This window comes from Topomyia yanbarensis, chromosome 1 (assembly GCF_030247195.1).
Source record: "Topomyia yanbarensis strain Yona2022 chromosome 1, ASM3024719v1, whole genome shotgun sequence".
Taxonomy (NCBI): Eukaryota; Metazoa; Arthropoda; class Insecta; order Diptera; family Culicidae; genus Topomyia; species Topomyia yanbarensis.
In genome coordinates this window covers 57,246,276-57,478,193 of record NC_080670.1, presented here as the reverse complement: position 1 = coordinate 57,478,193, position 231,918 = coordinate 57,246,276, and the positions used below count along the sequence as shown (strand labels likewise).

The 231,918-nt window shown below is 40.6% G+C and overlaps 4 protein-coding genes across 5 annotated transcripts; 3 read left to right on the top strand and 1 right to left on the bottom strand.

Annotated features, from left to right (window-relative positions):
- The first annotated feature begins 42,283 nt into the window (after nt 1–42,283).
- LOC131677699 (uncharacterized) lies at nt 42,284–43,031 on the top strand. The gene has a single exon (XM_058957667.1). The coding sequence runs from the start codon at nt 42,699–42,701 to the stop codon at nt 43,029–43,031; it is 333 nt and encodes a 110-aa protein (XP_058813650.1). The 5' UTR covers nt 42,284–42,698.
- Nucleotides 43,032–43,092: 61 nt separating this feature from the next.
- On the top strand, nt 43,093–163,938 carry LOC131677682 (uncharacterized). Of its 2 annotated transcripts, XM_058957642.1 has the most exons (7): nt 43,093–43,233; nt 90,426–90,874; nt 90,943–91,069; nt 146,597–146,836; nt 156,038–157,074; nt 157,135–163,435; nt 163,491–163,938. In XM_058957642.1, the coding sequence occupies exons 1-7, from the start codon at nt 43,223–43,225 to the stop codon at nt 163,618–163,620; spliced, it is 8,295 nt and encodes a 2,764-aa protein (XP_058813625.1). In that variant the 5' UTR covers nt 43,093–43,222; the 3' UTR covers nt 163,621–163,938. The 2 variants fall into 2 exon arrangements, with proteins under 2 accessions (XP_058813625.1, XP_058813626.1); XM_058957643.1 differs by lacking the exons at nt 43,093–43,233; nt 90,426–90,874; nt 90,943–91,069 and adding an exon at nt 146,269–146,529.
- A 34,694-nt stretch (nt 163,939–198,632) lies between these two features.
- LOC131677683 (cyclin-G-associated kinase) lies at nt 198,633–212,867 on the bottom strand. Its single transcript, XM_058957644.1, has 5 exons — nt 212,618–212,867; nt 211,513–211,883; nt 208,557–211,457; nt 208,329–208,490; nt 198,633–201,660 (listed from the first exon to the last, which is right to left on the bottom strand). Exons 1-5 carry the CDS (start codon nt 212,748–212,750, stop codon nt 201,550–201,552), a joined length of 3,678 nt encoding a protein of 1,225 aa, XP_058813627.1. The 5' UTR covers nt 212,751–212,867; the 3' UTR covers nt 198,633–201,549.
- Nucleotides 212,868–220,332: 7,465 nt separating this feature from the next.
- LOC131677689 (twinfilin) lies at nt 220,333–223,565 on the top strand. Its single transcript, XM_058957655.1, has 4 exons — nt 220,333–220,585; nt 220,793–220,870; nt 221,226–221,337; nt 221,916–223,565. Exons 1-4 carry the CDS (start codon nt 220,561–220,563, stop codon nt 222,730–222,732), a joined length of 1,032 nt encoding a protein of 343 aa, XP_058813638.1. The 5' UTR covers nt 220,333–220,560; the 3' UTR covers nt 222,733–223,565.
- The last annotated feature ends 8,353 nt before the right edge of the window (nt 223,566–231,918 follow it).

Below are 231,918 nucleotides of genomic sequence, written 5' to 3'. Positions count from 1 at the left end.
TCAGACAAATTGCAGACTATAGGAAGTAATTAATTGTAATTTATTATACAAGATGTTGAAAGCTCAGCAATTTGGATTTAACCCATTTGACAGATTTACGTCGTTGAAAATCAGCTTTTGAAGTTGTCAAATTCTCAGCTCAATTACTGAACTTTTGGTATTTCAGCATTGATTAGGTAATCGTGCTAATAATTTGAATTACTTCATTTTCAGCAAAGTAGGTCTGCCAAATTCTATATGCATGGTTAGTGGAGTAGTTGGGTAGGATGGTATAATAAACCCCACCAGTATAAAATGTCAGTTTTCTTTTCCAATGACCACATAATTATCAAATTATGCGCAAATAAATAATTGTTTTTGGCTTTTTAATGTGCTGCAGAACAGCAACTAATACAAACGATTCTAAAAAAGGCAAGCTTCCATTATTGTTCTGTAACCATTTGATTTAATTTGAAATAGTCAGATTTGGCTGAACTGTCTGACTACTAAATTTAATGTTAGAGAAGCTTTTTCAATCCTTGGAGTGGCTAGAGACTACCAATACAATTCTGTAACGTTCACGATAGTATACACCATTATTAGCAAAATAGCGAAATAACGTTGTATACCATGTTCACACTACAGAGTTAAAACATGTTTTAATAATTAGCAACAAGAAAAATGTCATCGAGATAGCGTTAAAACACGTTTTTACTTGTTGTATGAACGTAGTATTAGCCACTTGAATCTTAAATAATTCTAATGTTATTTTGTTTAAGCTAAATCGAGGATTCCAAAATTATTTTAAAAATATAAATACATCAGACTATTAAATTGCATAAACAGTGAATTTTCTATTAACCTTATTCTGCGGTTTTTAACATTGCCGTGTATTACCGACCAGAACGCAGTAATGCAAATGGCAGCATCATGTTACCGGAAAAAGACAAAAATATGACATGCTCCTCTTGCGCATACTTCGTTATTTTCAATCCTCTCTTCGGCTTTCTTCTGGATCAATATGGCTCTCTTTGCTCGCAATAAAGCCAGTTTTAACAGGTAGGAAAGACAAGCACCGTCGAACTATATTTACCTAGAGCACTCTATTCAGAGTGTGGCCAAGAGGCCATGACGTATCCAAACGAACATGAAATTTGACGTATTCACAATAGAAATACGTCAGATTTCTGCTCGTTTGGATACGTCAAACGCGTCTTGGGCGCACTCTAACTAGAGTGCTCTATATTTACCTGTATTTTTTATTTCTCTCTTCTTTCCTTCTCTCTACACGCTTGATTCCAATTGCTCATCGAAGAGTTACAGGAGAGCATTTGGATAAATCGAATCCATTATCGCATATTCAGATCAAAGTTGTTTTTGCGAATTAGAATCAAAACTGCAATAAGAATTGTTTTGATTATTTTCTTTTACATATCGCTGTGAGAATAAGTGGGATCATTTTATTCCGTAATATAAATCAATAACATGTTATCACGAATTATTGCACATATATCTGACGTTCACACATCAAAGAAAGTGAACAACGAAAAAAATTAGTTTTTCTTTATTGGATAGATCCAAATAAATGACAATCGGATGTAGATCGTAAAATGCACTATTTTATAAATTTTCTTATTTTCACTACCAGTTCTCAAATTGAATCAGAATGTCAACTGCTTACAAAGTAACTCCATAAATACCCTAAGCAAAGATTAAATAAAAGATTTTAATTATACGCATTTTTCCTATATGAATATACTCACATCAAACATCCAAATAAAAATATTTTAAAATTGATTGCGAACGCAACGGCGACCAATATATTTGTTCGTAAACATATATTGCTAGGATGCTCAAAACTTTCATTACTGTTTATTTATAAAATCGTAGACATTTTTTTAGCAAATAAAATCGTTCCAATCTGCATTGGTGCATTATAGAAATAGGCAATCAACAATGTGAAATATAACACTTGTGAATTTAAAATGATCATTCTGTCAATTTTTTGTTTGACCTTTGTTTACTTTTTATTTAAGCTTCGCTGAAAAAAAAACGTGTACAATTTTAATTCACAGAGTGTGATCTAACCTTTATTTATAATTGATATTTATTCCAAACTTGTGAAAATTAGCTCGAAGTGAATATAAATATTCCCCCCCCCCCGTGTCGACAGGTATCGTGTTCAATTAGAATGATATTCACAGTTCATTTTGAATTCAAATTGAAATATTTCACGATGGTTCAACCACTTCAAACTTATTTTCTTTTGTGCATTAAATATTATGTCACTACAAAATGCTGTACATCATCGGCCAACTATAAACTATCCACCAAGTTAAAGTTCTAAGTTCAGAAACATATCAGTTACATGTTGACAAAATTGTTCTCACACGCTATGGAACGAGACATATGACGAAGAAAAGCTATTTTACTGCCAGAAAATATCGGCATAAAAACAATTCTCCATGTAGTCTAATTTACTCATTTTCTTTAACATGAATTTGTTGTTTTTTAACATTGTCGTGTATCGCAGATCAGAACGCAGCCATATAAATGACAGCATCGTTGGGTTAAAGCTTACCAAATAGTTTAGGCCGGTTTAAAAGTTAGTCCGGTTTAAAAATAGTTAGTACGCGTTTGAGCTTACGGCTATTGGAGGTTTATCAGCCTTTGGTACAAAAAGTATGTCGTAATCCTCCAATGCGCCAAAACTTTTTTTTGGCATAATAGCTAGGTGCCAGATTGGGCGCTCGCTGCCATTTCACATGGTATCTCCTAGCGGGTCGAAATTAACACTGGATGTTTAAAATAAGTGTGCCTAGAGTATGAAGTTTAGTATGATGCCTTGCAACCGGTTGCATTTTTGTTATAATGCTGGAAGCGTTGTCCAAATTTCATTCCGCATACGTTACTAGGTCTCTTGAAAAGTACAAAATCACTGTACTACCCATGATCGCATAGTTGTCCCGTATTCTATGGGATCTCCTATCTTTATGGGACTGATATGCGATCATGGGCAGTGTAGCACCGTGTAACTCATAATGGTACAAGAGTCGACAATTTTTTTAAAGTTTCTGGACTGCCCATAAAAATATACAATTCCCATACGGATTTTTGTCGAAAAGGAGTTATCTGTTGGATTGTATTCTGTATCAACACTGAATCACAATACACAAATAATATTACCAGGTTAGTTAAGAAAATATCGGAATAAATCCCAAAAGATGGTTGTCCCATCCATAAGGCTCGATGCAAATGTAAATCTTGAACAGCGTTTTTCTCGGATTGCTGTTTTTCAATATGGAACTCTTATGCTTTAATGAGCAGTGTAATATTTGTATGCTAGTAACAAAAGTAACCCTACAGAAAAAGTCTTGTACCGTTAAATCCGGAGAACGAGAAGGTCATTCCAAATCACCATTTTTTGAGACAACGCCCTCTGGGAATTTGCTCCGTAAGAACTTGATTGTAGCGGCTGCGGTGTGGCAATGTGCCCCGTCTTGCCGAAAATAGAAGTAACGGTAGCGTGCGCCGTCGATTGATTTTCCCTCTTTGAAAAAAAAAATTACCGCTACAACAGCTTCATTGGAACGTTGCGGGCGCTGTCGAATAGGAATCTAGGGAGTTGCTACAGACCCGTACTCAACGAAATTCTTCACTAAATTTCGAATTGTCTTGTTTGTAAGTGCCGAATGCCTGCCATATTTTTTACGAAAAGCACGCACAGTTTTCACTATTGAACAATCGTTTTCTATATAAAGCGCTACGATTTCAGCGCGTTCATTTGGTGTAAATCGACTCATAGCTAAAATGATACTAAATGACATTACAGAATTGTGTTTATCTGTCAAAATTGGCTGTAAAATGGTGGAGTTATTCAATGTTGAAATAGGATACATCCAGACGGCGCACTCTGTATATATACTCCCAAACGACCCTAGGTGAAAGGGCGGTCAAGATGCATCTGCCATAATTTCAAATTTGCGTAAACTAACTAACAATCGTCATCATTATCTTAGTGACCTAGTGACCAAACAATCCGGATAATCCGAATCATAATGGACTTTCAGTTTCCAACCTTCATGGACGCGCATCTTTCTCAATTGTGCACAGCCAGCAAGTGCGTGCTTACCCCGAAGGTGGCATCTTCCTCCAGGTTCTCTGCTGATCATAGCTTTAGCTGGTTACTCTTTCGTCATTCCGCACTACAAGCCCAGCTCTCTGCAGTCTGCCCTGTTTTATCAGCCTTCCAATGTCAGTATGGTTGTATACTTGATACCGTTGGGGGTTCATGCGTCTGCACCATTCTCCATTTTCTACTGTGCTGCCGAGTATTCAACGCAGAATTCTTCCCCCAAACAAATGGAGCACTCGAGAGCCTATTTCCATCAACATCCATACCTCATGGCCGTACACAGCAACAAGGAGTATCGATTTGAATAGAGCAAGTTTTCGCGCATCCTCAGAGTGTGAGGCACGAATGCCACGTTTTGTACCAGTTACCATGTACTTTGTCTTGTCAGAGTTTATAGTCAGTCCGATTCTTTTTTTTATAATTATTAAATTTATTTAGGCCCAAATGCGGTAGCTCAACGAGGCCGATTGTTCGTTTTTTACAATAAATAAAAAAAACAACTATGTTAAGTTTTTTGTCTCGTTCATACGCAGCTTTCTGCTGCGTGTTGAGATCCTTTTTCTAGGGGGCGAAATATTGCCAGTGTTGTCCACTGCCATTTGAGGTTCGATCCGTTTGTCTTCTTTTGCGTTGTCGTTCATGTCCATGTCCTCATCCGTACTACTTTCCTGCTGCTCGCGGTCAGATGTTCCAGTTTGTGTCTTACTCTTATCGGTCGTCATTGTATGTTCGTATTTTTCGGCATTCGTTTCGTTGTTGTTGTTGCTGGTTGTTGGTGCTTGATCCGAAGATGTTGGTTTTGCAGCTGTTAGTGGTTTAGCGTAAGATGGTTCTGGGCTGATTTCAGTTGGATTGGTTAAGTTTTTCTTAACAGTTTCTACGCAAGGTTTTCCGAGGTGCAGCTTCTTCGTGCAGAACTGTCAAGTAGGAATTTGCCCTGGGTACGTGACTAGTGATGTTTGATGAATGAGAACATCGTCACTTCCTAACGCTGTGACGGTTATGTATGAGGGAATTGGCTTGGTCACACGCATTCTCACCACACGAACACCGTTAGGGATGCCCGGGAAAAAATTCCTCCAAGTCTCATGTGTAACGGAGTCTACTTCTCCGTATTTTTGCAAGCATTTTTTAATCGCGCCGTCAGGGGTACGCGTAGCCAAATCATGGACACGAACTTCTACAGCGCCGTTCTCGATGTATACGGGAATGCTATATTTAACATTGACGCATTCGGCGGTGTGCTGCATGTTGTTTCGCGAGGCGAATAACTCAGCTTGGTTAATGTTATTGAACGAAATCAGCACGCAATGTTTGATATGATGCATTTGTAGGGTTTTTACTTCAGCCAGATTGAGTTTTATCTGCACTTTTAATAACTGTTCCACTTCCCGAATGGCTGGTCTTACGGGGCATTTCGAAAAATCAACAGCAACACAGTTCGGCCGTATCTGGGTTGCTTTTTGCTGGGCACCGTCACTCATCACTAAATCGCACAGTAGGTATAGGCTATTGTTATATGGACTGCTTGTGTGATAGGCACCGATTGATTTTTAGGTAGAATTGACCGTTTCACTTGCGCGGGACGATTTTTTGCTTCTGCTCAGGGCGAGATGTGAAGACAAACTGACAGTCCGATTCTTGCAGCTTTCCTTTTAAAAGGCTACAATGTCTCTTCCAATGCGATCAACGCCAATGATGTCGATGTTGATCGCAAAACCAAGAAGCATGTGAGATCTCGTAATGATGGTTCCGTTCCTTTGCACATCAGATCTTCGTATCGCTTGGTTATATCCCATCCAGCCTCATACGAATCAGCTTAATCAGTTTTGTCGGGAAAACCTGCTTAACCGTTACCTGCAACAGTTCATTTCTTTCTACTGAATCGTATGCCGCCTTGAAATCCACAAACAGATGATGTGTCCGCAGGTTATATTCCGGAATATATCTAGAATTCAACAAAACATCGAACAAAGTGGATTAGCGTAGGACGATTGTTAAGTAATCTTTTCTGCGAGGGACTGCAAAGTTGATGCAAAAATGGAAATTAAATGATTTTTTTCTAAGTTGATGCAAATTTGTTATACATTCCTAGAGTGATATGCCCCTAGATGCGCTATCACCCCTTGAGAGATTCCTAGTCATGCACTCAACACCCTGTATATGATAGAGATCCCTGGTATAATCCCAGCAAATTAGTCTTCATACTCCCACTGCGTTTGGAAACTCATCTCAGTTGAATCTTTTGAGACTGAGCAATATGTATATTGTTCGATCGCATCCGTCGTCCCAATCCCCTACCATTTTAATCGTCAACAGACGCTAAAATAATTTAAACTCAAGCGTTTTGCCCGGAATAGAAATTTGATGAGTAGAAAATGCCACCCTCTGATTTTGCCGCTCGGGGCGGTTGCCCCCTTCGCCCCTCCTTAGCGCCGCCACTGATTCTTTGTACGTGAAGGGCACAATGAAAAACTAACATAAGAAAGTCTAGGATGCGTTTCAAATTCATCTCATCATAAAAGACACACCCACGACTTTATTAAGTTAGGATTTGTGCCCTTCACGTACAAAGAGTAATTTTACTAAAAAAATCGTCTTTGGAAGAAAGATTGGTTTTAAGAAAATATGTTTAAATAAGTGGAGTTCCAAGTTACTCAATGTTTATATACTGACGTAAATGATGGCGCACCCTATATATAAACCGTAACAGAATAACAGGTTCATGTGTAGAAAATTCTGTGATTTGTAGCTAATTTTCTTTTCCTGTTCTCATAATACCCATAGCTTTTGGTTTATAATAGTCAGATCATTGGGTTTTACACCAACCGACATAACCCCCCCAAAATGTACCGGATGAACTTCGTTTAACAATTCTCGGTGGTTTGTTTACGTGGGAGTTAAAAAATAAATATTTTCTGTTACGCAGAGCCACACATACGAGCGTTCCAAGAGTAGATGTCCAATCGTTTCCACGTCGAGGAGCTCCGCGGCGAACACGATAACTCTTGATAAAATTGTCTGATTCAGGAAATTCAGTAAGATGTAGTTATTCGATGAACCAAAAAAAAAATTGAAAAAAGTTCGAGTTTCGGAAAACGGTTTCATGAAAACCGAAAATTCTTATATTTTACTGTAAGGGACCATTCATAAATTACGTAACGCAAAAATTGCCCAAAATTGACTCCCCCATGTAACAAATTGTCACTAATTTCTACATCCCCCCTTCCCTATTACCCTATTTTTTTCTTCGGTGAAAACATGTTACGTAACGATCTAGCTAACTCCCCCTCCCCCCTATGTCACAACATGTCACAACTTGTCGTACCCCCTCTCCCCTAAAAGCATTACGTAATATATGAGTGGTCCCTAAAATTTGCTCACTTTTCATCAAAATAATAGGGAGAAAAAAATTGTTTTCTGTGGTTCATCGACAGGCTTCACATATTGTGCATTCTCATAAAAAATCAAGTTAATTTTTTGATTAGGTTTTGAGTTATAGTGTTCGGCAATTTGAAAAATGCGGTTACAACAAAAACGCTATTAAAGGGTGTCCCGCATCAAATTGCATCACAGGAAAAACGCTGTAGAAAGTAACCCATTGGGTATTTTCTCTTGAAAATATGGGTAGAAGTAGTTTAGAGTGTATTATTATTGAAGTCTGCGTGTGTTACAGCGAATACGCGCGAGGAGTGCATGGTAGTTTAAAACAAAAGAAGTTCAGCGTGGCCATCGTGATTACGGGAAACCATTCTACAGGATCAATACAAACAATTAAACGAATAAAGGAGAAGTCGTTTTTTTGCCCACTATACCAGACGCGAGGAAGCAACCTCAGCATTTGAAAGGAAATATTTCTGTTTGGGGTTTTGGGACATTTTTTCTTAAAGTCCTCTATTTTAATAACATTTCTTCTCTATACAAATCATACGTATTGTGCAGTTTTTTTAATGTAAAAAATTATTATTTATTATTATTTAACTTCTAGTGTGAAAAATGCTCAGGGATCACATGGTAGAAGTTTTATTTCAGCAAAAAAACTGGACGTTGCGGTATTAGCATATTTAATAAAAAAAAATACTGTTTCTAGACCAAATGTCAAAAAATCTCATGTTCCATTTTATCGATAACAATTTGCACGCTCAACGAAGGACATTTTATAAACAATTATTGAAGAATAATAAAGATCCATGCACGAGTAAATTATATATAATACTAGATCATACCCGTCGCGCTTTGCTACGACTTTCAACAAAAATTTGTTTCGAAGCGCCATAATATGATATGAATGACAAATGCCCTAGAACCCCAACTTTTTGTATACGGACAAAGGTCGCTAAGATTTTGTTTGGTTACTGAGATTTTTTACATAAGAAAGACTTACAGATTTTACATAAGATATCATACAGATGTGCAGCAATGAGCAGGTTTGTTAAAAATAGGACATTTTTGGAAACAAAATGACCCAAAACTTTAATATCCTGTATTTTTCGAGATTTTTTCTTTTCAAATAAGGTTATTTACCCAAAAAAGAGTATAAACTGTATTTTTTCGAGTACTACTTTACAGGTAATATCATTTAATATAGTTCTTCCCATATTGTTCCATGGTGTCAATGTCAAAAACTTCATGAGAAGTGAGCGGTATAAAATTGTGCGAATGGTGTGCAATTTGGATTTTAACCTTACTTTGACATTTGTCACAATATCAAAAGGGGGTGGGGGTAACTTTGTTAAATTTAAAATGAGCGTTTTTTGCAATGCCCTAATGTAAGGCAATGAGACTATTTTAGGCCTATTCCCATTGTCACCCTACATATAGGAAGCCGTTGGGTGGAGTAGAGTCAACCGCGAGGGGAACGACACTCCATGATTTGTTGCACTTACAATTTATAATTCTGAGCGGATTGATAAAGATTGACATTGGTTAGTTCGGAATGGATTCGCATTTCAAACATTGATTGAAAATGGTTTGGCAAAGTAGCCGAGGATGGTTTGGAATGTGAAAAAATGGATTGCTCGGAATCCACATCTTGAGTTCTTGATGAAATCTATACAAAACATTGTCAGCAGTATAATTGCAGAAACAAATCTAAACAAAACCATAAATATTGTTGGCGAAATTATTGAAAGATTCGAACATAGAGTATGCAGAGTTGCCAGTTGCATCAAATTGATCGGAATTCGAGCAAAATTGGATTGAGATTGGATAATTTGTCGCAATTTCTTCGATTTTTTTAGCACACTCGATATGTGAAGATTGTTTAAATTTTCTTTATATTACCGTAAATTGCGTGGTATTTTACAATTTTCAGGGCATTGTTGAAATTATGAAAATTGGAGAGGAACGAAACAAGGATATTGGTATCAATTTATAAGCATTGAAGGTGAACGAAGGGGTGCGACATCCCCCACCCCTAATACGGCAACAGTACGCTCATGATGCTACTTCACCTTATCCATATAAACTATAAACATAGCGACGATTTTGAGCATGAAAGGTACTTTCTTCGACGTCGTTACTTAATGTTTTTAATTTTGAATATAGAGGTTTAAACTTTAGGGTCATTCGCCCCTTTTAGGGTTAGAGAAATCTCTTGGAAAAATCTCTAACCCTATGTGCGAGGTTGGGAATCGAGCTAAGGTAAGCTGCGTACAAGGCAATCAATTTACCAACTACGCTATGCCCGTCCCCTTACCTAAATTTAGTTTTGAGTTTATAGATAAAAGTATTTGCCGTTAATTTAGAAAAATTTAAAGAATTTAATAATTGGCAAATAGATAGATATAATATGTTCATTATGTATTTTAATTTGTTTGAAGTTGAAGATGAATCATGAAACAATATCCCTTCAATTTTTAATTGCTAACTGTGGTTTCGTACTACTTTATATTCGAATGATATTGAGCGGTTGCTTCCTCCCCCTTCCTATCCAGCTTTTAATCCCACCGAAAGCATATACAACTTTCGATCCTTTCGGGCCGTCAATTGTAACTGGGCAACAAATGGAGTGGAAGGGCAGGACAGAGTACGGCTTCGGTGGTTGATTTAAAAAACCGGAACAAAACTCTGAACCACGAAACGTACTATGAATCCTAATTGTGAGGCTTTCGTCAATCTCGCTAGAGGGCATTCCACAACAAACAATTCGATGTGGCTTCGGGAGTGGCACTCGGTGCGGTGCCGGGGGTGACCTATTATGTGCATAAGGACGGACAGATTGATGGGGAAGGATTTTCCTGATAGCTTCCGTAATGTTGCTTGCGTAGAGAAGGACAGCTTTCGACACGTTTTCGGTAAAATTGAAATATTAAAATCCTTCCTGTTCCAGGTTGAAACTGAAAGGCGAGGATTCGTCTGCTGGATATTGCGGCGGAAGCGCATAATTGTTCCCGTGAGAGCTCAGCGACAGTCAGAGTTAATTTATAGCCGCTCGGAAAATCGAACGAGAAAGGAGATACAGGGTGATGAGCCCATTATCGCTATGTTTCTATTATCACGCTACCCATTTGAAGCCGTTGGTTAGAGCAGTGTCTGCCATCTTTGTTTAACGCATTGAGTCAAATGGTAGCGCAACAATAGGGGCACTCGATTCGTGTTTTCGTTTCGCTCAAACACGAGAATTTCACTGTTTTCAGCGCATGTATGTTATTATCTTGGTACTTAACAACGAAGCAAAGCTGTTGATGCCAATTTGTGCGTATTCCATTGTTTGTAGGCCGAGTAATTAATGAATCAGTGAGGCGCCCTCCTTAGTATGGTGAAAATAGCCACTTCACCCTACACAAAATTTAGATTATCGCTAGTATACATGTTGTTCTTTCTCTTTTGTTCTCATAGAGTGTCTTTTAGTTTGATAGAAATAGAAGGATGTTACGACCAGCGATGAGGGCGGCAATCTTCATCTAGTGTTCTGTATCTACTAATGAGAACTACTAAATTTAAACTTTCCATGTTATGAAGCTTATGAGCAATCATTGTAATAATCCTCCTTCCAATGAGTGATAGATTGCAGTTGTTAAGGAATGTGCAGGCAATTGTTTCTCGTACAATCTTTCAGAAGCCACCCGCAGGCGACGAGATATCCATCTAATCTCTCACCCTCTTTCAACTCTATCAAGCGATACAAATAATCTTCTTCGGAGCGGGAATAGATTCAATCCATCGTGTACTACACAACGCTGTTGCATGGTAACTGGTATCTAGCGAAAATTGCACCACATCTAAGATGAGCGGTAATAATTTTTGCTTCTTCACCCACCAAAGTAAAGGCGCCTAGCGAAGGGCAACAAATTTTCTAAGCGGGAAACGAAATTTGCTGCTGCTTCCGGAATCCGCGGCAATATCCCGTGTTGTATCCGGTTGTTTCTTATTTTGTTTTCCCATATTCATTAGCAAATTTCTAATAAGGGACACTGCATGATGACGCAATCGTGGAAAAAGGACAATTTAGCGAGCTTGTTTGCACGGTTTTAGAAATTAAAATCGAATCAATCCTGCTTTCTTGTACTGTGTGGAAATATCAATAATTTAGTCCATTTAAAAAAGCTCTTAATATTTAGAAAAAGTGAGACGAAACATTTTCATGCAATTTTCTGTATTATTTTCCAGGTAATGCTCGAAACCCAGTAAGTCCAGCTGGGAAATGAGCCGAAATTATGGCTGGCTCTACTATTCTTTCTGACATCAAATTTCCGACGCATGAATTCCGCCGTCGAATATCTATGGATTTTCCATCTCGGGTTTAAGACATCGAATTCCAACTTTGGATTTTTAAGATATTTTCACAAATGTGTGCACAAATTCAAATTGATTTTGAAAACACTTTCTGCTTATAATTCTCTCAACTAATATTTCCGACGTCGGAATTTTCAAAGCCAAATTTACGACATCGGATTCCCGACCTCCAATTTTCGGAAATTCGACGTCGAAAACTCGACGCCGGGAACATGACGTCGAAAATCCGACGTCGGAATATCATCGCCGGAAATTCGACGTCGGACGTCAAATTTCCGACGCCAGATTTTCGATGTAGGAATTCCGATGCCAGATTTCCTACGTCAAATTTTAAACGTTAGATTTCCGGCGTCGAATTTCTGACGTCGAAATTCCGACGTCGGATTTCTGCCTTAAAATTTCCGACGTCGAATTTCCGGCATCGAGTTTATGATGTCGAATTTCCGACGTCGGATTGCCGGCGTCGAATTCCCGACGTTGAAATTCCAACGTCGGGTTTCAGATGTCGAGTTTGCGACATCAAATTCCAACTTTGGACTTTTGAGACGTTTTCACAAATGTGTGCACAAATTCAAATTGATTTTTAAAACACTTACTCCTATAATTCCCTCAATTAATATTTCCGACGTCGGCATATCCAACGTCAAATTTCCGACGTCGGATTCCCGGTCTCAAATTTCCAACGTCGATTTTCCGAGGTCGAAATTCTGACGTCGAATTTCCGACGTCGGGTTTCTGGTGTCGAATTTCCGGTGTCAGTTTTTCGATGTCGAATCTTCGTCGGAAATTTGACGTCGGAATTCTGACGTCGGAAATTCGACGTCGAAAATCTGGCGTCGAATTTTCGACGTCAAATTTCCGATATCAAATTTCCTACCCTGCTGTAGGAATTACCGTGTGCGTGTAAATCCGAAGAAGTACTCGGTGATCGAATTCTCACGAAAGACATCCTGGGAGAGCATGATAGACTCTAAAAATTTATTACGACTGCCGAAAACCAGGAGGAAAATTTCGCCAATCACGTTCCAGCGAGGGGTGACTGGTGGGAGCTCCCCTTTAGACTGTCCTGGGTTTTACGTGCGTAATATGGTACCCTATTCAAAGCGTTGAATCCGCTCAATTTCCTTATTCGAATATTCAAATAAGAAGGCATCTGCAGTAGGGACCGTCCGTTATTTAAGTCGGCGCAGCTCTCGACGACTCTGGTGATGCATCCGTCTATTTCTTTATGGTTTTAGCGGTTTTAGTGTATAATTGCGTCTTTTACCCAAATGATAACAGAATCTTATCGAAAAGTAAAAGATACTGCTCGTCGGATTTCGGGTGTAAAGATAAACCACAGACTAACAGACATAACACTCAAAAACAAAGCTTCGCCCGCTTTAACGATCATTTTAAATATATTTGTAGTTGGGACTGTGGCCACATTTGAAATTATGGCGCCACTGACATATGAACAAGCATATGGGGGATAGACCACTAGTGAAAAATTGTTCCCATACCTGAGGAGTAACCCACCAGTAAATGAGTGATTGGGACTGTGAATAAAAGGTGGAGCTAGTGTTCTGGGAAAATTGTCGGATCGATGTTTTTTGAGGGAATTCCCTCATAGTGTTATGTCTGTTAGTCTGTGGATAAACTACAACTTAACCATTATGCTTGCGAAAATTCACCAAATCTTATAGCAACGCCATGATACCATCTGCAACTGCTGGAATATTCACGCTGGCTGCATGCTTCAATAATTTGAACAAACTTACTGACACGTATGTTGCTTTTACTGCCGACCTACGATAGTTTGTGGCTGAATTTGTGGACTGAGCTTCTAACATTGCTGGTATATTACTACATCCGGTGTACACAAAATCGTTTGGGTTGACGTCGCCGCGAAGAGAATTAGTCTTATCACCGTGTGGCAATAGTGGTCAACAAGTTACCTGTACCTATATAGTGATGAATTCAATTCCTGTTGACAGTTTATGCATCCTCCATATCATACAATTAAACTAATTCTATAAAACGATTCTCACGCGTCATCGATTTTGTACTGCTTGCTGTGTAATAAAGGGCGCTTTTGTGAAACAGAGTTTATTCAATATCCTTAAGTTTGTCTTGCCTGTTTTCAATAAGTTGCAAGTTACACAGATCGTGGGCAAAATTGTTCATGCTTATATGCATGGTTTCCTATGCCGTTTTGCTTGACCGCGAAAGTGAGTCTGCCAGCAGTTTGGGTTAGAATCTGTCTCACTTTCGCTAGAACTGACATTGGGAAACACAAATAATTATTAAATGTCAATATTTTATTTTAATGCGACTAATGTTTTTTGTGTTGTTTATGAAATTGTTGAACTTTTACTTAATATTTTTTCCATTTTTTAAAGAAAAAGGGAATTTGGTCATCTTGAGGGGGTTTGAGCAAGATAAAGCAACGTAAAATTTTATTTGATAAAACTTCAGGAAGCAATAAATTAGTTAAATCAGATGGAAATTGTGAAAGTTGTTTTATTTTTCGTAAACGAATTGTTTAGTTACTCTGAATCAACTTCATTAACCGTTTTAATCCCATATTATCTACGATTTGCTTTACTTTCCGGCGGTCGCGTATATGTATGAAGTACACACATTGTTGTTTTACATCTATCTATCTATCTATCTATCTATCTATCTATATATCTATCTATCTATCTATCTATCTATCTATCTATCTATCTATTTATCTATCTATCTATCTATCTATCTATCTATCTATCTATCTATCTATCTATCTATCTATCCATCTATCTATCTATCTATCTATCTATCTATCTATCTATCTATCTATCTATCTATCTATCTATCTATCTATCTATCTATCTATCTATCTATCTATCTATCTATCTATCTATCTATCTATCTATCTATCTATCTATCTATCTATCTATCTATTTATCTATCTATCTATCTATCTATCTATCTATCTATCTATCTATCTATCTATCTATCTATCTATCTATCTATCTATCTATCTATCTATCTATTTATCTATCTATCTATCTATCTATCTATCTATCTATCTATCTATCTATCTATCTATCTATCTATCTATCTATCTATCTATCTATCTATCTATCTATCTATCTATCTATCTATCTATCTATCTATCTATCTATCTATCTATCTATCTATCTATCTATCTATCTATCTATCTATCTATCTATCTATCTATCTATCTATCTATCTATCTATCTATCTATCTATCTATCTATCTATCTATCTATCTATCTATCTATCTATCTATCTATCTATCTATCTATCTATCTATCTATCTATCTATCTATCTATCTATCTATCTATCTATCTATCTATCTATCTATCTATCTATCTATCTATCTATCTATCTATCTATCTATCTATCTATCTATCTATCTATCTATCTATCTATCTATCTATCTATCTATCTATCTATCTATCTATCTATCTATCTATCTATCTATCTATCTATCTATCTATCTATCTATCTATCTATCTATCTATCTATCTATCTATCTATCTATCTATCTATCTATCTATCTATCTATCTATCTATCTATCTATCTATCTATCTATCTATCTATCTATCTATCTATCTATCTATCTATCTATCTATCTATCTATCTATCTATCTATCTATCTATCTATCTATCTATCTATCTATCTATCTATCTATCTATCTATCTATCTATCTATCTATCTATCTATCTATCTATCTATCTATCTATCTATCTATCTATCTATCTATCTATCTATCTATCTATCTATCTATCTATCTATCTATCTATCTATCTATCTATCTATCTATCTATCTATCTATCTATCTATCTATCTATCTATCTATCTATCTATCTATCTATCTATCTATCTATCTATCTATCTATCTATCTATCTATCTATCTATCTATCTATCTATCTATCTATCTATCTATCTATCTATCTATCTATCTATCTATCTATCTATCTATCTATCTATCTATCTATCTATCTATCTATCTATCTATCTATCTATCTATCTATCTATCTATCTATCTATCTATCTATCTATCTATCTATCTATCTATCTATCTATCTATCTATCTATCTATCTATCTATCTATCTATCTATCTATCTATCTATCTATCTATCTATCTATCTATCTATCTATCTATCTATCTATCTATCTATCTATCTATCTATCTATCTATCTATCTATCTATCTATCTATCTATCTATCTATCTATCTATCTATCTATCTATCTATCTATCTATCTATCTATCTATCTATCTATCTATCTATCTATCTATCTATCTATCTATCTATCTATCTATCTATCTATCTATCTATCTATCTATCTATCTATCTATCTATCTATCTATCTATCTATCTATCTATCTATCTATCTATCTATCTATCTATCTATCTATCTATCTATCTATCTATCTATCTATCTATCTATCTATCTATCTATCTATCTATCTATCTATCTATCTATCTATCTATCTATCTATCTATCTATCTATCTATCTATCTATCTATCTATCTATCTATCTATCTATCTATCTATCTATCTATCTATCTATCTATCTATCTATCTATCTATCTATCTATCTATCTATCTATCTATCTATCTATCTATCTATCTATCTATCTATCTATCTATCTATCTATCTATCTATCTATCTATCTATCTATCTATCTATCTATCTATCTATCTATCTATCTATCTATCTATCTATCTATCTATCTATCTATCTATCTATCTATCTATCTATCTATCTATCTATCTATCTATCTATCTATCTATCTATCTATCTATCTATCTATCTATCTATCTATCTATCTATCTATCTATCTATCTATCTATCTATCTATCTATCTATCTATCTATCTATCTATCTATCTATCTATCTATCTATCTATCTATCTATCTATCTATCTATCTATCTATCTATCTATCTATCTATCTATATAAAAGTCAATCTATGTATATGATTTATAGACTCCCAAACGGCTTCACCGATTGCCGTAAAAATTTGTACGTAGTAGGCATTTGTTATGGAGCGTGTTTGTGCGCTATTGGTTGGGGATTATCTGCCCGCCAGATGGCGCTTCGGGAAAAATTGTGTTTTCCTCCTATTTCGTTGAAAGTCGCAGCAACACGCGATGGGTATTAGCTAGTTTCTTTTAAAAGAAATGTATAGAATTCGCTCAAACTTTCAAGATGTTTTCCGAGGCCCGGAGGGCCGAGTCTTATATACCAATCGACTCAGCTCGACGATTTGGGACAATGTCTGTGTGTGTGTCTGTGTGTGTATGTAACGGACAAACTCTCATTCGTGTTTCTCAGCAATGGCTGAACCGATCTTATCCAAACCAATTTTGAATGAAAGACCTATCAAACAGTAGGAACTCTATTAATTTGTTTTTGATTCTGATGTTTAGTTTCCAAGATATGAATGTTTGAATGTGTAAAAATGGCATTTCTTGCAGTATTTTTAAATTCTCTGCCGAAGATGACAACATAGATTAACTCTTTATATATTTTTAGGCAGCTTATACGAATACCTTTCGAACAAGCTATAGATTGTTGAAATCGGACTATTATCAAAAGAGATATTTAACATTAAATGCAGACGAAAGATTTTTATCATTTCCCATTGCCAGAAATATGACCAAAAACATGTAATCTATTATTAACGCCAAAACGGCTTATTTTAGGTCAATAGTATCTTCGGAGAATTTAATGGAGGAAATATGCCTTTTTTTGGTATTGTGCTTTTGCTGATTAATCCCCATATGAGTAAATATTTTCACAAATTTTCTTGGGAGTGATTATATCGAAATGATGCCTTCAGCAAATTTGTAGCTCTTACTTTTGCGAATAACTTTACTGAAGACTTTAAATATCTATTTTGAATACTTTAAAAGTTATGGCTTGTTGTTTGTTGATTACTCTTTGTCGCCTATTTATTGTTCAATATAGTAATAATCCATTGAAATAAGCCAAACATTATTTCGATAAAACGAATTTTGTATTTCATTTTTCTATCTACAACCGCTAGAAATGATCACCGAACACTTCCAAGTTGTCTGGAAGGAATTTGATAAACTATCAGTGCAAAAATGTTCATTTGTGCGAACCTTCTGACTGCAATTTTTCTAACTTATGACCATCGGATCGATCAGAAACATATCGGAAAATGAAAAGCGAAATAAATAACTCCAAGCAACGTTGTAGCCAAGAGAAGGTTTTGGGGTTTAACACCATACAACACCCCCCCCCACCCGCCCCACCACACCCAAAAAAAATATTGGATTGAAGTTGAAAATTTATTGATGCAGACTGATTTAATTCAATATTACAATAACAATTATCTGATCCGTACATTGATAACCTGTTGTTGTAAACATCATGAGGACTTTTGATAAATTGTCGGAATGGGGTCCTGATATGTAAAACTAATCTATTGGTCTTGATTTCACAGTTGTCTAATTGCATCAATATCAAATTCCTGCCTGAAAACATTCCAATAGAAAATTCCAGAGTTCTGTAATCAATCATAATCCTCAGATTTATTTTCAAATTGAGCTCGTTTTTGTAGAGATGTACTGTAATAAGGGTCTTTATTTAATAAGAAGCGAAGTTAAAATTGATTTAATGTCAATGAAACATAGAACTGCTCACCAAAAAAATGCATAACTTTCAACATTTGCTAAAAATGTTTTGCCTTTCTCATTCACTCTAAAATTCGTCAATCTAATCCCGACCCGGAGGGCCGAGTGTCATATACCAATCGACTCAGTTCGTCGAGATCGGAAAATGTCAGTGTGTGTGTATGTGGAAAAAAAATGTGACCTCTGTTTCTCAGAGATGGCTGGACCGATTTGCACAAAGTTAGTCTCAAATGAAAGGTACAACCTTCCCATCGGCTGCTATTCAATTTTTTGGATTTGGAATGAACTTCCGGTTGCGGAGCTACGAGTTGAAAAGTGTAATCACACAACAAATTCCCATATAAACTGAAATGAAAAATTTCAAAATCAAATTTGTATTTTTGATGCCAAATGGCTTTAAAATGCATGAAACATTGAGATTTGATGTAAACTTGAAAAAAATAATGACTTTGGTACATTTTTGCCTTTCTCATGTAGAAAGGTTATGCAATCACTCTAAAAATCGTCAATCATACCGGCCCGGAGGGAGTATGCAGTGAGGGGTTGCTACTTCAAAATTAAAACTAGTTTAACATTTCTTAACAAGTTGAAAATTTTCGGCAGCACCCGGACTTCCCGGATCTTTCTCCATGATCCGCCGCTGGTTTCAAGCGATGTTTCAGCATCACATAGTATCTCAAGATCGTGGCTGTCGATCCATTGTATGTATGTGCAAATCGTACTGAACATGTAATATTCATTTCCACCATTGTATTGAACATAACCAGCCATGGAATCGTAGTCTGGACAAATGAAAAAAGCACAATTGCACCACTAGGTGGATTAAAACAGGTTTTTATTTTGGGAATGTGTCGAGTTGAGACGAAAACGTAATATGATTTATAACGAGGATAACACTTTCCGAATGTAGAGAGAAATTTATGAAAAATGGCATTTTCCATTCGACTCTCGCAGGTCCTGATCGATTTTGATGAGCATTTGATTTTTGTTGTATAATTGGTCATACATATGTATAGGTCAAATGTTCAAAAACAGTAATTTAAGGTCAAGATAGCATCATTTTGAAACCGCCAATTTCGGAGGTTTAGTATCTTCGATGAGTTTTACAAACGTTAAACAGCGCATCATTTGATAAAATTATTTTGACGGTATATCGTCCAAGAAGTATTTTTGGTGAATTTTCTCAGGTTAATATTCATGACTACAATAAAGTCTCAACAAATTCGCTAAAGACACGAGCTCTGTTACTATTTTCTGAAAAATTAATTCTGCATAATCTTAAAACTTCAAAAATTACGGTTTCGGAATTATGCCGTTTGGACAGTAAGATACTGATAAAAATGGGTCTTTATTGTATGTATTATCCACTGTGTTTCACATTACTAGGTACATTTCATTTTTGGGGATTTTTATTGCATCGAACTACAACAATTTTTAGGTAGTTTTCAGGGGGTTATTTTATCGACTTCTTCCAAAATTTGGCGAACCTATTCCAATTCGTATACCAATTAATTGGTATACTTAAGGGTTGATATGTTGCAGATAGAGAAAATACTGAAATTTTCAGCTTTTTTCCTACACAATATTACGAAATCTTATTAAATAATTTTTCCTAACAAGTTTGTGAAAATTATAAACTATTTGAATTTTTTTAATAGGTTTATTTTTTATTTAACCGTGATTTTTTAATAAATAGTGACCATCGCTTCACAACGTAGTCTATTTTTCATGGCTTGCGGTGAGCATGATCTCTCGAATTGCTGAACTGAAAATTATGGAATAGAAAATAATTTTTAGTATTCTTTACAGATTTAACTCGCCGCTCAGATAGCTCTAAATTAGACCCGCTGGTGCCCTAAGACGATTTCGCTAGATTTTCAGAGCAATGTGCACCCAGTGCATTAACGCAAGTGACGGAAGGTTATTGAAAAGTTTCGTGAAAATGAAAATTCCAGTAATGATGATGATTTTCCCAAACGGTTCGTTTTCGAGAGGTTTTTATTTGTTCTTAGGCATTAGGATTAGCGATAATAATTCAAATCAAGGATACTACTGGGAAGTCACCTTTAGAAAAAGTCGATGTCGAAGTAAAATTTGGAACTATGCACGCATGCACTTCAGAGATAGCGTGATATCAGGAGCTGCGATTTCATTTCAACGCTTTTTTGTGAAAAGGGCGATACTTACAAATGTAAACATAGGCTTTTTTCATACATGCGAATTAGGGGTTTTAAACCCAACAAATTAACCTAAAAATTTGGATTCCACGATATTGCTTTCTTAAACTACAGCAAAAAATACAACGGGCGAAACTGTATTTTTGTTTGTTTATTTAAAGTTTCGCCCTCCACGCACCATGCAAACAAACAGGGCGATACTTTTTTTGCTAGCAGTTTAGAGGCGAAACTGTTTTTTCGTATTTTTTAGGATTATCAAGCTGATACCAGCTATAAATAGTAACAATGATCGCTATTGAAAAAACCCGGACGAAATCGGTGGTGTAAAACGGTAGATATTGTAAAAAAACGTAAGGTCGATACTTCAATGCTGATGGGTGGGACCGAAAAAGCAAACAATCGCCAAATACTATCATTTTGTCAATTTCAATAGCAAAAACAAATTTTAATTTAATAATTTCAAATACTTTTGGGTTTTGGGTTTCGATCAGTGAATCATGCAATCTAGGATGTAAAAAACACAATAGTTCTTAAATAGGAAATAAAACCAAGTCTGGAAATATTCACTGTTGATTTTCTTTGAATGGTATCACTGCTAGTATCGCCCTTTTCAAGAAAAAGCGATGATTTCTTAGTTCTCATTCGCGTTGGAAATTTGAGTAAAGTATAAACTTCAAATCGATTCAAAAAAATTCGATTTTTTTGGCTCAGTACAATATATAAACCCTTTAGGAAAATTCAGTTTTCCCACCACAATTTAGATACTTTATTAACAGAACATTAGCAATAATTCGTTTGTATGTCTATTTTATGGGCCATTTTTTCGCTTTCCCATTGATTTGGTTTGAGATTTCTAGCACTGATGTTGTCCTATGCTGATTTGAGCGATTCTCTGAGTCCTGCCACTATCCCATGTAGTATGTGTTATCAAAAACATCGCGAAGCATCAAGTTCTAAATGTTCTCAAACGATATAATATCCGAAGAGAGTGATAAGAGTTATAAGAAATGTCTTATCACACTGTTAGGTGGATTAAAAGCGTTTTTTCTTTAGAAGTGTTTTTATGATAAATATTAGTAAATTATCAATTATATCTATCACGTGTTTTTCGCAAATTCATTGAAGTATTTGGAAAAGTAAATGTTTTTTTCATATATTGTAGCTTTATTCATTATTTAATATTCATTGGTATTTAAAAATTTATTTATAGTCATTGCTTCGAACTCCAATTTGTAAAATAAGAATACAGGTGTTTGAATTAATTAGTCCAGATGTTTGCGTTTCGACTCCCTCTCTTCAGAGCCGCGGCACTTTACCGATGCATTGGGCTGACGCTAAGTCTAAAATTGGAAACACTACTTGTGAACACACTAAACGACTTCTAACTTATGATGCCCCGTAAGTGAAGAGGTTATGTTTGCTGTTGAGACATACTGAAATCGAATCTTGTTTTCAGCTAAGCAGGCAAGCAAGCAAAAAGCAATATTACTCCCTCTTGCGATACTTCTAAGCGTTGGTGTTGTTGACAGTGATCCTGCGAGCTATACTGATTTTTTTATATATTATTTTCTATTTGATTATATTGTTTTGTTTACATTACATTTAAAATTTAGTATATTGGGTGTTCAGCCACAAGTGGTGACTTTTCATACCTATTGTTTACATGATTCAGTTAATTATTATTAAGATATAATATGCTTTCGCAGTTAAGTTTTTTTTTTCAGTAGGAAGTTTTAAACCTACTTGTCTTGTGAATAAGGAGCTAAACAAATCTTGTAAACTAACTTATAAACTATAAAGTGAGCTAATCGTTGCAATTGAAGATTGTAACGATTTTTGTCGGAAGTTGCTTATAATATTGTTCGTCATCATTTCTAATGTTTCTATGTTTACGAGTCTGTGCAACTCATTTGTGCTAAACCAGGGAGGACGCTTCAAAATCATTTTCAAAATTTTATTCTGAATCCTTTGAAGCGTTTTCTTCCTAGTAGCACAACAACTTACCCAGATTGGCACTGCATATAGCATTGCCGGTCTAAATATTTGTTTATAGATTAATAGTTTGTTCTTTAGGCAGAGCCTAGAATTCCTATTTATAAGAGGATATAAACATTTTATATATTTGTTGCATTTTGTTTGGATTCCTTCAATGTGATCCTTAAAAGTGAGTTTTTTTTTATCGTAAATCAAACCCAAGTATTTAATTTGGTCTGACCACGTTAAATTCAATAATATGGTTATTATTTGGTTTAATAGAAGAAGCTCTTGGTTTATGCGGAAACACAATCAATTGTGTTTTTGCCGCATTAGTGGAAATTTTCCATTTTTTCAGGTAATCATTGAAAATATTCAAGCTTCGTTGCAGTCGAGTGCAGATAATACGAAGACTCCTACCAGTGGCTGAGATGCTAGTATCATCACAGAAAAGTGACCTTTTACAGCCTGTAAGTAGATTTGGAAGATCAAAGGTAAAAAATTGTATAGGATTGGTGCGACGCTTGATCCTTGAGGGACGCCTGCTTTAACGGGTAGCTTATTAGATTTACAATTCTGATAAGAAACCTGTAGGGTACGGTTAGTAAGATAATTTTTAATTACCTTTATTATGTAAATTGGAAAATTGAAATCCCACATTTTAGCAATTAATCCTTTGTGCCAAACACTGTCGAAAGCTTTTTCGATGTCTAGAAGAGCAACTCCAGTGGAATAGTCCTCTGATATATTTGCCTTTATTATGTTAGTTACTCTCACAAGTTGATGAGTAGTTGAATGTCCAATACGAAATCCAAACTGCTCAGGAAGAAAAATAGAATTCTCATTGATTTGTGACATCATTCTAATTAGGATGATTTTTTCAAATAATTTACTAATAGAAGAGAGTAAACTAATTGGTCGATAGCTAGATGCTTCCGCTCGGTTTTTATCTGGCTTCAAAATAAGAATAACCTTGGCATTTTTCCATCTTTCAGGGAAGTATGCTAATTGATTGGATATTTTGACCAAGTATCTCATGGTGATTTCGTGAAGGTTTTTAAGAAGAATGTTGAAAATTCCATCATAACCTGGAGCTTTCATATTTTTTAACTTTTTCATGATGGATTTGATCTCATCATAGTTTGTTTTAACAATATCGTCTAGAGACAATACTTGATTTGAAACGTTTTCATATTTTTGTAAGACTTCGGTTCAATAGGACTCACAACGTTGAGATTAAAATTATGGACGCTTTCAAATTGCTGAGCAAGTTTTTGAGCTTTTTCTTCGTTTGTAAGAAGTATGTGGTCACTTTCCTTCAAAGCTGGAATTGGTTTCTGAGGTTTCTTAAGAACCTTAGAAAGTTTCCAGAAAGGTTTAGAATTTGGTTTGATTTGTTCAACCTCTTTCGCGAAATTTTCATTTCTTAAGAGTGTGAATCTATGCCTAATGTCAGCTTTATTTTGTAAATCAAGGTCATGATTAAAATTATTCTGAATATAAGTTTTGTACCTTTCCCAATTCGCTTTGTAATAATTGAATGGGATTGGAAACAGCTTCTTGAGAAAGTGAAAAAATTACTGGAAGATGATCAGAATCAAAGTCAGCATGTGTAATCAATTCGCTACAAAGGTGACTTTGATCTGTCAAAACCAAATCAATTGTTGATGGATTCGTTACAGACGAATAGCACGTAGGGCCATTCGGGAACAAAATTGAATAATAACCAGCAGAGCAATCATTAAAAAGTAGTTTACCGTTGGAATTGCTTTGAGCATTATTCCAGGCTCAGTGTTCGGCGTAAAAATCACCGATTATAAAGAATTTCGACCGATTTCTTGTAAGTTTTTGTAAGTCTCCTTTCAAGAAATTAATTTGCTCGCCAGTGCACTGAAAAGGCAAATAGGCTGCAGCAATAAAAATGATACCAAGATCAGTTTCAACTTCGATACCCAAACCAACCCAAACTCTCGATCACCTTGGTGTCAAGAGACGGCGCACAGAGGAGTAACTGTGGTCGAATCCTGGCCAAAACTATTTATTGCGGCTATTGCTGTTATTATGCCTTACTATGAACTAAAAATAGAAAATAACTAGTTTTTTGGACAATTTGGCATCTATCACCCTACCAGTGCAGAGGTTATTTTTTTAGTACCTTTAGTACCTTTGTGTTCAATTACGTTTGTTATAATATTGTCTTATTTAATACAGTTATCATCATCAGAAAGCGATTTTGTTGGATATATAATAAAAAATGATTAAAAACCTCTTAAAATATCATCGTTTTGCCTCCATGCAAAAAATCATTAGCAATTTTTGACAAACTCTTTATTTTGCCACAATATGCAGTATGCTTTTAGGTATCTAAAAAAATATAACTAAATAAAAAATCGATTTTTTTTTTGGTTATTGGCCAAGAATTTGTTCTAGTTACTCCTCTGTGCGGCGTAACGGAATGTTTGATCTTGCGATTAACCGCTATTGCGATTCCTCTGCCGGATCCAACAATTCGATCAAATTGATGAATAACAAAATAAGAGTTCTTCAAGTTAATATTTGGTTTTAAAAAAGTTTCGGTCACAACGGCTATATGCACATTATGTATCCTCAAGAAGTTGAAAAATTCGTCTTCGCACGTTTTTAATGAACGAGCATTCATTACAATTTTGTTAGCAAACTCCCACCCCGCTTGAAAAGCTTCAAACATGGAGGTAGAATTTAACATAGCAATCATCATAGGTAACATAGAGTCTTGCAGGTATTTTAATTTTTCTTCCGTTACGCTACCTAGATCCATTGGACTAAAGGAAACGTTGGGTGCAAACGATTTAGTAGGCGTGGTAACGGTAGCCGTTATTTTGGCCTTGTTACCTGCCATTGTAGGATGGTGTGACGGAGGTAGAAGAATTGTTAATCTATTTTGAATAGGATTAACAAGCTTGGATGTGTTTTCTTGAAGTGTACCTGAAGAAGTAGGTAAATTTTTTATTTGTTGTTTTTGTTGTCTAGAACGAGAATTTATATTTTTTCTCGAACCCCGGAAATTCGATTTATGATTTTCGCTACAATTAGCGCATTTGAAACTTTTTGTGATTTTTTTCACAGGACCAGTATCTTTCGTGTGCGATTTATCACCATAGATCTTCGGCCAATCAGAAAAGAGACTTTCACGTCCGGAAGGAACGTCGAAAGCTCAGTTCGAAAGGCCAAGAAGTCGGAGATCATCACTGTTATCGGCGGAGGAGATTGCTTTTTCTTCTCATTGGCATTGTGCACAATGCGAGGAAATTTACAAATTTCGTTATCTTCACATTCGGATAAAACATCGAATGAGTTGCTGCAATTAATTGAATTGGCAATTGGCAAGAATTAAATATTTCTTTAGGCTGAATTGTTCTTGAAAAATGCAGCCTAGTAGGTAGACTTGAGAAAGACTAATTATCGAAAAAAAATATAGGTAGTCTTGAGAAAGACTGATCGAGCGAAAATATAGGTAGCCTTGAGAAAGACTGTTGCTGTTGAAAAACTCTAGGTAAACCAGGAGCTATCAAGATTTGTGACCGGTTCGAACGAAGGTTCAAGCCGGTATGAGCTATACTGATTTGTTGACGCCAACGGTGAAAATTGGTTTAAAACGGTTTAAACCATTTTTCTCTTTTATTTTATAGTATTTTCTTTTGTTTTTAGCTTACCACGGGATTTTATAACATTTTCATCTTTGCTTGGTGCTACCTCGGTGTAGTGCAGAAAAATAGATAGACTGATTACATCAGTTTCAATGAGTGTGTACCGGTATATTGTCTGCCAAAAACGAAAATACCTACCACGAATTAAGCAATGATACACCACACAACAATATAAAAAAGCATCAACCAGTCAAAGCAGCTACGTACCTCCCATCGACCCCATTTTTAACGCCTACGGAGCAAGAGTGCTTTTTCGCCACAACCCCATTCGTGACGTCATTCAACTTTGACGTCGCGGAATCGCAATGAGCCTTCTTTACATGAAAGCATTTAACCGCACACAAACTGCAAGGATCGGGGACGATTTGTGGGATTGTAATAATCAATGAGAAAATTCTCAGCTTTCCTATCTCGTATCAACCGTTCACTCTGCGGTGGTGGCAATCTGTGGGCGCTGTTGATGATGTCATACAGTGTGGCTCGGTTGAACCCGCTCTTTTGTTGGACATTACGCTTGACTAGGGATTTGCTCAGGAACACAAATTGTGTCTCCGTCTTTTGGAGCTAGCGTCAATCTGGCGCTAGTTTTGTCCTGTCACTAGGTTATTGTCGGATTCTGATGAGAGGAAGTCGAAACGCAAATTCCATATCTATGTAATTTTTCACCCAAAATTGTTCTCCACTAAAACAAATATAGCATAGCGAAAAGTTTTCTGGCTACAAGTGACAGTTACATGTTCATTAGTTACTACGTAACAGACTTTCACGTAACAATCACATGTCCCTAAACATACATTGTATGTTTGACTGCACCTAATTGTTATGTGAAATCCCGTTCTTCAATATATGTAACTTTGACCTGGTGAGTTACACGCAAACAAAAAACTACCAAAAATTGAGTACGTTTGACTCAATCTCGGGGTATCGTGAAGGAAGGAAAAATTAGGTAAACCGTGTTCAAGATAGTTTCCATTTACCTAGGGCAAAAATCATAAGTCAACCTTGAGTTCAATTTACTTAATTTAAAGTTGAATTTACCTAATTTTGAGTATACCGCAAATAACTCAAAAATACCTTACTGCACGGAAGACCTCGACTGAGTCGAATCTCTCGGTTTTTGACATTAAAGATGTCTTACTCCACTATCTGGGGCTAGGTGTCATTCTAAAATCTAAACTATCACCCATGCAACGAAACTATGTTTGTTTGTTTGTTTGTTTATTGTCCAGTAGCGTAAGATAAATATCTTTTAAAAATTACTACCTCCGATTTCACAATGCGTACATATCTGATTAATTGAATTAATTTTAAACTTTAAACTAATCTAACTTAATTTACAAATTACGGTTCCAAAAGTTGGTGCAGCCACTCTTGAAAATTGCTTCCGACGAAGAACGTTTCACTACGGGCGGTAACGAATTCCAATTTACCACACCTCGAACGAACAGTGCATTGGTGTAACACGCCTTGTTGTTTGGAATCACCAGGTTCTCCAGACGGCGACCTCAAGTTTGGATGAGCCTTTCATGAAGTATAGCTGGGGACCGTGTTGCCAGGAGGTTTCGCAGGAATAAACACGATCGATGTGCGTATAAATTTTGCAAAGGACATCCAATGAGGTTCTGTTGCAGGTGACTTACATGTTCATAACGGTTTAACGAAACTATGTAAGGTTTGCACGCTTATAACTCCGATATTACTAGATGGATTTTAATCATTCATACACCAACCGATTCAGAAACACCTAACATAAATATTGGTAATATTTTAATATCTCCGCAATAAAAGTAGACTTTTGGAAATTGGTAAAATTAAAAAGCACACGAAAAACGGGAACATAACCATTCGTGAGGCTGATTTCTCAGACAGAGCCGTCATTAGGAAGCATCTTAGTGGCTCAATCAAACACGAAGTCATAAATAGAAGCGACGCGTGTCCGTTTAAATCAGTTGTTGCTCTTATCCCATACGAGCAACATCGCCTCCCTGCGATGCAATAAGCGCTGTCGATTTTTGGCAACGTTAGCATTTGCAGACACTAGCACCTAAGTGACTACCGAATCAGTTTTTGTTCTTATGTCAAACGGGTAAGATCATGGCTGCAGCGTCTGGACACTACAATAAGCGGTAGACACTATGCATTTTCGACAGCGGTGGCCGAGTACGGATTTTATTTTTATGCATGCGTGTACGTTGTAACTTCGTTACATGGGTGATAGTTTAGATTTTAGAAAGACACCTAGCCCCAGATAGCGGAGGAAGACATTTTTAATGTCAAAAAACTATCTTCTGCAAAGTTGTGTATTTTAACATCTTCGACGTATACTACGAAGATAATTGCGATTAAACTTCTATGTAGATGGCGTTTCATGACCTAAACACTCTCATACGAAGATTTTTGCTATTTGCTTTGCCCAAATCACTGGGAAAAATATTCATCAGTCAGGAGCCCTGGGGTAAATTAGTACACAGACAAAATCCGAATCAACTTACCCGCTTACCCCTACTTCCGTATACTAACTGGACCACACTTTAGCTACTGCTATTGAAATTTCGTGAAGAGGGAAGCTTGTCGAGGGAAACTCGGTAGGTTTATTATTTGGCAGTTCGATGGTAGCTTATCAATGTTTTTGGTGATAAAAATAAATCGTACGTTGGATTGTCATCGGTTATTACAATTCGGAGGGCTGGCTCAAAATTATGCAACTCACACTGTCTCTTATTTCACTTTCTGCTCGTCGTTGCAATTGACAAAACAATTTACTAAAGATGCTAATAACAATGATGAGAAAGCAACATAAATGGATGAGCATGTGTGTGTGAGTTCCGATTCTATTCTTATACCGTTTATTGAATGGGCTTCGTACGTTTTTATTTCCATTGTGCCGCCGACCGGGATTCAGTCGATGAAATATTTATGGTATGCAGTTTTATTTATCTTTTCCAATGATTTTCCCTTCCACTTATCGGTGCAATATAATGAAACAGAACGCGACTGAACCTGTAACAGAGGGCTGTTGCTTTTGCTCACATCGAATGTCCCATTTATCTATTTGATGTAAAGACTGTCATAAATATTGTCAGCTTCATGGCAAGAATATGATGAAGTCTGTCTGCGGCGTTGAACCATGCCAGGGGCATCCCATGGAAACTATGCCGAGGTGGGGTTTTCGTTTGCGTATCGATAGATAGCAATCTGGTGCGTGGGAAAATCGTGGATTTAAATCATACTGTCATGCATGTCAGTGTTATTTAAATCCAGTTTGCATTTCTTTTTCGGTGAACCCAACTAATTAGTAAAATTTAGACTCAACTCACCTACAGAGTGGATGCATGAACTACAGATCAAACATCTGCAAACACCACCCACCTCATATATGGTTCCAATCACCTAGAAAAGACATAAATCTTTGCTTTTTATTGTGACACCATTCGTTACCACTTGCAAGGAGCAACTTTCAGCTGGACCACATTATTAGAGTGGATTGTTGGCACTTTCGTTAGGGTGACATATTGCACATAGATACAGTTGATACAATTGACGGCCCCCTACATTAATTTACTACCATTCGAGGACTTGTGGTATTCTATTGTGGATCTGTCAGATTTGTCACCTTTTTTAGTGGGGAATGTTATTTTTAGGTCACGCATTTTCTACTGAACGACGAAGATAAGCAACGATTATACCCAGCGTCCTATCCTTGTTAGGTGACTGGCTGAGTGATATGCGTTGTTTCCCAGTATTCTTACCTATGCTTGAGCTGTGTAACATTTTCTGGGGTGTCGTAAATCTTTATCATCTGTTTGTAAGTTTTGCGATGCTTTCTGTTTACTTTATGAGCTGGCTCATACAAAAGCAGTTTGATCTACTATCGAGCATGAAAAAGGAAAAGTCGTTGCTCCGTTACCTTTTGTATTAGCACAATTGAGATAAATATTTTCTATATCTATATACAAAGAATTGCACCTTAAGCACCCAAAACCTGAATCCATTACTAACAGTGACTTTTTCTCACTGGATTGAAGGTAAGCGTTTTCCAGTTTCTTTTTGAAGTCTATTGTTAATAACCTGTAAATTGCGTGTTTTTTACTGGCATGGAAATGAAGCAATGGGACCGGAATAAGAATATTTGAGTACTCATATCCAGAACTTCCCACGTAGTCCTTTAAAAAAGTTTACAATTCAACCGCTTCAAAAGTGCTATAAAGGGCCAAGGATGTCGAAATCCGCTTCAAAATATCTTATTTGGCAGGTAATTTGTACCTGTGAAATGCGAAGTGAATTTTTCATCACAACAGACACCATCTATGGCAAAATTTACAAAACTGGATGCCTATGAAAATTCTTTTGCTATTTTTGAAGCAGTACAATGATAAAATATCATTTTGGTCAGATTGAGCTTCATACCAAAATTCTAAGGGTGTGCTGTTACATTTTTCACCACGGACAATAATCCGGCCTATTTGTCCACGATTTAGCGGAAACTCAGAAAGACCAAGTGAAGAATGTATGATACTTGCTTAGGAAGTGGATAGAAATCGGAAAAGGGTCCAGAAGGGGTAAAGTTCCTATTTTCATTTCAATAGGATGCCTCACTAATTCATTAATTACTCGGCCTACAATCCATGAAATGCGAACAAATTAGCATCAACAGCTCAGTTTTTTAAAAACCAAAATAACAACACAAATGCCCCCAAAACGGTGAAATGCTCGTGTTTGTGGTCAAAGAAAAGTCGAATCGAGTGCCACTATTGCTGCCCTAACATTTGGCTCAATGCCTTGAACAAAGAGTAGACGTCGCTCTAACCAAAACGGTTTCAAATGGTGATAAAAGAAACAAAGCGAAAATAGCTTCATTAGTCTATAACTATACAAATTCTAATAAATAGTACGAAGCGAAATAAACGAAAATTGTACCCGCCAATATCTAATAATTGAATCAATATATGCAATCTGTGGTACATATATGAATAAAACGTGTATTAATTTCTAACAATTGTGAAGATTGGTCGTTAAATTGTTAACGGGTTCTAGCTAAGTAGCCAATCAAAACAGTAGAACCGCCTTATTGCTTTAATGTTCGAATGTTTCGGTTTCCACCTTTCAAGGAGTCTACAATTTTAATGTGTATATAAGTGTTTTTGTCAAAAATATATCCGTTTTGTCTGTGAAGCTGTACTTATAACATCTATGAATGGTCGCTTATACCATGTTCACACAACAGAGTTAAAACATGTTATAATAATTAGCAACAAGAAAAATGTCATCAAGATAGCGTTAAAACACGTTTTAACTCGTAGTATGAACGTAGTATTACTGTGTATGATATTGGACATTTGCATCGCTTCGGAACTCGACCTTCTACTTCGACAAACTGTGCAACTAATTCGTAGTGTACAGGACAATTGTAGGGCTAGTGACGCGATCTAACCTGCACAATCAGAAGGGATATTAAACATCTGGAAACAAAAGCTATTTTCTACCAAATGTTGCATGAAAAAGATGTTTCAACTTACTTCCATAATGTGTCCCAGTATCTTACCTCCTCTGCAACCAGGCCAACCCCTGCCAGATAGGTAATTCGTTCAAATTTACAGCTAGTGGCCTAACACGCGACGATAGAAATCTCTATGTTGTTTGGTGAAGTTTTAATACATACCAAGCTTACCCTTTGTTTACCACGCGTGAAAGTTTGGCTACCATCACTTTATAGTTGAGCTTTCGCATCAAGAGAGCTTTGAATTGAATGCACGCCGAACACGAGTATGGTTGCATGTCTCTCATAATGCCTTGTCGCCTCTCGCGCTACATAGGGTGATGAGCTTATTTTCACCATACTAAGCAAGGTGCCTCACTAATTCGGTAATTTCTTGTCTTACAATCAATGGAATACGTAAAAATTGACATCAACCGCTTTGCTTCGTTGTTAAGAATCAATATAATAACACAAATGCTTTGAAAACAGTAAAATTTCCGTGTTTGAGCACAATGAAAACTCGAATCGAGTGCCCCTATTGTTGCGCTACCGTTTGACTCAATGCGTTGAACAAAGATGGCAGACACTGCTCTAACCAACGGCTTCAAATGGGTAGGGTGATAATAGAAACATGGCGCAAATAGGCTTATCACCCTATCAGGCTGGCGCAAAAAAAAACTGGAAAAAATATTTATCGGTTTTCAAACCGAGGAAATCCGTTTGTTGACACACAGATTGATCTGTATTTTACAGTTTTTTAAACGCAGATGCAGATCTGATACAGAATACAGATTCGATACCGATTTTTAATTAAAGATACAGTTTTATACGAGGTTTGTGGAAAATCAATTATAAATCGTTGTGGTGGAACACTCGTTGCCAGCCTTTTAGATTTCATTGTTTTTTACCTTTATCAAAAGAAAGGCAAACATGCAATCACTCTGAAAGTCGGCTTTTTAACCGAGGCCCGGACATCTTTAGAAATGGATTCTTTTTGTTTCAGTATATCAATAACACGATTTTCACCAATTCCACTTATATAAAGGTCGACTAGACAGGAATTTAACTTAGATAAACTTTGATGACACTATTTTAATATAAGCATCAACAACGCCTGCGTATTGAAAGAAAACATTACGAAGTTTCAAAAATGGCTATCAAAGTCAGTGCCGTGGAAATCTTAAGCAACTGGGAGTAGCGGAGAGTTTAGATTAATAATTTCCTTGCTCAGGTTATTGTGTGTGTATGTGTGTGTGTGTTACTATCACCTATTGTAGCAGGACCACCGCCCATAGCACTGGGTAGTCCTTACACAGCAACTTGATCAAGTATTACCCACTGACCATAGTCAACATGCCACTGTATAAAGGGCCAAAGAGGGGCTGGGAGGCCGGCAAACAACTTCGCTTACACGTACCATAGGGGTGATGAAGAATCTCCTTCCCATGACAAGATCATATAAGTCAATCGCAATGCAAGCCGTTGCAGTGAAAGGTAGCCCCAATGGGTGGGGAGAAGAGCCCGGGGGGTTTAATTTTTTTAACGTTTACTTCATAAGAAACCCTCAATCTTTGAAGATTTTTTCAGAGGCCTAGACCTAGTCTTGTGAACCAAACGACTCAGCTCAACAAATTTGGTAAATGTTTGTTTTCGAGAAGGAGTCATCAAAAGACACCGCTGCATAGTGGTCGGAAACCCCAAAAACGTGTACTTAATTGACTAGAGGCCAAACAATCGAATATATTCATTGGGTATCTTTGGATGAATTATTCGCAAGAATATTCCCCACAACCCGATAAAAATTAAAATTAGGCATGGCTTACTACCATCAAACTAAAAAAAATAACTTTTTATGCTGACGAGGTAAACAGCAGGTACGAGCATTTCTAAAACTTAGTCTTCGACAAATGAAGAATTTTGTTGAACAACTTGAACTTGTAGGACAGTTATCGAGTTATAAAGCGTTTTCTATGGCAACACCCTAAAATTTAGTTGTTGCCTTTCTCATATAGAAAGCTTATGCAATCGCTCTAAAAATCGGCAACCTAATCCTGGCCCGGAGGGCCGAATGTCATATGCCATTCGACTCAGTTCGTCGAGATCGGAAAATTTCTGTGTGTATATGTATGTGTGTATGTGTGTATGTGTGCATGTGTATATGTGGAAAAAAATATCACCTCTGTTTCTCAGAGATGGCTGGACCGATTTGCACAAAATTTGCAAAATTTGAGATAGTCTCAAAGGAAAGGTACAATCTTCCCATCAGCTGCTATTGATTTTTTTTTGTTGATTGGACTTCTGGTTCCGGAATTACGGGTTGAAGTGTGCGACCACACAGCAAATTCCCATATAAACTGAAATGTGAAATTCTCGAAGGGGGGAGTAAGAGAAAATTTCAAAATCGAATTTGTATTTTGGATGCTAAATGACTTTAAAATGTAAAATGACTTTAAACGTTGAGATTTGATGTATTCTCGAAAAAAATTTTTTTGACGACAATTGACTTTTTTGACTTTGGCACAAGCCTTTCTCATACAGAAAGGTTATGCAATCGCTCTAAAAATCGTCAACCTAATCCCGGCTTTTTTGGTTTATATAGGCTTAGGTAGGAGTATGCAGTAAGGGGTTGCTACCTTAAAATTGTAACTAGTTAAAGTTCTTAAAGTTCTTCTTCTTCCTTCTTGATTCACCGCTGGTTTCAAGCGATGTTTCAGTGTCGACACATAGTATCTCAAAATGGTGGCTGTCGATCCATTGTATGTACTATGTGCAAATCGTACTGAATATGTTATATACATTTCCACCATTGTATTGAACATAATGAGCCATGGAATCGTAGTTTGGACAAATGAGAAAGGCACAATTGTACCACTAGGTAGAATAAAACAGGTTTTTAATACAAGTTTTTCCACAGTGACTATTCGTGCAAACCATGTTGCAAACAAATGTGGAGGCATTAAAACCACACAATATTCTTGAAGCCTGTAAGTAAAAATATTCACTCATTTCAAAGTTATTGAAGACTTTAACATTTTTTATCGTTAATTACAAATTTAACGACATTCAATTAGCTAGAGATTACTGGGTAGGGAAAGTTATGAAACTTAGAGCCATAGTACTCAAGTGAGAGCAAGGATGTGAAGTAAACAGATCGGAAAACTAGAAGTGGCAGGGTCATTAGAACAGGCTTAATATCGTGCGGGCTTAATTTTTGCCTTCTGATAATGAGGGTCGAGCTTAGGCAGAATAACTACGAATCACCCGAGTTCACTATCATGTGTCCTTGATAAAGGTAGACGTATCTATCTTTACCGTGACAACCGGCTGTCACGGTAAAGATAGATACGTCTACCTTTATCAAGGACACATGATAGTGAACTCGGGTGATTCGTAGTTATTCTGCCTAAGCTCGACCCTCATTATCAGAAGGCAAAAATTAAGCCCGCACGATATTAAGCCTGTTCTAATGACCCTGCCACTTCTAGTTTTCCGATCTGTTTACTTCACATCCTTGCTCTCACTTGAGTACTATGGCTCTAAGTTTCATAACTTTCCCTACCCAGTAATCTCTAGCTAATTGAATGTCGTTAAAACGTAAAAAAGAAAAGGTGACTAACATAGTCGAAATAAAAAAGGAAAAAAGTTAATTACAAAATTTCACGATAAAACCCGAAAAACAAATTTTTCGTTGATTTTTATATGGAAAAAGTAAAAACATTACAAAGTGAGCGTATCTTATTCATAGGGTTCTAGAGTGCCACGCATCAAACCTTCTTACCTTTATTATGCGTAGTATGGACATTAAAAATAGTGCCTGCTCCTCCATTTAGGTTTGCACCTTTCTCTCTTATACGCAGTTGAACTTGGTGTAAAAAATTTAAAATTCTTCAATAACCCCGAATCAGTATTTTTACAAGAGGTGTGCGCCGCGCCGCCGATGACAGGTAAAAATTTTACATGCAATATTAACCCATTATTGCCCAACTTACACACTTAATTTTTTCTGCCGAATCTCAGCTTTTTTTGCATCTTTTGCCGAATTCTCAACATCTGAGATTCAGCAAACATTATTTTTTGCGGAGATCTCAGTAAAAGTGACGTTTGAGTACTGAGACTCGGAAAATATTTCACCGAAAATCAGCAAACTAATATCACTTTACTGAGATATCAGATTCTAAATTTGCTGACTACACAGCTGTTGGGAAATTACCGAGCCGAATTGAGTGTGTATTTTTCACGAGCATCACAAATTGAGTTTTCCGATCAGAAAAAATGATGTGGTCATTCCAGTATAAATATTTCTTTCTTTTTTTTCGAGAGTTGTCCTACTGGAGCTGTAGAGCTAGGTTCCCGGAAGGGCTCCCCGTCAGAATCACATACTACAATTTGCAGACGAGACAGGCAATGTCGCCCAATAAAACACTGCATTAGGCCGATTGTAGCGGGCCGTGATTCTGAATGTGATATTCATTGTACGGTTCAGGTATGTGCGGACGTAGGGACTCGCGATCGCATGTATCATCTTGAAGGGTTCGAGCATTTGTACGTTAACGTGTTCGATCGCGTGTGCGTTTGTATGTCGCGTGTGCTAACGTGTATGTAACCTCGCGTATATAAAATCTATTTTATAACCGTGTGCATTTCACATATTCGCGTGTGTTCTTTGGATAATCGTGCGCGGACCGTGAATCTAATACTTTATATTTGGTGTACGGCTCAGATGCTAAATGAAAGTGAGATCTTCCATATCACGAGTTCCCGGCGATGTCACCGTAGAGCGTGTGGTCTAGTGGATATGAGCTTTATTTTTTTGATTGGTCCAACTGAATGTATGGACCTAAATTACTAGAATGAAGGCTAAAGATTTCCGGACGTGACCGATTCATGATCGCGCGCGTTTGCGGATTCGCGTTCGTAACTTCGTAAGTACTAAAACGTTCACATAATTACCGGAGTGTTATCAAGTTTGCGTGATAGCGGGCATAGGTGTGCGTAGATGATCGCGAAGGGCTTAAGCGTTCGTATGTTGACGTGTTTGTCGCGTGTGCTCGCGTGTATGTGACTTCGCGTGTATAAATTCGATTTTGAAACCCTGCGGCCATTCATATATTCGCGGACCGTCATTCTGATATTTAGTTTGGTGTACGGATCACATTCTGACAGGGAGTGAGTTATCCCATATCACTAGAGTTCCCGGTCATGTCGCCATGGAACGTTTTGTCTAGTGGATATGGGAGCAATTTTTTTTTAATTCTTCAATTTTATTTATTTTTTTTAAATTAACATGGACCTAGACTGTTGGTACCGAGGATAGACTCTTCCGGACGATTCCGATTCATGATGGCGCGAACGCGGGAGTTTGTAGATTAACGCTTGAGATCGCGTTGGTAAGTTTATGAGCGCTGAGACGTTAACCTTATCACCGGGGTATAATCATGCTTGCGAGTTGGTGGGCGTAGGTTGTTTAGAAAATCGCGAGGGGTTCTAACGTTTGTACGCTAACGTCATTTTCTAACATATTTGCGTGTGTTGTGTGTTCTTGAATGGTCGCGCGAACCGTGAGTCTGATATTAAATTTTCGGTTTGCGGCCAGAATTCTGGCAGAGAGTGGGATCCCTTATATCGATAAGCTTCCCGGTTATGTCGCCATGAGACGTGCCGCCGAATAGGTATGAGCGTATTTGCCCAATTGGTCCAGCTGAAGGCATGGACCCAGGCTTCTGGGATCAAGGGTAGACCTCCGGACGTGACCGATTCGTAATCGCGCGCGCGAGGGCATTTTTGTAGGTTCCCGCTTGAGACCGCGTTTGAGAATGTGTGAGTGTTAAGATGTTGGCTATCACCATCTTTGCTGACCCAGCTGAAGGCGAGAGTAGAATGGCAGTATAGGATTCGAAAAGAAGAGATAAAAGACAATATATGAGAGACGCAATAGATAAAACAGGTACAAGATACAGCTAAAGTTATGATCATAACATGAAAGACATACATTAGTACTTCAAACACTACTAATACTTGAATACCCAACCACCACACATAGCACATCCTTTCTCAATTATCTATTTGTTACTAGTTGATTGTTGTTTATGAGCGGGTGAATAGAAGAAAGATAAAGAACAGAAAAAAGGCTCCTATCAGTCCTCCCGGCCTCCTCGATACACCACTATCGAGGCGTATTGTAATCAACATCTTGAAGCGGACTTCTTATATAAATAAAATATTGCGTCATAATGATTGGTGGATTATTAACATAAGAACTAATTAACCTCTAGTAGTAGCACTTGGTGCAAATAGAAACCAAAAAGAGCGAAGGGTCCTTATATTTAGATAATTCTATTTAGTCTATTGTGGCTTGATGATGTTTACAATACCGTCAATCCTCCTGCGAGAGGGATAAAGAAATAGATATTAATAGATCATAGAATAGATAAGATAATAGATAACACAGAAATAGATATTACATGCATCTAAACTACTTTTAGGTGTTTGGTGATGTGGTTCACGTGGATTGGATTTCTTCAAAAACTACGTGTTTCAGTTTATTAAGTTGATCTAGTTGAGCATTAACTAGTGGTTGAACAGTATGTTTAAGAGAAGGTTCCATCCATAAGAGATTGTCATCTCTGTTTCTGAAAACAGCGAATCCGATTCGTTATAAACGAGTGTTACTCGCCATCTTCACGAGCCAGAGCGACAGAGCGATTTAAGAGATAAAAACACCCATCTTCAGTCTGATCATCTCTTATAGATGACAGTCCATCGATCCGAATCGAATGACTCGATCACTATGCTCAAGATCAAATGAGTCCCCGAACAACCGAACCAGCATGTTCCCCCATTTGAAAGTAGAAACATCCATATCAGCCGCACGCCAAAACACTCGATCGAATGATTATTAGTCATGAGATTCAGAGGTCAATGAACCAGCACTCGCTCGGATCTCCCACTCTTATCGACCAAGCAAGAGTACGCGCCCATTAGGCTCATCACCCAAGCCCAGGGCATTACAGTATAAATATTTCTGTACTTAAAGTAGCTGATATAATAAGGAACAACCAGTGAAAATTTCAGATTGATCGATTAATTGGTTCTTGAGATATCGTGATCGCCGCGAATGAACTTTTCAACAAAATACAACTCCGAGATAATCGAGTTTTACCGTCGGTGCAGCGAGTCAACGGTCTAGCGTATCAAACACTACGCGCCGCCTACTAGTGGTCGATGGGTAGCGGTCTTTGAATAGCTGTAACTCAAGATGTAGTATTCCGATCTTAATGAAATTTTGAGGAAATTTTCCTCAGCGTATGTAGTTTCATAATATCTAATTTGCAACAATTCTATTTTTTTCATCCTGCCAAAAATGTGTAACCCCTTAAGGAAAAATTGATTGAACACAAAACATAAACACCAGTTTAACCACTCTAACTTCTCTAAACGTATTCTGCAAGAGTATATGAACAATATTAACACATTGATAATGCATGATCTGCGTTATTGTTTTAGTAATAGGAGTTCTTCTTAGCACCTACTATATATAGTAGGTTGGGCGATAATAGGTTAACAATATTTTTACATGCAGTCTTCAACAATAATTTAATTTTTACATGCAGTCTTCAATAATATTATGTGGTTTTAATACCTCAACAACATCGTTTGCACGAAAAGTCACGGTGAAAAACGTTATATTAAAAAACTAAATTTAATGGGGTTGCCTTAGAAAACGCTTTGTAAATCGATAACCTTAAGTCATACAAGCTCAAATCGTTCAACAAAATTCTTTATTATGAGCATTTCTAAAACTTTGTCGAAGACACCAACTTTCTACCTGGTCAGTATAAAAAGTTAATTTTTCTAGTTCAATCATAGTAAGCCATGCCTCAATTTAATTTTTATCAGATTGTGGGTGAATTCATATGAACAATTCCTCCGAAGACACCCTGTGAATATATTCGATGGTTTGGCCTCTAGCGAATTAAGTTCACGTTTTTGGCATTTCCGGCCACTGCGCGCTGCCTGCTGGCTCGTGGTGGATTCGGATTGGTTTGAAGTAGTTGTTAAGCCAACCGACTAAACCTAAACCTCTTGTTTCTCGCAATCCTCATCCATCCGGGGTAACCGTTAAGTACTGTTTCAGTAGGGATTGTGTTCTTGCTTATTTTGTTTTGTGTTAATCGTCATGTTTTTACCTGTAGCTACTTTCGCGATATATCTGACCTGCTCTGGTCTGCTGCAAATATCGTCACCTGTTAAAACATGAACCGATCCGGAGGTGTCGACCATAAGGATTTACATTTGTTTACAACCACCTTCGCGGGGCTTTATATCCTGCTTGGTGCTAGTCGCTCCTATTTATCTGCGAGTTGGTGCTGAGAACTTCTCGGCGGCGGTATCACACCCTATACCGATGCCCATTTTCGTGATCAATTTCGCTGCCACTCTAACGGAATAATCATCGGCGGGATTTTTCTAGACGATATCTCGATTTTCTCCAACTTCGTGTTTTTCCTCCTTAGCTGCCGTTACTAGCTCACTGGCCGACATCTGCTGTCTACGCACTACTGTTGGCAAGGATGCAAAATGCCTACCTTTACTGCGGCTGTAATTTTTCTGCCTACATTCTCATTTCTCTTTCGACGTTGCTGTCTTTCGCTATTGCAGGACGCCCAGCGCTGTGCGGCAGTCTGTAAGCAAAGCAGTAACATGACAAAAAATACTGCCCCCAGCACAGGCACCAGACGCGAGCGGTACAGCTTCTCTTTCCTTATTTTACACCTTTTAATATTCTTAATCTAATCAATATTTTCAATCAAAAACGACGTCAATGAATGCTGTTCGTTTACGCCACGACTGACATCAACGCTTTCGTGTGCGGGATCTCCCTTTGACTACGCAGAGAAAAGTGTATAAAGCGAGAGAACAAACATTACTACGCCACACTCTCACCGAGCAGTCGGAGTACAGCAGCAAAAACGTTCTGGCAAGAACTGTAGTGATGTGTCGCTGTAGCGGGCTGTACGGCTTGTGCAAATGTAAATATACCGAAAAAATGTAGTTTACTGGTACCTTTGGCATCCCTGACTGTTGCTAATATCGAAGCTTGTCGAAGCGTGAACCGATCCTTCAGAGAAGCCGTCCAACTTGACATACATCCCTTTGCAGCCACTCTCGCAAAGTTTCGTCCATGGTTTCTTCATTGACTTGATTCTAGAGTGACCGAACACAAATGACATTTTATGTGTCAAAACGGTTTGCAGTATTTTTTTTTTCCTGAACAGGAAGTTAATAAATTTTTAAGTTATTCAAAAACCTCATGGGCGGGGGGGGGGGGGTGTTTGAACCCCCAAAATCCCCCCTTGCGTACGGGCCTGTATATGTTATAATAATGTCAAACCCGAAGCTAGCCGTTGAAAAATTAATGAAAATGGATTTAATGGCACTCGGACCGACCCCACGGAATATCCGTATAAATCCAGCAATATATAGCCTTTAAAACCTGAATGAATTCCCGATCATTGGTAGTTTTGTTAAAATCTGTTGAAAATTATTAAAACTAGAGCCAATGAGCATCTAAATTGTAAAGTGAAAGGCATAACGGGGATACAAAGGTTAAGAAATTTTCAAAAGTTTCCGTTCATAACAAAATCGATGGATGCAACACAAACTTCAACCCTGCTGTGAAAGCTAAACGTGAAAAGTAAGCTTGAACAACGTCTTGTAGAAACCAACTTTGCATTCGGCCACTCGATCAAGGCACAGAAAGCGCAGAATAAAGAAAGAAAGAAAGAGAGACGCTGTGAGAAAGCTTTCGCCAAAGTAGTGCCAAAGTTCAACGACCCATGGTCGAGTAAACTTGGTCAAACCAATACCACCGTGCGGCAGTCGGCATTACCCACAACATCAGTGTACATCTACATCAGTGAGCTGAGCTTTCGAAGATCAAACAGGTGATCCCAAGAGCAACCGCAAAGACGACAAATAAAACAAGTAGAGAGAAATGACGCACACCTGTGCCGCGATCATCGGCAGAGTAACTGCGAGCTAAAGCACTCACGCGCACAGGAGATTGCTTCTCCAACCACAACAACTGCAGGCCATTGGTTCCAGGGTTGCCTAAATATATTTTTTGTCGTGAAAATGTCTACAAATTTGTTTCGCATAAAATATTTGTATATCATAATTAATTAGAACGAGCAATATTTCGACATAGGAATGCCATTTTTTAATTGTTACACATCAAGAGCAAAACCAAATTAGATGCAAAAATATGCCATTCTAAATTTTAAAAAATAATGCCAAATAATAAGTTTCCGAACTGAAAGCAATTGTTTGTCATTCAGTATATAATAGCACATAGGTCGAGAATAGATCGAAAATAACATGTAAAATATTGAGAAAAAAAACTGTATAAATGGCAACCCTGACGGTGGACCGTGAAGATTCTAAGGCGAAGCAGCGGATAGTGGCTGGCAGGGCTAGTGGTACTAGTTTTTCTTTTGTTTTTGTTTTTCTGATCTGCAAAGGTTTTCGGTGCTCGGTGCTTCTCGCTGCCAACGGAGATAACATTCCAGCGAGAGACCTCCGCCAGATGAAGAGGAAAGAGTCGGATCGCAAATGACGACCACCAAGGCGCGGATCTATCTGCGGTTTACATAGCGGCGCGTTCGTGTGGTAGTGGACCGTAGCAGCATTTTTGGGCTCACACGAACGACTTCAATGCGCACTTGCATCTGGAAGACGAAACTCGAAAAAACCGATCGCAATATTCTGCCATAGCATCCAAATACGCGGCGGTGGTGTGTTGCATAAGATTCAGCTCGGTGTCTGGTTGGTGTTTGTTTTATTGCTGCTCAAAAGTGTGTGACGAAAATGTCCTACCAGTGTAAGAATTGTGAACGCGAGAAGGATCAGAACAACAACTATGTGAATGCGACCTACGCGGCCAACGCGAACGGAACTCGTGGCAGTCGGGCCAGTTCCGCGCGATCCGGAGTCGACCAGAGACTGCCCAGAAATACCAGCGGTGGCCTGAACAACGAGGCCACTGCCGGTGGTGGCACACCGCAGGGGACCGGTTCCGGAAGTGGTGCCACCCAGGTGACGGCCAAAGTGATGTGGGGCAGCGTCGGAGCGATCAAAGAACTTCGCGAGAAAGAACAAGCCGAACGAAATCAGGTCACCAGGGCCGGGCGTCGGCAGTAGCGAGTGGTGTCTAGTGTGTGGTAGTTTTACAAGCAAACGGAAGATTTTTTTTTGTTGTTGAGCCGGAGCTTGCATATTTTCAATGTTATCAACTTTTATTCCAACTAGTTAGTAATTCATTATATATATACATCATTAATTGGCTGCAAGTTTTGTGACTATCGAAAACGGCGCCGGCTAGGAGCGCGTCAATGACAACAAGGTGAGCTTCCAGAAAGTGCGAGTTTGGCGGTGTTTGGCATTATTTGCCAGATCAGTTTTGCTAAGTAATTTAACAATGCTAGCGTGAAGACCTCCAGTTTCGATAGGCGTGACAAACCCAAATTTCAGCGCTACATATTGCGGACCCTCTCTTTACTCCACACGTTAACTTTCGGCCATGGGCTAATTTTGTTCGCATCAGCAGTATGCGAAAATTTTGACGTTCATTAATGTCTTACCTGAGGGGTAATGCCGCTTTAGGAATCGAAAAATAATGAATTTGTTCGTATTTGTTTCTAAGCAAAGCATATGCGTGAAGGATCACTCGTAGTTGCTATTGCGTTGTTGATCAGGATTGGGCACGTAGCCTAAGTATTAGTTAAATTAGGGTGGTCCGTATGGTTAGGGTGCTCAAAGTATAAACTTTTTAGATATGTGAATTTATGCTATGCCATGTTTTTCTATTTTAATTTTTTTATTTTTTTATTATAGAGGTTTTCACCTTAGGGTTATTTGCCTCTTTAGAGAATTTTTTTTAAATATCTATAACTCTATGTGCGGGGTTGGAACAATATCACAACGTTCAGCGTACCAACGCGCAATAAAATGATTTAAGACAGTAAACGTCCCTGAAGTGTTTTGCTATTCAGATGCCTTGTCCACAATATATGAAGTATGTGGTTTGAACGTTAGTGCCGAATCCAAGAAGACCGAGTGTCTTGGAATGCTCGAGTCAAACAGACGGCAATTCAGCTGCATCGGATGACGTTCCCGCGCCAACGTGACGATTGAGCATTTGCTCGGGTTTAGAACCATTCTGTTCAGATCACATAACATACTGAAGCTGTACAGTTCACTTTGAAGAAATTCATTATTGGTTGAATCCCGTATCTGTCGAAAAATCTTCATATCGTCGGTGTAGGAGAAATCCTTGTAGTTTTATGTTGACGTCCCTAGAATAGAAGAGAAATATTACTGGGCCGAGGTGACTTCCTCGCGGGATGCCGGATGCAGCGAGAAATGGTACAGATAGATAGTCGTCAATGCTGATTTCGAGTCGCCTTCCATCGAGATAGGAACGAAACCAGTGAAGGAGTTGACCATGAATACCGGGTATATCAAGATATCTCAATAGCTAGCTTAGCTATTGCGATATCTTGATTTTGACGAAGGCCGCGGATAGATCCATTTAATGATATACAAAATGGTAACCGGATTCTTTTCACTGCCACGTACTTCCAGGACGACTTAGGCCTAGATTTCAGCGGAAGTTCGACGTTTGTATTCGTGCTATTTGTATTCGTGGTTGAGTTGAAAGTAGAGGTTTCATAATGCTAGCGTCTTATGCTTCGAAAAAATTTTAAATGCAACTCGTTCGGCAGTTTTGAATCGTCTTAGGATAGTTGAGTGCCAGGAAAGGCGTTCATTGGCGCTAATTGTTCATTTAGGTACATGCCGGTCGATAAGGTAATTTAGAATATTAGAAAACGTCGTTGCTGATATTTACGTCCCAGTTTATATTGAACAGCGTGTTAATGATGTTGTCGTAGTTAGCATTTCAAAATCGTAGACGAGGGAACTAGTAATGTCTTCAAAGTTATGAGTCACCTCGTGCACAGGATGTGGGGGGGGGGGATGATGACACACATGTCGTACGAAAGGAAGCGGAGCCGTGGAACAATATGGAGCATAATCCCGAGCGCTTACAAAGCAGAGATCCAATATACGTCCATTCTAGCTAATGACATTAAATCTAGCTAATTACATTATTAATTTTCCGAAGAGTGACTAGAAATCCATTGCTTGCTGGACACCATGTCAAACCAGACAGGTTGAAGTCTCCTAGAATAACGATATTGTCATTCGGAGCGCAATCGAGGTCACAAAGAATACGGAGGAACGATGTACATCGATCAAGTTGGAATCGCGAATTATAACAGATAAGATATACATGACACACAGCATCAGTGAGCGATCGGCAAGTTTCACTGACAGCTACACTTGCTCGGAACTCATGCCATGACGAACAGCGATAAGCACACCACTAGCCGACGTCTTATGGCTGTTGTATGCATTGCGGTCACACTTGTAGACATCATATGCCGTACCAAACACTCGGCGAGATAAGAACACGGTTGGCAAGCCAAGTCTCGGTCAAAGACACCATAACAGCAGCCCTTAGTAGCTAGAAAATAGCTGTCCGTTGATAAATTAAGGCCACCAACGTTCTGGTAGTAAACCTCAATACTGTTTGAAGTCGGGTCAGGTTCGGCTGGAGTGGCGTCGACAGTACTAGTAGGAGAGAGAACGCGGCAATGTTGTCTTTTGAAACAGGTTGGGAGGTTCCTTAATAACTACCACGAACGGAATCGGAACGACTGACGATTACTGTCTCGATTGAGGCGGAGAATTCGAGGCATCTCATATCACAGGCAAATGACCAAGTTGGGTAAAGCCTGCAATTAATTAATTAAATAAATAAATCTCATATCAACAGCGTTGTGTGGCAACGGAGGTAGCTTGCGGCAAGAGTTAGATGATGAAACGTATAAACCATTTTATAGTTGCAATTTAAAACAAAATACTTGCCGGGAATGGCGGCTTGGAAGTCTCCTTCTCCACTCATGCACACAATACCGAGACGGCTGCTGAACGCTGGCGGCATAGGCCCGACTGCGGCGGGGGATCCAGGGCTTGTATGGTACCAACTGCGTTGCGTCCCATCGCTCGACATCGACATTCCTTCGCAATGGCGGTGTAGTTTGATACGGAAGAATTCATAATCAGTGCGGAGTCTTTGACAGGATTGCATGTTTCTTCTGAAGGCGAAAGGAAATCGGCCCATGGCCACCATATGTTCAGGAAACGGCTATCCTCAAATTCCCTGAACAGCATACCTTGCGGTCATGTATTTTGGATGCACTCCGACTTTGAAGGATATCAAGTTAAAAGTACTGACGTCAAATCCTTTTTGCACCAGTGGAATAAATTTAATGTCTTTCTTGCAGTTTAGTGTTTCTTTGGGTGCGATATTTGCTGATTGTCTTGAATGACTCGGCTTTTAGCTCAGTACAAATATCATCTGTTTTCTCAGCAATAGTCGTGATGGCACATCCAAGAGAAGAGACTATTTCGAGAAAACGACATTCCCTCAGCTTAACCCTCCGGAAGTCGCGCTTATGGCCCACTGAACGAGCAGCCGCTGATGCTCTAAGATGATTTCGCTAGATTTTCAAAGCAGCATGCACGTAGTGCACTAGCGCGACTGCCGGAAGGTTAACACTCCAGTTACACATACAAAATAAATTTGGGTTTTCCGAGAGAACTCTCGGCTTATATAGTTGTTTTCCGCATATACACCACATTTTTTGAAAAAAACCCATGCACTCGATAAAGTACTCGTCCCATTTGATAATGCCAACAATCAAATTTAGGTGGCGCTAGGGTTGCCACCTCTGAATAGGCTTTGACCAGGAGATTTTCACAGACCGGCGAAGGGGGGGGGGTGGAATTTGGGTGGAACTAGACAGAAATTTGGATCAAAGTGATTGCTCGGCATTTTAGAGCACTTTAATTGCTCTTTATTACTACGTTAGAGTAAAGCTGGAAATTGTTCACATTTGAGAGCGATTTTTTCGGTTTAATCAGGTGTAGTATTTCACTTCCCCGACTAAGTGTATAGAATATAAAAGCACCAGCTACTCTCGCTGTGGAGGATAAGTGGAACGAGCATTGCTCTTCTCCACAACTAACAGGAAAAGGCGAGCAAAGGAGGCAGGCAGCGGTATAGTATGGGAAGCACTTTGTGGTGTCGGTTATTCATCACCAGAGGTCGCAACAAAGGGGTAAAACTCACCTTTCAAGCCAACAGTTAAAGGTCGCTGCAGGAGTAGCAACAACACCGAAAGAACTCGATGTTGCTCTAGTCAGTTGGATTGGAACAAATCTGCCATACCTTGGTGCAGCACCACTAACGGTGAAGTGATTTGGTAAAATTGAAGCAAAATAACTTTTTTACACCATTTGGAGCGACTTAGTGGGATGCAACATTTCAATTGTAGCATATAGCGAAATATTACTTTCCTTAATTTGGAGCAAATTTGATTTATTTTTCATTCATTGATTTGTGAAAGAAATCAGCAATATTTGGTGAACTCATCCTCGCCACCTTGAAAGGAAGAGTTAGTCGGACAAAATAAATCTGAACCAGAGTAATAGTTAACTTAGACTTTTAAAATATTTTGCAAAGAATAAAATAATTCCACAAAAATTGAAATTGCGCTTCTTCCCACCAAACCCGGAGAATTTGATGTAAAACCCGGAGGCCCGGAGATCGCTTCCGAAAACCGGAGTCTCCAGGTCAAACCCGGAGGGGTGGCAACCCTAGGTGGCGCTACAGTTGAAGAGTTATTTGGTGGCTGAGTACCACAAGTTTGACCAACTGCTTTCCTTGCTGTTTTTTTTTCGCAATACATAAACAAACTGGAATCACTTTAAGACAAAATCGACATTAAAACAGTACTATAAGCAGCTGAACAAAAAACAACGACTACAACTTCACGAAATAGTTAAAAATAATAAAATACTTGAAGCGATCAAAACAACTGCCTACCGAACCGTAAGAGTACACTGAGCTAGCTTCGTTCTAAAAAAAAATTGGAACTGTTGTAAAGATATCTTTTTGTTGAAACTATCAGGTTTCTATTTCATTTGTATGCACAGTTACGGTCCATTTTCTGTGGGATTCCCATATACATGGGACAATCATGCGTAGAACGGCAGTACAAGCAATGAGCAAATTACAATGATTTTCTTTAAAGCTAACTTCAAGGAATGCAAATGGATTTTCAGTTTCCTTTTTTGCGAATGTGATTTACCGGGACTTTTGTTTTACTCCTTCCATCAAGTTTTACACAGGTTCTGTGGTCATCACTCCATGACGTTTTTTCCGTAATGAAAAGATCTGACCAAAACTGAATGCAGCAATTGTGTTTCATGATTAACTATCGCGAGGACGATTTAAAAATCTGTTGTGTGTAGCGACACGTTGCGAGCTGTCGCGGTAATATTTCACAGCGGACTTTCGTTTAGGCAGAAAAAAACTGTACACGATCGTTCGATACTTATAATTCAACTGAAGGTTTTATAAATTCATCGTAGTTGTGTGTGTGTATTATATATTCAGGAGCGTAAGGTTACATACCTGAAAGCTGGGATGCGGCTTAGAGTGTACAGGGTGTTACAATAGGGCAGTAATTTATTTTCAATTTAATTTAAGTTGCATGTTCAAACTCCAAACATGCCGGCGCCCGTTGAAACTGTCCGTTTCAAGAGCTATTCAGAGACTTGTCGACGTGCTATGGGATTGTTTGTATGATGGGATGGTATCCTATTTCTCTTCGTCTTCTTCTGAATCGATGGGGAGCACAGAGATTTCGGTGATCGCTCTCGTCTATCGTCCCGTTGCTGTTTTTACGACGACAACGCGAACATGCTCGTCTGGACCGAGAATCGTTTCGACAATCCGCTCCAAAGGCCACTGAAGCGGTGGTGTGTTGTCTTGCTTCAGTAGTACCAGTTGACCGACCCGAACATCCATAGTGGCTTGCTTCCACTTAGACCGTTGTTGTAGCTGGCTTAAGTAGTCTCTAGACCAACGCTTCCACAAACCTTGAACAGAGCGTTTTATGTCCTGTAAGCGGGATAAACGGTTAATTTTCAAGTCGGACAGATCGGGCTCAGGAATTGAGAAGAGAGGTTCTCCGATTAGGAAGTGCCCCGGAGTTAGAGCGGAAAAATCATCGGGAGAATCGGACAGTGGGGTTAATGGACGGGAATTGAGGATTGCTTCTATTCGGGTTACAACGGTCAGGAGCTGGTCCATGGTGAACGCATTGCAGCCCATGATGCGTCGAAAGTGGTATTTGAACGACTTGATTCCCGCCTCCCATAATCCACCGAAGTGGGGCGATCGGGCTGGGATGAAGCGGAACACAATTTCACTGTTGATGCAGTAGTTGTCCCAATCCTTGGTCTGGAACTGTTTACGGAAAGCTTGGCGCGCAGCCTTGAGCTCACGATCTGCCCCGACGAAAGCAGTCGCATTATCGCAGTGCAGTTCGAGCACTCGGCCACGACGTGCCACGAAACGTTTAACGGCGTTAATACAAGCGACCGACGTGAGATCGGCGACGACCTCGAGGTGCACTGCCTTCACCACTAGACACACGAATAATGCGACGTAAATGTTTACCGAAGCTCCTCTCCCAAACAACGGACGAACGAGAAACGGCCCACAGTAGTCCATTCCCGAGTAATTAACGCTCGAGCAGGTGTTATGCATACTGATGGAAGGGGTGCCATTTGCTGGAATGTTGGCCGCGGATTGCTCCGACAACATGTTATGCATCTACGAACAACCTGGCGAGCGAGACGTCGACCCCGCTAAGTTTGTGATCCGCTGGTAATATCATTGGTCAGAGTGTCGGACGGTGCAGTTTTGTATTTCATTCGTTCATCAAGCCGGAACAATCCAAATGAGTCCACTAGACAGGTTATAGATTTTAGCGGTGATTTCCAGCCAAGTTCCTTCGAATTAACTGTCTCGACGTTCTTGATATAGCCGTACTTCGGTTGGAAAAGCGGTTACCTGTGCTAAACGAACAAGAATTTTCAAAGCGAACTGACAATTGTTAGGCGTTAAAGGCCCTATGATCCGATCTTTCTTCGGCAACTTGCAGTTGTTGTAGAAGCGATAGCAAAACGAAACCGTCTTGATCAATTTAGCGAGATCAGAGTACCTGTCGAACAACGATGAGTTAACCTGGCTGACGAGAAGGGCAACGACGACGTGCGATTCGTCTTGGATTCTCTGTGTAGAGGGCTGAGAAATAAGACATGGTGGCCATTGCTCTACAGGAGTAGTAACGTAGCTCTGTCCATGCCACCATAATTTGTCTTCAAGAAGTTGGCTTGCTAAGGCACCACGAGAAATCCGATCGGCAGGATTTAATTCGGTGGGAACGTGCCTCCACTGCGATCCTTTGGTCAAACGATGAATTTCCGCCACACGATTTGAGACGAAAACCCTCCAGATGTTGGATGATGACTTGATCCAGTGAAGCACGATCATAGAATCAGTCCAGTATGTGACTGAATTCGAATACTCGGTTGTTTTGCGAAGATGGTCGATCAGTTGACTTCCTAAGAGCGCGGCGCAAAGTTCCAGTCTAGGAATGGTCTGTCCTGGAAGTGGAGCGACACGAGCTTTGAAAGTAAGTAATCAGGAGTGAAGCCTTCCAGTCTCATCTGGTGAAATAACGTAGATGCAGCATCCGTAACCTCGCTTGGACGCGTCGCAAAAACAGTGTAAACTATATTCACGACTGGCGTTGAATATTACCCTACGTGGAATTTCTATTGAACGAAGTAGGTGTATATCTGAGAGGTAGTTCGTCCACCAAACACTGTGTTGCTCTGGCAGCTCCTCATCCCACGTCAACGTTTCCGCCCAGAGTGTTTGTACGAACATTTTTGCTTTCACTACTACTGGTCCGAGAAGGCCAAGGGGATCGAAAAGACTGGCCATTTCGAAGGCGATAACTCTTTTGGTGACTACATCCAGTTCTTGCATTGCTGGTATTTTGAATTTGAACGTATCCGACTTAGGGAACCACAATAGGCCTAATGTTTTTACCGCAGCTGACCGATCGATTTCCAATTCGGGAGCCGATTCCCACAATTCCGATGGAAAACTTGAGAGTACAGCTGGGTCATTGGATGCCCACTTCCTGAGCACGAAACCGGCTGATTTCAGCATCTCCATTAGTTGTTGACACGCATTGCTAAGTACATGATGGTCATCATGCCCTGAGAGCACATCGTCGACATAAGTCCTTTTCCGAGTGATCGGGACTGCAAGTGAGAAGCGTTCTCCTTCATCGGTGGCCAACTGGTTCAGGATTCGCGTAGCATGATACGGTGAACAGGCGAGACCATAAGTAACGGTCTTCAACTGATAGGTATGGATTTCTTCTGACGGATCTTTTCTCCAAAGAATTTGTTGATAACGGCGGTCTTGCGGATTGACTCAGATCTGCCTAAACATTTTCTCCGCATCAGCAGTAATGGCGTAGCGTGGTAACCGAAAGTTAACGACAGTTGAGTATAGAGTTGGCTGCACGGTGGGACCAGAAAATAAAACGTCGTTGAGCGATAGCTGGGTCGAACCTCGACAGGATCCATCGAATACCACTCTAATCTTCGTAGTTGTACTGTCTGGACGGTGGATGGCATGGTGGGGTAGGAATAACTGTGGGCTACACGACGCGCGCGAAATCACCTCCATGTGACCTAACCTGTGACACTCGTCCATGAAGTTACAATATTCCTGACGAAGATCTTCATTTTCGGCAAACTTCTTTTCCATCGATAGGAGCCGGCGTAGCGCTGGAATGTACGAATCGCCAAACAAGGATAACATTTCTTGTCGCAATGGAAGGCGAACCGTATAACGTCCATCCGAACCACGAGAAACCGTTTCAGTGTAGTACTCTTCACAAACTTGCTCATCGGAGGTATATGCTCTACCGTCATCGAAATTTTCAACCTCCCAGAATCGTTCAAGCTGAGAATCCTGAAGATCGTCTGTGCAGACGTGGCTGCTTTGTACGCTTTTTGGCTCAGCAACTGGCTCCATAACCTTTCCGCAGACAATGTATCCAAAAACTGTCTTTTGAAGAAGCGGGTATCCATCCTCAAGTGAAATTTGTTGATTCTCGAGGTAAAGAACAGCTCAGCACCGATAATAATATCAATCCCCTGACAAATGTTGAATTGGGGATCGGCGATCGGGAGATTACATGGGATTTTTCAGCGCGTAACATCAATATGATGACTTGGTAGTGAAACGGTAAGCTTTGGCAGGATTAAACAATCGAGACTATATTCGAAATTAACGAAGCGAGAAGCGAGCGACAAGGTCACACCATGATGCACGGTGACGGTGGATTGGCCGATACCACTGACCGGCGAATTCAGCTTGGAACGCTTCAGACGAAGCCGTTGACATAGAGCTTCGGTGATGAAACTAGGTTGAGAGCCACTGTCCAGGAGTGCCCTGGCAAATTAATAAGTATTATCTGCATCTTTGACATTGATAATTGCCGTGGACAACATCAAAATATTATTACGCACTTTCGGATTCACGTTTGTACTTTGACAGGAGGTTTATGGATGGTGATTTGTTACGAAACCGAACGAATTATCAACCGACGACGGGGAGGGAGCTATACCGACCGAAAACGAGTGCGACGACGACGGGACGGCGAGTGGTGAGGCTACCGAATGCCCAACCGAATTGGCATTTGCGACCGGCGATTGCGCGACTGGCGAACTGAATGCTTCTGCGGGCTGACATGTTAGCGCAGATGTCAGATGGCCTCTACCTGCCGAAGACTGAGCAGCCACCGTTGGTACGGGCGGCAAATTCAGCAAAGAATGATGCTTTTTGGCGCAGGATTTACAGGAGCCACTGGAGCAATCCTTCGAAAGATGGTTGCCTTTGAGACAGTTAATGCAAAGCCTGTGCTTCTTGACGAATTAAAAACGTTGTTGTTGTGTGAGGTTGCGGAATTGGTCGCACTGGAAAAACAAATGGGCTTGCTTGCAACCTGGGCACGTGGGAATATTCTGAGAAGCAACGTGGACTGTAGCGAGGCGAGGCTTAAATGGTTTTGTTTCTGAATGGGTATTTCCAGTGTGGGAGAGCGTTAAGCTTAATTTTTGCCTTCTGATAATGAGGGTCGAGCTTAGGCAGAATAACTACGAATCACCCGAGTTCACTATCATGTGTCCTTGATAAAGGTAGACGTATCTATCTTTACCGTGACAACCGGCAAAAATTAAGCCACGCAAGATCACCACTGAAAACCTGTCGACGATTAGCATCAATCTGAATGATGATTGCTGCTGTTCATCTCTATGCCTTTTGCATGCCGGGATAGATTTTTATTAGACTATTGTCACTGTTCTTACAGTCGTGGCGGGTTTGCTACATTGTGTAAGGCAATGGCTGTGTCTACAGCGGCTACCCACCGCTGCCGATGGATTCCCATCAGTTTCTTTTTCTTTTTTCCTTTTTTATTTCGACTATGTTAGTCACAATTTCTTTTTTACGTTTTAACGACATTCAATTAGCTAGAGATTAACATAGTCGAAATAAAAAAGGAAAAAAGAAAAAGAAACTGATGGGAATCCATCGGCAGCGGTGGGTAGCCGCTGTAGACACAGCCATTGCCTTACACAATGTAGCAAACCCGCCACGACTGTAAGAACAGTGACAATAGTCTAATAAAAATCTATCCCGGCATGCAAAAGGCATAGAGATGAACAGCAGCAATCATCATTCAGATTGATGCTAATCGTCGACAGGTTTTCAGTGGTGATCTTGCGTGGCTTAATTTTTGCCGGTTGTCACGGTAAAGATAGATACGTCTACCTTTATCAAGGACACATGATAGTGAACTCGGGTGATTCGTAGTTATTCTGCCTAAGCTCGACCCTCATTATCAGAAGGCAAAAATTAAGCCCGCACGATATTAAGCCTGTTCTAATGACCCTGCCACTTCTAGTTTTCCGATCTGTTTACTTCACATCCTTGCTCTCACTTGAGTACTATGGCTCTAAGTTTCATAACTTTCCCTACCCAGTAATCTCTAGCTAATTGAATGTCGTTAAAACGTAAAAAAGAAAATGTGACTAACATAGTCGAAATAAAAAAGGAAAAAAGGAGAGCGTTAAGGTTTGTAAAATTCGCGATCTTTTGTGCACAAAATCAAGAATTTGCTTGTAGGTTGGTCTGTCCACTTCCGACGTCTGAGTTTCCCACTCTCGTAGCGAAACGGGATCCAAACAACTACTCAGTCGTTCGACGAGAAAAGAATTCCAGTGATCCTCAGTGTTCTCGAGTTTGTCCAGCAATTGAACATGACGATCGAATTCATTGGCCAATTCCGACATTCCTGCAACCTCTTCCACGTGGTGGCTCTTCGTGCACGAATTTTAGGTTATCAGCAACTCCAGCGGCGAAAAATTGCAACGGGAAGGTCCTGGGTTTCGGCGCCACAATGTTGTGTGTAGCGACACGTTGCGAGCAGTCGTGGTAATATTTCACAGCGGACTTTCGTTTAAGCAGCAGACACGGACTGACGACGCACTTCTCTTGGGAATGTCGGATGCACAACGGAGCAGAAAAAAACTGTACTTGATCGTTCGATACTTATAATTCAACTGAAGGTTTTACAAATTCATCGTAGTTGTGTGTGTATATTCAGGAGCGTAAGGTATGTATGAAAGCTGGGATAGGGCTTAGAGTGTACAGGGTGTTACAATAGGGCAGTAATTTATTTTCAATTTAATTTAAGTTGCATGTTCAAACTCCAAACAAAACCTATAATCGATTTTTTCGACTTTTTTTCGAGAGTTGTCCTACTGGAGCTGTAGCGCTCGGTTCTTGAAGGGCTCCCCATCAGAAACCACTAAAACACTGCTTTAGGCCAATTGTAGTGGGCCGTGATTCTGAATGTGATATTCATTGTACGGTTAAGGTATGTGCGGGCGTAGGGACTTCGCGATCACGTGTACCATCGTGAACGGCTCAAGCATTTGTACGTTCACGTGTTCGATCGCGTGTGCTAACGTATATGTAACTTCGTGTGTATAAATTCTATGTTATAACCGTGTGCCTTTCGCATATTCGCGTGTGTTCAAAAATGATGGCGTGCGGACCGTGAATCTGATACTTAAATTTGAACAGCACAGAACAGTGGTGGGAATTACGTTTTGTTGGAATTTTGCACTTTATGGTGAATGTAAGTTAGTTTGGTAATTTTCCACCTAGTGAAAAAAAAATTACCCTGAAGGGTTATAGACTTATCCCGCTGCGTTTGAAGTGTGTCATTGTGAAGTTTGAATTGGGAAGAAAAACAAATCGTTTACACGGCGAATTTGGAGGAAAACAACACGCTTGTGGGCTTTAGGGGAGGGTGGTAGTATAAAATGCGAGATCTCAGTGTGCGTATTTTAAACGTCAGATATCTTAATGAAAGGAACAGAAAAGAGCGTACTGGTCTTTTTTTAATTACTTTCTAATAAATCGATCCACCGCTTTAATTTAAAGTCCTGTTTGATTTTGGCGAATGCTCATGCTTGTGTTGCTCAACATTAAGAAACCTAAACTGCATTTTCCATAAGGCTACATCCATAAATGACGTAGCATTTTTTTTCTCCCATTGTATTATTTCGTCACAAACCTCAAAATACCTCCTGGTAATGACATAGCTTGACGGTAACCCTTCCGCCCACTAAAGCTATTATTGTTTCAAAATTGGCAAAGAAAAATATTTCGTTTTTTACTGCGCGCATGTTCAGGAATTATCCATTGAATCCATTAGAAAAACTTTTATGTTTTAATTATTAAAAAGCGAAGCATCTAGTACAGGAACCAAAAAATACTTACACTTTGATTTTATGTAAGAAAACGCTTACGAATTGAAAATTGGCTTCTCTTTTTACTTGCAAGTAAAACAGGTGGTTCTTAGAGTTAGATGAAACGGATAACGTGGTCGTGACATCAGGTCAACTCCTATTCCTACTTAACAATCTAAGTAGCATGACATGACCCTCTACCCCCATGCCATCACACTTCATCACAAAATACAAAACTCCCTTCCCTCCATATAATGCTACGTCATTTATGAATGAACCCTAAGACATCTGTTCGCATAATTAACGAAAATAATTTATGTCTTCCTTCGAATTGGTTTCGCATATAGGTGCATAAGAAAAATTGTCCACCACGTTGGCTATAACTGTGTTCAGTTAGAGCTTTAACAGTTGCATGGGAATCCAGTATATATTTTTTGAAAAAAGTGCTGCCAGTTAAATTGTCTACAGCTGACTATGAATATTGAAACAATAGCTTCTCCAGGTCTCTGTTAGACTATTGGTGAAACCTTACTACTTTAAAAATGTCGCTCTAAACTTAAGGTCGAATCACCACTAATAACCAAAAATACCCTTAGTTTGAGCTTCATCTTATTTATCAATTGATAACACTGTTCAACTCATTAAACACGAACACAAACTGTCTCGTTGCAAATAAGCATCCGCATACACAGCCACATGGAGGGCAATACAATGACATAGCAACGAGATGCTGTTGAGATTAAAGCTTGTAGTCTAAGATGCCATGACTCATGCATGAGCCGAAAAGCACAGAACGATAAATAAGTCAAAGCTTTCGTCGATCAGGCGCAGCTGTGAGCAAGTACATAGAGTACAAAGCCTATTTAATCCATGGTCTCATTGTCAGCCTACGGATTTTAATGTGAGCAGTACCAGCAATAGCGGTTCGTCACATTATCTGGAATGGTTGCACGAAAAAGGTACTCGAATAATGTTGTGCTTTGGTTGGGGACCACTAGAAATTACGTAATTCTTTTAAGAGGGACATGTTGTGACATATGTTTTACTGAAAAAAATGGTTCATTGGGGGAAGGTGGAGTCAGTTTTGGGCAATTTTTGCATTACGTAATTTAGGTATATTTAGGTATATGACATGCAAAATCTTCATGAGGGCGAAGACATAATATTGATTCTAGTTTAGGTATGCGTAACTCTTGGACTACGTTCCAAGTAAAAACAAATTATACGTCACTCCAATTGAACTAAAATAGACCAATCACCCCCACGTGAATAACTGAAAGAGAGCCAAATTATCCACAGCTTAGCACTAACTGTAGTCGGTACCTCAGGTTTGCCTCGTACTTGGTTGGCTTTAGTTAGCTGTTGCTGCCCGATCTTGCCATTGGGAAGAATTCTCTCTTTGACATTGACCTAGACTCGAAGCATTTATCTGTGTGCGGTCGCTCCGACTGATACACGGGCGGGAACAGGTGATTTTTGCCCGTTTCAGTTCGTTTTCCAGAGGAAGTGAAAGGGGCTCCGAAATACGTGATCTCCCTGAATCTTCCTGCTTCGCTCAGAGCATTCTGTGGCGTGCGATGAGGCGATGTACTTGGAACTGATTGCGCTGTAGAAAGGCTGAGCTGGCTCAGATGATTACCGGTAACCTTTTGAGTAACGGTATGATGCAACCATTGAATTGGCATCCATACCTGATAGGATAGGGATAGGATGGATGTTGGGAAATTCTTGCTAACGGATTAGAGAGCCTAAGATGGACACCAAGGGAAATACGGTCCGCTTTGTAATTTAAGAGAGTTAAATGTAGTCATCATATCATATTATAATATTAAAAAAATGACTTCAAACCTTAATGTGCCCGTCTTACCCGCCGTTCCCCAAGATAAATTTTAGCAGGCTCGATAGAAATACATTGCTGTAATCATTCGGGTATAGTTGAACCGGTATCTTTTGGAAGTGTCCATACTCAGTAAATCGATTCTAGAATTAGTACACTCGTAAATGTTGAACCATTATTCCGACCTCTGTGTGCATTTTGATGCGCTTTCAAAGTTACAACTATTCGAAGTTCATTTAATGAAAATCCATCATATTCATCTGCACCTCAATATTCAACGACGCTAACGAAACGTCAAATGAAGCAACAGCTTTTTTATTCGGCGTGCGGTTATTGGATCGAATGCTGTTTAACAAAACGACATATGGACGAATGCCATTTGGTCGTATCCCGTTTGGACGAATGCCGTTTGGCAAAAATCATGTAGCCGAATGAGTCATTAGGCTGACTGTTTGTGGTCCGAGAGTTATTTGGCAGAAAGTAATAGCTAAACGAATGCCCATTCTATTTGACTGAAAATGGAGAAAATGTAGATACATGTAGATAGCAACGGATGTGATTTGTTGTTATAGTTGCTATCGGTCGTAACTGTGATCTGGACCAAAGTGAATCAAGTGAAGACTCAATAACGAAAAACATTTTAGGCTTACAGGAGAAAAACCAGGACAAATCAAGCGTTTTCGCAGGACACTAGGACAGTCAGTGAAAAACCAGGACACGTCCAGAGAAACCTGGACGTATGGTCAACCTAATTATGGGATATGATTTTTCTGATTATTTCTTGTTTACTTCCTCTGACGTTTCTCCGAGGGGTGCGACGTCCGACAATATCTTTGATTCGACCCAAACATCAAACGAATCGGACTAACGAAAGATGTTTGTCGGACGAGTTTTTCTGTTCGCAGGAGTAGACTAGTTGACAGAACCCACCGCTGAATTGTCAAACAAACGTCTAATGGATTGCCTAATTCAAAGCGGGTAGAAATCTACGGAAATAGAGATAATACAAAACTATCCATTGATTCGCTCCTGATTAGTCGTTTTAACAGTCGCAAGAATGTGAAAAGTTCTCAAAAATATCACGAGTGCCTTGTACTTTTAGTTACAATTTGAATTAAAATTGGACATTAAATTTAACAATGTATCACACCGAGTCAGCCCACTGTACCTGTACGGAACAGTAACGTACGATCTCGCGTATTTTTGGTTTTATTGGCGATATTTCGCGGGTGAATCACAGTGAAAACATTTGAGCGGTATTAAAAAGTGATTTAGATGCGAGAGATAGTGAAGATTTGGTGAAAATAGTGTTACAAGTGGTTAAAAACGGTATAGAAAACTTAACCAGTGACGCTAACGAAAATAAACAATCGCGCGCCATTGCTCCTGGCGGGAGTGTCTCGTTCAGCAGTGCAGTTGTAGGCCAGTGTCTATGCGATAACACTGTGGGCCGAAGCAGACAATTTATAGTCGAAAAATAATAGTGCGTCGGAAGATCAAAAAAAAAAAATAAGAAAAGTTTTTTAAAGTGTCGGCAGCGACTAACCAAGAAGGACAAGTGTTTTTTTTAGTGGCAAATCCACCCTGCAGGGCTTAAAAACTTTCCTTTCAAGGCCCCTCTTCGGGAAAAAAATTGTTGAAACAGTGTTGTTTCGCCCCACTGTGCGACGTAGAGGAGACAACCATAAATAAGCCGGCACACCCTAGATATGCCACCACCATCCCCCCCTGACTGGGGCGGGGATCCTCCCATCAGTCATTCCCTCCCGAGTTACCTAAATTCCGGGGATGTGATCGATCGACGAACCCTGCTGATGAAGGCAGCTAACGAAGACGGACAAGAAGAACAACGCTTGCCATCGGATCCGTTCTTGATCATGCGTTCGGTACGAGATGTCCTTCAAGCCGACCCGACCAAACTGGTCAGCGCCACCAAAGAAGCACGAGGATCTAGATATGTACTCCGTACTACCTCTAGAAAGGTTTACAACGCCCTACTTTCCATAAAGGAGCTAGCAAATGGCCAAAAAGTTAAGGTTATACCTCATCCTACACTTGATATAGTGCAAGGGGTTATCTATGACCCTGATACAATCAATATGAGTGAAAGTGACTTACTAAAGGAACTGCAAGACCAAGGCGTAGTTCGGATCCGTAGGATCACCAAAATGGTCGACAAGAGCCCTACGAACACGCCACTCGTAGTTCTCTCTTTCGCTGGTTCCAATCTACCAGAAAGCATTTACCTCGGACTTCTTCGTACCAACATACGCCCTTACTACCAAGCACCCATGATGTGTTACAACTGCGGATGCTTCGGACACGGTAGTCGGTCTTGTCCGAATCAGGCGGTCTGCCTCAATTGTAGCCAAGCCCACGAATCTAGCAAAGAAAACCCTTGTGTCAACACCAGCAAATGCGTAAATTGCGGCCAAGAACACCCAACTCGCGACCGAAAATGCCCGAAGTATTTGGAAGAAGAAGAAGTCATCAAGATCAAAACCAACAGAAACCTGACATTCCCCGAAGCCAGGGCGTTGCTAGCTAAGAAAACCTCCGGCATGAATTTTTCCAATGCAGTCCGCGGAGAACCCAAACCCGACAACCGGGACAAAACCATCCAACTTCTCCGTGAGGAAATCCGACAACTGAAACAGATCAAACAACAACAGACAGAGGATGAGAAGGACAAGGAGATCAAGTATCTCAAACAACAAGGCGCGAAGTTACAAAAACAGTGTCAAACCACCCTTGCCGAATTGCAATCCCTCCGTCACGCGTTCAACGAACTCAGCATGAAGCTCGACAGTGGTTCCCGTGACCCAACCCCCCCGGGGGAAATCGGCCTAACCGGAACAAAACCAAAAAAAGGAAAGTTCGCTGAGCCTACACCCCCGACGCAGATTCCAACCGGATCATCTTATCAAACGGAACCCCGCCGGTCCAACAGAATGAAGGAGAGGGAGACTAACGTCGACCGCCTGAGAAAATCCCGCAGCCCCATCCAGAAATACGAACATCTGCTCTCTTTCGACCCGCATCAAAGCCAGCCTTTGCTGGCTAGGTCTAGCTCCACAAGCTCCATCAGTATGTCCAGCAAAGATATCAGTTCAAACACAACAACGCAGTGCATAAACATCGAATAAAACAATTACCCGATCCAGAACAACAGGCCAGCCAATCCCAAACAAGCCAGCACATTCAATAGTTCCAAGGAGAAACCAAACAGCCCCCCCGTACCGGCCCTGACCGGGGATGTTCCGGGTAACACCGATGCTTCCCCGGCGGCTGCCGGTGCGGGTCTGGGTATCCCCCAGGCAAGTAACACTCTCCTTTACGATATAGAAAATAGACGACTGCCCATCAGTCTTTACAGCCAAATTACCAACGAATCCGAAGAACCACTCGCTAGCAACTACCACGGTACAATCTCACCGATACAATCAACTAGAGAACTTAGCCCAATCGCAGGTTGCTTACAGCACACCAATGAAACCTCGACGAACCCAACAACATCCACAAACATGAACGCCGACACCTCCAGTAGCTCCAAAGAGAAACCAAACAGCCCCCCCGTACCGGCCCTGACCGGGGATGTTCCGAGTAACACCGATGCTCCCCCGGCGGCTGCCGGTGCGGGTCTGGGTATCCCCCAGGCAAGTAACACCCTCCTGTACAACATAGAAAACAGACCACTGCCCATCACTTTTTACAGCAAAATTGTAAACGCATCTGAAGAGCAAGTCGCCAAAAACTACGTCGATACAACCCCACCGATCCATAAGCAGAAATCTCCAGCACGAATTTCCCCACAAGTTTCAACAGGGAGCCCTGTCGAAAGGAGGGACAGCCACGACTCCAGGGCACGAGGCTCTTGCCGTGCCAACCGCAGGCAAACAATAGACAGTGACATTACTCCATCACTAGTGAAGGACCGAATCACTCTCGCTCTACAATGGAACATGAACGGTCTTAGAGGCGGTTTAGGGGACCTACAGCTGCTGATCTCCCAGTCCCAGCCAATCTGTCTGGCCCTGCAAGAAACGCACATACGAAACAGCATTGATCCGGGTCCGTGGTTGGGAAACCGCTACTCCTGGGATGCCAAAATTGGAAACAACATATTCCAGCCTATCGGGCTTGGAATCCGGACTGACGTTCCATCAGACCCGGTCCAGCTTGACACGGAACTGATAGCCGTCGCGCGAATCATTTCTTATCCGGTCAGGTGCTCAGTCGTTTCGTTGTACCTCCCAGCCGAAGTACGGGATGTTGGTACGAAACTAAAAAACATGCTGGAGCAACTCGAAACTCCTTTTCTCGTGATGGGAGATTTTAACGCTCACCACACCTTGTGGGGATCCAACAGATGCGATCAACGGGGTAACCAGATAGCCGAGGCTATCGAGGACTGCAATGCTATCATACTGAACGATGGAAATCCCACCTATATTCAAGGCCAATACATGTCGGCTCTGGATTTATCCATCTGCTCAGCCGATTTCGCGGGGACATGCAAGTGGACCGTCCTCGCCGACCCCGGTAACAGCGACCATTTTCCAATTCATCTGTTGCACGACCACTCTCCACCAACTACTACCCGACGTCGCCGCTGGATATACGACCGCGCAGACTGGTACGGATACGAAGACGCAATTTCCGACGCCCTAGAGCAAGACGCACCATACACCCCCGACCAGTTAATGGAAATCTTCGCCCTTGCAGCCGAAAATAATATACCTCGAACTAGTGGCAAGCCTTCTCCTCGAGCCATACATTGGTGGAATTCAGAGGTCAAAGCGGCTATCAGATATCGCCGTACGGCCCTAAGATCTCTGAAAAGGACACCTTTAAATCACCCACTGAGAGAACAGAGAGCAATAAACTTCCGTATCGCCAGAAACGCAGCTAGAAAGTCCATCAAAGAAGCAAAAGAGAAGAGCTGGAACGCCTTTCTCGAAGGCATCTCACCCGAATCGACTACATCCGAATTGTGGAGGAGAGTCAATGCTCTCAGTGGCAAGAGAAGGCAAGATGGCTTCTCACTCATCGTCAATGGGAGCACTATGACTGACCCGCAGGAAATTGCTGACGAACTCGGTAGACACTTCTGCACTATGTCTGCCGACACTGCTCTCCCGCCAACCTTCCTAGCACGACTACAGAAACGAGGTAGAACCCAGATATCATTTCCACCAGACACCGAGCAAAACTTCAACAGGGCATTCTCAGGTCAAGAATTGACAGCAGCCCTCGCCGCTGCCCACGGACAAACTGCTGGACTCGATGAGGTCGGGTACCCCTTACTGCGACACGCTCCACCCACCGGGAAAAGAGCTTTACTGGAGTGTCTGAACCGTATCTGGGATGGCCAACCTATTCCATCATCTTGGAAAATGGCCTTGATAATTCCTATCCCTAAGGGAGGGGGAGGACCCCGAACCCTGAACGACTTCCGCCCCATAAGCCTACTTCCTTGCCTCGGGAAGGTTATGGAACGGATGGTCAATAAACGCCTTATGACCTTCTTGGAGGAGAATAACCACCTGGACCAGCGCCAGTTTGCCTTCCGCAAAGGAGCGGGGACCGGATCCCATCTTGGTGCTTTTGGAGAGATACTTCGTCAAGCTCTAGCCAACGACCAACACGCAGACATCGCTATTTTAGACATCGCCAAAGCATACAACACAGTTAGCCGAGAGGAAGTTCTTAGACAGCTGGCCAACTGGGGAGTTACCGGAAACTTAGGCAGCTTTATAAAGGACTATCTCCACGATCGCACATTCCGTGTAGGAATCGGTGGTCAGCAATCTAGAATCTTCACTGAAGAAAACGGGGTCCCCCAAGGATCCGTGCTTGCTGTTTCACTGTTTTTGGTCAGCATGAACTCGCTCTTCGCCACCCTCCCAGAGGGTGTCCATATTTTTGTCTACGCCGATGTCATCATTATCGTAGTAGTAGGGAAGTCAACGACCCGAGTGAGAATAAAGCTGCAGGCTGCAGTGAACGCTGTTAGTCGGTGGACCGAAACAGTGGGGTTTAACCTGGCAGCTGCTAAGTGCTCCATCGCCCACTGCTGTAATTCGCATCACGTTGCCACTAGTCGACCAGTCAAACTAAATGGCACTCTGATTCCCTTCCGTCGAGAACCGAAGGTCCTCGGCATCACACTGGATCGGCGCCTCACCTTCATGCCGCATTTTCGATCTCTCAAACGAGATTGCGAAAGCAGGAAACGGCTAATCCGGACCATCAGTTACAGGCATCCGACCTGGAATAGGAAGACCGCCCTTAACGTTGGAGGGGCTCTGATTCATAGCAAGATCTACTATGGACTCGAGATTACGAGCCACAACTGGGACGGTTTCATGACTGTATTGGCTCCTCTGTACAACAGCACGATACGACTGGCTTCTAATTTACTCCCAAGCACCCCAGCGGAAGCCGCTTGTGTCGAGGCCGGTATGCTCCCCTTCCGGTGGGCCGCTGCCAACATTATGATCCGATGTGCCCTAAGATATCTGGAGAGGACATCGGGCAACGACTGCAGCTTACTACAGTCCGCTCAAAACATATTTCGCGAGTATACCGGTACGGAACTTCCCCAACTGGCTCGTCTTCATAGAATCCGGGACCGTTCCTGGTACGAAAGTCGGCCGTGCACGAACACCAGCTTATCTAGGTCACTTGGCGCTGGACCCTCCCCAGAGGTAGCCCGAGCTAAGTTCCACCAACTAATGAAAGATCGGTTCACAAACCACGCCCGGATCTTCACAGATGCGTCCAAGCTAGTCGACAGAGTTGGAGTGGGAGTCCGGGGGATAGGCACAGGCCTCGCCTTCCGCCTCCCTCCAATCTGCTCCGTATTCTCAGCAGAAGCCGCAGCGATTAGCCTTGCGCTGGCCAACAAAACAGATGGCATCCCGACCGTTATACTATCCGACTCCCTGTCGGTAATCACCGCCTTGGAAACTGGTACATCCCGCCACCCGTACATACAGGCTATCGAGAACTACTGCGATTCGTTGACTACAATTTGTTGGGTTCCTGGTCATTGTGGGATCAGCGGAAATGAAGAAGCCGATGCCCTGGCAGCGCGCGGGAGACGTACCGTGAAACTGCTCACCAAATTGGTACCCTCCTCAGATATAGTCACAGAATTCCGGAGGAAAACAAGAGAACATTTCACCACCCATTGGAGGAACCAATACGGTCACCCCCAGGAGGTTAAAGGGGAGCTAGCATGTTGGATTGACCGCCCCACAAGACTCGAGCAGAGAGCCCTCTCCCGATTGCGAACTGGCCACACCAAGATCACCCACGAACACACAATCACCAGGGTCGATCCACCTCTGTGCCCTATATGCCAAATAAGGCTTACTGTGGAACACCTCTTGGTGAACTGTCCGGAGTTCGCCAACCTCCGTATCTTCCACCGACTCCCACTCTCCATCAGGGACATCCTAGCAAACGATCCAGTGAGCGAAGACACTCTAATCTCCTTTTTAAGAGATGCGAGGCTACTCGAACGCATCTAGTACACGAACATCGAACGCACTAAACATCTCTTGCAATCTAATTTGTACAATCCCACGGGCCCTCCGCCTCACTCGGACCGAGTGTAGGGGAGGTTAACCGCGGCTCACAAACAACAAACAACCACGACCACCCGCAACATCCATGATAACTACAAACCATGCGGGCACACCGCATCACCTTTAGCGCGGGTGTAGGGGAGGTTTCCCACGGACCATCAACACTACCGAGCATCGACCCATCGAGCTGCAACCAATGCGAAAGAAGGATGAAACACTGCGGACCCACCGGTCTTAAGACCCACATCTGCACCGAACAAGATACGACACAAGCAATAACTAAATGACATACACTTGTTAATGCAATGTAACATACCTTTTCTTCCCTAATGGGCGAATGACCTTATGGTTAAAGCCCAAATAAAAAAATAACTAACTAACTAACTTAACAATGTATACCCATTTGATTTAATTTATTTATTTTTACATAGGTGTTCACTAAAAACAGGAGACCGGTTTTTAAGAATATTTGAAACACGCTTCTGACGTTTTTTCGGTTTGACAGCCACTCAAACGTTGCAGCCCGAGAACAAATCGATAATTCCCATTTAGTGAAGTCACAAATTTGGTAGCACTTTGATGGCATCATAGCGGCTCAAATTGAGCAATATTTGAAAAAGGCATATCGTCTAATTAATTTTTTTAAACGCAAATTATTCAATTTATTTTGTAGAGAACGATGGCATGGTGATGGTATACTAGCGCCACTATCAAATCAGTGGTACATATATAAAACAAGCACTTTTTGTCAGATTGCCCCCGGGCTTGGCCGTTGCATGATCCGGATTTCTTCTTGAAAATACGCGATATTCCACGATCTTAAAAATATTGTGTGTTCTGTTCAATCCATTAGCGGATTTGTAGAAGTTTGGAGTCGTTACGAGAACTCCATTGGAGATGTCGAAGCATCTCTACTGGCGCACATACCGTTCTATTTGAAGCATAAAAGGAATGATATACCCCATCATAGATTATCGTCCTAAAGCTAATTATGTGACATCAAGAACGCGCCAGATAATCTCGATTGACAACTTTCGACACAAGTTTTATCGTGCCAAAGTAACGCGGGTGACGTCGTGTAAACTGTCGAATACGAATTGCCAATTGCCACAGCGTAAATTAATACATGTAATAAATTATATAAAAATGCTTTTGCAGGAATGGTTTTTGATAATTAATAGAAAATTTGGTTGAGTACGACCAATAAGAATGTTTGAAAATGTCATCATTAAGCTTTTTACCCATGATTTATTCTATTCTTGGTTTCCAGAACATTACAAATTTGACATTCAATAATAGTAAATATAAATGCGACTGATTCGTTTGCCATAGGTAGTTGTAACTGGATGCGTATGGTGCCACTTCAGGTTCTAGTGATTCTATCATTTTTAGATAAGCCTAGGATGCAGTTCGGTACATAAAATTAGAAATCTTCGGGATCTTTGATTGCTTCACTGTATTAACAAGGCGGGTTCGGATCGCGTTTCTCAAATTTTAAATTTTCGGGTTCAGGTCTGTTTCGGATTTTCAATAGGGATCTTTAATTTGGAAAAATTGTGCCAGTTTTTCATATGTATTGGTAGCGGGTGTCCTTACGAGTGCACTCATATCATTCTTAAGCCTTAATTATTATTTTATGATTTTTAAATTAAAAAAAAAAACAAATTAAATTCAACCAGCAAACTGACAGTTGTCCTACTAAATGACGTATCTGCTAATATCTCGTTCGCCTCATTGTTAACCGGGACAGCACCCCACACAGCATGATCTGGTACTTTGTCAATCCGCTAGCAGCCTGCCATCCCAAGTTTAATCTGCAAACTATGGTAGATCTGATAAGGCAACCTATAGAGTCGCGCAAGTCTCATGGGTTTGGATGTGTTATTGTCCCAAAAGGAAACAAACTAAAAAATGTTTTTTTCAATAGTTTCGGGCCAAAAAATTGAAAAAGGACTGAGATATTAACTCACGGTACTAATCTGCATCAGAATATGCCTAGACCCGCACACCCCTAATCCCTATTGTTTGGGTCGGGTTCGGGTTGTACAAAATTGTCATTCTCGGGTTCGGCTCGGGATCGAATTTTATAATTTTAAAATGTTCGGGCTCGAGTCAGGTTCAGGTTTTTCAAATTTTATTATTTCGAGCTCGGGTCGGGTTCGGGTTTTTCAATTTTCAAGTTCTCGGGTTCGGGTCAAACTCGGGTTCGAGAAAATTGAAACCCGACCATCTCTAAGGAACAAATTATCTGAATGCAGGTGTAGTGTAGTTGATACATCGATCGCTTTGTACGCAGCTCACATGGGCTCGATTCAAAACCCCGCACAAAAGGCTAGAGATTTTGCTAAACCGAAAACAGAAGCGAATAACCCTAAAGCTAACCCATCTATAAACGAAATAAAACAAAACAGATGGTCTTGCACACGAGATATTTTTTGTGAATTTCGACAGCTTAATGCGCTTGAAAATTTCAGTCAGCTATCCTCTTCCAGTCGACATGCAACATTCTTCTCCAGGAAGCTGTTTAAACTCTGCCTTGACGAAGGCGTTGTCATCCTGTACCACGCAATCAAACTTCGTCAACATTTCATGTTACAGATTCCGCAATCATTCTCTGACTGACTGATTTTGCATATCGTCACGATTGGACTCGCCACGTTCGTTGTAAGTCGACAGTCCGACTTGGTTTTTTAGCTCGATGCACGGTTCTAGACGATACACCCACCTTGCTTGCGACATCTCGGACGGAGAGGTTGGGGTTCCGTTTGAAACAGTTAGCCACTCTTTTCGTTGTTTTTGTGGCCTCCGGTGTTCGATTTCCCCCGATCCAGTCTTCTGGACTGCTAACAAACGTTTTGCCGAACTCTTTTATTACGTTGGTGACAATTGATTTAGCCACATTCAACAATTTCGCCAACTTGGCGTGCAAGTAGCTTGGATTATTGCGAAGAGCATGGAAAACTTTGTTCCGTTACTTCTCTTGCTTCGAATCCATTTTCACAACCGAAGAACGAATGTCAAAATCAAACAGTAGGCATGTTGCTACACACATACATCTTTAAAATGAAAGGTGTGCAGGTTTTTAAATGCACGATGAAAAAACCTGTGTTAATCCATCTAGCAGTGCAATTGTGCCTTTCTCAATCATGAACACGAGAATTTTTTAGTTGCCTATATTTATTAAAAGCTTTCAAATGTATACATTACAATTTTATTATACAGAACTTGACAACTATATACAAGAAAAAAATCATTATTCGAGTTCTAAAATTTTGCAAAAGAAAAACCAGCCACGGTAATATTGAATTGAAAAAAGGAGCGAAGTCGGTTAAGTCCCAAAAAGTCGATTTTTATAAAAAAAATTCGAGATAACATAAAATCTCGACGTTTCATGCATTTTAAAGATGTTTGGCATCAAAAATACGAATTCGATTTCTGAAATTTCATGAAAAAAAATTTGAGTTCCGGCTTACATGGGAATTTCATATGTGACCGGACGGTTTAGTCTATATTTCCGGAACCATATAAGCGATCCGTACAAAACTTTATAGACATCTGTGGGATATTATAGCTATCATTTGGGACTAAGTTTGTGAAAATCAGCCCAACCATTTCCGGGAAACTGACGTGAGTTCGTTAATTTTGAAAGATGGCGGTTTTTCCCGGGCACTTCCGGAATCGTCTATGGCGGTCAATGTACTCAACGAAAGTTTGGTTGGCCGTCGGTGACCTAGAACTGCAAATTTTAGTTGTTTGAGAGAAATTTTAGCTAAATTTTTACCTTTTTTGCTTTCATCGGAGCATCGGTTTGAATCGCACCGTGACCTAATACTACAAATCGAAGCAGTTGTGGTCATATTTTGGAAAAAATTTCACCTTTATACATTCATTGCAGAATTTATTGAAATCGACATTTTCTGCGTGATCGTGCTCACCACCCTGTAATTCCAGAACCGGATGTCGGATCCATTAGAAATTCAATAGCATGAGAACGTTGCACCTTTCAGTTGAGACTAAATTTGTCAAAATCGGTTCAGCCATCTCTGAGAAAAATGAGTGACATTTTTGGTCACATACACACACAGACGCACATACATACATACAAACAACAAAAACAAGAAAAATTCGAACGGGGCAACTGTGGTGAACCCGTTCGCCAAAGGTGGGCTAGCGAGGTCGCCGACCCAGCATAACGAACAAGTGCAACAGCAAGTGCAACCACAACAGCAGCAGCAGCGAGAGCAGCCTAGCGAGTCCATACAGAGCAACAAACCAACTGGACGCCAAGGAAAGCTAGGATTTCAGGTGCGCACACCGAAACCAAACGTTACCCAAGAAGACCAGCAGTCTGGGTTACCTAAAGTGACGAAGTTGAGGCAAAAAAATGAAGAACTCTACGAATTCGTGAAAACTAAGGGCAACGTGCATCAAGGATCTAGTGATTACCATCAAATCCGCCGTAGCAGCAGCCGAATGCGAACATATGGCGTTACTAGAGCGAGCTGAAAACGCCGAAAATGCGCTGAAGTCCACAGCGATAGAAGAAGCAGAAGCCTATGAGACACCGAAGGGCGGTCGGGATTCTCGTTCTGTGAAAAGAATAAGGGAAACGCCAAGAGATGAGGAGGAACCGAAGAAGCCCAGGAAGGTCGGTGAAGGACAGCGAAAAAGCCGACAATCGCAGAGTGAATGGCGTACCGTAGAAACCGCAGAAGAGAGGAGGAAAAAACAGAAAGAAAAGGAGGAAAAGAAGAAAAAGAAGAAAGAAGACCTTCGGCCACGCCAGCAGGAGCAGAGGGGAGGCGCTCTAGTCGTCACAGTAAACGAAGGCGTGACGTACGCTGCGATCCTCAACAGAGAGGTGAGAGAGGATCCCAAGTTGAAGGAGCTGGGGGAGAATGTTATAAGAACCAGGCGTACTCTGAAAGACGAAATGCTGTTCGAGCTGAAGAAAGATCCATTGATCAAGAGCTCGGCCTACCGGGAACTCGTGGCAGAAGCGGTGGGAGGAGAAGCGAATGTGAGAGCTTTAGTTCAGGAAGCAGTGGTCGAGTGCAGGAATCTGGACGAGATCACAACGGAAGACGAAGTGAGAAGCGCGCTAATAGAGCAAGGAAACCTGGAGAGGGAGCAGATATCAATAAAATTGAGGAAGACGTACAGTGGCACACAGACAGCAGTGATACGCTTATCGCCAACCGCACCCAACAAGCTTATGTCGACCGGTAAGATCAAAATCGGGTGGTCGGTGTGCTCGTTGCGATTGATCCCTAGAGCCACTAAACAAATGGAGAGGTGTTTCAGATGCCTGGGTTTTGGCCATCAGGCAAGAAACTGTAGAGGCCCGGACAGATCTTATCTGTGCAGAAAATGCGAGGAGAAGGGACACATTGCTAGAGACTGCACAAAGCAACCGAAGTGGTTGCTCTGCACAAATGAGGTCGGAAAAGACCACATGACGGGAGGCTTTTTATGCCCAAAGTACAAAAAGGCGAAGGCAGCCCAATAGTGATGGAGGTTACCCAGCTCAATCTCAATCATTGTGACATTGCACAGCAACTGCTGTGGCAGTCAACAACAGAAATGAAGTGCGACGTTGCAATTATTGCAGAGCCGTATCGTGTCCCTCCCGATAACGGTAACTGGGTGGTGGATAGTGCAGGGATGGCGGCAATCCAAGTGATGGGCGGTTTCCCTGTTCAAGAAGTGGTGGATAGCACACACGAAGATTTCATGATAGCCAGGATAAACGGCGTATTCGTGTGTAGCTGTTATGCTCCTCCACGGTGGACACCAGAGCAATGCAACCGGATGCTGGACGCATTAACCGACTCGTTAGTCGGGCGAACGCCGGTTGTTATAGGAGGAGATTTCAACGCTTGGGCCGTGGAGTGTGGTAGCAGGCTGACCAATGCACGAGGTTACAGCCTATTGGAAGCACTGGCTAAGCTGGGCGTAAAGCTGTGGAATGAAGGTTCCGCTAGCACATTCCGTAAAGACGGTCGGGAATCCATCATCGACGTAACATTTTGCAGCGCGTCGCTGATGGATGACATGAATTGGCGAGTTAGTGAGCAGTACACACATAGTGATCACCAAGCCATCCACTACACCATTGGTCGGCGAAATCGTACGGTGACGCAGAGAGTGAGGACTGGCGAGCGGAAGTGGAAAATAAAGGAATTAGACAAGGACCTTTTTGTGGAAGCACTTCGTGCTGACAGCGTCACTCCAATTCCGAGTGCCGATGAGCTGTCGGAAACAATACCTAGGGCATGCGATATAACAATGCCGAGGAAAATGGAGCCGAGGAACTACCAGCGTCCGGCGTACTGGTGGAACGAAAGGCTAAGCATCCTCCGGGCTACTTGCCTAAAAGCCAGAAGACGCGTTCAGAGAGCAAGATCTGAGGCAGTCAGAGAAGAGTGTAAGGTAACATTCCGGGCGACCAGGGCCGCTTTTAAACGTGAGATAGTGCTAAGCAAGTCCACCTGCTACAAGGAGCTGTGCAGAGAAGTAGACGCTAATCCCTGGGGCAATGCTTATCGTGTCGTTATGACCAGGATCAAGGGTCCAGTGACGCCAGTCGAAATGTGCGGCGACAAGCTGAAAATTATCGTGGAGGCCCTTTTCCCGAAGCACGAGCCAACCGCATGGCCGCCTACACCGTACGCTGATGCAGATGGTGGAAATGCAGGTGACAATCGGGTTTCCAACGACGAGCTTCTTATAGCGGCAAAAGGGCTGAAAGCGAAGAAAGCTCCCGGACCGGATGGTATCCCCAACGTAGCACTGAAGACTGCGATCCTGGCGTTTCCAGACATGTTCAGGATAGTCCTACAGAAATGCCTGGACGATGGCTACTTCCCGGATAGAAGGAAGATCCAGAAGCTGATGTTACTGCCAAAACCAGGGAAACCACCAGGAGATCCAGCATCGTATCGGCCTATATGTCTGCTGGATACTTTCGGTAAACTCATGGAAAGAGTCATCCTCAACAGGCTGACGACCTACGCTGAAAGTGAGAACGGACTATCGCAGAGACAGTTCGGGTTCCGGAAAGGAATATCGACGGTGGACGCCATCCGCATCGTCATCGCGAACGCGGAGAAAGCATTGACGCAAAAGAGAAGGGGTAATCGCTACTGCGCCGTGGTAACGATAGACGTGGACATCGGCTTTGCAGATGATGTTGTCCTGACGATAACGGGCGAGACCCTTGAGGAGGTAGAGATGCTGACGGCTGAGACTATAGGCATCGTAGAAACCTGGATTTTTTTTACAATGGAGAAGACCTTTATGTCCTAGCCCAGTACACGTGCTATTGGTAGGGTCCAATCTACCGCACGGGGTGCACTGGGGGCGTGTCGGACTCGAATGGTGACCAGCCATTAATACCGACTAAACTCCATTGGGCTCCGCCATCATTCCTCCCAGGAACTACCTCTCGGTATTACTTCTGGGGGGATGGCTGTACTAAATGTACTCATTCACTCTCACTCACGCGTTCATACATCCTGTATGAGGCTTACTTGGGTGCTCTCTCAATCGCACTTTGATTCACTTTCAAACACTCCCACATGAGGCTGACTTTTGTGCTCACCTTTTACGTTCCATACGACGCTGACTTGTGTGCTCACCTTACTCATTCCTTGCTAGGCTTACTTTTGTGCTCGCCCTACCCATACCATGTGAGGCTGACTTGGGTGCTCACCCTATCACCTGATTCACTCTCAATCGTGCCACTCTATTGTACCTTTGTCACTCCCCTTGGCATCCCATGTGGGACATTTTTCTTAGGCCCCACTTCTGACATACCATGCGAGGCTGACTTGTGTGCTCACCTTTTTCATTCCTTGCTAGGCTGACTTTTGTGCTAGCCTCTACCAACCTGTGAGGCTGACTTTTATGCTCACCCTTAACATGCAGTGTGAGACTGACTTGGATGCTCACCCTTTCACTCCTCTGCCACGCCATGAGGCATCGATAGCTTAGTTCCAACATACTACGCTACGACCCTCCCGTCTTGGCATGAGGCTGTCTACTTATACGCCTATACACTCACTCTTCTGTCTTGCTTCGGGGTGGCTGGGTTTACCCCTTACGCGGTTGCCATTCGCTGCGCCAACCTGCCTCGGCATGAACAGACCATTCACTCTCTTATTTTGCGCTTGGCCTTTTTTGCTCCAGCTAACCAATCACTAGTTAGCCGTGCCCGTCGTCTGTTGCTCGGTTCGCCAGATTACCTGTAGCCTACTGGCAATCTGGATGGTAGCAGCCGAGACTGCGTTCCACTTCTCCACCGATTGACACATCCGCTGAATAAGGGTATCAGGGGTTGTGTCCCAGCCACAGACGTCAAGCATTGCTCTTCTTTCGACGTCGAACCGATGACATACGAACAGTGTTCGGCAGTTTCATCTACACCTGGGCAGTCCGGGCAGACTGGGACCTCCGCGTGCCCGAACCTGTGGAGGTACTGACGGAAACAGCCATGGCCTGACAGGAATTGTATCAGGTGGAAGTGAACTTCCCCATGGGGTCTTCCCACCCAGCTCGATATGCTAGGTATCAGCCGGTGAGTCCACCTACCTTTCGAGGAGTTGTCCCACTCACGCTGCCATCTGGCGACCGAGGTCGCCCTGGTGCGCTCGCGGGCTCCCCTATTTCCACGTAGCTCAAAGCACTCCTCATCTTCCCGAATGACCAACCCGACTGGCATCATGCTCGCTATCACGCAGGATGCATCGTGTGATACCGTGCGGTAGGCAGATATCACTCTGAGACACATCACGCGGTAGGTGCTCTCCAGTTTCTGTAGGTAACTGGTTACCCTCAGTGCTCTTGACCATGACGGGCCGCCGTACCTGAGGATAGATACGGCAACGCCTGCCAGTAACCTACGTCTACGTAGAAACCTGGATGGTTGACGTCAAGTTGCAGCTGGTTCACCACAAGACTGAGGTAGTGCTGGTTAACAACCGTAAGCAAATCCAGCGTCTCGAGATCAGCGTCGGGAGACAATCCATTCCATCGATGCGCGCGCTGAAGCACCTGGATGTGATGGTTGACGATCGGTTGAATTACAACTGCCATGTCGACTATGCAGGTGAGAAGGCTGCGAGGACAACTAGCGCATTGGCAAGGATCATGCCGAATCACGGAGGGACAAGAGGCAGCACGAGACGTCTCCTGGCAAGTGACTTGTCCTCAATCCTGAGATATGGCGTACCGGCCTGGGCTGCTGCGCTGAACTCAAAGCGGAACCGGACGAAGTTGACAAGCACTTTTCGCCTAATGGCTGTTCGTGTCGCGAGTGCGTACAGAACAATATCGTCGGAGGCGGTATGCGTAATTGCCGGGATGATTCCCATCTGCATTACTCTGGCTGAGGACGTAGAATGCTACCAGCGGAGAAATGAACGTAATGCAAGGAGACTGGTTCGAGCGGACTCGTTGGCTAAGTGGCAGCAAGAGTTAGATTACGCGGAGAAAGGATGGTGGACCCACCGACTCATCCCAAATGTGTCTACTTGGGTACATAGGAAGCATGGAGAGGTGAACTTCCATCTGACGCAGTTTTTGTCCGGGCATGGATGCTTCCGGATATACCTACATCGGTTTGGACACGCTTCGTCACCCCTTTGCCCGGAGTGTGTGAACATGCAAGAGACACCGGAACACGTGGTCTTCGAATGCCCCAGATTCGAAGAAGTCCGAAGGGGTATGCCTGATATAACACTGGACAATATCGTCGAAGAGATGTGCCACGACGAGCATATCTGGGACGCTGTCAACAGAGCTGTTACGAGTATACTCTCCGAGCTGCAAAGGAAGTGGCGAAGGGACCAACAAAGTAACGACATTGGATAGAACGCCGCAGTGGAACTACAAATAGGGTTTCGGGAGAAATTCCGCCGCCGGGAAACTCACCGACGGTGTAGACTGGGTCCACCGCCGGGGACCAGTTGAGTAGTACGCGATGTAGCACCGGGCTCGGGTCGTCGGGGCGCCAGCGAACCGGACGTCAGGCTTCACCGGAATCGCCGGACCGACCTCGACACTCTACCGGGTAGCTCGTGAGTAGGCTAGATCCACCGTCGGAGATTAGACCGAGTAGACTGCGTCGAATAGCCAGAAGTGGGTCGTTGGGGCGCCAGTGAACCGGAAGCTACGCTCTACCCGGAATCGCTGGATGGACCTCAGCATCTGCTGGCTGGCCGTTGAGTAGGCTAGGTCCACCGCCGGGGACTAGACCGAGTAGACGAGGCGTGGAGCTTAATGGCTCACAGAAACGTACATCGGTATCGGGAGCGGTCTGCCGCCGGGGAATTCACGATAGGGCTGATTCGGCGCCGTGGACTACCCGACAGAATCGTGACGAAAAGGGGAGCTAATTGGCTCACGAAAGAAACACTGGTAACGAAAGAAATTCCGTTGTCGGGGAACTCTCAATCTGAGTAGGATAAGCGGTAAAGCTGGAAGATTTTAGTAGAGCTAAATGGCTCAAGAAAGCGGGTATCAGTGTCGGGGGATATTCCTCCGTCGGGGAACTATCGGTCGGAGTAGGATGAGTTCACCGTTTAGCACTATCCAAGCGGATCGAGATAAGGCCGGGAGCTGAATGACTCACGGAAACATGAGCTGAATGGCTCAGGGAATCAGCACCTAAACGGCTCACCACTGGGACGAGAAATAAACGGCGACGTAATGGATGGAGACAAGAAGCAGGAGAGGAATCGAGAGTTAAATCAAAGCTCATAGGTCGTGCCACTCCATGAACCAAGCGAGGCTCCGAGATAGAGCAGCAGAAAGAGGTGCGACGAAAGCGCAACGAACCCCCCTACGAAGTAATGCGATGACGTAGTTCCGTGGGGAAGAAGGGCGTAAAAAGTAAGGAATGTTGTTAGTGGTTAGGCACGAACGTGAGTCCCACACAGTCAGCGTTGCCAATGTTCCAGATTTATCTGGAATCTTCCAGATTTTTCCCAACTGAACAGACATTCGTTCAAGCCAGACATTTTACCAGATTTTTTTAAATTTTGCCAGATTTTTCCAGATATTCTGAATTCTACGTTACAACCCAGCGGGGATACCATAATGCCAGATTTTTTTAAAGCTTCGAGCAAAAAGTCAAATCTCTTATTCTATCAAATCGATCGAATTGCCTACTACGCTATACCCGCCCCCAATCAAACGAATTATACCAATGATGATACAGATTTGTTTGACTTTCTCGCAGTCCTTTGTCTACGTGGAAAATGCCCCTTAGTAGGCCAAGGATATGCATTCCGAGTCCGTATTAGCAGTATCCAGCACACCGATAATAAAATAGTTATAAGAACTGTGTTCTTCATGAACACAATGGTTTTATTCGAATTTGCTCCCTATTGAGTAATATAGCACAGGTTTCGATTTCACTGTAATCTCACCAGTAATCAGAACTTCAGTATTTGCCGGACATCATCCACGACCAGCTCTGTCCGTTAGATACTGACCGAAGCCGAAGCCGAAGAGTATATCCTTGATTTTATAAAATCCTTTTAGTTAGTCTGGCTTCGGTTAATTTTTCACACATTTGGAGCATTGTGAATAGGCTAGGAAATTTTCATAAGATCCGAGTGCGATTGAAGTAGCTATTTTGATTAAAACAAGTTTTTGTGTTTTTTTTTACTTTAATATATTGAAACTAAAATAGTTGAAATATATGACCTGATAAAATAAAGAGCAACAGAATAAGTCTCACTTAATATATGAACGAAGACTATTCCAACTAGCCCACAAATAAAACCCGGATCAATTTGATTCCACTAACCAAGTCGGCGAATAGAAAACAACAGAAACAACCACACATACGAGACGCAGAGAAAGAAAGAAAAATGAACAAGCGCGATGATTGGTTTACCTTTCTTTTATCACTTCTTCCGCGAATCTCAGCACAGCAGCAGGCGGGTGCACGCTTCGCCTGATGCCACTTTTCTGCGAAGCCGGCCAAGAGCCGCGCATAATTTGTCCGGCCACGGAAGTGTTGTTAGTTTGCAGATTGGCGTCATTTCATATTCTTATTAAGCCGCTCTCACGGCACGGCCGGCCGGTGGACTTCAGCCCCAAGCAGCGACGGTCCCGCGTCACAAGACCGACGCCGATCGAGGTGTGGTGTGGCGGAAAATGCAGAGCAATGATCGTCTTGTAATGATGATGGTGATGACGGTGATAATGACGGGGATGACGCGTTGCCTGGCTGGGCTGGGCTGGTGCGGACCAAGCTTCGGATCGGCTGAAGGAGGTCCGAGATTGGCTGAAATACATTCTCATTAAAGCACAAGAGGGCACATTAAAAACAGGAACTGAGACTTGAGCGCCGAAGTAAAAGGGAAAAAAATACCGAGACGTCGGGGTATCAACTGATGGAAATTGGATGCTGTGGGTCAGTTACTCCGCGGCCAAAGTCAAGTTCAAACGCGCCATGTAACAACGGGCGATCGGTTGTGTTGTGCAGATATTGACTCTCCTTAGGAAGTTTTACTTCTAGTTGTGTGTGGAATTATTTAAGGACTGTAGTCGGGGAATTGATGAGTGGTTACCAGTATTATTTGGCAGTTGGAAGAAGTATCGATCGACCCGTTCAAAGATGGCGTACATCCGGTAATAATAGCATCCTGTGTGTAAAATGATCTATTTCGCATATTGGAAAGCTAGACGACTGCGGCGATCTGACCAAACTGTCAGATTAAGTGAAAAGAAATCCCGCGCGTGATTAATTAGCAAAAAGTGTACGCGAAATGATGCCTGATGGCAGTGATTCAGCTGTCTCTCATCGACCAACTTATCGTGACATTTGACCGACTTAATGTGTCGCGTATTCACTAAGCTTTGTGGGAACTCATTTTTCGTTTGGTAAAATGCAACTGCGAAGGAATTTCACTGCGTCGAAGTTATTTTTGGTGAAAGTTCGTTTATTATTAGTTCGCGAAAACCTGATGGTGGCTGGTTCGTGTATATTTGTACTTACCGCAATCTACAGTTACGAGCTGCAATAGTGATTAGCGCAAGAAGTCGTTTGCTTGATAAATGCGGGGATTGCGTGAGCGACAAATTGAAGAGGTTGCAACAGAGTGTGCCGAGAAAAGGGATGTGCCGTATTCAAATGGTGGTTGGTTCAATTCATGGACAGCGGAGAGCTACACAGAACTTCTTCTTCATATCATTTCTTTCGATGAAGACGTGTAGTGTTTGATATGTAGTTACATATTTCTGTTTATGGAATGTAACCGCAAATAATCTTTTCACCATTCAAGCAAAACATAATATTCGTGATAATAGTGCAATGGTTGTTTAAATTATAAACGGTTCCAGTCGAGACTCCACTAAGCGTTAATTTACCTCGGATCTTGCAACTTATACCACTACATCCCCGCGATACAATCTTCCTTTTAACGATATTCAATTAGCTAGAGATTTGGAGATTACTAATTAGTGTATGGGGCGGACATAGCGTAGTTGGTAAATCGATTACCTTGTACGCACCTCACCTGAGTTCGATTCCCAACTGCGCACATAGGATTAGAGATTTTTCTAACCTTTGGTGAAAGTAGGGTTTTGAAAATTTTGAAGTACTCAAGTGAGCTTTCTGTTTGCACACAAATACATTCGGAATTAGGTTTTGAGTTCCTCTTTACACATCTCTGTTGGTGGTGCTCGATATCCTCAGAATAATGCCGATAGGGATCATTCTGGCGATAGTGCCTTCACGATATGGTTCTCTACGTGCTCACATGGCCATGAGCTGGAACGCGCTGTTCAGTTTATCGCGGTTTGGCTTGGTCTTCAGCGCAGCGCCCCAGACTTAAACAGCGTACCTCAGCATCGAAGGTGCTACGCCACCCGAAGATGCATTTTACTACTTCTTAGTGTACCAGTGTTCGACAATTCCGAATCGGTATCGTTCGTACGTCCGCATTGGTCACGTTTGCCGCCTTCTCGTAGTCGACGTGATTATTAAAGCTTAGACAATCGTCTATCATTACTCCAAACTATTCAATACACGTTGCAATGTTATTACTATAAATTCGACGGTGATCTGAGCCTGCTGAAAAACTTTGCAGATGCTGACTTGTACCACCTCTACTTTAAAGCGGGCTTTACAGCCAGCTCCATTCATCCAATTTTCGACAATGTTGGTGATCTCCACCGTGTCTCCATGATGAGAGATCTCCAGATGATTTGCTTGGTTTGGGTGGCTTCTGGATCTTTCATCTCTCTGAGAAGCAGCCTTTTGCCAGTCATTTGATCATCGATGTTCCGAACATGTCCGGAAATGCCAAAATTACATTTTCCAATGTGATATTCCGGAATCCATCTGGCCAGGGAGCTTCCTGCACTTTAAAATTTTTCGTCGCGGTCAGAAGCTGGACATTGGATACCTGCGTATCTCCGGTGACTTTTACTTTTGTCTCACCATACGCAATCGGTGACTACGTCTTTGGATCATGATACGGGAAAAGACCCTTGACAATTATCTTTAGCTTATTCAGGCACATTTCAACCGAAGTCGATGGGACCTTTGATATTTGTCATCATATTTCGATAAGCGTTACTCCAAGGATTCTGACTACACTGGACATTACACGCTCTCTATCTGTTTTGGTTCTAGTTCACTGAACGCGTCTTCTGCCTCTAAGGAAAGCAGCCTGGAGAGTGCCTACTGTCTCGCTCCCCCAGTAGGCCAAGCACCAACTGTTCCAGATTTAGCTTTCATGTTCGAAGAACCCACCGTCTACGCAAAGAGCCTCCACGAAAAGTTTCTTGTCGAAGTCTTTCGTCTTCCATTTCTTCTCGCCATATCTCGTCCGTCGTAAAGTCCCGTTGGCCAGTACTATAATAAATCACCTGATGGTCACAGCCAATGTACTCTTTACTAACTATCTAGTTCGTGTTTCTAGTGACGAACGTTACAACGATGATGAATTCCAGTCCGTCCTTGCGAAATCTGCTTACGGTATCTTCGTTACACAGCTAGTGTTCCAACTTTATCAGAGTTTTCAGTAAGTTGGATCCTCGTGCGCCACCGCTTAGACATTGAAATCTCCTCCGGCGACAACAGCCTTTCAGGGTGTACTGCTCTACTGTCCATCTTGGCGGTGTGTGACAACTAACAACACAAACCGGCACAAGCTAGATATGTCAGGAACCTTACACCTGTCACCTGATAGACACAAACCAGACATCTAAAACGCTTCTCCGTTTATTTAAAGGTTCTAGGGATCCATCGTAACGAGCACACTGACGGCCACTATCAACTGGTTAGCTGTTAGCGTATTGTTGCTGCCTGTGTGCCACATCGACTCTTTCTCCAAACTACATTACTCTATTAGTGCGCTTTTCACTTTGTCTTCCGTTGTGATCTCGTCGAGAATCATGCACTCAACCACCGATTTCTGAACTAAAGCTCTCACGTTTACTTCTCCTACAACCGATAAATCGAGCTCTTTATCGATGGACAGTATTGCACATTTCTAAGTGCGCCTGATTTTTATTACGTTTTACCCCAGTTCCTTCAGTTTGGGATCATCTCTCACAAATTTTGAGGATGCAAACTAGAGCGTCTTCCCTATGCCTTGCCAGGCATGGCCAAGCCTTCTTTCTTAACCTTCTTCTTGTCTTTGTTCTCCTTCTGTGTTTCCTCCTCTCTGTTTGGGTTTCTACGGCTCACCATCCAATTTCTATTTTTCGGCCTGTCTATCACCAACCTTCTTGGGCTTCTTCGGTTCCTCCTCCTCCCCTGGCGGTACGTTTTTCCACGGAATCAGTATACCGGTCACTCTTCGGCGTCTTATGGGGTTCTGATTTCGCCTCCTCCGAGGTCTTTAGTGCCTTTTCGGTGTTTTCAGCTCTTTCCAGTAACACCATCTGTTCGCATTGATGTTGATCAGTAGATCCCTGATCTGTCAGTGCACGTTGCCTGTATTTTTTGCGCACTTGTAGAGCTCCTCCATTTTTTGCCTCAGCTTAAAAACTTTGAACAACCCAGTCTGCTGATCTTCCTGGGTAATACTTGATTTTAGTATGAGCCCATGAAACTTTAGCTTCCTTTTGATTCCTAGTGGTTTATTGCTCCTCGTGCTCGGTATGGCCTCCCTGGGCAGCTCTCGCTGTTGCGATCCGATGGTTTGCTTTACAAGCAGTGAGGTCGCATGCGAGGGTTGACGCGGTCCTTCATCGGGTAGCGCGTCCAGAACCGGATCAACACTAGTCAGCAATACTCAACTGAGCCGAGTTCTATCGGATAATGTGCCGGATGTCGAACGCACTTGGAGATCTACCAAAGTATTAATGGTATGAAGGGCAGCCAGGACCATTAGACCACTCATCGTTTTGGGGAGGTGTCACCAATTCCTACTAGGGTAATGCAGCTGTGGTCCGTGATACCATTCCGATGAAATTTGTATCCCCATCCGTGTTCTGTCACCAGAATGCCTTATGTACTAGCTTGCTGGTATCGATCTTAGTGTGCCGGTTGGCACACCAGTTCGGCTAGGAATCTTTATACTAAAATCTTAGCCGGCAACTATATTGGCCTGTCGACTGTCACGCCGGGCATACCTCACCCTCAAACCTCGTCTTCAACCTAGTGCACCCCTTATTCTGATGTCTCTTATACAGTCAATCCTGGACAAAAACTTCATAAAATCACCTCTCCATGCTTCCTGTGCACCCACTGCAGCACATTTGGTATGAGTTGGGGGTCACTTATCTAACGAGTCCGCTCAGAACAGTCTCCTTGCATTTCATGTATTTCTTCGCTGGTAGCATTCCACATCCTCAGCCAAAGTGATGTATCCCGGCAATGACGCATATCGCTTCCAGCAATGTCGTTCTGTACGCGCTCGCGACACGAACAAGCAAAACGTGCTCATCAGCTTCGACTCTCAGTATTGAGGTGAGACACCCACCAGGAAACCTCTCTTGCAGCATCTTGCTCCTTCGATGTTCAATCCTTGCCACAGCGGTAGTTGCGCTTACTGCCTTCTCGCATACGTTGTCGACATGGCTTTTGTAATTTAACCGACCGTCGACCATTCCAAGTGCTTCCGCCAACGCTTTCCCGAAGTTTCCCAAGTTTATCCAGCAGGCATATACGATGCTGGATCTTCTAGTGACTTCCCTGGTTTTGGAAGCAACACCAGCTTCTGCTTCTTTCATCTTTCCGGGAAGTAGCCTTCGTCCTGGCCTTTCTGTAGCACTGTTCGGAACATGTCCGGAAACGCCATGATCGCCATGTTGGGGATACTATCCGCACCGATAGCTTTTTTACTTTCAGTTCTTTTGCCGTTGCAAGTAACTCGTATTTGGAAATCCAATTGGGTCGTGGGTGCACATTTCAGCTGTACCCTTGGTCATGGCCATCACGACACCGTAAGCGTTACCCCAGGGGTTAGCATCTACATCTCTGTACAGCTCCTTGTAGCAGGTGGACTTACTAAGCTCTATCTCGCGTTTAAAAGAGGATTTAACCGCTCGGAATGTTACCTTACACTCTTCTCTGACTGCCACAGATCTTGCTCTCTGAACGCGTCTTCTAAATTTAAGGCAGGCAACATGGAGGATGCTGAGCCTTTATGGAATGATCTAGCGGAACCTGCATTGCACGGGCTTATATCCAGCTTCACCAGGGCTTCCAACAAATTGTAACCTCTTGCATTGGTCAGTCTACCGCTGTACTCCACGGCCCAAATGCTAAAATCTCCTCCTATAACAACCGGTGTTCGTCTGACTAATGAATCGGTCCAGCATCCGATTGTACTACTCTGGTGTTCACCGAGGGGGAGAATAACAGCTACATACGAATACGCTGTTGATCCTGGTGATGTGTGCTATCCACTATTTCTTGGACAGGGAAACCGCCCGTCACTTGGATTGCAGCCATCTCTGCACTATCCGTCCCATCCCTCAGCTACCGTTGTCGAGAGGAACACAATACGGCTCTGCAAGAATTGAAACGTCGTACTTCGTTTCTGTTGTTAATTACCACAACAGTTGCTAAGCAACGTCACAATCACTAACTATAAGCAAAGTTATCTCCATCATCATTGGCCTGCCTTCGCATTTTTGTACTCTGTGCATAAAAAGCCTCCCGTAATGTAGTCCTTTCCATCATCCTGTGTGTGTATAGCATGCATTCCCACATTTCTACACATATCAGTTTCTTGCCTGATGGCCGAACCCAGGCGCCTGAAAAACCTCTCCGTTTGTTGAGTAGCTTTAGGGACTAATCGTGACGAGCACACCGACTATCCGCTTCTTGGCTACAGTTGGCGATAAGCGTATCACTGCTTTCTGTGTGCCACTGTACGTCTTCCTTAATCTGATTGGCATCTGCTCTCCAGGTGTCATTGTTCTATTAGCGCGTCTTCCGATCTCGTCCAGAATCCTATACTCAACCACTGCTTACTGAGCTAACGTTCTCACGCTCGCTTCTCTTCCCTCATGACCATTGGATCCTTCTTCAACTCGAACTGCATCTCACCTTTCTGCTGCGCCAGGTTCTGACTACGTTCTCCCTCAGCTCCTTCAGCTTAGGATCCTACTCCACCATTTCGAGAGTCGCTGAGTACGTCACGCTTTCGCTTGCTTTGGCACTAGACCAGCTCTTTTATACCTCTCATGGCGCAGTCGAAGGTCTTCTTTCTTTTTTCATCCTTCTCTTTTCGTTTTATCCTCCTCTTTTCTACCGTATCGGCGGTTCACCATCCACTTTCCATTTGTCGACTTTTTCGCTGTCCTTCACCGACCTTCTTGGCTTTCTTCGATTCCTCCTCCTCTCTTGGTGTTTCCCTTACTCTTCACGGAACTGGAATACCGGTCACCCTTTAGCGTCACATAGACACCTGTTTTCGCACTTGTCGCTTTTTCTTCCTTGGTCTTCAGCGCCTTTTCGATGTTTTCAGCTCTTTCCAGTATCACCATCTGCTCGCCTTCGGCGGTTTCTAAAGCGGATTTGATGCTAATCGCTAGATCTCTGATCTGTCCGTGCACATTGCCCTTGCTTTTCACAAATTTTTAGAGCCTTTCGATTTTTTTTGCTTTAGATTTATCACTTTAGGCAACCCAGACTGCTGGACCTCTTGAGTAATGCTTGATTTCGGCGTGGTTGGATTGTTACTGTAGCTCTTTCTCCAGCAAGCCTACCGACTAAACCTTAATCTCTTGTATCTCCGTATCCTCTTCTTCCCGGAGACACCGTTGGGCTGTGACGGATCCAGGGAGAGGGTCCTGAGGGTCCGGACCCCTTCCGAAAATTTTCAACTTGTTAAGAAATTTTGAATTATTTTCAATTTCATTTCCACCAAAACTGATTTTCATTAAATGAGGTTTTGACGCATAACGTATTGTACATTCTTTCATTCATTTCAAAATCAAAATTTCGAACCAGCACCCCCCCCCCCCCCCCGAATTTTTTTTCTGGATCCGTTCCTGCCGTTGGGTATTACTTCGGAAGGAGATTGTGATGTTGCACCTTTTCTTTCCTAAAGCATCTTGGTTCCTCGACTACGCCTGTTCGTTGTGTGGTGTATTTGTTTTTTCTTCCTTTTTATTTTTACTCATAACAGTAACACTAATTCAGCTCCGACTGATTTAGTGTTACTGTTATGAGTTCCCAGGTGCACTTGAGCCCGTTGGCCCCTCTGTGTATGCGGAGTCCTTTGACTCCTCTGCATTTATTGACCTGCATTCGTTCACAACCATCCTCACACGATTTTTAACCGACGTGAAACTACATATTGGAATTACTAACTTGCTGCTCGTTTCTCCGCTGTGCTGGAGCTCCGATCGAATTAGTGAAACTGCCATTAGCTCCCAACCGCTCTTGAGCCGATTAGTCCCTCTGTGTACGTTGAGTCAGGTCGCTATCGAAGCCTCGCTGAGTAATAGCGCGACCTCGGAACCGTCGCCAACTTTGGAACCTGTTGAGACGTGAACTTGTCCGGAGATGCCGAAAAACTCGACCGCATCCCTTCACAGCAATCCTCGTAGGATTTTTGACCGACTTGAAACTACAGCTCGCGTTTGCTAACTTGCTGCTTGTTTCTCCACTTTCGATGAAACGTCGACTGGATTAGTGTGGCTGTCAGTAGCTTCCACCTTTCCGTGAGCCCATTGTCCTCCTGTATACGTTGAGCTAGCTTGCTGGCAGGCCCTTGCTGCGTATCCAGTCCATATACGACCGTCGCCTGGAACCCGTCGGGACGTGAACCGATCTGGAGGAGCCAAGACCTAGCTCGCGTCCCTTCACGAACACACTCGTAGGGTTTATAACCAATTTGAACCACTCATCCATATCTTACTAGTTGGTGTTTTCAGCTTGCTGTTCTATTCGCCACTTTCGCTGAAGTTTTGACAGTATTAGTCACTACTCTGCTGACGGCATTTCATGTATGCTGACGATGATACGCTAGCCAGAAGACGCCTCTTGCTACTGCATGACCAGGTATTGTTCGGCATAATTCTGACTAAAGCGTGGATAGCTTTGGCGCAAGCATAAGTGTTGATGTAGAATCGGTCATCGATCATTACGCCCAGCAGTTTCAGCGCCCGTTTCGAGACAATGACGTACTCCCAGATAGTGATTTCTACTCGCTGCAGCACTTTACAGTTGCTAACAAATAGCACCTCCGTTTTTCTGCAACATCACTCTTCCTTTCAATGCTGTCGATCGCCTCCATCACCAACAATTCCAACTGTTTCGGCGTCACTCCCAATACTGTTATGGTTATGGAAATAACTCCTTAGAATTCCACACTGGTGATTCTGCAATGGCTTCCCAGCTTACGCTATCGAACGCGTTTTTGACGCTATTGAACGCGTTTTTGATCGTCTATCGGCAGAGTATCGAGTTCCTCTTCTTTTCTGTTTGCGCGACACATCGGCTCTCTCGATTACTCTCCGAATGGCTATCAACTTTACCGCTTTCCATAAATGTCATCATGTTAAGGACAATCCTCTCCAAGAATTTCCCGAACGTATCCAGCAGGCATAGATGATGGATTATCGCGGGGTTTACATGGTTTATGCAGTAGCACTAGATTCTGTATCTTCCCTCATCTAGAAGCTTTTAAATCACTTTTCTGATCACATCCGGTAGTGTCTGGATTGGCACTCTCAATGCAATGTTGGGGATTACATCTGGTCCGGGTACTTTCTTCACCTTTAAACCCTTTACCAATGCGAGTTCTTCGTTGGAGACTTATATCACTTCGATATTTGTGTGTAGGTTACGTGTATGTAGTATGTATGTTTAAAACTCACACATTTTTTATGAGATGGATGAGCTGATTCACACAAACTTGATTTCAAACTAACAGTATAACGGTTCCATAGGTTGCTGTTCATTGTTCGCCGATCGGAGTTGCGGTTTCGGAGTAACCGGCTGAAGAGTGTGATCACACACAAAATTTCTATATAAACTGAGTCCACAATGATGATGCAAAACTTGTTAAAATGGGTGCAAAATTACTTGGCATAGCAATTTTAGATCATTAATGATTAAGGGAGAGTAAAGCCATTTTTCGATAGAATTCGTCTATCGTACATCGTATTCGATCGTTTCAACCTCCGTATGACTTGTTACCCATCTTGTTCAAAGAAAAAGTCTTTCAAATCTTACAACATTTGGAAGAAACCAGCTCTCGACCATGATTCGAGATTACTCGCCAGTTATGATGATTTATTTATGTATTTATCGCACACATCAACAGGCCGCACTCGGCCCCAATGATGGAAACCTTAACTAATTACATCTAAAAAAACTGCAGGAATCGCTTTCTTAAAGATATCCGAGACAAATGAAAGTCGAACAGGTGCGACACACGATTGAAGAGGCGTTGTAGTCCCGTGATAGCGGCATTAGCTGTTTGAATAGTTTGTCGAAACTGCACTCTCAGAAGAACGTTTCCGCATAACGTTCTGGACCTTGCTTGGATGTTGACTCGCTCTAGTAAACCTGGAGAATCGATGCGTCCTGACAGAAGATCAGAGATGAATAAGGCTCTTGCAGTTTCTCTACGATGCTGAAGGGCATCGAGCCGGATGAGTTGACACCGACTCTCGTAGCTTGGTAGACGAACAGGATCGCGCCAAGGCAGGCGTCGAAGAGCATACCGTATAAATTTTCGTTGAACGCCTTCAATTCGATCGCTGCTGTTCATGTAATTCGGGTTCCAGACTGCCGAACAATACTCCAGCGTGGAGCGCACTAAAGAGCAGTAGAGGCTTATGAGACAATAAATGTCTGTGAAGGATTTAGCCGTACGGAAAATGAAGCCCAGGCTTCGCGATGCTTTACCAACAACATACGAAATGTGATTCTTAAATGTAAGTTACGAATCTAACAGCACTCCAAGATCCTTAACGCAGCTCACCCGGGAAACAAGAGCTCCAGACAAGTTAAATTCAAACTCAATGGGATCTTTGTTTCTGGAGAACGATATCACAGAACATTTCGCCGGATTCAGAATCATTCGATTGTTTTCACAGCATCTTCTGAAAGTGTCAAATTGCTGCTGCAAATAAAGTGCGTCCGTTCGGCTCTTAATTCTGTTGAAAATTTTTAGGTCATCTGCATACGACAACCGTGGCCCTTTCAGCTGATAGTTTACATCGTTGAAATAGAGAGTGAATATGAATGGTCCGAGATAACTTCCTTGCGGAATACCAGACGTTGCGGAGAACAGTTTGGAGTATGCATCACCGATGTTCACACTGAGTTGACGGCCAACGAGATAGGATTGGAACCATCGCAAGTTTTTCCAATTTAGCGATTGCGATATCGTGATTGATTTTGTCGAAAGCTGCAGATAAGTCAGTATATATAACATCAGTTTGTTGATTCGCATCGAACCCTTCGGACACAAAAGGCTCCACCATCATTTATGCAAACATGGAGCCGCGGATTCCATTCATGTACAAAATGCATCATCCAGTCACTGTTTTAGTATGCAATGGGATCTCTGGACTCGACCGCTCATCACACCGAATAGGCAGCTACATAACCATTTAACCAAACGTGAGCCACTTCTGAAAAGATAAGTCTTTGGCAGCAACCTACTTGACCAAACGGTCATTTTTGATTGAAAATTTTAATGTTTTGAAACGTTTTTCTTGCGGATATTTTTCATGATAAAATTTTAAAGAAAACTGAACAAATTAAAAATAATTAGCATCATATGTCAACTCCCTTGTCAGATAATTCCACTTGTAAAAAAACGGTAAAAACACTCTCTAAAACTCCATAATTACGATACTGCCATAATCCAGCTCCACTTAATAAACTGGCTATACTAACTTGAAAAATATTACAAAATCATACTTTTGCTAATTTCTTGTTGTGTGGTTACCATAAAAACACATCTAAGGTCGTTTCGTGTAATGGAGGATTTGTGGGCACGATAGTAATATGTAAAACAAATGCATTATTGTTAAATCCTCAACGGTAGTGTACCGTTAGCAATGGATACAGTATCAACTCTCCTATATTTCAACTCACGTTGGTTTTTCCTGATAAAGCCACCTTTCTCGGTCCATTGAACTTTGATCAGAATTGCGTTTATGATGAAACTGTACACACGTGATTTCCATTTTCATCTTCAATAAATGTTCCAAGTCGCGAGGATGTAACGTTAAGGCTATCCTATGTGCGAGGTTGGGGATCGAACCAAGGTGAATTGCGTACAAGGCAATCGACATACTAATTACACTAAGCTCGGCCAATTAAAGTAATATTTCATATATTACTCTGTTTTTTCACCTACTGCTCTTTCTAATCACGTGCTTATAAATAATCTAACTCAGACTGCTTGTGAAACTGATCGTCCCCTTCTTTCGGTCATGTCTCATTCCACAATTACTTTTGAATTGCGTACCAATTTACGGCAAGAAAAGTATTGCTCTAATTTTACGCCTCAGAGGGAAACAAGAACCCTATATTAATAACCCATGTTAGACATGGGTGTTTGAAATGGATATAATCTCTGAAACCATTGCAGGATTTGACCAAACCTGTGACAAAAACATGTCAAAACTATATATTTTGCTTTGTATCTTGATTACTGCCACAAAACTAATAACCAAAGATTTATTGAATACAATCCAACTAGCTGCAGCGGTGATCAAATTGCAACCGTGACAAACAACCATTTGAAAGGAAGGCGGTTTTACTTTCGATTTTATTGATTAGAAAAACTTTACGATTGCACAGTAGAGTTTATGACAAAATGCGGTCATCCCTCAAACCATGCTACGAATATTCCACCATGACGCCACTAGTCAAGTGGTACAAAGGTAGTGCGCTGTCGGTCTTGTAAAGTAAAGATTCTTAGTGCCAAAAATATCGTTCCCCTTCAATAAGTAGTACGCTGCGAAAGAACTGTGAAGACTTCAAAAGCCATTTTCCACCACGGAATGTAGTGCCAAAGAGATTCCTCATACCAATGCGCCTCCATATAAAAAACAGAGAAAGGATTCATAGCGATTAGCTAAAACCACCCGAGGCCACTCAAAAAAGAAATTGAAAATGTAATAATCAATGCTTTACGAGCTAACGCCGTGCTTAAAACACTGTTTACAAACAAATAGTAGACAATAAAACCCGGCTTGCCCTGGGGCTGGAGCCAATTATCCAACATTTATTTGTTTTAATTAGCCCCTTGCGCCAACACCTCCCACCATAACAACCCAACTCCGAAAACAGCTGTCGAGTTGCGTTATTAACAAATCGAACGATGTTGGCGAGCGGGGTTCCCTTCCCCGTGCGTGTGTAATGGGCTAATAGAAAATCGTTGTTGCGATTGTTGCTTTGCTAATTACTTTTGCGCTTCAGCGTCATGGGAAATGAACCCGGCGTCGGTGGCGGTTGACGAACGAAGGCGCTAGCAATGACGCAGAGGCTGGCACGGGGAAACAAACGAAAAAACGCAAGATGCTATTGGATATCAGCAAAAGCTCACCTTTCCCGGATCCATGATTATGGTGAATTTCGGAAGGTTGTTATAAATCGATATCGTGCAATTTAGCTGTTTGTCATTTGCTTTCCTAATTATGTATTCCAACACATTCCAGTAGGAAAGCAAAAGTTAATGGTTTTGCTTGCATCATCAAACCAATGCAGTGATAGTAAACCAGCAAAAAAACAAACGCTGAAAACGGGCAACCAGTACTTCGCCATGCATAAATTAACGCAATGCTAATTTTTCTCTTCTCTCTCTCCCTTGTCAATTACAGTTACGTCATATTAACAACCTCAATCACCCTACTCATTCACACCCTTTTCCCTGGACCATGCTGCAGCACAGAAGCGCTGACCACTTCAAACGACAACGACAACGAAAACAATGATAACTACCTGACCCCGGTGCAACTGATCAGCCCCAAGGACGAGAACGACGCGGTCGAGCATAACGAAGCGAACCTTCCACGACCTATGCTGATCCCAATGGACACCAGTCAGGTTCAACCGAAGCGAATGAAGCTCAAAGTGTCAACTGGCAAACGCCGCAAGCAAAACAACAACGGTAACAAAAGCCACCGGAACGGAACCACCCCTAAGAACTCCCGACCCAAGCACAAGCGGAAGCCCACGATGCAGAGCGCGCTGCAGTCAGCTGCACGCAAGGGTCTCGAAGCCATGATTGAACTGTTCGATAAGCGGGAACCGGAAATGCTGCGAAAAGGTACGTAGTACGGAGCGCCCCGAACTATCGGGCTTTGATTTCGAGATTTTAATTTTGCTTACTTTTAGGTGCTGTCCTCGACCCGAACGATCCGGGAGCGTTACTGTCAAAGTTCAGCTCGTCGGATGACTCACCCGAAGATTTAACGAAAGCAGGTTATGCAGCGCTGGTGGCAGCCAAGCAGTTGAAGGAAAGGTAACCCGTATGGAAGTCGGTTTATAATTTAGGAACGTCGTTGGCCAAAGTTCAAGCGGATATTTGCGTTGATAAGAGGTACACCCAAGATATATGGTTATTTGGATAGAAAAGTGTGAACGATTGATTGTTGCACTGTTCGACAAACAAAACAGCAGTTTGCTGAGTACGCATTAGACTGGATCGACATATGACATTTTTCAGAACAGCACTTTTTTAGTTCATTTTGTGGTCCCAAATGCATGCGTAAAATTTGGGAGCGGTCGGTTGCTTCCCTAGTTTGCGCACTGCGTTCAAAGTTTGTATGGGATGTTATATGGGGAAATCAATTGTTTTACATTTACTTTAATAAAGATCGCTATTTCACTTAATATGAAAAACCAGCTCTATAAAACTATACTTCACTATACATACTGGTTAACAACTTTGTCAAAGACGGAAACTAGCTACGAGTTTTCAAAAAATAGGCATAACGATTTCAAAAAGTATTGTACAATCCAAATACAGAAATTTTTTATTTCTTCCAACACTGTCAGTACACCACCGACACCGATAGTTTAAACTTAAATAAATAATAATATAGTCATCGCAGAGACTTGGTACCTTTGGGTGAAATGTTCAGAATGAATTGCCGAATAACACAGACGTAGTCAGAAAATTAAAAGAAGAGGGGGAGGGGGGTTGTGTACTTCCCAATCCCCTTTGTAGATAGATTAGTATAACATAAGGAGTACATCTTCAACGCAGGTTTATACCACCGAATTAAAAATTAATCTTACGTGTTTGAGTGCTACTATTTAAGGACTTTGCTGTTATTTCATATAAAATGGTACAACGGTTTATAATTTTTACATATTTTAAAACCCTATTTCGTAGCCGTTCAGAGTCAGAATTTAAAAAAATGTATATCCATAGATTCCTTGAAGTCTCGGAATTGTTTCTATCGACATTTTCGTTTGAGACTCTAGGAACGAAACCAGAATAGTTACATCAAACATACGTTTTTGGTGAAATCCTAAATGTTGTAAATGTTACTTCCCACAGCAATAATTGTAGCATGATTCATATTTGGGTCTATAAGAAAGTTTTTTTTTCGATTATAGAGGTTTTAACCTTAAGGTCATTAGCCTCTTCGGGGTAGAAAAATCTCTTATGAGAAATTTCTAACCCTATGTGCGGGGTCGGGACTCGAACCCAAGTGCGCTGCGTACATGGCAATCGATTTACCAACTACGCTACGCCCACTCCCATTAAGAAAGTTCAGTCATTCACATTTGCAAGGACGTAATGATCCTTTGTCTTATGCAAAACAATCTAAGAAAGGGGACTGGAGAGCACAAAAGCCCCATCTCTTCTTTTCATTTTCTGACTACGTCTATGTTATTCAGCAATTCATTTTGAACATTTCATTCAAAGGTCTCTGTGATTAATATATTCTGATTTAATTAAGTTTTAAATGTCGATGTCGGTGGTGCACTGGCAGTGTTGGAAAAATTAATAAATTTCTGCATTTGGATTGGACCATAAGTTTTCAAATCGTTATAAATATTTTTTGAAAACTCGTAGCTAGTTTCCATCTTTGAAAAAGTTGTTAACTATAGTTCAAATCAAGGTTTGAACTATAGTTTTGTTAAGCTGGGATTTCATATTGAGTAAAATAGCGATCTTTGTTGACTTAAAAGCAAAATAATTGATTTCCCCATATAAAATCCCATACAAACGGGAAGCAACTAACCGCTACCAAATTCTGCAGAGCTTTTGGGTCTACAAAAGGAACCCAGAAAGTGCTGTGTCCGCTAATTTAAATCATTTTGAAGTTTTCCCATACAAACGCGAGCCACTCTAGTACGCATATTGTTTTGCGAAAAATAGAAAAAAAATTATGAAAATCGGCATTGTTCGATTGTCTCTAGTGCGTCAGGATCAGTTTTTATAATCACTTGAAAATTTGTTTTGTATTTGTAGATATTTAAAAAAATAGTCCGCGCGAAATTCCGTTCGAAATTACGTGCAAAATTCTGCGTCAAAATCCGCGTGTAATTCCGTGTGAAATTGCGCGCGAAATACCTTGCGAAGTTTCGTGCGGAATTCCTTGTGAAATGCCGTTCAAAAATTCCGCGCGAAATTCCGAGCGAAATTGCGCGAAATTCCGTGCGAAATTCCATGCGAAATTACGAATGAAATTACGCGTCAAAGTCGATGCAAAATTCCGCGCGAAATTTCGTGCGAAATTCTGTGTGAAATTCCGCGTGAAATTCTGTGTGAAATTACGCATCAAAGTCCATGCGAAATTCTGTGCGAAATTTCGTGTAAAATTCCGCGCAAAATGCCGCGTAAATTCGGAGCGAAATTCCGTCCGAAAGTCCGTGCTAAATTCTAAATTACGCGTCGAAGTCCGCGTGAAATTCCGCGCGAAATACCTTGCGAAGTTCCGTGCAAAATTCCCTGTGAAATGCCGTTCAAAAATTCCGCGCGAAATTCCGTGAAAAATTCCATGCGAAATTACGTATGAAATTACGCGTCCAAGTCCATGCAAAATTCCTTTCGAATTTCCGTGTGAAATTCCGCGCGAAATTTCGTACGAAATTCCGTGCAAAATCCGGTGCGAAATTCCGTGTGAAATTCCACACAAAATTCCGCGCGAAATGCCGCGGAAATTCCGTTTGAAATTCCGTGTAATTCTGTGTGAAATTCCGTGTGAAATTCCGCTCGAAATGCCGAGCGATATTCCATGCCAAATTCCGTGCGAAATTCCGTGTGCAATTCCGCTCGAAGTTGCATGCGAAATTCCGAGCGAAATTCCGCTCGAAATTGCATGCGAAATTCCGTGCGAAATTCCGCGTGAAATTCCGTGCGAAATTCCGCATGAAATGCCGGGCGAAATGCCATGCCAAAATTTCATGCGAAATGTGCAAAATTCCGTGTACAATTCCGTGCAAAATTCCGAGCGAGATTCCGTGCGAAATTCCGTGCCAAATTCCATGTGTAATTTCGCAATATTGATGGTTGCTCAAGGATAATAAAAACTGCCATAAAACCGTTTAGATCGTGTTCCGATTTAATCCCTCAAAATAGTCCCTTTTTGGATGATCATTTATTCCACTGCTCGAACTGCTCTGATCTCGTGCTGTTTGTCACTTGCCTCGACCATCGCGATGGTATTGAAAATTAAGTCAAATAAGTCCAGTAAGAAGCTTTTTGTGGTCTTCATTTGAGGGCTGAATGGAAAGGCATAATTAGATTTTGTATACAAGGTCTCGTTTTCAAATTGTGCTCTTTTAAACCTAGTGCTCAAATAAAAAAAAAGTTTTACCGTAAAACGGGGTATCTTTGATCACCGGGGTAAGTTTGATTAAATGTGTGTTTTTTCAGTAACGTACGATAAGATTATTCCCTCTAATAAAAGCATCCAAACAAAATACAAACCATATTCTAAACATGTTTAGCATCTATCGGCAACGATTATTTTGTCATTTAATGTACCTTTTATGAACAAAATTCAAATTGAAAATGATACAACTTTCATGCATCGTTCCAATCTGTTCAAACAATTGCTTGTATATTAATGAAATCAACCAATTTCAACTGAACTGATCACTTTTTTAGAAACCGTAAATATTTTTGTTTAATAATTCATTTTAAAAAATCAAGTCAACTATTTAATTTTCACTATTTTCCCGATAAATATTCATAAAAGTCGGCTGTATCCTTCTAGACAATCTAGTTTTCTTACCTGACGTCACAATATCGGGCTATAAAATTGCCTACGGATATGCAATTTACACAACGTTTGAAGCGTTATTTCTCATTTCGATACACGTATTTTGCTGATCAAAGTTACTCCGGAAACAACTAATGAAAATTTACAACAAAGTAATTTTATTTTTATAGTAAAATGAAATAAAATATTCAACAATTTGAACATTTTAAATCTCTGGGTACCCCTACTTATTTTAAAAATGCAAACAGTTGACTCTACTTGAATTGAAGATAGTTATTCGAAAAACTTATGAAAAAGTGATCAATGTTCCCCCATTTTACGGTATTAAACAATATTGCTGAAGACATGAAGGATATTTGCGAAAATAAATCTTTCCAAACAAGTTCATGATAACTCTTAAATTTCTTGCACTTCTGGAACATTGATTAGATAAATGAAATTCATATTTTTATTCTAGATTGTATGGACAAAAACGGGATTTAAGAAATATTAGCAAACGGCGTGTAGTATCTCGAAATTCATGCTTCCATGTCCTAAAACACAGTTTGTTTTGAATTAAATTCTCATTAACTTTGTTTAAAAAACAAGACGGCGCCGATGGTTGAGTGGTGCGCGTGACCGCCAGTTGGTCTGGGTACAATCCCAGCCGAGGTCGTTGAGATTTTTCTGAGGCGAAAAAAATCTGTGGTCTGAAGGAGAGTAATGCCGATGGTCCCCGGTCCATGACTTGATGGGTTGATATCTAGTCCAGATAGTGGAGTCACATCTCGGGTGTAGATGTTTGGCCTCCTAGCAGAAATAGACCGATGAAAAATAAAAAGAACACGAAGAAAAAGAAGAAAAAATCAAGTCTTCAACCTTTTTTGAAGAGTTGGTTCTCCATAGATGCTTCTAGCAAGATTAAATGGATTTATCACTTTATAGTTCATGAATGTTTTTGCCTTTCTCATATAGAAAGGTTATGCAATCACTCTGAAAAACGTCAACCTAATCCCTAATTTTTTTTCGACTCTCATAAGGTTTCTGGATTTTAGCAGGGGCGTAATTGATGGTTTACGGAGAGGGGTTCCACCCCCCCCCCTCTACTGTTCACTCCCCTCCTTTAAAAATCTCCTTAAATCACCCCTCAGACCACCAACCCATCCAGCCCTCATACCCCTCCCTTTCAACCCCATCATCTTTAAACCACCACTATATTACAAAGCATACCAATTTAAGCTGGGGAGTCGTTCGTTCATGGGACTTTCGCCCTCCTCACATACCCACCCCCGCATGACAAAATGAGTTAGCAAGCAGATAACATTGATCTAATGCTGATTAGGCTAATGGAGTATGATATTTTTTTGTTTCAAGTGTTTCACCGTCGACACGTAGCTCATCAAGTTCGTGGCTGGCATGCCATTGTGTATAAGTGCAAAGTGTACTAAGAATGTAATGGACATTTCCACAATTATGTTGAACATAAAAAGCCTCCGTGCCATAGTTTAGAGAAATGAGAAAGGCACAATTGCACCGCTAGGTGGATTAAAACAGGTTTTTCAATTTAATATAACCGTGGCTGTTTTTTTCTTTTACAAAATTTCAGAACTCGAATAATGATTTCTTTTCTTGTATATAGTTGTCATGTCTTGTATAATAAAAATTCAATATAGGGAAACCCGGGTCTAATCGAACCTACTTAAGCAAATCGCCCTTTAGGTGGATAGATGTGAAAAAAGTTACCGGTCAAAAGTCCTAATTGTTAGTTTGTAGCCTCAGCTACATTTTTGCACTAAGTTCATTTGCACCACTCAATGGCAGCGCTAGGCGACGATCTGCAAACCTCTACGGTTTTCCATCCTTTTACAATGTAGGGGTAATTCGGACCTCCCTACGGGGCAATTCGGACCGGCATTTTTCTTTAATTTGTTTAAAATGGAATTATATTTACCTATCCTTAAAAAGCAAAAAAAAAAAATAATTTGCTTTACAAAAACTTAATCTGGTATGTCACAGCTGTCGATTGGCGGCCCATGTATTTTCTTTGCTGTGGCGTGTGTAATGGTGTGCACAGCCGCTGAACGGTGGTTGACGGAATAGGGGGTCTGAATAGCCCCGTACGCTCGTATCGCACAAAAATGATGAGCGTCTCGAAAATATCTCTGTTTTCACCCAAACAAAAATCATTCCATAAAATAGGAGCCTCAAGCTTTCCAAAACACTCACCTTTTATTTTTTCACATTTATTTGTTGCTTTAATCACGATTTTTTCCATTATAATGATTTTTGTTTTGAGAATGGCAAAACAACGAAAAACGTTGTATCTCCTTTCTACAAAGAACAAAGAATCAACTTCAGCTCTCAAAATTAATGTTTCAGAATAGCGGTAGAAATAGAAAGTCTTGCTATTTTCTGAGAAATCGAGGGGGTCCGAATTATCCCCACTGACTTAATTGCCCCGGGTTCCCCTATACATTTGAAAGCATTTAATGAATATAAACAGCGCAAAAATTCTCGTGCTCATGAATGAGAAAGGCACAATTGCACCGCTAGGTGGATTAAAACAGGTTTTTATAGTAGTTAATGGAATAGATGACCGCAATCGATGTTTATTGTCACCAGTGTTGTCCTGGGGGTCCGACCCCCTCTGAACTTTTTTTTACTTTACTTTTAATTTTAAATTAGTTTCAAGTTTATATTAGTTTCAATCTCAAAATCATCTCAAATCAAATTTGACTAATAAAACTATACACACAAGATGATCTAAAAATTTATCCTGGGCAGGATTTCCAAAAAAAGCAAAATCTCGGACCTCCTAAGGTAGAGGTACTAACGATTAAAATGATAAACCTGACAGAATTGACATGACCTTCATAGTTGCATGCCGTTGTTTGAGGTTGAAGAGTGCTTTTACCAAGGAGGAATCCTGGAGCAGGGAGGATTTGCGATCCACCATTTGAGCGTTGTATTGATCAGAAAAATTCTTTTATTCCTTGATGAGTTTAAGGTGGCGTTCGTAAACAAAGTGCGAAATTTTCTATTGTGTTGGGTTTTAACTTTTTACGCCTATACGAACTAATACAATGAAGCATATGGCTCACGTTTTCAATAGATACTCCCTGAAAGATAAATCCTGGGTTTCGGGAATACTTGCGATCTCATCAGTTTGTGGATTTCAAGACAGTACATGATTCAGTGCCATGAAACGAACTGTGGCGTCAGATATTACTTGAACATGGCTTTCCGACGAACTGAACAGGCTGATTCATATGAGCTGGATAGGTGAAAATCAAGCGTCAGAATAGCCAAAGAGGCATCTGACTCATTTGTATTAAAGTAGAGCGATGTACTTCCTAATTTGTCGATCAAGAGTGCGATGCCAAAATCTGGTGTACTAAGGAACGGCACTATCATCATTAAATCTCACATGATACTTGGCTTTCGAGCCATTGGAGTCGAACGTAGTGCAGTGGATGAGACTTTTAAGTATTTTTGAAGAGAGGAAGCCATAATCGGACGGAATATGAACTCTAACAAAATAAAGTACACGGTCACTGATTGAGAAGCAGGCAACCCACACGGTGTTGGTTCCGAAGTAGAAATGGGTACGGTACGGAGATAGCCGTGAGATAAAAAGCGGTTAGCGGCTGTGAATGGGATTTTCTACAGCTTGCATATTCAACTGAAGTCTTGCAGCCTACGTACACGCACAAAACATTCTCCATACATACCGCTGATACTCCCTGATGAGATTCCGCACTCGAGGAATAGGTGCGGACCAGGAATATTCGACGCGATGAACTTTAGACTTTCAAAGAAAGACGTATGTCCATACACCGTTCATATGCAGAAAACTTTGCACGACGTGTCGCCGGGGAACTACGCATTCACTCACATAATTCCCAGGTGCACTAGTGTCATGTAAAAATAATGCTGTTGGGTAACCTAATTTTTTGAAGAATCTGCCGAATCCAACAAAGAGTTGATAAGTGAATTTATGCACGTCACGGAACTGGAGACAATTGACTGTTATTCACATACTGGGATAACCACCTTTCGACCAGCATTCGCATCGGCCGATTGCAATGCTATGCTATTACGCCTAGACAATTTAGTTAGGGTAATCGGCTTGTTATCAAACTTCTATTTGCCTTCCGCAAAGGGAAGGGTGTCTTGTGCTTCTTTCAACAAGAATACAACTAGCTATAAACAGTAAATGGTTTCGGTAGTCTTAGTCAATAGGAGAGCTTACGATTCTGTAGAAAGTGCTATCTCGGATAAACTTCACCGTTAATTCTAACCAACTATTCGTATAATTTGTTGTCAGAAACGCACATTACATCTCATTGCGATACGGCTTCATGAGTTTTCCACAAGGCTAAGCCCCTTCTTCACAATTTCTACCTGAATATCATTGATAAATATCTTGCCAATTCATGAACGCCAAATGGCGAATTATTACGTACTTTCTGTCATAGAGCTACAGATTCGCGAAAATCAATGCAAGGTATCTTTTAATATTTTTGAACCCTGGCTGTAAATCCAGATACCGAATTCTCCAAGAAGGAACTCGATTTGGTTTTGTATTTGTATTTAAAAATTTGTGATCATCTGACACTAAGTCTTAAAGAACTAAACTAAAAATAATCAACCTAATGTAACAGCAAACGGTGACAAAATTGAGATGCAGTATAATTGAGGTCGAAATGCTCGGCAAGCTCGTTGAAGCGACGAACCATCGCTAAAATCGGACTATTAGCAGCGTAGTTAGTGTTACGCATTTCGATGTGTAGCAATATCAGAGGGCGAAGAACACAGGTTGGGGTATAGAGGATGATTTGTCCAAGGAGATCGGGAATATCATTCTAAGCCAACAGAAGCTTTGATATGAAAATGGCCTGCGAAGTGTGTCTACGTTCTTGCAATGTATGTAGTCCTAATAGTCTGCAACGGTTCTCATATGGTTGCAGGTTCAACGGATCATTCCAAGGCAATTGACATAACGCATATCGTATAACTTTGCGCTGGACAGCTTCAATTCTTACACTCCACGTTGCATGATAAGGGAACCAGACTATGTTTGCAAATTCCAACTGCGAGCGCACCAGTGAGCAATACAAAACCTTGAAACACAGAGGATCCCGGAATTCTCTGGAAATTTTGAGCATAAAACCTAGCAGTCGATTTGCTTTGTCGATAGTCGCTGACAGGTGATTGGTATAAGTTAGCCTTTCATCGAGAATAACTCCTAGATCTTTTACGTGGTCAACGCGTTGCAGCTGAGTTCCAGCAATGTTGTAGTTGAAATTAAGCATGTCCCTTCCCGATCAGAAACACATAACATAAATATTTCAAAACTATATCTCGCATTGTTACTTGTTATAAATTTCTGTTATTTTAACTACTAACGAGACCTAATTTATAACACAATATGTTACAAAAAATGGGTTCTGTTATAATCTTGTTATTTCATTCTGATCGGGATTGTACGATGAAAACTGATGACAAAACATTTTGTAACACAACGCATCAACATTTTTCTTTGACACCAATCGTAAAATGTATCAATGAGACACTGTAACTCACAACAATCGACTTCATTCCTTATAACGAGCATCATTCACGAACAATGAAAATAGTAATGAACCTAGTGTACTACCTTGAGGAACTCCGGAATTATTACGCGGTGTGCAAGATAGGATCGAAGCCAGTAGCAGAATCTCGTGGTACATCCTAGTTTATCAAGCTTTGCTATCAGTATATCATGGTTAACTGTGTCGAAAGAGGCCTTAAGATCTGTGTAGACCGTGTCCATCTGGAGTTTCCTGGATATGTTTTCTATGCAAAACGATGTGAAGCTAAACAGCACCTCGTTGATAAGCGATTCGAAGATTTTTGACTCGACTCTCAGCGAAGTGATTCCCCGGTAGTTCTCGATGTTGCTTTTGTCACCTTTCTTGCTAACCGAATCATGACTGAACACTTTCAATCATCGGGAATTTTTGCTGCTGAAACGTCACATTGAAAAGGTGCGTTAGTGGAATCGCAAAAATATCGGAACATTTTTTCAGAACAGCAGACGGCGTAGCACTTTGCCCTGGAGCATAAGACGATTTAGTTTTCCGTATTGCAGAGAGAACCGATTGTACTGAAATAATGAATCAGGCACATCAGTCGTGAAGACACTTGAGAAGTAGATGGCAAATAGAAAGGATTTTTACGCCGTTGCAGTCGCTACTTCGCCATTGTAGACCATCCTAGAAGGAAGACCTGTTTCCTTTCGACTGGTTTGCTTGAGAGGATCATCCTCAACAGGCTAACCCCGTACGCGGAAGGTACGGACGGTCTGTCAAGCAACCAGTTTGGCTTTCGGAAGGGTAAGTCCACAGTGGACGCTCTCAACTGAGTGATACATACTGCCGAGATAGCGATCCAACGGAAAAGACGAGGTATTCGATACTGTGCGTTAGCGACACTTGACGTGAAGAACGCATTCAACAGCGCAAGCTGGGATGCCATCGCGCTCTTGTTACACCGGCTTAGCCTACCGGTGGGTCTGTACCGGATCCTGGAAAGTTACTTCCAGAACCGCGTACTGCTATACGAGACCGATGCCGGTCAGAAAAGGCTTCCGATTACCGCCGGAGTCCCGCAGGGCTCGATCCTAGGCCCGGTGCTATGGAACCTCATGTATGACGGGGTTTTGAGACTGCAGTTCCCTCCTGGGGTCAAGATCGTCGGCTTTGCTGACGACGTAACCTTGGAGGTCTACGGGGAGACAATTCCTGAGGTAGAACTAACCGCAGAACACGCGATCAGCACGGTGGAGGAATGGATGAGCGCGAGAGGCCTGGAGCTCGCTCATCATAAGACGGAGGCGTCAACAACCGCAAGTCGGCACAACATGCAGTTATCCATGTGGGAGAAGTCGCGATCACTTCACAGCGATGTCTGAAGTCTCTCGGAGTCATTATAGACGACAAGCTGACCTTCGGCAGCCATGTCGACTATACATGCAAGAGAGCGTCGACTGCTGTTGCGGCTCTATCGAGAATGATGTCCAACAGCTCAAAGGTGTGCGCCAGTAGACGTAGGTTACTGGCAGGCGTTGCCGTATCTATCCTCAGGTACGGCGGCCCGTCATGGTCAAGAGCACTGAGGGTAACCAGTTACCTAGAGAAACTGGAGAGCACCTACCGCGTGATGTGTCTCAGATTGATATCTGCCTACCGCACGGTATCACACGATGCATTCTGCGTGATAGCGAGCATGATGCCAGTCAGGCTGGTCATTCGGGAAGATGAGGAGTGCTTCGAGCTACGTGGAAAAAGGGGAGCCCGCGAGCGCACCAGGGTGACCTCGGTCGCCAGATGGCAGCGTGAGTGGGACAACTCCTCGAAAGGTAGGTGGACCCATCGGCTGATACCTAGCATATCGAGCTGGGTGGGAAGACCCCATGGGGAAGTTCACTTCCACCTGACACAATTCCTGTCAGGCCATGACTGTTTCCGACAGTACCTCCACAGGTTCGGGCACGCGGAGGTCCCAGTCTGCCCGGACTGCCCAGGTGTAGACGAAACTGCCGAACACATACTGTTCGTATGCCATCGGTTCGACGTCGAAAGAAGAGCAATGCTTGACGTCTGTGGCTGGGACACAACCCCTGATACCCTTATTCAGCGGATGTCAATCGGTGGAGAAGTGGAACGCAGTCTCGGCTGTTACCATCCAGATTGCCTGTATGCTGTCTGTTCATGCCGAGGCAGGTTTGGCGCAGCGACTGGCAACCGCGTAAGGGGTAAACCCAGCCACCCCGAAGCAAGACAGAAGAGTGAGTGTATAGGCGTATAAGTGGACTGCCTCATGCCAAGACGGGAGGGTCGTAGCGTAGTATGTTGGGACTTAGCTATCGATGCCTCATGGCGTGGCAGAGGAGTGAAAGGGTGAGCATCCAAGTCAGTCTCACACGGCATGTTAAGGGTGAGCACAAAAGTCAGCCTCACATGGTATGGTAGAGGTGAGCACAAAAGTAAGCCTAGCAAGAAATGAAAAAGGTGAGCACACAAGTCAGCCTCGCATGGTATGTCAGAAGTGGGGCCTAAGAAAAATGTCCCACATGGGATGCCAGAGGGAGTGACAGAGGTACAATAGAGTGGCACGATCGAGAGTGAATCAGGTGATAGGGTGAGCACCCAAGTCAGCCTCACAAGGAACGAAAAAGGTGAGCACAAAAGTCAGCCTCATGTGGGAGTGTTTGAGAGTGAATCAAGGTGCGATAGAGAGAGCACCCAAGTAAGCCTCATACAGGACGTATGAACGCGTGAGTGAGAGTGAATGAGTACAGTAAGTACAACCCCCAGAAGTAATACCAAGAGGTAGTTCCTGGGAGGAACGATGGCGGCCCAATGGAGTTTAGTCGGTATTAATGGCAGCGTCACCATTCGAGCCCGACACGCCCCCAGTGCACCCCGTGCGGTAGATTGGACCCTACCAATAGCATGTGTGCTGTGCTAGGACGTAAAGGTCTTCTCCATTGTAAAAAAAGACGGAGCTGCGTAATAGTACAGTCAAGTCTCTTTTCTGGAGAAATGTAAACATCTCCAATAAAGTATTTCTTTGTCTGCGTAGTAATCTTCGTTGAAACAGCTTTAATGCTTGATGAACTATCCACACCAAATTCACAGGAGGATAGTGCGGAAGAAACAGCGCTCAAAACTCCCCCGCCGCGACCATGGAGACTGATATGTGCGCTTCGATCCGCACGATAAACCGCCTAAGAATGCCGGAAGAGCTGTATCGATGTAATATGACAATCAAGCCTAGTTTCCGTCAGAACGTAAATATCGTAGGCGTCCCGGTGATGGCAGCGAAGCGTGAATTTGTTTGTGCACTTGTGCAGTCTCGACGATGGCGCGAAATTATGCTGCGTTCAAACAACGGCAAATTGTTCGAACGAGTTGTACCCGATGACACGCTAGAAACCAAGCCCAAGTAGCACGCTTTGTTACTGTATTGTATTTGTAACTCTCTTGGTAACAACTATGTTATGGAAAAAGCGCACTTTGTTTGTATGTTGTGCAACATGTTCCTAATTGTAGCAAAATAATGAAAACAATAGCTGTGCCATTTGTCGAGTACTGGGTAGTTGGACAGTTCTGTTTTAGGGTGAAATGGCAAACAAAGAGGCATTTGCAACTTGTTAGACTGTTTGTGCAAGTTAGCAAAGTTTCTGATTAGTTTTTTAACTGTTATTGATGTTTGCATACTTAACACTATTGGCCAGCTCTATACACGGTGTATTTATTAGAACAATTTTATGCAAAAAAAATCAGCATCTCTGAAACTTCGGAATATGAAAGAATGGGCTTTCCCCTTTCATTTGAAACTAAGATCAAAATAATCCGTCGGGGGGTCCAGAGCAACTTTTTTTTTTGAAGTTTTTTTCGTAACAATACAAGTTTTACTACTGGAGATAATTCATATTTCTGTCCCTAGATGATGCTTTATACATTCGAACAACACTAAAAGTGAGAATTTGATAGAAAATTTAATTATCTACAAGTTTGTTGACCACTAAAAATTGATCTGAAATCATCCGGAAAAGTTGTTTAAGATTTTAACAAAGTTATATCTAAGATAGTTTCACACGAGGCCTAGTGGTTTGGAAATATGTTTTCTCGCACTTATTATATTACCAAAAAAAATAATTGGGTTTAGATGCATGAAAATATTAGAAGGGATTCACTACGTTGACAATTCTAATTGAACTTCTGAAAATTAGGATGTTTGACAGAGTCAGAAAACTATTTGTGCTTTTGGTTTGTAATCTTTCCCGATAAGTTCGAAGGGACTACCATTAATCGGAAGGTGTTGCTTGGTTACAAGGGTTTGCTTACATTTATGTTTTGTTACACGGGTGTTTTAGAAAGGACCAAACGTCGTATAATTTAGGTTATGATCGCTTAAGTCAGCTATTAAAATTCCATTCAAGACGAAATGTTGGGACACACCGTTTCTAATTTAACGCAAACCACAGTAGTAACTGTCCAAATTAGTGGTTAGTGTGAAATGATTTATTCAAATTTTCTCCGCAAAGCATATTGTAGCAGTTAGATTTTACGGTCATTTCCTATCAATTATGCGAGATATCGTTACTAAATTAATCCTAGATTATGCGATATGTATTACTTTTGAAAACAAAATATGATTTGAGTACAACAATAACCTTATATACATAGAAGTCCTCGAATATATCCCAAAAAAAAATTAGCTTGATCCAAAAACTCAAAGTTTTTTGTTCACATTGAGTTAATTTTGAAAACGGATAATCAGCGTTTTTAACCAAGCGTTGCAATGAAATCCGCGAAATATTGCAATGGTGCGTTAAAAGTTTCATTGAGTTTGTTCAAATATAAAGGTTGAAGCTCAGGACAAGTCAATTTTATACGAAGATGCTAACAGAGTAGGAGATTCATGTAAGAATAGTTATCAGTCATCCCTGAGAACAATCGAAAAAATGAAAAAGAAGGCATACATAATTGAAAAGGCTGTTTCTGCGGGAGGAATCACTTACCATCATAAAAAAGAATATTAATATCATTCTAGTTTGGCCAACACTTATCTAAAACTTCTCATCCAATAAATATGAATGGTGCCCTGTATCAGGGAATTATAATTTTCAGCTAAAAGATGAGACTTTCCAAGCTCTCAAATTCCGCTGAATTCACTATTGAACTAAACACAACTATTTGGCAAATAAAAAAGTGCTTGTGAATTAACAAACCACTAGGTCTTCTGTGAAACTAACTTAGACTTAGAATTCGTTAAAATGTTAAACTTCTTTTCGGGATAATTTCAAATCGGTTTTTAGTTGGTAACAAAGTTGTAGACAATTAAATAATCTATCAGATTCTCACTTTTAGTGTTGTTCGAATGTCTAAAGCACCATCTAGGGGCAGAAATATGAACTAGTTCCATTGTAAAATCTATGTTTTCACGAAAAAATACTTCAAAAAAAAAAGTTGCTCTAGACCCCCCGACGGATTATTTTGATTTTGGTTTCAAATGAAAGGGGAAAGCCCATTCTTTCATATCCTGAAGTTTCAGAGATGCTGAATTTTTTTGCATAAAGTTGTTAAAAAAAGACACCGTGTATAGTTACATAGTTGCACAATCAGTTTAAAAGCCCGTGGAAATTCTTTTCAAATATATCCAACAATAAAAAATCTTGTGTAGCTGTTGTGCAACATTTAAAACTTTCAACAAGTTGCAATTGCTACTTGGGAGTGGTCTTCAGAAAGCAAACTGTCATGTAAAGCAAAATACTCGCCTGAGAATGGAGATCGGAAGAACACCTCACGACCTCCGAACGCAGGGCCGGGACGACTGAAGCGTGGTCCAGCTTAATTTCAGCTGCTGGTAGTGGATAGCACGATCGGTGAAGCTTCACATTTAAGTACTGGAAGAGTGAGTCGACTCTAAATGCAGGAAGCACAGGAACATTCACATTGTCAGTTTGAACCGTATAAAGTGTCGTTGTTTGCGTATTGCCCGAAATCCAATCCTATTCCGGGGTATATCTCGTTTGGTCAGGGGCCGTACACAAATGACGTAGCTTTTTTCTGGCGATTTTCGACCCCTCCCTCCCCCCTCGTAGCATTTGGTCACAAAATTCTAACCTCCCCCTTGTAAATGACGTAGCATCTTACTAATCCCCCCCCATACAACGCGACAGGGAGATGAAAAAATTACATATGTTTTTCAATTCTTTTAAATATATGTCCTTTCAAAATGTTTGACGACTTTTATCAACATTTTCATTATAACAGCAAATTGCCTACTAAACAAGCCCATTTTATGACAAATATAATGTGGATAGTTTTGTTTAGCATTTTACATGTCATATAGCATGAAAAGAAGTTCACAATCCTGCAGCGGTCAACGATTTTAGGAAGTATACGCACAGACTAACAGACATAACACTCAAAAACAAAGCTTCGCCCGCTTTAACGGTCATTTTAAATATATTTACAGTTGGGACTGTGGCCACATTTGAAATTATGGCGCCACTGACATATGAACAAGCATATGGGGGATAGACCATTAGTGAAAATTATTCCCAAACCTGAGGGGAAACCCACCAGTAATTGAGTGTTTGGGACCGTGAATAAAAGGTGGAGCTAGTGTTCTGCGAAAATTGTCGGATCGATGTTTTTTAGGGAATTCCCTCATAGTGTTATGTCTGTTAGTCTGTGGTATAACCTCAACTAAATAACTAAATTTTCTTTGATTGAATCCGAAAGAAAATTTAATTCAGCTACCAAAATAAGTCTACTAGTTAGCAATATTAGCTAACTAATGTGGAAATTTAAATCCGCATGAAAAATCTTTCAATTTCTTTGCGAGCCTGCCATTCCTCGAACAGTAAAATTTACAAAATGAAAAACCGCATGAAAAGCAACTTGGGAATGGAGGAACATTAAATTGTTTTCTCTAATTAATCTAATTAATACTAGGGGCAGATCACTCTAGAAATATATAACAAATTTGCATCAAATTAGAAAAAATGCATTTAATTTCCATTTTTGCATCAACTTTGCACTCCCTCGCCGAAAATTTTGTTTAACAAATGTCCTACGCTGATTCACTTTGTTCGACGTTTTATTGAATGTAGGACTGATTTTTTGTAGGGTTTTGACGTCTTACACGCAACGCAAAATACACTGTACGCAACGCAAAATACATTTTGAATTTTTATTTTGATGGAAAGAAATGCATTTAATTTAGCTGATTTTTAAACATGCATCACAAGTGATCTGCCCCCAGAATTAACGGGTGCCCGTCAAAAAAATTTAAACTTAATGCTACGTCGCACAACTTCTGACCCTACCCTCCCCCTCGTCACACTTCGTCACAAATTTGGTATACCCTCCCTACCCCCCAAAATGCTACGTCATTTATGCATGGCCCCTCATTGAAAATTTTATTGGTTTATCGAGGTTCAATAGCAAACCAAATTTATGACGTACGTAGGAATAATTCATCTACTAATGTTTCTCCAAGATTGAATCTTACACGTTCTGCATAGAATACATGACCATGAAAGAGGATATTCGAGGAATTCTGGGTTATCTACGCTCGCAGGGGAGCCCAAATATGTTTACAAATAAATACAAACACACTGACTGCGATAAAATGTTCTTCGCGAAATTTGTATCGTAGGGTCCACTGACTTCAGACTCTAACAATAATTTATCAGTCTTCTACAGGTTCAGATCCTTATTTCGTTTATGTCGTAGAATCAGCCGATCAATCAATCGCGCAATATCCAGGCTCATCTCCAATCACTATATGTTCGACGCTTATCTCTATCGGGCTCACTGATAGTAAATTATGCATTTGTGGCAAAGGTTACCAAGCAAGAAGTGTTCAGATTGTCGTGGTGTCAGGTCCGGATCAGTGCGTTTCTTATGAGCCCGAGGTAGACCACCCAATGGCCCTATTTGTGATATCTTTGCAAGCCGGGTTCTGCCGTATGTCGTTGATCTATTATTGTTAAAGATTGTTAATATGCTAATATGGAATTTAGGATCCGGAATTTTTCTAGACTCAATTACTTCTTAGAAGTTGGACCTTCATATTTTCGGTTTTTGGCATGTACCAACTACAGCACAACTAAGAATTTTTCACACTCAGAGTGAGTTAGCAGTGACTTTAGGCATGGTAATTTTCGCGCACCGACAAAGATTTCTTTCCGCTTGCTAGCGAAGTATAAAAATGAGTCGGTGTTCGTTCTTTTGTATGTAATGATTTTATTATTTTGTGTGCAATCAAATTATTCACGATAATACAAAGAATAGTAACTGAACAAGAGATTATCTTGTCATTACATAATTATATTGTTTTATGACTTTATAATTTAAGTGAAAACAGAAAAACCGATTCCTGGTCCAAAGACATAATATTGACTATTTCTTGATGTAATATGGCAAAGCATGCTTAAGTGAAGTTTTTGAAAAACATTCCAAAGCTCCAATTCAGCTCTTCATTAAAACGATAAAGTAAAATTAATTTCAAGGTAATCGCTTGTGCAATTTGGACCAAATATAAAAATTCTAAATCCATATATCACAATACCTAAAAAAAATTAGGATATTGATGGGTTTAACTCAAAACCTACGAATCTGACCTCATAAAAAGTGGCTACACTGGCCAGACCACTTGTGATGCATTTTTGAAGATAAAGTAGGTAAAAGGTAGATATTAGTATCACGTTGTCCCCTTGCATTTTGCATTTAATATTGTTCCAAATAATATTCTCACAAAGGGAACAAGGCCTGTATATTATTTACTGCAGCTTCAAATGAATATCGAATAGGTATCATGTTAACCACACACCCTTTGATTCACCGACAAAGAAATGTCAAATGAAGCTCGGAACGGAGGGGCGTCTTTCTACATAAATTCAAAACAAAGACCCTATTAAACGTAAATCGAATTTATACTCTCATCACGCTTCTCATTGTGCGCAATTTTTCAAATTTCGAAACATAAAACATGAATACAACGTGAAGCTGACTGCCGATGGTAGCAAATTGTTCGGCACGCGTCAATTCCTAACTATAACCATAATCACTATGCAAATGCTGCACTCGGGCGGGTGGTTTTATTGCACACCAGCGACACTCGGTGTGGTTTGGATAGACTTGCTTCAGCTTACGCTTTGCACACCCATCATCACAAACTACACGTTATCAAATGTGGCTACCCAACCCTCCGTGGGACAAATGGAATCAAGGTTCGTGGTAGGAGATATTTCTAATATGCGTCTCCCGCCGGCCAGCGAATTGACCATTCTTCAATATTGTATGCAAATTTTGTCCCTATTACAGCTGCTATTTTCATTATTACGCTGTTGGGTTGTCGCGCTGATTATGACAAGCTTGCAACATAATACAAACATTAAATTGTCTCGACACGGCAATAGCGAAGCTCGAAACTAGGTCGGCAAGGTCAAAAGATATCGAGGTCGATCAATAGGATCAGTGTGTGAGTGTGGCCGCTGTCCTGAAAATACTGAGATGAGCTACTAGCGCGCTGGTCTTATCTAGGGAGGATTCTCATTTGAATTGTAGCTAACCCTGTGATTGTCCTGTATGATAAGAATCATCTTAGTACCAAAGTACCAAAGAAATACTTTGCATTTGTGTGCAGTAAATTAATGGTTACGAATCGATCAAAAGTAATTAGTTAACGTGCTTGATCAAGTGACAGCGAAGAATTTCTCGCAAACCAGTTCAAATCTGGTACATAACTATTAGGGTGAAGCTCTGTATTAACTGATGTCATTTAACTGGGATCTTTGATGAAGAAAAAAGTTTTCTTGCATTTTGAATACCCTCACCGGATCACTTGGCAGACAAGACCTCCGTTGCAGTACAGTTAAAAGCAAACCAGACCACAACGTGCCGATACTTCCTCCAGTTACCTAGTTTGGACAGGTACGGCTGGTTGAGCGCAGAAAGTGGTTAATCTAGCTCAGCCATTTTGCCATCGAATTCAAATTTTGCTTACATCACACTCGCCTAAAGATGCGCCCGCTTTATCTCTTTCTCCGACCTGACTCGGTCTGGGCTATTACTTTCGATTGCACAACCGATTGTTTCGTTTTTAATTTGGCGGTGCATCTCCCAACCAACCGACTGAGCTACGCGGTTGGTTGGTTGCCTCGTTTCACATAACTCGTCCATTCAGCATCACACTTCGTGTTACAGCATATCTTTCTTCTCTTTTTCCGGCGTGTACTCTTCCTTGTAGGTAGGTTTTAGTCACAGCACAGTTTACTTACTTACCGGCTAGAGCGGATGTTTGTTGTTGTTGGATCATTGTTACATAAATGACCAAAGACCCATAAAGGGTCACTTTACCGTCACGTGCGCCTTGTCTTTAATATTTACAAAGACTAGATACCTATGCTCTGGAAAATTGAGGTTATATATGTGTTCGAACAATAGGACAAATGTAATGCGGTTTATGGTGGATTATTTTGATGGTTTTAAAGCAGTATAATTCACGTTCAACAAACAAAATCATTTGATTGGCATGTCAATTATGTGCTGAATTGAAATAGAGTTGCTCAACAGCTCAGATGACATATTTTGTCACGTAACTTAATAACAAAATTCAGTCAGTGTAATAAACTAATTGCGGTTAGAGGTTTTGGACCACAATCCCCAATTATCGGCTACATAACGCATAAAAAATCAGGGTTCGAAAGCTACGATGTGTGTCCCGGTTAAGCGTAGTACGGGCACACTTGATGTGTCCACGGAGGTAAATTCAAAGCAATTTAAAAATAAAGATGTTTATGTCAAACTGATGAACTGGAACTTCGGTTTGTGAAGTCTTTTTGCCTTTCTCATATACAGCAATAGATGCTGTGCCGTATTGTGTTGTTTAGAAAACATTCAAGTTATTCAAGTGAAATTATTGACAAATTTCCAACTTATTCATTATTTACATGCCGATAAAAATGATGGCGCACCCTGTACATAAACCATTACTAAACAGCATGTATAAAATTCTCAGGGTGAGAGTTTTGATTTTTTGGCGTTTTTTTTATAAACGAAAGGTACAGAAACCCTCAAACTTTAAAAACGAGGGCAAAGTCTTGTGTACCAACCGACTCAACTCAACAAATTAGGGCAATGTCAATTATCGAGAAGGAATTTTCAACAGACACCACTCGTCGTTGTGCCGTATTCTTAAAGGGTGTACGTAGTCAAATTACATTGCAAGAAAAAAAAATCATCAAAATTCACCCTTTCAACCGATCGATCAAACTTTCAGGGAATATAAAATATTTTCCACGTTCGTTCTATTCAATTTCATAATCATGTCCAAATTCTCTTCATTTTAGCCCTGCTCTTTAGGTGTTGTACAACGTTTGAGCTTGATTTTGCATGGCAATTTCATTTTCCTGCTTCTGATTTCACTTCCTTAGAATGCATTCTGATTGCCTGCTTTGTGATAACCCAATATATTTCAATTGACCGTAATTTCGGTGCGTTCGAGAGCATAAGATATTTTGGCATAAAATTAGCATCCTTACCCTTGTACTACACCAGAACATCTTTCGAGTAATGGCAGGAGGCTGAACCCAGCCAGAAAAATAAATGCTTTTGGAGACATTATTTTAAGTATTGACCGTTCCGGTTATAACGAACGGAGTGCCCCGCTTTCCACACGAGCAAATTGCCTGCCAAATCATGTATTTTTTGGTTAGCTTGGACATCTTTTGCTTTTTAACTTCCTCGGTGACATCAAATAAATAAATTCGTAAATAGAACGACAATGTTCATGCAATGCACGAATACATTCGTTGTTTTCTGCAACGAAGCACTTTCGTACATTGTACATAGTTGGTTTCGTTCATTTCTCGTACTGAAAAAATGGCAAATTGGTGAACGAGTTTTCGTATCTTTCATCCAGACTTTGGGCTAACTAGTGTCAACTTTAGTGCTAGTTCAGATTTATCGTTTAACCAGCCCAAAGTCTAGTGCTGGTTTCTGATGAAGAGAATCCGAAACGCAAAAATTCCAATCATCTGATAGTAATATTTTTTGTTCGCAGTATTTACGGAAAATGTTTACGATAATTAGGGTAACTATTTTTTGTGAACAATTATTTTTTCTCATGTTCTTAGCCCCTGCATTCTCATGTTGGTTATAAACAAAAACGTTTTTAAACACTGCAACTTTTAATGTGGGTAAGATTTGGTCACAATTACACGTAGAGCATGACAAATACCTTTCATCATTTGACAGATTCAGAAAACGTTGAAAAATAATGTTTTCATTCACTTCGAATAAATAATATTAAAAATTGATAAACCCGCCCGGGACAACTTGACAGCTCTCATATATTGAAAGTAAATTTAGTCATGGCGGCTCGATTGGAGCCAACTTTAAAAAAAGGCACATCTTATTTCTTATTTTCCATGGTTGAATAAAAATACATAATTTAAACACAAAATTAATTTCGCTGTTCAAATGAGTACTGTGCTTGCTCCACCAGATCTAAACAGAAACATAGTTTCCATTTTGAATCTAAAAAATCCAAAACAAAACGCAATAAGAATTCTAATGGGACCCGTACCATCGCAATTTCTCCCGGACAGAAAGTCACAATAGTCGAATAAAGCTCTGACAGAAGTCGAACAAAATGTACATTACTGGCAAAATTCTTGCTATAATCGTGCACTACTATTTTTTTTAGAAAAATTCTAGTAAAATGCAAATTCTATCCCAAACCAATTTAATTAAATGTGAAGAAAATCCTACATATCTTGTTTATATTCCCGACCAAAAAACTAAAATGTTTGACGTTTAAAACGTAGTTCATTTAAAATAAGTTGTCACGAATTGTCGAACTTGACATTTACTTTCATTGGCCAATATGTTTTTCATTTATATTACTCACGAAAAAAGCACCAAAAATTTACCTGTTACACACTTCACACAACTTTGCTAACGTTGGAGCCCGAAAATGGGTCGACGTCTTAAACAATTCGATTTATTCTGATGATACTCACACCCCTCATGTAAGATGGATGTTACGAATACCAAATAGCCCCACCTGTATATACTACGTTGGATAAAACCTATCTATTTTAGACGTTTCCGATTACATTTTCGATAGAGTACTTGACAATCTGTAACTGTATTAGTGTGTTCAATGATTTGTTTTCCTCCATCTGTCATAATGTTATGATAGCTGGAGGAAAACAAATCAAAAATATTTCGGTCGGATTATTTGGATGATGAATTCCGATCAACCGGTATTGAACGTCTCCATTACAGTGTATTTAAATACCGTCATAAATACTTTAGGCAAATTATCGCAAACGTTTAAATTTACTGACAGTTTTACATATGACAGCTGAAGGAAAAGAAACCCCCAAGTAGTGTGAGTGAAATCATTTGCATACACTGATAAAAATTCAAACGTTAATTCTATTTGCTTCAAACCCCTTAAAATTCATATGAGAAAGAAATGCTAATGTTATCACGCGCACACATACCTTCCATGTGTAAACTGTATAAACTATATATGCACACACATCTATCTATCTATATATATATATATATATATATATATATATATATATATATATATATATATATATATATATATATATATATATATATATATATATATATATATATATATATATATATATATATATATATATATATATATATATATATATATATATATATATATATATATATATATATATATATAATTTTCGCAGGTGTAATCAACGTGGTTGTTAAAAGTCAACCGGTCATCAATTATCACTCCCAATCACGTGCCCTTCGGCGGTGATCTGTATCCGCAGAACCGCTTTGCAGTTGCTGAACAATAACACATCCGTCTTGTGGTGTGCTATTTGCAGATTCATCCAGCTCTCAATCGCGTCTATTGTCTCCGTCACCGACACCTCCACTTTTCCAAGTGTCTTACTCATAACTGTTAGTGACATGTCGCCCGCGAAATATATATAAAAGTCAAAGTTTGTATGTATATGATTTATAGACTCCCAAACGGCTTAACCGATTTCCGTAAAAAATTATACACAGTTTTTATTTGTTATGGGGCGTGTTTGTGTGCTATTAGTAAGAGATTATCTGCCCGCCAGATAACACTTTAGAACGAATTGTGTTTTTCTCCTATTTCATTGAAAGTCGCAGCAACGCGCGACGGATATTAGCTAGTAAGTTATATGTGCGTATTGTTATAGAATCGGGTTTTATGTGCCTTATAGTTATGAAATGTGAATGCAAGATTAATATTTCTTATAAATTCACACATTAGGTTTATGTGCCAGCAAATAATGTCACCTGCCTCCGCTAATTGCAAAAATATATGTGTGAAATCAATAGGCATAACGTTTACATTTTTTTGAGTGTAGAACTCTATACAATTGGACATTGCAAGAGTCAAATGAGTAAAAATCCTCGAAAAAATGACAGTTCAACGAGCTTGTTTACATGGTGTTAGAATACGATCCAAGTCCCTTGAACTGGGTGGAATCAAAAAATTTTGAAGTCCATGTAAACAAGCTCTATGAACTGTCAGAAAAGTGAAGTTATACATTATCACACATACTCGTTCTACTGTAAACATTCTAGGAGAATTGTATTAATCATTGGAAGGTAAATATTAACCCTTTTATGTTCAACATTTTTCTCGTACATATAGGATTCCGAAACTATTTCTCCTTGAAAATGGTGGTGTAAAAAACACGAAAAACCATTTTTCATAAACATAGGTGCTTCCCTCGCAGCGTCAGAAACTATTTAATTTTTATATTCTAATGCTCAATACAATTTTTCTAGAATTTTCAGAATATCGTATGGAAAACGTAGTCAAATACAGTCTAAATTGATAGGTTTTATCAGTTTTCAATAATATTGCAAAAAAACAGAAATATCCCAAAATTTCATTTTTCGTCTTCAAAGTAAGCTGTCCCTGGCAACACTGCTACATCGGAATCCAATGATACTAATTGCAATATCTTCGGTTTTAGAGCTAATGCTTGTAACTATTAGTGCTCAAATAAAAGGTAATAGTCACATTTATTAGCCTCACTTGATTTTGTGAGCAAATCATGCCTAACTCCCCCCACAACAAAAATATGGCTAATGTTCTAAATGGAATGCTCAAAGTTTCATTTGCAAAAGTTATCTTGTGAGAATATTTTCTTGTAGTGAAAACTGGTGATATACCTCGACACCTGCCGGTCGGCTCGTTGTGGAGGCTAAGTCTACCGCCGAGAGCTAAATGGCTCCTGGTATCGTGACTGGGAGCACACTGGTTCACGAAACGGACCATCGGTACCGAGCGAAATTCAGCAACATTCAGTAGCCCTTGACTGACGACAAACATGGACTGGAGAGTGTGCGAGAAGAATCCCCATAGCGACCACCAGACGATTCGCTACCCCATCGACCAATGGAACCCTGCTGCAGTACAGGATAGGACGACCGGCAAGCTAAAGTGGAAGACGAAAGTCTTTAACAAAAACCTCTTTATTGAGTCACTTCGACAAACAGCGGATTCAAGTACGTTGATGCGGTTGATCTAACAATAAGGAATGTGACGGCTTGTGACGTTACAATGCCCCGAAAACTGGAGCCATGCAGTACACGGCGTGCAGCTTACTGGCTAAATGAGTAGCTCAGTCAGCTACACGCTGCTTGTCTTAGAGCCAGACGGCGGACTCAGAGAGCAAGATCGGAGAGTGAGAGAGGAGCGCAAGCGACATTTCGAGCAGCTGGGACGCTTTAAAAAGCTGAGCAAGCCAGTTTCCCATAAGGAGTTGTGCTGAGAAGTAGACGCCAATCTCTGGGGAACGCGCATTGAGTCGTCATGACGAAAATGAAGGCTCATCGACACCAGATGAAATATGCCCAGGTAAGCTAAAGATAATCGTTGATAGTCTCTTCTCAAAGCACGATACAACTACATGGTCACCGACACCGTACGGCGAAGAAGGAGCAAACACAGCAGAACGCAAGCGACCAACGACGAGCTCAAATAAGCGTCGATACGATGCGATGCGACTAAAATCAAAGAAAGGTCCGGATGGAATACCAAACGTGGCGCTGAAAGCTGCGATCCTGGCTTGTCCGGACATGTTCAAGATGCTAGTGCAGAAGTGTTTAGATAATGGCAATATCCCCGAAATGTGGAAGGTACAAGCTGGTGTTTCTGCCAATGTCAGGGAAGTCACCCGGCTATCTAGCCTCGTATAGACCAATGCCGTAGCGCTGCACAGAAGAATAAGCCAGATCCTGAAGAGCAACTTCTAGAGTAGAATACTGCTGTACGAGACAAACGGAGGGCATAAGTCAATGCGAGTGGCAGCGGGCGTTCCTCAGGGGTCCATTCTCGGTCCAACTCTTTGGAACAGGATGTACGATGGGGTCTTAACGCTACGGCTACCCGGGAAAATGAAAATCGTGCGTTTCGCGGGCGACATGTCACTAACAGTTATGAGTAAGACACTTGGAAAAGTGGAGGTGTCGGTGACGGAGACAATAGACGCGATCGAGAGCTGGATGAATCTGCAAATAGCACACCACAAGACGGATGTGTTATTGTTCAGCAACTGCAAAGCGGTTCTGCGGATACAGATCACCGCCGAAGGGCACGTGATTGGGAGTGATAATTGACGACCGGTTGATTTTTAACAACCACGTTGATTACACCTGCGAAAAGTCGGTCTGTTATCTAGTGTTTTGTCATCAATACTACGATATGGGGTTCCGACCTGGGGTGTGACGTTGAAAACAAAGCGGATTCTCGAAAAGCTGAATAGGACGTTCCGGCTGGTGATCATACGATTGCGTACAGAATAATATGTAAGCTAAATTCACCGCTGGGGACCAGACTGAGTAGACCGCGACGAGACTCCAGGAGTCATGCCGGGACTTCATCAAACCGGGAGCCCTACTTAACCGGAATCACCGAATTAACCTCGGCACCTGGTTGGCTCGCTTTCGAACTTCTCCATCTCTATAATCCAGTCCCAATGCTGTTCAGTATACCCTTGAGATCATTACCACTTTATGTTTGAGTCCCTTCATATTTCGTTCCTAACTGTGTAATGAAAAAACGGACTCATTTGCCGAAGCGGGAGCTATAGGTAACATTTACGAAAGATTCACTGTTTTAATGATTTTCACAGCAATTCCTTGAAAGTTGGCACAACTCGACGAAATTTTTCATTCATGTAATCTTTTGGCGCAGCCATCTCTCTCTCTCTCTCTCTCTCTCTCTCTCTATCTCTCTCTCTCTTTCTTTCTCTCGGATAAAAAGGCACGGTCACTTCCAGATAGCAGATTACGGAAATAGTGAATCATGTGCGTGGGGTGAAGTAGTGCAATTACCTTTTAAAACGAACGCACGATAGCGGACGCGCACTTTGGGAGCTGCTTGCCTGTTTGTTATGTGAATTTATGTTTGTTTTATTAAGAAGAAATATTTAAAAAAATGATCATGTTTTAAAAACAGTATTATTGTGCTCGTAAGAACACGATCCATATGAAAAAAATAGTGTTGCCAAATTAAAGAGAAAGCACGTCAGGAATGGTGGAGGATAGGCACGTCAAAATAATGACAATGACTTCAAGCCTTCAACAATGATCTTCAATTTTTTTCAACCTATGCCATCTCGCAGAATCGAGTCCGATCGCGCGTAGAAAAATTTCTCCTCACTGCACTCCTGCATCGTGACTTTTAGCCTTTTAGCATGAAAAAAATACATACAATCAATCGAATGCAGTACCGCCATATCGGGAGAAGCTTACAATGCGGATGCAGCTAGGGCCAACTTTCTCTTCCTCAGGCGGGTAAAGCAACCAGTTAGTTGGTACCAGAGTGTCGTTATGTTCCTGGTCCATTCCAATAATCATCATCATTATTATTCGATGAAACACACTGTCGCGCGGATAGGTGGTATGGTGGTGCAGCCTGCATAAGTGAAAAACACTAGTCACACGCAATCGATATTATTATGCATGATGATAGAGATTTTCATGAAACTGACGGAGGAGGGAGAAGATGCAGCAGCATTCGTTTGAAGAGTTCAAGTTTATTGCATAACCTGATGATGGTTTATCAGCACAGTCCAGTTCCAGGTCTCAGAAGCAGGAAGAAAACGCACTCGTTAAACAGCTCCCATAGTTTATGGTACATTACAATCTGGGAAAGGTCGAAGGCTGCAAATAAATTCGTCGAACTTGCCATGTGCGACCAGCATAAACAGCGGCTCAGCAATTCATCGAACAGTTCGATCTAAGTGAATTTTTTACATTGCAATAACTTTACTGATGTTATTCACCTTCTTGGAAGACCCTTCCCACGCTTCTCTTGGTGTAACCACGCTACCGCAACGACCCAGCAGCCGTGTTCATCTCTTTAGCAAACGCACGTATCGTTAAAAAACTTGTTTTATTTCTCAAAATTTTCCCACTTTGCATCATCACACACAGCTAGCAAATCTCACACCCTGTGGCTTTCCAACGGTTCATTTACTCCCTGTGACCCCACAACCCGTCTGTGATCTTTCGTAAGAAAAATTGAAAGAAATTACCTACATGAAAGATGAAAAACGAAACGGATTCTCAGACAATTTTCGCTGCACCGAACAATGTTACTGCAATTGGCCATATCTCTCACACGGTACATACCGCGGCGGTAACCTCTGTCTTAATTGTAGAATTTACCAAACAATATCCAAGCAGGTACGTAATCAGAGTCTTGCTCACTCATCATAATCAGAGAAGCTACCGGGCGGCAACATTAAAAGGGCTGTGAAAATAGAAAACAAAGCCGTTTGTAGTGAAGAAGTTATTGTGCAAATGAACAAGGTTCACTCGTTGTCGGTATGAAAAGCATCTGGAAAATGGTTGGAGCTCTTAAGAAATGTGCAAAATAGATTAAGAAGCACTGATTTATCAGTTATGTTTAGTTTCACTATAGCTATGGCAAAATCGCTAAGCCACTCTGGCAAAAACAACTCGAGTGGATTCCCAAAATGGTCAATAAAGTACCATGTATTCTGGAACAATCACGTTTTTACGTTACGAAAACAGGACAATGAACAAAAATTATGTGTTATGTGACCATAATTACAATTTCCCTTCAGTAACGCCTACATAACGCCACCACCGGGTGCGCGACGTTAGGCATAAGTACGAAAGGCATAATGGACGTTATGCATAATGTAAGCTTAGCATAATATACGTTAGGCGTAATGGACGATAGGCATAATTCACAAAAATATAAGAGTAATCGCAAGGCTTTCTTTATTGTAGAGATTTCAACCTTAAACTCATTTTTTCGGGAAAAAACTACGCTTGCTATACCGTACCTTCGTATAACATTAACGAGAGACAGCAAAATGAAAAATACAATTCGTTATATTGATTCCTGACAAGTGTTGCTTTCGTTGTTGCTATACGTCAGATAATTGTTAACCATCACGACGGTCAAATAGTTAATAACCGTATCCGTATCCGTCGGTTTCAGGAAGATTTCCTGAACTTTGTTCACTTCCAGTAGATCCAGAGTTTGGGGCAGCACGGATTCAATCGGATCCAGATGAGTCATCGCGAACTGTTTGTTGGTTTTATATGAATAAGTTGGAGTTTTTCTCTCTTCCGGGATAATTCACAAAGAAAACGAGCTCGTTCTGTATTCTGCGGGCAATGCCAAAATGATATGTTAACTAAAACGAAAACTTTTCTAATATGAACGAAAATGAATGTGCGATCAAGGAAATCGTTTCTAATATACAAAAATACTGTGTGCAGAACATTGCTACACGTGACCGAAGACAAGTGAAAACGGTTGCTATCCATAAACCAGGAAATCCAGCCTCCGATCACAATTCGTATCGGTCGATTACAATGATTTCCTGTATCCGTAAATTAATGAAGAAAACAATCTTACGACGCTTCGATAATGTGGTTGAGACGAACAAATAGCTATCAGATACTAACGCTACAAATGCTTCCATAAAGGCAAGGGGACAAAAGGTTGCACTTCATCAGATGTTCAACTAGCACGTGCGAGTGATATATGTATTCATGAACATTCAGTGGGTTTTCGATTCTGTATTGAGGTTTTCATGCATAAACTCATTAATATCTTAGTTCAAACCTCCCTTTGTACATTTTCTAGGTGAATAATATTGACCAATGCCTCACCAACTAATAGATGATAGGACAACTTGCAGATGCTGGCTGATCTTTGTCACAGGACGCACAATTATAAATTTTCACAAACACCATTGTTAGATTCCTTGAACGACTTGTCCATTTAGACTGGGAAAACTGGGTCTTGACTTCTCCACGGAGAAAACCAGTCATTTTGTTTCTAGAAAAAAACGATCCAGCTCAACTTTAGCTTCTGCTAATGGCTAGAATAATCATCCAAGTTTTGACATTTAAGTTCCTCGGGGTCTGGTTCGACACTAAAGGTACTTGATGAGGACTCATTATAACTAAATGGCAACAAAGGAATAGTTTTGCTCACCCATCAAGGTTGAATTAAACAACGATACTAGGTACTATCAGTGGTGGAATATAGGCGTTTCTGTTTCCGGCCCGCGTCAAAACTCATATGATCAAATTGGAACGAACACAGTAACGTTCTTTGTGTAATGTCTTAGGTTACATGCATTCGACGGTCCGTTAAAAGGCCGTTTCTGGAATCTCTCTTCTCGCCTGCTCATCCAAGTTCTAGGTTATGAGTCCTTTGGTTATTGAAAATTTTGAAAGGCATGTCAAGTTTCGATAGTAAACCAAATTTATGACAGTGTACATCAATCACATCCAAGACATCGAGAACGTTGTTTGGTCGTGCAGTGCCAGATCTTTAAAGTTGAAGATTTCCTGCGAGTCCAAGAAAGACTACTCAATGTGCCAGTGAGCAACATTTTGACGAACCGAAACCATACATGATACATGTTGTCGATCTACCATTTTTTGAAAACCATAAATATACCAGTTTGACTACGTTCCTTGTCAGCGTTTTTTTATTTCGATTATAGAGGTTTTAACCTTAAGGTTATTCGCCTCTTCGGGTTAGAAAAATCTCTTATGAAAAATTTCTAACCCTATGTGCGAGGTTGGGACTCGAACTCAGGTGCGCTATGTACAAGGCAATCGATTTACCAACTACGCAACGCCCACCCCTCAGCCTTGTCAGCATTGTCTACCGTCTTTTCTTTTTTTTACAATGGAGAATACATTTACGTACTAGCCCAGTACATGTGCTATTAGTAGATGCAAGCTACCACACGGGGTGTACTGGGGGTGTGTCGGGCTCGAATGGTGACGCTGCCATTAATACCGACTGAACTCCATTGGGCTCCGCCATCGTTCCCCCAGGGACTACCTCTCGATATTACTTCTGGGGGGATGGCTGTACTTGATGTACTCATTCACTCTCGCTCACGCGTTCATACGTCCTGTATGAGGCTTACTTGGGTGCTCTCTCTGTCGCACCTTGATTCACTCTCTAACACTCCACATGACGCTGACTTTTGTGCTCACCTTTTTCATTCCTTGCTAGGCTTACTTTTGTGCTAGACTCTAACATACCATGTGAGGCTGACTTGGATGCTCACCATATCACCTGGTTCACTCTCGATCGTACCACTCTATTATAACCCTGTCGCTCCCCCTGGCATCCCATGTGGGATATTTTTCTTAAGCCCCACTTCTGACATACCATGCGAGGCTTACTTGGATGCTCACCGTTTTCATACCTTGTGAGGCTGACTTTTGTGCTCACCTCTACCATACCATGTGAGGCTGACTTTTGTGCTCACCATTAACATACCGTGTGAGACTGACTTGGATGCTCACCCTTTCACTCCTCTGCCACGCCACGAGGCATCGATAGCTAAGTCCCAACATACTACGCTACGACCCTCCCATCTTGGCATGAGGCAGTCCACATATACGCCTATACACTCGCTCTTCTGCTTTGCTTCGGGGTGGCTGGGTTTACCCCTTACGCGGTTGCCAGTCGGTGCGCCAAACGTGCCTCAGCATGAACAGACCATTCTCTCACTTTTCTGCGCTCGGCCTTTTTCGCTCCAACTAACCAATCACTAGTTAGTCGTGCCCGTCGGCAATCTGGGTGGTTGCAGTCGAGACTGCGTTCCACTTCTCCGCCGATTGACACATCCGCTGAATAAGGGTATCAGGGGTTGTGTCCCAGCCACAGACGTCAAGCATTGCTCTTCTTTCGACGTCGAAACGAGGACATACGAACAGTATGTGTTCGGCAGTTTCGTCTACACCTGGGCAGTCCGGGCAGACTGGGACCTCCGCGTGCCCGAACCTGTGGAGGTACTGTCGGAAGCAGCCATGGCCTGACAGGAATTGTGTCAGATGGAAGTGAACTTCCCCATGGGGTCTGCCCACCCAGCCCGATATGTTAGGTATCAGCCGGTGAGTCCACCTGCCTTTCGAGGAGTTATCCCACTCACGCTGCCCTCTGGCGACCGAGGTCACCCTGGTGTGCTCGCGGGCTCCTCTATTTCCACGTAGCTCGAAGCACTCCTCATCTTCCCGAATGACCAGCCCGACTGGCATCATGCTCGCTATCACGCAGAATGCAACGTGTGATACCGTGCGGTAGGCAGATATCACTCTGAGGCACATCACGCGGTAGGTGCTCTCCAGTTTCTGTAGGTAACTGGTTACCCTCAGTGCTCTTGACCGTGGTTGGTCTGGCGATTCCGGATGGAGCGTGGCGTCCGGTTCACTGACGTTTTGACGACCCATGCTCGGTGCTCTGTTGCTGTCTACTCGACTAGTCGTCGGCGATGAATCTAGTTTATTCCTGCGGAGAGTTCCCTGGCAGTGATAGGTCTCCCGAAACCATTGTTCGACGTTCATCACGCCATTTCCGCTGTAAGGCCGTTATGATCTACATCATAACTCTATTGACTGCGTTCCACGTCTTTACATCGCTTGTCATTCTGTAGGCTACATTATCCGGGTTGATACCAGATCCTCTCGTTTTAAGTAGCGTCCTGCACGTCGCCTCAAACCTCGGACATTCGAAGACCACATGCTCCGGTGTCTCCTCGACGTTTTCACACTCCGAAAACAATGGTGACGTTGCGTACCCGAACCGATGAAGAAACTTCCTGAAGCAGCCGTGGCCCGACAGAAGTTGTTTCAGGTGGAAAGTCATCTCTCCATACTTTCTATTGACCCACGTCGACAGATATGGGATGAGCCGGTAGGTCCACTTTCCTTTCTCCGTATTGTCCCATTCCTGCTGCAACGTCACCATCGAATCGATTCTCATCATCTTCCTCACGTTTCTTGGGTTTCATTGATTGTAGCACTTGCTATCCTCCACCAGGGTGATGCAGATGGGGATCATCTCGGAGATAGCGCATACTGCCTCCGAAGAGATTTTTTGTACGCAATCATACGACCACCAGGCGGAACGTCCTGTTCAAATTTTCGAGGTTCGGCTTGGTTTTCAACGCCGCACCCCGGGTTGGAACCCCATATCGTATCGATAACGAAACACTAGATAACAGGCCGGCTTTTCGAGTGTGTAATCATGTGGTTGTTTCAGCTCAACCGGTCGTCGATTATCGCTCCCAATTGCTTTAGTGCACGCTTCGATGCAATTACTTGCCCTTCGACGGTGATATGTATCCGCTGAACCGCTTTGCAGTTGCTTACTAATAACACATCCGGCTCTCGATCGCATCTATTGTCTCCGTCACCGACACCTCCACTTCTCCAAGTGTCTCACTCATTACTGTTATTGACACGTCGTCCACGAGACGCACGATTTTCACTTTCCCGGGCAACCGCAGTGTTAAAACACCATCGCACATCCCGTTCCAAAGAGTTGGACCGAGAATGGAGCCCTGAGGAACACCCGCTGCGACTCGCATTGACTTCTGCCCTTCGTTCGTCTCGTACAGCAGTACTCTACTCTGGAAGTAGCTCTTTAGGATCTGGCTCATACTTCTGTGCAGCGCTGCGGCATTGGCCTATACGAGACCGGTGACTTCTCTGACTTTAGCAGCAACACTGGTGTCGACGGACCCTCATCTTCGTCATAACGAAACAGTACGCGTACCCCAGGGATTGGCGTCTACAGTAACTTATGGCTTGCTAAGCTTTTTAAAGCGTCCCTAGTTTCTCGAAACGTTGCTTGCGCTCCTCTCTTACTCTCCGATCTTGCTCTCTGAGCCCGCCTTCAGGCTCTGAGACGAGCAGTGTGTACTCATTTAATCAGTAAGCTGCACAGCTCCAGTTTTCGTGGCATTGTAACATCACAAGCCGTCACAATTCTTCTTGTTAGATCAGCTGCATAAACGTACATGATTCCGCTGTTCGCCGAAATGACTCAACAAAAAGGTTTTTGTTAAAGACTTTCATCTTCCACTTTAGCTTGCCAGTTGTCCTTTTCCGTGTTGCAGAAGGGTTATGGGAATACTTCTCGCACACCCTCCAGTCCATGTTCGGCGTCAGTCAAGGACTACAGAATGTGGCGGAATTTCTATCGGTACCGATGTCCGTTTCGTGAACCTATAAGCTCCCAGTTTTGTCACGATACTAGGAGCCATTTAGCTCCCAGCTTCGACGCGATCTACTCGTTGTTGTCCTCGGCGGTAGACCTAGCCTCCACAACGAGCCGACGAAATATTCTCACTTTTGCAAACGAAACTTTGAGAATTCCATTTAAAATATTAAGCATATTTTTGTTGAAGATATTAAATTTTTCCAAATTTTCTTCAAAATATTTCGGAAGGAGGTGGGCGGTTATCCCCAAACACCCCCGCTACTACGCCACTGGTTACCTCACACTGATATTTAATATCGTTAATACGTTATCTTACGTATTTGAGATGGTAAACAAACATGCATCAAACAGTAGCACAGTCTTTTGGTATGTTGCATCTGCACGTACGTTGATCGTTTATTGAATCAAAAGTCAACTCAATATATTCCTTTTGAAAAATCAAAGGAACAAGTTAAAATATAATAAAACATTTTTTCTAGTGTATTCTACTTCATTATGTCACTACGGTTATGTATGTATCTGACATAACGCACCCATCTTTTTTATCTATTTTTGGTTTATTTTTCTTACTTTCCTTACAAGGAAGATTTAGCATTTTGTGCAACGATACTTCTTACATTGCGTGCAAGGCGACTTCCTGTATTTTTTGCACATTGCCAGAGTTTGAGTGCAATTTTTGTAATGAAATATTGATCGAACGATCCCTTTATTCTCCTCATATGATATATTATATCATATTCCTAGTTTGAGTTTGAGTCTGAATATTTCGACTGAATTTATCGAGCACTAATCGACCCACTAGTACCTAGGTAAATTTTCTAGAATTTGTTTTGTTCGGATCAAGGGTTTTTAGATTGCTAAATATACATATGTGCACAACGCAACTAACAACACAAAACAGCAAAGGTTCGTCTGAACAATTTACCCCTGCATAGTAGGCCACATCCCAACTCGTTTACTTCACACTTCGGCACTCATATTGGTCTGCCGTGCCTGGCGCCTGCTTACCGGCTCGCTTTGTTCCATCGAGCACCAAATACATGCCACCATAGACAGGCAACTGGCTTATTATGATGACTCCTATAGCTACCCGAGTACGTAATCAACTCAAATGAAGTGCTTCGATGGTCAACACGTGAAAACAATTGCGCCAAATCAATTTGTAGCTTTCGATGCCCGAAAGAAATTAATGTAAACAGAAAAAGAAGCAAAACAGATGCTGCAATTTCATCAAATTCAATCTACACATCATGTAACAGTCATGGACGGCACAAATCAAGTTCAGTGTACCACAAATTTATTGTGATGACATCACGTGGTGCCGTTTCGAGTCGAGTTGTTTGGTTATGTTTTGTACTCGATATTACGAAACTGCGGCTGTTGAATTAAAATAACCACGACTGAAAGAAAAATTCCTTATCTGATTCTGTCAGCCGGCCATGATGTACTTTCACTTTCACAAAATCGAAAGTTGAACCTCTATAGCAGTTCCCACTTTCACCTGGCAGTGAATCAAGAACCGACATCGGCAAAAGGTCACGCCGAAGGGTGCATTTGCACGATGACGCTTCGGTATTACTTCGCTTGCTTTCCTATGGTGGTGACAGGTCAAATTGTTAATGGCACAAGTGCCCGGTGACATTGATCGATGAAACTAAAAATACGATCGGATACGACGATTTAGTAATCCGTTGTACCACTCAGTTGCAGTCAAATGGCACTACGTTTCCCATTCTGATAGATGGATACACATCCATATGTATGGCTTACAAACGTGCCATCACTAGCCAATGAGATGATGTTTGGTTACCAACGCTTTCAATTGACTGTTTGCTGCTATCGGAGACTCGACGATGCGAGGTTCAAAAATAAATGCGCCGATCGCGTTTCAAGTTTATCCGGAACGATCCGTGAATACACAAGTGACTAAAATCTTCAACACTTCAAAGCCATATGTGTATGGAAGCTTCAGAGACCATTTACAAATTTTCCCGCCAATCGAAAGGGATGTTGGTTGAAAGTCATGAACGAAATTTAAAATCATTTGAACAGTGTATTGACATTCAAATACCAAAACCAATTTCGAAAGCCAACACAACCGGTTAAAATTACTTCAGCAAAGATATGCACGCGTAAACATAAAATGTTAGATCATTCCTTAATGGAATATACAATTGCGCTTGCTGGTTTTACGCAACCAAGCCGAACTTCCGAACGTAAAATTGAAACTAATGAAACAATACAGCATTAGCATTAGCGGTAATAAACACAGCTTTTAAAACCACATCATTACTGGACACGAAGCTCCTTCGACTCAATTAGTCACTTCAGCTCAGTCAGGGAAATGGCTCTCGCTACAAAAAAGTGGTAAAAAGCGGTTCGTAAGTAATAAATATCAAGTATAAACCCGTTTCTTTTGCGCAGCGCTAAAATAAAGTGAAACCAACCGACAAAACAACCCACCATCTGTCTATCTGTCCATACAACCGATCGGGTTTCCACCCAGAAATCCGCCAGGCCGTTCGAGTCACTCCTTCATAAAATTTTAATCGCAGCTTCACTATAACTTAATTTGACTTCCAAGGGTAGCATAGAATTTTTTTTTTCAAAAAATCTGTGCAATGGGTTAATTTTTTTTTCTTTCGAAATCTGTGCATCTTATTTTAATCTTTCTTATATACGTGTATTTTTCAGTTTTTTGTAATTAGCATCAAAGATTTATGAAAAGAATTTAAAATTTCATATAACACAGCTTTCGAACAAGCTATTGATTGTTGTAATCGGAGTATCACCAGCACAGATATTTAACCCTCAAAAAGGCAAGCTAAAATTTTGACTTCAAGAAGCGTCGCTCCTAAGACCCAATGAAACCAAAATCCTATTTTTGTCGCTGAATCAGTGAGAGAATCGACTGTAATAACTAGCCGGGCCTCTAAGACCCCTTGTCTTTTTGAGGGTTAACACACGGACAATAGTTTCATATCTAGAAATAAGACCAACTTACTGTGCTTTTCTGCCGAAGTCATGCAATTTTTTTAATAACAATAAAACGAGTGTGTTTAGGTCATTAATATCTTCGGAGAATTTTATGAACGTAACAAAACTTTTTTCTTGATTCTGTGTATTCATTCATGAATTATTTTGTATATTGTTCAACATTTCCCATTTTTTCGAGAGTTGTCCTGGAGCTGGAGCTGTAGAGCTAAATTCTAGGAAGGGCTCTCCATCAGAATAACTCACTACAGTTGCAGACGAGCCGGGAACTGTCACCCACTAAAACACTGCCGAAGACCAATTGCAGCGGGCCATGATTCTCAATGTAATATTCTTTGTACGGTTCAGATATGTGCGGGCGTAGTGACTTCGCGATCGCGTGTGTCATCACGAAGGGCTCGAGCGTTTCTACGTTAACGTGTTCGATCGCGTGTGCGTTTATATGTCGCGTGTGCTAACGTGTATGTAACATCGCGTGTATAAATTCCATTTTATAACCGTGTGTCCTTTCGCATATTCGCGTGGGTTTAGGATGATCGCGCGCGACCGTGAATCTGATACTTAATTTTAAGGTGTACGGTTCAGATGCTAAAAGAGAGAGAGAGAGAGAAAGAGAGAGAGAGAGAGAGAGAGAGAGAGAGAGATCTTCCATATCACTAGAGTTCCCAGTCAGGTCGCCATGGAAAGTGTTGTCTAGTGGATATGTGCGTTATTTATGTATTGGTCCAGCTGAATGTATGGACCTAAGCTGCTAGGACGGAGGTTGAAGTTTGTCGGACGTGACCGATTCATAATCGCGCGAACACGGGCGGCTGTGGGTTTGCGTTTGAGACCGCGTTTGTAACCTCGTAAGTACTAAAACGTTCACCTTATTGTCGGGGTATGCATACCAATAATGTACGTTGATGATCACCAGGAGTTTAAGTTTTCGTATGTTAACGTTTTTGTCTTACCGTCGCTGTTGTGCTATCTTATGACAAGCGCCATTTAGCACATTCCGATAAAAACGATTTTTAACGTTTGAGATTGAATAGTTTCAAACTTGTAAATGGCAAAAATAATTCAATGAAGACAATTGATGCTTCTAACTATTCTGCATTAATCTCTCAAATATTACGAAGATCGGTTGACTATGTTGCGAGTTTCTACTATAAGTGTAAAGAAAAGTCGCACTCACACGTGTCATAGGTGTGTATTGATGACAAAATTTATATGACGTGTCATAATCGTGCATGAATTTTTTTCCATAGAAAAAATTCACCAATTATGAACTTTTGTATCTTTGGCTTCATTTGGTCTATAAACAATATGTTAGATGCATTTTGAAGGAAATGAGTCAGGGAATGCCATTGTGTTTATCCGAGAAACACATACACATTACACATAAACACATCTTATACATCAAGAAAACTGAAGCCAATCCCCATACACAGTCATTTGAAGCAAAAAATTGAAAATTTCTCAGCACTTTTCTCACTATATCTTAGTAACCAAGCCGAATGCCAAAATTCTGAAAACGCCACATTGTAGAGATTTTTTAGACAAGTAATGTGGCATATCTAACTCAGTTTACCCCAAAATGGCGTTTGTCATAAGATAGCACAACAGCGACGTTATGTTCTCGCGTATATGTGACATCACGCGTATAAATTCGATTTTAGAATCGTATGGCCATTCACATATTCGCGTGCGTTCTTGGATGGTCTCCAGGACCGTCATTCTGATATTTAGTTTTCGGTTCAGATTCTGACAAGGAGTGGGTCTAGGGGATATGAGAGCGTTTTTAATTGTTCCAACTGAAGGCATGGACCTAGACTTCTCCTACCGAGAATAGAGACATCCGGGAGTGACCGACTCATGATCACGCGAGAGCGGGAGTTTGTAGGTTTACGTTTGAGACCGTGCTTGAAAATTTTTAAAAATGTATTATACTGAGACGTTCACCGTATCATCATTATCATGTTTGCGAGAATGTGGGTGTGATTTACGTGGATGATCGCGAAGGGCTTAAGCATTTGTATGTCAATGTGTTTTTTCAAGTGTATGTGACTTCGCGTGCATAAATTCGATTTTTTGTCGCCATAGAAAGTGTTGTTTAGTGGATATGAGTGTCATTATTGTTCGGTCCACCTGAAGGCATTGGACCTATGCTATTAGGGCCGAGGATAGGAACTACCGAACGTAACACATTCATGGTCGCGCGAACGCGAGTGTTTGTATGTTCACTCCTGGGACAGCGTTTGTGAATTTATTAGTGCTAAAACGTTAACTTAATTACCGGAGTGTTTTAATGTTGGCGAGATCGCGGGTGTAAGTACGTGAGGATGATTGCAGTTGCATGTTCGCTCTTGTGATCAGGCTTGTGTTATCGCGTAGGTCACATTTGAAATGAACACATGCAACATGCAATCAAGCTGCTTGATCTCGTCTAAATGCCAACAAATGACACTTATTTACCATTAATAACAATTACATTCTGTTAGATTTTTTATGCTATGCTAACCGGGAATGCTGGGATGATTCACGTGTGTCCGTAAATTAATTGTACCTTAATTTAACCAATCCGATCTTACCGAATGAATCGAATCGAATGCACGAATTTAACACCAGTAAAAAGTGACCAACGAATACTAGAAAGGTTTACACACTATTCTATCACATACACCAGTTCTGCGTCCATCCCTGACCCAGCTGTTACAAATACTCAGACCAGCACATACACAGATAGACATACTACTACCACATAACAATTGTACACTAGTACTAAAAACTACAATTATTACAACACAACAACTAATAGGCTTCTACCCTAAAGCGGCCCTTACACGTTCAATATTTTTGTCAATATTAGAGAGTTTTGACAAAAGTATTGTACGTGTAATGGAAAAAAGTTGTATTGACGATGTGAATTTCAAACGGGACTGAAATATTGTACCAATATCGTCAACACTTGTATTGACAAAAATATTGAACGTGTAAGGGCCGCTTAACACTTCTTTTGATTGGCCTCTGCACGATGATAAAGTCGACTGATAAATCGACACACAATGACCCCCGTTACAAGCCGTGTCCACAAACACTTTATTAAAAAGTTTTGTGGTTCATTTGACAATACTTTAATGAAGAAATGGCCATGTTCACAAAAACGGCTGCAGCAAGCATACGCCAAAAACGTTGTCAATTGAATGGCTGATGGCGTCCGAAAGAGGCTAACTCACATTTTTTCCAAACCTGAATTTTTGCAATTTTTAATAGTTTTAAGTCTATATGTACTGTTCTTTTTGCTACAGTGAAAACTCGTTTTTATCAGCCCCGTATTCTGTCAGTTTAGACAACCAAAGATATACCAAAGGGGCTGATAAAAACGGGTCTTCGGTGTATTAGCAATCAAAGTTGAGTCTGGAGGTAACCCCAGTACTAGCTGGCGTTACCTCCATAATCCACACTGTGTCTTATGGAAACTCGAGAGTTCTCGTTCGTTTGCCGAGGTTTTAAGAAAAAGTGGTCTATCAATTCGCCATTTACAAGAGTTTGGTTACAGCTTATATATTGGAGAACCCGATATAAAACCGATTTTCCAACAGTTTTTACGGCATTTAATTAGCAAGGGACTGGAAGGTGAAGTATATTTTTCAATATTTAGAGCCATAGTACTCAAGGGAGAGCAAGGTGTTGAAGGGAGAAAGGCAGTCGGTTCCGACAGCATGAAGTAACAAGTTACTTTACGCTTGTCCGGACATGCCGTAGACTCAGGTGATTCGCATTTCTAAGGCCAAAAGACCCTGACTCCTACGGTAGCAGACAAAAAGTTAAGTCGCCGGTGAGCTCTAAGCTTGCATATATGATCCTTCCACGCTTTTCTAAACTTTCTCCCTTCAACACCTTGCTCTCCCTTGAGTACTATGGCTCTAAATATTGAAAAATATACTTCACCTTCCAGTCCCTTGCTAATTAAATGCCGTAAAAACTGTTGACAAATTGACTCAATAGGTCGTTAACAAAAATGGTTAACAAAAAAATGGTAAAAATAAAACCGATTTTAGTTGATTTGCGCTGTACGTTGACGTTTCGGCCCAAACAGTCGTTACTGAGGTACTGGAGAAAATCTCGGTAAACATTCGTTTGCCGAACTCCCGGTATACCAAAACTGTATGCAATTGTTAACCTTTATCGGTGTCCAAAATACAAGACACTATTCGTTTCATACTTCTAAGTAAAGCTTCACAAAGGAACTTTTTCCTACTCGTAACAATTTGGATCACTACTACCGATTCCTCTTCGCAATCGTGGAATTATGAATTATTATCGATGACAATATAACAATTGTGAATTTTAATTAATTTAAGCAATTAGAGATGAACTAGCTATGTTGAGACTTGAGTTGAGACAACCTAAATAATGTAATTACCTAGATTAAACCAAACGAATTTATAGGGCCTAGTGTGAAGAAGGCAAATGTATCAAAAGGGTTCAAAATATGTAGGAGTCGAAATCAGCTTGGCTACCCTATGTTCGATCTTTTTGCGATCTTCTTAGCTGCACGGAATCGCGAAAGGAAACGAACTGCATTGACTGTGGAAAGACGAACTGAGAAAAATGCGCTAATTCCGGTTTAGTAACTTATCGCCGTTATAACAGATACGGGCACGGCAATTCAGTGAAAGTCATTTCTGATCGTTTTGCTTTCCTTTGTATATAGTAATCAATTTATTTTTTATCGAAAAGTACGTGCCAAAAGTCATATATGTCATGGGTTGCTTTATCAACGAAATGCAACACATTCACGAATAGCGAGCCGAAATTGCAAATTATAACCTGAAAATTTAACCGCCTCGCCTACTGAACTCGATCGTAAACAAAAAAAATAGATGACATAAAGCAGTTCATTAGCCTTTCGGCACAGCCATCGGGTGTTATTATATGATTTTATGCAAATCGACCCAACCCAGCAACATAATTCTTCTGCCTTCTGCCTTGCGAAATACGCTATGATTTTCACTTCCTAACATTATGTTTGGTAACATTCGTCTGTTTCATTAGGAAATTGAGATTGGTGGTTATTTAACCTCTTAAAAGTTTTCAACTTCTTTGTCTGAACAAACAACGTGGTGTCCTAAGATCACCCCGGCGAAACGGTTAGTCACCCGTTAATAACTTAGCAATAGGCACTGCCTCACAGCGGAAGACAAAGGTAGAAAGTTTTATGAACATCTGCACAAAGCACGTTGCGACCGCGATACCTTTCCTCTATGTTTACCAATATCAACGAGCTAGCGTAAAGTTCGCATTGTTTCTTCAACCTGCAATGGTCACTGAACCGTACACACTAATGGGACCCGAAAGGTTATTACGTATACCCGCAGAAAAAAATAAACTATAGCTTGTAAGTAAACAATGCCAAATAAATTGTTACTAAACATAAAAATGAGAAAGTTGGTTATTTGCCCTCGGTAGGAAACGAGCTACGAGTTGAAGAAGGGCTACAACTCTCATTACCATTTCACAAAACGCGACGTTTTTCACAGTAATGGGAACCTATGGCGGAAAAAAGAGAAAAGTGCGAAAATGGAAGTACCGGTCTCCAAAAGATCACGACGATGACGGCGACAACTAGATACGATGCGATTGATTGAAAGCGTGTAACTTAGCAGCAGAAAGCAGTTGATCAAATGACGGGAATTACGTGCGGGGGGCATCCTGCCGAACGGATACGTACCTACGTAACCACAAAACGTGGAGTCGTTGATCACTATATAATGGCAGCAGCAACTGCAAAAATAAGAATAACAACAACAACAGCCACGACCCAAGAAGGCGATGACAACGTGATCTGCCACTTTCTTTTTTCGCGGCTTATCTTCTGTTAGCAACCTGTGAGTTGTATCGTGGTTCAATAGCACAATTCAAGCTAGACAGATGTTGCTGAACTTAACTAACATAGATTAAAAGCGAGGACAGGATTCGTTCTTTTTCCAATAAAAAAAACCTCTTAATTTCGTTTATCTCTACGAAAAGGGTGTCTCAAAATCGCCCAATGAAGGATGTTCGTTAGACCAACGTTAGACGACATCCAAAAAACCATTTAACAAACGGCTACCGTTGGGCCCGTGTGGGACGATTTTGAAACAATTTTTTGGAATGTGCAGTGGGAATCCTGAATTCTGAGAAAATTTTGCGACGAACTTTATGAAATGAATATCTGTTAGAATTGGCGAATACTTGGCAAGGTTAAGATAAATATGTTGTTTATGATCAGAAGAGTAATCTAATTGTTTAATTTTGAATATGTGGTTTCTATGTCACTATTAGGTGGATACAATCAGTAATATCCTCGTGAATATTTCGTGTGATGAATAAAAAAATAATTCTATTCGAAAACAAATATTTCTTTTGTGTTTCGATTTTACAAAAAAAATCGATTAACGTACATGATTGAATCGGAAAATGTATGTTAAATCGAGGTATACCTGTAATGCCAACTGTCAGGATCCACTTAGAGGAGATATTCTAAATAACGATTATGTTTCGAGCACAAGTCACAGCAGTAAACGAAAGAGAAAAGTTTACTCTTTTGTATACTGATAACAGATGTGTTTGCCGATCGATAGATTGTGCGGATTTTCTCCTAAAATGAATTTTAACAATCGGTTTCTTTGTGAGAATATCAAACAAACTGTATTTTTGAATATGATCATTTGATAGTTTGATACCAGAAATTGTCCTTTTAAAGTTGACATTACCTTCGATCTAGCTAAAATGAATATGGACCACTTTACGCCTAAGCCAGCGGTATCAACATCCGAGTGAAAAGCGCCCCTTTAGGCATTTCGCCGACCCGAGGGAGAAAACTTGCTAATTCGATCGAACCGAGCTGTTCCGGTTGATGCCTAAATTATCGACTCGCTGTTGCTGTTCCGAATTCGTGAGTTGTGAACGATCGAGTTCACCTAACAAAAGAGGGAAGGGGGACACGTTAGATGATTAGCAACTGCAGCAAACGATTGAGAGCGTATCGCGAATAACCCCCTACCCGGATTAAACCGAATGCACACAACTTTGTACCTGCTTTCGAGTCGTCCAAGCCTTCCTCGACTTGAATGCGTCGATTCGCTGCACAATGGGTCAATAGTATCGAATCTTCGACCGTTAGTAAACATTTATTCATAACTTTTAATTTCTGCTCCATTTTTGTAAAACATTTAGAGAATTTCTGTTAAAATATGAATGCTAATGTGTAGAATTTTTGAAGAAGTTTTTTTTTATGTTATGATTGGATGTTTGTCGACTGGCTACGGAATATTCACAGGTATTTACGGCTTTCTCAGTCTGAATAATCTGGACAAACGATTTAATTATAGATTTGTTAAATCGTTTGCCCAGATTATTCAGACTGAGAAAGCCGTAAATACCTTTGAGTTTTTTTTATGATTTGCAACCAATTTCGTTCAAACTATTCTGCAGTTCTCCTTTTTGATACGGTGATATGGTACAGTTAGGAATTCAATAATAGTATCTTACTGAATGCACAGAGAACAATTAGGATAGTCACCCTAAGTCTTCGTACAATCTTTTTAAAATATATTGCATTGTTAGAAAAAAACCAACTTGTTGAGACTGCAGACTGTTTTTCGGAAAGTAGGAAGAAAATTATGAAAAATACTTTGATGACTGATTTAGTTATGGAATTTGCGTTTCGACTTCGTCTCATCAGAATTCGACGCTAACTTAGTGACAAGACTAACTTAGCGCCGGCTTAACGCTAGCTCAAAAAAAAAATTACAGTACAAATATCGCGAGTTATGAGCTCGGATTTAAAATATACGTAAATAGCACTATACGCTGGTATTGATGCAAGACGTAATTCACGTAGATTGGTTATGCCATTTTAGTTGATAGCAGCGAAGACGAGGTTTAGTAACATTTCAACCTAGACGTTTCAGTATTGGAAATACGGTTCTTCAACAAAAACTACTGAAGCTGTTCCCTTCCTTCAAAATATATGCATAATTACTGGTGCAAATTATGTGTGCAACTCTAACCATTTCGGGCCTTCGACAAAGTTGTTTCTAATAGCATAGTCAACAACTTCGCTGAAGACACGTAGCCTTTAAATAATATTTTATGAAGAGTCGATTCTACATAATTACTTTTAGGGTATTAATCACCGCAATTAGACAGAGTGCTGATGCAGAGCATGACCGACTTACAGCGCAAAAGGCGTGATGGACAGTGAGCAACGGTATCGGGAGAGTAATCACCTATGGAGTACGCTAGATCCACCGCTGGGGACTAGTCAACTAGATTGCGACAGGCCGTCGGGCGCCACGCTCAGGCCCGTAGCCAGGATTTTGTTTCGGGAGGGGCTTAAAAATTATTGCATAAATGTATTAATTCTGATGACTTGAAACAATCACTGGAAACTGAACGTAATTATGAAAAGTTCTTAGTGAAAACAATTCCAAAAATAAGACAATAGACACTAAAAACTCTAATAATATGTTGCCTGTTACAAGAAAGGCTATAGTGCATCGACGAATTAAATTTGATTATTTTTGATTTACAAGTTAGAAATTTCTCTAGTTACAAAAATGAATAGTCAAGAGCTCAAAGTATTAAGGACTGCTTGAAAATGCTACGCTGCATGCTACGCTGCTTGAAAATGCTACACATTCGATACACCTTTACAATTTGTAGAAGACGCTAAATTGGAATGAGTAGAAAAATATCCAAAAACCCGTCTCATGAAACTTTACACGCATTTGCTAATCAGAAGAACGAAACCAACGTCAAGGTTGTCCCCATGAATAGGAATATATCAGTGTGAAATCAAAGTTTACCGTTGCAAAGAATGTCCGAACAAAGTGAATGTCGAAATTTGCTTCAAATCTTCTGATAAGGCAGGCGATTTGTAGATGCAGAAAATAGGTTCAACTCCTATTTTCATGATCAGGTTTCTTTCTACTATTACTAGCTCTTTGACTTCATCCGAAGTTTGCGTTAACTCGACTTTATGAAATTTTCAATTTAAATGATACTGATCATGTCGTAATCAAAACAATCCTGAAAAAACACATGTTTTTTTCATTTGACTCTCATAGGTAATGGGTTAAAGACTATCTTCGACAACATTATCAGGCAACTCAGAATAACTATCTTTTTATCTATTTAAGTTGATTCTTTTTAGGTACTTTTTATATCATTGTACTTATGAATTAAAAATATCGTAGACTGATTTTCCTAGATCCCTAAAACTATAGTAAAAGTCAAAATGTAAAGTGAGTGCAAAAACTACTGATTTCACTACAAAGCAAGAATGCCTTAGCTCTATTGACTTTTGACAATCTTGCAAAACCGTTGTAACTTGAGAAGATTACCTAGATTAAGTAAATATTATATTTGAACATTTTGGTTTTATTTATTTATTTGAAGATTTTATTTCAGAATTCGTGGGGTTTTGGACAATGTCAAATATATATTTCAATGATTTAATCTACTAATGGAAACTACCCAGAATTTAATCTACTGAGCGAAACTGCTCAGAATCTATTCACAAATCGAAAGAAAATTACTTAGCACTGATTACTCAATGCTTCTAATTTACATAAAATTTGGTAAATATAACATTGATGACACCACCAAAATAACTAGAGACTATAAACATAGATAATAATTTCAGCATCACTTGCTTCCGACACATGGAAGAGAACACTTGCACTTAATTTGCCGAGGCTTTCTTCTAGAGTTGTCTGTTTTAAATTACAGCAAATTATCCGTTTCCTGTAAAACTTTTGCAAAACTCTTTGCCAATTCATTAAACAAATATGAACACTAATCTGTTTAGTAATAGGTTTGTTTGTGAATAAAAATAATTAGCTCTTGATTTTTTTCAATCATCATCAAGATTGGAAGAGATGTATGATTTCTTGAAGAAAGTTGTAATGTTTGTCTGATTACATGTTTGTTTTATCACTATTTGGGAAAAAGTTTCAATTAAAGTTGTTGCACCTAACGCAACGAAGACGAAATGAGAAGATCAGAGCGCAATTCGGAAAGAACTCGTGTTGAGTGTATAGTAAAGATAGAAGAGTGATCTTGAGTCGATTTAGATTGGTTGATTTTTTCCTCTCTTTGCTCTCTTATTTAAGATTATCTCTCTCATTTTATTCCATGACGAGCAAAAACGGAACGAAAGACTGTCACATACTTAAGACATGAAATCGAAACTGTTATCTCAACTTATTGACTTATAGATTCAATCAGTCCCAACATTTTAGTCCCTCTTCGTGATTGCCTATTATTTTACCACTTTTTGCCCGGTCCACTTTTAAAAGAATTTTTTTTGCACGTTTGTCGAAGATATCACGGATTTACGGATTAACAGTGTATTAGTACGGAACGAATTACTCGTAACAATGAAATGAAGCGTTAATAAAAATGGTATTGCGTTAAAATGACGCGAAATGAAAATTCTATTCTCGGCTCAATCGTTCTCAGATAAATTGAAATACTTTTTGTGTAGCGCAGAGTAGTGTACAGAGAACAGAGTGTACAGTGTGCACTGACCTAATACAGAAATTCAAAATTGTGTGCAATTCAAAAACTTATCATTTAAAAATAACAAACTGGGTCGTGGGTCTTTTATATATTTCCTTATGTAAACAATAAAAATAATATAACGAGTTTATGTGGTTGTCCTACAGATCTCGCGCAAGCGCTTAGCCATTGCACGTGGAAACCTGTTTACGAGGCGAGGAAATATTTTTTTCCTCGCCAACTATGTCTTGGGGGGGAGTAGTTCATTTCTATCTCGCTATTGTACATTTCCGTGTCATCATCGTAGTTGCTGCCTTTATGTTCGCGAATATCTTCCTTGCTTTTCGCCCTCAATAATTGCCCTTCCAAATAGATTCCATTTCTCCCAAATGTGACATTAATCTGCGAGTAAGCGGTATCCGATCTTGTAGCGGAACATTCATTTTCTCATAGTCCATATACAGAAGGATCTTAATTATAGCATTGTCACACACAACCTTGTGCTTTAAGTTGTGCGAAATGAATGGTTTCGTCTGCACTAATTTGTTGAGCGCTAAATGCCTGCCATGGTAGAACTGGATAGAGCCGGTTTCCGAAAGTCTAATCTTTATTTACACCTTCAGGATGCGAATGATCAATAATTTTATAATCACTGCATTTGGCTGAAGCACCAATTCTTGCTTCTGCTAATCATTAATCCCGACAGATTATTACAGCTACAATTAAAGTAACGGTCTCTTGTATTCTTCAGACAAGGCACACAATATAAAAGTTACTTTTTTGTTGTTCGCTTCGCACTGGCTCGAGCAAAAGCATAAAGCACACTGAATTTCGTGACCATTGCCTTCGGTGGTTAGAAATAGCCTTCTTTAACTTTTTCTCAATAATTTGTTCAAACCAAATAAGCAACAAGTTTTGTTAAAAGTCACCGGTTTTTTAAATTTATTTTTGAAAAATTTCGGGGGGGGCTTTAGCCCCCTAGCCCCCCCTCTGGCTACGTGCCTGGGCCCACGCTCCACCCGGACTTGCCGGACCGACCACGGTACCCTCCCGGTTGGCCCGATAGACACTTCTCTCGCCGGCGAATTCTTCCTCTTTGTAGGCTAGGCCATCGTCGGGGACTAGACTCGCGAACAAATCGGTAGCTCAACGAGGAAGTGGTACTGGTACTGTGCCATCAAAGGAGCCGAAGAGCTCAGTAAATTAGACAGTATGAAGTTTCTTGCCCAGATTGTCCTCGTAGGGGAAGAGCACTAATTCTTGACCTACAGCTAGCTTTCCTACTGCCATACAGTAGGGTTACAGCACACATTCTCGACACATTGCAAGTTTTCGACTATTCACACAAGGTGGAAAAACGTTGTGTGAATAGTCGAAAACTTGCAATGTGTCGAGAATGTGTGCTATAACCCTACTGATAGAACTAACTACTAGGTAGTTGGATTAGAGTACGTGCCTCCAACGTCTCCCCGAAGTAATGCCGTGGAGGAATCAGGTTCCGTGGAAGAGTAGTTGTTTTAGCGGGTCGGGTGGCTGCCCAAACCCGTTGAGTCATTATTTATACTAAAAAATACAGACTTTTTTCCGATCTGGATGAGCTGAGTCGAATGGTATATGACACTTGGCCCTCCAAGCCGGGATTAGCTTGGAGATTTTCAGAGTGATTGCATAACCTTTCTATAAGAGAAAGACAAAAATATGTCAAAATCCAAAAAAAAGCCACATCTCGTCAAAAAAAATTTGAGATAACATAAAATCTCGACGTTTCATGCATTTTAATGACATTGGGCATCAAAAATATAACTTCGATTTTTAAATGTTCCTTTACTCCCACCTTTCAACATTATTCCGTTCCTGCTGCTATGGACTCGGGAACCGTCGTAGATGGCCATAGCGACATTGGTTTGTAATTAGGGATCTAGACTGGCAAATCCAAGTAATTTTGTGCCCATTTCAATAAGTTGCATCATTTTGATATCATAGTGGTACCAGTTTAAAGGGAAAATTTCTGTGTGACCGCACTCTTCAACCCGTAACTCCGAAACCGGTATTCCGATCGATGCAAATTTTAATAGTAACCGATGGAAAGGTTGTACCTTTCATTGGAGACTAGGTTTGTGCAAATTGGTCCAGCCATCTCCGAGCAAAATGAGTGACATTCTTGGCACTAAAACACACATACAAACTTTCTCCGATCTTGACAAACTGAGTCGAATGGTATATGAATGACACTCGGCCTCCGGACCAGGATTAAGTTGACGATTTTCAGAGTGGTTGCATAACTTTTCTAAATGATTAAGACGAAAACGGAAAATTTGCACTAATGGGCCTAAGCCGAGAGCTTCATTTAATGGATCGCATTGAAGGAATCCAAGCAAAATGCAACAAATATATAAAATGTTTAAACACTCTCTTAACCAGGAACTCTATAAACTGCCTAAAGAAGAAACTATTAATTAATTTACAAATATTTAGACCGGCGATACAATTCCCGATTTGGGCGAGTTGTACCAGGAAGAAAGCGCTTCAAAGGATTCAGCACGGTTTAGCACGAACGAATTGCACAGATTAACAAACATAGAAAAAATAGAAAATATAACGAACAATATTGATATAATTGTGGCAGTAATATTGTCATAGCATATTATATCTTAATGATTAACCGAATCATGTAAGCAATAGGGATTAAAAACCACTACTTGTGGCTGAACACCCCAAAAAACAAAAATAAGTTAATAAAAATCAAACACAGTGTAATTATGAAATCATGAAGGGTGGTACCACAATAGATACTACTAAATAGTGGTCGCAGTGGTTCGTCTCCTTAACCGATTCTAAAACATCCGACCGAAGCTCGTTTCTGATTGGTTCCCGCTAATTTCATGTACCGAACCGCAAATCTTCAGGAAGTATTGATTGAAATGGTCGATTTCTATTAGTTAACCTTGTTGGATGAACTACATTTCAACAACGGGACAGTAGGTGATTATTAAAATTCAACCGGCTCCGTGAACTGACTGTAACAATTAGTTTGTGCTAGTAACGAGGGACAATTTCAACAAAAATCTCCCACCCCGTGAACGTTTTCTTTAGAAAACTAATTAGCCCTTATCAGCGCTATCAAACAGTCAACCAAGAATTAAATTAGAACATCATTTCCTCTACGAACTATTATTTTTATAACCGATGGGTAGAAATTAGCATAGGCACACGGAAAAACCCGATTTTCGATCATCGGACTGAAGCCATCCCTTATTGATTCCTGCTAATTACATGGACCGAGCTGTTAATCTTAAACCGTTTTTGTTCAAGCTCTTTGTCGATGGAAGTGAGCTGATTTCATGCGATGGTCAGCCCCTTTGGTTTCAAATGTAAACTGAACCGAGTACAAAACTACGGGTCGTATGGGAGTGTGTTACACCCGTACCGACAACATGCGCTCGTCTGGTCACGGTGTAGTAGGAAAGAGTAACGGAAAGCAAAAATCGCACTTGGTTCGTGCCGGTCTCTAGTTTGCTGCCCGTCGTTTGCTGAAGGGTCACTACGCCGAGCGTGTCGGTGCCGGGGCACTCGTCCTGGCAGCAGTGCATATCCTACACACTTAAAAATATTTACATCTCGCAAGATGGACATAAAAGGAGCGTAACAATTCACTTGAATTTACATTCAAGAACATGTAAGAATGCCAAAACATGTAAAATTCCATTATTTGACAGCAAAATACGTCGCAATCAAACTTCCCGAAACAACGAAAAAACCGCCCTTTTCAGGACGACTATTATCTTCGCATAAAGAATTAATTTGTTTTCACTATGGGTCACGGCACGAATAATTCTTCGTTACTGCTGCTGATGCTGGCTGCTAATACGACAGTCAAATGAAAGGTGAGAAAAACCGATTCGCGGGAATACGCGTTTTCCCCCACCATCCATTTAGTGGCCAGTGTTACCACAAGCATTTTCAGTTTTTGATGAACATTCCAACAATATTTTAAAAGATTGTTGCTGATTGAAACAGAAGGAAAAAGATCTTCAAATTTTTATTTTTCAACCCTATTTGTTCTAACGAATCATTTAAAAAGTTCCCCATTCAAACGGGATAACGCTCTGAAGTGCAGTTACGACACTCCGATTATATTCCTGACAGTATCCACCCATATTTCAAATCAAGGAATCTGAAATTTTCGAAAATCTGACAAAATTTGTGCCATTTCATTCCTTTCTCCTACTAATGCTAGCAAAACCAAAATGAATATGCGTCTTTCCCCCACCATCCATTTAGTGGCAAGTGTTGCCAAACGCATTTTCATCTATTCATCAATAACATTCCTATAATATATGCAAAGAATGTTGCAGATTTGAAAAGAAGGAAAATTGTTGGCGAAGGAATTTTAGTTTTGTAACCATAATTATCATAATGAATCATTTGAAAATTTCCCATTCAAATGTGATTCCGTTGCATATCATTAGATTTGAATTAACGTCTCGAAGTGTAGTCACGACACTTCGGTTATGTCGCGCAGACAGTACTCACCCATATTTTTTAAAAATAAATAATTTGAAATATTTTTCGCCCAATTCACTTTTTATCCGAAGTACACACTTATTTTTTTCTGTCGCATCTCAGCTTTTTTCGCATCTTTTGTCGAAATCTCAAGAACTGAGATCTCAGTAAACATTTTTCTTTTGCTGAGATCTCAGTAAAAGTGGCGTTTGATAGTTGAGACTCGGAAGATATTTCAGCGGAAAACTGCAAACCAACCTCACTCTACTGAGATATCAGATTCTAAATTTTCTGACTACACGGCTGTTGGGAAATTGACGAGCCGAATTAAGTGTGTATCAACACATTTGGAGTGTATTCTACATCTCTCCGGTTATGTCGCAGACATTACCCACCCATCTTTTTTGTCGTGTGTTAGCATTATCCAGCCCCGTGAATACCGTCTGTTACCTGAAGCTGCCACCAACTTACCTGCAAATAAGCCTGAAGCTCTTTACCACATTGGATAAGAAACTTTAGTATGTCTCTGAGTCTCAGTCGTCCAAACATGGTTTCGTCTATATAAGGACGGCCGAAGACTCGAAATCGCAATTGCGCTACCGCTGGACAGTTGCATATCAGATGATATGAGGTTCCGTAGTCGGATTCACAAAGATCACATGAAAAAGACTCAGCGCGCTGAATAGTTGCCATGTAATAATTGAGTTTGCAGTGGCCGGTTAAAGCCCTGGTCAGCATGCCGCAGTGGAGCTTCGAAAAATGTAGGAGATTTTTCGAAATCACTGGGCACGGTTGTTCTAGAAACGCCTTTGTTTGGCGACACGTTTGTAGATTTCCCCAATAATTGCGGTGCTCGGACAAAGCCCAGGACCGATTTTTTTGCCTTATCCAACTTGTCGAAATTGGCAGCGCGGGCTCAGGACCAACGAAGTCAATCGCTGAACCTGCCCTGGCCAATTCGTCAGCCCATTCATTTCCAGTAATACCGCAATGTCCGGGCACCCAGACAAGGTAGATAGTGTTGACAATGCTTAGTTCTTCGATTTGGGTTCGCCACGCGATCACTAGCTTGGACCGGGATTTGTCTGAGCTAAGGACCTTGATTGCAGCCTGACTAGCGGAGCAGAAGTTTATAACTCTGCCGGACAAACTCAGCTGAAGGACCGTTTGTATCCCGCTCATCATCGCAAATATTTCTGCCTGGAATACAAAAGGATAGACCGCAACAACGCACAGCCCCAAAAAGCTGGCCAAAAGCGAAAACTCCAAACTCGTGCAATAGCTTCTAATCCAACATGACTGGTTTCCTGGATAGTCACTAAACAATTTGGAAGCCTTGTTTGATTTATTTATTTCATTTACAACCTGCATGAGCCGTCAGAGTGAGAATAAAATAAAAGCGATGAATTCTCGTCAAAAACTTCAAGATACTTTCATTTATCTAAGAACCAGTATTATCTATCGGCTAATCCTAAAGTATCTACTAAATCCATTGCTATGTATATTCGAAAATTGAAATTTACCACATATTTCAATGAATATGACAGTTATATTGGAGCTGAATATCTTATACAATATGTCCCAAATATGTTGGTATTATAAAGTGATATTCATTTATGTTCGCACCAGAAACCTCAAATTTCAATATCATTTGATAAATCAGTGTCCCAGTAACTGAATCCAAAATAAAATTGCTGCTACTTTCTGCCATTTTGTGTTTAATAGGCAGTTTACAAAACGATGTATTATTTAGTTTCATACCATTTTTATGCGATTGTAGAATCGACTGCTTTTTCAATTTTTTAAACAATTGGCCTACTTTCAGAGAATATCTGTGCAAAATTTGAGCGGTTTATTTCAAATATTGTAAAAGATACAACGCTTTGAACGAAATAGACGGAACAAGAATCACGCGCAGCAAAACGGTCTTCTTTGCACGGAATGACGCTTTCGAATCATTCGGGCACTGTTACAGAAAGTAGAAACCTAACTTAAAGATTTGTTTTATGAAGGGATTTCACAAAAGTTTGCCATTAAATAGCCTTAGGTTATGCAATTAGTAGGTATTCAGAACGATTTTACTATTTTCGATTAAAAAATCAGCAAAATCAAAGAAGAGGGCATTTTGCCCCCGATGGAAGAGAGATATAAATTAGACAAAAGTTAACTATTTAGTAGATTTTTCATAAATAGTTCGACAAAATAATGAACAAAGGTATAAAAAGAACTGGAATGCACTGATATAATAGTAAAACAGCATTTATAAGAGCTGAAAATTCTTGTTGCACAAGCCACGTTAATTACACGAGAAGAAGAAGAGAGAACACATTATTTTTTGTTTATTTCTCTAGCTGCTATTGATGTACGGTTATCAAACTTTGACAGTGTATGTTTACTATGGCAGACTTCCGACTAGTGTTACCCTTTTCTAGAAATTTTGAGCAGTTTTCGATATAAGCAAGGGATTATTTTGCCCCAAGGGTGCGTTTTACCCCATCTTTCAAATTTTCTTAGCCATACTGGTTATTAAACACTCAATTTAGCTCGGCAATTTCCTAACAGCTATTCAGTCAGCAAATTTAGAAGCCGATAGCTCAGTAAAGTGAGATATGTTTGCTGATTTTCGGTAAAATATTGTCAGAGTCTCATCTATCAAACGTCACTTTTACTGAGATCTCAGTAAAAAAAATGTTTGCTTAGATCTCAGCGGTTGAGATTTCGGCAAAAGGTGCAAAAAAGCTGAATTGCGGCAGAAAAATTTAAGTGTGTATACTGATTCTCACCAAAAGATTCACGCTAATGTATACGCACTCTATCGATTGTAGACCGAGTAATTAACCAAATAGTATGACTAATAGGATCCTAATAGGATCAAAACAGGCTTATTACCCCCAAATAACAAAATATCGGCATACAAATCATTATCTTAGTCTTTTAAATGCTTGAATCGATCAAAAAGCGGTTAGCAACGAATAAAACCCATTATATGTAACTGCTTCTTTTGACAAAATTTAACCATCCGCGGAAAACTTCCCACTATCCACAATCGGCGAGACACGCATGCTAAAGCTGGCAGCGTCACCGAATCTTTATAGTCGAAACAGCAGCATCGTGGTTGCTTCTCAAACACTGACGGTCCTGGTGTTGGAGATGCGCCAAAGTGCGGGGTGAACTTCTGCATTGGCCGACTCGACGATAACTGACGACGAGCGACGGCCCTCTCCGACCAAATTAGTGCTAAGTGTGCGGCGGTGGCGGTGGCGAAAACAGCAGCGCGAAGCTTTATAAATACAATGCGCCAGACGATCAGGTCTGTCAGTCTCGCTTGTGCTTTCGTGGTCGCCAACACCCTTGAGCTCAAAGTGCAATAAAAAAGAATCTAGCGACCGTCTCAGTGAAAACAAAAAAATACGGTGAACTTTCACTCGTCAGACGATTGAGGCAACAGAAAAGCTTAGCAGAAAGTAAAATTAGTTCCGTTTGAACTTTGCCAACCGAATTAAAAAAAATGAAAGTGAACAACAGTTATCGAATCAAGTGGTTCGAAAGTGACTTCGCGGTGGACATTACCTAACAATTCCTAGCACGTGTGTAAACTGCAATCAATAACGAACGCACAAAACGGTGTTTTCTATTTCTTCACCATGCAGCACCAACGTCGAGTATGTGGCCCTCGGGCGTCAAGTACCGCCGAAGATTTCACTCAAGCGGACCCCGCTCGAAGGGATGTGCCCTTCGCGGGAACCACCACCATGCGTTCCGGCCAGCAGACGCTACCGTACCCACGACGGAACGTGCAACAATCGGAAGAAGCCCCGCTGGGGTGCGGCCCAGCTGCCCTTCCATCGGTTTCTGGCCCCCGACTACACGGACGGTGTCGAAGGGATCAGGTGAGTTTGATTGTTGTTTTATGTTTGGAAATAGTACTATAAATCGTTGAACAATATGAATTCGCATAAATGGATTGAGCTGAAACGAATGAAGGAACGGAGCATTGAAATGACATAATTATATTGTTCATCAAAATGTTTTCAATTTTTAAGAACAAATATTGGAATAAAAACGTGTTTAATCCACCTAACAGTGTGATGAGACATTTCTTATAACTCTTATCACTCTTCGGATATTATATCGTTTGCGAAGCAGCAGCTTCGCAATGTTTTTGATAACACATACTACATGGGATAGTGGCAGGACTCAGAGAATCGCTCAAATCAGCATAGGACAACATCAGTGCTAGAAATCTCAAACCAAATCAATGGGAAAGCGAAAAAATGGCCCATAAAATAGACATACCAACGAATTATTGTTAATGCTCTGTTAATAAAATATCTATATTGTGGTGGGAAAACTGAATTTTCCTAAAGGGGTTATATATTGTACTGAAACAAAAAAACCGAATTTTTTTTTGAATCGATTTGAAGTTTATATTTTACTCAAATTTCCAACGCGACTGAGAACTAAGAAATCGACGCTTTTTCTTGAAAAGGGCGATACTAGCAGTGATACCATTCAAAGAAAATCAACAGTGAATATTTCCAGACTTAGTTTTATTTCCTATTTAAGAACTATTTTGTTTTTTTACATCCTAGATTGCATGATTCAGTGATAGAAACCCAAAACTTCATAAAGTATTTGAAATTATTAAATTAAAATTTGTTTTTGCTATTGAAATTGACAAAATGGTAGTATTGGCCCTTTGGCGATTGTTTACTTTTTCGGTCCCATCTATCAGCATTGAAGTATCGATCGCCCTTACGTTTTTTTACAATAACTACCGTTTTACACCACCGATTTCGTCCGGGTTTTTTCAATAGAGATCATTGTTACTATTTACAGCTGGTATCAGTTTGATAATCCTAAAAAAATACGAAAATAACAGTTTCGCCTCTAAACTGCTGTGTAGCAAAAAAAGTATCGCCCTGTTTGTTTGCATGGAGCGTGGAGGGTGAAACTTTAAATAAACAAACAAAAATACAGTTTCGCCCGTTGTATTTTTTGCTGTAGTTTAAGAAAGAAATATCGTAGAATCAAAATTTTTAGGTTAATTTGTTACGTTTCAAAGCCCTCATTCGCATGTAAGAAAAAAGCCCTATGTTTACATTTGTAAGTATCGCCCTTTTCACAAAAAAAGCGTTGAAATGAAATCGCAGCTCCTGATATCACGCTATCTCTGAAGTACATGCGTGCATAGTTTCAAATTTTACTTCGACATCGACTTTTTCTAAAGGTGACTTCCCAGTAGTATTCTTGATTTGAATTATTATCGCTAATCCTAATGCTAAAGAACAAATAAAAACCTCACGAAAACGAACCGTTTGGGAAAATCATCATCATTACTGGAACTTTCATTTTCACGAAACTTTTCGATAACCTTCCGTCACTTGCGTTAATGCACTGGGTGCACACTGCACAGTGCTCTAAAAATCTAGCGAAATCGTCTTAGGGCACCAACGGGTCTGTAAAGAATACTAAAAATTAATTTCTATTCCATAATTTTCAGTTCAGCAATTCGAGAGATCGTGCTCACCGCAAGCCATGAAAAATAGACTACGTTGTGAAGCGATGGTCACTATTTATTAAAAAAATCACGGTTAAATAAAAAATAAAACTATTAAAAAATTTCAAATAGTTTATAATTTTCACAAACTTATTACGAAAAATTGTTTAATAAGCTTTCGTAATATTGTGTAGGAAAAAAGCTGAAAATTTGAAAATAAATCTGAGGATTATGATTGATTACAGAACTCTGGAATTTTCTATTGGAATGTTTTCAGGCAGGAATTTGATATTGATGCTATTAGACAACTGTGAAATCAAGACCAATAGATCAGTTACATATCAGGACCCCATTCCGACAATTTATCAAAAGTCCTCATGATGTTTACAACAACAGGTTATCAATCTACGGATCAGATAATGTTATTGTAATATTGAATTAAATCAGTTTGCATCAATAAATTTTCAACTCCAATCCAATATTTTTTTTTTGGTGTGGTGGGGGGGGGGGGTGCTGTATGGTGTTAAACCCCAAAACCTTCTCTTGGCTACGCCGTTGCTTGGAGTTATTTATTTCGCTTTTCATTTTCCGAAAGGTTTCAGATCGATCCGATGGTCATAAGTTAGAAAAATTGCAGTCAGAAGGTTCGCACAAATGAACATTTTTGCACTGATAAGTTATCAAGTTCCTTCCAGACAACTTGGAAGTGTTCGGTGCGGTGATTATTTCTAGCGGTTGTAGATAGAAAAATGAAATACAAAATTCGATTTGTCGAAATAATGTTTGGCTCATTTCAATGGATTATTTCTATATTGAACAATAAATAGGCGACAAAGAGTAATCCACAAACAACAAGCCATAACTTTTAAAGTATTCAAAATAGATATTTGAAGTCTTCGGTAAAGTTATTCGCAAAAGTAAGAGCTACAAATTTGTAGAAGGCATCATTTCGATATAATCACTTCCAAGAAAATTTGTGAAAATATCTCACTCATAGGGTGATTAATCAGCAAAAGCACAATACCAAAAGAAAAGGCATATTTCCTCCATTAAATTCTCCGAAGATACTATTGACCTAAAATAAGCCGTTTTGGCGTTAATAATAGATTACATGTTTTTGGTCATATTTCTGGCAATGGGAAATGATAAAAATCTTTCGTCCGTATTTAATGTTAAATATCTCTTTTGATAATAGTCCGATTTCAACAATCTATAGCTTGTTCGAAAGGTATTCGTTAAAGCTATCTAAAAAAATATAAATTGTTAATCTATATTGTCAATTTCGGCAGATAATTCAAAAAAACTGCAAAAAACGCCATTTTTACGCATTCAAACATTCATATCTTGGAAACTAAACATCAGAATCAAAAACAAATTAATAGCGTTCATACTGTTTTTTATTTCTTTCATTTAAAATTGGTTTGGATAAGATCGGTTCAGCCATTGCTGAGAAACACGAATGAGAATTTGTCCGTTACATACACACACACACAGACACACACACACACACACAGACATTGTCCCAAATCGTCGAGCTGAGTCGATTGGTATATAAGACTCGGCCCTCCGGGCCTCGGAAAAAATCTTGAAAGTTTGAGCGATTTCTATACATTTCTTTTATAAGAAATGTAAAACATAGCACATTTCATGAGTTGAGTGCTCAATCATTGTAAACTTCGCAAATAAGCCGAAACTAAATTTCGATTTGCGCGATGTTTGATAATTTTTTAAATTATGTAAGCTCAATAGATACATTACATGAAAATTTCAAAAAATTGTTTTGACTGAATCAATTCTCCAACGCACCAAAAAAATATGAAGTCATCGGTGACGTAATTTCAAACTTGAATAATTTTACCAAAACGTGCTTCAATAAATAAACTGCATTAAAAGATGTTAAAATCTGGTATACATATTTCTTTCGGAGTACAGTGATATGAATTAAACTTATCAACACTTAGAACAGTCGCAATAATGAATGTTAAACCACAATTCAAAAACAAATTTTAACGTTTCTACAGTAAATTTTTATGTAAAATTGACTTCTACAGTAAACAGTCGAGCTCGGGCTCGGAAAATTGTAGGTGGTTATATATCTTAGCATTTAAAACAATCTTTAATTGTCATTTTTGGTTGAAGAATGAAATTAATTGATACAGGAAGTTTTATTGTAAATCTGCCGGGGAAGCTCTGCACCGAATAACGTCGAAACATAATATCTATTGTCCTGTGATTATTTATAGGGTAAATACAATTCTTAATTAATCATGCAAGCAAATTTCTTTTTTCCCCGGGCGTTTCCATTTGTACCTACCACAAGTCCTGACCTGTTCCAACTTTTGGTTGGTAAATTTTGACAACTTTCACCATAAAAAATGACGAAGAAAATGATAAAAACAGTTACTGCAGGGATAGTGTGATGATATCCAGCAGCGTTGATATCAGAGGAAAATAAAGTAATCCAAATAAAAGTATAGCTGACTCCAGGACCATCGAGAAGGAGAGGGGGACATGGTGGCTCCCCCAGGCCCGGAGTTGTAGAGAGATTGAACAGAACGAATGATTCTGACAAATATTTCATTTTTTTTAATTTGGGTGAATTATTTGAAAATGCAATTATCATGTTGGATAAAAAATATATGATTTTCTAAATTAGAAGATCAAACATTTTATTGTTGAAATGTTTTTTATCAGCCTAAAATTCACCAAGGGGCTAATAAAAACGGATCTTTACTGTATTCCTGTTTCTTCTAGCGTTTTCATTTTTACACATTTAATCCATTTTGATTTTACATGTGTTCTATAATTTCAATTTTCTCCGTTTTTGGGCTATTTTCATTTGTTCCTGTTTTCAGTTTTTTCTTCAATGTTTTCATTTATTTGTATTTTTATTAATCAATTGCACTTATTCAATTCCAAATTAGTTAACTTAACAAAAATGTCCATTGCTTGAACTTCCATAGTTATTTTACTTGTATCCATTTATTCCATTCTTGTTCTTCTAATCATATATTCTATTTTGAAACATTTTTCTCATTTTCCAGTTTTCATTCTTTCCATTTTTGTATTTTGTTACTATTTTTTAAATGTCAAACATTGTTGTTATTTCTACGTCCAACTCAGTGGATCCATTTTAATTATTTTTATATTTGTTAACTTTTTAGTAGCATTGCTTTTATATATTTTGTTGTATTCATTTTTCTTCCTTTTGCCGTTTTTTTGTTTTCAAAACTTATGATATTTTATTTTTGAATTTGCCGTTTATCTGTTTTAAACATTTTGCACTCAATTTCTTGAAGTTTTGTTTAGTTTCCTTCTATATTGTCTCCCTTTAACTTGATTGTTTCAATTATTCAATCTGTTCCACTTGGCTATTTCTTCAAATTTTCTACATACTTCCAAATTTTAAGTTTTCCATTGTCTTAAATTTTTCTATTGGTAGGTTTTTGGCTATTTGAATATTATTAATTTTTTCCATTATTTTAAATGTCATTTTTTTTGGTTTTCTCATTTTGTTTTATTTTATCTGTTTACTATTTTTTCCTCGTTTGTCCCTTATTTATTTTTTGTTTTTCTCTCTTTAAAGTCTACCTCTTTATTTTTTAAATTTGTTACAATTCCATTTTGCTACTATTTTTGCATTTTGTACACCTGCATCAGTGTTCCCTGAAACCGAAGAAAATCAGCTACGCTATCGAACAAATGAGATATTGTACTTTCGCACCGATTTGGCTGTATATGTATTTTCTTTAACGAATTTTAGATGAACCCAGACGAAGATCCGAACAAATTCGTGCGTTACAGACACCTGGATAAAAATGAACTATTGATAAATCGGCTTCTTTCAAAACCACTAAAAAATTCATAGATATTTAAAAGGTTTTAAGATCAACATTTGGTCAACTTAAGTAGACGCATTTCTTTGCACGATAGGCAGAAAATCATTTTCCTACGTGCAAAAAGATGCCTCTTTTTACATTTAACATTTACTCTTCAACTATAAAAGTGTCGTCCAAGCAAGAGAAAGAACAAATGTTGTTCCCGATTCGCCTGACTCCGAATTATTTGCACACCGAGTTAGCGAAATCGTTAAAAGTGACCAAATCAACTGACATCAGCGTGATGGCAACAAGAAGGGTGGTTTATATTTTCAAGCATATAAAGCTGTCGAAGTTCACTCAGAAATGTCTGGTTTGGCAGGCTTTCTGTTCCTGCGGTTTGAAAAGTGACATTTTCATTGCAACCGAAACCGTCAAGCAAGAAATTTACGTTTAAAAATGTAAGAAAAAACCATTGCGGAAAAAGGAAATATGTTTAGGAGTATGACATCAACAATATTCGGGTGGCGCCCAAAGACAAAGTTCAATCCCATTCGAGGTCGTTAAGATTTTCTAAGGTGAAAACTCTGTGTCACATCTTCCTTCGCAAGGGAAGTAGACCCGTTGGTCCTGGTTCATGTATTGATAAACCGATATATGGTTGTGCAGCCACCTCTCTGGCGTCGGTGATAGTCACTCAGTGCGGACAGTGATCAACGGAAAATAAACAAAAAAAAGAAATGGCCGTAACAGCCTTTGAGATAGAAAAATCATTTGAATGAACAGCTCTAAGTTCTCCACAAAAGTATCTGCGCACTATACATAATAGCAGAGAACTATTTCATTTTTAAGTTCTCGTGCTTAACCGTTTTTGTGTTCTGTGTAGTGGAATTGAGATACACAATACAGATCCGAACAAAATCTTCATGATACAAATTTTGTTAATAAACATGTTTCCACTGGTCGCAAACCTAACACAGAAAGTGGTCTTGGTTGCATCATTAACCTCTACAAAAAAGAACGTCGCAGGAAAAATAAGAAACCGATTGTCACGTTTTTTCTAAGATTTATACCACCGTGTCTACACTTCCACCCTTACCTTTAAACCCAAAAGTCGTTTGTCTCCAAATTACGTGATTTGTTTTCTTTCTAATTAAACGGATCGATATTGATCCAGCCAGATAAGACGTTTTCTAAATTTTAAAAATCAAACATCTTAATGGAGTAATGTTTGCGATGTCTTGTCCTAGGTAAACCGGGCAATTGACCAAAGCACAGTATTGCTTCCCGAGCCCCAGTTCGACCTTCTGGATACTTACTGTGCTCTTTGTTTACTACTGCCGACAGCTGATTTTCTGAAGAACAGCTGATCACCAGCGTGTTTTTTGAAAAGGGTCAATAAGCATACTGTCAAAATTCACTTTGAGAGAAAATTCTGGACAAACTATTAATCGCCGATTATAAATCACAACAGCAGACGAAAGAGAAAACTTTTATCTTTCATAAAATGTTAACATCCATTCTCGGCGAGCTACGGTTTGTCCGGAATTTTCTCTCAAAGTGAATTTTGACAGCCCGCTTATTGGCCGTTTACAAAAAAAACGCGAGATCTGATCATCAACAGTAACGTCGCTGAATCCATCTGGATAAAGACTCGTCATTTCTATTATTTGTTTACCAATTAACGGTCAGGGTTACTCCAATTGAGCACGAGACCTGTCAAAAGCACTCAATCCGAAGAAAATCGCTTCAAATCCTTCTGGAACGAGGGTCATTGACAGGTCTCGTGCTCGATTGGAATGACACTGACAGATAAATGGTAAACAAACGATAGACATGTGGAGTCTTTATCCAGAGGAATTCAGCGTATTTAATCAACAGTAAACAAAAGGTACAGTAAGTGCCAAATCAGTCGAACTGGGCATAGAAAAAGTAACGCTATATAACTCTTTGTTCTGGTCAATTCTTGGTTTCTCTTCCTCATGTCGCTCGCTAACCAATATGCCAGAAACACGTGCAAAGATAAACAGTAAGCAAACAACTGAGATAAGCTCACTACATAGTTTCAAACCACCAACAGGAAGAAAACTTGTCACATGATGCCTTGTAAATAATAGCGCCTTGTAGCGGACAAAAAACATTGAACGTGCTGTGTTGAGAAATTTTTGTTGCCTACACTGAAACTACAACTGAGATCATAATATTTTGATTGTCAGTGTATTTCCTGTTTGGTTTACCTAAAGAGACTAGAATAACAAAGAGACGCCATGTTCCGTTTGGAATTTCAATTCAGCTGTAGAAACTTATAGCTGAATTCAAATTCCAAAAAGAACATGTCGTCTCTTTGTTATTCTAGTTTCTTTAGGTCCTGTCGATACTGTCGAAAAAAACCCGAACAGGGGCTGTACAGTTATGGAATCTGCGACGCTTCAACGGCTTCCAATGAAGCGTCTCCCCAGGGCTTGATCGCAGCTGTAGTATTCTGCAGCCACTTGGCTGCATCCTTGTCAACACAGGTGATTTCGAAATACCCTTGTTTGTATGTGCACTTTCTAAACTTCGGTCTCGTATTTCTGGAGCTCTGCTCCAAAAACGCTATTGATCAACGCGCATCAAGTAGCATTCAGGTGTTCATGGCGTAAAGTATTCTTAAAGTACCCAACTAGGATGATGATCATCGAATTCGACTTGGCCATTTTGTTGCAGGTTGGGCACTGCAGTTTTTTTGTGGTAGCCTACGATCATGCGACGGTTGGGGCTCCACCCTGCACCCACTATTGTTCAACGATTCGATTTCCGTCGAACGCTTTCGCTGGCTGCTAACTTCCCTATTCGGATTTTGGCCAACTCTAAGTTCTCTAGCGGGTTTATGGCAGTTTCTCAGCAGCCACCCATAGCGTTTTTTCGCTGCTTCGCTTAAGTGACGAGCTCCCCATGTTCCTTTCGTTTTATTCACGATGTCCTCCTACCCACCCATCGGTCGATCCGCCAGGCTAGTCTGTGTCCTACTAGAGCACTGTTCAAGCCTCATCTTTAGCTGAAGAGTTGAGAATGAGCGAAGTGCAGTACAAAACACCCTCCAACAAACCACTATTTCGCAGGTTCCCAAGTTTGCTTTCCGCGTAATGCTTCTCCTTTTCCACCTCCATTGCTGCAATCTCCTCCAAACTCAAGTTTATAGTGTTATTTGTGTTTTCCATTTTGTTCCCACGAATAGCTAGGGAAAGAAAGTCAACCCTGCCCGAGCCCCGCCGGACAGGGGAAGGGCAAAAATATTGTGGGGTGCGCCCTAATGCCCCACAATATTTGTCATCACTTTGAATCCCAGTCATAGTTTTACGTAGGGCTGCGGTTCGAAGTGTTGAGAAGTGGAACTTTTTTCAAATTTTCAAGTTGCTACGAGTTTACAAATGGAGGCTCTATGCACTTCTGTACTACTAAGTTGCAAAATAGATCCTGTATAATTAACTATAAACTTATTGTGAACTTGGAAATATTTTTTCTATATAATGTCTTTCAAGAGAGCATAGACTAAGTCTTGAATCAACTTCCGAATAGTTTTAATAATTATGGATACCCCGATTCGCTAGAAATGCATTGAATTGTCCTGAAATTGATCGAAACAAGAGAATTAATGTCCTACCATTTCTGCATTCATGAAATCCAAGAATTTCTGCACTCAGGAACTTTTTCGAAATTTTTAATTTTTAAACGAAAACGGCATCAGAGAATATTACCTCAAAGCAACTACTAACCCACCCACCCTTTTACAGACGCTCAATCAACAATTCCCCGCTACCTTCGGCCCGTTTCGTCAGCCTAGTAGTTCACGGTAGCCGCCAGGAGGAAGCCCCCGTAACGATGATGCTCGCCCTCTGGGGTCAACTGTTAGATCACGACCTAACAGCAACAGCGCAACCACGCAGTCTGAACGGTTCCACACCGCGCTGCTGCGGAGGTCAGAACGACGAGGGCTTGCATCCATCCTGTCTACCGATCAAAGTGCCACTCGATGACCCGTGGTTGTCGCCACTCGGGGTGCGCTGTCTGGAGTTTCTTCGGTCGGCCCCAGCTCAACGGAGGGATTGTCTGCTTTCCTGGCGAGAACAAACCAACCAGGTCACGTCGTATATCGACGCTTCTCCGATCTACTCCAGTAATCCAAGAACGTCCGATAATGCTCGCATTTTCCGTTCTGGGTTGCTGCTTTTCGGACGAGGACCTCCGAGCGAAGACGTGTGCTTCCGTGCTGCTCTCGCGAACCAATGTATTCGTCCTGGGGATGCGCGAAGTGGAGAACAGCCCGGTTTGCTAATGCTGCACATGGTTTGGGTTAACGAACACAACCAGATCGCTACAGAGCTCTCCGATATCAATCCACACTGGAGCGATGAGAAACTGTATCAAGAAACGCGACGAATTGTCGGAGCAATGTTCCAACATATCACCTACCGCGAATTTCTCCCCATAATACTGGGAAAGCAAGTATGTCAATTGTTCAACTTGGAACTGGAGAGCAACGGATACTACAAGGGATATGATTCCAGCGCTAATCCCACAGTGACCAATGAGTTTTCGGCCGCAGCATTCCGCTTTGGGCATTCACTGATCCAAGGATCCTATATGAGAGCTGACAGATTTCATCGATTCATACCGAACAATGTCACGCTGCACGACGAGTCCGCAGATGGCGATCTTGGAGGTCCAGGATCACTGCACAGGCTTGTGCGCGGAATGGTCAATCAGCGGGCCTTGAAGCGAGATGAATTTATCACAGCGGAACTGACCAACCATCTATTTCAAACCAGTCGTAAGTGTGTGATGCTTCAGTTAAGGGCTCACTTTAATTCTGTTTTTTTTTGTATTTCAGGTTTTCCGTTCGGACTGGATCTAGCGGCAATCAACATACAGCGTGGTAGGGATCATGGTATACAACCGTACATCAACTGGCGAATACCGTGCGGACTGACACCCATCAGGGAATGGGAAGATCTGGATCGGGTTATGGGACCAGCCTCAGCTCATCGATTACGCAAAGCGTACCGTTTCCTAGATGATATTGATCTGTTCGTTGGGGGTCTAGCAGAACGACCAGTTGTGGGAGGTGTAGTAGGACCAACATTTTCCTGTATCATTGCTCAGCAATTTAGCAATCTGCGCAAGGGAGATCGCTTTTGGTACGAAAATCCTGGGTTCGAATCTTCATTCACTCCAGCACAGCTTGACTCCATACGGCAAGTAGCTTTCTCGCAGGTTCTCTGCAGAGCACTTGGAGGGGGAACCTTACAACCGCACGTATTCCTACCGGCTGATATTGTACAGAACGAGCGACTAGCATGTGACTCAAAACTGATGGCACCCATTGACCTAGAACCTTGGACGGAACGTGACCCGTTTACAAGACCTAATGACGTACCGAACACTGCACAAAGCGAAAACCTGATCGACCTTAACACAGTGCAGACTCTCCTAACGACCTCCTCGACCACTAGACGGCCAACAAAGGATGCGAACGTGGTCAACAAAGTAGACTTCATACCGAACGGAAACGTTGGACTACAGATACCTTCGAATGGACAAATTGCTCTAAACTCATTAGCAACGTCCGTTCACAACAAGCTAGATCTGAGCACTACCAGACCACCTACTAGACCTACGATACCCACCAAGGAACCTATGTTGACAGTAGCCACCATAATAAACAACAAAATCGACCTCACAGCCACGACGATACCTCCGCCAAGAAAACCAACTAGAAAAACAACGCCCAAACGACGACCAACGAAACCAACGGTATCCACCAATTTAATAACCAACAATCTAGACTTTAACTTCAAACGGGACACTACAGCAAACATAACCGATCTGACTGCTACCAACGACAACCACACGATAACGAAACGTGACATTTCATACAGTAATCTATCCAAGTTATTCACAAAAGAAGATAACGCGACTTTACTTCCGAAAAAGAACACCGCTCTTCGACGTGGCTATTATTCGGGCCCTGTGCCTGCACCACCCACGGACTATGACGACGTTAACAACTACGACTACAACACCGACACTGACCCGCCCGTGTTTGTAAAACCCGGATACGGCAACGAAGGACCTGGTACAGAACAACCACCAAATACTTACTACGAACAACCACCACTACCACCACTGCAACCTTCCTACTGCGTTTACAACTGTTACGATCCACCAATGACGACTTACAATCCGTACGGTCTAGACACACGAAGACCTGCACGAACGACTACCCGGAAACGTGGACTATCGAACAAAATCGTGAACACCAATATTGAGTACGGTTCTAACAATAAACAAAAGACTCAACGACCGCCTCTACAACGAACAACTACTCCTAGAACTGTTTTTCACAGACCTGGACTAATTATAATAAACGATAATAGACCGAACGACCAACCTATTTTTCTGTCACAATCTTCTTCTTCGCCTGTCCAAAACTCTAATGTCTTTCTTCAGAATTCCAAGAATCCTTCCTCTTCCACTGCCTCGCAGTCTGTATTCTCTGTAGACCCTAGACCACAGTACTCTTCACGACCTATCGCTCACCACCAATCTGTACCTTCGCCTAACTTTTTCCAAAAAAAGACCCACCATAGAAAACCACTGAAAGAACTCCGAACTGACCAAGACCGACTACCTTCGAAACTTATTTCCACACTAAAACAAGACCATGACTACGACAGTCTAGTACCGGACGCCGAGAGGGTCGAGACCTTGAACATTCACGAACACGACGGATACCTAAGGCCGGAACAGAACAAGTACCAACCGTTGAAAAAGACCAGCGACCTGGAGACATACCGAAACTACAGTCTGTTCAACGTACGCGACGGAATGACAATGCGGAACTACGAGATACCGAACAATGCGACACTTTGGACGCGAACTGACTCACTAAGGTACGCTGCACGTTACCCACAGCCACTACTCGATCTAGACGATGACCTGGACCAATTTGTGAGACCGTACATTTACCAGGACAAAATAATTTCTGGTCCCGACCAATCAAGAGACGCGGATGAAACTATAAATCCTTTTATTCAACTGGCTGACTCTTTGAAAATCGAAGAACAATGCAACACCACTGTGACCGACAAGGTTGACCGAAAAGAACTGGAACAGGACAAATTGGGAAAGAACTTAACTGACACTGAAGAACCGAACGTTGACCGAATAGCAATAGTCAGAGGACAGCAAACAGATAGAAACCGAATTGACAACAGTACATATTTATATTTCAATAAAAGACCACAAAATACTACCATCAAGCAAGATGCCAACCGTAATGATGGTAAACTTATTTTACCAAAAGACGACAATACAGACAACTCGAAAAAAGAACGTGAAAACGACCCAAAAATTAAAAGTACAGATGACAGAAAATCCTTAAAGACATCCCAAGACCCGACTATTCAAATCATGGACATCATCTTGAACGATGAACGAGACCTCGAACAGTTCAACACCACTGTGACCGACAAGGTTGACCGAAAAGAACTGGAACAGGACAAATTGGGAAAGAACTTAACTGACACTGAAGAACCGAACGTTGACCGAATAGCAATAGTCAGAGGACAGCAAACAGATCGAAACCGAATTGACAACAGTACATATTTACATTTAAATAAAAGACCACAAAATACTGCCACCGAGCAAGATGCCAACCGTAATGACGGTAAACTTATTTTACCAAAAGACGACAATACAGACAACTCGAAAAAAGAACGTGAAAACGACCCAAAAATTAAAAGTACAGATGACAGAAAATCCTTAAAGACATCCCAAGACCAGACTATTCAAAACATGGACATCATCTTGAACGATGAACGAGACCTCGAACAATTCAACACCACTTTGGCCGACAAGGTTGACCGAAAAGAACTGGAACAGGACAAATTGGGAAAGAACTTAACTGACACTGAAGAACCGAACGTTAACCGAATAGTCAGAGGACAGCAAACAGATCGAAACCGAATTGACAACAGGGCATATTTACATTTCAATAAAAGACCACAAAATACTACCACCGAGCAAGATGCCAACCGTAATGACGGTAAACTTATTTTACCAAAAGACGACAATACAGACAACTCGAAAAAAGAACGCGAAAACGACCCAAAACTTAAAAGTACAGATGACAGAAAATCCTTAAAGACATCCCAAGACCAGACTATTCAAAACATGGACATCATCTTGAACGATGAACGAGACCTCGAACAATTCAACGCCACTTTGGCCGACAAGGTTGACCGAAAAGAACTGGAACAGGACAAATTGGGAAAGAACTTAACTGACACTGAAGAACCGAACGTTGACCGAATAGCAATAGTCAGAGGACAGCAAACAGATAGAAACCGAATTGACAACAGTACATATTTACATTTCAATAAAAGACCACAAAATACTACCATCAAGCAAGATGCCAACCGTAATGATGGTAAACTTATTTTACCAAAAGACGACAATACAGACAACTCGAAAAAAGAACGTGAAAACGACCCAAAACTTAAAAGTACAGATGACAGAAAATCCTTAAAGACATCCCAAGACCCGACTATTCAAAACATGGACATCATCTTGAACGATGAACGAGACCTCGAACAGTTCAACACCACTGTGACCGACAAGGTTGACCGAAAAGAACTGGAACAGGACAAATTGGGAAAGAACTTAACTGACACTGAAGAACCGAACGTTGACCGAATAGCAATAGTCAGAGGACAGCAAACAGATCGAAACCGAATTGACAGCAGTACATATTTACATTTCAATAAAAGACCACAAAATACTGCCACCGAGCAAGATGCCAACCGTAATGACGGTAAACTTATTTTACCAAAAGACAACAATACAGACAACTCGAAAAAAGAACGTGAAAACGACCCAAAACTTAAAAGTACAGATGACAGAAAATCCTTAAAGACATCCCAAGACCAGACTATTCAAAACATGGACATCATCTTGAACGATGAACGAGACCTCGAACAATTCAACACCACTTTGGCCGACAAGGTTGACCGAAAAGAACTGGAACAGGACAAATTGGGAAAGAACTTAACTGACACTGAAGAACCGAACGTTAACCGAATAGTCAGAGGACAGCAAACAGATCGAAACCGAATTGACAACAGGGCATATTTACATTTCTATAAAAGACCACAAAATACTACCACCGAGCAAGATGCCAACCGTAATGACGGTAAACTTATTGTACCAAAAGACGACAATACAGGCAACTCGAAAAAAGAACGTGAAAACGACCCAAAACCTAAAAGTACAGATGACAGAAAACCCTTTAAGACATCCCACGACCCGACTATTCAAAACATGGACATCATCTTGAACGATGAACGAGACCTCGAACAGTTCAACACCACTGTGACCGACAAGGTTGACCGAAAAGAACTGGAACAGGACAAATTGGGAAAGAACTTAACTGACACTGAAGAACCGAACGTTGACCGAATAGCAATAGTCAGAGGACAGCAAACAGATCGCAACCGAATTGACAACAGTACATATTTACATTTCAATAAAAGACCACAAAATACTACCACCGAGCAAGATGCCAACCGTAATGACAGTAAACTTATTTTACCAAAAGACGACAATACAGACAACTCGAAAAAAGAACGTGAAAACGACCCAAAACTTAAAAGTACAGATGACAGAAAATCCTTAAAGACATCCCAAGACCAGACTATTAAAAACATGGACATCATCTTGAACGATGAACGAGACCTCGAACAATTCAACACCACTTTGACCGACAAGGTTGACCGAAAAGAACTGGAACAGGACAAATTTGGAAAGAACTTAACTGACACTGAAGAACCGAACGTTGACCGAATAGTCAGAGGACAGCCAACAGATCGAAACCGAATCGACAACAGTACATATTTACATTTCAATAAAAGACCACAAAATACTACCACCGAGCAAGATGCCAACCGTAATGACGGTAAACTTATTTTACCAAAAGACTACAATACAGGCAACTCGAAAAAAGAACGTGAAAACGACCCAAAACCCAAAAGTACAGATGACAGAAAATCCTTTAAGACATCCCAAGACCCGACTATTCAAAACATGGACATCATCTTGAACGATGAACGAGACCTCGACCGACAATACATCATTACAAAACTAGACCTATACGACTCGAGAGGTTCCAATGAAAACGGACATGACGAAACATCGACAACTGACCAGAAGACATTAAACACGAAACAGAAAGACATTAACGAAACAGACCGTACAGATAGCAATCTTTCCACTGACGAAGCACCACCTGTTCAGACGACCAAAAACTCATTACTTTATCGGGAATTCCCTTACAAAGCAACTGGACTAAGACCGACGGAGACCTATTTGTCGGATGATTCGACTGAAATAAACGAACGGAAGAGATTTAACATTGACAGACAGAAAGAATATGACGAAAAACTAATAAACAAAACGGAACATAATCTGACCAAAGCAGCGATCAACGAAGAGATTTACAAACATTTTGACGACAAACCCGTTACTGACGGGAATAACAATACCACATTCGACACAACTCAACGACAACGAGGCACTGACAACTACAGAATAGAGACGAAATACAACATTCCATTATACCAACTGATGGAATCCGTACACGAGCAGACTCCTAACGAGCCACATTATTTCGACCCAACCACAACAAACGACAAAACAGTTCTTCTAAATAACTTCAATATGATAGCTGACTCAGTAAACTTTGACATTGAAGACAATGCCAAGACAGATCTGAACGCAGGACCTCTCGATCCAACCGGACCACTTCCGTACGCAGACACTTACGCCCGAACTCCACTCCGAGACAGTATTCAATCTGAACTATCACTAGAAGACTCCGCCGCAGACACAGACCTGGAAAACCTATCGAAACTCCCACGGCTTGAGCAACTTGAAGACAACCGACCGAACGGACCGACCAGCACTGAACGCTCGAAACCGGAACGACGGACCACCAACACTCCACGCAGACGTGTCAGACCGACGCACTCGAAGCGACCTGGACATCACCAGACTGCAAACCACGGAACGAACAGTGACCGTAGACAGCCAGGGATCGCGCTGGTTCCCTTTGTCCTACTTACTAGTATTGAAAGGTAAGTCATTTCTGCCAGTGAATGTTTACATGATACTAATTCGTCATTTTCGCAGACCGGACAACTGGGTGATGTTCAATGTGGCCAAGTCGAAGAAGCGGAATCCGCTGCCGGAAGTTCCGCAGCTGAAAAGTGAGCTGTTCTCGTTCAGCGAGCTGCCGAAGCCAATCAGTGCTGAGGATTAAAGATTTTCGTGTGAATTTACCCTTCTTTCTGCGACTGAAGACTCGATTACTAAATGACCCGACTCGTGATCAATGGACATGATTTGACCTAAGACTGACTGCAGACCTTTGACCTATTTGAAACGTGGAGTCTCATTCGAATGATGTAAACAAATACGTACGTACGTGAACCTGGACGCTACTGTTATCGAAATGACATAATTCCTTACAGCATTTTTTTCAATGACATGTTGCATTGCTTTTGACAACTATTTACTTGTTATGGTTTATTTATTTATTTATTTATTTATTGATATTTATTAAACGGATTTTGTATAATTGGCGGTTTATTTAATACAAAACTTATCACAAAACATCCATCAATTGTATATCATTCAATCCTTGCACAATTTGTATGCATTAAGGTGTTATACAACTGTAAAGATATATGAGATAAATCGAGGTTCATTGAAATATAATTTATAATACTAGACAGTAAAGTTCAACTAGAAATGGGCCGGAATCCTGGCTGGTTCTAAATCGCATTCCGGCTCCAGTGACACAACCGATTCTAATTCGAATCGGTTGTGTCACTGGGGCCAGAATACGTTTGAAATAGAGTTACTATATTAAGAGTTAGACGGACACAAAAGCCAGAAAACTGGCAACTATTATTTCAGGAAAAAAAACACTGGAATCCCATGTAAATGTTGAAACTTTCATACTATGTTGCGTTTCGGCTTCGCCTCATCAGAAACCGACACTAACACATTGTCGGAATAGATTAGCGCCGGCTTGACGCAAATCCCTTAAAACTAAAACACACTATGTGTTTCAATCAAACGACTGATCAAACGTGATGTCCCGTTCGAGCAGAAGTTCTGTTTATGCCGATGAGACACAAATGAAGCCGAAACTTGTCTTGGCTTAGCAGGCCTATGCGAAAGCACTATGCTATATTTCACCCTAAGGAGGAAAAATTGGTAAAAACCAAAATTTCTCACTAGGGTGAAAATTTGTTGGTAAAAACCAGTCTTTGTACAGGAGGGCACAAATCCTTATTTCATACTATGTTGCGTTTCGGCTTCGCCTCATCAGAAACCGACACTAACACATTGTCGGAATAGATTAGCGCCGGCTTGACGCAAATCCCTTAAAACTAAAACACACTATGTGTTTCAATCAAACGACTGATCAAACGTGATGAATATAGCATAGTGTTGAAACTTTAGCTTAATAACTTCATTGTCGTCGTAAGTAAGAACTTTACATGCACGAATAGAACAACCAATTCGAAGATCTAATGATATGATTTCATACTTGTGCGAATATCTTTTCTTGTTACAGAGAAAATTTGGTTCTTTTCGTTTCTCTTCACTCGATAACACAAGATAAGAGTAAAATAGTTATGACCATAATCACAATACCTTTTCCATATACATCCAAAAAGAACATGTTATGTGACGTCATGCTCGATTGGCTCCAGTATTTGACATGTTCAATTGGCTCCGCTCAGTGTCTCCGCCTAACTATGAATATAGTAACTATAGTTTGAAAACCTACCAACATTGGTGATAACACAACCATGCACTACTAAGCCCCATGCAAAACTGACTCAGACATCACTTCGTTAAAAGTTTAATAACTTTCGTTAACAAAGCCGGATTGACTAGCAGTCTTCGACAAAATTGTAGACAATGAAATTATTTTTTTTTTTATTTTCACTTAGTGATAATGCGATACATACATTGCCACCTAGCGGCGAAAATGTGCGCTAGTGAGTTTTCTCCATGTAAATTGACGAAAAATCCCCACTAAGCTTGTCCGATTTGCTTCAAATTTGGAGCAAGTACTCCTGGTGGGAATAGTAATCAACTCAGGGGTGGGCCGATAGGGGTCATTTCTTTCTTGTCACTCTAATGAGCATACTGTAAACTTTAAACATGCTTTTAAATTTCATGCAAATTGACAGACAAAACCATAATATTATTAAGAAATATTAATCTCAAATTCATTTCAAATCACAATCCATTTAACTAAAATCTTCCAAAACGCGAATGTTTTCGAGATATTTGGAATTTTGTTTCAACAAAAACAACAAAACAAACAATGAAATTATGCCCCCTTTCTAAGTTATTAGCGTTTCTCCACCATGAAATATAACCAATGAAATGTTTATCGCTCTTTTTGTGTATTTGGATTATGGAGAATCTCACAATAAGCAAGTTTTCACACAGATAACAAACGTTTAGGCTCGATTCGAAATGTGTGTAAATACCCGCTATTGAAATTCCGAATAAATTGAACGCTGGACACAAGTTTGTCAAACGTTTGTAGGTGGCGCAGTGATCGATGCAATGCAGTTGGAATGCAGCTGTCAATCACATAAGTATTTTTACATAGAATGTGCATGCAAAGTTTGAAATAAAACGGTTAAGTTGTTTTTGAATAGCAATTAACACCGCAAATCGTGTTTTTTCCAGAGATGTTCCACAAAAAGCACAAAAGTCACCGAATCGCTTGTCGATATTTTTGCATGGAAAAATTACAGAATGTTATTGAAATGATGCACCATAATGTACAAAAGTTTCGATCAATTCGTTTCACCCAAATTTCTAAAAACTTCACAAAAATAGTATTTTTTTACACTGAAACCTTTACCCGCCACCTCCCCCCTTACATAGGTATCAGCATGCTTGCTTCGTTCTTAGGAAACAGTTAGGGTAATTTGGGGAGAGATGCCGCACATTTTTAAAAATCGATTCTGCATCAAAGTAAACCATTCAATAATTGATTAAATCATTTTTACCAGTTGCGACAAGTTTCTAAAATACTGAGAAATGATTTTTGTAATGAAAAAAAAATTCACCAAATTTCCATGAACATTTTACAAAAAAGGTCATTGCGGGAGAGATGCCCCATGTGCGGGTGAGACGCCGCACCGTGGTTACAAACTGAAAAATGGTGAACAAAAATATTTTTGGCTCTCATTGATGTTTTTGTGATTCAGTCTTCAGCTGAGTTTCATGAAGTTTGATTGCACCTATAAATCGGCTAGCACCTTCATTTTTCTTAAGGGGTTACTACCATTTCCAGAATCATTTTTTGATTCAATATTTTAAAAATATTTTTCTTTCTCAACCTTGTGTAACGGTTAAGTTGGAGTAACTTAATTCAGGGCACTATTTATCTATATGCTTGTACGATATACATATCTATGTGTTAGTAGCAGTTCCTTAAAAGCACTGTTTGGCTGTTTCTCCCAATGAATTTATACAACTTAGGTTTGTTCTTGAAAGATTCATTTTGAAAAAGCATCAATTCATTCAAATTTTCGCTTTTATCTCAATATTGACATCACTACAAATCAATGCGTTCACGAAAATTAGTGCCTGAAACTTTAAAGAATAAACCGAAGTAACTAATAATTAGATACATATCGCCCGTTTAAATATATAGATAAAAAGACTCATAGTCCTATATGTCACTGTGTTAGGTCCGGTAGTTTGTGGATATACCTTATTAAGAACCTATACCTGACGCAAATGATCATTTAATGACATTCCGGGGTGAAAAAATACATTTTAGCTATGCATCCTCTTCCATTGAGTGCGGCATCTCACCCGCAATTTTGATGCGGCATCTCTCCCAGTTGTAGGGGAGAGATGCCGCACGACGCCATTTTCCTCTAAAAATGCTCATGATCAGAATGCCTTCTAAAAGGTCCCAGCTATTCAACCGATACATGATTTACCAAAAAAAAAATGAACAATTTAAAAACACGAAATTTTAATGCGGTGCTGAAAAATTTTCGCCACTCCGTAATGCAACTGAACGCACAAAATCATTAATAAAATTTTCGTAATTAAAAAGGATTATTTTACCTCTCTAGAGTTATAATTATTCGAAAGACAAACTCACAATATCATATTACCGTTTAAAAGTGACCCCATATACGAGATATAGAGAATGCGGCATCTCTCCTGACGCGGCATCTCTCCCGAAATTACCCTACATAAAAATCTTGTTTGGAAAATGTAAAATACTCGCGTTGAATAAAGAAAGCAGACACTAATGTATTCAAATGGGTGGAATGAATACAGAAGCTAAGACGAATTAGGGCACAATAACCCTAGTTTGACCTAGAAAAACTCTAGAAAGAGAACTGTGGAACTGCATTTTTGGCAACGTATGCCCGGTATTGTATGGCAACACGTCCAATGTTATATAAGGATAGGCAATGTTCGATTGGATTCGTTTTTTAACAGCTAAACCCGAATCCAATCGATACAAAATGGAGTCTCCGCCAGGGTTGCCACTATTTTTCAAAGAAAATCTGGCAGTTCAATTAAAAATATCTGGCAAAATCTGGCACTTGACAGCGACCTCATAGTCATCGAAATTTGGCATATATTATAGTTTTCGTAGAATGTGCATCAATCGATTTTTGTAAAATTTGGGACATTTTCACCCAAATTTCCAAAATGTGTATCTAGCCGCTTCCAAAACTCAAAAATCTGGCAGAATGAGAGATTTGTCTTTTTGTCTGGAAGCTGCCAAAACCTCTGGTTGTGCCAGATAAATCCGGCATAATGGCATCCCTGGTCTCCGCAGTTCTCTTTCTACACGCAAAAATAAAACAACCCACAGAATAAGTTCTTTTAACTTAAATTTAGGTACTTTTGAGATGTGCGTCGCTTTCACACTTATTAATGTTGTCAAAAACAAAACGAGAGATTCGACTCAGACGAGCTCTTCCGTGCAGTAAGGTACTTTTGAGTTGTTTAAGGTATACAACTTAAATTTAAGTAAATTAAACTCAAGGTTTTACACAAATCATAAACGATAACATAATTCATGTCATGTTTGAGCTCTATCATTTTCGACACGAATCTGTACCTCATCGGTAGAAATATATACCGCATCGGCACAGGCGCAGCACTTGCATCGATATTTGCTTCAAATTGTTTTGCTAGCATATTTTTTCCTGCTAAATAACATCAATATCAGGAGGGAAACAGAAGACCGTCTTCGCGTGTCCCATCCCAGGTTTGACCATCAGACCCTATAGTTGAGTCATAACCTATAGTATGTGTGTGCGTGTTATTTTATTTTTATAGTATGGTTTAAAAGCCTGACCAGTAGTGTGTGGGTCTCCTTTTCGTGTCTACCAACTTAAAACACTTCATACTCTTCTTCTGCCCTTTTTGCCTACGGAGCTACATCAAGGTATTACTTCTTGCGGTGCTCTTTGTGCTTTCATCGCCCCTCTTTTACTCACGAGTTTTCCTCAGTTAACTCTGAGCTTCACTTGTTCCATGAAATGGTTCAACCTTTGAGCCATTTAGCTCCCAACTTTTCTAGCTTTCCATCATTTTTTTTATATTTCGATTAAAGAGGTTTTAACCTTAAGGTCATTCGCCTCTTCGGACTAGAAAAATCTCTTATGAAAAATTTCTAACCCTATGTGCGGGGTCGGGACTCGAACCCAGGTGCGCTGCGTACAAGGCAATCGATTTACCAACTACGCTACGCCCACCCCCTCTTTCCATCATTATCTCTATCTATTACGCCCATCTATTCAACCCCGAACTTCACCCGGATGTTCCCCAGTGGTAAATTACCGCAAACCGTTTAGCTCCGGTTTCCGTGAGCCATTTAGATTGTTATATAGATCTACTGGGATATTTCCCGGCAGTGTAACTATCCTACTCCGACTAAAAGTTCCCAGATGCTGGAATTTCTCTCGGTACTGATGTTTATTGCATGAACCAATTACACTAGTTTACAATTTTTGGGTTAATTGCATGAAGTTAAGAAAAAAGGTGTTTTCTAAGTCAATTTTGGGTCGCTGAGCACAAAAATCATATCCATTTTCTTTTTTTTGTGTTTTTTTGAAAAAGGTGTTTTTGAGCACTTTTTGCAGTGTTTGGTCAATATCTCAGGAACAAATCTTCCGATGAACACAAACGACTCACCATTCGAAAGGTATTGATATGCCCATTCCAAAATTGTATAACATGTTAGGAGAAAATATCAACAATTCAGGGTTAAGAGCAACCAAAGTCAAAAAAGGTAGTGCTTGGTAAAATTACTAATTTTTAGTTGATTTTTCATAAAAAAAATCATCAAAAAAATCTTTTAAAATCTTATGTGACAGACAAACTTCTCACGTGAATTTTAAGCCTAAGATCACGAAAATCCGACAAAAACTGGTGATGTTATTAAGCATCGAGTGAAAATTGCTCTGTTTTTCACATATCTCTTTTGGTCTTAAATAATGAAAAAGAAAAGAAGAAAGAACTTAAACACTTAACTTAACTTAACACTTAAAGAAAAATGAAGTTACGAGAAAAAGTGTTTTCTAGATTATTTTGGGTCGCTGAATACGAAAATAATACTCTATTTCTCTTTCAAAGAAGTTCGAGTTTAAAAAACCTATTTTAATCCACCTAGCGGTGCAATTGTGCCTTTCTCAATCATGAATCACGAGAATGTGTGCGTTGTTTATATTCATTAAAAGCTTTTAAATGCATACATTACATTTTATTATTGTACATCACATGACAACTATATACAGGAAAATAAATCAAAAATTTTGAAGAAGAAAAAACAGCCACGGTAATATTAAACTGAAAAAAGGTGCGAAATCGGCAAAGTCCCAAAAAGTCGATTTTTACAAAAAAAAATTTTTCGAGATAACATAAAATCTCGACGTTTCATGCATTTTAAAGATGTTTTGCATCAAAAATACGAATTCGATTTCTGAAATTTCATGGGGTCCCCCCTTTGAAAAAAAAATTTGAGTTCCGGTTTATATGGGAATTTCATATATGACCGGACGATTTAGTCTATATTTCCGGCCCCATATAAGCGATCCGTACGAAATTTTATAAACATCTGTGGGGATATTATAGCTGTCATTTGGGACTAAGTTTGTGAAAATCGGCCCATCCATTTCCGGGAAACTGATGTGAGTTCGTAAATTTTGAAAGATGACCGCTTTTCCCGGGCACTTCCGGAACCGTCTATGGTGGTCAATGTAGTCAACGAAAGTTTGGTTGGCCGTCGGTGACCTAGAACAGCAAATTTAAGTTGTTTGAGAGACATTTTAGCGAAATTTTTACCTTTTTTGCTTTCATCGGAGTATCGGTTTGAATCACAATTTGCTATGTGATCGCACGCCACAACCTATAACTCCGGAACCGGAAGTCGGATCGGGATGAAATTAAATAGCCATTTACGGGGACGCAATACTTTTCATTTTAGGCCAAGTTTAGTCGAATCGGTCTAGCCATCTCCGAGAAACCAGTCACATCGGTTATTCTGAATTTAGATACTTCCGCCGGGGCTTCCTGAACCGATGATGGGGGCCAATGTGGCCAAATAGACTTTGAATGGATGTTAGTGACCTAATACTACAAATCGAAGCAGCTGTGGTCATATTTTCGAAAAAATTTCACCTTTATGCATTCATTGCAGAATTTATTAAAATCGACATTTTCTGCGTGTTCGTACTCATCACCCTGTAATTCCGGAACCGGAAGTCGGAACCATTAGAAATTCAATAGCAGCCTTCGGGAACGTTGCACCTTTCATTTGAGACTAAGTTTGTCAAAATCGGTTCAGCCATCTCTGAGAAAAATGAGTGACATTTTTGGTAACATACACACACACATACGCACATACACACACATACATACATACACACACAGACATTTGCCGAACTCGACGAACTGAATCGAATGGTATATGTCACTCGGCCCTCCGGGCCTCCGTTAAAAAGTCGGTTTTCAGAGCAATTGCAATACCTTTCTATTGAGAAAGGCAAAAATTTCACCTTTTTACATTCATCGCAGAATTCGTTAGAATCGAGATTTAATGCGTGATCGTACGTATCCTCCTGTAATTCAGGAACCAGAACTCGGATCCGCACAAAATTCAACAGCAGCTGATGGACCTTCCATTTAAAATCAAGTTTGTCAACATCGGTTCAGAAAATTCCGAGAAACCGATGTGGACAAATCAACAAATTTTGTTTTGTAACCATACTCTTCAACTCGTAATCCGAGACAAGATGTCGGTTGAAAATCAAATTCAATAGCAACCTATGGGAATAGTGTACCTTTCATTTGAATCTTAGTTTGTAAAAATCGGTTCAGCCATCTCCAAAAAACCGATGTGGACATTTTGTTAACAAATCCGCACATACACACATACATACATACATACATACATACATACATACATACATACATACATACATACATACATACATACATACATACATACATACATACACACATACACACATACATACACACAGATATTTTGCGATCTCGGCGAACTGAGTCGAATGTTATATGAGACTCGGCCCTCCGGGGCTCGGTTAGAAAGTCGGTTTTTGGAGCAATTGCATAACCTTTCTATATGAGAAAGGCAAAAGAATAGTATTTAATTAGCTTAATCAGCATGAGTTCAATGTTATCTTCATGTGATTATATTTTGAAATGTTGGTGGAATGGGTTTAAAAGTGGAGGGAATGGGGGGTTAGTAGAGTGGGAGTGGAGGATGCGTCAGAAATCCTTCATTTTATTTTGGTATACGGGGTGGATGAAGGAAATGCGGGCGTGAGGGTGGTCCAAGGGGACGGTAGTGATGAAGGAGGGAGATGTAAGGGCAAGGCGGGGGGGGGGGGGGGGCGGAGGGGCTCTGATGCAATACTCAGCTGCATATTTTGCCTTCCATTTGAGACTTGGTTTGAGAAAATCGGTTCAGTCATCACCGAAGAACCGATGTGACTTTATTTGTGGAATATGTCCGGAATTCCGGAATCGTCGATAGTGGACAATATATTCAAAGAATGTTTGATTGGCAATCAGTGATCTAGACCTGCGATTAGAAGTTATTTGGTGACCATTTCAATAGTTTTTAGCCTCTGAGGTATTACGATTGTACCGATTTATATGGGAAATTCCAGTGTATCCTTACTAACACCCCTGTAACTCCGGAAGCAAGAGTCAGAACAGAATGAAATTCAGCAGCAGTCAATGGTATTACTGTATCTTTCATTTGAAATCAAGTTTGTAAAAATCGGTAGAGAATTCTTTGGGGAGTGGGTGTGATATTAGCTTAGGAACTTGGCGGGTTCCCCGGGGGCGTCATGAACTGTCATAGGTGGCCAATGTGGTCAAAGCTGCTTTGACTGATCATTAGTGATCCAGACCCGCAAACTAGAGTAATGTTACATAAATTTTAATATGTTTTACATCATTTGAACATCATGGTGGTACCAGTTTATATGGGAATTTGCTGTGTGACCGCACTCTTCAACCCGTAACTCCGGAACCGGAAGTCGGATCAACTAAAAATTCAATAGCAGCTTATGGGAGCGTTATACCTTTCATATGAAACTAAGTTTGCGAAAATCGGTTCAGCCATCTCTGAGAAAATTGTGTGAGTTTAAATGACACACACACACATACACACACACATACATACACACACACAGACATTTGCCGATCTCGACGAACTGAATCGAATGGTGTATGACACTCGGCCCTCCGGGCCTCCGTTAAAAAGTCGATTTTTACAGTGATTGCATAGCCTTTCTTTATATGAGAAAGGCAAAAACGTTTTTCTTTTGCTTCCGCTTTTTTGTTTTTGCTCTATTTTCTATTAGAGAAAAATAATTTTTCATATTTTCAGAATCTAATTGACAGATTTTAACAATTTTAAGGTAATCGCGATAAGCTAAGGAGAAAAGGTTTTTCCTCAGTTAATTTTGGATCGCTGAATACGAAAACCAAGTCCATTTTTTTCAAAGAAGCATTTTCAAGATTTCTTTGAAAAAGGTGTTTTGGGCACTATTTTAGTTATTTGTCAATTATCTTGTTCAAATAGGATCCGATCGAAACAGTTCGAAAGGTATTGATGTGCCCTTTCCGAAAATGTATAATATGCGTAGATCAAATCTCGATAAACATATGATTACGGCATAAAAGCCAACTGTCAAAATTCTCTTTGAAAGGAAATTTCAGACAAACTGTTACCCAGGGATGCCACATGTTTTTGTGAAATGTCTGTAGAAGAATAATAAAAATGTCTGTAAAAATCTGTAGATGGTTTGTAAACTCCATTTACACTAGAATATTACTTCAAAATTAGATTGAAATTCGAATACTATTGTGAAGGAATCACTTGTATTCGAATACAGTTGTTATAGTGCAATTTTGCTAAACACTTTTACTCTTTTAAAAGTCTGTAGATTGCTGGCTACGTCTGTAGGAGACTATCAAAAGTCTGTAAAATACAGACATGTCTGTAAATCTGGCATCGCTGCTGTTACCAGCCAATCACAGATGATTATAGTAAACAAAAGAAAAAAGTTTTCTCTTGCATTAACTGATATGAACTGCGTTTAGCCAGTAACAGTTTGTCCGGAATTTCCTTTCAAAGAGAATTTTGACAATTGGCTTTTAAGCCGTAATCGTATGTTTGTCGAGAAATGTACATTTATTATGATTACAATCGACCAAAGTAAAAAACAGTCTAATGTTCGACCTTTTACATTTCTTATAAAAGAAATGTATAGAATTCGCTCAAACTTTCAAGATTTTTTCCGAGGCCCGGAGGGCCGAGTCTTATATACCAATCGACTCAGCTCGACGATTTGGGACAATGTCTGTGTGTGTGTCTGTGTGTGTGTGTATGTAACGGACAAATTCTCATTCGTGTTTCTCAGCAATGGCTGAACCGATCTTAACCAAACCAATTTTAAATGAAAGAACTAAAAAACAGTATGAACGCTATTAAATTGTTTTTTATTCTGATGTTTAGTTTCCAAGATATGAATGTTTGAATGCGTAAAAATGGCGTTTTTTGCAGTTTTCTAAAATTATCTGCCGAAATTGACAATATAGATTACCAATTTATATGTTTTTAGACAGCTTTAACGAATACCTTCCGAACAAGCTATAGATTGTTGAAATCGGACTATAATAAAAAGAGATATTTAACATTAAATGCGGACGAAAGATTTTTATCATTTCATATTGCCAGAAATATGACCAAAAACATGTAATCTATTATTAACGCCAAAACGGCTTATTTTAGGTCAATAGTATCTTCGGAGAACTTAATGGAGGCAATATGCCCTTTCTTATGGTATAGTGCTTTTGCTGATTAATCTCCCTACGAGTGAGATATTTTCATAAATTTTCTTGGAAGTGATTATATCGAAATGATGCCTTCAGCAAATTTGTAGCTCTTACTTTTGCGAATAACTTTACTGAAGACTTCAAATATCTATTTTGAATACTTTAAAAGTTATGGCTTGTTGTTTGTGGATTACCTTTTGTCGCCTATTTATTGTTCAATATAGTAATAATCCATTGAAATAAGCCAAACATTATTACGATAAAACGAATTTTGTATTTCATTTTTCTATCTACAACCGCTAGAAATAATCACCGAACACCTTCAAGTTGTCTGGAAGGAACTTGATAACTTATCAGTGCAAAAATGTTAATTTGTACGAACCTTCTGACTGCAATTTTTCTAACTTATAACCATCGGATCGATCTGAAACATATCGGAACATGAAAAGCGAAATAAATAATTCCAAGCAACGGCGTAGCCAAGAGAAGGTTTTGGGGTTAAACACCATACAACCCCCCTCCCCCCCACCACAACCAAAAAAAATAATGGAATGAAGTTGAAAATTTATTGATGCAGACTGATTTAATTCAATATTACAATAACAATTATCTGATCCGTAGATTGATAACCTGTTGTTGTAAACATCATGAGGACTTTTGATAAATTGTCGGAATGGGGTCCTGATATGTAACTGATCTATTGGTCTTGATTTCAAAGTTGTCTAATAGCATCAATATCAAATTCCTGCCTGAAAACATTCCAATAGAAAATTCCAGAGTTCTGTAATCAATCATAATCCTCCAGATTTCTTTTCAAATTGAGCTCGCTTTTGTAGAGATGTACTGTAATAAAGGTCTTTATTTAATAGGAAGCGAAGTTAAAATTGATTTAATGTCTATGAAACATAGAACTGCTCACCAAAAAAATGCATAAATTTCAACATTTGCTAAAAATGTTTTTGCCTTTCTCATTCACTCTAAAATTCGTCAATCTAATCCCGACCCGGAGGGCCAAGTGTTATATGCCAATCGACTCAGTTCGTCGAGATCGGAAAATGTCTGTGTGTATGTATGTGTGTGTATATGTGTATGTGGAAAAAAATGTGACCTCGGTTTCTCAGAGATGGCTGGACCGATTTGCACAAAGTTAGTCTCAAATGAAAGGTACAACCTTCCCATCGGCTGCAATTGAATTTTTTATTGATTGAACTTCCGTTTCCAGAGTTACGAGTTGAAGAGTGCAATCACACATCAAATTCCCATATAAACTGAAATGAAACATTTGCAAAATCAAATTTGTATTTTTGATGCCAAATGACTTTAAAATGTTCATGCATTGAGATTTGATGTAAACTCGAAAAAAATAATGTTTGACAAAAATTGACTTTTTTGGACTTTTGCACATTTTTGCATTTCTCATATAGAAAGGTTATGCAATCACTCTAAAAATCGACAATCATACCGGCCCGGAGGGAGTATGCAGTGAGGGGTTGCTACTTTAAAATTAAAACTAGTTTAAAATTTCTTAACAAGTTGAAAATTTTCGGCAGGACCCGGACCTCCCGGATCTTTCTCCATGATCCGCCGCTGGTTTCAAGCGATGTTTCAGTATCACATAGTATCTCAAGATCGTGGCTGTTGATCCATTGTATGTATGTGCAAATCGTACTGAACATGTACTATTCATTTCCACCATTGTATTGAACATAACCAGCCATGGAATCGTAGTCTGGACAAATGAGAAAAGCACAATTGCACCACTAGGTGGATTAAAACAGGTTTTAATTTTGGGAATGCGTCGAGTTGAGACGAAAACGTAATATGATTAATAACGAGGATAACACTTTCCGAATGTAGAGAGAAATTTATGAAAAATGACGATTTCCATGCGACTCTAGCAGGTCCTGATCGATTTTGATGAGCATTTCATTTTTGTTGTATGGCCAATTATATGTATAGGTCAAATGCTCAAAAACGGTAATTTAAGGATAGCATCATTCTGAAACCGCCAATTTCGGAGGTTTAGTATTTTCGATGAGTTTTACAAACGTTAAACAGCGCATCATTTGATAAAATAATTCTGACGGTATATCGTCCAAGAAGTATTTATGGTGAATTTTCTCAGGTTAACATTCATGACTACAATAAAGACTCAACAAATTCGCTAAAGACACGAACTCTGTTACTATTTTCTGAAAAATAATTCTGCTTAATTTTAAAACTTCAAAAATTATGGTTTCGGAATTATGCCGTTTGGACAGTAAGATCGATTTTCACCAAACCCTCATCAAACCGAATTTCTGGCTACGCCGCTGACTTCAAGTAAGTAGAAACAAAGTCGTTCTACGCTCGTTCACAAGTAACTTCTTCGAATGCTGAATATCTATTATAATAAATTGAAACCCCGATTTTATCAGCCAAATATGAACACATGTTTGATGGGCTCTAGCAGACGAACAAGACTGAATTCGAGTAAACCCTTTCTTGAGCATGTTTCCTTATCATGAATATGGAAATATGCAAAAATAAAAAGTTCATCATAATCAGAAATAGTTATCAGACCACATCAAGGGACGGGAAGAATATTTTAACAGTTTCAGTTTATTATAAAGAAAATTATTTAGTCAATGTCCCCATTTTGTCAGCCTAAAAGGCACCACGAGACTGATGAAAATGGGTCTTTATTGTATGTATTATTCACTGTGTTTCACATTAATAGGTACATTTCATTTTTGGGGATTTTTTATTGCTTCGAACTACAACAATTTTTAGGTAGTTTTCAAGGGACTATAGACTTCTTCCAAAATTTGGCGAATCTATTCCAATTCGTATACCAATTAATTGGTATACTTAAGGGTTTATATGTTGCAGATAGAGAAAAAACTAAAATTTTCAGCTTTTTTCCTACACAATATTACGAAAGCAATTTTACCTAATAAGTTTGTGAAAATTATAAACTATTTGAAATTTTTTAATAGTTTTATTTTTTATTTAACCGCGATTTTTTAATAAATAGTGACCAAATCAAGGAAGTCACCTTTAGAAAAAATCGATGTCGAAGTAAAATTTGGAACTATGCACGCATGCACTTCAGAGATAGCGTGATATCAGAAGCTGCGATTTCATTTCAACGCTTTTTTGTGAAAAGGGCGATACTTACAATTGTAAATATAAGGCTTTTTTCATACATGCGAATGGGGGCTTTGAAACGCAACAAATTAACCTAAAAATTTGGATTCTACGATATTGCTTTCTTGAACTACAGCAAAAAATACAACGGGCGAAACTGTATTTTGTTTGTTTATTTAAAGTTTCGCCCTCCACGCTCCATGCAAACAAACAGGGCGATACTTTTTTTGCTAGCAGTTTTGAGGCGAAACTGTTTTTTTCGTATTTTTTAGGAATATTAAGCTGATACCAGCTGTAAATAGTAACAATGATCGCTATTGAAAAAACCCGGACGAAATCGGTGGTGTAAAACATTAGTTATTGTAAAAAAACGTAAGGGCGATACTTCAATGCTGATAGGTGGGACCGAAAAGTAAACAATCGTTAAAGGGGCGATACTATCATTTTGTCAATTTCAATAGCAAAAACAAATTTTAATTTAATAATTTCAAATACTTTATAAAGTTTTGGGTTTCGATCACTGAATCATGCAATCAAGAATGTAAAAAAAAAACACAATAGCTCCTAAATAGGAAATAAAACCAAGTCTGGAAATATTCACTGTTGATTTTCTTTGAATGGTATCACTGCTAGTATCGCCCTTTTCAAGAAAAAGCGTAGATTTCTTATGTCGTTTTCGATTGAGAACCTAGGAACTAACCCAGGTTAGTTGCTTCAAACGAACGTTTTTAATGAAACTGAGTTGGGTTCTCGCCAAACAGCGGTGGTGTGAGCGAACCCGAAATATATTTCAGGTTGGAACCCAACCCGGTTTTCAGTTCAGTGGCGCATAACCTAGGTTGGAAACTGGCTTCAATCAAACGGTTTGACAGCAGTTAGGTCCAAAACTGAGTTAGTTTCTGCTTCAAGCGAAAACGACATTAGTTCTCAGTCGCGTTGGAAATTTGAGTAAAGTATAAACTTCAAAACAATAAAAAAAATCGATTTTTTTGGCTCAGTACAATATATAACCCCTTTAGGAAAATTCAGTTTTCCCACCACAATGCATTGATTGAGGAATTTAGATATTTTATTAACAGAGCATTAGCAATAATTTGTTTGTATGTCTATTTTATGGGCCATTTTTTCGCTTTCCCATTGCTTTGGTTTGAGATATCTAGCACTGATGTTGTCCTATGCTGATTTGAGCGATTCTCTGAGTCCTGCCACTATCCCATGTAGTATGTGTTATCAAAAACATCGCGAAGCATCAAGTTCTAAATGTTCTCAAACGATATAATATCCGAAGAGAGTGATAAGAGTTATAAGAAATGTCTCATCACACTGTTAGGTGGATTAAAAGCGTTTTTTTTTTTTTTTAAATGCATATTTCTAGTAATTTTTTTATAATAAATGAAGGACAGAAGAAAATTCTTTTAGAATCTAATGAAATAAATATTCTTTTTGCATAAATTTTAAGCCAATGGTCACAAAAATTGGATGAAAATGTAGATAGTATGAAGCACTGAAAGAAAATTGTAACTTTTTATTTTTCGCGCAATCATACTTTCGGCTGAAATAATCTTCTATACATGATAGTTATTGTTTGTGTTGGGTACTGTCTTCTCGAGCTTGCATACATCCATTCTGCGGTATTTGAATGGTTTTGGGTTTTTCATTGTACAACTAAGTGCTCTTTTTAAAATGTGAAAATATCGTTGGAAAAGTTTTGTTTTGTCTGTGGTGAGTAAATATTTTACGAATTAAAGGAATTTTTGCCTTCTGCTTCAACAGGCTTCACAGCAGATTCTCAGTTCACAGAATATTTCGTGGCTAGTGCTACGATCCCACTGAGATTCCTTCCCAATACGGACTCGAATAGTTGACGACTGGCTTATGAGACCAGTACTACACCCTCTAAACCGCCGCGCCAGGGCAGGGTCCGCTAAAATCATAAAATTTCCATTTCGCTCAATGTGCCGTAGCATCAACATTTTCCATCCAATGTTAGTGATATTAGGCTTAAAATTAACATAAACATATTATCTGTCATCCTAGATTCTAAAAGGTCCGAAAGAAAAATTTGTTTTTCGGTTAAAAAATCATTTAAAAATGAGTAACTTTTAAAAATGGTAAAAAATGCACTTTTTTTAAACTTTGGTCGCTTGCAGCACTAAAAATTTTACATATGATCGACACATATTATATGTTTTTGGAAAGGGCATATCGGCACCTTTCAACCTGCATATTGACTAAATTAATTGAATGATTATGACACGAAATATTGACTAAAAACTACAAAAAGTGCTCAAAAACGAGTTTTTTGGGAAAATCACGAAATTGCTTCTTTGAACAAAAAAAAGCATATAGTTTTTGTGTTCAGCGATCCAAAATTAGTCTAAAAAATACTTTTTCTTGAAGCTTCATTTTTCTTGTAAACTAGTGTTATCTCCCAGCTTTACCACACTAGACTCGGGTAGTCCGCGGCGGTCAATCTACTCCGACTGTGAGTTCCCTGGTGATGGATTTCTCCCGATATCGATGCTTGTTTTTTGAGCTATTTAGCGATCTGCACCACCAGCGGTGAACCTAGCCTACTCAACGGGCCAGCACATCGTTTATGCAAGTATCTAGCGGATGCTGCTGGTTCGTTATACTCGCTTCGACGGAAACAGTATCATGACTGTAATCCGGCGGCATATCCCTGTGTCGCTTGGGGCCGAGGTTCTGCTACTAATCTTGCGCATTTATCCTTGCAGTACGATATCAGTTATCTTGGCTATCCCCTCTTCTGTGGGAAAACCAGTACAATGCCGAGGTTGATCTGGCGATCTCGGGAGGGCGTGACTTCCGGAACACTGAATTAGATCACACCGACGGAGACTGCTTTTCAATCCCCTCCAAGGACCAACCAGTAGGGTGCCTAAGTTGGTCCGGCAATTCCGGTGGAACCTGGCGTCCAACTCGCTGGCGCCCCGATGACCTGAACCCGATGCTACGTCGCGTGTCATGGAGAGTTCCACGGTGACTAAACGTGCTCATCAACTTCGTCCAGTTCTGATTTGAATTCAGCGCAGCAGCCCAGGCCGGAATTCCATACCTCAGTATTGAGGATAGACACGAGCGATGCTGTCTGTACTAAGTGCTTCCCCAAAAATGCCCTTGTCAAAGTCCTTTACTTTCTACTTTCGCTCGTCCGGCCACACTCTCCAAGTTACAGCACAGTTCTACCGAGTAAAGGCGTAGTGCATGACTTGGTGGTCGCTATGTGTGTACTGCTCACTAACTCGCCGTGTTATCCACCAGCGACGAACAGCAGAATGTTACATCGATGCTGGATTCCAGACCATCTTTACATAATGTGCCAGCGGTACATTCGTTGCACAACCTTACATTGTTACTTCGCGGTCACCAGATGGGTGCCGCTTTTACGGCGACTTGCTCGGCCGTGAGCAGCTCGCTCGCTCTCAGGGTCGGCTTTAACAGAAACATATTATCTATTACTTGTCGACTCACAAAGGAATGGTGTGTGATGTGTGCGATCGGCCAGCCGGTGGGTGACGCAGATACTGTTGATGCTTAGGCTGACGATGCTGGGTACTGCTGGCGATGGTCTGGCTCTTCGGATGGTCTGGCTCTTCGGATGGCGATGCTGATGCAACTAATGTTTCTACCAGCGATTTTGGTTATTCGGCTGGCTGCTGAGAGGAATCCTTCTTTTTTCGAGGAGGTTTATCTATCAGCACGGTACCAGGTTCTGACGCTGACGTAAACGGCACCGATTATGGTCTAGTAGCGGATTATTCACATGGGCGGACCTTCACCGGATGGACTCGATAGCCTCTCTAATATCGCCGATACATACGTCTCTCCAGTGTAAAACGTGATCAAGGTCACCACCAAATCTGCCTTGCTGATAAGAACTTCGATGAAGCCTGATAGAACAGTAGCGACGATGTCTGTGGTAACTCCGGTTAATTCTCGTACACGCTGTTGCAGATAGACTGCGGATCCTGATGACAAAAAGAAGTGAATATCGAGAAGAATATAATTAGATGGCTACTGAGTTTACAGTGTGGTCTTAGCACAACTTTTACAATTTTGCTGATTCTTCTCGCTATAATTAAATATTAGCTTTTTTCAAAAATTTTGAGGGATTATGCTAACGTAAGAACTAAACTCACGAAATCGCTACGCGAGACAGGATACAATGCTTATTGTTCCTACAAACGAAAAAAGAATTTAATATTTATATTTCCTTTGAACTGAAAGCATTCGATTTTGCGTGAAACTTCAGTCAGCCTTGCAGCGGTGTTGCAATTGAATACTGATTACAGTAATTCTGCAATAGGCATTGGAATGTGACATTTCACACCACTGGTCCCTAACTTGAAGGATTATGATATGTTCAGTAGCTGTTGGGCAATTCTCGGAGAATTTGGCCCTAAACCCACTACTCTATCGTCTGTGTGATCTTCATTAAGTTGTACAGACGAGAAGAGAAAGTAGACGTAGCTAAAGTTTCTATGTGATAATCCAACTGCGATACTACTTTAATGGAAAAGCCATGGGATCACGGCAAGGTACAGTATCATGCCGAGGAGTGAATTACCAATTATTCGTTGTTGCACTCGTTTGCTTTCTCTTTCATCTCTCGATAAATTCTAACTTGGATTTGCCTTTTAACTGGAGTTGTTCAGCTGTCTCCTCACCAAGCAAAGCAAGTGACGAACCAGGAAAGCATATGTTGAACTTTTACGATCGCCGTTTCACATGGTATCCAGGATTATTTAATAAAGTTAATTAATTTTTGGGCCAGATAAATGTTAGATAACCCTTCGTTTGAGGTGCTTTCTGATCCTTGTCCTTCTCCTTTGTTATTCTTCTGGCGTTTTTGTAGGGTTATTTTTGTGCAGTAATTTATGATGATTACTTTTGCACCCATTTACACTACCAATGTTTCCGCGCAAAGGTAACGGAAACGAGACGATTAATGGCTAGCACTTAGATTATAGGCTCTTTAACTGGAATAAAACATTATCATATTTTAATCTATTTCCATCAAATATATATGGGATGATCATATCAGAAAAAATGAGCTTGTTTAAAGGCAATCCAAATGGATTCTGCAAGGTGGTTCACTCATTTTCTCGTCACGGCTAGTGGCTTTTTGTACGGGCAACAACAAAGTCTAATTGTACGGTGGTTGTACAATAAAGCGGTAGAGAGAATTCTGCATCGTGGAAAATAATTTTCCCAAGTGTTACTATTAATAAGGCTGAAAATACTCACAATCAGCCCTATTCTGCGCGGCGTGTGACGTGAGACGACTAATCCCACCTCACTCTAAGTGACTTTTCTCACCCAATTCTGAAGAGTCACTTTGGGTGACGTGAGACGCCCATTTAACCGCAATGGAGAATCTCACCTCACTCGAGTCGACTCTCAGAATCGGACGAAAAAAGTCACGTAAAGTGAGGTGAGTTTAGTCACCTCACGTCACACGCCGCGCAGAATAAGGCCGAATATAGAAAACTACAGAAGAATCTCGCTATTAAACTATCTGGCTAAAAATCTTAAATAGTTTGTTTACAATGCGATGTACACTGTATCTTCCAACATCATTGATGAACGTCAGCACCGATTAGAACAAAAATGCTCGACTACTTCGAACTTGATGAAGTACACAGGTTTTCTAGTTCCACCTATCGAAAAGCGTCAACAAGAGTGCAATATATTTTAATTCCCCACAACATTGCTCCTACGAAACTTAAGCAAATAAGATTTCCTCCATGGCTGCATTCTTACCTTTCCACACGATCCGTTTTTGTTAAATTGACACCGCACGCTCAACCGTATTTAAGTCGCCAACCAGAGCCACTTACCTTTCACTTATTCATCAACGATCTTTACCATGCATCAAGTCTAGAAAACTACTCTATACTGATGATCTGAAATTCTTTAATTGCCTCAGGACTCGACTCTGCTGTTCTCCAAGACCTATTTCAAGGGGTGGTGCTTGCTGAATGGCATGCAACGATCAACGTCGATAAATGTAAACTGATAAGATTTGGGCACTTGACAATTCTAAGGCGTTGCGAATATACCGTTGAAGTTGTGTCATCGAGAGGGTGGATTCTATCAATGGCTTGGGACCGTCGAAAACTTCGCTTCGTCGATCACATCACAGCAACAATAGTGAAGACTTTTGCAACATTGGGCCTCAAATGGAACACTGCTGATTTTGCGGATTTCTACGCACTGAAATCTATATACTGCGCACTGGTCCGGAGTATCTTCGAGTATAGGTACCATAAAACGCCATTCAAAGCAACCATTTGGAGCGCGTTCAAAAAAGTTTTAGGCAATTTGCCTCGCCGTATGGTAAGAAGTAGTTGAAGAATCGGTCGTGAAACGGTCAAACGATGAGATATGTGAACCGCATCCAACAAAACTTACGACGAAATCCGAAGGGCTTCTGGACTTTTGTTAATACGAAGAGAAAGAAAACGGGTCTTCCGACTAGGATGGTCTACAATGACGAAGTAGCGACTACGACGGCGACAAAGTGCTTCCTATTTGCCAGTTACTTCTCGAGTGTCTTCACGACTGATGGGCCAACTGCCATTGAGCTCGACAACGCGTCCCGTGATGTTCCAGTTGGTGCGGTGGATATCGTATTCACCATTTCAGAACAATCGGTTCTCTCTGCAATACAAAAAACGAAATCGTCTTATGCTCCAGGACAAAAAGCTATGCCTTCAGCTGTTCTGAAAAAAAATTCCAATATTTCAGCGATTTCACTGACGCACCTTATCAATGTGTCACTTCAACAGCAAAAATTTTCCGATGATTGGAAGTGTTCAGTCATGTTTCCGGTACACAAGTAAGGTGACAAAAGCAACATCGAGAACTACCGGGGAATCACCTTGCTGAGAGTCAAGTAAAAAAATTTCGAATTGCTTATCAACGAGGTGCTGTCTTCTGCTAGTAAACATGACATAAGCAGTTGTCAGCACGGATTCTTTCCTGGTCGATCGGTAGAGACGAGCCTGGTCTTCTTCACATCCTTCTGTACGGAACAAATGTCCAAACAACTGCAGGTGGACACGATCTACACAGATCTTAACCCATTCATGCCCATGTTGTTTGTGGACAACAACGTTTTTAAACAGCTACAACTTTTGATTGATGTGAGATTTGCTCACAAAAACAAGTAAGGCTCAATAATGCGACTATTGCCATTAATTTGAGTATTTTTTTTATTCATTTCGTTTATTTGATAGGCACAAATGCGTTAGCTTGGCGGTGCCAAATGCTTTTGTTTTTACATTTTGGATATCTTAAAATTAGGAGGTTACAATGTTGAAATATTTTTTTTTTACAAAGGAAAAGAAAGTTTACAGCTATCTTAAGACTAGAAATAAGATTCAATATACAAGAGAGGGCCAAAAGATTTTTTTATGAAAAAAATTAAAACAAGGGATTCACTTTGATATACAAGAGGGGGAGTAATAGTATTTTACGAAATATTTTACGGTTATCTTAAAACTAACAATATAGTTTAGTACACAAAAGGGGGAACAAATATTTATGAGAAATTTCACAGAAATCTTAAAACTAGGGATTCAATTCTATTTACAAGATGGAGGACAAGGGTTTCAATAAAGAGTTAAAATTATAGCTATCTTAAAACTAGGAATACAGAATACTAATTTGAATTTTTTAACTAAAACTTATGCTTGGTCAAGATATTCAGAGGGTGGCTTATTTCCGTATCAGTGTAGCAGCAGTTGTATCAAGGACAGGGGAGAGACAGGGAAAGAAGAGCAAAACTTGCAACTTTCGCTCGAACGGGGGGGGGGAGGGGGATCAGCGAAACAAATTTGCGCCTCAGTCTAGAAATTCGTCGAGTACCGGATTGGCGGATGGTATTCTTCGGACCCGCGGGGAATCCTTCAAAAGTCATCGGACCTCGAGTCGCTCTCGCTTCAATTTCCTTCTATGCAGGCGTAGTGGTAAGGGCGACGGCGGTTACATAGTGGTACTCTGGAGCTGATCGGTTCCACAAGGCAGGAGGAAACTCTAAAAACGAGAAATAAAAGAGAGGGGCTAAATTGGGATATTTATCGTTTTTATGAAGGTATAAATAAGGGACATATAGGGGAAATCACGAGTTGCCAGCTTATCTCGGACTGGGACATTGGGTGGTCTACCTCGGGCCCGAAGGGAATCCTTTAACTGAGACCTGGCGTCCAAATACTCGGCGCACACCCAGACAACGTGCTCTATGTCGTGATAGCCCTCGTCACAAGCGCACAGACTACTCTCCGCAAGCCCAATACGCCGCAAATGCGCATCCATGGTGTAGTGATTGGACATAAGTCGGGACATTACACGAATAAAATCCCGACCCACATCCATCCCCCCGAATTAAGGCTTAGTTGATACCTTTGGGATAATCGAATGTAGCCATCGTCCAAGTTCCCCGTTGCTCCACGAGGTTTGGCAACTGTTGAGCGTCCTCTGACGACAAATACTAAAAAATTCGTTGAAGCAGATTGGTCTTTCGTATATGTCACCATTTAATGCGCCCACCTTTGCTAATGAGTCGGCCTTTTCATTGCCCGGGATAGAACAATAAGAGGGGACCCAAACAAAGGTAATCTGATAAGATTTTTCAGATAACGTACACAAGGACTCCTGTATCTTCCCCAGAAAATACGGGAATTGCTTTTTAGGCTTCACCGCACAAAGAGCCTCGATAGAACTGAGGCTGTCCGAAACGATAAAGTAGTGATCTGTGGGCAGAGTGTCGATGATCCCAAGGGTGTACTGAATTGCAGCTAACTCTGCGACGTAAACTGAAGCAGGATCATTGAGCTTGAATGAAGCGGTGATAGTATTACTGAAGATACCGAAGCCAGTGGACCCATCGAGATTTGATCCGTCAGTGTAAAACATTTTGTCGCAGTCGACTTCTCGGAATTTATTATAAAATATATTGGGGATCACCTGCGGGCGTATATGGTCCGGGATTCCACGAATCTCTTCCTTCATGGATGTGTCGAAGAATACAGTAGACTCAGAAGTATCTAGGAAACGGACACGGTTGGGATTGTACGAAGAAGGATTGATGCTATGTGCCATGTAGTCGAAGTACAAGGACATAAAACGGATTTGAGAATTAAGCTCGACGAGCCTCTCGAAATTTTGAATCACCAACGGGTTCGGAATGTCGCATCGGATGAGCAATCGATATGAGAGTTCCCAAAATCGATTTTTTAGCGGAAGAACGCCCGCCAGCACTTCGAGACTCATCGTATGGGTCGAGTGCATGCAACCCAAGGCAATGCGCAAGCAACGATACTGGATTCTCTCCAGTTTGATGAAGTGTATGTTCGCAGCGGAGCGGAAACAGAAACACCTGTACTCCATCACCGACAATATCGTTGTTTGGTACAACCTGATCAGGTCTCCTGGGTGAGCACCCCACCATGTTCCAGTTATTGTTCGGAGAAAATTGATCCTTTGTTGGCATTTCTGTTTCAGATACCTAATGTGACATCCCCAGGTACCTTTAGAGTCGAACCAGACCCCGAGATATTTAAATGTGAAAACCTGGTTGATCGTTGCACCCATTAATAAAAGCTGGAGTAACGCCGGCTCACGCTTCCTAGAAAAACAACCAACTCAGTTTTCTCCGTGGAGAACTCAATACCCAGCTGAAGAGCCCAAGCAGACAAATTGTCCAATTTTTTTTTGTAATGGTCCTTGCAAGTCGGCAGCTTTGGGCCCTGTAACAGAGACCACCCCGTCGTCTGCAAGTTGCCTTAGCGTGCATGAATTGGCAAGACAATCGTAAATGTCATTCACGTAAAAATTGCAGAGTAGGGGACTTAGACATGAGCCCTGGGGAAGACCCATGTAGCTAAATCGCGATGTTGTTAAATCGCCATGCGAAAAGTGCATGTGCTTTTCAGACAACAGGTTTAGCAAAAAGTTATTTAAAATTGGTGAAAGACCATACTGGTGCAGCTTCTCTGACAGAATATTGATAGAAACTGAATCAAAAGCCCCCTTAATATCCAAGAAGACTGATGCCATCTGCTCCTTGTTAACATGGGCCATTTGGATTTCTGTAGAAAGCAACGCAAGGCAATCGTTCGTCCCTTTGCCTTTGCGAAAGCCAAATTGTGTATCTAACAGTAAGCCATTTGCTTCAACCCAATTGTCGAGGCGAAATAAGATCATTTTCTCGAACAACTTCCTAATACAGGACAGCATTGCAATCGGTCGATACGAGTTGTGGTAGGAGGCTGGTTTTCCTGGTTTTTGAATGGCGATGACCTTCACTTGCCTCCAGTCATGAGGGACAATGTTACCCTCAAGAAACTTGTTAAATAAGTTCAGCAAGCGCCTTTTTGCAGTGTCAGGCAGATTCTTCAGCAAGTTGAATTTGATTCTGTCTAACCCTGGGGCGTTATTGTTGCATGATAAGAGAGCAAGTGAGAACTCCACCATCGAAAACGGTGTTTCGTTCGCGGTATCGTGAGGAGACGCGGCGCGGTACGTTTTCTGTACCGGGACAGAGTCCCGAGTTTTCACAAGTGTTTATGTTTCCTTTACATTGTGTGCGGTCTCATCGCTGGTTGTGTTTATACGAGACACGAAAACCAAACCGAGTTTCGTTTACACAGCACCGCGGTTTGGTTTTGATTTTCGTTTACCGGTGCACGAGTATGGGAAGAAAACACGAGAATAACAAAACCAAACTTCGGTTGTGTTGCGGTTGTGTATTCGGGTTGATGTTTATCGGCTATGCTAGTGCTGCTAGTATTTTTATTAAGAATTCTAAACAAATTTCTTTATAATATAAGGTATCTTTTCGGTAATTGAAAAAATGTCTTCAGACATATTTCTGTTCAAATAAATTATGTTCGTGGTCATGAATGGCGTTCCTTAACTCAATATTGCGACATTTTCATAATGATTTATCATCAGGAAGTTTTCAATATGGGTATGTTTGGTATGGGAAACTGCCCAAAAATCGAAAGTAAAAGGAAGTTTAATAACCTCCGCTATTTTTATACCTATGATAGCAGATCAAAATTTAAGATAACGGTATATTCAAGATATTCTGAAGAGATCTGAAATGGCGAGCTATATTCAATACTACTGGTGTTCAATAACGTTTTAATGGTAAAAAATATCATGAAACAAGGGTATTTTTGATATCGAAAAGTTGTGTAGAGATTAAAAATTGTTATTCGTCGTCATTTTGCATCCCAATATGGTGTTATTTTCACGAAAATTTAGCATTTAAAAGCATGCATATTTAAATAGGCATATATTTCCAAGGAAACGAAACTTGAATTGCGTCGTAAATTAGAAATTCAAAATGGCGGCCTATTCATGTTGATTTAACAACTAGCATGGTTATATTGTGGACCAATATCCACATTAATGATTGAAGGTCGTTTTACATGTTTTGTTGTAATGAGACAGACAACTTCGGGATTGGACACAATGTGATCAAATTTTTTTATTCAAATTATTGCGCAACATTTTTTAAAAATTTAATTGTTCTGCAGTAGATTTACATACACACATCGACTGGTATCGCCGGAAATATTTATTCCTTAAAGAAACTTAGTTTTTAATGGCGGTCTATAAAATGAAAGTGTTTTTGCTATTCGTTAGTTGGTTGCTGTTCTCAATGAATTAAGTTTTTTTGTAATTGAATACTTTAGTGGTAGTTTTCTCTAAACTCGAATGTACGCGACGAAACCTTCTAGATGTTTCAAAACGATGTACAGTAACAGCAAAAATAACTGAAATTCGTACTACCAGCACTCAGTAAATAAGAACCTAATCGTGAGTTTCCCCCCACTTGCGTCTGAGTTGCTTACCATATGTAAATAACACACACATACACGCAATTGCCTCTGTGCAAGGATAGATGTATCAATACGATGCGAAATAATAAGGATATATGTATACAAAATGCGAGTGTGTGCTCGAGATTATTCGAGAATCGCTTAACCAGCGCAACCAGACGTGGATTAGATCTCATTGATACGATTATTGGCGATATAAATACAGGCTACTTTGAATGCATTGAGTGTTAATGTCATGTCATGTTTAATTGATTTAATTAATTTTATTGATTTCATTAATTTAATTGATTTTATTGTTTTTGTTATTTTATTGACATCGCTGATTTCATTGTTTTCTTTAATTTCAATTTAAACAATTGTTGAACTTTTAACAACTGCTCAGAACCAGCCATTTCTATATTACCCCATTGACTCTCAACAACTAATTGAACTCAATTCAGTTGTCTATTCGGCAGCACTGCAGACGAGTTTACTGCTTCTTCTTTCAACCGAAGCACCGTGTACAGAAAAAACCAGGCCCGGTTTTCTAAAGCCAAACCGAAACCGCTGCTGAGAATACATCAACACAAGTTGAAATTCGTACACACATGTAAACGGTGCTGAGTGGCTCGGTTTGGTTTTGTAAACTGAGAGTCGGTGAAGGTTTTTCTTTCGTTTACCGTGTGAACGAAATCCAAACCGAATACGATGTGCACAACTCGTTTACACGTGTTGAGATTTTGAGAACAATACCAGTGTATGTACGTACCGGTTGGTTTTCTTACCCACCTCTGCTTCTTGGCGAAAGCGAATATCCAACGGTTTGAATATTCCACGTTCTCGTTGGTACTATTACGGTTACGCATGCGTCGAGCCGTACCCCAAAGAGTGCTCATCGCTGTTTCTCTCGTTAACCCGTCGACGAACCGGCGCCAATAACTGTGTTTTTTGGCTTTCATTACTCTTCATTCGCCTTTCTAACGACGCGTACTGTTGATAGCTAGCGGGTAACCCGTCTTCCCGGAAGGCCTTATATGCAGTGGACTTTTCCGCGTACAGCTCTGAGCACTCTTTATCCCACCACAGGGTGGGAGACCGTCCATGGGTATTCACGCTGGGTATTGGTTTAGTCTGAGCTTGATTCGCACTGTCGAGAATCAAGCCAGCCAAAAACCTGTACTCTTCCTCCGGACGAAGTTCTTGAGTGGATTCGATTTTAGCGGATATCGCGGTCGCGTAACTCTTCCAATCAATGTTCCGTGTGAGGTCATACGATGCATTGATTGTTTCCGATGGTCTTGAACCGTTAGCAATTGAAATCACGATAGCCAAATGATCGCTACCGTGGGGATCAGGGATCACCTTCCACATGCAATCTAACTGTAGCGATGTCGAACAAAGCGACAAATCCAACGCGCTTGCGCGTGCTGGTGGTGTAGGAATCCGTGTCATTTCTCCCGTGTTTAAGATGGTCATGTTGAAATTATCGCAAAGATCTTGGATTAATGTTGATCTATTATCATCATGAAGACAGCCCCATACCGTACCGTGCGAGTTAAAGTCTCCCAGAACTAGCCGCGGTGCCGGTAAGGATTCCGTGATATTACAAAGCGTTCGGTGCCTTACCGAGGCTCTAGGAGGAATGTAGATGGAAGCAATGCAAAGGTCTTTACCTTTGATTAAAATTTGACAAGCGACAATTTCAATGCCTGGTGTCGAAGGGAGGTTAATTCGGTTAAAAGAATAGCACTTTTTGATCCCCAAAAGTACTCCTCCATAGGGGTTTTCTCGATCCAGACGAATTATATTAAAGTCGTGGAAGTTGAGATTTATATCGGAAGTTAACCAAGTTTCACATAATGCGAAAGCATCACATTTTAAACTATTTAGTAAAAATTTAAAGGAATCGATTTTCGGGAGGATACTTCTGCTGTTCCACTGTAGAACAGTGATCGAATCGGTGACCTCGTTCGATGACTTAGCCATCGAAGGATACGATCGCTGCAAGGAGGGGCCATTTAGTAGTCAACTGCTTCAAAAATGTTTGCACTATAGGGAGAAAACGTATCAGAAGGCTTTTAAGAGGATCAGTAACATTGAAAGCTGTGAAAATTAAGTCCACTATGTCAGAAAATTTCATTAGTCCGCTACTGGACTGAGTATCTGTTTGAAAAAAGGGGACACTTGGGGTTTTTGGTGTCCCTGGAAGTGGTGGGTACTCCTTGTTAGAATTAATATTTCCAAGTCCTGGAGCACATTGCTTCGGCTTTTGTGCATCACTTCCGTTGGATTTATTGGTTGTAGTTGGCGCACTCTGAGTGGACGACACCTTGGCACCCTTACGAGGCAATGTAGGGGAGGCTGGATTTCTCTTCTTCCTGGATTCCCCTGGGTTAACCAAAGATGTTCCCTCTCGTGGGTCGTCAGATTCTTGCTCAACGTTAGCCAAACCAGCATAGGGATTTTCGGACAGGACAGATGGCGAAGCATTCTTTAGCATTTCTGCATAAGAACGCCTTGAGCGTTCCTTAAGGGAGCGCTTAATTTTATCCCCGCGCTGCTTGTACGCAGGACATGATTTAAGAGCATGTGAAGGGCCCCCGCAGCAAATACACTTTTCAGTTTCTTTGTCGCAAGAGTCATCCTCATGCTCTCCTTCGCATTTGCCGCATCGTTTCTTATTTCCACAATATGTGGCTGTGTGGCCCAACTGCTTGCAATTGCTGCAGCTCATGTACCGCGGTACAAACAGGCGAACTGGTAGGCGAACCCTGTCAAGGAGGATGTAGTTGGGAAGAGAGGACACGGCGAATGTCACCCGAAGCGAGCCTGATAGAGAGTAGGTAGTCTTACCTCCCTCGGTGTTTGCGGTATACAATTGTTTGCATTCCAAGATCTTAATCTGTTCAAGTGAGGGGTCCTTAAAGCAGCCAACCCCGTGCTCCAACAGTTCTTCGCATTTCAGGCCCGGTTCGGACACTACCCCATCGATTTCACAGGCCACACAAGGCACGTACGCTTTAAATTCCCGCGAAAAGCGCTCACAGCAAGCAATCGCGTTTGCCTGGCCGAGATCATTCACTAGAACACGTATCTTGTTTGCCCGAACACGTGTTATCTGAGTTACGGCCGGGTAATTAGCAGTCAGATCTCGAGAAAGTTTTAATATATTAACCGGTTTCTCTCCGGTCCGAAAATATACCACCCATGGCCCAGAGGAACCTTCTGGGTACTGCTTTATACGGGGAGCAATGCGAGTATTAGGGGGATCAGGGACTTCCATGATTACATCAGATGGTATTTCGCCCTCGGCCATTTAAGCACGAGGGCAGAGCGTTATATAAACGGGAATGTGTCTTATTATTTGATTACAAGGTAGAGTAAAAGTAGGGAAAAGGAAAGAAAGCAAACGAGGAAAAAAATAAAGCAAAACTTATCTTGAAACAACGTCGATTGTTCCGCACCAGCGAAAACAATGTACTGGATTTACTGCCGGTACCAGCAGAACGGCAGCTAACGAACGAACAAAGGATGACCTTCACTCACTGAAATTTACACACCGAACACCACTGTGAAATATAACGATCCGTTCCGTTCAAAGGTTGGGAGACGTATGATTAATTTGAGTATTAACAGTTACAAGGATCAGCTCTAGAACTGAAGTTATTGCAATTAGTCTGATTGGATTCCGATGGAGCAGTGCTGCCAGGGACAGTTTACGTTGATGACAGAAAATGATTTTTTCATATATCTTCGTTATGGTGCAATATTATTGAAAACTGATAAAAGTTATCAATTTAGACTGTCGTTGGCTACGTTCTCCACGTAATTGGACAATTGTAATTATTCTAGGAGAATTGTATTGAGCATTAGAAGGGTAAAAATTGACCAGCTTCTAGCACTGCCATGGAAGCATCTATCTTTATGAAAATAGGCTTTTCGTGTTTTTTTACCCAACCGTTTTCAAGGAAAAATAGTTTTGAAACCCTACATGCACTAGAAAAAAGTTGGGCATGAAAGGGTTAAGGCTGCATTCGACACTATTAACCATGAGATACTGCAAACGAAGCTTGATAATCTTGGATGCATTGCCCGATTCTGCCGTTGGCTTCGATCATACCTTGTTCACCGTGAAGTCGTTGTTCGAATTGATGACAATGAATCTGAGTCCTTTACCAACCATTTTTGAGTTCCTCAAGGTAGTACGCTTGGTCCGATGCTGTTTTCACTGTTCGTAAATGATGTGGTTTTCGTTTTAATGCGTGGAGGGAAACTGTTCTTCGCCGACTTGAAAATATTTCTAGTTATAAAGAAAGAAGCCGAATGCCGTGAGCTACAGTATCAGTAATCTTCTTCTTGCTGAATATAATATTCGCGATCTCCTACCACAAATTAACCTCTACGCACCAACCCGTGTGCTTCCTCCTCGAACACTACTGCAGACTGAAATGCGCAACACTAACTACGCTGCCAACAGCCCGATACTAGCAACTGTGCGTCGCTTCAACGATTTTACCGACATCTTAGACTTCGTTATTAGTTCTGCACAGTTTCGAAACCGTTTGTTACCACTTTAGGACTCAGTGTCAGTTGAACTTAAATTGTTAAATACATAAACAACATAGTTTTCACTAAAGAGATTAAAATGGCAGGAGCGCCATGTTCCGTTTGGAGTTTCAATTCAGCTGTAGAAACTTATAGCTTAGTTCGGATGCCGGATGGAGCATGTCGTTTCTTTGTTTTCTAATCTCTTTAGTTCCCACAAGTCTCCTAACTCGTGCCTCCACGCGAGTCTAAGTCTATTAATGATATTTGGCCCTTATACCGACGACGACTGGGTGCTATCAGCCTTCTGCCGATAGTAGCAGAATGAGAGGATATGAACAGATCTAATCAAGAAAACACTACCGTAAAAATGAATAGCTGATCGGAAATCAGCCACAACATGACTTTAATCTGACTAGTATCGATGATCGCGGGTCAACACGTACTGAAAATTCGCCGCGTCTGTTTTTATGAATTTAATTTCAAGTCCCGTTATTGCGAACCAGCCCGTGTATCAGGTTAATAATCCTTTGTATTTCTCTTCAATGGTCGTTATTCGCGCTCGTATACGTGTAGTTAACAAATCATCCGATACGTAAAATAGGAAATACTTTCCATGATTTATAACATCTCGCGCTATCATAACTCTTTGTCTGTATAACGTTTTATCACTCGGTAGTTTTCAACCTAATAAATATATCGTAAAGAAAGAATAGCAGAATTTGTCTAAATACTGTTGCAATCAATACCATATCAACATTTGAATAGGGCTAATAAGATTTGTAAACAAACATTTGTTTTGCTGATTTCTCTTAATTTGCTATAATTTCAACGCAAAAGACATTTGAAATCGATTCTACAAAGGGTAAAGATGTTGATTCATGTGTACCTTTCATGAAATTCAACTCGACAGCGGAATAATGAGCGAAATAAGTTTGTTTACAAAAATCTCATTAGCCCTTTTGAAGAATTGATATTGAATAGTGATCCCATTACACAAACAAGATTAGCTTTTTAAGCAATACTCCCACTGTCGGCTATATGGAGCTCAAATTGCTTTTGATTAAAAAAACATAGAATACTGTCGGTAGCCGGCTACTTAGAGTTTAAAAGGAACCAAAAACTAAACAAGATCTTTTCTTTTATGAGTGACCATGTACTCGAAGACTAACTAAACAACTACCTAATAAACCATGCTTAACACGTCGCATCGTTAGCTTGGAGCGACTCCTAGACTTTATACCCTTCCAAACTACCAACTCCACGACACCTATGGCAGAGCCGGATGAATGGTCTACCTTCCGTTAAGTAAGTAGAGCATCAACACTTCCCATCTACCTTATCCTTTATCCTTCCCCGTGAACGATGGAGATGGGGGCTGACGGCGATGATGGCTATCATGATGTTGAGGATTTAATATGGGTCGGATTGGTATGAATTCCTACTTACTACTTCCTAAGCAACTCTTATTAGATAATCTGGTCCCGAATGACAATAGGTTAAAGGGACCAGGGAGCTGTTAAACATGATGAAGTCAGTGTGCAATTCGTCAAAATCATCGTCACAACGCAACGCAATTTGCCTCGCCGATGCGTGTTGCTAGATTTGCCAACGCTGGAGTCTCGTAGGACTATCGCTGCACTGTCCTACAAAGAATGTTCATTTTCAATGTGTTATCTGTACATTGACTGTCCCGAAATTTTTTCAAAGATTAAGATTTAAATGTTAAGATTCAAAAATTATACCTCGCCGTATAAGGTATTGTCAGCTTCTCTGGATTCCTAGGTAATGGTCAAAACAATCCATAAGACAGATATTTTAGGAAATACTTCCAAACTGCTCGATTGCAAACTTCATACTTCTAAATATAGTTATAAGTACTGAGAACAGACATACAAGTCAAGTTTTCATTGTTTGTAAGAAATAAAACAGCACTTTGAAATGCTATCGGTAAGGAGCAACTTGCCACTAGCCGGTGCTAAGTTGAAGACCCTATCGGTTCCTTTTGTGTTGTGTATATTGTCTTCGATTAAAAATATTACATCGCACAGACTAAATAACCATAATCTAACTGCAAACTAACTATTTTTAATTTGTTGCTATGATTTAATTTCTACTGTATCGATTTTGTTGGCTATCTTCGGCTAATTTGAGACTAAGAGAAACGAAAGCAATGAAATTGAAAGACGGATAAGTATTCTAGTGCGAATCAGTTAAAAACTTAGAACGGAAAACTAGGACTAGGCAGGCTCATATGGACATGATCGAAAGGAAATGTCGATACAGTATTTTTAATTTGAATGATTCTTTGTTTATACTAAAATCAAAGAGATGATAAATGTTGCTGAAGAACTGGCAGCAAACATCCAGTGGATTATTCTGGGCGTATAGCGTGCGATGTGTTGAACGCCGGAAAAAGATTATCCGGGAAGACCTTCCCGGAACGTTGAAATCAAGCTTTGCTAGAAGCGCAGGGAAATCAATGTTGTCTGTAAGCAAGTCGAAGATGAAGAGTCGTTGCAGAAATATTCGCCTGTTTCGCAGCGGAGATTAATGAGAGCGTAGCGATCTTCGTATTCCAGGGCAGCCGACGAAGGGCATACCTGATGAAATTCCTCTGTACCCGTTCGAGACGATTCATGTGGACAGCCCAAATCGTAACTCCATATTCCAGAATACTGCGTACCAGTGCGATGTATAGAGATTTTGGGCAGTTTACATCAAGGAGTTTTTATTTTCAGGTGATACGATCCTTTAAAACGCCGATCAGCCATGTTGGTTTTAGAAACGACAGCTAATAACATTGTTTACTAGTTCTCTCCATATGCTTGCTTGGATTACAGTGGGTAAACAAAGTTGTTCGCTGTTATTTTTCTTCCCCGCAGTCTGCTGCACGCTTACCTCACTCCTGACCTAGTTACTGGCAAAGACAAAGGAGCAGAACACATCAGGTATTCGAAAACAATGGGCGGTCGTACTCGTGCGAAAGTGATTATGTTGCATTTCTGAAAGTTCACACTCATGCCGTTTCTGTCACACTAATCCATAACCCTTTCGAGGTCCATATGCAATGCGCAACAATCCACCATAGTTGTTATAACATGATACATTTTTAAATCATTTGCACACATGACTTTAGACGACGACAATTCACTGCAGAGATCGTTCACGAAGAGTACAAAAAGAAGAGATCCAAGATGGCGTCCTTGAGGAACGCCCGATGTAATATGGAATGGATCTGAGAATGTAGTTCCAAGTCACACAAAAGCGATGAGATCCAACTTGTCAGCCAGTCCGGAAGTCCAGTGCGCCTTAGTTTTTCCACAGAAAGTTGAGGAGGAATACGATCGAAAGCCGCATCGATCTGTTGCCGTTTTTCCACCTTATCAATCAGCGTCGACATATAGCTCATAAGGTTAGTAGTTGTCGAGCGTTTTCTCACAAAACCATGCTGGTCCGAACTGATTTTACTGTGCTTTACTGCGGGATAGATAACAGCTAACAACATGCTCTCGAAGATTTTTGGGAGGCAACTTAGAATTGAAATTACTCTGTAATTTGTGACAACATGTGCATTGCCGGTTTTGTGGATAGGGCCAATCAAAACTTCTTTCCACTTACTGGGAAAACTATGTTCAGCAAGGGAACGATTGAAAAGTAGAGATGCCGATAGAGCCAGCGATGAAGATAAGCGATGGTTGAAGCCAGTCCGACCGCGGTCCTTTCGAACTATTAACACCGCGTAGCTTGATATATACCTCTTGTTCGGAGAATGATGTTGCAGGGAAATTCAACGTGAACAGCAGTCGTAGATGTCCTGTCTCGATGGTCGACGCTTGCAGGGATTCCTCCGGAGGACGTTTAGTTCCGCAGGCAAGACCAAAATTACTTAGGGTCATCCTTCAAGCTGCAGCCAATTACATACGAGCGAAAGTGAGCTGCGTTCATGAGTTCGAATTCGTGTTCCAAACCCCGCACGAACGCTTTGTCGACTTCGCTTCTTCTTCTGAAGAAACTTTTTTCAGAACCCGAGACAAAGGAGCAACAACAAGAAAGAAAGAAAAAAAAGAAAATTAACAAGATTAGCTTAGCAACTAATTTGCTACTAATTGTAAAATATTTTTGTATTTTGGATATGTTGACACTGAAAACGCGTTCATATTTATTTTTGTAATTTTAATGATCATCAATAGTAGTAATATATTAACTATTATCCTTCATAAATAGGGTATCTATATAGATAAACATATTCACATCCGACTTTAATTCATCGATTAGAAATAACTCATTGAACATATTTAACACTAAGTTGCTTTACAGACCCTATCTCATCACGTCATCACGTCATTCCCAACGAAATGCGATTTTTAAGTTAAACAGTCAAACGCAAAAAAATACAAAGCTTTTTCGTCAGCCTCTTAAACCGTTATAGAACTGGAAACGTAGGAATGCTCGCTTCAACTTTAAAACTAATTCAAATATAATATTGCAAATATTTCTTTTTCGTAAGTCATACAGCTTAACTAAAGGTAAAGGGTTCGAAAGCAGATATGAAATAAAATATGCACAAGCTATTTGTCCCTGCAAAATTTGAATGGAAAGAAATAATTTGTGCAGTGGAAACGAACAAATCGTTGTAAATAAACCGTAAGAATCAGTTCATCAGTGTTCTCTATTGCCTATTATACGCAATAGACCAAACAATCGTTTTAAATTAAACAACTAAATAGAAAATCAATTCTTTTCGCTTCAACACGACACTATCTCGCACGGGCATTCGAATTAAATTTTCCATCACAGTTTTCGTCGCTTTGCTAGAAACCCCCATCCCTATATTCGAACAGAATCCTGATTCATGTAATAATTTGTTTTTGCTTTTGTGTTTTGTTATTACGTTTCTGCTAAACTACTCGATAATTTCATACATTCACAATCAACAACGGTTTAGTAGTAATAGTATTAATATGCATTTTATACACTGGCTAATTTACGATACGGGATCAGCTTAAGAAAGGGTACTACATGGCTTACTAGGATTGGTTGCTTTCACCTGACGGCGCTATAAGGTTTCAACATCAAAGGTATAGATAGATACATAGATCGTATTGTGTTGTGGGTCTGATTGTTGCTGGATGCTGCTTGTTTCCTATTTAGTACAACTCCAAATTTCTGGTTTAGCATTGTTAAGTAGCGATTTAAATGTGAAGCCAAGCGTGTGCAAATGTTGTTTGAGAAGCTGGCTCAATGTTGCCGACGACGGTTCAGCAAATGAGATGTAGGATTTCTCTTTTCTAATCTGGGATGTCGAGTTTTCTCAAATGCATGATTCGAAGATGTTCAAAAAGGTTCAATCATTACAAAAAATAACAGTAGCCCTCTGATAGAAGATACGTTAGGACACCAATTTGAACCGATCGAGTACAAAAAAAAAATAAATTGTTTTAAAAGACCAATTCAATTCTCTTGTCTAGTTGAAAAAAGTTCAAAGGAATAAGGTGAATCTAAGGGTTGCAAAGCGTAAGCATTCTCATCCAAGTTTGCGGGAAGGTCAGAGCAAGATCGGCCTAATTTACAAGAACTCAAGCATCAGTTTATTAATCAGGGTCATTTATAAATTGTGTCAGACGAAGATTTCCCAACCTTTCTTCTCCATATGTGAACCATTTCTTTAATCTCCCTCTTCTAGTGCATCACGAATTTTGGACACGCAGTTAAAATGTTTTATAAAGTTGAACTAACTTACTGATATCGACATTGTGATGACCCGGAAGAAAATAAAATTAATTAGTCGAGACAAAGAATGATTCGAATCAATATTAGGTATGTCGAAAAAGTTGAAATCGCGTCCACACGTCTATTGAGCCCTCGTTTCCCGAGATTTTCGCTTATGCCGTTTTTGATTGATCCCGAACCCCAACCCCGGGATGGGTAAAAATCATATATTATTGGGTGGCATCGAAGTGAGTGCGTCCAAAAAACTTGCTGGAGGAGAAATGGATTTCTCAAACATGGACGTCATCCGGTTGGATAACCAAAACTATCTGTCATTGGCTTTCAAGGTGCAGATTCCGATGACGTGGCAAGGTACGTAAAAATACGTAGAGCCAGAAGTCAAGTCAGCAGCGGTCACATCGAAACGAACGCAAGGTGATACAAAAGCACGAGCTTATGTCACTTTGATAATAGAAGACAACCAACATAACCTAAGCATGTAAAAAGACAAGGAAAGCAATAAATTTCATCATCATGAAATCTCATCTGAAAGCTGTTGTAGCTCAAAGAAATTTGCTACTATCACGAAGCGGAAAATTTTAGTGGATGTTTTGTACGGTATGGAGAAGAATTCGGGTGAGAAGCTGTCAGCGGCTCACTAAACGAGCAGCCGCTAGATTTTCAGACCGGTGTGTAAACTAGTGGAATTGCGCACTGTAAACACCCAGTATGCATTCGCAAAAATAGAATGTTAAAAGTCCGTTGAAATTAGATATAAAATTCTATATTAATGGCTTCGATTTATCCCGAAACAAGTTAGTTGGATCGTTCTTGCACTAATATTTCGTCGGTGCTAATATCCTCTACTTTCACACCGTATCATAGAAGTTAGCACTATGAAAATTTTATAATACGATTACCCTTTATTTCAGAACCTAAAGAGCTAGACAGCTCATACGACAAAAAAGGACAATAAAAACCGGAAATGTATTAAAAAAATAGCATCATGGTTCGTGCTAACAACTTTCGATCGGCTTCAAGTCGTCTGTTGTTGTCATCAGAGCACATATTATAACATGTAATTGACGAGTAAAAATATCTAATATCTTCCGATTAAGTGTACCAAATGTCGCCGTAAATTGAGGGCGCTTTAAATGCAACACAACTATGTGATCAGCTCCTCAGTTTCTCGATCATTTTATCTGCAATCCTACCCAGCCCGGTTGTGTATCCCTTTATGTGATAGGTAATCACATTCAATTCTGATGTTACACGTCACTCGAAATCGCTTTGTTACCTTAAGCAAGCGTAAGAACGAATTAACATTAGCAGCTACATCGGCAGCTGCAGAGCGATAACAGGTTAAACAATTTATGAAATCTGATGCCACAGCTTTGTATCGTCCAGTAATGAATGTCGGTACTCACTGGTGTATATAATCCACGGAACGTCACATCATTAAAACTGTAGCAGCAGATTTGTGGTTGTGACTTGAATGTGCACGAAATTGATGGAATTAGTACGAACCCACTAGCAGTCAATATCACTTAGTTGGCGAATAAATTCTGCTGTGTGGCGTCATTCTCGAACTCGCTCCAGGCATTGTTTAACTCCATGAATATAAGCTTGGCCATGCTTTCGTTTTCGGTGCCGGTGTGCTGCGAAAAGGAAAAATGTGATAAGAACAAAAATTATAGGAAATGTTACAAAACGTCATAAAAGAACTTTCATAAATTTCGTCCATTTTATTTTTTTCTTTTTCATGCTGCAAAAAAATATTCAAAAATACACCTGAAAAGCCAAATATGCTTACCGCCAAACCTGATTCCTCCTCGTCACTATCTTACGATATTAATTCAGGGAGGAGTTTTTTAAGCGCACCGCACCCACGCTAGTCCAACTGCTTTGTAATTAGTGCCTTCAATAGGATCCGAGCACTGCTCCTCGACGCACTACCAGTTGTCAAACATCCACACAAAGTAGACCATTCCTGTATGGCAGTACGAAAACTAAATGTAGGTCGCGAATTAGTGCTCTTCGCAAACGAAGACAATCCGGGCGGCAAACTACAAGCTGCTCAATTTAATGAGCCCTTTAGCTCCATTACAACATTCAGCACCGCAACTCCTTCAAGCTCTTTGGTTTACTTCTCGTGTCTTTAGCACCACTTCCTCGATTAGCCAGTCACCTCCCGACTTGTTCGCGAACTACTCGGTCTAGTCCCCGACGATAGGACTAACCCACTCCGACGGAGAATTCCCCGGCGAGAGAACTTCTCCCTAAATGGAGCCAACCAAGCAGGTGCCAAGGTCGGTCCGATTTCGGTGGAGTGAGGCGCCCAAATCGCTGGTGTTGAGACGACCCGCAACCGATGGAGTCTCGTCGCAATATGCTCAGTGTAGTCCTCGGCGGTGAATCTTGCATCTAGGCCAATGGAGAGTTCCCCGACGGAAAAGGTTCTTCCGATACCGATTCTTCTTCCACTTTCGCTATCTTTCTCTCAGGGCAACCGGGAGGGTGCCAAAGTCAGTCCAGCGATTTCGGGTGCAGCATGGCGTCCGATTCGCTGGCGATTGGTGCTCTGTCGCGGTATACTCAACTAGTCCCCGGCGGTGGATCTAGCTTACTCCGGTGAAAAGTTTCACGACGATGCTTACTTTCCCAATAACCGTTGCTCGCTGTTCATCACGCCATTTCCACTGATCTACGTCATCACTCTCTTGACCGCGTTCCACATATTTACATCGCTTGTCATTCTGTAGACGACATTATCCGGGTTGATGTTCGGTCCTCCCGTTTCAAGCATCTTCCTGCATGTCGCTTTGAACCTCGGCCATTCGAAGACCACATGGTGTCTCTTTGGTGCCGTGGCCCGACAAGAGCTGTGTCAGGTGGAAGTTCAGCTCTCCGTGCTTTCTACTGATCTACGTCGACAGGTTTGGGATGAGCCGGTAGGTCCACCTTCTTTTCTCCGTATTGTCCCATTCCTGCTACCACGTCACCGTCGAATCGATTCTCACCATCTTCCTCATGTTTCTGGCGTTTCTTCGATTGTAACACTCGATCTCCTCTGCCAGTGTGATGCAGATGGGGATCATCCCGTCGATAACGAATATTGCCTCCGACGATATTGTTATGTACGCGCTCATGATTCGTACGGCAATCAGCCGGAACGTCCTGGTCAGGTTTTCACGGTTCCGCGGGGTTTTAAGCGCAACACTCCAGGCAGGAACCCCATATTGTAGTAAACACTAGATATTAGACGTCTCGTGCTGCTTTTCGGACCGCCGACGCTTGGTATGATCCTCGCTATTGCGTTCGTTGCCATTGCCGACTATTCTACTATTGTTGAACCTTAACCGGTAGTCGATTACTACACCCAATTGCATCAGTGTACGCTTCGATGCAATCACGTGCCCTCTGACGTCGATCTGCATCCGCTGAACCGCTTCGCATTTGCTGACCAACAACATCTCCGTCTCGTGGTGAACTCATCCAGCTCTCGATCACGTCTATTGTCTCCATCACCGACACATCTACTTCCACAAGTATCTCATCCATCACTGTTAGTAACACGTCGTTCGCGAAACCTACGATTTTCACTTTCCTCGACAGTTGCAGTGCCAAGACCCCATCGGACATCCCGTTCTAAAGAGCTGGACCGAGAATAGATCCCCGAGGAACACTCGCCGTAACTCGCATTGACTTCTGCCCTTCATTTAGCACTCTACTCAGAAAATAGCTCTTCAAGATCTGGCATAGATAGTCAGGGACCCTCATCCTGCGCAGCACTGAGGCGATGTTTTGAACGTCCCGGAGACCCCCCAGGGTTCTGTTGGGACGGAGGCAACCGTGCTGCTGGCTTCCCAGCCGGCGCTATTAAACGCATTCTTCAAATCTATCGTGACTACAGCGCGTATTTATCTTCTCGGCACTTCTGTTCGGACACCTTCTCGGCACTCTCGATCACTAGCAGAACTGCATCCACTATCGATACTAATTTGTGAAATCTGAACTGCATCTTGGACAGTCCGTGCTCAGCCTCCGTGCATTTCGTCAACCTGTTAAGGATGATTGTTTCCAGGAATTTTCCGAATGTATCCAGCAGACATACAGGCGTATACGAAGCCGGATCGCCTCGTGGCTTCCCTGGCTTTGGCAGCAACACCAGCTTCTGTACCTTCCATATTTCTGGAAAGTTACCTTCATCTAAACACTTCTTCAGCACCATCCTGAGCCTGTCCGGATATGCCAGGATCGCATTTTACTGTGCCTCGTTTGGTGTTCCATCCCATCCAGGGATTTACTTTTATTTGAGCTGCATTGACACTTCACGATCCCATACCCTGGCCCCGAACACTTACAGGCCTATGCTACTGGTACCTGTACAGCAGGTTCAACAACAAAAATAGATTGCGAATGCACTATTTTTAATTTTTAAGACAAGCTTCTAGTAAACTTAAGATTCCCTTTAATCGGCTAGACAGAATAACAAAGCCGACGATCTCGACTCCCCTGGTTTTGGCAACAATACTAAATTCTGGATCTTCCATTTGTCCGGAAGGTAACATTCGGTCAGGCATTACTGTAGAACTATTCTGAACATGTCGGGAAACGCCAGGATCGCGGTCTTCAGTACTACGTTGGGGATACCGTCCGGACCGGGAGCTTTTTTCGCTTTCAGCCCTTTAAGTACTATAAGGAGCTCGTCGTTGGAGACTGTAGGTGTAGGCGGCCATGTGGTCGTGTTTCGGGAAAAGACCCTCCACGATAGTTTTCAATTTTTCAGCTGGCGTCGTTGAACCCTTGATCTTGCCCATCACGACACGGTAAGTGTTACTCTGACCGCCCGGAATATTACCGTACACTCTTCTCTGACTACCTCAGATCTTGATCTCTGCGAATGCGTCTTCTGGCTTTTAGGCAGGCAGCCCGGAGGATGCTTGGCATTTCGTTCCACCAGTACGTCGAACGCCGGTAGTTGCTCGGCTCCATTTTCCTCAGCATTGTTACATCACATGCCCTCGCTACTGTTTCCGACAGCTCATCGGCGCTCGGAATGGGAGAAACGCTGTCAGCAAGAAGAGCTTTCACAAAAAGGTCCCTGTCGAAGTTCATTATTTTCAACTTTAGCTCGCCAGTCCTCAATCTCCGCGTTATAGTACAATTCCGCCGACCATGGTGGTCGCTATGGGTGTACTGCTCACTAACACGCCAGTTCGTGTTATCCGACAGTGAAGGACTGCAGGTTATGTCGATGATGGACTCCCGACCGTCTTTACGGAATGTGCTAGCAAAACCTTCGTTGCACAGTCTTACATCCAGTTTCGCCGCTACCAACAAGCTGTAACCTCTTGCGTTGGTCAGCATGCTATCCAAATCCACGGCCCAAGTGTTAAAGTCTCCTCCTATAACTAACGAGTCGGTTAGTGCGTCCAGCATTCGATTGTACTGCTCTGGTATCCATCTTGGGGGAGCATAGCAGCTACAGACGAATACGCCGTTGATCCTGACCATCACGATACGGCTCTGCAATAATTGCAACGTCGCACTTCGTTTCTGTTATTGACTGCCACAACAGTAGCTATGCAATGTCGCACATGTTGTACGCAGAGCATTTGAAGCCGCCCGTCGTATGGTCATTTCCGTTCTCCGGTTTGCGGCTCATGCATCTTGGTTGATTCGTGCAGTCTCTAGCAACATACCCCTTTCCTCCGCCTTTTCTACATAGTGCTGACCTGTCCGGGCCCTGATGTCCGAGGTTCAAGCACCTGAAGCATCGCTCCATTAGTTCGGTAACTCGCGGAGCTACTTTCAACGAGCACCCCGACCATCCGACTTTTGTCTTACCGGTCTCCGCAAGATTGTTGGCAACGACCACTGGTAGTCGAATCTCCGCCGTTTGAGTGCCAGAGACATAGACAGCACTCTCACGTTCGCTTCGCTGCCCAAGGAATTAGCAACGAGCTCGCGGTAGGTCGAGATCTTGGCGGAAGGCCCCTTCTTCAGCTCAAAGATCATCTCGACTTTCTGAGTGCGTCTCGTTTAAACGACGTTCTCTCCCAGCTCCTTCAAATCTGGGTCCTGTCTCACTTTCTTGAGAAGATCGGCGTAGGACGTCGTATCGTTCCCTTCGATGATGAGTGTATTGCCCTTGTACCTCTCCCGAGAAGGCTTCCGTTTATCTTTCTTCTCTTGTTTCTTTTGTTTCCGTTCAAACCACAGTCGTTCCTCTGGTCACTGGAGCCCTCCAGCACGCTCTTCTGCTTTTTCGAGCCCTCTTGCTCACCCGGTGTGTCCCTCACTCTTTTCAACGAGCGAGTATTGTGGTAATTCTTCGGTGTCACCTCAGTTTCCGATGTCGCGAGTTCTGCGGCTTCCATCACAGCTTTTTCGGCTGATTCAGCTCTCATCAAGAGCGCCTTCTGCTCGCGTTCAGCAACTGATACGGCCGATTTGACACTCGTCGATAGCTGCTTTACCTTGTTGTACACATTCTGCTTGTCATTCACGAACTCATAGAGCTCGCCGACCTTTTTACTCACCTCCGTCAAGTACGACTTCCCAAGATGTGAGTCATTCTGGGTGGTGTCGCTACCTGATCGTGAGGTGAGCACTCGATTCGGTAACCCCATCTCACGTTGGTTTCCTCGTGGCTCCTTCTGTACCAAGCCGCTCCTTGCCAACGCAATCGCGTCGTCCTCATTTATTTTATTGGATGTCTCCATTTTGTTGGGTCCCAACTCCGGGCCGCTATCTCTACTCGTACATAGTCGCCTCTCGGGATCCCATGATTATCTATGCAAGCAGTAATATGCAAATAAAATCGGGAATGTTCCAACGTTCGGTTCGGCTAGTACCGCCAAGTGAATGGTAACATGTTTTGAACGTCCCGGAGACCCCCCAGGATTCTGTTGGGACGGAGGCAACCGTGCTGTTAGCCCACTCGCAATTTCAAGTCTGTGTCATCGTTCCTCACTCAGGGAGCAGAACAGTACGCCTGTCAGCCCAAAGTCGCCGTCCAATTCGTGATCCGTGTCCTGTCCGTTGACGTTCGTTTCGACGCTAGCGTCGATCCTGATTTGCCGGTTGGCACTCCAGTTGGGCTAGGGTGCTTTTACTGCTAAGATTTTAGATTATTGGAATCTTAGGATCTTGGCAGAAGTGACACAGTCTCGCTTCGTCGGAGCTGCTTTCGGAGTTTTGGCTTTTTGAAAGGTTTGGCAGAGCCCAATCCAATCCCCACCATATCCTAGCAAGAGTCTCCAACCCGCAGTAGTAGGGGGAGTTCGTTAAGCACCTAGACTCCTGTCCTTCCTGTCCCTGCGGCACTCCAGCCCAGTAGGTGTGTGCGTATGTGTCATAAATGTCGCCCAGTTTTCTCAGAGATGGCTAGACCGATTTTCATAAACATAAACCCGAATTGGAAGGTACAACCTTCCCATCGGCTACTATCAAATTTCGTGTCAATCGGAATTCCGGTTCCGGAGTTACGGGTTTAAGAGTGCTGCCACACAGCAATTTTCTACATAAATTGGTACCACTATGATATCAAAATTATGCAACACTTTTTAAAATTGGTGCAAAATACTTGGATTTATTGATCATTAATGAAGAACCAAAGTTGCTTTATCCCTTTTGGCCACCTACGATGGTTCCTGGGTCCATAGGAGCAGGAACTGAATAATGTTCAAAGGAAGAAAATTTTAAAATCGAATTTGTATTTTTGATAGCAAATGTCTTTAAAACGTGGAGAGTTGATGTAATCTCGAAAAAAAAATTGACGACTTTCGGATTTTGGCATATTTTTGCCTTCCTCTTATAGAGTGTTGTGCAATCACTCTGAAAATCGTCAACCTAATCCCGGTCAATTTTTTTCGACTGGCATAGGGTTTCTGGATTTTTTTTAGCTATGGGTGTACGGAGACCAATTACCCCTCTCCACACTCCCCTTTAAACCCCCCTTAGATCTCCCTCATTACACGTTCCTCAGACCACCCATCTATCTCTCATACAATCACCCACCCTCTCAACTCCATCATCTTTATACCACCGCTGTCACCAGGCATACCAAATTGTGCTGGGGAGTGGTTCGTTTGTAGGTTTTTCACTCTCCTCACACACCCACCCCCGCATGACAATATGAGTTAACAGGAAGGCAACATTGAACTAATGCTGATTAGTCTAATTAAGTATGTCATTTTTTTGTTTCGACTAGACTCAAACATAGAGTTGCCCATATTTTCTAAATGTAGTATGTGACTTGACCATGACATATATTGTTTGTTGTCAGGAATAAGGATGGCATCCAACATAAGCTACTTACTTTGTCCGGATGTACGGCCAAGCAAGCCTTCCGATACATTTTCTTCACATCAGCAGCACTGACCAGTTGGTGCATTTCGCATTTCGTCCACTTGGCTCCTGGCCAAACAACCGTGTGTACTGTACAAAGCAACGCTCGAATGTTACTCTTCTTTCCTTCGGTCTGCAAGAAAAATGAAAAATACACTGATTAACAACTGACCAGACCGGTTCCACGCACCCCGCTTACCCATTCCATCAGCTTGAGCCGCTCGGGATCCATTTCTTTAACCTGTTCCTCCTTCCGCATATCGTTGATCGTCCGTGGACCATGATTTTTCCCTGTAGCGAACGAGTACCCCTGAGAGCCCAAAATATCGCCAAAGATATCGCCGGACTTATCCTTCGGTGCCCCATTCGATCCATTACTGGCACCCGCTGATTTCGGCGCTTCAAAATGGGACCGACTGTAGTCCGGTCGCTGTGGTTCATTCGGACTGCGCATTTGATGGTTCGGAGTTGAAGGAGCCCTGGGTGAGGCATTTGCTGTGCTGGCCCCGCTGTATTGATGCGTTGGACTAGAAAACTGCGTAGATCGCGGACTGGGAGTTGTAGTCGGCACAGCACCAGGCTTACCCCAACCTCCAGCACCCAGATTGGATGCAAGGTTTCCAATGTCAGCAAACGGATCTTTACTAGTCGGTTGGGACTGCTGAGCTTGTGGTTGCTGCGGCTGATGACTGCTGTGGAATGCACTAGCACTGATTCCAGCGAACGGATCGAATCCGAAGCTATTGTTGTATTGATTGTTTACTCCGTTCGGGGCAGTGTCATTCGGAGCGGCTGGTTTTGCGACACCACCGAAATTGTCAAAGTTAAGATTAAGCCCGTTCAGGTCGGTATTCGATTTGGTGGTTTGCAGTGGTACCGGACCACCGCTGGTTCCGCCATCGATGTTGCCGAAGATATCATCCAAACCTGCTGGCGGTTGAGTGCTAGTTTTAGTTTGATCATCTTCAATGACTGGTGGAGCGAAACCTGCGAGCAGATCAAAACTAGCATCCTCTGTAGAAGGTTGTGATTGTTCGGGATTGTTTTGACTAGCATTGCTAAGGTTCAGTAAATCGGCATCGTTCTGAGCTGTGGAGGTCTCCTCGATGAGTGTATCCGGAGCTTGATTTGACCCAGGCGGTTGTGGAGACGGAGGAGCTGGACGCGGAGGTGGTCGATGTGGAGCCGATGGTGTTTTGGAAGTTGGTTTCGAAATGAAATTGTCCACATTTTCTTCGTACTCAAGTTGGGAAGCGAATAGGATCTTAGGATCCCTAGGTGCTTTTGCCGGTGTCCATGGAGGTTGAGTCGAAGGAGGCCGCTCAGAGTCTCCAACAAAGACCGATAGAGCTACGTTAAAACCGTGCGGGACGTGTTCCACGTCCGGAATGTCATCTAGCTCTGCTTTGGTGAAATTGATGAGCGTTTCTTCTTCCGGGATGTAACCGGTGTTTAGCTGGAATTGACAAATTTTCAAACCTTGTGGGCGGCCCATACCTCCGAGGGCATTGCGAGCGTGATACAGGGTTACCGTAACATCACCACACACTGTCACATTCAATGTGAGGCAAAGTTTACCCTCGGTAGCGGCGTATAACCGCATTCGGTCATAATCGGTGAGAGTACTGAAAACAATGCGATCACCTGCCGCAACTTCGATGTACACTCGACAGCCATCACGAGCTTTTGTCATTCTGGGAACAGGACTAGCAGTAACAGAAACCAGTGTAACCGGATTATAGTGTGGCAAGTGCGGCACTGAACGGACCAAATCACCCAAATAGTACAAATACCGCAGCTCGGAAGCTCTCATATTTGGTGGAATTCTTTTGACTGCGAAGATCTGCATAGCGTCTTCGGGTTCCGTAACCAGCTGGCTGTATACCAGCAGGGCGCAGACCATAGTGGCCGCTAGTGCCTTTCCAGCATCAGGACTTTGAATAACTATCACCGTCTTCGGATCCGCATTCAAGAAACCGTACATGTCCTCCGCCAATGCATACAAACCAGCCAAATGTGGTGCCTTGTAGGACAGCGGCACGGGTGAGTAGATGAAACTTCCTTCAACGGTGCGAACCGGTGGTGGCAAGCGTGGGCAGCTGCGAGGACCCAGATTGTAGATACTGATTTTTGTTGGAAGGTACCGGCTTTCCAGGTATATTTTAACATCTTCGATGTGATTGGTTCTATAAGTCGATTCTAGCCCTTCCGAGGGACAAGGCATAACTAAAATCCTTTGTGTGATATAGCTAATATCCAAATCCGTTCGAGCGATACTTTGTTGAACCGTTTGCATTACTTTCGAAGAGGTATCCTTAAGATTTTTCAGAAAACTTCCAGCTCCTCCTTTGATTGAGGAAAACAGACCTCCTCCGCCATGGACCCCAATAGGCGGTTGATGAGGATAGTGATGAACGGCAGGTGCTACTACCGGAGGAGGAGGTCGCACCGGATCTGGAGGACGTTGAGGGTTCTTCCGTTCCAGAGGTGGTCCAGCATTGCTTCCCACTGGAGCCGGTCGCGGTGGAGCTGGACGTTGAGGAGGGACACATTGCGAAACCGGTGCAACGTCCGGTAGATGCATTGGGCTCGGATTTGGAGACGGTCCACTTGGAGGAGTATTTAGTGGTTTTCCATTCAGTCCAAGTGGTGCTTTTAATGGCCATCCCTTCGATTCTGATATTGCCGCTAATCGATCCAGCACCATCACTATGTCGTACCGTTTTGTTGGATCGACCTGTAGGCAACCCTTTATAATCTCATTGAAGCACATATACCGCGAATCATTTGGTATTGTGTAATTTGCGTTGATTATCCGCAACTTGGCAGAATCTTCGAACGGATGTTTTCGGTAGCAAAGACAGAACAGTACGCATCCTAGGGCCCATATGTCCGTTTTGATACCAATCGGGTAGTTAGCCCAGGTGTCCAACTGTTCCGGAGAACGATACATCGGAGTTGTACACCGCCCCAACAAATCTTCTAGCGAATCCCTCTGGTGAGCATTCCAACTAACGTCCGGTGCGTACGTGTCAGTTGAAGCTGAACCAAAATCACACAACTTTAGCTGGCCATCGCCACCGATGAGGAAATTTTCAATCTATAAACAAACAGAACTTGATGTCGAGTTCAATGCACAAATGAAAAGTACTAACCTTAATGTCGCGATGAATGATCGGAACGGGTTGCGCATGTAAATGGGCTACAGCTTTACAGGATTGATAAAACACCCGCAGCACCGTGTCCGGCGCCAACTCCCTCTCTAAGCAATCATAAAGCGAACCACCTTTGCACAGCTCCGTAACCAAAAGATACTCAGCCCGCTTAGCTGTAGCATTCTGGGTGCGATCGATAAAAGTAGCCGCTATGAACTTTATAATGTTCGGATGACCTGACACCTGTTTGAGCATATTAATCTCTCGAATGATGTTGTTGCATTCCTCTTTATCGGCTCCCAGCAACCGCTTCAGGGCGTACTCATTGCCACTCTGAACATCCTGTGCAACATAAACGTACGCAAAGCCACCTGTAACGAGATCGCAGATAGTGAGTGTGATGTTGGGTGTTCTTTTCTAGAGTATATCAATCAGATGAACTAAACCAAGAAGCCCCAATTTAACATTATTAATCCTTTCTGATGGGTTGGGCCAACTTGCGCGATTTTTCCTTGGAACCATCAGACCAGAACCCCGTCCTTCAAGGATCTTGGATCAGTATAACTAAAAATCATTACCCTAACATGAGACATTACTGTTCGGTTTAAGCCTGCAACTAAAACTGACGTCATTCGCCCCCTATAAACATTCCCAACGATTGGCGAGCATAAGCATAAAAAGAAAACAAAACAAATGCCACATACCAAAACAGGGAACGAGACTACAAAAAAACCTCTTCGCACTCTTTGCAGATGAGAGAGCGAGATACTGCTCTTTGAACTTAACCGAGAGTGAAAAGTACCGAAATGTGTCAGAAGAAAAGATCTTCCTTTCGTGTTGCCGGACTCCAACCTTCCCTTCCTATAGTTACCAGTAACTCAGTACCAACAATGTCATTAACGATTGATCCACTTCTCATTTTTCCAAACTCCTTCAATTCAACTTTTGTCCACTGGTAGCATTATCGTATTACACAAGCGATAATACCAACCAAACCACCCCCGATTTCGCGTTTACGAAGAAAAAGGGTTTTACTCATCGACAGCAAGGAGAAATCCCACGATTGATTCAAAGTCGATAGCAGTTTTCTTTCTTTTCCACCCACCTTCGGCAATAACACGTTTGATTCGCAGCTTGACATTCGCAATTTCCACTATCTGGCCGACGAAGTCGTTATCCTGCCCGCAGGCTGGACCTGTGTTGAAGTAGTTAATCGCTGACTTGAGGAAATCGCTCATCCTGCAGCGGTTACACAGCGATTTTTCACTTGGAAAACTACGAAATTTTCACCACTGGCAGATACGCGAGCGAGAGACAACTTTTCCTTGGTGTTCCTCCTTTTTGCCATCCAGCGTTGACAGCTGACCAAAGTATCTACAAACGTAAAGGTGAGGATTTTTGACATGCTTGTACGCTTACACGCAAAAATAAGACAACCCACAGAATAAGTTCTTTTAACTTAAATTTACGTACTTTTGGGTTGTGCGTCGCTTTCGCACTTATTATTGTGGTTATCACTGGAAATTGGGTCATTAAATGAGAAAAAAGTCGTTTTTTTATTACTTACATCGATAAAGCTGATTTTCGTGATTGCAACAATGTTTTTTTCCAACTCAGGAAACGTGAAAATAATATTAAAATTTAAAATAAAGAAATATGTTGACAGTCTGGATTTGACACTGTAGGAAGGATTTGACATATCGAATTTCACGACAAATGATGCCCTGTCAGAAAAAATTAGGGCATGTTCTCTCGGTTTTCCCAGAGGGTTATTTTTATTTGACATAAACACCATCCATTGCATATAGTTTTTTTTCATTTTGGGTGTTGTCTTGGTAGGCCAGATGTAAACAACCGCAGTTTTCCTATGTATGGTTGCCAAGTTTACAAAAGATTTATTTTAAAAAACAAAAAAAAATCGTTTTTACGTATTACAACGAATTTTATTTTGAAATAATGTTTTATTATGTATATTGGACCTAAAATTTATCGAATGGAACGGAAAACTATATATAGCTTAATGACCAATTAGCAAAAATAGCGAAAAAACAAGATAGCGACAAGATTGCGAAACCGCCATTTTTAAGATTTAACTTTTTCAATTCCGCAAGGCAAATGTAATTTGAATTGATTTTTATATGAAGTGTTCGAGCGACTATTGCTCTTGAACCAAGGAAAAACTTAGAAGGATGCAAAAGAATCGAGATAGGCATCAAAAAGGAACACTAAACAATAAATTAAATGGGTACCAAAAAATAGTAACAAATAATTTCTGATTTTCGCTCAACAGGTAGTGAAGGGGTGAATAAATCCATGAACTGTCAATTCATGACAGTCCGATACCTGACCAACAGGGCCTATATATTGCTAGATGCTAGGGGCAGATCACCTCTAGGAATGTGTAAAAAATTTGCATTAAGTTAGAAAAAATGCATTTAATTTCCATTTTTGCATCAACTTTGCACTCCCTCGCAGAAAAGTTTGTTCAAAAAACGTCCTACGCTGATCCACTTTGTTCGACGTTTTGTGGAATGTAGGGCTAGTTTTTTCGTAGGGTTTTGACGTCTTACACGCAACTCAAAAGATATTGCACGCAACGCAAAATGCATTATGAACTTCTATTTTGATGGAAATAAATGCATTTAATTTCGCTGATTTTTAAAAATGCATCACAAGTGATCTGCCCCTAGGCTAGATGTTTGTTTTAAACTGGGCAGATGGAGCTAACAGGGTATATTTTCAATTCTTTCGCTATTTTGAATTGATTCCGTCGAGGTATTTTTGTGTTGTTTGAGGTATACTTAAAATTAGGTAAATATAATTTAAATTTAAATAAATTTAACTCAATGTTGAGTTATGATTTTTGCCGTAGTTGAATGGAAACTACACGGGAAAATAAAACAATCCGCAGAATAAGTTCTTTTAACTTAAATCACAGAGAACAGACAGCCATGATTGAACAAAAATATTTAAAAAACGCGTGTAAACATTTGAATTAATATAAGAGAAACACTAGCGCCGCCACACCAACCTATCCCAACTATCCGTCAACAGGGCAGGAAATATTCGAACCGAACCTATGTTCGAATACTTTCAAAGCGCGAAGCTTTGCGTTACTGGTTCGTATTCACAAGCTTCGCATCACAATCGCTTACCATCGTAATTGCGGACATTTGGGCGATACTTTTGCATGCTCTTCGGCGAGGACAAATGAAGCTTCTTGTTCATTTCATTGATGTTCGGAAAGATATGTAAAAGCTTTTGCGTAGTTTTCGACGAACACGAGCTAAGCTCTTGGTTCGTGTGATCGATATTTTTGAAACAGTTACACGGAGCTTCGAAGCGATGTTCGCGAACACAGAAAAAAGATTACCTCGAAGTATTTCAGAATCGCGAACACCGAAGGATTATATCAATTTAGCATCGCGAGGGCCATCGCTAACATGTTCGCCGGACGATATTAGTTTTCTTTATTCAAATGCCTACCTACTAGTTATGCAAAAAAAAGTATATTCTAGACAGAGGGGTATTAAGGGTGGAATAGGTGAAAAATAATTGTGACAATGTGTAGCTTATGGATGCTGGGGTTAACAAAAAAGTGACGTAACAAGTTTATTTAAGATACCCTACTGATATATTACCAGTAGGGATAAAATCAAGATTTCGTGACAGGGCGGGGATAAATTTTCAAATTAAATAAATTAGGGCTAGAAAATGAAGTTAAACACAATGTACACAACGTATTGAGTGGCTCGCTTATCTTAGTCATGTTCCTATGTCAGTTTCTTGAGGATCCAGTTATGTCAGTTTCTTGAGGATAAAGATATCGATATCCATTCAAAGGAAAAAATCGATTATCAGTTAAATAAATAACGTCATGATGTGTATGATGAATCCTAGAAATAAATAGGGAATGTCAATAAACTCGACCATTCCCGATTCATATTTGGCAGTTCTGGTCGTTTTGTAAATCTTGTTTTCGACTAACAGTAAAACCATTTTGATTCAGAAGTATGTTTTAGAAGGGCGCATGTTTTTTCGTGCACTTATTTAAAAAAAACGCTTTGAATCCATCTACCAGTGTGATGAGACATTTTTATAACTGTTTTCGAATATTATATCGGTTGAGAACTTTTAGAACATGATATTTCGAGAAATTTTGAAAGTGAAATTAAATCAGTTGTAAAGTTATAGAAAATAGCCTTTTGAAATGAACGAACAATCGAATTATTTCTTCATTCAATGCAATATGTATGCAAAAAGTTAAAAACTGGATTTCCCTTGAGAACTGGGCCAAAAAATAGAAAAAAATGTGTTGGCGATCCGAGAACTAGAACAGAAATTGTAACCTTTGGACCTCTGAAGTGCATGCGTACAAAATGCTATAGTCTAATGTTTGTTTTCATTCATTTCATTTAATAATTTTCAGTTGAGCAATTCTGTCGCAAACTGCATTGTGGAGCGAGGGTCATAACTTCCTAAATTTAAGTGTTCCTATTAATTTAGTACACTCTCTTTAACATAAACTACTCTAACGAATGAACGAATGGGAGTAGGTTCGATAAATTTTGAAAGAAGCCGTTAAATCAACCACTTAAGGGATTACACCACCGCAAAATTAAAAAAAAATCGAAATTGATCTTGATTGATTTTATTATTCCATATCAACATTTGATTAGGGCTAATAAGATTTGTGAACAAACTTTTGTTTTGCTGATTTCTCTTAATTTGTTATCATTTCAACACAGAAAATATTTGAAATCGATTCTACCAAGGGCAAAGATTGTGTATTTTTCATAAAATTCAACTCTGTAGCGGAAAAATGAGCGAAATAAGTTTGTTTACAAAAGTCTCATTAGCCCTTTTGAAGAATTACTATTGTATTGACCTTAAATATGGGTCTTCAAAATAATATATCAAAATATGGAATGCGACAAAAAGCGAATAATAATGGAAAGACAGTATTCGAAAAAGTTCGAGTTTAGAACGACTTTCATTCTACTTGGAGTTATTTATTTCGCTTCTCATTTTCCGAGATTTCCCTTACATAAAGCATTTCGGCTATAACTGATTCAAAAAAAAAATACAGGGGGCCCTAAAGATTTCTTTCTTTTATTTTTTATTAGTAAAAGTCAAATAAGGGAAGATTACATCATGGAGAAGATAAACCAAATTTTGTTTTTGGATTTCCAACAAAAAAAAATCACTAGAACATTGTTTGTAAGTTCTTTGCGTTTCTCCATCAGTAATTAGTTAACAAATACAATACAAACAAGTTGGAATATCCTTCTCATTATTTATCACAAAACACATGTACAGGAGTCAGGAAATAAATTTCATAAAAGTGGAACATGTAATAAGTTTGACACTTCATTTATTAAGTGAACAGATTCTGTCGAAAATGTTTGAAAATAAATATTTTGTCTCTTGTGATTAGGTAATCAACCAATAAACTTATAAAACAATATTATAAAAATCATTTGGAAGCTTTCCTCTTGGTTTGGTACAGATGCCAAGAAATTATAATTCAATTAATGACAATAATAATGGATTCAAGTATGTAGGCATTTGTTAATAAATTCATTTGGTAAAATTAAAAATAACGTTTAACACACAAATCATCGCATATTATTGAGTGAATATGACTAGCCGATTTAGGAATGTTGCGCAAGAACGTTAGAAACCGCAACAAGTTGAAAACAAAGGCCAACGGACTACGCCTAACTACCCCTCAGTGGATGCAAATAACTGAAGTTCGCCGTCTAACTGAACTCGGACGTCAGCAGTGAGATTCCATCCGAAAATTGTTCTTTTTAGGAAGAATTTGTTTTAGATAGGGAGATTATTAAGAGAGGGGTAATGGTTTTAGCGTTAAAAACACTATTTGCGATTTTTTTAGAAATTTGGGCGAAGCGAATTGATCAAAACTTTTGTACATTATAATGTATCATTTCATCCAAAAGAGTCATTTCACCAAAAAACATTTTTTTCACGCTGAAACCCTTACCCCCTTAAACATACTTTATACATCTTCACCTAAACTCCTTGGCAGGGAAAATATACTCCGATTGAAGAAGAAAAGACGAGTTTGCAATCAAAGTAGCTAGTAAACATAATTGTATTCCGAAAAAAAGAATTTGAATTTCACTACCACTACGCTCATTCAAACTCGTGGCTCATAAATTGGTAAGGTATGCGACGCACCTAATCCCTAAATCTTTAATTATAATCTTAAAATAATCCATTTTATTTATACTCAAAATAAAATTTACAGTTTATGATTTTAAGACAGATAGTCACGTAGCGAACATGTTCGCAGTGGCTTCATGATGCTGATGCTTGAAGCGATATAAAACTTCGATGTTCGCGATTCTCAAATAAACGAGGCATTCGCTTTATATGTGTTCACCGAATATCGCTTCGAAACTCTGTGGAAATGTTCCAAAAACGCAAAAACCACGAGCCAAGAGCTTACCTCGTGTTCGACGATGTGTGCTTCTAAGGTTAATGTGAACTTTTTCGAACATTGTAAAGAGCGAACTAGATGCGAAGCTCGCTTCGTCCGAGCAGAGATAAGTTTTACCCCTAAATGTTCGCAGCGATTGTGTCAAACTCATCGATTGCATGTGGTATGCTTGAGAAGGTGCTTCGTGAAGCTTCGAACAGCAATCAATTCATTTTTCGAAATTTTCCTGCCCTGTCCGTCAAATCCATTCCGGAACCGATTCGAAATCCTGAATGGATTCAGTATGGAATCTTGCTCAAAGAAAACAACCGATTCCGACTCTATCGGTTGATGCATTTGAGCTGGAATTCATGCTGGAAGTCCGAACCGGTTCCGGACTAGTTTGACTATGTAGATGAATAACCGCTGTCAATTCTGTCGAACTCAGCCACAAAAAACATGACAATCAGCGAAATTAAATGCATTTATTTGCATCAAAATAGAAATTCATGATGTATTTTGCGTTGCGTGCATCGTTTTTGCGTTGCGTGCATCGTTTTTGCGTTGCGTGCAATGTTGTTTGCGTTGCGTGTAAGACGTCAAAACCCTATAGAAAAACTAGCCCTACATTTAACAAAACGTCGAACAAAGTAAATCAGCGTTTGTTAAACAAACTTTTCTGCGAGGCAGTGCAAAGCTGATGCAAAAATGGAAATTAAATGCTTTTTTTTCAATTTGATGCAAATTTGTTATACATTCTTAGAGTGATCTGCCCCTAGTCACCACATCTTGTTTTCAGCCAAGTTTGTACGTTTTCCGTAACACAGATAGATTTTTAAACGGGCCGCGCACAGATTGTTCAAAATATCATCTGGCATCCCTGGTTATTGCGTAGTTGGTACCGATTGTCTTGTACGCAGAACACCACCGCACACAAGGCTAGGGATTTTTCTAACCCGAAAAAAGGCGAATGACTCTATGGTTAAAACCTGCATAATCAAAACAAAAAAATAAACCAACTAACAGCTGCATGCGCTCTTTAGTAGTTATAAATTTGTTTGGATGACTTGATTCTGTTTCGGGTTTGAACAAAAGAGATTATAACTACTAGAGGGAGCAAAGCGCTACTGTCTCCATGTATTCATGGACTGAAACATGTGGTCTCGCTCTAGCATATTGTATCCCATCATTTTGACATGTATGTACCCGGGGCAATATGTGTCAAACTAATGGGCCTAGCGTATGTAAGAGCGAGATAATAAATTATCAGTGTTAGCAGCGGCATGCGACCAATGAGGTTGATACTAAGGTGTGGCAATGCTATTGCTATCTCGCTCGATCTCTGTAAAGCACGAGGACAGCAGATATATGGAAAATCTTGAGCGTTTTTTCAAAACGTCATATCTGCAATGTTACTCTGTTTATACTTTCTCTTTCGATTTTTACGGCGTCACTATAACACTTTTCACTTATTTTACAGTACAGTTCGAAAGACGGTGGTTTTAACTAGCATATTATGCAAAGAGCTGAGGGATAAATGTTAAAGTGACCGAATTATTAACAGAAGAGAAAGTAAACAAAGAGAAGACGCTCAAGAAATATATGGAGTTGAACTTTATTACGTAATAAAGTTACAGAAATTGAGCGAGAGAGCAATACAGCATTGCCACACCTTAATATCCAGTACATTGGCATGCGACCTCCACACGCAGAAAAAAAATTAGTAAAAATAAACAAATTTTGGTTTTAAATAACAATTTTCCCGTTTGATATAGTGACAAACAAAATTCAGGTTTGATTCAATCAATACTGTTGGTTGAAATTACCAACAAATTTATTTGTTGGCTTTTCAGTAGTTTCAACAAATATTTCGTTTGAAACAACAAAGTCATGGTAAGTTTAACCGAACAAACAAGTTCGAAGAAACAAAAACAATTTTTTTGTATTAACCAAAGGAGTGAAAAACTCAAACTTTGTTGAAATTAAACAAAGATTCTGTTGGTTTTAAACAAAGAGATCAGTTAGATCTAACAAATTTTATTTTGATTCAACAATGTTTCTGTTTAAAATGTAAACAGAAGTATTTGTTGAACTAAACCAAATACATACATTCGAAAAACGCCCATTTCAGTTTGAAACAGTCGTTCGCCACGTTTTAGATTCAACTAAACGTTTTGTTGATTCAAAAAGGCCTGATTCTTCTGCGTGTAGTAGTTATAATCTCTTTTGTTAAACTCGACAAAAACGGCTTTATATACGTTACTACCCGTGTATTTCTACATCTTGATGTCGTCACCCTGTTCAAGTACCACTCAGTTACTCACGTCCACTCACAAAACATAAATTCTCACACGTCAAAGCTGGCAGACCTCCCATCAGCATAATTTTTTTGTTCGCCAATCAGCAGCAGAAAGTCGTCGGTCATCCTTTTCTAGCCAGCAGAGAAAGAAAGGAAATTTTTTTGAACTCCAGTGAATATTGTCCCTGAAATCACTCGATTTCAGTATCTATTGGTTCAAATTGTGCTGTGAAGTGGGCTTTGTGTTAACCTTGCTTTTTCGAAGAGAAAATATTTCCCCGGTCCAACGAACAGACCCGTAAAAATGTCGCACCAAACCGGAATCAAAGGTGGGTAGTGAATCATTTTCCTCCACAACCTGCCCCCTATTTGCTTTCACCTTCGCCACAAACCGTATATTCTCTAACCCCACCGAGCTCAGCCCGCGGTAGCAAGTACTCCGCCGTCTAACGTGACTTATCTCCCCTTCATCGGATAGGCGGACCCGCGGTGTGCATTATGTTTCGGCTCAATTAATGGTTGTTTTTTTATTGCAGCAAACGCAGAGCTGCTCAAGTTCTTTGGAAAATGCAAGGACGGAAGAACTCGAGTGCTGAAAGTTTCCATTGAGAACGGTAAGCTGTCGGTTTTAGGAGCTGTCATTCAGTAGTGGGGGAGTTAAAAGTTCTCTTAATATGCTTGCATGGGTTAACGGGAATTAATGAAGCTGGAAAGAGTTTTTATTGGGTTCGGGGATAAATGGGTGTTTTTGATTAATAAGAGCCATTTTTATTCTGTAACGACAAAAGCAGTCATAATTTCGTCGATTCTATTTTTAAATTAGAAGCTCAAGAAATTTCACAATATGGAAATATTCAGATTCGTTTACAGCAGGTGAACGCCAAAATAGAATAGAAGAAAAGATTTACACGGTATGCTCTTGGTCTTCAACTCATCTGATAACTATGTTTTGTGTTTTTTGCTTTTTAGAGGAACTCACACTAGTCGATCACAAAGGTGTTAAAAAGGACTGGGAGAAAGATTATGATGCTCTGGTGAAGCCACTGGTGGAGGATGATGTTCCCTGTTACATTCTGTACCGGTGAGTAGTAAAACATTCGTCGATCTGCTTGATCTGATGCTAGTAGAAAATGGGTATTACCATAAGAAAATGATGTACTGGATAATGCTTAAAATTCTATTTGGTTCTGAAAATCAACATAATTAAACTAATTGTGATCGAAATGCGTTGTATTTAGTTCATGATACCTTGCTAAAATACGAAGTTTCCAGTGTACTATTGTCGAACCGCGAGTACCGCTTTAACATACAATGCGACATAAGCTTATGCATGTGTGACACCACTTCCGTTTGATTAACTGCCAGTTGTTTTCAATAGATACCATGTTTTCACTAGAGACCTTCGTGGCTTTGCACTAGATACGGTCATGCTTCATTGCACAGTTTGAATTGTTAGCAGCTGTAGGTTCGTGGATTGGGGAGTTTCTCTCCTGGGGCGTGCCACGAGTTGTTTTCTAATAATATATACTTGGTAAAATATTACCACAGATTTATTTTCCCCGACAAATTGGCACAAACTAAAATTGAAATCGTTGATTTCGAAATTCTTCATAGAAAAATTACCACATTTAAATTTGTAATTGTTATTCTCTCTTTCAGACTCGACTACAAGATTCCCACCGGATACGCTTGGCTGCTGCTGAGCTGGGTACCGGAGAGTGCCACGGTACGACAGAAGATGCTTTACGCATCCACTAAAGCCACCTTGAAGCTGGAATTCGGATCAGGTCACATCAAGGAGGAGTTGAACGCAACCGGCAAGGATGAGACGACGCTTCACGGTTATCACAAGCACAAAATTGATTTCAGTTCACCAGCACCGCTAACCAGTCGTGAGGAAGAACTGGCGGAACTGCGGAAGATCGAAGTGAAAACAGAATTTGCTATCGATACAAAGCAGCAGACGCTCGGAGGCATCAATTGTCCTATATCGGACGCGACCGCTCAAGCGTTGAATGATATGCGAAGAGGGGCCTACAACTACCTCCAGTTCCGGATCGATCTGGAAGAGGAAAAGATTCATCTGGTCAGCGCTGCCAACATTGATCTCCTTAAACTACCGGCTCAGATTCCGACCGATCATGCCCGATACCATCTGTATTTATTCAAACATCAGCACGAGGGAATCTATCTGGACAGCATGGTATTCATCTATTCGATGCCCGGCTACAGTTGTTCCATCCGGGAGCGAATGATGTATTCTAGTTGTAAGGGACCGTTTTCAGCTACCATCGAAAAGCACGGTATCGATATCACCAAGAAGCTGGAAATCGACAGTGGAACTGAACTGACGGAAGAATTCCTCTATGAGGAGATTCACCCCAGGAAGCTCAATTTGCGACCCCAGTTTTCCAAACCGAAGGGACCACCGAGCCGGGGTGCAAAGAGACTGACCAAACCGCAGGCGGTTGAATGAATTTATCACACGTGAGCTCCATCCAACTGGTCGGGAAATACAACATCTTTCAAAATACTTTTGATGCAATCAGTTCGTGGATTTTGTTTGTTTCTCTTTGTCTCCTTGCCCTGCGTTTTTCTGGGTTAGCAACAGTTTTGCTTTTGCTAGTTGAGAAACAACTTGCCCGTTATCTGTCGCACTAAGTATTTCAATGCTAACCAACCCACCCGGTAAAACCCAATTAAAATTGACTCGTTCGAAATTGTTATTTTCATATTGGAAGCAAACATGCTCAAAAAATTAACACAGGAAAGTGTTTAAAACCGTTCCTACTTTGGTTGAATTCCTGTGTTTTCGATCTCGAATGCAACAGAGTAGTGTTATTTATCAGCCTAAACAGCAAATGATACGACAGAGATGCTTTTTAATCCCGTAGAATAATGCGAGTACCGAATGTATTTCACACCTAATCCGACGACGTCTAAATGAGATTACGAGGCTGATCAGTTTGCGAATTGTAATGGAAGAACTATCGAAAGCATTTGTATTCAACAACAGAAAGTGTGTCGCTGAAAGTGACATCAGCAATAGAAACATCAATGTCCAACAACGGAAAAAAGTAAATATATTGTAAAACAACACAACACAGATTTATAATGACTGCAATATCTATGTTCAGTCGTAGATGGTTGGTTGGAAAAGGGATTTTAATTATAGACATTTAAAATAAAAACATTTTGCGTGTAGTGATACAACTTAGCATACAAATTGATGAGAAAATACAGCAAAATAAGAATAAACATATTTCTTGTATTCTTTATACAGTAATGAATAAAGTGATATTTATTGAACAGTTGTTTTTTTTTCGTCCATCAGTTTCCAACCATCTCCCGTTTCAATATAGGGTAACGAACCTAATTTGGACCCCTACCTATTTTGGACCCTGTTAATGTATTTTCCTCCTGCACTGCCAGGTTTATCTGCTTTTGTTAGGTGTGATGCAACTATTACATTCCTTAGGTTGTCTATCAAGTTTCAATATCATTAGTTCATCTCTAATTGTTTAAAATTAAACAGAATCCACAGTTTTAAAAAGTATCACCGAAAACGTTTCCTAATTCAACGATAGCGAAGAGGAACCGGTGGAAGTGATACTTTTTCAAATCTGATTTAAATATCCAATTGTAATATTTTATATTGTTTTAATTAGTTTGACTGATTTGGTATTATGCATGTTACGTGTTTGAAAAGGTTTATTCGTAATGTTTTATCTAAAAAGTCTTAAATAAATGGTGTCCACAATTTGAGTTGAAAAATTGCTCTCAACAAACTTTGGACACCCCTAGATTTTCTATCCTGACAGCTGTTTGTTTATTAGAGCTAGAATTATCAAAAAGTGAAAAATTTCGTAACGGTAGGTCGCCTTCTGTTTTTGGTCAAATTATTTGAAAAACAAATTCAATTTATGTTGATTCAATATGTGTTTATATTATTTTTACGTACCTTTATATATATATATATATATATATATATATATATATATATATATATATATATATATATATATATATATATATATATATATATATATATATATATATATATATATATATATATATATATATATATATATATATATATATATATATATATATATATATATATATATATATATATATATATATATATATATATATATATTTCTTTTTTCAGTTGATGCATAATGGACAATAGGGTGGGACAAAAAATAGATTCCAACTCCGAGCAACTTTTTGGGTACCATTTGGGTCCTAGAACATCTGTGCAAATTCTTAGCTCGATCCTTGAAACTATATTTTTGCGCCCACTGTTTAAAGTTTACATGGGATTTTATATGGGAAAACTAACTTTCACAAAATAATTCCTCCAGGAGTCGCCCATTGCTTCCTAAAAATAAACCGTTATGTGGCTTTTGTAGGAAATTTAACAAGGAATCAAAGTCTCGAAAACTACGAAATGATCTGATGCTTGAGAAAAAAGTTATTAAACTGAAACCACTTGATGCTCTGACGATTGATAATATATTCATTTTTTCTAGCACCACTGCTGTTTATTGTCCAATTATATGCAATTTTGTTTTTATCTTCTCTAAATGTGTCTAAATCATTTATCTATACTGTTTGGCCATTTCGCAAGAGTTTTGAGGGATAAATTGAGTCTTATTTTGTACATAATAAGAGGAAGTTAAAGATGTTGTATATAATTCGACCGTCAGCAGCAGTGATGCTATGAAAAGTAAAATTTTCATTGATCTTCAGGGCATCAATCGGATTTTGCTTAATAACTTTTTCCACAGGCATCAGATCGTTTCGTGGTCTTCTAGACTTTGTTTCCTTGGCAAATTTCCTGTAAAAATCAGACATCTATTTATTTTTAGAAGGTAACGGGCGACTCTTGGAAGAATTAATTGGTAAAAGACGTTTTCCCCATACAAAATCCCATGTAAACTTTAAACCGTGGGCGCAAAAATATAGTTTCACCGATCGAACTAAAAATTTGCAGAGTTGTTCTGGGAGCCAAATGGGACCCAAAAAGTTACTCGGAGCGAAATTTTATTTTTTTCATATAACCATGTTCCACTCTAATGGACAACGCCGCCAAAAAGCGTAGAGTTCCCCACTCGGAGGAGGTGATTAAACGTTGCTTGGATGCAATCAGCAATGGAACGCCAATTAAAACAGCTTGTCGACTGCACGGCATTCCCAGGTCCACTATCAAGTTCCGGTTGAGCAAACACTATAAACATCAACCGCGACCTGGACCAGCACCGGCACTAAACCAAGCGGACGAACTTGAGCTTGCTGCATGGATAAAAAAAATGGCCCGAAAAGGATACCCTGTTACTAAATACCGCATCATGAATCGGGTGACCCTCTACTTAGAAGAGCATCCGGAAAGAAATCGCTTCCAAAAAGGAAAACTAAGTAACTAATGCCAGCTACATTGATGTTTTTGTTCTAGAAACTATATTATTCATACTGTTTTAGGTTATCAATGGTTTTGTCGTTTTTTGAACCGTTACCGGTCTGAACTTTCTATGCGAAAGCCGGAGAGTGTCACGAAAGCTAGTGCGAACGTAACCGAGTCCGACATTAGAAAGTGGTTTATAGAGGTTTTAAGAATTCTTCGCGAAGAGAAGGTAGCCGACATTCTTTCCGATCCAAGAAGAATTCTTAACGGTGACGAAGCCTGCTTCTTCTTGGATCCGATGATCAACAAAGTGATTGCTAGGAGAGGTGAGCGAAACGTGTATAAAGTTGATCAGGGACCGGCGAAGAAAAATATCACGGTGATGTTTACTTGCTCTGCTGATGGTGTAATGTTTCCCCCAATGATAAAGTTGCCGTACAAAAAAATACCTATGGAAGTTACGAAGAGCGTGCCCGCTGAATGGGGATTGGGCAAGACGGACAACGGATGGATGAATAAAGAATGTTTCTTAAAGTACATCAAACATATCTTGCATCCTCAGCTAGTTAAGGCAAACTTGCTTCCGGTTATTTATTTTGTTGATGGACACTCTTCGCACACACCATGGGAAACAGCAGAAGAATGCAGTAAACTTGGCATTATCCTTATCTGCTTGTATGCAAACTGCACAAGGATTTTACAACCTTTGGACGTTGCAGTTTTCAAACCATTGAAAACGGCATGGCTAAAAGTGAAAGATGACTGGAAAATCAGCAATCCAAATCAACACGTAAAAACGGAAAATTTTTCGTGCCTTCTGGAAAAGGCGATGGAATCGATCGATGATCGCATCATTTGGAAATGGGTTTAAAGCATGCGGATTATTTCCATTCGATGAAAATAGCGTCGATTACTCCAAATGTCTCGCTCGCAACAGTTCCAATATAGATCAGAATAATCCACAACACGGAAACTGGCATGAAATGAATGTTAACGCTGTAAGTAGTTCGAAAACTTTCCCAGTGAGTCATGCTGATGCGAAAGAAGTACTTGATATGATGGGTCGGTCCCGGCGCATCCGATACCGCGAGGGAAATGATATGGATTCTATGTCAGAGGAAGACCAGATTCTTGCGAAAGTTTACAATATCTTCAAACCAATGGATGTCGTCGAAAATCAAACGATTGAGGAACATTTTATTGAAGACCAAAGCATGACCGAAGAGGGGACTTCTGAAATGCACGTTGAAGAAGATTTTCAATTCGAGTTTGTTAAAATCGACGAATTATGATAAGAGTGACCTTGCCAAATTCCTGGAATCGCCTGAAACACCCAAACGAGCAGGAACATTACGATTCAAGCGACGTAGTCCTGCCGTTTTAACATCGCGCCGTAGACTTGAATACCACAAGGCGAAAGCTGAAGGAAAAAGGAAAGTAGAAGAGAAACAAAGAAAAGCTGAACTTAGAAAGAAGAACAAGAAACCACATCGTAAGCAAATTAATTAAAAGTTTATATCTTTGATTTTGTCCACGTTACATGAAATATACTGTTGTTACATCTATTGCATAACATTTACTGCTGCTTCGTTAAGTCTGCAGCAACCTAACTGTACCGATAGTTTTCCTATTTCCCAAAATGATAGAACTAAAGAATTACTTCATGCGGCGAGCCATCTATAAAGAGATTAATGTACCATTTTGGATTGGCAATCACTGATTGGCTTATGTTCTCCTTTCATGCATTTAATATGCTGTAAAGAGTCAGTACATCAGTTTAGTAGAATATACTTCACAGTGTCCAAAATATATTCAGATATATTCGGTGTGTCCAAAATATGTTTTGGACACTGTCCAAATTAGTGTCGAAGGGTCCAGAATGTGAAAATTTCATGCTGTAAAGAAATATTATTTACGAGTTTATGGTAATGTATAAAACATCCATTGACAGTTTTCTTTCAAGAGTAGTAAATTTTGGGCAGATACGTGTATATATTGCATTAAAACATAGTCGAGCAAATATTTTTTTACGTTGACGTAATTTCACTTCCTCTAGGCACAGAGAACAGACATATAAGCTAGAACAAATTTTCCCGAAAAACCTGTGTAAACATTTAAATGAAAGTACGTTGAAAATTACCATCGCATACAGGTTCGCATGCGTGCGTTACCATTGTATCCAAGTTTGCACACAAGTCCCGTATAGCGATTGCTGGCCGATCGAAGCGCCGACCAGTGGCAAGTTGCTACTTGCTGTTGTCATTTCAAAGCGACTGTTTATGTTCTTACACAAGTTGAAAACTTTACTTGTGTGTCAGTTCTCAGTGCTCTAGGTGTCCAAAATTGGTTGGTTACCCTATATTTTGAAAACAAACCGTACGTCGATCGTTGGATTTGTTTATCAAAAGATGTGCATTTCGAAACAAAGAGATGAAATAATTCTAAAGTTTGTTTTTACTCATACATATACTCTAGAATGCACCTTACAATCACGATTGAACTAAATTCTGACGAAAACTCAAATTTCTTTTTTGATAGATGTACAATACTTATCTCCTCTAACTCAGGAATGAGTAATGTTTATTTACATTGCACGATTGGTTTGCTCAATAAGATATTTTTGGCTTCACACTATTCGTCTCTTTCCCTATTCTCTTTGGTGTTTATGTCAAATTAAAATAACCCTGCGGGAAAACCGGGAAAACATGTATTATTTTTTTCTGATAGGGCATCATTTGTCGTGGAATTCGATATGTCAAATTCTTCTGATAGTGTCAAATGTCAAATCCAGACTGTCAAAATATGTCTTTATTTTAAATTTTAATATTATTTTCACGTTTCCTGAGTTGGAAAAAAACATTGTTGCAATCACGAAAATCAGCTTTATCGATGCATGTAATAATGATTTTTTCTCATTTAATAACCCAATTAGCGATTCGCTAGTTAGGGCGAAGTCATGACCCAACTAATGAATTTGCGCTGAGTAGCTGAATTCAAATTCCAAACAGAACATGTCGTAAAATGAAAAGTATGACAGATAAAGCTAGCATGTCTTCAGCAATTTTTTTCTAAAACCTGTCGTTCTACGACTTCACTGAAGGGCGTCTGGCTCTATCTAGAATGATTAAAAAGTTAAATCTTTAATATGCCCTAACTGTTGTTTAAACAAAAAGAAGAGGCTCACGAACTGCGAACACTTTTCCAAAAACATAATAAGGCTAAGTGGTTTGGTTTTAGCACAGAGAACAAACAGACATATAAGCTAGAACAACCTTTCCCGAAAAACCTGTGTAATCATAATGAAAATACGTTGAAAATCACCCTCGCATACAAGTTCGCATGCGTGAGTCACCATTGTATCCAAGTTTGTCCAAGGCGCTTCGAACGGCCAGCAATCGCTATACGGAACTTGTGTGCAAACTTGGATACAATGGTGACGCACGCATGCGAACCTGTATGCGATGGTATTGCGAATCTTTTCTTAAATCCACATTGCAACTCTTCAGCCATGCGCCACCGGGCCGTACGTTGAGTTAAGGACGATTCAGACGATACATCAGCTTCCGTCAACGTCAACGGAACGTCACCGTTCCGTCAGGATAAGTTACTTGCAGTTAAATGGAGGCATTCACACACAACATCAACGGCACGGAACGTTTTGACGTACGGCACGTGTGAACGGGCGCAAGAGAAAAGTATTTAACTTATCCTGACGGAACGGTGACGTTCCGTTGACGTTGACGGAAGCTGATGTATCGTCTGAGTCGCGCTTTACGCGCCCATCTAGTTTGCATCAGTGGGAGTGAGAAAACGTTTTGTCGTTTGTTTCGATCACACTCGTGTGTATCCCATATAGCAATAACTCGACGAAATGCTAGATTATCTCGAGATAGACAATAATTTTCAACGTATTTTCATTTAAATGTTTACACAGGTTTTTCGGAAAAATTTGTTCTAGCTTATATGTCTGTTCTCTGTGCTTGTATGTCAGTTCTCAGTAAAATCAGGTTTTAGTAAAATCTCAAAATTCCTGCTAAATTTACAATCTGGACCACTGTGCAATGTGCTGATTACAGTAAAGACCCGTTTTCATCATCCCCCAAAATCGGGACTCTTTAGCTCTAGTCTTTTTCTGATTAATAAATAAATAAATTTTAGTTTAAATTTCCCTGGAAATAAATAAATTTTAGTTTAAATTTCCCTGGTCTGAGAGTGCAAAATTTAAAGAAAATTGAAATTTTTGCATGTTTAATTTTTGGATCTATAGAATAAGAAAAATACGCTCAAGGAAAGGATTTACTCGAAATCAGCTTGGTTCGTCTGCTAGAGCTCATCAAACTACCAACTACCAATTTTCACATAAGGCTGACAAAATCGGGTCTTCACTGTACCACATTGCGAAGAAACGATGGCAGAATATTTACGATCAGCTGTTGTTGTTTTGATTATGCGTGAGTTACAACCTTTATCGAAATTTAAAACATTTTACCCATTCTGTTTTTTCCCGCCAAGGAGAACGGTTAAGTTTTCGCACGGTGTGAAATTAAAAGCGTGTTTTAAGGATTTTTTCAATCTTTTCAGTGACAAGGCTTTAGTGGATATAAGCAAGAGACTTTTGACGAATTGAATTGAAGTCGGAGCGGAGTTTTTTTGGAATCTACCAGAGGAGAATACCAAACGCGGACACTTGAAGGAGGAGTGAAGATGATGGAAGGTGGAGGCGATCCGCCCCCAGCGGATCCCGGAGAACAAAGCGAAACGGAAATGGACAACCCAAAGGATACACGGAAATCGACTGGAAACAAGGAAAACTACCTGTATACGGTTCAAGATGATGGACCATACAGAATCTACGTGGAAAGTGCAAATGCTGAGAAAATCAACAAATTCTCTTTGGGATCGGTAATTCGGAAAATGGACAAGTATCGACATCATGTCATCGAGCTCAAGTATCTTGGACGCAACAAAATAATTGTGTTTATGAACAGTTACAAGAAGGCAAACGTTTTCGTCGGAGATGAACGAGTGAAAGAATGTGGATACAAGGCGTACATACCACGACACTTGCTGTGCGTTACCGGTGTTTTGGCGGGAATCCCAACTGACATTTCGGTGGAGGAAATCAAGCAAGAGATTGAGTGCGACTATCAAGTGGTAGATGTCTATCGCTTAAATCGATTTGTGGAAGGGAGATCTAGACCAACCAATCGAGTGAGTGTGACATTTCGAGCGAAGCAGTTACCGGAGAAGGTCAAACTTTTCTGCTGCACCCAGAGGATTAGTCCATTCATCCAGAAGGTTCTGTTTTGCCAAAAATGTCATCGTTTCAACCATAAGACCGAAAATTGCAAAGGTAAGCGACGCTGTGCCAACTGTTCGGAAATACACGATGAAGAGGAGAGCTACAAAAATTGTGCAAATGACATGAAGTGTCTGTACTGCAAATCTGCGAACCATCGAACAGTCGATGCAATATGCCCAGAAAAAGAGAAACAGCGAACAATAAAATCCCTAATGGCGAAGAGAAGTCTGACATACGTCGAAGCACGAGAGCTAGCTGCACCGGTTCTAACAAGCAACATTTACGAAGCTTTAGCGGAATCTACAATGGACCCAACACCGGCAGAGAGCTTCGCCAAAATGACGGCAGGAAAGTTCGCGAAGAAGACAGCAACAGGAGCAATACCGAAGCGGAGAATGGATACATCACCAAAAGAAGGACATTCACAGGAAATTGTACAACAGAAACTACAAAACAACGACATCAAGGAGAAGCGGTTAAGGACGGACAAGGACAATCGAGCACCAACCAGGATAATAACGCCCAATACAGGTAAAGCTGCCAACGAAAGAGGAATGGGGCTGCATAACCCATTTACGGTGACAGAGCAGGAACGATGGGAAAACATCACATCAGAGGCCAGAAAAGCAGCGAAGGAAACAGCGGAGCAAAACATGCGTGGGATGCTTATGAACTTCTACAGCGATTTAGTCCAAAATAGCGAGATGTCGCAGGAATTACGACAAACCATAAAGGAAGTATCCAAAAGACATTTTAAATTAGATAACACCATATTTTAATTTTTTCAGCAATGGGTGCGTTTAAAATGGTACAACTGAACATACAAAGCCTATCTAAACACAAAGATGAATTGTGCAGGTTGCTACGTAGTGGCGACTATTCAGCAGCCTTGCTATCAGAAACATGGACTAAACATGAACTAGAAGGAACGAGTAAGTATAACATTTCACGAT

Bases quoted from the DNA above. Each gene is read 5' to 3' on its own strand.
- LOC131677699 (XM_058957667.1), top strand. From the start codon at position 42,699: ATGTCCTACCAGTGTAAGAATTGTGAACGCGAGAAGGATCAGAACAAC.
- LOC131677682 (XM_058957642.1), top strand. The intron at 90,875-90,942 runs GTACGTAGTACG...GCTTACTTTTAG, and splicing joins ACCGGAAATGCTGCGAAAAG to GTGCTGTCCTCGACCCGAAC. The intron at 163,436-163,490 runs GTAAGTCATTTC...TCATTTTCGCAG, and splicing joins CTACTTACTAGTATTGAAAG to ACCGGACAACTGGGTGATGT.
- LOC131677683 (XM_058957644.1), bottom strand. From the start codon at position 212,750: ATGAGCGATTTCCTCAAGTCAGCGATTAACTACTTCAACACAGGTCCA. The intron at 211,884-212,617 runs GTGGGTGGAAAA...ATCTCGTTACAG, and splicing joins CAAACGTGTTATTGCCGAAG to GTGGCTTTGCGTACGTTTAT. The intron at 208,491-208,556 runs GTAAGCGGGGTG...TTTTTCTTGCAG, and splicing joins GGCTCAAGCTGATGGAATGG to ACCGAAGGAAAGAAGAGTAA.
- LOC131677689 (XM_058957655.1), top strand. From the start codon at position 220,561: ATGTCGCACCAAACCGGAATCAAAG. The intron at 220,586-220,792 runs GTGGGTAGTGAA...TTTTTATTGCAG, and splicing joins GCACCAAACCGGAATCAAAG to CAAACGCAGAGCTGCTCAAG. The intron at 220,871-221,225 runs GTAAGCTGTCGG...TTTGCTTTTTAG, and splicing joins GAAAGTTTCCATTGAGAACG to AGGAACTCACACTAGTCGAT.